At 42.7% G+C, this 288,358-nt stretch overlaps 1 long non-coding RNA gene and 1 pseudogene across 3 annotated transcripts; one reads left to right on the top strand and one right to left on the bottom strand.

Annotated features, from left to right (window-relative positions):
- The first annotated feature begins 2,625 nt into the window (after positions 1 to 2,625).
- LOC111749600 (uncharacterized) lies at positions 2,626 to 185,634 on the top strand. Of its 3 annotated transcripts, XR_010323508.1 has the most exons (4): positions 2,630 to 2,694; positions 57,973 to 58,090; positions 149,295 to 149,385; positions 180,504 to 185,634. It is a non-coding gene; the product is annotated as an uncharacterized LOC111749600 (long non-coding RNA). The 3 variants fall into 3 exon arrangements; XR_010323509.1 differs by lacking the exon at positions 57,973 to 58,090 and having other exon boundaries at positions 2,626 to 2,694; XR_002784837.2 differs by lacking the exons at positions 2,630 to 2,694; positions 57,973 to 58,090 and adding an exon at positions 118,185 to 119,157.
- Positions 103,093 to 105,436, bottom strand: LOC100655531 (ornithine decarboxylase-like; annotated as a pseudogene).
- Positions 185,635 to 288,358: the final 102,724 nt, after the last annotated feature.

Genomic DNA, 288,358 nt, shown 5'->3' on the forward strand with positions numbered 1-288,358 from the left:
CCCCTCAGACAGCGAGCACGTGGTCTTTTGGCTGCTAAGTCCCATGTTGTGGTTTGTGCAAACAATAAATTTCCACTTTCTGTTTCCATGCCACCGATGGTGTGGCCTCTGTTTTACTTCTATTGGCTAATACGACAGGACAAGAACCCTCGTTCGGTTACAACAGCATAGTATACTGGTTCAGCGCTCGCCCTCCCCCCCACCCCCCCATGTGTAGAACTGTTCCTCCACAGGGTTTTCGTGGCTGTAATCTTTATGGGAGGACCTGACACACTTACTAATGAAGATCAAGGACCACAGCCTTTAGTATGGGTTACACCTCAACATAAAGAAAACAAAAATTCTCAAAACTGGACCAATAAGCAACATCAGGATAGATCGGGAAAAGACCGAAGTTGTCAAGGACTTCATTTTACTTGGATCCACAATCAACAGCTACGGAAGTAGCAGTCAAGAAATCAAAAGATGCACTGCATTGGGTAAATCTGCTGCAAAGGACCTCTTTAAAGTACTCAAAAGCAAAAATGTCACCTTGAAGACTAAGATGTGCCTGACCCAATCCATGGTGTTTTCAGTCACCTCATATGCATGTGAAAGCTGGATGATGAATAAAGAAGACGGAAGAAGAATTGAAGCCTTTGAATTGTGGCGTTAGAGGTGAATATTGAACATGCCATTGATTGCCAAAAGAATGAAGAAATCTGTCCAGAAGTACAACAGAATGCTCCCTAGAAGAATGGATGGTGAGGCTATGTCTCACATACCTTGGACATGTTGTCAGAAGGGATCAGTCCCTGGAGAAGGACATCATTCCTTGGTAAAGTTGAGGTTATCGGAAAAGAGGAGGACCCTCAATGAAATGGATTGACACAGTGGCTGCAACAATGGGCTTAAGCATAACAATTGTGAGGGTGGTGCAGGACCAGGGCAGTGTTTTGTTCTGTTGTACACAGGGTCACAGTGAGTTGGGACCAACTCAATGGAACCTACAAAACAACAGCAACAATCTTTATGGACGTAGTTTGCCAGGCCGTTCTTCCACAGAGCTGCTGGGTGGGTTCGAACTGCCAACCTTTAGGGTAGCAGCTGATAGCAAATTGCTTGCACCCTTTAGGAATTTTAACCCATCTCTTTGTGGTCTGGGGACAAGTGACTAATTTTTTTTTCTTTAGCCTCGATTTTTATATCTGTAACACAGACAACTAGTAACTCACACAGTTTTTGTGAGGATTAAATAAAACAAGCCATGTAAAGTGCTTCCTACTGGGCTTGACACAGCCCTCAAACCAAAAAACGCAAACTCATTGCCATCGGGTTGATTCCGACTCAGAGAGACCCTGGCAATTAATATTGTCATATCACATATGAGCCCTGATCAACTTCTGCACAGTCTTAGTTACCAAGATGGTTGAGGAAAAGATTTCAAAGGGTTGTTTTTTCCCCGATATTATGGAAGTTCAGCTGTTCACTTGGGCGGGGTGAGGGGAGGCGGGCGCGGATTGTTGCCCCTAGTTAGCTGAACCTCTGCTAGACCCAGCCTGAAATTCCACGTTAGCATATTGGTGTATTTTGCTATGTTGCCAGGGGGTTTAATCTTGGCAAAAGGGGAGTCTCCAGTAACAAAGCTGGGTTAAAACGCCTACATGCTATGGCAGTAACCACCCCATCAAGCATGGCTGAGCCCAGTCAAGCTCGCTGCTCTCGGTACCCAGCGCGGAATTCAAGCCCGAAAGAGCCTCCTAAGAGGAGACCAGTATACCGTCCTCGAAGGAGAACGGGTCATACTGGGAAGAAGTTCCCCCACCTTCCGCTCTGTTACATTTCTTGCGTAAAGGGGTAGGGATGTACACGTGGAGTCCATTCGGCGCCCGGAAGCGTCCCCCACCCCAGAATCCATCCGCCCCACCGACTGTTCCGCCGCGTACTGTGCGTTCAGAGGGAGCCGCACGAGGTCGTTAGCACATTAGAAATGTCATCTTTTTGGGCGAGGCCGCCCGAGCCCAGGCTGCAGAAAGCACCTTTCCGGGCCCCTGTCGCGCGTGCTGTCAGGGGATGGGCGCCGCAATGGGCGCCCCCAACAGAGGTCAACCCTGGCCGGGTGGAACCCGGGGCCAGCGTGGGGAACGGGCGATGAGCGGGAGCTGGCGGCAGACGGGGAGGGCTGGGCGCATGCGGGGGCGGGGCTAGGCGCGGACGTAGGCGGGGCTGGGCGCAGACGGGGGCGGGGGCGGACGAAGATGGGCCGGGCGCATACGGGGGCGGGGCTGGGAGCAGACGGGGCGGGGGCGGGGCAGACGAGGCGGGGCCGGGCGCAGACGGGGGCGTGGCGCTGAGAAACCAGACCCTGGTCGCCAGCGGCACCACCTTCCTCCCTTTCTCGGCCCGCCCCTGGGCGACAGTCTAGATGCTGGCCGGAGCCGCCGGTCCTGCGCGTCCCCCGCGCCTCTCTTACACGCCCGCACCCGCAGGGGCCGCTGCGAGCCGGGGAGGAGCCGCCGCCACCAGTCCTTGGGAGAGTGGGGGGCGGGCTCCGCCGGGGGGAGGCCTGGCTCTTAAAGGGGCCCGGCCGCGCTTGCGTTCCCGTGGCCGCGCCGTCGGACCCGGGCGGCCCGCCGACCCCCCCCCCCCCCGCGTCTCCGCCCCGCCGACGTTCGGTCTGGTTGGTTCCAACTGCATTCTTGAGGGCGGACGCAGGTGAGTGCGGCCGGGTCCCACCGGCCCGGGGGAGCCGGGCCCTGGGCGTCCGGTTGTAGTCGTGACGTCCGGCTCTGAGTTCACCTGCGTCGCTGGGGGCGGGGGGATGGAGACGGGGCCACAGGACTCTTCCGGAGCTGGACGTCCGGGAGCCGCACCGCCTGGGGCAGTGGCGTTCGGGCGGCGGTACCTGATGTCTGTCCGGCCCGCCGTCTGCGCCCACGCGGGGCCCTGGACCCCGGGGCCGCCACACCGCGGGCGCTGCACGTGTGCCCTGCGCCGTTGTTGTGCCACTGCCCTGTCCTCTAGCCCGGCATAGTCGAGGCGGGGGCATCACGCCGTCGTAGGGGGAATTCGGCACCGCCCAGGCGGAGGAGGCGCGCGGGCGGGACTGGGTCCCCGTTTTCGAAGGTGGCGGACACTGGCGGGGAAGTGTTGCGGACAGAAGGGAGGCATGGACGGGCCGTGCGGGGAGCCCCCCGCACCGTGTGATCCCCGGGTCCCCAGTTGGTCTGTGCGTCCCTCGGCCCCCGGGTGCGCCCCCGGTCCCAACCCTCGGCTCCGCCTGTGTCCCCGGCTCCGTCGGCGCCAGCCGCCTCACCTGGAAGCCCCCGCCGACCCGCTGCGTTGACGTAGGAGCGCGACCGCCAGCAGGCTCTGCATTGGCTGCCAAGGCGATTGTCTCGGCTCGGCTGGGCTGCGCTTGGGCTGTGTCTTGAGGATCCGCGGAGGAAGCAGGCGTGCTTTGGCGTCTTTGAGCCTCGCTGTGGGGTCTTTGAGCCTCGCTGTGGGATAAACGGGAAACAAGGAATACCGAACCTGGTGCCCGCACTTTTCTTTGTCGTGAGTCCCTCCCTGGACAGCGGAGCCGCTTTTGCTTGGTATCCTTGCAGTCGTCTGCAACGTCTGCGACTGGGGAGACTGCTTCCGTAAGTACAACGTGCGAGACAGAGGGCTCTGTCCTGCCTAAAGTAATATGGTGGCGGAAGGGGCATTTGCTCGTTTTTAAACTTTTTTCTTTTTAATGGGAAAAGGTGGAGGCTTCCTTATGAGGCAGAGCGTTTGTATCGGGAGAGGTTTTCAGAGGACGAAAGGAACGTGTGCGGGGCGGGGGGGGGTCGCCTGGAGAAGGCACACTTCGGCGTCCTGTTTCCCGGGTTACTTGACACTGCACCTCGCGGAGGGATGGCCGGGTGAGGGCGGTGAGAAACTCGTTAAAGCAAGCAGGTTACCCAGCGATAGGGATGCTTGCGGAGTGGCAGTGACACACAAACTAGCTTAACTTTTTTTTTCCCCAAAGAGTTTTTTAATAGCTAGAATTGGGTAATTTTGATTTTTTCTTTTTCTCATTCTCTGTGTCTCATTTAGTCCTTTCTCTTTCTCTCCTATTTCTAATTATTTTTGTGTTCTTACCATCCCGGGGCCCTTCACTTATGGTTGAGTGCTGCTTTTTGAAGGCTAGCTAAGATTTTGATAAATATTCATCGATGACCTACTATGTGCTAGGCGTTGTGGGTTGCAAATGAGATTATAAGGTTACCTGAAGCCAGGTGAGTAGAGATGTGAGCAGTATTGGCTCTAATATATGGTCGTGGCTCCTATGGAGCCTGCCTGGCTCATTCCCCCAGGGTAGTACTGGCGACTTCCTTTAAAATGACCCTTTCCACTAGTAGGCTTTGGGAGGGACAGTGTTCTCCAGCCCTGCATCTCCTGTCTGTAGGCCTGAGGTCTGCATGACAATCTGCCCCAGGAGACTGCTGGCCTGGAGTCCTGGTCTGCAGTCCTGTAAGAGCACTTTGTTTTTTCTAGTCTTCATATGGACCTCACTGTTATCCTGGAAATCTGCCTGTGTACTCTGCACAGTCCTCTTGGAATATGTTCTTTGTCTTCAGTAAAGGATCATAATGTCAAATTCGAGTCATTACATAGATAAACAAGTAGATCTGAATATTTCCCATGGGCATTTATTGAATTGCAGTTTTTGGTTTCCTCTCAGCCCTTGAAATGTCATTTGATGGCCCTTGCAAAGCAGTGCTTTTTAAGACAAGGGGGTAAATTCTTTATGATCTTTGAAAGCTTAATTCTTTTAAGAGCTTCACTTTGCTGTTGACATTGAGCACACTGTTAGGAATTAAGGCAGAGACTGGAGAGGCCAGTAGGGCGTTTGCTATAGTGGAATTGTAGCTATTTTCCTCCCTTGCTTTAAAAGACCTCTCTAATTTCTTAACATTCCGCTGTTGCCCTTGGAAGAACGTGCCGTTATTGGCCATGGTTCTTTTTTCGTGTAGGTTTGTATTTATGTTGGAGAAGGCTGTTCCCAGCAGGCTTTCAGGCTGTCTCTGGAATTCTCTCTGGGGCTTGGTTTGCGTGATCACAGTCCTGCAGTGGAACCCAGCCAATGCCAGCTGCTTATTAAAGGGTTTTGTGCCAATTTGTTGGCGCATCACTTGAGATTCAACAGCCCTCTCCCCACGCCAGACTATATACATACATAGACAAATATTTATTTTCCCCCAACTGCTGACTGTTCTAAGAATAGTTTTCTTGCTTGGCGTGTTGAGAGCAAGGGCCCGTCTGCAGAAGCGTTTAGAATTTCTGACCTAGCTGCAGTCTTGGTTGACTTAGCAGCAGCCTGACAGCTGCCCTTGCAGCTAGTGGGACGCTGTCTGGTTTTTGTCTGACTGAACCACTGAAGGGCAGAGCAAGTGGTGAGAGTGACTCTGCTCCCTGTGGATCATCTCTCGGGGATTGTCCTAAGCTCTCATCTTGATCCCTTTGCATTACCAAGCATACAGCTACCCTCTGGTCAGTGCTGAGGAGGTGATTGCTCTGTGCCGGCATGGAAAACCGGACAACCTCAGGGGTCAGGGCAGGCAGGGCCATCTGTAATTGGCAGCTGGACTTCTGGGGAGCCCTTGCCCTGTTTCTTCTCATCTTTCTTCTGAATTGAGGCTGATTGAGTGTCTGTGATGTTTCTGTCCTTTTGGGTGACAGTTAATAGAGAAGAATGAACACTTAGGAAGGGATACTGTAAAAGAATAGCACTCCATTTTTAATCTGGGAAATTTTTAGGAAAATTTAACATAATTTATGTATAAAACCAAACCAAACTCTTTGCCATCGAGCTGATTCTGACTCATAGCGACCATACAGAACATAGTAGAAACCCATAGGGTTTCGAAGGAGCGTCTGGTCAATTCAAACTGCTGACCTTTTAGTTTGCAGCCAAGCTCTTAGCCAGTGTGTGGATATTAACTGTGAACAGTGGCAAAATTGATATCTAGTTCTAAGTTTCTCCTCCGTCCATCTCTCCCTTCCTTCCTTTTCTGGTCTCAGGGAAATTCTTCAGGAAGCCACTCTTCACTGACGTCTGCCATCTGAGTGCCTTTCTGCCTACGCGGGCTCTGTAGTCTAGAGGTATATCTTGACCTGTATTATGGTTGTGCATGGAAGTTGGATCTTGAGGTTTAAAATAGGATTGTGAAGGTTCTGCCTACTGTTTGAAGATTTAGGCCACCAGATGTGCATCACTTTAGGGAGATTTTTTTTGTATCATTGTTCCTTTCATTGTCGGGAAACTGAAGGAAACACGCAAGCACCTGCACTATTAATTACCATAGAAATATTGGGTTCATAGTTCCAATTAGTATTATTCTTTCGTCTAGAACAGGACTTGAAAATAATGTTTGTGTTGTTACATATTCATGTTATTTGAGTATGGATTGCTTTTCTTTGGATTCTCACTAAAAATGGGGCTTTGGCCTTTTAAGCTGTTTTTGTGAGGAGTTTTCTTTCCACCAAGCTTGTTTTGTTTTCCAGAGAGATCTTGGAAATTACCAAGAACACAGCTATAATTTCTCCCTTGATTGGCAGCCGAGAGCTTTCTCAGACAAAAATAAGGCTGCAGTGTGCCAAATGGTTGACTTTTCTAGAATAAAAACTCTAAAGGGTATGCAGAAAGTACTCTGATTAATATATTGGCATTCCCAGAACCACTAAAGCCCCGGCAGCGAGCCAGACACCACTTAATGAGGATGCGGAGTGTCTGGCACCAATCCCCCCCGCCCGCCCGCCCCGCCCAGAGCAGAAGGGGTGGGGGTTGGCAGACCCACACCCTTTATTAATTTTAAATGGCTGTAGTTTCTTTTTGCAGGTTTTGCTTTGTACCCCCTTCCCACTGACCCCTGCAACACCACCACCCATCCATTTATTTACTCATTTACTTTGCAATGGCAAAATGTTGAGACTTTCAAGGCTAAGAATCCTGCTGAGCGATCATTTCTGTTTGCGTGGCCCCTTTTGTTGTTGCTTTTCTTTCTTCCTTTTGTTTTTATCTTTTTTTTGAAGAGGAAGATAGAAAAGGAACAGAAAATGAGATAACTTTTTTTGATGCTTTATTGTCTGCTGGAAAAAGAAAAGTGTTTGAGAAACTTTAGGTTTGTCAGACAGTTTATATGGCAGTGCAGGTTGGTACTTGGCAAGCTCCAGACAGATTGTTAGCGTTACATGACAGTGATAAATAAATGACTGCTGTCTGCAACACGCCACTTCATCTAGTGGGCTGCTGGGGTGCCAGCAGGGGTGGAGGGGGGGCTGGGGATGCAGGGGTGGAGGGGGGCTGGGGATGCAGGGGTGGAGGGGGGGCTGGGGATGCAGGGGTGGAGGGGGGGCTGGGGATGCAGGGGTGGAGGGGGGCTGGGGTTGCAGGGGTGGAGGGGGGCAGGGGCGGAGCGGGGGGTGGGGATGCAGGGGTCCTGTTGTACTGCAGCTGCACCACTGCCCCCTGCTCCCTGCCTGGAGTTCGATGACTTGATTTGGAAATGAAAAGGGTGTGTCTTGCGCTTTTATTTTTGGCAGTGCTGCTGGCCAGCCCTAGAAGGCACACAGCAGCTTTGTGTTCTTCTTTTGCAGGGCTACCCCTGCTCCTGTGCCTCATCTCTTTCCCCCTTCTCTCGTCCACACCCACATTCTTCTCCCCTCCTCTTCCATACTAGGTGATACAGCACCCATTCTGCTTCCCAGGAGACCTGTTTTGGATGAAACTACACTTTGTTCCTGGCTGCTCAGGAATTAGGGTTTCTGGGAGCTAGATTTCCAGCTGTTCACAATTGTGCTCTTTCTGCTGGTGGTGATACTGAGAACAAATTGTCTGAGATAAGTGTGTGCACTCGGGAGGTGGCTGGGCGCTCTTTGGCACACGGTACTTTCATCTCTGGCACTTTGGCGGCTCAGCAGTCACAGTGACAGGTGCAGTGAACTAAATGGCCTTACTTTAGTTGTCGGTGGACACGTTGCTCATGTTACAGAGCCACCTTCTAAGCATTCCCAGCAGAGTGACTTGCTCTTCTCCCTGCAGGCAGGATCGAGGACCTGCGCATCAGAGCGATGTGAGCTCAGGGAGTGAGTGGTCTAAGCAGGTTGGTTTTCAATCACTGTTCTGGACACTGGATGGACCTGGCCTTTCTCTTCGGAGGAAGGCTGCTCCATCCCAGCTATGCGGCTAACAATGCCTGCATGCAGATGTGGCCAGGATCTCTGTGGTGGCAGCTGAATGTTCCTCCCCTGCGGTGTGTACTGCTTGCAGTGTGTGTGACACCAGGGACGCAGCTCTGCACAGAGTCAGTCCAGGAGTCCTCCTAGTAGAATCTTACAGTGTTCCATGGCAAGCAATGGAGAGCCTGCAGACTGAAGCCAGGCTTTCTGAATGGCTTCTGGAACAGTGCATGGTGGGGACCTCTGGCTGGACCCACCTCAACCCAGGCACACAATTCCAAACACTTCACAGCATTTCCTACAGCTACGCACCAGGTTTTGTTGTTAGTGCATAAATGAGTTCATTTCATTCTCACAGAAACCCTGTAACATAGGTGCTGCTGTTACCCCGTTTTACAGATGCAGAAACTGAAGCAAGGAGAAGCCAAGAAATTGCTCATAGTCCCACAGCTGAGAGTCTCTGGTTGCTTCGAGGCCCAGCCAAGGCAGCCAGTGTCTTCAGGGACAGCTCTCCAGCTGGGGCAAGTCTGAAGGTGGCATTGCTGTCCCCGTCCTGGCATAGGCCCCACCCAGCCAGCAAGCTCCAGTGCTCCTTCCCCCGTCTTCCTCACTTGCCTGTGGCAAGGGCCTCAGTTCTGAGAATTGGGCCTTTGGCAGCTTTGTATTTGTACACATTGTACCTTGGGTTCCTTGAAAGAAGGGTAAAGTAAAAGTTGGGAGTGTTGTTGTTGCCCTAGTATTTGTTCTGCACCGTTCCTTAAAAACCACTGGAGTTCTTTAATCAATGGATGAATGGGGTAAATAAAATGTGGTACATACATACAATGGAATACTACTCAATGCTAAAGAAAAATGAGTTCCTGAAACATCTCACAACATGGATGAACCTGGAGGACATTATGTTGAGCAAAATAAGTCAATCACAAAAAACACATATTGTACACTCTCAGTTTTGTGAAATGACATAAATAGGTAAATATACAGAAACGAATGTTCATTAGTGGTTACCAGGGGTGGGGTGGGGGGAAGGGAGAAGAACTCCCTAGGTAGTAGTCACTTTTTGTTTATAGAAATGGGAAATGTGGCACTGGATATGGGCTATGTTTGCACAGCATGACTGATGTAACTGACGTCAACAAGCTGTACATAGGGAAAAGGGACGATGGTAAATGCTAGGTTGTGTCTGGTTTTACAACGATAACAACCAAAAAAGGGGCTACAGATGCTGATACTAGTTAGATATAACCAGTTACCTCATAGGATTAGTTCTTTTGGTTTAGGAGCTTAGGACTCATGGGATAATCCAGTCAATTGGCATATGGTTCTTAAAATTTATGTTCTACCTACCAATATGGTGAGCAGTGTCTGGGGCCTTAAAAGCTTATGAACAGCCATCTAAGATACAACTATTGGTCTTTACTTATCTGGAACAAAAGAGAAAGAAAGAAAGAAACCCAAGAATCAGAGAAGGAACTGGACTACAGGACTAATTGTCTACATGAACCACTGCCTCTTCCACCTTTAGACCAGAAGAACTAGGTGGTACCCACCTTTCACTCCTAAACATTCTGATCAGGAACACAATAGATGAATCCTGATAAAAAGGGAGAAAAATGTGGAATGGAACTTCAAATTCTTAAAGATTCCAGACTTACTGGACCTATTGAGTCTGGAGGAGTCCCTGAGACTATATGGCCTGAGTTGCTCTTCAGACCTTGAATTGAAACTATCCCCTGAAGTCACCCTTAAACTAAGTAACAGTTTAGCCCGAAGAGTGAACATTGCCACCCTTGAGTATTGTGTTTCTTTAAAAAGAATTATAAGACCAAAGAACCAACACCTATTTTAAAGCATAGATGAGAAGAGGGCAGGGCAGGGAGATTTAAGTAAATGGAAGTGGAGCAGCTAGAACAGAAATAATGAGAATGTTGAGACAGTGTGAAGAATATAATGTCACTGATCATTATGTCTAGAAACTGTGAGGAGAGGGCTTTGCTGTGTATATTTCTACCAAAAATAGAATAATAATAATGAACCCTACTGGAGTACTTTAAAGACATTACCCATAGCTCTTCCCAGTGTGTCTCTGGTGGTGGCTTGGCAGAAGGTGTCACTGCCCCATGTCATGGGTGGGCCCGAAGGCGAGGCTAGATCGTGGCTTGTATGGCTGTCCACTCACTTGCCAAGCACAGCTGTCTCAGGGGATGCTGCAGGTGTTGTTTCCCCTTGACTCACATTTGAAAAAAATGAAAAAAGAATTGCATTTTTAACATTCTCTATTTTGCTCCTTGGAGGCATAGATTCATCAAGCACAAATATTGACATGTCCATCCTGTGAAATATTGTCCACCATGCACACAACTAAATGTCTGTGATCATGGAGCCTGGAGTGGGTCACCAGAAGGTGTGTATACAATTGGGCATGCCTGGACAGGCCTACTCTCTGCAAACCTACCCCTGGCAAGGCTTCTGCAGGGTGCTGTGCCTGGGAAGTGTGCCTATAGAAGTAAGTATCAGGGTGTCCTGCATTTCAGGATGTGTCTGGTCCCTACACTGGCCCTGGAAGAGGTTGGGAAAGCACCCCTTCTCTCACAGGTGAGGAGGTGGAGGTGGCCCCAGAGGTGGGGGTGGATCAAGACCAGTGGGATGGTCTGAAAGCACAAAGATAGCTTTGGTAGGACCCCTAGTCCCTTCTTTGGGAACCTTCCTATGCTGTGTTTCTTCTTTAATCAAATAAGCCAGAGGTTTTAGTGAGGAAGTTGCTGTCTAAGGGGGTTGTATGGTAGTCCTCTTATTGCTTAAGTTGCTGGAAAGTTAGGGTGCTCTGGGTGACTGAAAAATATACCTTGTTTACTTTTTCCTAGTGTTTGTTATTGACAGATGTGTGTGGGGTTGACAGACTTTTGTTTAATTTGACCTTGCTGTGTTTGGCTTGCTCCTTCAGCAGAATGATAAAATGCCAAAATGTTTCCCTAATAGGAACAGAGGGCCCTTTTGGACATAGTGATTTCAAAGGTGGAGGTAATGTTTACATTTTGGCAGCTTGATTGAACGTTTGTTTTTCTGCTACTTTGGCTATTAAGATAAATATTGCAACATTAAAAAAAAATAGCTCTCATATTAGTGGTGTTTAAACATGAGATTCAAAATCTTTTACTTCTAAACTAGAGATCCTGGGATATTAACTTTCTTTTTAATCTGAAGAGTCATGTGGAAACACACAAATACTGTTTTAAGTACAGTTATAATTGCATTACGCTGTGAATTGAGTCCAGGAAAATGAATTTGTTTTCTGATAATAAAGTTGAGCATTAAATGTGGCTGCAGCATTTGGGATTTATTGCTGACTGCAGTACATTGCTCTGTGAGGTGAACTGCACCCTTTGCTGCAATGACATGGCTTATGTATTGGATTTTTATAGTTGGACCACTCTTAGGCACCAAGCGAGGGGCCAGGATCTGTCACTGTATGTGGCTGAGCCCCCGAGGAATGCCCCAGGGGCAGCTCGTGGGCCTGTGCATCAGCCACAGACTTGATATCCGTTCTGTGTCAGAAGGATTTCAGGTGGAGCTGCTTTGTCTACCTTGCCCGCCTGTCTCCAGGATGGGCTCTGAGCCAGGCCCGGGCTCTGTCCTCTCTGTGACCAAATCCTAGAAGAAGACTTGTTTGCCCTTCTCCACATGACAGGTGCCTGCCTCCTAGGGCTTTTGAGAGGGTGAGATACTGCACACGCACATGCCAGGAGAGGCCCAGTGCTCTAGCCAGTGCCAGTATGGGCACGATTGTTAAGTGACATAAGTAAGTGCTGGGATGCGCCCGCAAGCCCGTGTGACAAGACCTAGAGACTACGGGAGAAGGGGGAATGTGCGTACAAAAGACAGCTAGCAAGTAATAGCAGATAGTTTATAATCAAGTCTCTAAGTAAGGGCCAAGAAACATCATTTAAGCTCTATACGTGGAGGGGCTGGGGCAGGCCAGGCTCAAAGGGTGGCAGAGCTTGGCTTGCCGCACTGTTTCCCCCTTTCCTCCGCCTCCATTCTTCCTGCCTTCTTCTGTACAAAGATAAGAGTCAGGGTTCTGTCCACAAACCAGCAGGGAGAAGATGTACAGCTGCCAGGCTGTGGGGTAACAGCTGTGCTGGAGGGGGGTGAAGGACACCAAGGAGGTGGGAGGCGAGCTCAGCACACTTTGGCCCATCCAGGGAGACTTGAGGGAGGAGGCTGACTTTGGGCTGAGGCTTGATGGAGTGGGATAAGCAAGGTGGTAGGCAGGGGAAGTGGTTTTTCAGAGAGTTGGTGCTGGCACTTATATTTGTTTTTATTCCACCCTTTTAAACGTCTTTTGTGTGTAATATGTACGATGTACTATCATTGTAGTATACATATGTACTTCACAAACAAACATGCATAACCCATGTGTGTGAGCTCACACTATTGCTCATAGGAGTATCTGCCTAAGAAACAGGGCCCCAATGGAGAGTGGGGACCTGTGCTAGGAGTGGTGGTGAGGGGAGCAGGGTGGGCTTGGGTAAGGGTGAGGAGGGGTCAGATGATTTCATAGATTGACGGTGGTGCATAAAAGCTTCTGGAATTTAAGATTTTAACTGTGTCTACACCTGAAAGAATAAGCATGGTGAAGTTGTATTATTTGTTAGCTATTAAGTGCCATCATCTGGAAACCTATGTACCACTTTGCGACTTTGCCACCCACCCTGGCATGGGTGCACCTCTCCTGAGCACACAGCTCCTGAGCTCCTGGAGGGCCGGTTCTGTTGCAGTTGGGAGACGGACAAACACTGGTGCAGGTCACGTGAAATGCTGCTGTGATACTTTCTTGACCCAGGGACACCATCCTCAAGAGGAAAGGGTACAGCTTTAGGGCCTACATGCTTTTTTAGGAATGGTGAATTTGAATGCAGGTAAGTTCAGTGGTAAGCGTCGGAAGCCGCAGGCTGTGGAGAGGAGAGAAGACAGGTTGCACATGACGGGAGGCCCACATGGCCCACAAGGCTTATGCAGGATCGGCTCAGTCCTGGCCCCTCTGTGGGCAGAAGGGCAGGACGGCTCAGGACAGGTTGGTAGAAGTGGCTGCTGACGCGTGTCCTGGGTGAATGGGGGGAAGGATTCTGAAAGGCGAGGGTGGCGGTTGTGGAGGGTGTTGGGGAAAGTCCAGTGTGTTTGAGATGCATTTCAGGCTGAATAGGCACCATCCTGGTGGGCACTGAACAAGTGTGAGCTGCTGCTGTTAATATTATTGCTGTTGTTACGTCATGGCCCTGGGTTGAGGTAGAACAAGAATTCTGGTATGGAATTCTCTTTCTGTCTTTGCTGGAAACCAAATACCTCACCAGTCATGGTAAAGAAAACCCATGTGGGTTGGAACACCTGCCTTCTATCTTCATATCTACTTGTTTGGACCAGAAATTGTTGTGATTGTAGTTCTTTAATTCCTGATATTGGTTCACATTTCATGAAAGCTTCTGTTTCCCACTCGATGCCAGGGTGACAGGTCTTTCACTCTCAAGTGATAATGAAAATGCCTTCTATTTGCAAAACGTTGTTAACTTTTTAAAGCTTTTTCACATGCAGTATCTAATTTCACGTTCTTTGGTTTTAAGAAACATGATTAATGAAATGTACATAGAATATAATTAATGGATTTGTTCCTTATTTTTCTCTGATGTGGCTATTAACAGGCACTGTGGAATTCAGGTCGGAATTTGTTTTAATGGGTGAAACCTAATTGGAAAGAGATGCCACATTGGGGTGCAAGCTAGATAGCCGGGTACCTTCTGAAGGTCCCTGGGAGGAAGGCTTTGCAGCTTGCTGGCTGAGCAGGCACCAGTCATCATGAGTGGTTAGGCTACAGCATGAGAAGTCAGACCCAAAAGTACAAACAGTTAAATCAAGGAGAGGCCAGATGGCCAGCGCTTCCCGGAGTGGATGCAGAGACAGTGGACTGGGCAGAACCGAGGATGGGAAGGTGGTGGGCAGGGGAATCTGTGTCTCATCTCCTGTCCATTGTTACAGGAATAACTACTGGTTAAGGAGGATGAGGGTTTAATATTCAGAATACAAAAAGAACTCTTAAAACTCAGCAACAAAGAACAGCCCAACCAAAAAATGGGTAAAGGACTTGAGTAGACACTTCTCCAAAGAAGATATACAAATGGCCAACAAGCTCATGAAAAGATGCTTAATGTCATTAGTCATTAGGAAAATGCGAATCAAAACTACAAAGGGATACCACTTCATACCTACTAAGATGGCTATTATTTGAAAAAAAAACAACAAGTGTTGGCAAGGATGTGGAAAAATTGGAACTCTCGTGCATTGCTGGTGGGAATGTGAAGTGGTGCAGCCGCTGTGGAAAAGAGTTTTGGTGGTTCCTCAAAAAGTTAAACATAGAAATTACTAGAACCTGTTGCCATTGAGTCAATTTCGACTCATAGTGACCCTATATGACAGAGCAGAACTGCCCCATAGGGTTCCCAGGGGATCGGCTGGTGGATTCAAACTGCTGACCTTTTGGTCAGCAGACGAGCTCTTAACTACTGCGTCACCAGGGCTCCAAATGACCCAGCAATTCTACTCCTAGGTATATATGCAAAATAACTGAAAGCAGGGACTCAAACATGTTCATTGCATGTTCAAAAATGTTCATTGCAGCACTGTTTACAATTGCCAAAAGGTGGAAACAACCTAGATGCCTGGATGATGAATGGATAAACGGAAAGTGGTACTTACATACAATGGAACATTATTATTATTGGTCAAAAAGAGAAATGAACTACTGATACACGCCACCACATCATCAGGGGGATGAACCTTGAAAACACTATGCTGAGCAAAATGTCAGTCACAAAGGGACAAATATTGTATGATTCTGCTTATATGAAATATCTAAAATAGGCAAGTCCATTCTGACAGAAGAAGATTGGTGATTACCAGGGGCTTGGGGAAGGGGGAAATGGGGAGTTAGAAAGAAATATATTGTAGGTTTTGACAAATATTCATGTTTAGTATCTGTGGAAGTACTGAATGTGCTGCCTGTTGTTAAAAAAGTGTGCTAACACATGAGCCCTGTGTGTGGTGTCCAGTGGGCGGGTGCTCCCTTATCCCCTTCCTGTGCATGGTATCCGGTCCATTCTGGACTCTGTCCACAGCCTGTAGTGGCCTTTTAATCAAGAAGGCTTTGGCTTCTGTGTGGTATCTGTTTGTTTAGCTGGACATGCAAGTTAACTTCAGTTCTGTTTCTCCCCTTCTAGCAAAGGTTACATACCTATAGCACCTCTGGTGTGCCCATGGCAGGCGCCTCTTTTCACTTGCAGCCTTCTTTTCCTCCAGGTTTCTGCTCCATTTTTTACTGTCGAGTGCGACTCTGACTCTGCTGCTTTGGCTGCCAAGTATGATGATCCTCTTCTTGAATGCCCTGCCCACACTTGCTCCATGTTCCCTGCCGTCTGCTCCACAGACTTAAGAAGTGCCGTCTCCACCTACCCCACTCAGGCTTTGTGTTTAAACTGCATGTACTGCTGCTGTGGAACCTGAGTACAAGTGGGGGAACTGAGCTGTGAGCCTTGCCTAGCTCCTAGGCTGTAGTGAAGAGACGGAAAGCTGGAATGTCTAGTGGCTTTTCCTAATGTGTTTCCTCCTAGTTTCTGTAGGGAGCAGAAGACACCTGTAAAAACCGCTTGGGGGCAGTGTCTGACCTCCAGCCCCATCAAGGGGAAGGAGAACAAAGATGAACAACTCCAGGCTGACTCCCATGAGGTGGAGGCCAGACAAGCCTCCTCTCTGTACCATCTCCACCAATTCTGACACCAACTGTCACTCCCACAGCACTCTACTAGGTTCAGTGATTCATTGCAATGGCCACACAGAACTCACAGGCCATACTCACAATTATGGGGTTTATTAGGGAATTAACAGTGACAATTCAGGCTCAAGAACACTCAGGATACAGTTCTTCCATCAGGATAGCCTCTCCCTACCTGTGCTCGCAGGCACACCTCTCTCTGGCTCTCAGTTTATGCACAAAGGCACTCAGCTTTCTTTCTCTGTGTGCTGAGAAGCCCATGTCGCTGTCTTCTGCTGCTGGGTCTCTCCTTCCTTGGTGGTGGTGGGCTCCTCTTTGCTCTGGAATTGGCTCTTTTAAGGCAAAACTAACCAATCCCCTTGGTAGGCCACAATTACCCTATTGCACAATCACCTGGGTAGGAGTTACAACACCAGGCTAAAAAGGCCACACATAAAATTAATCCGCCGTAACACTCATAATGATGTTTTAGGTGATTGTTCAATAGTTTAGGTGGCAAATGGAGTGCTTTCTGATCTCCTTGGGTGGTTAGTGTATGTAATCAATAAGTACTAAATAACCATGGGTATGTAATTACCCGTTGCCATTGAGTCGAATTCTGATTCATAGCGACCCTATGTAGTTACTACATGCAGTGAATTAAGTGTAGAGCTTATAAGAAATAGATCTACCTCTGTGGAAGATGTTCTTCCTGGAAGGAAACTGTGCTGTCTCCTTACAAACAAGGAATGGAGCTGCTAAGAAAGCTAATTGTCTTCTGTACCCTTCGAATATGTTCTTTGCTATTGCATATAGTGGTGACTGTGATCTATTAAATTCATTTGCTTGCCTGCTGTTAAGAGGATATGGCATGTGGCAACGAACCCTTCTGGCTCACTCTTAGAGCTGGCATAAAAGAAAGCCTAGCAGAGCCCAGGAAAGAATATAGCAGCTGCTTTTGAAAATGGGCTGGAGAGCAAGTGTTTCTTTTACTTGAAACCCTTCATTCTGTAAACTGCCATTGCTTCTGGTGCTGTTTCATTGACAACCTTGGGTTTGGTCTCCCCCACTCTGAAGTGGCCGGCACATAGAGCCTGCCTGTTAGGTGTGGCCAGTCTTTGAGTCTGAGTGGGCTCTCCTTTCCCTGTCAGTGGAGAGAGGTGTCTGAGCCCAGAACCTCAGGTCCATGTCTGGATTGCTTAGGGCAGCATCCTGCTGCAGGTGTTGAGTTGGGTCCTTTACCTCCATGGAGGACCTTGCATGCAAGTTTACACCACCAACTGCGTGTTAGCTATCTCGCCTTGGAGGTCAAAGAGGCATCTCCAAGTCAGCGTGTCTAAAAATGAACTCTCTATTCCCCCGCCCCCCTCCACTCCACTGGCTGTCTCCCATTTCAGAAAATGGACTCCCATATGCTGATGGTTCAGGCCAGACATCCTGGACCTCCTTGACTCCTCTGATTTCTCACATCTAGCCCACGGGGACATCCTGTTACCAGCCTTCAGGGTCTGCCCCGCCCCTCTCAGTGTGCCACCTCTGCCTGGGACTCTACTGCAGGCTGCCCAAAGACCTCCTGAACCTCAGCCTGGCCTGTTGTACCTCCGCTCAGAGTCTGCTCGTGCATGGTCCACTTGGCCTCCATCACCCCCTTGCTCACACCCACCAGGACCTCCCATCTCTGCCCATAGCGCTCCCGGACATCACAGGTCTTGTTCCCACTCCAGACCCTGATGCACCCTGCACACACCCTCGTCCGTGCTGCTCTATGAGTTATGTCATGTGTGGCTTTTCTGTTTCTTTCCCCACCAGGAAGTAAGCTCCATGGGACCACACTTGGTCCTGCTTGTCCTTCACTCCACCCAGTGTGTGGTGGTTCTGATTAGCTGGTGCATCCCAGAGGTGGTCAGTGTGGGTCAAAGGCATGGAGGGGTGACTGAAGCCAATGGGCACAGCTCATGGGGCAGTGAAAGTGGGACGAACTCCTGGAGTGGATGCCAGTTGTGGGGGAAGGGCCTTCTCACTGTTACTCGTGGGTCCAGCCAGACCTATCAAACTCAATAGAAATCGTGCTGGAAAGGCTAAAGCACAGCTGGAAAAGGGAAAGGAGTGATCTTGTGAAGTCAATCTAGTCTACCTAAACCCTGTCATTCCCCCCCACCCGGCCTTTAGGTTTCTACTTCCCAAACCGAGGTTTCTACTTACCTAGGTTAAATTTTTACTTTACTCTTTATCCCCTAAAAGTCAGCTACATATTAGAAGCCAGGAGAAGGAAGCATTTTCTGGACAAACTCTGCCCTCTCTCCCCCATCTCTCCTCCCTCACGTTCAATTTGCTGGAAAATAACTTAGGGATGAATTAGATATTATTTATATCTTTAAAGCAAATTTATCAGAATATAAGAGATCTTCAGATTTATTAATTTTATCAAAATTATTGTATGTGGATGGAGTCTCTCTTTAGACAAAATTTCTTATTACAATCCTTGCTCTCCTAAGCTGTTTTCTTCTACTATTGGGATCATGAAAAGTTCAAAGCAGAAAATCTTTTGAATTCTCTGTGAATATTTTTTCTATCTTTTCAAAAAAGACTCAGTGTTCTACAGTTACCTGGAAGTCTGACTCATCTTCCAGACGTCTGCTTGCGCTTTTATTCTCATGTTAGAGATGACTTTTTCTTCTTTTTTTTTTAAAATGTTTTTGTGTTTTTGGTGAAGGTTTGCACAGCAGTTTAGGTTCTTGTTTTAGTTATCTAGTGCTGCTACAACAGAAATACCACAAGTGGATGGGTTTAACAAAGAGAAATCTATTTTCTCACCATCAAGGAGGCTAGAAGTCTGAAATCAGGGTGCCAGCTCCAGGGAAAGGCTTTCTCTTTCTGTCAGGTCTGGAGGAAGGTCCTTGTCATCAGTCTTTCTCTGGTGTGGGAGCTTTTCAGAGCAGGAACCCTAGGTCCAAAGGATGTGTTCTGCTCCTAGTGGCTTTCTTGGTGGTATGAGGTCCCCCTGTGTCTCTGCTCACTTCTCTCTTTTATATCTCAAAAGACATTGACTTAAGATACAACCTAATCATTAACATCATAGAGGCAGGATTTACAACAAGGAAAATCACATCAGATGACAAAATGGTGGACAATCACACTATACTGGGAATCATGGCCTAGCCAAATTGATACACATTTTTTGGGGACAAAATTCAATTATAACAGTTCCTATTCAACAGTTTTTATACAAATTGTTCAGTGACATTGCTTACATTCTTCACAATGTGTGAACACTCTTATTTCAGTTCTGGGTGTTCTGTTTCCATTAATCCAGTTTTCTTGTCCTCCCTCCCTTACATTCTCACCTTTGCTTTAAAGTAATTCTTGACTGTTTGGTCTCATGTAGATGATTCTTTAAAGGAGTGCCATATTCGCAGGTGATTTTCTCTATTTTGTGAGCCAATATCTTTTTTAGCGCAAAGGTGACCTCGGGCTAGTTTTGGTTCAGAGCAATACTCTTAGAGCAGTAGTCTTGGGGCATCCTCTAGTCTCAACTGGTTTAGTAAAGTCTGTTTTTTTATTTTTATTTTTTAGGAATTTGAGGTTCTGTTCCACATTTTCCTCTCATTCTATCAGGATCTAGCTACTGTGGCCCTGATCAGAATGGTCAATAGTGGTAGCGGTGCACCATCTAGTTCTTCCGGTCTCAGGATAGATGAGGCTGTGTGGCACATGTAGACTTGTAGCCTTGTAGACTAGTCTTTTATTTCCTCCTTTCTCTTTTGCTCTGGACGAGCAGAGACCAATAGTTGTATTTTGGATGGCTGCTCACAAACTTTTAAGACCCCAGATACTACTCACCAAACTAGGATGCAGAACATAAACTTTATGAGCTATATTATGCTAATCAACCAAGTTGTCCCATGAAACTATGGTCCTAAGCCTTCAAACCCAGGAAACCAGTACCATGAGGCATTTGCTTATGTCTAAGAAGTATCCACAGCCGTGGCCCATTATGTGCTTTATCATATATATGGTGGTGCAGTCGTTAAGAGCTTGCTGCTAAACAAAAGGTCTGCAGTTTGAATCCACCAGGTGCTCTTTGGAAACCCTATGGGACAGTTTTATTCTATCCTATAGGGTCACTATGAGTCGGAATCAACTTGATGGCAACAGGTTTGTTTTGGGTTTTATACCCACATATACATTCCTATACACATATATGCCTACATGCATATATACCTAAACATATATTTTTGGGTTGTTATTGTGAAATTATATATGCCATAGCAGTTACCAAAAGGCCATTTTTTCTTGTGTACATATTAGTGACATTGCTTACTTTGTCAAGCTGTGCACATAGTGCTATGGCTTCTAACTGAAAGGTCAGCAGTTTGAATCCACCAGGTGCCCCTTGGAAACTCTATGGGACAGTTCTACTTTGTCCTACAGGGTCACTATAAGTTGGAATCGACTCAATGGCAGTGGGTTTGGTTTTTTTGGTTTATGGACAAAATACTGAACAATGCAGGAAGCATCAAAAGAAGATGGAAGAAATACACAGAGTCATTGTATTAAAAAGAATTGGTTGACATTCAGTCATTTCAGGAGGCAGCATATGATCAAGAACTGATGTTATTGAAGGAAGAAGCCCAAGCTGCACTGAAGACACTGAGGAAAAACAAGGCTCCAGGAGTTGAGAGAATACCAATTGAGATGTTTCAATGAACAGATACAGTGCTGGAGGTGCTCACACGTCTATTTCAAGAAAGACAGCTATCTGGCCAACCAACTGGAAGAGATCTATATTTACGCCTATTCCAAAGAAAGGTGATCCAACAGAATGCTGAAATTACTGAACAATATCATTAATATCACACACAAGTAAAATTTTGCTGAAGATCATTCAAAAGAGGTTGCAGGAGTACATCGACAGGGAACTGCCAAAAATTCAAGCAGATTCGGAAGAGGTCATGGAATGAAGAATGTCATCGCTGATATCAGGTGGATCCTGGCTGAAAGCAGAGAGTACCTGTGTTTCATTAACTATGCAAAGGCATTTGACTGTGTGGATCATAACAAATCATGGATAACATTGTGAAGACTGGGAATTCCAGAACACTTAATTGTGTTCGTGAGGAACCTGTACATAGACCAAGAGGCAATAGTTCAGACAGAACAAGGGGTTACTGCGTGGTTTAAAGTCAGGAAAAGTGTGTGTCAGGGTTGTATCCTTTCACCATACTTATTCAGTCTGTATGCTGAGCAAATAATCTGAGAAGCGGACTATATGAAGAACAGGGTATTAGGATTGGAGGAAGATTCATTAACAGTGTGCGATATGCAGATGATACAACCTTGCTTGCTGAAAGTGAAGAGGACTTGAAGCATTTACTGATGAAGATCAAGGACTGTAGCCTTAAGTATGGATGACATCTCAATATAAAGAAAACAAAAATCCTCATCACTGGACCAATAAGTGATATCATGATAAATGGAGAAAAGATTGAAATTGTCAAGGATTTAATTTTACTTGGATCCACCATCATTGCCCATGGAAGCAGCAGTCAAGAAATCAAATAACATATTGCATTGGAAAAATCTGCTGCAAAAGACCTCTTTCAGGTGTTAAAAAGCAAAGATGTCACTTTAAGGACTCAGGTGCCCTTGACCCAAGGCATGGCGTTTTCAGTTGTCTCATACCCGTGCAAAAGCTGGACAATGAATAAGGAAGATGGAAGAAGAATTGATGCCTTTGAATTATGGTGTTGGTAAAGAATATTGAATATACCATGGATTGCCAGAAAAATGAACAAATCTGTCTTGGAAGAAGTACATCCAGGATGCTCCTTATGAGCCAGGATGGTGAGACTTTGTCTCACATACTTTGGGCATGTTATCGGGAGGACCAGTCCCTGGAGAAGGACATCATGCTTGGTGAAGTAGAGGGTCAGGGAAAGAGAGGAAAACCCTCAATGAGATGGATTGACACAGTGGCTGCAACTAGGTGTTCAAGCATGACGACGATTATGAGGATGGCGCAAGAATGGACAGTGTTTCGTTTTGTACATAGGGTCTCTATATGTCAGAACCCGACTCGATGGTACCTAACAACAACTGTCTAGAGAGCGAATCACCCCCAACCCCAAATCTCTGGTAACCGCTAGTAAACATTAGTTTCTGTATATGTATTTACCTGTTCATGTCGTTTCATAAAAGTGAGAACATACAATATTTGTTATTTTTGTGATTGACCTATTTCACTCAACTTTTTTTTTTTTTTTTTTTAATTGACTTGTAATGTCCTCGATGTTCTTCCACATTGTAAGATGTTGGGACCTCATTTTCCATTATCACTGAATAGCATTTCATTTAATGTATGTACCACGTTTTACTTATCCATTTATCCATTGATGGACACTTAAGTTGTTTCCATCTTTTTGCTATTGTGAGTAGTGCTGCAGTGAACATGGGTGTGCATATGTCTGTTAATGTCACTTCTATCAGCTCCCTAGGGTACATACCTAGGAGTGGAATTGCTGGGTCATATGGCAGCTCTACCTCTAGTTTTTTGAGGAAACGTGGGCTGTTTTCCACAATGGCTGCACCATTTTGCATCCCCACCAGCAAAGGATGAGGGTTCCAATTTCTTCACATCCCCTCCAACACTTGTTATTTTTTTTTTTTTTTTAAATCTTAACCATCCTAGTGGGAGTGAAATGGTACGTCACTGTGGTTTTGATTTGCATTTCTCTGATGGCTAATGACAGTAAGCATCTTTCATGTGTCTGTTGGCCATTTGAATATGCTCTTTGGTGAAGTGTCTGTTCATGTCCTTTGCCCAGTTTTTGATTGGGTTATTTGTCTTTTTGTTGTTAAGCTGTGGAAGTTTTTTTTTTTTTTTTTATATTTAAGATATTAGACCCTTATCAGTTACTTTGTTCCCAAAGATTTTTTCCTAGACTGTAGGTTGTCTCTTTACTCTTTTTTTTTTTTTATTAACTTTTATTAAGCTTCAAGTGAACGTTTACAAATCCAATCAGTCTGTCACATATAAGTTTACATACATCTCACTCCCTACTCCCACTTGCTCTCCCCCTCTTGAGTCAGCCCTTCCAGTCTCTCCTTTCGTGACAATTTTGCTGGCTTCCCTCTCTCTCTATCCTCCCATCCCCCCTCCAAACAAGAGTTGCCAACACAACCTCAAGTGTCCACCTGATATAATTAGCTCACTCTTCATCAGCGTCTCTCTCCCACCTGCTGACCAGTCCCTTTCATGTCTGATGAGTTTCTTTGGGGATGGTTCCTGTCCTGTGCCAACAGATGGTCTGGGGACCATGGCCGCCGGGATTCCTCTAGTCTCAGTCAGACCATTAAGTTTGGTCTTTTTATGAGAATTTGGGGTCTTTTTTTTTATCCCACTGATCTCCTGCTCCCTCAGGGGTCCTCTGCTGTGCTCCCTGTCAGGGCAGTCATCGATTGTGGCCGGGCACCAACTAGTTCTTCTGGTCTCAGGCTGATGTAGGTCTCTGGTTCATGTGGCCCTTTCTGTCTCTTGGGCTCTTAGTTGTCGTGTGACCTTGGTGTTCTTCATTTTCCTTTGCTCCAGGTGGGTTGAGACCAACTGATGGATCTTAGATGGCCGCTTGTTAGCATTTAAGACCCCAGACGCCACATTTCAAAGTGAGATGCAGAATGATTTCATAATAGAATTATTTTGCCAATTGACTTAGAAGTCCCCTCAAACCATGTTCCCCAGACCCCCGCCCTTGCTCCGCTGACCTTTGAAGCATTCATTTTATCCCGGAAACTTCTTTGCTTTTGGTCCAGTCCAATTGAGCTGACCTTCCATGTATTGAGTGTTGTCTTTCCCTTCACCTAAAGCAGTTCTTATCTACTGATTAATCAATAAAAAACCCTCTCCCACTCTCCCTCCCTCCCCTCCTCGTAACCACAAAAGTATGTGTTCTTCTCAGGTTTACTATTTCTCAAGATCTTATAATAGTGGTTTTATACAATATTTGTCCTTTTGCCTCTGACTAATTTCGCTCAGCATAATGCCTTCCAGGCTCCTCCATGTTATGAAATGTTTCACAGATTCGTCACTGTTCTTTATCGATGCGTAGTATTCCATTGTGTGACTATGCCACAATTTATTTACCCATTCATCCGTTGATGGACACCTTGGTTGATTCCAAATTTTTGCTATTGTAAACAGAGCTGCAATAAACATGGGTGTACATATATCTGTTTGTATGAAGGCTCTTGTATCTCTAGGGTATATTCCGAGGAGTGGGATTTCTGGGTTGTATGGTAGTTCTATTTCTAACTGTTTAAGATAACGCCAGATAGATTTCCAAAGTGGTTGTACCATTTTACATTCCCACCAGCAGTGTATAAGAGTTCCAATCTCTCCGCAGCCTCTCCAACATTTATTATTTTGTGTTTTTTGGATTAACGCCAGCCTTGCTGGTATGAGATGGAATCTCATCGTAGTTTTAATTTGCATTTCTCTAATGGCTAATGATCGAGAGCATTTTCTCATGTATCTGTTGGCTGCCTGAATATCTTCTTTACTGAAATGTGTGTTCATATCCTTTGCGCACTTTTTGATTGGGTTGTTTGTCTTTTTGTGGTTGAGTTTTGACAGAATCATGTAGATTTTAGAGATCAGGTGCTGGTCTGAGATGTCCTAGCTGAAAATTCTTTCCCAGTCTGTAGGTGGTCTTTTTACTCTTTTGGTGACGTCTTTAGATGAGCATAGGTGTTTGATTTTTAGGAGCTCCCAGTTATCTGGTTTCTCTTCATCATTTTTGGTAGTGTTTTGTATTCTGTTTATGCCTTGTGTTAGGGCTCCTAACGTTGTCCCAATTTTTTCTTCCATGATCTTTATCGTTTTAGTCTTTATGTTTAGGTCTTTGATCCACTTGGAGTTAGTTTTTGTGCATGGTGTAAGGTATGGGTCCTGTTTCATTTTTTTGCAAATGGATATCCAGTTCTGCCAGCACCGTTTGTTAAAAAGGCTATCTTTTCCCCAATTAATTGACACTGGGCCTTTGTCAAATATCAGCTGCTCATACGTGGATGGATCTATATCTGGGTTCTCAATTCTGTTCCATTGGTGTATGTGCCTGTTGTTGTACCAGTACCAGGCTGTTTTGACTACTGTGGCTGTATAATAGGTTCTGAAATCAGGTAGAGTGTGGCCTCCCACTTTCTTCTTCTTTTTCAGTAGTGCTTTGCTTATCCGAGGCTTCTTTCCCTTCCATATGAAATTGGTGATTTGTTTCTCTATCCCCTTAAAATATGACATTGGAATTTGGATCGGAAGTGCGTTGAATGTATAGATGGCTTTTGGTAGAATAGACATTTTTACTATGTTAAGTCTTCCTATCCATGAGCAAGGTATGTTTTTCCACTTAAGTATGTCCTTTTGAATTTCTCGTAGTAGAGCTTTGTAGTTTTCTTTGTATAGGTCTTTTACATCCTTGGTAAGATTTATTCCTAAGTATCTTCTTGGGGGCTACTGTGAATGGTATTGATTTGGTTATTTCCTCTTCTGTGTTCTTTTTGTTGATGTAGGGGAATCCAAGTGATTATCGTATGTTTATTTTATAACCTGAGACTCTGCCAAACTCTTCTATTAGTTTCAGTAGTTTTCTGGAGGATTCCTTAGGGTTTTCTGTGTATAAGATCATGTCATCTGCAAATAGTGATAACTTTACTTCCTCCTTTCCAACCCGGATACCTTTTATTTCTTTGTCTAGCCTAATTGCCCTGGCTAGAACTTCAAGCACGATGTTGAATAAGAGCGGTGATAAAGGGCATCCTTGTCTGGTTCCCGTTCTCAAGGGAAATGCTTTCAGGTTCTCTCCATTTAGAGTGATATTGGCTGTTGGCTTTGCATAGATGCCCTTTATTATGTTGAGGAATTTTCCTTCAATTCCTATTTTGGTAAGAGTTTTTATCATAAATGGGTGTTGGACTTTGTCAAATGCCTTTTCTGCATCAATTGATAAGATCATGTGGTTTTTGTCTTTTGTTTTATTTATGTGGTGGATTACATTAATGGTTTTTCTGATATTAAACCAGCCTTGCATACCTGGTATAAATCCCACTTGATCATGGTGAATTATTTTTTTGATGCGTTGTTGGATTCTATTGGCTAGAATTTTGTTGAGGATTTTTGCATCTATGTTCATGAGGGATATAGGTCTATAATTTTCTTTTTTTGTAATGTCTTTACCTGGTTTTGGTATCAGGGAGATGGTGGCTTCATAGAATGAGTTGGGTAGTATTCCGTCATTTTCTATGCTTTGGAATACCTTCAGAAGTAGTGGTGTTAACTCTTCTCTGAAAGTTTGGTAGAACTCTGCAGTGAAGCCGTCCGGGCCAGGGCTTTTTTTTTGTTGGGAGTTTTTTGATTACCGTTTCAATCTCTTTTTTTGTTATGGGTCTATTTAGTTGTTCTACTTCTGAATGTGTTAGTTTAGGTAGGTAGTGTTTTTCTAGGAATTCATCCATTTCTTCTAGGTTTTCAAATTTGTTAGAGTACAATTTTTCATAATAATCTGAAATGATTCTTTTAATTTCATTTGGTTCTGTTGTGATGTGGTCCTTCTTGTTTCTTATTCGGGTTATTTGTTTCCTTTCCTGTATTTCTTTAGTCAGTCTAGCCAATGGTTTATCAATTTTGTTAATTTTTTCAAAGAACCAGCTTTTGGCTTTGTTAGTTCTTTCAATTGTTTTTCTGTTCTCTAATTCATTTAGTTCAGCTCTAATTTTTATTATTTGTTTTCTTCTGGTGCCTGATGGATTCTTTTGTTGCTCACTTTCTATTTGTTCAAGTTGTAGGGACAATTCTCTGATTTTGGCTCTTTCTTCTTTTTGTATGTGTGCATTTATTGATATAAATTGGCCTCTGAGCACTGCTTTTGCTGTGTCCCATAGGTCTTGATAGGAAGTATTTTCATTCTCGTTGCTTTCTATGAATTTCCTTATTCCCTCCTTGATGTCTTCTATAACCCAGTCTTTTTCAGGAGGGTATTGTTCATTTTCCAAGTATTTGATTTCTTTTCCCTAGTTTTTCTGTTATTGATCTCTAGTTTTATTGCCTTGTGGTCTGAGAAGATGCTTTGTAATATTTCGATGTTTTGGACTCTGCAGAGGTTTGTTTTATGACCTAATATGTGGTCTATTCTAGAGAATGTTCCATGTGCGCTAGAAAAAAAAGTATATCTTGCAGCAGTTGGGTGGAGAGTTCTGTACAAGTCAATGAGGTCAAGTTGGTTGATTGTTGTAGTTAGATCTTCCGTGTCTCTATTGAGCTTCTTACTGGATGTCCTGTCCTTCTCCGAAAGTGGTGTGTTGAAGTCTCCTACTATAATTGTGGAGGTGTCTATCTCACTTTTCAGTTCTGTTAAAATTAGATTTATGTATCTTGCAGCCCTGTCATTGGGTGCATAAATATTTAACATGGTTATGTCTTCCTGTTCAGTTGTCCCTTTTATCATTATGTAGTGTCCTTCTTTATCCTTTGTGGTGGATTTAAGTCTAAAGTCTATTTTGTCAGAAATTAATATTGCTACTCCTCTTCTTTTTTGCTTATTGTTTGCTTGGTATATTTTTTTTCCATCCTTTGAGTTTTAGTTTGTTTGTGTCTCTAAGTCTAAGGTGTGTCTCTTGTAGGCAGCATATAGATGGACTGTGTTTCTTTATCCAGTCTGTGACTCTCTGTCTCTTTATTGGTGCATTTAGTCCATTTACATTCAGCGTAATTATAGATAAATAAGTTTTTAGTGCTGTCATTTTGATGCCTTTTTATGTGTGTTGTTGACAATTTCATTTTTCCACATACTTTTTTGTGCTGTGGCGTTTTTCTTAGTAAATTGTGAGATCCTCATTTTCATAGTGTTTGACTTTATGTTAGTTGAGTCGTTACGTTTTTCTTGGCTTTTATCTTGAGTTATAGAGTTGTTATACCGTTTTGTGGTTACCTTATTATTTACCCCTATTTTTCTAAGTAAAAACCTAACTTGTATTGTTCTATATCGCCTTGTATCACTCTCCATATGGCAGTTCAATGCCTCCTGTATTTAGTCCCTCTTTTTGATTATTGTGATCTTTTACCTATTGAGTTCCATGATTCCCTGTTATGTGTATTTTTTTTTTAATTAATCTTAATTTGTTTGTTTTTGTGATTTCCCTATTTGAGTTGATATCAGGACGTTCTGTTTTGTGACCTTGTGTTGTGCTGATATCTGATATTATTGGTTCTCTGACCAAACAATATCCTTTAGTATTTCTTGTAGCTTTGGTTTGGTTTTTGCAAATTCTTTAAACTTGTGTTTATCTGTAAATATCTTAATTTCGCCTTCATATTTCAGAGAGAGTTTTGCTGGATATATGATCCTTGGCTGGCAGTTTTTCTCCTTCAGTGTTCTGTATATGTCGTCCCATTCCCTTCTTGCCTGCATGGTTTCTGCTGAGTAGTCTGAACTTATTGATTCTCCCTTGAAGGAAACCTTTCTTTTCTCCTTGGCTGCTTTTAAAATTTTCTGTTTATCTTTGGTTTTGGCAAGTTTGATGATAATATGTCTTGGTGTTTTTCTTTTTGGATCAATCTTAAATGGGGTTTGATGAGCATCTTGGATAGATATCCTTTCGTCTTTCATGATTTCAGGGAAGTTTTGTGTCAGGAGTTCTTCAACTATTTTCTCTGTGTTTTCTGTCCCCCCTCCCTGTTCTGGGACTCCAATCACCCGCAAGTTATCCTTCTTGATAGAGTCCCACATGATTCTTAGGGTTTCTTCATTTTTTTTAATTCTTTTATCTGATTTTTTTTCAGCTATGTTGGTGTTGATTCCCTGGTCCTCCAGATGTTCCAGTCTGCATTCTAATTGCTTGATTCTGCTCCTCTGACTTCCTATTGCGTTGTCTAATTCTGTAATTTTATTGTTGATCTTTTGGATTTCTGAATGCTGTCTCTCTATGGATTCTTGCAACTTATTAATTTTTCCACTATGTTCTTGAATAATCTTTTTGAGTTCTTCAACAGTTTTATCAGTGTGTTCCTTGGCTTTTTCTGCAGTTTGCCTTATTTCGTTTGTGATGTCTTGAAGCATTCTGTAAATTAGTTTTTTATATTCTGTATCTGATAATTCCAGGATTGTATCTTTATTTGTGAAAGATTTTGAATCTTTTGTTTGTGGGTTTGGAGAAGCTGTCATGGTCTGCTTCTTTAAGTGGTTTGATATGGATTGTTGTCTCCGAGCCATCACTGGGAAAATAGTTTTTCCAGAAAATCCGCTTAAAAAAAATGCAGTCAGATCCCTATCAGAGTTCTCCCTCTGGCTCAGGCTATTCAGATGTTAATGAAGCCTCCTGGGGAGGGTAGGGGAGGGAACAGAGAGATAGGAGAGTAGCACCTCAGAATATAGCCAGCGGTGCTTGTCTTGCTTGGAATGACTATTATATCTGCGATTCCCGCGGGGCGTGTCGCTATGTGTGCTGGCTGTGTGGATATTGCCCCCGGGGGGTCTGGCCCGCTGGAGTCACGGTCAGATCCTCCGCTTCCAGCCCCACACCCAGCGTCAAGGCTCCCCTACTGGGACGGTGCACTCTCGACTCCAAAATCAGTCGCTGCCTCCCGGGGACTTCTCGTCCCTCCAGCCGCGTTGCCGTGCCGCCCCCGAGAACCGGTTGTGCCCCCTCCTGGGGTTAGTTCAGGTGGGTGGAGCAGCTCCCCGTGCTTGTGCCGTGATCGAGTGTCCCGGCTGGGACGCTGTTCTCCCTGCTCCAATACCAGTCGCTGCCTCCCGGGGACTTGTCCTACCGGCTGCGTCCCACGCCACCCGCTCGAACGGGCTGGGCCCCCTCCCGGGGTTAGTTCAGGGGGGTGGAGCAGCTCTCCGTGTTTATGCCGTACCTGCGTCCAGTCCAAATCCCGGCGGGACGGTTCCCCGGCTGGGACGCTGCTCTCCCGTTCCAAGACCAGTCACTGCCTCCCGGGGACTTCTCCTACCGGCTGCGTCCCACGCCGCCCGCGGAACTGGCTGGTCCCCCTCCCGGGGTTAGTTCAGGGGGGTGGAGCAGCTCTCTGTGCTTGTGCCATACCTGACTGGTACGCTGGCTCCAGGCTCTGGAAACAATTGCTGCTTCCCCGTATTAGTTCGTTCTCTGTCTCTAAATCTGTGTTTGTTGTTCAGGGTTCGTAGATTATTATGTATGTGATCGATTCACTTGTTTTTCCGTGTCTTTGTTGTAAGAGGGATCCGAGGTAGTGTCTGCCTAGTCCGCCATCTTGGCTCCGCCCCTCTCTTTACTCTTTTGACCAAATCTTTTAATGAATGTAAGTATTTAACTTTTATGAGGTCTCAGTTATCTATTTTGTTTTCTGTTGCTCATGCATTTGTTGTGCTTGATAATCTATCACAGAAAAATAGTAGGTCCCAGAGCTTTGGTCCTGTGTTTTCTTTCAAGAACTTCATGGTTTTAGATTTAACATTTAGTTCCTTGATCATTTTTAATTAGTTTTTGTGTATGGCTTGGGGTATGGATCTTGTTTCATTTTTCTGCATGTGGGAATCCAGTTTCGCCAGCACCATTTGTTGAAGAGACTCTTCATCATTGAATGGATTTGGCTGCTGTGCTGAAAATCAATTGACCATAGATGTTTGCATTTTTTTATGGGTTTCCAATTGTATTCCATTGGCTTCTGTGTGTATCATTAAACCAGTAACAGGCTGTTTTAATTACTGGAGGTGTGTAATATGTTTTGAAGTCAGGAATTGTGAGGGCTTCTACTTTGTTCTTCTTCAGAATTGCTTTGGCTATTCTGGGTCTCTTGTCTTTCCACATAAAATTGAGAATTAGTTTTTCCATTTCTATAAAGAATGCTGTTGGAATTTTAATTGGGATTGTGTTGTATCTGTAGATCACTTTGGGTACTATTGACATCTTGTATTCACATCTTGATTATGCTAAGTTTTCCAATCCATAAGCAGGGAACATCTTTTATCTATTTATGTCTTTACTCTCTTTAAGCAGTATTTTATAATTTTTATTGTATAAGACTTTCTAGATATGTCTTTTTGAAAATATTTTTGTTGCCTTAGATTTAAAATCCACAAAGATTGTGAAAAGCAAGCATCTACTGTTGTAAGACAAATGCCAAATAATGGAAGAGATATAGCTGCTCACTTCTCTTAATGGTCTCAGCTGTATGTGACGTGCTTCACACCACCAGCCAGGCTTGTGTCCAAGAAGGTTGGCCTGGCTGTGGGAAGTTTCTTACCTCCCACAGCAGAGGATACTCCCAGCCCTGTGCTCTCAGGCTATGCCACCACTCAGATCTCTGGTGTGACTGATTCAGGATGCATACCCTTAGAAGATAGATGGGCATTAGGCCTCATTGTCTTCAAGTGTCACATTAAGGGTGATTTAAAAATTCTGTATTTCCATCTTTTCCACATTGCTTGTAATGATTGTATGTTACTATTTTTATAGCAAGAAAATTCCCAGTGAACTTGATTTATTAAGGGTGTGGAATAAAAAGCTGATTTCTGAAAAGTTGTGAAGAAAAAATCTAATGTGTGTCTTTTAAAGCATTTGGACTCATGGGCGACATTGCCATGGGAATGGAAGGTGGACTTTACCCACCCTCGCGCACTGGAACATGCAGCCCTGCACCTGGCAGGCCTTCTCACCAGATCTGAAGCCATCACACAGTGTCATTGCTCACTCCCTTTCCCTTAAATCACCATGTAGCTTTGATCTAAGAGCAGAGGAATTGAAAACCTGACTCTGCAACCTCTGACCAGTGTGTGGATGTTACCTGAAGCACTGCTGATGGTCTCGGTATTGCTGTCCTCCTGTTGGAGTGGAGCTGTTTTCTGAATAGGATGTTCAGCATTATGCTTCTAGATCACAGTTGGAATGGGTTTTCTTTTGTAGACGTGCCAATGTCTCTTTCAGAGGTAATATTTTCATTTTCCCTCGCATCACCTCTCAAACCTGTGGGCTTCTCCCTCCATACCACTTGCTTAGGACCGATGTGCTTCTGTCTCTGTCCACACTGAGTGGTATAGATACCACTGGGCCACAGGGTGAGGAGAGTGTGGAGCACACAAAGGTCAGTTCACACGTAATGGAGAGTAGGACAGGGTGGTTTTACTAGAGCTGGGCCTTCTCTGTCTGTGGGTCTGAGGCTGTCACGCGGACTGTTAGGGCCAGATTGGCAGTGGGGAGCCCATTGCAGCGGGCCTGGCAGCAGCTTGTCTTACCTGGTCTTCAGATGCTGGGAGATACCGGGCCAGGTTTGGGAGCTGCCCCTGGCCCTCGTGGTTGGCTGCATGATCTCAGGTGAGTGTAGTCTGGGTCCCCTTGTCTGGAGGGTGTGTGACAACATGTGCCCTGGTATGTTACAAGGCCTGGCCATGGTCAGGTAAGGTGACATGTGTGTCTGCTTTGCAGTGGCAGAGACCCAGTCTTGGGAGGTGTTGCTGACCCACCCTAGCACTGAAGCAAGCAGCCTAGGGGGCTCCTGTGTATGCTGCAGTGTCCTGCCTACCCCTCTGTGAATCTTACGTGGTGCAGCTCTAGAACCACGGAGCCCTCCATCAGCACCCCTAAGCTTATAGTTTACATGCTTAATACAAAACAATGTTACTGGGATCGGTGAGCCCTTGGACAGCCACCAGCTCAATGTCACTTTGATTCTGGACTGGAGACAGAGGTGACCGTTTCCTTCCTGGCCCCAGGCCTGAGTGAACGAGTGAATGGGCAGCTGAACCTAGTGAACAAAGCTGCTGGAAGATATCCAGGGAACATGGATTCATTTCTCCAGCCCTGTCTCAAGTAGTATTGTCCCCTGAGTGCACAGGGCTCATCCCTTCAGTGGATGGTACTGTCTGATTGCCATGTGCCAGGCATGTGGCCACTCTAGGCTCTGGCCACCTTCTCCACTTGAGAACATGCTTGTCCAGCATGTTCCACATACTGTGTCTTGTAATCCATCTAATTCATTTATGGGATAGGGTAGTGATGCAGTCACTCCCATTTTACATATGAGAGAACTGAGGCCTAGAGAATTCAAGCAACTTGCCCAAGGCAGCAGGCACGCTGTCAGGATCTCACCCCTAAATGAGAAGCTGATGTGGAGCCTGGTGACTCCCTGGGCTCCTCCTGGTTCTCACAGACACCAGCCAGCTCCCTCAGGAGCCACAGCCTCCCTGACTGAATGTGTGGGAAACGGCGGGCAGAGGAAGGGCAGTTCTCACCCCAACTCTGTCCATCAAGGGTTTGCTCTGGGAAGACACCTGAAAACCCTAGACTGCTGAGAGCCACAGGCTGTTGCTCACATGGGAACGTCTGCCCCTCAGCACCCTGGGGCCCCAACGCTCCTGTTTCTCACTTCCTAGGATGGGGTCTGACTCAGGGGATGTAGCAGAGGCAGCTTTGCTCTCAGAGGCAGCACTGCTTGGCTTGTCCCCTGTTTGTACAACCTCATGTTGGTGGCTCAACTGCACCAGTGTTAGAATTGGCCATGCACTCTCTTCAATTTTGTATTTCTAAATGCCCGGAAGGCTCTTCTGAATAGAACCGAAGCTGGGTTCCGTTGTGTTGTTTGGGTCATTAATTTTCCTCTAGAAGGAAGGTCTTTGCTTCTTACGTGGTACCTGAGTTTCTGTGATAGCTGAAGTATTTCAGAGAGCTACTGGTTAGTTAAAAGATGTGCAAATATGGAATTTACACAATGTAACTTAAGGCAGCACGACTCTGGAGCCCCAAATGGGGGCTCAAGTCTCTGCTGAAATCCGCCCCTAGGCTGGCTGCTGTCCTGACCCTGAAGGCCTGGGTGGGGCCGTGTGCATGCGCTGCTCTTTGGGGGTGCTCATGGCTTGGAAACCGTGCCTGTGTGCGGAAATTAACCATCTGGATGCCTTCAGAACCAGGTACCAGAATACTCGCCAACTTTGTTGTGGGTGCTGCCACCCACCACCCCACTGGGTCAGCCTCTGCTCAGGGCTTTTGTATGCAGACACAGTGGCTGGGGGTGCTGGCCCTGTGTGTCCTAAGACTAGCCTGCTGGTGGGGGCCTGGTAGAGGTGAGAGGGTCCTGGAAATGTTAATGCAACTAATCCAATGAGATTAGCCACTGAGTTGAGGGATTTGGGGGAACAAAGGGTATTGAAGGGACAGACCACTCAGAAGTTTAAACAGACTCAGCGTCCCCTTTCACCTTGTCTTGTGGAAGGACTCGATAGCTCCCAGGGGAGCCTACTGGAGTGGGAATCAAACCCAAAAACCCACTGCCATCGAGTCGATTCCCACTCATAGCGACCCTATAGGATAGAGTAGAACTGCACCATAGAGTTTCCAAGGAGCGCCTGGCGGATCTGAACTGCCAACCTCTAGGTTAGCGGCCGTAGCTCTTAACCGCTACACCACTAGGGTTTCCCGGAGTGGGAATAAAAAAAACCAAAAGTGAATAACTAGTATGGATTTTTTATTGGAGTGAAGTTCAGTATTAGTATGCCACAGTCCCGCTGGTGGACGTTCCATCGTTTCACAAAGGTTGTGCCTCCTGCCAGACGTACTCTCTCCTCCCTGGAAGCCTGACTGGACAAGCAGGCGTGAGGCCAGACCAGGCACCCTGTCTCTCTGCAGTCCGGCCACCATCAGCCTGGCACCAGAGAGAGGCCCCGATACGGCTGTGGTGTACTGGCTAGGTGACACTTTGTGCCCCCCGCTGGCCAAAGAAGGGAATCCATCCATGCTCAGATTGCGCTGGCCACAGAGGTGCCCCCTCCCCCCCCCACCTCAGTGCTAAGCAGGTGGGATTTACAAGGTCCAATGAGAACCCCTTCCAGGGTGGCGATGGCTCCAGGAGAAGCGTGTCAGGGTGTATCTGGGATCATCTGTGAGGACCAGCTCAGAGGCCTTGCTTGTGACGTGCTCTGCTCATCTGAGGCTTGGGCCCAGGGACCTGGAGGTGCCATGGAGAGGGCAGGAGAAGTATCCTGCGTGCTCTACTGGCTCTTCCCCTACTCTCTAGGCCTTTGTATGGCTTCTCCACGCTGGGGTGTGCTTGCTCACCCCCTCATCCCTGATGCTGCTATTTTTCCTTAGGATTCACCAGGACAGCGTCTGCACCTGGCCTGCTGCGTCCCCCCTCCCTGCCTTCAGAGTTTGGTCATCGTGTATGTGTGTGTGCGAGTGTATGTCTATGCATGTTGGTGTATGTGTCAGTGTGTCTGTGTATTTGCATGTATGTCAGTGTGTGTATGTGTGTGCATGTGCCTGTGTGTGTCAGCACATGTGCACGTGTGTGTCCATGTGCATGTGTCATTATGTCCATGTGTGTTGTTTGCATGTTTTTGTGGGCTGAGAGGAGCCACAGCCCTCTCAATGTGTCTCATTCACAGTGTGTTTCAGTGTGTGCATTAACGTGTGTGGGCATGTCACTGTGTGTGTGTGATTGTGTGTGTGTCAGTGTGTGTGTGTGTGCTGGTGTGTGCATGCACCATTGTTTCTGGTTGGCTGTGCCCCTTCCTGCCTTCCCTGCAGTGTTAACCTTTGGATTCCAAGTGCCCAACCCAGCATCTGGTGCACAGAGGGCACTCAGGAAATACTGAGTGAATGAATATCCAAGGCCAGAGGCTTTGGGGGATGATGGAAGATTGGGGTCTCGTCTCATGTGTTTGCCTAAGAAGGAATTGGCCCTGGTCTGGGTGGACTTTATTCATGTTCTCTTGGGCACCTCACATAGTGTGTTGCTAGCGTTTATGAGGATCCAAAGGAACACAGAGCCCAGTGCTGATCACAGAGCTTCCTGTACCATAACCCATTGTTGCTCAGCATATGCATAAGCTCAACCCACATACTGCTCTGGGGTACTGCCTAGGGATCTTTAGCAGTCCTAACATGCCGGCTCTCTGAAGTAAAATGCTGTTGCACCTGGAGAACTGAGATGGGGCAGAATTACTGCCTGGACCTGCCTGAACATAGCGAAACCTCAGCTAAATGGACTTCAGTGGAATTACAACAAGGGCACATATGAGGGAAAAACATTGCAAGCACAGGAAACAGCAGGGAAGCCTGAGGCTGTTTGTGGGCCTCGAAGGCCAGTCTCGTAGTGCCTCAGTCCTGGTGGCCAGATGGCTGACACAGAGGTGACCTTTTAACCTGGGCGCGCCCTCCTGTTATCAGTTATCAAGATGCTCCCCCCTCCCCCACCCATTTACCTCCGGTTGAGCCTTCTGGTGCTGTTTCATAGGGACCAGTGATCAGAGTTGATCCAAACATGCATTATTAAGCACATTCTAGATCATAATCCCTCTTGCTAGAGGCTGGGGTTGTACAGATGAATGTCACATTGTCTAGTGTGTTAATGTATTTTACTGTAATTAAAAATAAATGTTGCAGGTTCATCTTGCAGGGGCAGAGTTCAAGGTAGGTTGGGGCTTCTGGAAAAGCTGACACCTGTTACATGCTCACCCTGATTGCTTCCATTATTCAAGCTGGTCCCCTCTGCTGTGCGAGCAGGCCATGAGAGAGGCTCAGACCAGTGTCTCTCAGAGAGCTTGTTAGGTGGGCTATCTTGGTGCTTTCCTCCTCCGGCACCAGTCATGTCCTGTTTCTTTCTTCATGCATGCCCAGCTTCCACCTAGAAGTGATATGAAGGTAGAAACAGAAATGCGTGTAATGTAAAAATAGCAACCAAAGACTGAGGGTTTTAGGAAAAAGAGAAAATATGGGTTTAACAGAAAAGCCAAGGAAGTGCTTCAGACATACTGACTTCCTAGAATCCTTTATTTTCAAGTGGCCACTGAGTTATGATAGCCAGGAAGGTCCATCAAAACAATTGTGTTCAGGATTCTAGTATTTCAAGTTTTACTGAAGAAGGAAACTTCGAATAACCTTAATACCAATCACCCATCTGCTTGCTTTAATAATTCATGTTTCTATTACAGTTAAGGGTTTTGGAAGTGCTGTTTAATTCCTACTGGTATTTGGCTTCAGGCTTGGAGCTGTATTTGGTTGATAAGTGACCTCTAATCACTGAACTTTATAGACTTTTTTCAGATACAGAAAAACTACCTTCAGGCACTTAATAATGATTTTCATTAACAAATTTTTTTTTGGAACAATAATTCTGAGATTAATAATATTTAACCTTTTAAGTATGGTAATCACAGAATGCCATGTAGTTTATAGAGTATATAGAAAAATAAATGCAAAGATATGTACTATTTTACTGAACTCTAATAGAAGTAATTTCCAAATAGTTTATTTTCATCTTCCCGCAGTTTTCTCTGGCCTCCTACACCGTCCTGACCCCACTTGCCCCAGCTTACTTGCAGCTGTTAAGCAGTGAGAGTCCATGGTGGATGCAGAGTTGATCATCATGTTGCTTACTGAGCGGAGGGCCCTGCACTCACTCCTCTTCAGCTTGCTGGGGTGGCCCCTTTGCTCTCTACTGTGGTTTCTTCTCCCGGGTTCTCTGCTGCCCTTGTGCCCCTGCTCCCACGCTTCTTACTTCTGGGCCTCATCTTTGAGCTGTCTTTTATTCTGGGTGCACTTGCAGGCTTTGTGTCTGAGCCTAACTGATTTTAGTTTCCCAATTAGGCCACGCTTTCTTTGAGAACATCTTACAACCTGACCTTCGGAAGGAGCAAGGCCGTCTTGCCATGCAGCCAGCATGGGGGAGGGGCAGAGCCTACTCTCTAGTGCCCAGCATCTGCCTCTTCCTAGGCCACTGCGTAGTGAACATAGTAACACCTCTCAGACTGTGAGTAGGATGAAGTGAGATGAAGTGTGGGTGAAGTACTTGTAGCTGTACATCAGCACCCATCCATCCATGCATCTGTAGTTGATCACTTAAGCCTTAAATGAGTATTGAGGTCTTTAGATCCCAAATTTGTCTGTTACTTACATATGATTCTCTTTTTGCTATTATAATTACTAATTAACTTTTCAAACCTTTAAAAATTATTTATTGATCCACATGGAGCGGCTTGTTAATATTATACTTGTTTACATCTATACCTGGAAGTATTGCCATCAAAAGCTTAGGTTTCTCTTCTCACCTTCCTCCAGCAACCCACCTGCACACACACACACACACATGCAAACACAACACTCAAATATACATGAGCACCCACAGGGAAAGTCTGCCATCTGAATATTCCTGTGTGAAGTTTGAGCTTAAGAATAAATCCAAAGGTTGGGATTGTTTGTCTTCATGGCCAGGTGGGAGTGTATGTTTTCAAGTTAAATTTAATGAATATTTAGAATGCATGTGCCTCATCAGCGGTTTTGTTAGGCACTGTGACAGAAATACACACACACAAACATGATTTTTTTTCTTGAGGACCTTGTGTTCTTGAGGATCTTGTAATCCTGCTGGGGCGCTCCCTCTTATGCACGTAAGAATCTTGGAGAGCCCTGTCATCCACTCTGTTTTGGGGCCTGCACGTGGACACAACAGCCTCTGGCAGTGTGAAGACTAGTGAGACATGGTGTGTTCAGTGCTGAGCGCGGCACCGGGCGTACTGCAAGGGCTCGGAAAACAGTAGCTATTATTACACTTTTCCTACAAAGATTCAGTCTCTGTCTGGAGTTACAAGGCAGGGGCTGACAGATGTACAAGTAAATGCTCAAGAACAAATTAGAAATGCATTGTTAAAAGCGGATCCAATGTGTGAACAAAGATTGGCGTGGAAGCCAGGCCCTGTATTTTTAGAGGCTAATTAGAGTGTGCACCCCCAAAAATTAGAGTGTGTGAATGATGATAAATCCAGATAACCTGTATCTTCTAAAGCACCATGAAGCTTTCAGTGGAGGAGAATTTTTTCCCAGGATGGAATTTGGACTTGGAGTTGACTTAAGACTTTTGGAATGATGTGATGGGATGAAAGTGTTTTACATCTGTGGCAAGGATATGAATTTTGGGAGGCCAAAGGGTGGAATGTCATGGATTGAATTGTGTCCCCCCAAAATATATGTCAATTTGGTTAGGCCACGATTCCCAGTATTGTGCAGTTGTCTTCCATTTTAGGACCTAATTGCCCTCTGTGTTGTAAATCCTAATCTCTGCCTGAGGTTAATGAGGCAGGATTAGGGTATGGTGTTTGTTATGTTAATGAGGGAGGATTAGGGTGGGATGCAGCACTCTTACTGAGATTACAGCCCTGATCTGATGTAAGGGGAGTTTCCCTGAAATGTGGCCTACATCACCTTTTATCTTAAGGAAGGTAAAAGGTAAGAGAAGCCAGGAGAGAGAGGCGGACCTCCAACCACCAAGAAAGAACTAGAAGTGGAGTGCATCCTTTGGACTCAGGGTCCCTGTGCTGAGAACCTTGTAGACCCAGGGGAATATTGATGCCAAGACACATGGAGGTCTCCAAGGGACACCGAGCCCACAGATGTTGAAAGGAGACAAGAACCTTCCGCCAGAGCCGAGAGAGAGAGAAAGCCTTCTCCTGGAGCTGGCACCCTGAATTTGGACCGCTAGCCTCCTGAACTGTGAGAGAATAAATTTCTGTTTGTTAAAGCCATCCACTTGTGGTATTTCTGTTAGAGCAGCACCAGCTAACTTAGGACAGGCACTGTGCTGGGCCGAGGAGATGAGCATCTGTACGGTCATGTTTTGCCATGTCCACATGGGCTTGGGCCTGGCAGTGCGTGTGTGTGTCGGGGGAGGGCAGCTCTGTGGCCCTGTCCCGTCTGGGAGTGAGATGACACACGCCACAGGGTGATAGGGGCACCTTGTTTACTCTCCAGCTGCTCATCTGAATTACTCACAGAATACTGTGGTTAGGTTTCTGTGAAGTGCTTAATTGGTGATGCAGAGATTGAGTAGTTTATGGTGTGCTCACCCTCAACTACTGAAGGGTATAAGTGATTGCTCTCCTTTAGGTAGCCCGGCCTTTATACAAAATGGATGTCCCACATGACCCACCATGACTGGCCTTGAGTGGGAGTTAGAGTGGTTGGCTTGTGAAGACATTGACCACGGTGAAAGAACCCACCATTGTTGTCCGTGGCTTGGGAAATCGGACCTTGGAGAAGCCGTGCGACGCACTGTGCTGGGCTAGCTTTCTCCCCTTGTAAGAACACTCAGGCAGCTTACTTAGAGGACCTTTTAGCCTGTGGTCCTGGCTTCTGTGAATTAAACTTCAAACTGGAGCACGTTTATACCTAATAAGCTCAGAGTGAAATGGTCTTGCAGGCAAATTGCAAGATCAATAATTTGGGATTTTTTAAGACTAGGTTAATTTTCCTGAGAGTCTGTGATACTTTTTTATCTATAAGTTTTTTTTTTTTTTAATTTCCTGATAGCGAACTGCACACAAGTACAATGATGGTATGATGAGGACAAAGAAAATCTCAGAATAAACTCAAGGCTCTAAAAGTCGTAATTAGAAACATACCCATTTCACCAGATAGTCTTGTCAGTTCTGACCCGACTGGCTTTCTAAGTGCTGGGGGTGGTAGGTATTCAAAGGGCTATGTGTTCAGGGTGGCTGCGGAGTTTTAAACTCCATGTCCTTCATGTTTTGTCACTACACCATTGCTTTTTAAGAACTCTTTATTTTGAGCTAATTGTAGATTTTCAAAAGAGCTGCAAAGAGAATACAGAGAGCTCCTAAATGCCCATTCCAGCCCCTCCTGTGAACATCCTACATAACCACACTGCACTCCCTACAAGGATGAGTTCACACTGGAAGAAATTGTTCACCGAAACAATGGGCTTGGTTTGGATTATATTAGTTTTTCTGCTAATGGCCGTTTTCTGTTCCAGGATCTAATCCAGGATGCCACGTTATGTTTAGCCACACCTCTTTTTTATTCATTTAAAAACTTTATTTTTAACATTTTATCATGGTGAATTTTTTAACTATATGAAAGCAGAGAGTGGAGAGTGGTATGCTGTACTCCCACGGGGTCACCATCTGTTTTTAATAGTTACCAGCCGGCAGGCTGACAAGGATCTGTGTCCTTCTGGTTCTTATTTCTCTGAGTGAGGGCCTCAGGGGGACTGCAGCCCTCCTCACCAGTGCCTTTGGTCTGTTCTTCACTGAGCTGGAGTGGCCCTTCTTGCCCTAGGAGTCAGTCCTTCTGGAGTTATCGCTCTCTCCATGAAGCTGAGGCTCTCTGACTAATGCCAGCGTCTTGCTGTTTACCCCAAAGTCAGATCACCGCTCTTACCTGTGTGGTCTCACCTGCAAATGGATAATGTGCTCGGCTGCTAACTGAAAGATTGGAGGTTTGAGTCCCCCCAGAGGTGCCTTGGAAGAAAGGCCTGGTCGTCTAATTCTGAAAAATCAGCCATTGAAAACCCTACGGAGCACAGTTCTACGCTGACATATGCGGGTTTGCCATGAGTTGGAATTGACTTGATGGCAACTGGTTTTGGTTACTGCTGCCAGCACCTTTAAATAAGACCCAGGTGTGACCTTTTCCCTACTCTTTGCCAGTTTCCAAGAAAAATGCCCCAAATGCAAGGGCTGTGCAATAGGATTTGTTGGAAAATAAACCCCAGAGCCTGTATTCATCATGCCTAGTATATGTTTATTATTCAGTATGATCCAGTGATTAAGAAAATTCCTACAACTCAACATAATCCACTTTGCTTGAGAGGTGCAATTCAAGAGGCACACTAAAGCGAAACGTTAACGGGGGAAATGCTATCTTACTTCCGTACTACACTGGCCTGCGGTGCCCAGACTGAAGCCTTATGTTTTCCCCAAGTGCCAGAGGGTTGAGGAGGTACCCCTTGCTCCAAGTGTACCCCCTTCTCCTAGCAAAACTTTCTCCCAGCCTTCTCCAGGCTGGCACTAGACCAGCCAAGGGAGAAATCCCATGAGATGTTTGGTTCTACATAAGCAGCCTCAGCAGCTACTCTTCTTCTTCTTTTTTTTTTTTAATTGAATTTTAGATGAAGGTTTACAGAACAAACTAGTTTCTCACCAAATAATTAGTACACACATTGTTGTATGACTTCGATTAGCAACCCCACGCCATGTCAACACTCGCCCCTCTCAATCCCGGCTTCTCTATCACCAGCCTTCCTGCTCCCTCCCACCCTCCAGTCCTTGTCCCAGGGCTAGTGCGCCGCTGTGGTCTTGTTTTATTCCGAGGACCCGTTCAATCTTTGGCTGAAGGGTGAACCTCAGAAGTGGCCTCATTACTGAGCTGAAAGGGTACCTGCGGGCCACACTCTCAGGGTTTCTCCAGTCTCTGTCAGGCCAGCAAGTCCGCTCTTTCTTTTTCAGTTAGAATTTTGTTCTACCTTTTTCTCCAGCTCTGCCCGGGACCCTCTATTGTGATCCCTGTCAGAGCAGTCAGTGGTGGTAGCCGGGCACCATCTAGTTGTGCTGGACTCAGTCTGGTGGAGGTTGTGGTAGATGTGGTCTGTTAGTCCTTTGGACTAAACTTTCCTTGGGTCTTTAGTTTTCTTCATTCTTCTTTGCTCCCAAAGGGGTGAGACCAGTGGAGTACCCTAGATGGCCGCTCACAGGCTTTTAAGACCCCAAATGCTACTCACCAAAAAGAATGTAGAACATTTTCTTTATAAACTCTGTTATACCAATTGAGCTAGATGTTCCCTGAGACCATGGTCCCCACAGCCCTCAGCCCAGCAGTTCGGTACTTCAGGGAGTTTGGATGTGTCTATGGAGCTACCAGGGCCTTGCCTTGTACAGGTTGTACTGGCTTCCCCAGTATTGTGTACTGTCTTACTCTTCACCAAAGTTTCCACTTACCTATTGATACCCAGTAAACCCAGTGCCGTCGAGTCGATTCCGACTTATAGCGACCCTATAGGACAGAGTAGAACCGCCCCATAGAGTTTCCAAGGAGCGCCTGACGGATTTGAACTGCCGCCTTTTGGTTAGCAGCCATAGCACTTAACCACTATGCCACCAGGTTTTCCACCTATTGACTATTAAGTGTTTTTCCATCCCCACCCCTCCCCACCCTCACAACCATCAAATATTGTTTCCTTTTGTATGTAAACCTTTTCATGAGTTTTTACAGTAGTGGTCTCATATAATATTTTTCCTTTTGTGATTGACTTATTTTACTCAGCATAATGTCCTGTGCTGAGTTCCTTTTGTTTGTGGATTTCTTTTGTTTCTGTGGATTTTGTTTTTATTGAGACTTTATGTTTTTCTTCATTTTATTTTTTAAAAATTTTTATTGTGCTTTAAGTGAAAGTTTACAAATCAAGTCAGTCTCTCACATAAAAACTTATATACACCTTGCTACATACTCCCAATTGCTGTCCCCCTAATGAGACAGCCCGCTTCCTCCCTCCACTCTCTCTTTTCGTGTCCATTTCGCCAGTTTCTAACCCCCTCTACCCTCTCATCTCCCCTCCAGGCAGGAGATGCCAACGTAGTCTTAAGTGTCCACCTCATCCGAGAAGCTCACTCCTCACCAGCATCCCTCTACAACCCATTGTCTAGTCCCATCCATGTCTGAAGAGTTGGCTTTGGGAATGGTTCCTGTCCTGGGCCAACAGAAGGTCTGGGGGCCGTGACCACCAGGGTCCTTCTAGTCTCAGTCAGACCGTTAAGTTTGGTCTTTTTACAAGAATTTGGGGTCTGCATCCCACTGCTCTCCTGCGCCCTCAGGTGTTCTCTATTGTGTTCTCTGTCAGGGCAGTCATAGGTTGTAGCTGGGCACCATCTAGTTCTTCTGGTCTCAGGCTGATGTAGTCTCTGGTTTATGTGGCTCTTTCTGTCTCTTGGGCTAGTAATTACCTTGTGTGCTTGGTGTTCTTCATTCTCCTTTGATCCAGGTGGGTTGAGACCAATTGATGCATCTTAGATGGCCGCTTGCTAGTGTAGCGTTTAAGACCCTAGATGCCACTCTCCAAAGTGGGATGCAGAATGTTTTCTTAGTAGATTTTATTATGCCAATTGACTTAAATGTCCCCTGAAACCATGGTCCCCAAACCCCTGCCCCTGCTACGCTGGCCTTTGAAGCATTCAGTTTATTCAGGAAACTTCTTTGCCTTTGGTTTAGTCCAGTTGTGCTGACCTCCCTTGTATTGTGTGTTGCCTTTCCTGTCACCTAAAGAAGTTCTTATATACCATCTAATTAATGAACACTGGTCCTGAACCCTTCCTCCTTCCCGTTCTCGTAACCATCAAAGAATATTTTCTTCTCTATTTAAACTATTTCTCGAGTTCTTATAATAGTGGTCTTATACAGTACTTGTCCTTTTGCACCTGACTAATTTCACTCAGCATAATGCCTTCCAGATTCCTCCATGTTATGAAATGTTTCACAGATTCATCACTGTTCTTTATCTATGTGTAGTATTCCGTTGTGTGAATATACCACAGTTTATTCATTTCATCCATTGATGGGCACCATGGTTGCTTCCTTCTTTTTGCTATTGTAAACAGTGCTGCAATGAACATGGGTGTGCATATATCTGTTCCTGTAAAGGCCCTTATTTCTCTAGGATATATTCCAAGGAGTGGAATGCTGGATCGTATGGTAGTTCTATTTCCAGCCTTTTAAGGAAGCACCAAATCAATTTCCAAAGTGGTTGTACCATTTTGTATTCCTACCAGCAGGGTGTAAGTGTTCCAATCTCTCCGCAGCCTCTCTAACATTTGTTGTTTTGTGTTTTTTGGATTAATGCCAGCCTTATTGGAGTGAGATGGAACCTCATTGTAGTTTTGATTTGCATTTCTCTAATTTTAATGGCTAATGATCATGAGCATTTCCTCATGTATCTGTTAGCTACCTGAATGTCTTCTTTAGTGAAGTGTCTGTTCATATATTATGCCTATTTTTTAATTGGGTTGTTTATCTTTTCGTGGATGAGATTTTTTTTAATTACCTTTTATTAAGCTTCAAGTGAACGTTTACAAATCCAATCAGTCTGTCAAATACAAGTTTACATACATTTTCTCCATACTCCCACTTGCTCTACCCCTAATGAGTCAGCCCTTTCAGTCTTTACTTTTGTGACAATTTTGCCAGCTTCCCTCTCTCTCTATCCTCCCATCCCCTCTCCAGACAAGAGGTGCCAACACAATCTCAAGTGTCCACCTGATATAATTAGCTCACTCTTCATCAGCGTCTCTCTCCCACCCACTGACCAGTCCCTTTCATGTCTGATGAGTTGTCTTCGGGGATGGTTCCTGTCCTGTGCCAACGGAAGGTCTGGGGAGCATGGCCGCCGGGATTCCTCTAGTCTCAGTCAGACCATTAAGTATGGTCTTTTTATGAGAATTTGGGGTCTGCATCCCACTGATCTCCTGTTCCCTCAGGAGTTCTCTGTTGTGCTCCCTGTCAGGGCAGCCATCGATTGTGGCCGGGCACCAACTAGTTCTTCTGGTCTCAGGATGATGTAGGTCTCTGGTACATGTGGCCTTTTCTGACTCTTGGGCTCTTAGTTGTCGTGTGACCTTGGTGTTCTTCATTTTCCTTTGCTCCAGGTGGGTTGAGACCAATTGATGCATCTTAGATGGCCGCTTGTTAGCATTTAAGACCCCAGACGCCACATTTCAAAGTGGGATGCAGAATGTTTTCATGATAGAATTATTTTGCCAATTGACGTAGAAGTCCCCTCCAACCATAGTCCCCAGACCCCCGCCCTTGCTCCGCTGACCTTTGAAGCATTCATTTTATCCCGGAAACTTCTTTGCTTTTGGTCCAGTCCAATTGAGCTGACCTTCCAAGTATTGAGTGTTGTCCTTCCCTTCACCTAAAGCAGTTCTTATCTACTGATTAATCAATAGAAAGCCCTCTCCCTCCCTCCCTCCCTCCCTCCCCTGCTCGTAACCACAAAAGTATGTGTTCTTCTCAGTTTTTACTATTTCTCAAGATCTTATAATAGTGGTCTTATACAATATTTGTCCTTTTGCCTCTGACTAATTTCGCTCAGCATAATGCCTTCCAGGTTCCTCCATGTTATGAAATGTTTCACAGATTCGTCACTGTTCTTTATCGATGCGTAGTATTCCATTGTGTGACTATACCACAATTTATTTACCCATTCATCCGTTGATGGACACCTTGGTTGCTTCCAACTTTTTCCTATTGTAAACAGAGCTGCAATAAACATGGGTGTACATATATCTGTTTGTGTGAAGGCTCTTGTTTCTCTAGGGTATATTCCCAGGGGAGGGATTTCTGGGTTGTATGGTAGTTCTATTTCTAACTGTTTAAGATAACGCCAGATAGATTTCCAAAGTGGTTGTACCATTTTACATTCCCACCAGCAGTGTATAAGAGTTCCAATCTCTCCTCAGCCTCTCCAACGTTTATTATTTGGTGTTTTTTGGATTAATGCCAGCCTTGTTGGAGTGAGATGGAATCTCATCGTAGTTTTAATTTGCATATGTCTAATGGCTAATGATCGAGAGCATTTTCTCATGTATCTGTTGACTGCCTGAATATCTTCTTTAGTGAAGTGTGTGTTCATATCCTTTGCCCACTTCTTGATTGGGTTGTTTGTCTTTTTGTGGTTGAGTTTTGACAGAATCATGTAGATTTTAGAGATCATGTGCTGGTTGGAGATGTCCTAGCTGAAAATTCTTTCCCAGTCTGTAGGTGGTCTTTTTACTCTTTTGGTGAAGTCTTTAGATGAGCATAGGTGTTTGATTTTTAGGACCTTCCAGTTATCGGGTTTCTCTTAGTCATTTTTGGTAATGTTTTGTATTCTGTTTATGCCTTGTATTAGGGCTCCTAGGGTTGTCCCAATTTTTTCTTCCATGATCTTTATCGTTTTAGTCTTTATGTTTAGGTCTTTGATCCACTTGGAGTTAGTTTTTGTGCATGGCGTGAGATATGGGTCCTGTTTCATTTTTTTGCAAATGGATATCCAGTTCTGCCAGCACCATTTGTTAAAAAGACTATCTTTTCCCCAATTAACTGACACTGGGCCTTTGTCAAATATCAGCTGTTCATACGTGGATGGATTTATATCTGGGTTCTCAATTCTGTTCCATTGGTGTATGTGCCTGTTGTTGTACCAGTACCAGGCTGTTTTGACTACTGTGGCTGCATAATAGCTTCTGAAATCAGGTAGAGTGAGGCCTCCCACTTTCTTCTTCTTTTTCAGTAGTGCTTTGCTTTTCCGGGGCTTCTTTCCCTTCCATATGAAATTGGTGATTTGTTTCTCTATCCCCTTAAAATATGACATTGGAATTTGGATCGGAAGTGCGTTATATGTATAGATGGCTTTTGGTAGAATAGAAATTTTTAGTATGTTAAGTCTTCCTATCCATGAGCAAGGTATGTTTTTCCACTTAAGTATGTCCTTTTGAATTTCTGGTAGTAGAGCTTTGTAGTTTTCTTTGTATAGGTCTTTTACATCCTTGGTAAGATTTATTCCTAAATATTTTATCTTCTTGGGGGCTACTGTGAATGGTATTGATTTGGTTATTTCCTCTTCTGTGTTCTTTTTGTTGATGTAGGGGAATCCAAGTGATTATTGTATGTTTATTTTATAACCTGAGACTCTGCCAAACTCTTCTATTAGTTTCAGTAGTTTTCTGGAGGATTCCTTAGGGTTTTCTGTGTATAAGATCATGTCATCTGCAAATAGTGATACTTTACTTCCTCCTTTCCAACCCGGATACCCTTTATTTCTTTGTCTAGCCTAATTGCCCTGGCTAGAACTTCAAGCACGATGTTGAATAAGAGCGGTGATAAAGGGCATCCTTGTCTGGTTCCCGTTCTCAAGGGAAATGCTTTCAGGTTCTCTCCATTTAGAGTGATATTGGCTGTTGGCTTTGCATAGATGCCCTTTATTATGTTGAGGAATTTTCCTTCAATTCCTATTTTGGTAAGAGTTTTTATCATAAATGGGTGTTGGACTTTGTCAAATGCCTTTTCTGCATCAATTGATAAGATCATGTGGTTTTTGTCTTTTGTTTTATTTATGTGATGGATTACATTAATGGTTTTTCTGATATTAAACCAACCTTGCATACCTGGTATAAATCCCACTTGATCATGGTGAATTATTTTTTTGATGCGTTGTTGGATTCTATTGGCCAGAATTTTGTTGAGGATTTTTGCATCCATGTTCATGAGGGATATAGGTCTATAATTTTCTTTTCTTGTAATGTCTTTACCTGGTTTTGGTGTCAGGGAGATGGTGGCTTCATAGAATGAGTTGGGTAGTATTCCGTCATTTTCAATGCTTTGAAATACCTTCAGTAGTAGTGGTGATAACTCTTCTCTGAAAGTTTGGTAGAACTCTGCAGTGAAGCCGTCCGGGCCAGGGCTTTTTTTTGTTGGGAGTTTTTTGATTACCGTTTCAATCTCTTTTTCTGTTATGTGTCTATTTAGTTGTTCTACTTCTGAATGTGTTAGTTTAGGTAGGTAGTGTTTTTCCAGGAATTCATCCATTTCTTCTAGGTTTGCAAATTTGTTAGGGTACAATTTTTTGTAATAATCTGAAATGATTCTTTTAATTTCAGTTGGTTCTGTTGTGATGTGGTCCTTTTCGTGTCTTATTCGGGTTATTTGTTTCCTTTCCTGTATTTCTTTAGTCAGTCTAGCCAGTGGTTTATCAATTTTGTTAATTTTTTCAAAGAACCAGCTTTTGGCTTTGTTAATTCTTTCAATTGTTTTTCTGTTCTCTAATTCATTTAGTTCAGCTCTAATTTTTATTATTTGTTTTCTTCTGGTGCCTGATGGATTCTTTTGTTGCTCACTTTCTATTTGTTCAAGTTGTAGGGACAGTTCTCTGATTTAGGCTCTTTCTTCTTTTTGTATGTGTGCATTTATTGATATAAATTGGCCTCTGAGCACTGCTTTTGCTGTGTCCCAGAGGTTTTGATAGGAAGTATTTTCATTCTCCTTGCATTCTATGAATTTCCTTATTCCCTCCTTGATGTCTTCTATAACCCAGTCTTTTTTCAGGAGGGTATTGTTCATTTTCCAAGTATTTGATTTCTTTTCCCTAGTTTTTCTGTTATTGATTTCTAGTTTTATTGCCTTGTGGTCTGAGAAGATGCTTTGTAATATTTCAATGTTTTGGATTCTGCAAAGGTTTGTTTTATGACCTAATATGTGGTCTATTCTAGAGAATGTTCCATGTGCGCTAGAAAAAAAAGTATGCTTTGCAGCAGTTGGGTGGAGAGTTCTGTATAAGTCAATGAGGTCAAGTTGGTTGATTGTTGTATTTAGATCTTCCGTGTCTCTATTGAGCTTCTTACTGGATGTCCTGTCCTTCTCCGAAAGTGGTGTGTTGAAGTCTCCTACTATAGTTGTGGAGGTGTCTATCTCACTTTTCAATTCTGTTAAAATTAGATTTATGTATCTTGCAGCCCTGTCATTGGGTGCATAAATATTTAATATGGTTATGTCATCTTGATCAATTGTCTCTTTTATCATTATGTAGTGTCCTTCTTTATCCTTTGTTGTGGAGTTTAAGTCTAAAGTCTATTTTGTCAGAAATTAATATTGCTACTCCTCTTCTTTTTTGCTTATTGTTTGCTTGGTATATTTTTTTCCATCCTTTGAGTTTTAGTTTGTTTGTGTCTCTAAGTCTAAGGTGTGTCTCTTGTAGGCAGCATATAGATGGATCGTGTTTCTTTATCCAGTCTGTGACTCTCTGTCTCTTTATTGGTGCATTTAGTCCATTTACATTCAGTGTAATTATAGATAAATAAGTGTTTAGTGCTGTAATTTTGATGCCTTTTTATGTGTGTTGTTGACAATTTCATTTTTCCACATAGTTTTTTGTGCAGAGACGTTTTTCTTAGTAAATTGTGAGATCCTCATTTTCGTAGTGTTTGACTTTATGTTTGTTGTGTCGTTACGTTTTTCTTGGCTTTTATCATGAGTTATGGAGTTGTTATACCTTTTTGTGGTTACCTTATTATTTACCCCTGTTTTTCTAAGTAAAAACCTAACTTGTATCGTTCTATATCGCCTTGTATCACTCTCCATATGGCAGTTCAATGCCTCCTGTATTTAGTCCCTCTTTTTGATTATTGTGATCTTTTACCTATTGAGTTCCATGATTCCCTGTTATGTGTATTTTTTTTTTAATTAATCTTAATTTGTTTGTTTTTGTGATTTCCCTATTTGAGTTGATATCAGGTCTTTCTGTTTTGTGACCTTGTGTTGTGCTGGTATCTGATATTATTGGTTTTCTGACCAAACAATATCCTTTAGTATTTCTTGTAGCTTTGGTTTGGTTTTTGAAATTCTCTAAACTTGTGTTTATCTGTAAATATCTTAATTTCGCCTTCATATTTCAGAGAGAGTTTTGCTGGATATATGATCCTTGGCTGGCAGTTTTTCTCCTTCAGTGTTCTGTATATGTCGTCCCATTCCCTTCTTGCCTGCATGGTTTCTGCTGAGTAGTCTGAACTTATTCTTATTGATTCTCCCTTGAAGGAAACCTTTCTTTTCTCCCTGGCTGCTTTTAAAATTTTCTGTTTATCTTTGGTTTTGGCGAGTTTGATGATAATATGTCTTAGTGTTTTTCTTTTTGGATCAATCTTAAATGGGGTTCGATGAGCATCTTGGATAGATACCCTTTCGTCTTTCATGATTTCAGGGAAGTTTTGTGTCAGGAGTTCTTCAACTATTTTCTCTGTGTTTTCTGTCCCCCCTCCCTGTTCTGGGACTCCAATCACCCGCAAGTTATCCTTCTTGATAGAGTCCCACATGATTCTTAGGGTTTCTTCATTTTTTTAAATTCTTTTATCTTTTTTTTTTCAGCTATGTTGGTGTTGATTCCCTGGTCCTCCAGATGTCCCAGTCTGCATTCTAATTGCTCGAGTCTGCTCCTCTGACTTCCTAGTGTGTTGTCTAATTCTGTAATTTTATTGTTAATCTTTTGGATTTCTACATGCTGTCTCTCTATGGATTCTTGCAACTTATTAATTTTTCCACTATGTTCTTGAATAATCGTTTTGAGTTCTTCAACAGTTTTATCAGTATGTTCCTTGGCTTTTTCTGCAGTTTGCCTTATTTCGTTTGTGATGTCTTGAAGCGTTCTGTAAATTAGTTTTTTATATTCTGTATCTGATAATTCCAGGATTGTATCTTCATTTGGGAGAGATTTTGAATCTTTTGTTTGTGGGTTTGGAGAAGCTGTCATGGTCTGCTTCTTTATGTCGTTTGATATGGACTGCTGTCTGCGAGCCATCACTGGGAGACTAGTTTTTCCAGAAAATCCGCTAAAAAAAAAATGCAGTCAGATCCCTATCAGAATTGCCTTTGGATTATAACTGCCACCTTGTTCCGTGTAAGGATGAAGTCTGAGGTTTGGATCGTATATGTTTGGCTGTAGCTGGTTCTGTGTTTTTAGTCCAATTAGGGGTGGATTTTTGGTCCCTGGGGTTTTTTTTTTTTTATTGTTGTTGTTCCTTCTCTCAGGCTGAAAGAGTGGATTAGGATTCTCCCTCTGGCTCAGGCAATTCAGATGTTGATGAAGCCGCCTGAGGAGGGTGGGGGAGGGATCAGAGAGATAGGAGAGTAGCACCTCAGAATATAGCCAGAGTTGCTTGTCTTGCTTGGAATGACTGTTATATCTGAGATTTCTGTGGGGTGTGTTGCCTATGTGTGCTGGCTGTGTGGAGATTGCCCCCGGGGGTCTGGCCTGCTGAAGTCACGGTCAGATCCTCCGCTGCCAGCCCCAAGCCCAACGTCAAGGTTCCCCTGCTGGGACGGTGTACTCTCGACTCCAAAATCAGTCAATGCCTCCCGGGGACTTCTTGTCCCGCCAGCCGTGTTGCCGTGCCACCGTGCCGCTCTTGAGAACCGGCTGGGCCCCCTCCCGGGGTTAGTTCAGGTGAGTGGAGCGGCTCCCCATGCTTGTGCCATGACCGCGTGTCCCAGCTGGGACGCTGCTCTCCCTGCTCCAAGACCAGTCGCTGCCGCCTGGGGACTTCTCCCACCGGCTGCATCGCCACACCGCCTGCGCGAATAGGCTGGGCCCCCTCCTGGGGTTAGTTCAGGGGAGTGGAGCAGCTCTCCGTGCTTGTCCCGTGCCTGCGCCTAGTCAAAATCCCGGTGGGACGGTTCCCTGGCTGGGACGCTGCTCTCCCCGCTCCCAGACCAGTCACTGTCTCCCGGGGACTTCTCCCACCGGCTGCGTTGCCATGCCGCCCGCGCAAACCAGCCCGGCCCCCTTCCCGGGGTGAGTTTGGGTGCTAGGGCTGGGCCCCTTGTTTGCACCGTCTGCTCCCCTGGGCTCTGCCCTAAATCAGCTGGGAAAGGTTACCTGACTGGTACGCTGGCTCCAGGCTCTGAAAACAATCGCTGCTTCCCCGTATTTGTTCGTTCTCTGTCTCTAAATCTGTGTTTGTTGTTCAGGGTTTGTAGATTGTTATGTATGTGATCGATTCACTTGTTTTTCCGAGTCTTTGTTGCAAGAGGGATCCGAGGTAGCGTCTACCTAGTCCGCCATCTTGGCCCCGCCCTGTGGTTGAGTTTTTGAAGTATCATGTAGATTTTAGAGATCAGGTGCTGATCTGAAATGTCATAGCTAAAAACTTTTTCCCAATCTGTGGGTAATCTTTTTACTCTTTTGATGAAGTCTTTGGATGAGCATAGGTGTTTGATTTTTAGGAGCTCCCAGTTATCTAGTTTTTCTTCTGCATTGTTAGTAATGTTTTGTATACAGTTGATGTCATGTATTATGGCTCCTAAGGTTTTATGGGTAACGTTGTCCCTATTTTTTCTTTCATGATCTTTATTATTTTAGATTTTATAGTTAGGTCTTTGATCCATTTTGAGCTTGTTTTTGTGCATGGAGTGAGGTATGGGTCTTGTTTCATTTTTTTGCAGATGGATATGCAGTTATGCCAGCCCCTTTTATTAAAAAGACTGTCTTTTTCCCATTTAATGGAGTTTGGGCCTTTGTCAAATGTCAGCTGCTCATATGTGGATGGATTTCTGTCTGGATTCTCAATTCTGTTCCATTGGTCTATGTATCTGTTGTTGTACGAGTACAAGGCTGTTCTGACTACTGTGGCGGTTTAATAGGTTCTAAAATCAGGTAGAGTAAGGGCTCCCACTTTGTTCTTGTTTTTCAGTAATGCTTTACTTATCCAGGGCCTCTTTCCCTTCCATATGAAGTTGGTGATTTGTTTCTCCATCTCATTAAAGAATGTCATTGGAATTTGGATTGGAATTGCATTAAATGTATAGATCGCTTTTGGTAGAATAGACAGTTTTATAATGTTAAGACTTCCTATCCATGAGCAAGGTATGTTTTTCCACTTACGTAGGTCTCTTTTGGTTTCTTGCGGAAGTGTTTTGTAGTTTACTTCATCTTTTACATCTTTGGTAAGATTTATTCCTAAGTGTTTTATCTTCTTCAGGGCTACTGTAAATGGTATTGATTTGGTGATTTCCTCTTTGATGTTGTTTTTGTTGGTGAAGAGGAATCCAGCTGATTTTTTTATGTTTATCTTGTATCCCGATACTCTGCTGAACTCTTCTATTAGTTTCAGTAGTTTTCTTGAGGATTCCTTAGGATTTTCTGTGTATAAGAGCATGTGATCTGCAAATAGAGATACTTTTACTTCTTCCTTGCCAATCTGGATGCCCTTTATTTCTTTATCCAGCCTAATTGCTCTGGCTAGGACTTCCAGCACAATGTTGAATAAGAGTGGTAATAAAGGGCATCCTTCTCTGGTTCCCAATCTCAAGGGGAATGCTTTCACATTCTGTCCATTTAGGGTGATGTTGGCTGTTGGCTTTGTATAAATGCCCTTTATTATGTTGAGGAATTTTCCTTCTATTCCTATTGTGCTGAGAGTTTTTGTGATGAGTGGGTATTGAACTTTTTCCAATGCCTTTTCTGCATCAATTGATAAAATCATGTGATTCTTATCTTTTGTTTTATTTATGTGGTGGATTACTTTAATTGTTTGTCTAATGTTGAACCATCCCTTCATACCTGGTATGAATCCCACTTGGTCATGGTGAATTATTTTTTTGATATGTGGTTGAATTCTGTTGGCTAGAATTTTGTTGAGGATTTTTGCATCTACGTTCATGAGGGATATAGGTCTATAATTTTCTTTTTTTTTAGGTCTTTGCCTGGTTTTGGTATCAGGGATATGTTGGCTTCATAGAATGAGTTTGGTAGTATTCCATCCTTTTCTATGCTCTGAAATACCTTTAGTACCAGTAGTATTAACTCTTCTGTGAAAGTTTGTTCGAACTCTGCAGTGAAGCCGTCAGGGCCAGGGCTTTTTTTTCGTTGGGAGTTTTTTTGCTTACCTTTTCAATCTCTTCTTTTGTTATGGGTCTATTTAGTTGTTTTCCCTGTATTTGTGTTAGTTTAGGTAGGTCGTGTGTTTCTAGGAATTCATCCATTTCTTCTAGGTTTTCAAATTTGTTAGAGTACAATTTTTCATTGTAATCTGATATGATTCTTTTAATTTCAGTTGGGTCTGTTGTAGTATTGCCCATCTCGTTTCTTATTTGGGTTATTTGCTTCCTCTCCTCTTTTTCTTATGTAAATTTGGCCAGTGGTTTATCACTTTTGTTGATTTTTTTCAAAGAAGGAGCGTTTGGTCTTGTTAATTCTTTCAATCATTTTTCTGTTTTGTTTTTCATTTAGTTCTGCTCTAATTTTTATTATTTGTTTTCTTCGGGTGCCTGAGGGTTTCTTTTGTTGCTCTCTTTCTATTTGTTTAAATTGTAGGCATAATTCTTTGGCTTTGGCCCTTCTTTTTGTATGTGTGTATTTATTGATGTAAATTGACCTCTGAGCATTGCTTTCACTGTGTCCCAAGGGTTCTGATAGGAAGTGTTTTCATTCTCATTGGATTCTATGAATTTCTTTGTTCCATCCTTAATATCTTCTATAATCCAGTCTTTTTTGAGCAGGGTATTGTTCAGTTTCCCAGTGTTTGACTTTTTTCCCCTACTTTTTCTGTTATTGACTTCTACTTTTATGGCCGTATGGTAAGACAAGATGCTTTGTAATATTTCAATGTTTTGGATTTTGCTAAGGCTTGTTTTATGCCCTAATATGTGGTCTATTCTAGAGAATGCTCCATGTGCACTAGAAAAGAAAGTACACTTGGTTGCTGTTGGGTGGAGTGTTCTGTGTATGTCTATGAGGTCAAGTTGGTTGATTGTGGCATTCAGATCTTCTGTGTCTTTATTGAGCTTCCCTCTGAATGTCCTGTCTTTCACTGAAAGTGGTGTGTTGTTGTTGCCTACTATTATTGTGGAGCTGTCTGTCTCAATTTTCAATGCTGATTGAGTTTGTTTTATGTATCTTTCAGCCCTGTCATTGGTTGCATAAATATTTAATATGGGTATATCTTCATGGTGTATTGTCTCTTAAGCATTATATAGTGTCCTTCCTTATCCTTTCTGATGGATTTAACTTTAAAGTCTATTTTTTCAGAAATTAATATTGCCACTCCTGCTCTTTTTGATTGTTGTTTGGGTGCCATATTTTTTCCTATCCTTTGAGTTTTAGTTTGTGTCTCTAAGCCTAAGGCGTGTCTCTCGTAGATGCATATAGACGGAGTATGTGTTTTAATCCATTCTGCCAGTCCTTATCTCTTTATTAGTGCATTTAGCCCATTGACATTCAGGGTAATTATTGATAGGTATTTTTTTATGAATTTAGTGCTATCATTTTGATGTCTTTTTTTGTGTGTTTTTGACAGTTTCTTTTTCCCACTTAATTTTATGTGCTGAGTAGATTTGCTTTATATGTTGTCCTTTCCTCATATTCGTTGTTGATTTTGTTTCTGCTGAGTCTATTTTTTTCTTGTATTTTATTTTGATGTGTAGGATAGTTTGTCTCCTTTGTGGTTACCTTATTATTTACCCCTATTTTTCTAAATTTAAACCCAACTTTTATTTCTTTGTATCACTTTATCCTCCTCTCCATATAGATCTATGATTACATTTCTTAGTCTCTCTTTATTGCTTTAATGTTGTCTTCTTTTACATAGTAACATCGCTATTTTCCTGTTTTGAGTGTTTTTTAATCTTGATTTATTTTTTCGATTTTCCTGTCTGGGTTGATCTCCGATTGCCCTGCTCAGTGTTCTAGTCTTGGATTGATACCTGATATTATTGATTTTCTAACCAAAGGGCTCCCTTTAAGTATTGCTTGTAGTTTTGGTTTGGTATTTATGAATTCCCTAAACATCTTTTTATCTGGAAATGTCCTAACTTCACCTCCATATTTGAGAGACAGTTTTGCTGGATATATGATTCTCTGCTGGCAATTTTTTTCCTTCAGTTTTTTATAGAAGTCATCCCATTGCCTTCTTGCCTACATGGTTCCTGCTGAGTAGTCTGAGTTTATTCTTATTGGTTCTCCTTTGTAGGTGACTTTTTTTTATGCCTAGCTGCTCTTAAAATTCTCTCTTTATCTTTGGTTTTGGCAAGTTTGATTATAATGTGTCTTGGTGAGTTTCTTTTAAGATCCAGTTTATGTGGAATTCGATCAGCTTTTTGGATAGATATCATCTCATCTTTCACGATATCAGGGAATTTTTCTGCCAAAAAATCTTCAACAATTCTCTCTGTATTTTCTGTTATCCCTCCCTGTTCTGGTACTCCCAGAGTCCTGTGTGATTCTTAAGATTTCTTCATTTTTAAAAATTCTTTTATCTGATTTTTGTTCAGATATATTGGTGCCAAGTGCTTTATCTTCAGGTTCAGAAATTCTGCCTTGCACTTGCTCAATTCTGCTCCTTTGACTTTCTATTGAGTTGTCTACTTCTGTAATTTTATTGTTAATCTTCTGAATTTCTGATTGCTGTCTCTCTATGGATTTTTCCAGCTTATTAAATTTTTCGTTATGTTCCTGAGAAATCTTTTTTAGTTTTTCAGTTGCTTTATCTGTGTGTTCCTTGGCTTGTTCTGCATATTGCCACGTTTCCTTCCTGATGTCTTGAAGGGTTCTGCATATGTATCTTTTGTATTCTGCCTCTGGTAATTCCAGGAATGCCCTTTCATCTAGACAATCCCTTGATTGTTTTGAGAGCTTGTTGAGGTGATCATAGTCTGTTTCTTTATGTGACTTGATACTGACTCTTGTCTCTGAGCCATCTATAAGTTATTGTATTAGTTTATTTTATGTTTGCTTACTGTGTCATAGCTTCTTGCTTTGTTTTGTTTTGATATGCCCAAATGCGTTGCTTGAGTGAGCTAGCTTGATTATTTTCACCTTTGGAGCTCTGATGTCCTGTCCCCAGATGGCTAGAGCTATTTTCAGGTATATCAGTCTAGGAGTCCGTTCACTTTTCTTGTATTAATTCAGCTCAGGTGTTTAGGTAGCTTATCATCAAGTGTGTGGTACATGCTCTGTCACACAGTCTTAGATGGGCAGGGATGATTGGTGTCGGTACTGGTATCTGGTTGCAGGAGGGGGTCACACTCTAAACAAGGCAGGGGACTGAGAATTGTCCTTGACCTGTCTCTGAGAAAAGCGTGTCCCTGTTCCTTAGAGCATACAGGTGGGTGGGTTCTGCAGACGGACCATGGGTGCCCAATGTTTTTGGTTGTAAGTATTTGGAGGTACAGTTATCCTTGGACCCCTGTCGCAGGTGACTGGATGATCTGAGTGGAGCTACCAGTCCTTAGGCCCCTGATGTGGGTAGGTGAAGACCCTGTTTAGTAGGCAATGCAATGCCAAACCTCAAATACCCACCTCTCCGCCACATGGCTGAAACGGTTGTAGTCTGCCAGCAAGGGCCTATTCTCCGTTAACAGGTCCATGCAGGTCCATGGAGAGGGGAAAGGTACTCAAAGTCCACAGACCATTTATGCCTGGACAGGAGCTGCTTCTGTCCTGAGATCCCCCGGTTAGAGGAGCTGGCAAATTATCTTTTCCCCCAGTTGCAAATTTAATCCTTCTCCAAGTCTGGGAGGATGGCTCTAGGTGCTCAACAGGGCCTATCTCAGGCCCAGGGAAGTCAGCTGAAGAAGCCGGCTTGGGAGTGGGGGTGGGGTCATGGTAAAACATATGCAAGTACTTACCTTTTCCTGAGAGAGCCGTTCTTCTCTTGTTCCAGAGGTGTGAGTAGGCTGTGTGGCTGGCTGCTTCTCCTTGAGGAAACTGCAGTTGAACGCTAGTACAAGACCACCGCCGCCATTCCCAGGAATGGTGCCTGAGGGCTCCCTGCGATTCAGGTCCGGTAACTCCTCTCTGCTTCTGAACCATCTCTTCCTCCCCCTGTTCTTCAGTTCATTTTCTAAGCTTGCCTCTGATGCTCAGGGCTCCTAGCTTGTCATAAATATACTTGCTTCACTTTTTTGTGTGTGTGTCTTTGTTGTAAAGAGGGCTTGCTGGAAGCGTCTGTCTATTCTGCCATCTTGGCTCTGCCTTTCTTCTTTATTCTGATGAGTAGGTTTGTTAACTTTCTTTGTGGTTATCTTGAAATGTACCCTTATCTTCCTAGGTTTGAACCAGTTTATTATTACTTGGTATCACCTTGCCTTCCTCTCCATTAGAGAGTTCTATACCTATACCTTTTATTCCCTCTTTTATTGTTCTGACGTTGTTGTCATTTACAGATTAACTTCTCTGGTTCCCTAGTGTAAATGTTTTGGTTTTGGATTGTCCTTGAGGGTTATTTCCTAGGTTGGTATCTGGCTGGTACAATCTTGTGTCCTAGATTTAGGCACAGTTATTTATTTCTGTACCTCCCACCTAAAGCCAGCATTTGTAAAGTGGAATCTCAGAGGTGATGGTGATACCTTTGGCAGCCTTCTGGATTACAGGACATGTGGAGATGCCGGGAAGTGGGAAAAGCCAATGAGGGGACTATTAGATCGCATAGGTTTACATTAAGATTGAAACCTTGCTTAGAACATTTATAGACAGCCTCATATTGTCATCTCTCCTTGTCAACAGTAGTTTTCCAGAAGGACCTCTGAGTCTCAGTGCCTCTGCCGAAAGGCAATGCCTTGTTCTGTGGTTTATTTTGCATCTTGGCACCTCACTGGTTTTCCAGACCACTGCTAGCACCTGGTGGTTTTGGTGAGCAGATGGCATGAGGCAGAGGTGTGCTGGCTGAGATGTGGGCATACGATGGCCCAGGACCGTGCCTGCCTCACCATCTCCTGCACTGCCCCGGGCCTGTGCTCCTTGGGCTCCGGGTGTAAGAGCTTATCACCTTGGGCCTCGTCTCATACCTGGGGCCTTGTCTCATAGGGGTGGGTGTCAGATCCTGAGGGGGAGACAAGAGAAAATGGGAGTGTGGCAGATAAGTGTCAGAAGATGCTGCTGCTGATCACAGGATTGCCATGGCCCAGGGAGCCATGCAGCTGGGCATAGCGAGTTGTGCCTGGGGCTCACTGACTCAGGCCCTCACTGCGGGGGCAGATGGGCCTTCTGCAGCTGGCCATCCTGAGCATGTGCATGCTTGGGCTGTACTGAGGAGTGGCCTTGGCTTATTTTTTGCAGAGACACAGTCTAAGACTAGTATTATTTTAAAATCCTTTTCTTCTTGTCCCCCCTTCTTTGAAGAAATTCCTAAGCCTACAGGCCTAGGATGGCTCATAACTCTTCTTCTGACTGATCTAATACCAGCAGCAAGGTTCCTTTTTGAATCGATTGTGACACGTGGCACTAATGGGATTTGATTTGTAATGGGAAGCATAGAATGTCTTACCCTTTACATTCTGCAAATAAGTGTGCGTGTGTAGGAGTTCATTCACATAAAACAAAAATGGAGTTTAGAGAAGTCCTTTTGATATTCTCTTAAAGGCATAGCAGTCAGAACTACCACACTCCTATTTCTCTCTTTGGAGGCAGCTTGAACACCCTGAACTGGGGGCTGGGAGCACAGGGTGAGGTGGTGTGCCTGTCCTGGGAGGCACCGTGGAGACCCACTCTCGGGCTCCGTAGTTACCTGCCCAGTGGTGGGAATGCCAGCCCTGGGCATGAGACTGTGGAGGTCTGTGCTTGGGGGCTGACTGAGAAGTGGGGGCTGTATTCAGCTACCCCCTGAGCACAAATGCTGTCGGGTAGTGCCCAGCACCGGGGAGCACATTCCCGAGGAAGGGCAGGCCCTTCTGGAGGTGAGCATGGAGCAGTGCTGGGGAGTGAGCAGGGCCGGGCAAGTGATGAGCAGAGGGACAGTGGGGTGCTGAGCAGGGGCAGGCAGCCAAGGGGCTGGCCGCAAGAGCAAGAGTCTGGAACCAAGAATGTGGAGGAGCGTGGCAGAGTGGAGGGGCTCCGGGCAGCTAGGAAGCTTTCTGAGCCCATATGGGATCTGGAGGCTCCGGGAAACCATCTGCATGTTGTAAGCAGAGGGCGGGAAGGCCGCCTGGCTACAGTGTGGACCCATTGCACATGCAGGAAGGGTTGGCCGAGCAGTCATGGTGGTGGCGCTCCCATTGTGCAGATGGGAAAGCCATGCAGAGTTCCAAGGGCTTGAGGTTGAATTGGTGGTCTCTAGCACTAAAGCCTAAATCACCATCTTCTGTTAGCCCAGTGTTTCCTGTTACAGGTAGATCCAGCCCTGTCTTCCACTCATGGCTGCTCTGAATGGGCCAGGCTCCTACCAGACAAAAGTGGCTTCAGGAAACAAAAATGCCCACATGTGACAAGCACTGAAAAAAATTAAAGCCCAACCATGATGCTGTTTATTGGTCCAGGTTTGAGGATTTTTGTTTTCTTTATGTTCAGATGTAGCCCACACTGAAAGCTGTAGTCTTTGACCTTTATCAGTAAGTGCTTCAAGTGGTCTTTGCTTTTGGCTAGCAAGTTTGTGTCATCTGCATATTGCAGGTTGTTAATGAGCCTCCCTCCAGTCCTGATGCCATGTTCTTTTTCATGTAGTCTGGCTTCTCAGATTATTTATTCAGCTGAGTTTAAATCAGTCAATGCCAGGAGGTATGTAGAAGTAGAGTGAGGGTGCTCGAGGTTTGGGTCCAGTCACAGACCAGTCTCCCCAGCATTCCCAGCAATCTGGCATCCGTAGCTGCTTTCTCAGGGAGCACTTTGCAGATGTGACCTCCAGCAAGCTTGTGTGTGTGCTGGCCAGATGGAGAGTGCTCCCAAGGACAGGGTCAAAAATGGGGCTCCAGAAAGGGAGTGGGGGAACCCAGGTGCCTGAGTGTTGTTTGGGGAGGGAGACTCATGTTGGCGAAATGAAATTGCTGTTTGATGAAAACACTGACCATAGATCTCAGAACTGTTTATTGCATTTTCCTTAAACATTTCTCTTCTCAGAATGATAAGAAAATTGCCTGTATAGGAACTCAGAAGTGTGAATTTGTTAACACCTCCCATGACGATGGTTGCATTCAGAGCTGTGTCTGAGCCATCACAAAGCACTTCCCAGTTAAAGTGTGCCGTGTGAGATAAGACGACTGTGGTTGAGTCTGAGAGGGCGCCACAGCCATGGTCCCACCACCCAGGGCCAGAGCACAGTGCTGAAGGCCTCCTTGATTGAGGATTGAGGAGTGCAGGTGGGTGGCTCCTGTGGGAAAGCTCTGATTTGAAAGTTCTTTCCCTTTTTAAGATCTTCAGAAGTCTAAATTTAAGGCATAAGTTTGTTATTTAATCATTCTTTTGATGGCTAGGATAGAGAGGAATTCAATGTGTGTCCTTTTGTTCTTTTATGATAATGTTTGTCAGACACAGCAGAGGTGCTACCAGCTCATGGTTGATAGGTTTTTCTAGGAATGATGATGGATTTGTCCTATTCTCTCCACCCTGTGCTAATGGTAGGTATTTACAAGATGACTCTCTGGGGTTCAGAGGACAGCCTGTGACCTTGAATTGTGAGAAACCAAACAATTGTAAGAAGTCTATTTTTTATGGGTTTGAATGCTTTATAGCAGTGGTTCTCAACCACAGGTGATTTTGTCCCCCAGGGGATACTGGCAATGTCTGGGAAAGGAGAGAGAGGCCAGGGATCTTGCTAAACATCTCATAATGCATAGGACATCTCCCACAACAAAGAATTATCCAGTCCCAGATGTCATTATGCCCACGTTGAGAAACTTGGCTCTAGAGATAGTGTCAGTTTTGATAGATGGATAGTAGTGGGTAAAGATTAGGAAATACACGTTGGCCAGATGGTGGTTGACAAGATGTCAGATCTCCAATGTTCAGTTCTATTCCTTTTTATTTTTCATTTATTTACTTGATGTTCAGAAAGAAGTGCCATTTTCCAAAATCCATTTTTTTTTCAACCTGACAGATAGTTAAAAATTGCTAAGTTCCAGATGGGTAGACACTGCATCAGTAGGTAGGCCTACTTTTCTTCTCTGTTTCCAGAATGTTTTGCTTGACAGTGAAAAAAAGCACATCTCTAAAAGGATGGCAGGGGTTTTCTTTTTTAAGCCCCTAATTTGTGTTTAACAGTCAACGAATTCTATGAAATCCTTTTTTATTAGCATTAAATGGAATCTGCTAATAAAATAGTTATTGGGGATGGCAGTGAAAACACCTGAATGTGATGTGTCATTGTGAAGACTTACGGTCCTTGAATTGGGATATTTACTTAAATGATGCTTTCATGATTTTAAATTTCAAATTTCTTTAAAATCTTTAATTTCTAAGTAGGAAGAAATTCAAGGAGTGGAATAATCTTCTTTAAGTGTGAGCTGAAGATTAAATTATTTTCACAGTTGTCCTTCCTTTCTTTTACCAGGTCCCTTAAAGATTTTGTGATCCGATTGTATCTTATGGAAATTTGCACTTGATAAATTTGCTGTTCATTAATTCAGTAGGCCAATAATGTTTTCTTCTGACTTAGTACTGAGGCCATCCTTCAGTCCCTCGTGATGTAGATTTCCTTTTTTCTTAGCTAAACTGCCTGTAATGTTCAAATGAAGCAGATAAAGGTTTAGGTGAAAACAGCTTGCCTTTTAAGACAAAGTCTTCCCTGAAAATGTCCTCTAATGAAGGATTCTACTGGAAAATATTAAATGATTCAGGAAGCATCAAAAGAAGACGGAAGGAATACACAGAGTCACCGTACCAAAAAGAAATGATCGACGTTCAACCATTTTAGGAGATAGCGTATAATCAAGAACTGATGGTAGTGAAGGAAGAGGTCCAAGCTGCACTGAAGACATTGGCAAAAAACAAGGCTCCAGGAATTGACAGAATACCAATTGAGATGTTTCAACAAACAGATGCAGCACTGGAAGCACTCACTCATCTATGCCAAGAAATTTGGAAGACAGCTACCTGGCCATCCAACTGGAAGACATCCATATGTGCCCATTCCAAACAAAGGTGATCCAACAGAATGCAGAAATTATCGAACAATATCATTAATATCACATGCAGGTAAAATTCTGCTGAAGATCATTCAAAAGCAGTTGCAGCAGCACATTGACAGGAAACTTCCAGAAATTCAAGCCAGATGCAGAAGAGGACGTAGAACAAGGGATATCATTGCTAATGTCAGATGGATCCTGGCTGAAAGCAGAGAATACCAGAAAGAGGTTTTAAAAAAAAAAACCCACTGCCGTCGAGTCATTTCTGACTCATAGCAACCCTACAGGACAGAGTAGAGCTGCCCCATAGAGTTTCTGAGGAGCGCCTGGCGGATTTGAACTGCCGACCTCTTGGTTAGCAGCCGTGGCACTTAACCACTGCGCCACCAGGGTTTCCTGTGTTTTATTGACTATGCAAAGGCATTTGACTGTGTGGATCATAACAAATTATGAATAACATTGCGAAGGATGGGAATCCCAGAACATTTAATTGAACTCATGAGGAACCTGTACTTAGACCAAGAGTGGTTGTTTGAACAGAACAAGGGGGTACTGCGTGGTTTAAAGTTAAGAAAGGTGTGCGTCAGAGTTTGGAGTATGGTAGGTACTCATTAGAGCCATGGACATGTTATCAGGAGGGACTTGTCCTTGGAGAAGGACATCATGCTTGACCCTCAGTGAGATGAACTGACACAGTGTCTACAACAGTGGGCTCAAGCATGACAAGGATTGCGAAGATGGTGCAGGCATGGGCAATGTTTTGTTCTATCAAACCTATGGTCTCTGAGTCAGAACTGACTGTACAGCACTTAACCACCATCCGAACAACGACAATGGTGACTCACAATTTTAATCCAGAGTAGACAGGTCCTGCTGACACATGCAGCCCTGGACCCATTGTGGAGGCAGACCATGGAGTCCTGAATCAGGGGTTAGCATATCATCATTGCTCAATTCACGGTGATGGTGTTCCTGAGGCAAACTGTGCTTGGCTTCAGTTGTTCTTCCCCAGAGCACTTGTATGAGTTTACCACTCTTTCTGAAGGAAAGATGAATTTGCATGGTTTGTGGATACCTCTGAATTTCGAATTGGCTTTTGAGTGAAACAAGTTTTAATATTAAAAGACTCTACGATAGTAGCTATAAGAGACGTACTACGTAAAAGAATGTTATAGTTATTTACGTAAAACACACATTGTTACATGGTTTGACTCTTTCCAGTTGTTTCCCTGGTCTGTGCTCCTAATTTTCTCAGTCTCTATCTTTGTCTATCTGTCTGTCTATCAAATTATCCATCCTACTCCCCAAACTCAAGGGACATTCAACTGAATTGTACCATTTAGTGTTTTTGCAACAACCCCATGGATTCTTTGAGAAAGGGAGAGTTAGATATCTTGTTTTCCTTTGCTGGATGTGTATTTGGTAAATAAATTTTAGTAGGCCAAGACCATCATGGTGTCTCTCCATCTCATGTGGGGGCCATAAAGCCTGGGGGGATGAGCCTGGCTTTGGAAAACTACCTTCTTGGGGCAGGTACTTCCGTGCGCTGTGACCTTCAGCTATCGACCTTCTAAGCCTCATTTATCTCCCTTTAAAGTGGATGTAATAAGATTCCTCAAGAGGAATCAAATGAAAAATGGTCTGTAAAGTATGGTGTGTGGTAGGTGCTCATTAGAGGCATGGAATTTTTTTTTTTTTAATATATGTATATATATTATTGTACTTTAGATGAAGTTTTATGGAACAAACTAGCTTCTCATTAAACAGTTAGTACACATATTGGTTTATGACTTCGGTTAACAGCCCCATGACATATCAATACTCTCCCTTCTCTACCTTGGGTTCCCTATTATCAGTTTTCCTGTCCCATCCTGCCTTCTAGCCCTTGCTCCTGGGCTGGTGCGCCCCTTTAGTCTCCTTTTGTTTCATGGGCCTGTCTAATTTTGGATGAAGGATGAACCTCAGTAGTGACTTCATTACTGAGCTAAAAGTGTGTCTGGTGGCCATAGTCTTGGGGTTCCTTCAGTCTCTGTCAGGCCAGTAAGCCTGGTCTTTTTTTGTGAGTTATAATTTTGTTCTGCATTTTTCTCCAGTCCTGTCTGGGACCCTCTACTGTGATCCCTGTTAGAGCAGTCAGTGTTAGTAGCTGGGCACCATCTAGTTGTACTGGACTCAGTCTGGTGGAGGCCATGGTAGTTGTGGTCCATTTTTCCTTTGGACTAATCTTTCCCTTGTATCTTTAGTTTTCTTCATTCTCCCTTGCTCCTGAAGGGGTAAGACCAGTGGAGTATCCTAGATGGCTGCTCACAGGCTTTTTAAGACCCCAGATGCTACTGACCAAAGTAGGATGTAGAACATTTTCTTTATAAACTCTGTTATGCCAATTGAGCTAGATGTTCCCTGAGACCAAGAGCTGTGGAGATTTTTATTGAAGGCCATTGCTTTGACCTACCAATTTCCAAATGGCAGTGGAGCAGTCAGAGCTTTGGAAGTGGAATTTCCCTTCCCAGGGTTCTGGTCTTAACCTAACCATGCTCTCTCTCAGCTGACTGGCTGAGACTTTATGTCCATGAACACCTGTTCCTTACCTTCTCCAGCCTTTAGGCAGCTCTGTTGAGATCCCTGGAGCCCTGGTAGTGCAGTGGTTAAGAGGTTGGCCTCTAACCAAAAGTTCAGCAGTTCAAATCCACCAGCTGCTCTTTGGAAACTCTTTGGAGCAGTTTTTTTTTTTTGTCTTGATCCCTGCAGCCCTTGTTTCTTCTCTAGAAGATGTTTTGTGCACCGTCATAGTGACTTCAGTGTATTAGAGTGTTTTGTGAATCTTTCTCTAATCTGTTTTGGCAATAGCTGAATAGTATTGGCTTTACATGAACTTGGCAAAATTTGTTCATGTTTGGGGTGACCAGGGGCGTACAATAATTAGTAGGAGATGGCATGATTCTGAAGTCTAGTATTTCTCTGACTTGCTGCTACTTTTCTTTTTTTTTTTTTTTTATAATAACTTTTATTAAGCTTCAAGTGAACATTTACAAATCCAATCAGTCTGTCACATATAAGTTTACATACATCTCACTCCCTACTCCCACTTACTCTCCCCGTCTTGAGTCAGCCCTTTCAGTCTCTCCTTTCTTGACAATTTTGCCGGCTTCCCTCTCTCTCTATCCTCCCATCCCCCCTCCAGACAAGAGTTGCCAACACAATCTCAAGTGTCCACCTGATATAATTAGCTCACTCTTCATCAGCATCTCTCTCCCACCCGCTAACCAGTCCCTTTCATTTCTGATGAGTTGTCTTCGGGGATGGTTCCTGTCCTGTGTCAACTGAAGGTCTGGGGAGCATGGCCGCCGGGATTCCTCCAGTCTCAGTCAGACCATTAAGTTTGGTCTTCTTATGAGAATTTGGGGTCTGCATCCCACTGATCTCCTGCTCCCTCAGGGGTCCTCTGCTGAGCTCCCTGTCAGGGCAGTCATCAATTGTGGCCGGGCACCAACTAGTTCTTCTGGTCTCAGGATGATGTAGGTCTCTGGTTCATGTGGCCCTTTCTGTCTCTTGGGCTCTTAGTTGTCATGTGGGCTTGGTGTTCTTCATTTTCCTTTGCTCCAGGTGGGTTGAGACCAATTGCTGCATCTTAGATGGCTGCTTGTTAGCATTTAAGACCCCAGACGCCACATTTCAAAGTGGGATGCAGAATGATTTCATAATAGAATTATTTTGCCAATTGACTTAGAAGTCCCCGCAAACCATGCTCCCCAGACCCCCGCGCTTGCTCCGCTGACCTTTGAAGCATTCATTTTATCCCGGAAACTTCTTTGCTTTTGGTCCAGTCCAATTGAGCTGACCTTCCATGTATTGAGTGTTGTCTTTCCCTTCACCTAAAGCAGTTCTTATCTACTGATTAATCAATAAAAAAACCCTCTCCCACCCTCCCTCCCTCCCCCCCTCGTAACCACAAAAGTATGTGTTCTTCTCAGGTTTACTATTTCTCAAGATCTTATAATAGTGGTCTTATACAATATTTGTCCTTTTGCCTCTGACTAATTTCGCTCAGCATAATGCCTTCCAGGTTCCTCCATGTTATGAAATGTTTCAGAGATTCGTCACTGTTCTTTATCGATGCGTAGTATTCCATTGTGTGAATATACCACAATTTATTTAACCATTCATCCGTTGATGGACACCTTGGTTGCTTCCAACTTTTTGCTATTGTAAACAGAGCTGCAATAAACATGGGTGTGCATATATCTGTTTGTATGAAGGCTCTTGTATCTCTAGGGTATATTCCTAGGAGTGGGATTTCTGGGTTGTATGGTAGTTCTATTTCTAACTGTTTAAGATAACGCCAGATAGATTTCCAAAGTGGTTGTACCATTTTACATTCCCACCAGCAGTGTATGAGAGTTCCAATCTCTCTGCAGCCTCTCCAACATTTATTATTTTGTGTTTTTTGGATTAATGCCAGCCTTGCTGGTGTGAGATGGAATCTCATCGTAGTTTTAATTTGCATTTCTCTAATGGCTAATGATCGAGAGCATTTTCTCATGTATCTGTTGGCTGCCTGAATATCTTCTTTAGAGAAATGTGTGTTCATATCCTTTGCCCACTTCTTGATTGGGTTGTTTGTCTTTTTGTGGTTGAGTTTTGACAGAATCATGTAGATTTTAGAGATCAGGCGCTGGTCGGAGATGTCATAGCTGAAAATTCTTTCCCAATCTGTAGGTGGTCTTTTTACTCTTTTGGTGAAGTCTTTAGATGAGCATAGGTGTTTGATTTTTAGGAGCTCCCAGTTATCGGGTTTCTCTTCATCATTTTTGGTAATGTTTTGTATTCTGTTTATACCTTGTATTAGGGCTCCTAGGGTTGTCCCAATTTTTTCTTCCATGATCTTTATCGTTTTAGTCTTTATGTTTAGGTCTTTGATCCACTTGGAGTTAGTTTTTGTGCATGGTGTGAGGTATGGGTCCTGTTTCATTTTTTTGCAAATGGATATCCAGTTATGCCAGCACCATTTGTTAAAAAGGCTGTCTTTTCCCCAGTTAATTGACACTGGTCCTTTGTCAAATATCAGCTGCTCATACATGGATGGATCTATGTCTGGGTTCTCAATTCTGTTCCATTGGTCTATGTGTCTGTTGTTGTACCAATACCAGGCTGTTTTGACTACTGTGGCTGTATAATAGGTTCTGAAGTCAGGTAAGGTGAGGCCTCCCACTTTCTTCTTCTTTTTCAGTAGTGCTTTGCTTATCCGGGGCTTCTTTCCCTTCCATATGAAATTGGTGATTTGTTTCTCTATCCCCTTAAAATATGACATTGGAATTTGGATGGGAAGTGCGTTAAATGTATAGATGGCTTTTGGTAGAATAGACATTTTTACTATGTTAAGTCTTCCTATCCATGAGCAAGGTATGTTTTTCCACTTAAGTATGTCCTTTTGAATTTCTTGTAGTAGAGCTTTGTAGTTTTCTTTGTATAGGTCTTTTACATCCTTGGTAAGATTTATTCCTAAGTATCTTATCTTCTTGGGGGCTACTGTGAATGGTATTGATTTGGTTATTTCCTCTTCGGTGTTCTTTTTGTTGATGTAGAGGAATCCAAGTGATTTTTGTATGTTTATTTTATAACCTGAGACTCTGCCAAACTCTTCTATTAGTTTCAGTAGTTTTCTGGAGGATTCCTTAGGGTTTTCTGTGTATATAATCATGTCATCTGCAAATAGTGATAACTTTACTTCTTCCTTGCCAATCCGGATACCTTTTATTTCTTTGTCTAGCCTGATTGCCCTGGCTAAGACTTCCAACACGATGTTGAATAAGAGCGGTGATAAAGGGCATCCTTGTCTGGTTCCCGTTCTCAAGGGAAATGCTTTCAGGTTCTCTCCATTTAGAGTGATATTGGCTGTTGGCTTTGCATAGATGCCCTTTATTATGTTGAGGAATTTTCCTTCAATTCCTATTTTGGTAAGAGTTTTTATCATGAATGGGTGTTGGACTTTGTCAAATGCCTTTTCTGCATCAATTGATAAGATCATGTGGTTTTTGTCTTTTGTTTTATTTATGTGATGGATTACATTAATGGTTTTTCTGATATTAAACCAGCCTTGCATACCTGGTATAAATCCCACTTGATCAGGGTGAATTATTTTTTTGATGTGTCGTTGGATTCTATTGGCTAGAATTTTGTTGAGGATTTTTGCATCAATGTTCATGAGGGATATAGGTCTATAATTTTCTTTTTTTGTAATGTCTTTACCTGGTTTTGGTATCAGGGAGATGGTGGCTTCATAGAATGAGTTGGGTAGTATTCCGTCATTTTCTATGCTTTGGAATACCTTTAGTAGTAGTGGTGTTAACTCTTCTCTGAAAATTTGGTAGAACTCTGCAGTGAAGCCGTCCGGGCCAGGACTTTTTTTTGTTGGGAGTTTTTTGATTACCGTTTCAATCTCTTTTTTTGTTATGGGTCTATTTAGTTGTTCTACTTCTGAATGTGTTAGTTTAGGTAGGTAGTGTTTTTCCAGGAATTCATCCATTTCTTCTAGGTTTTCAAATTTGTTAGAGTACAATTTTTCATAATAATCTGAAATGATTCTTTTAATTTCATTTGGTTCTGTTGTGATGTGGTCCTTCTCATTTCTTATTCGGGTTATTTGTTTCCTTTCCTGTATTTCTTTAGTCAGTCTAGCCAATGGTTTATCAATTTTGTTAATTTTTTCAAAGAACCAGCTTTTGGCTTTGTTAATTCTTTCGATTGTTTTTCTGTTCTCTAATTCATTTAGTTCAGCTCTAATTTTTATTATTTGTTTTCTTCTGGTGCCTGATGGATTCTTTTGTTGCTCAGTTTCTATTTGTTCAAGTTGTCGGGACAGTTCTCTGATTTTGGCTCTTTCTTCTTTTTGTATGTGTGCATTTATCGATATAAATTGGCCTCTGAGCACTGCTTTTGCTGTGTCCCAGAGGTTTTGATAGGAAGTATTTTCATTCTCGTTGCTTTCTATGAATTTCCTTATTCCCTCCTTGATGTCTTCTATAACCCAGTCTTTTTTCAGGAGGGTATTGTTCATTTTCCAAGTATTTGATTTCTTTTCCCTCGTTTTTCTGTTATTGATCTCTAGTTTTATTGCCTTGTGGTCTGAGAAGATGCTTTGTAATATTTCGATGTTTTGGACTCTGCAGAGGTTTGTTTTATGACCTAATATGTGGTCTATTCTAGAGAATGTTCCATGTGCGCTGGAAAAAAAAGTATATTTTGCAGCAGTTGGGTGGAGAGTTCTGTATAAGTCAATGAGGTCAAGTTGGTTGATTGTTGTAATTAGATCTTCCGTGTCTCTGTTGAGCTTCTTACTGGATGTCCTGTCCTTCTCCGAAAGTGGTGTGTTGAAGTCTCCTACTATAATTGTGGAGGTATCTATCTCGCTTTTCAGTTCTGTTAAAATTTGATTTATGTATCTTGCAGCCCTGTCATTGGGTGCGTAAATATTTAATATGGTTATGTCTTCCTGATCAATTGTCCCTTTTATCATTATATAGTGTCCTTCTTTATCCTTTGTGGTGGATTTAAGTCTAAAGTCTATTTTGTCAGAAATTAATATTGCTACTCCTCTTCTTTTTTGCTTATTGTTTGCTTGATATACTTTTTTCCATCCTTTGAGTTTTAGTTTGTGTCTCTAAGTCTAAGGTGTGTCTCTTGTAGGCAGCATATAGATGGATCGTGTTTCTTTATCCAGTCTGTGACTCTCTGTCTCTTTATTGGTGCATTTAGTCCATTTACATTCAGGGTAATTATAGATAAATAAGTTTTTAGTGCTGTCATTTTGATGCCTTTTTATGTGTGTTGTTGACAATTTCATTTTTCCACACACTTTTTTGTGCTGAGGCGTTTTTCTTAGTAAATTGTGAGATCCTCATTTTCATAGTGTTTGACTTTATGTTAGTTGAGTCGTTACGTTTTTCTTGGTTTTTGTCTTGAGTTATAGAGTTGTTATGCCTTTTTGTGGTTACCTCATTATATACTCCTATTTTTCTAAGTAAAAACCCAACTTGTATTGTTCTATATCGCCTTGTATCACTCTCCATAGGGCAGTTCAATGCCTCCTGTATTTAGTCCCTCTTTTTGATTATTGTGATCTTTTACCTATTGAGTTCCATGATTCCCTGTTATGTGTATTTTTTTTTTTAATTAATCTTAATTTGTTTGTTTTTGTGATTTCCCTATTTGAGTTGATATCAGGACGTTCTGTTTTGTGACCTTGTGTTGTGCTGATATCTGATATTATTGGTTCTGTGACCAAACAATATCCTTTAGTATTTCTTGTAGCTTTGGTTTGGTTTTTGCAAATTCTCTAAACTTGTGTTTGTCTGTAAATATCTTAATTTCACCTTCATATTTCAGAGAGAGTTTTGCTGGATATATGATCCTTGGTTGGCAGTTTTTCTCCTTCAGTGTTCTGTATATGTCGTCCCATTCCCTTCTTGCCTGCATGGTTTCTGCTGAGTAGTCAGAACATATTCTTATTGATTCTCCCTTGAAGGAAACCTTTCTTTTGTCCCTGGCTGCTTTTAAAATTTTCTGTTTATCTTTGGTTTTGGTGAGTTTGATGATAATATGTCTTGGTGTTTTTCTATTTGGATCAATCTTAAATGGGGTTCGATGAGCATCTTGGATAGATATCCTTTCGTCTTTCATGATGTCAGGGAAGTTTTCTGTCAGAAGTTCTTCAACTATTTTCTCTGTGTTTTCTGTCCCCCCTCCCTGTTCTGGGACTCCAATCATCCGCAGGTTATCCTTCTTGATAGAGTCCCACATAATTCTTAGGGTTTCTTCATTTTTTTTAATTCTTTTATCTGATTTTTTTTCAGCTATGTTGGTGTTGATTCCCTGGTCCTCCAGATGTCCCAGTCTGCATTCTAATTGCTCGAGTCTGCTCCTCTGACTTCCTAGTGTGTTGTCTAATTCTGTTATTTTATTGTTAATCTTTTGGATTTCTACATGTTGTCTCTCTATGGATTCTTGCAACTTATTAATTTTTCCAGTATGTTCTTGAATAATCTTTTTGAGTTCTTCAACAGTTTTATCAGTGTGTTCCTTGGCTTTTTCTGCAGATATCCTAATTTCATTTGTGATATCATTAAGCATTCTGTAAATTAGTTTTTTATATTCTGTATCTGATAATTCCAAAATTGTATCTTCATTTGGGAAAGATTCTGATTCTTTTGTTTGGGGGGTTGGAGAAGCTGTCATGGTCTGCTTCTTTAAGTGGTTTGATATGGATTGTTGTCTCCGAGCCATCACTGGGTAACTAGTTTTTCCAGAAAATCCGCTAAAAAAAAACTGCAGTCAGATCCCTATCAGAGTTCTCCCTCTGGCTCAGGCTATTCAGATGTTAATGAAGCCGCCTGGGGAGGGTGGGGGAGGGAACAGAGAGATAGGAGAGTAGCACCTCAGAATATAGCCAGAGTTGCTTGTCTTGCTTGGAATGACTGTTATATCTGAGATTCCCGCAGGCGCGTCGCCTATGTGTGCTGGCTGTGTGGAGATTGCCCCCAGGGGGTCTGGCCCGCTGGAGTCACGGTCAGATCCTCCGCTTCCAGCCCCTCGCCCAGCGTCAAGGCTCCCCTACTGGGACGGTACACTCTCAACTCCAAAATCAGTCGCTGCCTCCCGGGGACTTCTCGTCCCTCCAGCCGCGTGGCCGTGCCGCTCCCATGAACCAGGTGGGCCCCCTCCCGGGGTTAGTTCAGATGGGTGGAGTAGCTCCCCGTGCTTGTGCCGCGACCAAGTGTCCCGGCTGGAACGCTGTTCTCCCCACTCCAATACCAGTCGCTGCCTCCCGGGGACTTCTCCTACCGGCTGCGTCCCACGCTGCCCGCGCGACCCGGCTGGTCCCCTTCCCGGGGTTAGTTCAGGGGGTGGAGCAACTCTCCGTGTTTATGGCGTACCTGCGAGCAGTCCAAATCCCTGCGGGATGGTTCCCCGGCTCGGATGCTGCTCTTTCTGCTCCAAGATCAGTCACTGCCTCCCGGGGACTTCTCCTACCGGCTGCGTCCCACGCCGCCCGTGGAACCGGCTGGTCCCCCTCCCGGGGTTAGTTCAGGGGGGTGGAGCAGGTCTCCGTGCTTCTGCCGTACCTGACTGGTACGCTGGCTCCAGGCTCTGGAAACTATCGCTGCTTCCCTGTATTAGTTCGTTCTCCGTCTCTAAATCTGTGTTTGTTGTTCAGGGTTCGTAGATTGTTATGTATGTGATCGATTCACTTGTTTTTCCGTGTCTTTGTTGTAAGAGGGATCCGAGGTAACGTCTGCCTAGTCCGCCATCTTGGCCCACTGTACTACTTTTCTTTTTTGAAGTATCATTTGTTGTTCATCTTTCTTCTGTCATTTCCTTCCCTCTTTGCAGACATCTGCCCTTCTAACATTTTCCTAGCCTTTTTTGACCTTCTGTCTCACATTAATGAGTCCCCTCTGTTACGCTCCTTGGCTGTTGTGGGGCCAGTCTGTTGGGATGGTAGCTGTGGCAGTTAGAAACTCTGCTTGACTGGTTGAAACTTGCCCTGTGGCGATCTTCCCTGAGATAGGACTCAGGTGCGGTCAATTTTCCTGTTTGTTAGCCTTGCACGTAATGAGGACCTCAGTGACCCCCTAGACCTCTTTGTGTCTGGGCTGGATGCCCAGCTTGGTCAGCCATCCTTCTTCTGTGACTCCTACTGGTCCAGCTCACCCTGTATTGGTTGAGAGATGGGGTTGCGCCGTGGAGCTCAGATGTGGTCACACAGCAGGCATGACAAGGGCTGAGAGTGCTGGCACGTGTGAGACATGGAGGCAGTTTGGCCTGGCCCTCCTGAGAGTAAACTCCACCCCTAGTGCGCCAGGTGTTGGTGGAAACATAGACCAGTGGGTCCTTGCTCTTCCCCTTGCTAGATAGTAGACTTTTTTTATATCGTTTGCCAAGAAAGAATGGTTTCTCAGCCAAGGACTTGAATTCCTGGTTCTTGGTGAACAGTTTTTACAGTTCTTTGAGTCTCTTCATTTACATTTCATAGAAGACAGCTTTGAGAAGAATGCCTGCCTATAAATGTAGTTTTCAGTAAATGTTTGTAAAACCCTAGTTCAGTTCAAGTTGCAGCTAAGAACTCTTGCCATTGCTTTTACGTTTTTAACCTTAGATCTTTGTAACTTTTAGGATTTGTTTCAGCAACTATATCCTAAAGGCACTACAGATAAGGCCACAGAGCTAGGGAGAAACCCACTTGGTAAGTATGTCCTATTGTTAGAAGTTTTGTCAGAAGACGCATTGTTTCTACCCTACTTTTGAATTCCAGGAGAAGCTCCGTGATTTGTATGGACGTCACTCTTAGGCATTGAAGACTGGCCCAAGAGCCTTGAGAGTTGATTAGCTAAAGGCACCATCGAGGCCTTTGGGCTGTCTGTGCCAAAGAGCAGAAAGTAGAGAGTGGGCCCGCTGAGGCAGGACTGTAATGCTAGTGGGCCTGAGTAAACAGGCAAAGCTGGGGGTAGAGGTGGCTGGGCCCCAGGTTGCCTTGTGCTCTGGCGACTGGGCTTTGAGCAATGTCATGTGTGTACTTCCTAGAGGCCTTCACACAGCCAGGTGGGGAAGGTTCCATGTCAGGGGAAAGTGAGGGTACAGATGGAGACTATGGCTTAGGGAAGCTAGCTAGCTCCATGGGGTTGCCAAATGGCTGAGGCTGGAGTTTGCTGTAGAAGGGCTAGTGCAGCCTAGTGGCAACTGCACCTTCCCTGGACCAGATGCACGCTCACTTCCAGTCCTTTGAGAACTCCTGTGTAACCTGGGTGAGTCTCTCAGTTTCCCTAGGCCTCATCTGCCAAAGAGAGATGTTGATAATCACATTGTCCAGCTCATATAATCCTCATAAAGATGGAATGAGTTGATGGTGTAAAGTGCTTAAAGCATTGCTAGCCTATTATCAGTGCTTGCTGTGGTTGTTGTCATGATTACGGGTGAGACAGTTGGGATTGGAACTAGGTCTACCTGACGCCTTACCTCTCCCCTTGAAGGTACAGCTTAATAAAGTACCATCAGCATGACTTTAGAACTGTGGGGGGCGGTGGGGGGGGCTGTGATGTAAACCCAGAGGAGTCTGTGAGAATGGCTGGGTTGGTGTGGTGTGGTGTGCAGGAGATAGACAGGAGAGGACACGTGGTCCCCTGCATCCCCATCGCGGCCACGCCTCCTCCTCATGGCCATGCCTCCTCCTCATGGCCATGCCTCCTCATTATGGCCACATCTCCCCATAATAGCCATGCCTCCCCTTGCACACGTGGCCTCCTGGGGGCGGTGGTAGCTGGGCAGGGGAAGGGTGCCCACAAGACTGGCTATGCTCCAGCTCCCAAGACACTCTACCAAATGAGCTGCAGCATTTTAAAAGTAAACATCCAGAACATTGAACACACCCAAACTTAATGATGAGTATGAAAACATTTTATAAAGCCAGAAATGAATGATTTTTGAAGTATTTGTCATTGTTCAGTTATACAGCATCACTTTATGAGTGTAGCTAATGAAGAAGTAACTTTTATTCATAAATATCCCAAGTCTAAAACCTTAGGTAAATAACATTCTTGGGCAGAGAAGCATTTAATGTATTTTTTTAAATAAGTTTTTAAAATTGTATTTTAAGTGAAAATTTCTAAACAAGTCAGACTCTCATACAAAAAATTGTATGCACCTTGCTATGTAGTCATCGGTTGTAGCCGGGCACCATCTAGTTCTTCTGGTCTCAGGCTGATGTAGTTTTTAATTTATGTGGCTCTTTCTGTGTCTTAGGCTCATAATTACCCTTGTGTCTTTGGTGTTCTTCATTCTTCTTTGATGCAGGTGGGTTGAGACCAGTCGATGCATCTTAGATGGCCACTTGCTAGCATTTAAGACCCCTGATGCCACTCTGCAAAGTGGGATGCAGAATGTTTTCTTAATAGATTTTATTATGCCAATTGACTTAGATGTCTGCCGAAACCACGGTCTCCAGACCCCTGCCCCTGCTACTCTGGCCTTTGAAGCATTCAACTTATTCCAGAAACTTCTTTGCTTTTCGTTCAGTCCAGTTGTGCTGACCTCTCCTATATTGTGTGCTGTCTTTCCCTTCACAAAAATAGTTCTTGTCTACCATCTAACTAGTGAATACCCCTCTCCCTCCCCAGTCTCGTAACCATCAAAGAATATTTTCATCTGTGCTTAACTATTTCTTGAGTTCTTATAATAGTGGACTCATGCAATATTTGTCCTTTTGCAACTAATTCCACTCAGCATGATGCCTTCCAGATTCCTCCATGTTATGAGGTGTTTCACGGATTCATCATTGTTCTTTATCGATGCGTAGTATTCCATTGTGTGAATATACCCACCCAGCCAATGCCATTGAGTTGATTGCGACTCATATACCATAATTTATTTATCTATTCATCCATTGCTGGGTACCTTGGTTGCTTCCATCTTTTTGCTGTTGTAAACAGTGCTGCAGTGAACATAGGTGTGCATATATCAGTTAGTGTAAAGGCTCTTACTTCTCTAGGATATATTCCAAGGAGTGAGATTGTTGGACCATAGGATAGTTTAATTTCTAGCCTTTTTTTAAAAACAATTTTTATTGTGCTTTAAGTGAAAGTTTGCAAATCAAGTCAGTCTCTCACATAAAAACTTATGTACACCTAGCTACATACTCCCAATTGCTGTCCCCCTAATGAGACAGCCCGCTCCCTTCCTCCACCCTCTCTTTTTGTGTCCATTTTGCCAGCTTCTAACACCCTCTACCCTCTCATCTTCCCTCCAGGGAGGAGATGGCAACATAGTCTCAAGAGTGTCCACCTCATCCGAGAAGCTCATTCCTCACCAGCATCCCTCTCCAACCCATTGTCCAGTCCAATCCATGTCTGAAGAGTTGGCTTTGGGAATGGTTCCTGTCCTGGGCCAAGAGAAGGTCTGGGGGCCGTGACCACCAGGGTCCTTCTAGTCTCAGTCAGACCATTAAGTCTGGTCTTTTTATGAGAATTTGGGGTCTGCATCCCACTGCTGTCCTGCTCCCTCAGGGGTTTTCTGTTGTGTTCCCTTTCAGGGCAGTCATTGGTTGTAGCCGGGCACCGTCTAGTTCTTCTGGTCTCACGATGATGTAGTCACTGGTTCATGTGGCCCTTTCTGTCTCTTGGGCTCGTAATCACCTTATGTCCTTGGTGTTCTTCATTCTCCTTTGATCCACGTGGGCTGAGACCAATTGATGCATCTTAGATGGCTACTTGCTAGCGTTCAAGACCCCAGACGCCACTCTTCAAAGTGGGATGCAGAATATTTTCTTAACAGGTTTTAATATGCCAATTGACTTAGATGTCCCCTGAAACCATGGTCCTCAGACCCCTTCCCCTGCTACACTGGCTTTCAAAGCATTCAGTTTATTCAGGACACTTTTTGCTTTTGGTTTAGTCCAATTGTGCTGACCTCCCCTGTTTTGTGTGCTGTCTTTCCCTTCACCAAAAGTGGTTCTTATCTACTATCTAACTAGTGAATACCCCTCTCCCACCCTCCCTCTCTCCCCCCCTCATAACCACAAAAGAATGTTTTCTTCTCAGATTAAACTATTTCTCAAGTTCTTATAATAGTGGTCTTACACAATATTTGTCCTTTTGCAACTGACTAATTTCACTCAGCATAATGCCTTCCAGGTTCCTCCACGTTATGAAATGTTTCACAGATTCCTCACTGTTCTTTATTGATATGTAGTATTCCATTGTGTGAATACACCATAAGTTATTTATCCATTCATCCGTTGATGGGCATCTTGGTTGCTTCCATGTTTTTGGTATTGTAAACAGTGCTGCAGTAAACATGGGTGTGCACATATCTGTTCTTGTAAAGGTTCTAATCTCTCTAGGATATATTCCAAGGAGTGGGATTACTGAATCCTATGGTAGTTCTATTTCTCGCTTTTTTTTTTTTTATTAACTTTTATTAAGCTTCAAGTGAAAGTTTACAAATCCAATCAGTCTGTCACATATAAGTTTACATACATCTTACTCCATACTCCCACTTGCTCTCCCCCTATTGAGTCAGGCCTTTCAGTCTCTCCTTTCGTGAAAATTTAACCAGCTTCCCTCTCTCTCTATCCTCCCATCCCCTCTCCAGACAAGAGGTGCCAACACAATCTCAAGTGTCCACCTGATATAATTAGCTCACTCTTCATCAGCATCTCTCTCCCACCCGCTGACCAGTCCCTTTCATGTCTGATGAGTTGTCTTCGGGGATGGTTCCTGTCCTGTGCCAACAGAAGGTCTGGGGAGCATGGCCGCCGGGATTCCTCTAGTCTCAGTCAGACCATTAAGTATGGTCTTTTTATGAGAATTTGGGGTCTGCATCCCACTGATCTCCTGTTCCCTCAGGAGTTCTCTGTTGTGCTCCCTGTCAGGGCAGTCATCGATTGTGGCCGGGCTCCAACTAGTTCTTCTGGTCTCAGGATGATGTAGGTCTCTGGTTCATGTGGCCCTTTCTGTCTCTTGGGCTCTTAGTTGTCATGTGACCTTGGTGTTCTTCATTTTCCTTTGCTCCAGGTGGGTTGAGACCAATTGATGCATCTTAGATGGCCGCTTGTTAGCATTTAAGACCCCAGACGCCACCTTTCAAAGTGGGATGCAGAATGTTTTCCTAATAGAATTATTTTGCCAATTGACTTAGAAGTCCCCGAAAACCATGTTCCCCAGACCCCCGCCCCTGCTCCGCTGACCTTTGAAGCATTCATTTTATCCCAGAAACTTCTTTGCTTTTGGACCAGTCCAATTGAGCTGACCTTCCATGTATTGAGTGTTGTCTTTCCCTTCACCTAAAGCAGTTCTTATCTACTGATTAATCAATAAAAAACCCTCTCCCTCCCTCCCTCCCTCCCCCCTTCGTAACCACAAAAGTATGTGTTCTTCTCAGTTTTTACTATTTCTTAAGATCTTGTAATAGTGGTTTTATACAATATTTGTCCTTTTGCCTCTGACTAATTTCGCTCAGCATAATGCCTTCCAGGTTCCTGCATGTTATGAAATGTTTCACAGATTCGTCACTGTTCTTTATCGATGCGTAGTATTCCATTGTGTGAATACACCAGAAATTATTTATCCTTTCATCCGTTGATGGGCACCTTGGTTGCTTCCATGTTTTTGCTATTGTAAACAGTGCTGCAGTAAACATGGGTGTGCACATATCTGTTCTTGTAAAGGTTCTTATCTCTCTAGGATATATTCCAAGGAGTGGGATTACTGAATCCTATGGTAGTTCTATTTCTCGCTTTTTAAGGAAGCGCCAAATCAATTTCCAAAGTGGTTGTACCATTTTACTTTCCCACCAGCAGTGTAGAAGTGTTCCAATCTCTCCACAGCCTCTCCAGCATTTATTATTTTGTGTTTTTTGGATTAATGCCAGCTTTGTTGGAGTAAGATGAAATCTCATTGTAGTTTTGATCTGCATTTCCCCAATGGCTAATAATTGTAAACATTCCCTCATATATGTGTTAGTTATCTGAATGTCTTCTTTAGTGAAGTGTCTATTCATATCTTTTGCCCATTTTTAATTGGGTTATTTGTCTTTTTGCAGTTGAGTTTTTGCAATATCGTGTAGATTTTAGAGATCAGGCGCTGATCAGAAATTTCATAGCTGAAAACTTTTTCCCAGTCTGTAGGTAGTCTTTTTACTCTTTTGGTGAAGTCTTTGGATGAGTACAAGTGTTTGATTTTTAGGAGCTCCCAGTTATCTAGTTTTTCTTCTACATTCTTTATAATGTTTTGTATACTGTTTATGCCATGTGTTAGGGCTCTTGAAGTTGTCCCTATTTTTTCTTCCATGATCTTAATCGTTTTAGATTTTATATTTAGGTCTTGTGACCCATTTTGAGTTAGTTTTTGTGCATGGAGTGAGGTATGGGTCTTGTTTCATTTTTTTTGCAGATCGATATCCAGTTTTGCAAGCACCATTTGTTAAAAAGACTTTCTTTGCCCCCATTTAACTGTTTTGGAGCCTTTGTCAAATATCAACTGCTCATATGTGGATGGATTTATGTCTGGATTCTCAACTCTGTTCCATTGGTCCATGTATCTGTTGTCGTACCAGTACCAGGCTGTTTTGACTACTGTGGCGGTATAATAGTTTCTAAAATCAGGTAAAGTAAGGCCTCCCACTTTGTTCTTCTTTTTCAGTAATGCCTTAATTATCCAGGGCCTCTTTCCCTTCCATATGAAATTGGTGATTTGTTTCTCCATTTCATTAAAGAATGTCCTTGGAATTTGGATTGGAATTGCATTAAATGTATAGATCGCTTTGGTAGAATAGACATTTTTATACTGTTAAGTCTTCCTATCCACGAGCAAGGTATGTTCTTCCACTTATGTAAGTCTTTTTTTTTTTTAATAATTTTTATTGTGCTTTAAGTGAAAGTTTACAAGTCAAGTCAGTGTGTCACATATAAGCTTATATACACCTTACTCCATAATCCCACTTACTCTCCCACTTATCAGTCAAACCGCTTCCTCCTTCCAGTCTCTCCTTTCGTGACGGTTTTGCCAGTTTCTAACCCTCTCTACCCTCCCATCTCCCCTCCAGACAGGAGACGCCAACACAGTCTCAAGTGTCCACGTGATACAAGTAGCTTACTCTTCATCAGCACCTCTCTCCAACCCATTGTCCAGTCCCTTCCATGTCTGATGAGTTGTCTTTGAGAATGGTTCCTGTCCTGGGCCAACAGAAGGCTCAGGGACCACGACCGCCGGGATTCTTCTAGTCTCAGTCAGACCATTAAGTCTGGTCTTTTTATGAGAATTTGGGGTCTGCATCCCACTGTTCTCCTGCTCCCTTACGGGTTCTCTGTTGTGCTCCCTGTCAGGGCAGTCATCGGTTGTAGCCAGGCACCATCTAGTTCTTCTGGTCTCAGGATGATGTAGTCTCTAGTTCATGTGACCCTGTCTGTCTCTTGGGCTCATAGTTATCGTGTGACCTTGGTGTTCTTCATTCTCCTTTGATCCAGGTGGGTTGAGACTGATTGATGCATCTTAGATGCCGCTTGTTAGCATTTAAGACCCCAGACACCTCACTTCAAAGTGGGATGCAGAATGTTTTCATAAAAGAATTATTTTGCCAATTGACTTAGAAATCCCTTTAAGCTATAGCCCCCAAACCCCTGCCGTTGCTGGGCTGACCTTCAAAGCCTTCAGTTTATCCTGGAAACTTCTTTGCTTTTGGTTCGGTACAGTTGAGCTGACCTTCTGTGTATTGAGTATTGTCCTTCCCTTCACCTAAAATAGTTCTTATCTACTAACTAATCAGTAAGTAACCCTCCTCCCTCCTCATACCCACAAAAGTATGTGTTTTTCTTGGTTTATACTATTTCTCAAGATCTTATAATAGTAGTCTTATACAACATTTGTCCTTTTGCATCTGATAATTTCACCGAGCATAATGCCTTCCAGGTTCCTCCACGTTATGAAATGTTTCATTGATTCGTCACTGTTCTTTATTGATATGTAGTATTCCATTGTGTGAATACACCATAAATTATTTATCCATTCTTCCGTTGATGGGCACCTTGGTTGCCTCCACCTTTTTGCTGTTGTAAACAGTGCCGCAATAAACATGGGTGTGCATGTATCTGTTCGTGTAAAGGCTCTTATTTCTCTAGAGTATATTCCGAGGAGTGGGATTTCTGGATTGTATGTTAGTTCTATTTCTAACTTTTTAAGAAAACGCCAGATAGATTTCCAGAATGGTTGTACCATTTGACATTCCCACCAGCAGTGTGTAAGAGTTCCAATCTCTCCGCAGCCTCTCCAACATTTATTATTTTGTGTTTTTTGGATTAATGCCAGCCTTGTTGGAGTGAGATGGAATCTCATCGTAGTTTTATTTTGCATTTCTCTAATGGCTAATGATCAAGAGCAAATTGTCACGTATCTGTTAGCTGCCTGAATATCTTCTTTAGTGAAGTGTGTGTTCGTATTCTTTGCCCACCTTTTGATTGGATTGTTTGCCTTTTTGTGGTTGAGTTTTAACAGAATCATATAGATTTTAGAGGTCAGGCGCTGGTCGGAGACATCATAGCTGAAAATTTTTTCCCGATCTATAGGAGGTCCTTTTACTCTTGTGGTGAAGTGTTTAGATGAGCATAGGTGTTTGATTTCTAGGAGCTCCCAGTTATCTGGTTTCTCTTAGTCATTTTTGGTAATGTTTTGTATTCTGTTTATGCCTTGTATTAGGGCTCCTAGGGTTGTCCCTATTTTTTCTTCCATAATCTTTATCGTTTTAGTCTTTATGTTTAGGTCTTTGATCCACTTGGAGTTAGTTTTTGTGCATGGTGTGAGGTATGGGTCCTGTTTCATTTTTTTGCAAATGGAAATCCAGTTATGCCAGAACCATTTGTTAAAAAGAGTATCTTTTCCCCAATTAACTGACACTGGCCCTTTGTCAAATATCAGCTGCTCATATGTGGATGGATTTATATCTGGGTTCTCAATTCTGTTCCATTGGTCTATGTGCCTGTTGTTGTACCAGTGCCAGGCTCTTTTGACTACTGTGGTGGTATAATATGTTCTAAAATCAGGTAGAGTGAGGCCTCCGACTTCTTTTTCAGTAATGCTTTGTTGGGGACTTCTTTCTCTTCTGTATGAAGTTGCTGTATTGTTTCTCCATCACATTAAAAAATGTCATTGGAATTTGGATCAGAAGTGCATTGTATGTATAGATGGCTTTTGGTACAATAAACATTTTTACTATGTTAAGTCTACCTATCCATGAGCAAGGTATGTTTTTCCACTGATATAGGTCCTTTTTAGTTTCTTGTACTAGTGCTTTGTACTAGTTTTCTTTGTATAGGTCTTTTACATCTTTGATAAGATTTATTCCTAAGTATTTTATCTTCTTGGGGGCTACTGTGAATGGTATTGATTTGGTGATTTCGTCTTCAACGTTCTTTTTGTTGATGTAGAGGAATCCAAGTGATATTTGTATGTTTATCTTATAACCTGAGACTCTGTCAATCTCTTCTATTAGTTTCAGTAGTTTTCTGGAGGATTCCTTAGGGTTTTCTGTGTATAAGATCATGTCATCTGCAAATAGAGATAATTTTACTTCCTCCTTGCCAGTCCGGATGCCCTTTATTTCTTTGTCTAGCCTAATTGCTCTGGCTAGACCCTCTAGCACAATGTTGAATAAGAGCAGTGATAAAGGGCATCCTTGTCTGGTTCCCGTTCTCAGGGGAAATGCTTTCAGGCTCTCTCCATTTCGGGTGATGTTGGCTGTTGGCTTTGTATAGATGCCCTTTATTATGTTGAGGAATTTTCCTTCAATTCTTATTTTGCTGAGAGTTTTTATCATAAATGGGTGTTGGACTTTGTCAAATGCCTTTTCTGCATCAATTGATAAGATCATGTGGTTTTTGCCTTTTGTTTTATTTATATGGTGGATTACATTAACGTTTTTTCCTAAGATTAAACCGGCCTTGCATACCTGGTATAAGTCCCGCTGGGTCATGGTGGATTATTTTTTTGATATGTTGTTGAATTATATTGGCTAAAATTTTGTTGAGGAGTTTTGCATCTATGTTCACGAGGGATATAGGTCTGTAATTTTCTTTTTTTGTGGTGTCTTTACCTGGTTTTGGTATCAGGGATATGGTGGCTTCATAGAATGAGTTAGGTAGTATTCCATCATTTTCTATGCTTTGTAATACCTTTAGTAGTGGTGGTGTTAACTCTTCTCTGAAAGTTTGGTAGAACTCTGCAGTGAAGCCGTGTGGCCTAGGCTTTTTTTTGTTAGGAGTTTCTTGATTACCTTTTCAATCTCTTTTTTTGTTATGGGTCTATTTAGTTGTTCTACTTCTGATTGTGCTAGTTTAGGTAAAAACAAACAAACAAAAAAACTTCTGATTGTGTTAGTTTAGGTAGGTAGTGTTTTTCTAGGAATTCATCCATTTCTTCTAGGGTTGCAAATTTGTTAGAGTACAATTTTTCATAATAATGTGATATGATTCTTTGAATTTAAGTTGGGTCTGTTGTGATGTGGCCCATCTCGTTTCTTATTTGGGTTGTTTCCTTTGCTGTATTTCTTTAGTCAGTCTGGCCAATGGTTTATCAATTTTGTTAATTTTTTCAAAGAACCAGCTTTTGGGTTTGTTAATTCTTTCAATTGTTTTTCTGTTCTCTAGTTCATTTAGTTCAGCTCTAATTTTTATCATTTGTTTTGTTTTGGTCCCTGATGGATTCTTTTGTTGCTCGCTTTCTATCTGTTGAAGTTGTAGTGACAGTTCTCTGATTTTGGCTCTTTCTTCTTTATGTATGTGTGCATTTATCGGTATAAATTGGCCTCTAAGCACTGCTTTTGCTGTGTCCCAGAGGTTTTGATAGGAAGTGTTTTCATTCTCGTTGCATCCTATGAATTTCTTTATTCCCTCCTTAATGTCTTCTATAACCCAGTCTTCTTTCAGGAGGGTATTGTTCATTTTCCAAGTATTTGATTTCTTTTCCCTGCTTTTCCTGTTATTGATTTCCACTCTTATAGCCTTGTGGTTTGAGAAGATGCTTTGTAATATTTCAATGTTTTGAATTCTGCAAAGGTTTGTTTTATGACCTAATATGTGGTCTATTCTAGAGAATGTTCCATGTGTCCTAGAAAAAAAAGTATACTTTGCTGCTGTTGGGTGGAGTGTTCTATATAAGTCTATGAAGTCAAGTTGGTTGAGTGTAGCAGTTAGGTCTTCCGTGTCTGTATTGAGCTTCTTACTGGAAGTCCTGTCCTTCTCTGAAAGTGGTGTGTTGAAGTCTCCTACTATAATTGTGGAGGTGTCTATCTCACTTTTCAGTTCTGTTAAGATTTGTTTTATGTATCTTGCAGTCCTGTTATTGGGTGCATAAATATTTAATATGGTTATATCTTCCAGGTCAGTTGTCCTTTTAATCATTATGTAGTGTCATTCTTTATCCTTTGTTGTGGATTTAACTTTAAAGTCTATTTTGTCAGAAATTAATATTGCTACTCCTGCTCTTTTTTGCTTGTTGTTTGCTCGATATATTTTTTTCCATCCTTTGAGTTTTAGTTTGTTTGTGTCTCTAAGCCTAAGGCTTGTCTCTTGTAGGCAGCATATAGACGGATCGTGTTTCTTTATCCAGTCCGTGACTCTCTGTCTCTTTATTTGGTGCATTTATTCCATTTATATTCAGCCTAATTATAGATAAGTATTTTTTTTTTTTTATGTATTTAGTGCTGTCATTTTGATGCCTTTTAGTGTGTGTTGTTGACAATTTCATTTTTCCACTTGCTTTTCTGTGCTGAGATGTTTTTCTTTGTAAATTGTTTGTTCCTCATTTTCATAGTGGTTGAATTTATGTTTGCTGAGTCGTTATGTTTTTTTTGGTTTTTATTTTGGGTTATGGAGTTGTTATACCTCTTTGTGGTTACCTTAATATTTACCCCTATTTTTCTAAGTAAAAACCTAACTTGTATTGTCCTATATCACCTTGTTTTCCTCTCCATATGGCAGTTTTATGCCTCCTGTATTTAGTCTGTGTTTTTGATTATTGTGATCTTTTACATGTTGACTTCAATGATTCCCTGTTTTGAGGATTTTTTTCTTTTTACAGTAAATCTTAATTTGTTTTTGTGATTTCCCTATTTGAGTTGATATTAGGGTGTTCTGTTCTGTGACCTTGTGTTGTGCTGGTATCTGATATTATTGATTTTCTGACCAAACAATTTCCTTTAGTATTTCTTGTAGCTTTGGTTTGGTTTTTGCAAATTCCCTAAGCTTGTGTTTATCTGTAAATGTTTTAATTTCACCTTCATATTTGAGAGAGAGTTTTGCTGGATATATAATCGTTGGGTGGCAGTTTTTTTCCTTCAGTGTTGTATGTATGTCATCCCATGGCCTTCTTGACTGCATGGTTTCTGCTGAGTAGTCTGAACTTATTGATTCTTCTTTGTAGGAGACCCTTCTTTTATCCCTGGCTGCTTTTAAAATTTTCTCTTTATCTTTGGTTTTGGCAAGTTTGATGATAATATGTCTTGGTGATTTTCTTTTTGGATCAATCTTATATGGGGTTTAATGAGCATCTTGGATATGAATCCTTTCGTCTTTCATGATGTCAGGGAAGTTTTTTGCCAACAGATCTTCACCTATTCTCTCTGTATTTTCTGTTATCCCTCCCTGTTCTGGAACTCCAATCACACGGAATGTATTCTTCTTGATAGAATCCCACATGATTCTTAGGGTTTCTTCATTTTTTTTAATTCTTTTATCTGATTTTTTTCAGCTGTATCGGTGTCAATTCCCTTATCCTCCATCTCCCCCACTCTGCATTCCAATTGCTTGATTCTGCTCCTCTGACTTCTATTGAGTTGTCTAATTCTGTAATTTTACTGTTAATCTTTTGGATTTCTGAATGCTTTCTCTCTATGGTTTCTTGCAGCTTATTAATTTTTCCACTATGTTCTTGAATAATGTTTTGGATTTCTTCAACTGCTTTATCAGTGTGTTCCTTGGCTTTTTGTGTAGATTGCCAGATTTCATTTCTGAGGTCATCCCTGATGTCTGAAAGCATTTTGTAAATTAGTTTTTTATATTCTGCATCTGGCAATTCCAGGATTGTATCTTCATTTGGGAAAGATATTGATTCTTTAATTTGGGGAGTTGTAGAAGCAATCATGGTCTGCTTCTTTATGTGGTTTGATATCGACTGCTGTCTCCGAGCCATCTATAAGATAGTGTAATGATTTATTTTATATTTGCTCACTGAGTCTTATCTTGTTCTGTTTTCTTTCAGTGTACGCAGATGGGCTACTAGATTGCGCTGTCTTGATTGTTGTAGCCCTTGAATCACTTATGTCCTATTAACATCTGGTTTTGGCTGTTACCAGATATATAAACCTAAGAGTCCATTCACTATTCTTGAGTAGAATCTGATTTTGGGTCACCAAGTGTGTGGTGCAGACTGTCACCTATGCACCTAGAGGAGTGGTGGTGATAGTTGTGTGCACCAGATTCTAATAGCAGCAGGGAGTCACACTCCAGGGGGGCAGGATGCTGACAGGCTTCCCCCAAGTGCCAGTGAGGTAGGTGTGTCTCTATTCCTAAAGCACTTTGGTTGGTGGGCTCTGCAGCTGTACCTTAGGCACCCAATGCATGTACCCCTACAGATTGGTAGGTGTCACCATCCCCAGACCCCTAAGGCAGGAGGCTAGGTGGTCTGAGGGGAGCTTCAGCCCTCAGTTCCCTGTTGTGGGTCGGTGAGGGGTCTGTTCAATACACAGAGATGTCAGACCTGGGAAACTTGTCTTTCCGGTAATCTGCTAAAACAATTACAGTCAGATCCCTATCAGAATTGCCTTTGCACTATAATAGCCACCTTGTTCCCTGTAGGGATGAAAGCCCAAGACTGTGGATCTCATATGCTTGGCTGGAGCTGGGTTTGTATTTTTAGTCCAATTTTGGGAAGTCAGGGAAGGATTTTTGGTCCCTGGGTTTTTTGTATCTGCTTCTCTCAGGCAAGGAGAATGGGTTAGGAAAAGACCAAAAAAAAAAAAAAAAAAAAACCACAAAAAAACAAAAGAAGTAACCGCAGGGCACTTCACTTTCTGGGTCAGGAAATGCCAATAATAATGAAGCCGCCTGGGAAAAGGAGGGGAGGGATCAGATAGATAGGAGAGAGTAGCACCCTGGAATATAGACAAAGTTACTTATCTTTCTTAGTGATGACTGTTTTATCTGAGATTCCTGAGGGGTGTGTAGGCTTTGTGCGTTGGCTGGGTCGAGATTGCCCCCGAGTGTCAGGCCCGCATCCTGTGCTTGTGCTGTCTCAGACGCTGTGGTCATTTCCTCCGCTCTCAGTCCAAAGCCCAGCGCCAAGGCTCCCCAGGTCGGATGCCACACTCCAGACTCCAAAACCAGTCGCTGCCTCCCGGTGACTTCTCCTCCTGTCAGCCCCTTCGCTGCGCTGCCTGCGTGCACCGGCTGGGCCTCCCCCGAGGGCACTTCTGGGGGCTTGGGCTGCGTGCCGTGTTTGCGTCGTCTCAGGATGCAGTGCTCAGCTCCCCTGCGCCGAGTCCAAAGCCCGGCGCCAAGGTTTTCTGCCTGGGACTCTGGCTCCAGTCTCCCAAAACAGTTGTTGGCTTCCCCGTGGTTGCTCGTTCTCAGTCTCTGTCACTCAGGTCAACTCTTTAGATCTGTGTTTGATGGCCAGGGTTTGTAGATTGTCATGTATGTGCTCGAGTTCACTTGTTTTTCCAAGTCTTTGTTGCAAGAGGTATCCGACGTAGCTTCTACTTAGTCAGCCATCTTGGCCCCGCTTCCTGTAAGTCTCTTTTGGTTTCTTGCAGAAGTGTCGTGTAGTTTGCTGTGTATAAGTCTTTTACATCTCTGGTAAGATTTGTTCCTAAATATGATATCCTTTTGGTGGCTACTGTAAATGGCATTAATTTGGTGATTTCCTCTTCGATGTTCTTTTTGTTGGTGTAGAGGAATTCAAATGTTTTTGTATGTTTATCTTGTATCCTGATACTCTGCTGAACTCTTCTATTAGTTTCAGTAGTTTTCTGGAGGATTCCTCAAGGTTTTCTGTGTATAAGATCATGTCATCTGCAAATAGAGATGCTTGTACTTCTTCCTTGCCAATCTGGATGCCCCTTATTTCTTTATCTAGCCTAATTACTCTGGCTAGGACTTCCAGCACAATGTTGAATAAGAGTGGTGATAAAGGGCATCCTTGTCTGGTTCCCAATCTCAATGGGAATGCTTTCAGGCTCTCTCCATTTAGGGTGATGTTGGATATTGGCTTTGTATTATGTCGAGAAATTTTCCTTCTATTCCTATTTTGCTCAGAGTTTTTCTCATGAATGGGTATTGAACTTTGTCCAATGCCTTTTCTGCATCAATTGATAAAATCATGTGATTCTTGTCTTTTATTTTTGTGGTGGATTACATTAATTGTTTTTCTAATGTTGAACCATCCCTGCATACCTGGTATGAATCCCACTTGGTCATGGTGAATATTTTTTTGCATATATTGTTGAATTGTATTGGCTAGAATTTTGTTGAGGATTTTTGCATCTACATTCATGAGGGATATAGGTCTATAATTTTCTCTTCTTGTGGTGTCTTTACCTGGTTTTGTTATGAGGGATATGGTGGCTTCATAGAATGAGTTTGGTCTTATTCCACCCTTTTCTATGCTCTGAAATACCTTTAGTAGTAGTGGTGTTAACTCTTCTCTGAAAGTTTGGTAGAACTCTGCAGGGAAGCCTTCCGGACCGGGGCTTTTTTTTGTTGGGAGTTTTTTGATTACCGTTTCAATCTCTTCTTTTGTTATGGGTCTATTTAGTTGTTCTCCCTCTGTTTGTGTTAGTTTAGGTAGGTAGTGTGTTTCTAGGAATTCATTAATTTCTTCTAGGTTTTTAAATTTGTTTGAATATAGTTTTTTATAGTAATCTGATATGATTCTTTTAATTTCAGTTGGGTCTATTGTAATATCGCCCCTCTCATTTCTTATTTGGGTTATTTGCTTCCTTTCCTGTTTTTCTTTTGTCAGTTTGACCAGTAGTTTATCAGATTTGTTGAGTTTTTCAGAAAACCAGCTTTTGGTCTTGTTAATTCTTTCAGTTGTATTTCTGTTTTCTATTTCATTTAACTCAGCTCTAATTTTTATTATTACGCTGCCTGTGGGTTTCTTTTGTTGCTCTCTTTCTATTTGTTCACGTTGTAGGGATAATTCTTTGATTTTGGCCCTTTCTTCTTTTTGGATGTGTGCATTTATTGATATAAATTGACCTCTGAGCACTGCTTTCGCTGTGTCCCAAATATTCAGATAGCAAGTGTTTCCGTTCTCATTGGATTCTATGAATTTCTTTTTTCCATCCTTAATGTCTTCTACAATCCAGTCTTTTTTGAGCAGGGTATTATTCAGTTTCCAGGTGTTTGATTTCTTTTCCCTGCTTTTTCTGTTATTGATTTCTACTTTTATGGCCTTATGGTCAGAGAAGATACTTTGTAATATTTCAATGTTTTGGATTCTGCTAAGGCTTGCTTTATGACCTAATATGTGGTGTATTCTAGAGAATGTTCCATGTGCACTAGAAAAGAAAGTATAGTTGGTTACAGTTGGGTGGAGTGTTCTGTATATGTCTACAAGGTCAAGTTGGTTAATCGTGGCATTTAGATCTCCTGTGTCTTTATTGAGCTACTTTCTGGATGTCCTGTCCTTCACCGAAAGTGGTGTGTTGAAGTCTCCTACTGTTGTTGTGGAGCTGTCTATCTGACTTTTCAATGGTGATAGAGTTTGTTTTATGTATCTTGCAGCCCTGTCATTGGGTACATAATTATTTAATGTGGCTATATCTTCTTGGTGTATTGTCCCTTTAATCATTATATAGTGTCCTTCCTTATCCTTTCTGATGGATTTAACATTAAATATTGTTTTGTCAGAAATTAATATTGCCACTCCTGCTCTTTTTTGATTGTTGTGTGCTTGATATATTTTTTCCCATCCTTTGAGTTTTAGTTTGTTTGTGTCTCTAAGTCTAACATGTGTCTCTTGTAGACAGCATATAGACAGATGTTGTTTTTTAATCCATTCTGCCACTCTCTGTCTCTTTATTGGTGCATTGAGTCCATTGACATTCAGGGTAATCATGGATAGGTATGAATTTAGTGCTATAATTTTGATGTCTCTTTTTCTGTGTTGACAGTTTCTTTTTCCCACTTGATTTTATGGGCTGAGTAGATTTTCTTTGTATATTGTTCTTTCCTCATATTTGTTGTTGTTGATTTTGTTTCTGCTGAGTCTGTATTTTTCCCTTGTATTTTATTTTGATCAGTAGGATAGTTTGTCTCCCTTATGGTTACCTTGTTATTTACCCCTATTTTTCCAAATTTAAAACTAACTTTTATTTCTTTGTATTGTCTTTTCTTCCTCTCCATATGGAAGGTGTATGATTACGTTTCTTAGTTCCTCTTTAGTATTTTAATGTTGTCTTCTTTTATATAATAACATAGCCGTTACCCTGTGTTGGGGTTTTTTTTTTTTAATCTTGCCTTTTTTTTTTTTTTTTTTTTGGATTTCTCTGTCCGGGTTGACTTCTGGTTGCTCTGCCCAGTATTCTAGTCTTGGGTTGATACCTGATATTATTGATTTTCTCACCAAAGAACTCCCTTTAGTATATCTTGTAGTTTTGGTTTGGTTTTTGCGAATTCTCTCAACTTGTGTTTATCTAGAAATGTCTTAATTTCACCTTCATATTTAAGAGAAAGTTTTGATGGATATATGCTTCTTGGCAGGCAATATTTTTCCTTCAATTTTTTAAAAATGTCATCCGATTGCCTTCTTGCCTGCATGGTTTCTGCCGAGTAGTCCGAGCTTATTCTTATTGGCTCTCCTTTGTAGGTGACTTTTCTTTTATCCCTTACTGCCCTTATAATTCTCTCTTTATCTTTGGTTTCAGCAAGCTTGATTATAATATGTCTTGGTGACTTTCTTTTAAGATCTACCTTAAGTGGAGTTCGATGAGCATCTTGGATAGATATTTTCTCATCTTTCACAGTATCAGGGAAGTTTTCTGCCACCAAATCCTCAACAATTTTCTCTGTATTTTCTGTTATCCCTCCCCGTTCTGGTACTCCAATCACTTGTAGGTTATTTCTCTTCATAGAGTCCCACATGATTCTTAAGGTTTCTTCATTTTTTTATATTCTTTTATCTGATTTTTCTTCAAATATTATTGCCAAGTGATTTATCTTTGAGTTCAAAAATTGTAGCTTCTACTTGCTAAATTCTGCTGCTCTGACTTTCTGTTGAGTTATCTAATTCTGTAATTTTATTGTTAATCTTCTGAATTTCTGATTGCTGTCTGTCTATGGATTTTTCCAGCTTCTTAACCTTTTCATTATGTTCCTGAATAATCTTTCTTATTTCTTCAGTTGCTTTATCTGTGTGTTCCTTGGCTCGTTCTGGGTATTTCCTTATTTCCTTCCTGATGTCTTGAAGGGTTCTGTATGTTAAACTTTTGTATTCTGCATCTGGTAATTCCAGGAATGCTTTTTCATCTAAAAGATCTCTGGATTCTTTGTTTTGAAAGCCTGTTGAGGTGGTCATGGCCTGTTTCTTTATGTGACTTGATATTGACAGTTGTCTCCGAGCCATCTAGAAGTTATTGTATTAGTTTATGCTTGCTTACTGTGCCGTAGTTGCTTGTTTTGTTTTGTTTTGGTATACCCCTCTGGGTTGCTTGAGTGAGCTAGCTTGATTATTTTCACCTTTGGAGCTTTGGTGTCCTGTCCCCAGCTGGCTAGAGCTCTTATCAGGTATATCAGTCTAGGAGTCCATTCAGTTTTCTTTTATGAATTCAGCTCAGGTTTCCAGGTAGCTGATATCAAGTGTGTGGTACAGGCTCTGTCCTACAGCCTTAGAGGGGCAGGGGTGATTGGTGTATATACCGGTATCTGATTGCAGCAGGGGTCACGCTCTGAAGAAGGCAGGGGGCTGAGAACCGACCCCCAGGCGTCTCTGAGGAAAATGCATCTATGTTCTCTTGAGAGTGCTGGTGGGTGGGTTCTGCAGAGGGACCATGGGCACCCAAGGTTTTTATTGTAAGGACTAGGAAGTACCAGTTATCTTTGGACCCCTGTTGCGGGTGGCTGGATGACCTGAGCAGATCTACCAGTCCTTAGGTCCCTGTTGTGGGTAGGTGAGGACCTTGTTTGATAGGCAAAGCAATGTCAAACGTCAAACACCCACCCCTCCATCGCACAGCTGAAATGGTTGGAGTTTGCCAACAAGGGCCTATTCTCCCAAAATAGGCCCACACAGGTCCATGCAGAAGGGAAAGGTGCTCAAGGTCCTCGGACAGTTTATGCCTGGACAGGAGCTGCTTCTGTCCTGAGCTCCCCCGGTTAATGGAGCTAGCAAATTATCTTTTCCCCCTAGTTGCAAATTTTTTCCTTCCCCAAGGCCTGGAGGACAGCTCTAGGTGCTCACCAGGGTCTATCTCCCGCCCAGAGATTTAGCCATTGAAGCCAGCTTGGGGGTGGAGGGGTGCGGTAAAATATACAGAAGTACTTAGCTTTTGCCGAGAGCACACCGTTCTCCTCAGCTTCCAGAGGTGTGAGTGGGCCGTGTGGCTGGCTGCTTCTCCCTGAGGAAACTGCGGCCGAACGCTAGTACCAGCTGCCGACGCCACCGCTGCTCCGAGAATTGTGCCTGAGGGCCCCCTGCCATTCAGGTCCGGTAACTCCTCTCCACTTCTGAACGGCCTCTTCCTTCTTCTGCCCCTCAGTTCTCTGTCTAAGCTTGCCTTTGATGCTCAGGGCTCCCAGCTTGTCACAAATATACTCGTTTCACTTGTTATTTCGAGTCTCTGTTGTAAAGAGGGCTCGATGGAAGCGTCTGTCTATTCCTCCATCTTCGCTCCGCCTGATTTCTAGCTTTTTAAGGAAGCACTAAATTGATTTCCAAAGTGGTTGTACCATTTGACATTCCCACTAGTAGTGTATAAATGTTCCAGGCTCTCTATAACCTCTCCAACATTTATTATTTTGTGTTTTTTGGATTAATGCCAGCCTTTTTTTTTTTTTTGCTGGAGTGAGATGGAATCTCATTGTAGTTTTGATTTGCATTTCTCTAATGACTAATGATTGTGAGCATTTCCCCATGTATCTGTTAGCCACCTGAATGTCTTGTTTGGTGAAGTGCCTGTTCATATGCTTTGCCCATTTTTTAATTGGTTTTTTTGTCTTTTTGTAGTTGAGTTTTTGCAGTATCATGTAGATTTTAGAGACCAGATGCTGATCAGAAATGTCATAGCTAAAAACTTTTTCCCAGTCTGTAGGTGGTCTTTTTACTCTTTTGGTGAAGCCTTTGGATGAGCATAGGTGTTTGATTTTTAGGAGCCCCCAGTTATCTAGGTTCTTTAGTGGCATTTGTGCATTGTTAGTAATGTTTTGTATACTGTTTATGCCATGCATTAGTGCTCCTAGCATTGTCCCTATTTTTTCTTCCATGATGTTTATCATCTTAGATTTTACATTTAGGTCTTTGATCCATTTTGAGTTAGTTTTTGTGCGTCGTGTGAGATATGGGTCTTGTTTCATTTTTTTTGCAGATAGATATCCAGTTAAGCCAGCACCATTTGTTAAAGAGGCTGTCTTTTCCCCATTTAACTGACTTTTGGTCTTTGTGAAATACCAACTGCTCATATGTGGCTAGATTTATGTCTGGGTTCTCAATTCTGTTCCATTGGTCTATGAATCTGTTGTTGTACAAGTACCAGACTGTTTTGTCCACTGTGGTAGTATAATAGGTTCTAAAAGCAGGTAGAGTGAGGCCTCCCACTTTGTCCTTCTTTTTCAGTAATGCTTTACTTATCTGGGCCTCTTTCCCTTCCATATGAGGCTGGTGATTTTTATTTCTCTATCTCATTAAAAAATGTTGTTGGAATTTGGATTGAAATTACATTATATCTATATATTGATTTTGGTAGAATAGGGATTTTACAATGTTGAGACTTCCTATCTGTGAGTAAGGTATGTTTTTCCACTTATGTATGTGGCTTTTGGTTTCTTGCAGTAGTGTCTTATAGTTTTCTTTGTATAGGTCTTTTACATCTCTGGTTAGATTTATTCCTAAGTATTTTATCTTCTGGGGGGCTACTGTAAATGGTATTGATCTGGTGATTTCCTCATCAACGTTCTTTTTGTTGGTGTAGAGGAATCCAACTGATTTTTGTAAGTTTATCTTTTATCTTGATACTCTGCTGAAGTCTTCTATTAGTTTCAGTAGTTTTCTTGAGGGTTTTCTGTGTATAAGATCATGTGATCTGCAAATAGAGATACTTTTACTTCTTCCTTACCAATCTGGATGCACTTTATTTCTTTATCTAGCCTAATTGCTCTGGCTAGGACCTCTAGCACAATGTTGAATAAGAGTGGTGATAAACGGCATCCTTGTCTGGTTCTTGTTGTCAAGGGGAATGCTTTCCGTCTCTCTCCATTTGGGGTGATGATGGGTGTTGGCTTTGTATAAATGCCCTTTATTATGTTGCAGAATTTTCCTTCTATTCCTATTTTACTGAGAGTTTTTTTTTTTTTATCATGAATGGGTGTTGGACTTTGTCAAATGCCTTTTCTGCATCAATTGATAAGATCATGTGGTTCTTGTCTTTTGTTTCATTTATAAGGTGGGTTACTTCGATTGTTTCTGTAAAGTCGAACCATCCCTGCATACCAGATGTGTATCCCTGTTGGTCTTGGTGAATTATTTTTTTGATATGTTGTTGAATTCTATTCACTAGAATTTTGTTGAGCATTTTTGCATCCATGACATGAGGGATATTGGTCTATAATTTTGTATTTTTGTAGACTGTTTACCTGATTTTGGCATCAGGGTTATGCTGGCCTCATAGAATGAGTCTGGAAGTATTCCATCATTTTCTATGCTCTGCAATACCTTTAGTAGTAGTGGTGTTAACTCTTTTCTGAAAGTTTGGTAGAATTCTCTAGTGAAGTCATCAGGGCCAGGGCTTTTTTTTATGTTGAGTGTTTTTAATTACCTTTCAGTCTATTCTTTTGTTATGGGTTCATTTAGATGTTCTATCTCTGTTTGTGTTAGTTTAGGTAGGTGTGTTTCTCGAAATTTCTCCATTTTTTCTAGGCTTTTGAATTCGTTTGAGTACAGTTTTTCATAGTAATTTGATAATGATTCTTTTAATTTCAGTTGGGTGTGTTGTGATATCACCCATCTCATATCTTATTCAAGTTATCTTCTTTCCCATTTTTCTTTTGTCAGCCTGGCCAATGGTTTACCAATTTTGTTAATTTTTTCAAAGAAGCAGCTTTTGTTAACTCTTTCCATTGTTTTTATTTTCTCTATTTCATTTAATTCTGCTCTTATTTTTATTATTTGCTTTCTTCTCATGCCTGAGGGTTTCTTTTGTTGCTCTCTTTCTCTTTGTTCAAGTTGTGGGGTAATTCTTTAATTTCGGCCCTTTCTTCTTTTTGTATGTGTGCATTTATTGCTATAAATTCACCTTTGCGCACTGCTTTTGCTTTGTTCCAAAGATTCTGATAGGTAGTGTTTTCATTCTCATTGGATTTATGAATTTCTTTATTCCATCCTTAATTTCTTCTGTAACCCAGTTGCTTTTGAGCAGTGTATTGTTGTTTCCAAGTATTTGATTTTTTTCCCCTGCTTTTTCTGTTATTGATTTCTACTTTTATGGCTTTATGATCTGAGAAGGTGCTTTGTAGTATTTCAATGTTTTGGATTGTGTTAAGGTTTGCTTTATGACCTAATATGTGATCTATTCTAGAGAATGTTCCATGTGCATTAGAAAAAGAAAGTATACTTGGATGCTGTTGGGTGGAGTATTCTGTGTATGTCTCTGAGGTATAGTTGGTTGATTGTGGCATTTAGGTCTTCCGTATCTTTATTGAGCTTCTTTCTGGGTGTTCTGTCCTTCACCAAAAGTGATGTGTTGGTGTCCTATTATTTTGGAGTTATCTACCTCACTTTTCGATGCTGTTAGAGTTTGTTTTACGTATCTTGAAGCCTTTTCTTTGGGTGCGTATATATTTAATATCGTAGTATCCTCCTGGTATATTGTCCCTTTAGTCATTATGTAACCTTCCTTATCCTTTGTGATAGATTTAACTTTAAGTCTATTTTGTCAGAAATTAATATTGCCACTCCTACTCTTTTTTGATTGTTGTTTGCTTGATATATTCTTTTCCATCCTTTAAATTTTAGTTTGTTTGTGTCTTTAAGTCTAAGATGTGTCTCCTTTAGGAAGTATGTAGTTGGATCATGTTTTTTTTAATCCATTCTGCCACCCTCTGTCTCTTTATTTGTGCATTTAGTCCATTTACATTCAGCATAATTATTCATAAGTATGAGTTTAGTGCTGTCATTTTGATGTCTTTTTTTGTGTTGTTGACAGTTTATTTTTTCCTCTTAGATTTTTGTGCTGAATAGTTTCTCATTATATATTATCTTTTCCTCTTATTTGCTGTTGTTGATTTTGTTTTTGCTGAGTCTTCGTTTTTCTGGTACTTCATTTTGGTGTGTAGGATCATTAGTCTCCTTTATGGTTACCTTAATATTTACCCCTATTTTTCTACTTTTAAACCAGACTTTTATTTCTTTGTATTGCCTTGACTCCCTCTCCATATCAAAGATCTGTGAGCACATCTTTTAGTGCCTCTTTATTATTTTAATGTTGTCATCTTCTACATAATGATATTGCTGTTTCCCTCATTTGAGCTTTTTTTTTCTTGATTCATTTTGTGATTTCCGTATCCGGGTTCATGTCTGGTTGCTCTGTCCTGTGTTCTGCTCTTGGGTTGATACATGATATTATTGATTTTCTAACCAGGGAACTCACGTTAGTATTTCTTGTAGTTTTGGTTTGGTTTTTACAAATTCCCTAAACTTCTGTTTATCTGACAATGCCCTAGTTTCACCTTCATGTTTGAGAGACAGTTTTGCTGGATATATAATTCTTGGCTGGCATTTTTTCCCTTGAATGCTTTATATAAGTCATCCCATTGCCTTCTTGCCTGCATGGGTTCTGCCGTGTAGTCCGAGCTTAATCTTATTTACTCTCATTTTTGGGTGACTTTTTGTTTATTCCGAGCTGCTCTTAAAATTCTTTCTTTATTTTTGGTTTTGGCAGATTTGATTTTAATATGTCTTGGTGACTTTCTTTTGAGACCTACTTTATGTGGGGTTCGATGAGCATCCTGGATAGATATCTTCTCATCTTTCGCTATGTTAGGGAAGTTTTCTGCCAACAAATCTTCAACAATTCTGTCTGTATTTTCTATTATCCCTCTGTGTCCTGGTACTCCAATCACTTGTAGGTTATTTCTCTTGATAGAGTCCCACATGATTCTTAGGATTTCTTCATTTTTTAAAAATTCTTTTATCTGATTTTTCTTCAAATACATTGGGGTCAAGTGTTTTATCTTCAATATCACTAATTCTGCCTTCCCTTTCCTCAATTCCGCTCCTCTGACTTTTTATTGAGTTGTCTAATTCTAAAATTTTATTGTTAAATCCCCTGAATTTCTGATTGCTGCCTCTCTATGTATTCTTGCAGCTTATTACTTTTTTCATTATATTCTTGAATAACCTTTTTTAATTTCTCCAGTTGATTTATCTGTGTGTTCCTTGGCTTGCTCTGCATTTCGCCTGATCTCCTTCCTGATTTCTTGAAGAGTTTTGTGTATTTAATCTTTTGTATTCTACTTCTGGTAGTTCCAGGAATATGTCTTCATCTGGAAGATTCTTTGTTTTGAAAGCTTGTTGAAGTGATTGTGGTGTGCTTCTTTATGTGATTTGATATTGACTGTTGTCTGGGAGCCATCTATAAGTTATTGTATTAATTTATGTTTGCTTACTGTATCCTATCTTCTTGTGTTGGTTTGTTTTGATATGCCTAAATAGGCTGTTTGAGTGAGCTAGCTTGATTATTTGCGCCTTCGAAGCTCTAACGTCCTGAGACCAGATGGCTAGAGCTGTTAGCAGGTATATGAGCTTTGACGTCCATTCACTTTTCTTGTATGGATTCAGCTCAGGTGTCCAGGTAGTTGGTCATCAAGTGCATGGTTCAGGCTCTGTCGTACAGTCTTACAGTGGCAGGGGCGATTGGTGTAGGCACAGGTATCTGGTTGCTGTATGGGGTCATGCTCTGAACAAGACAAGGGGCTGACAACCGTTCCTCGAGTATCTGTGAGGAAAGCATGTCCCTGTTCCCTAGAGCACACAGGTGGGTGGGTTCTGCAGCTGGACCATGGGCACCCAATGCTTTTGGGAGGCACCACTTATCCTTGGATCCTTGTCGTGGCTGGCTTAGTGACTTGGGTTGAGCCGCTAGTCCTCAAGCCCCTGATGTGGGTAGTTGAGGACCCTGTTTAATAGGCAAAGCGGTGTTAAACATCAAAAACCCACCTTCCCACTACATAGGCGAAACTGTTCAAGTCAGATCTCAAGCACATACACTGTTGCAGTCTGCCAACAAGGGCCTAATCTCCTGAACTGGGCCCACGCAGGTCCATGCAGGGGTGAAAGGTATTCAAAGTCCACAGACAGTTTGCGCCTGGACAGGAGCTGCTTCTGTCCTGAGCTCCCTGGTTTAATGGAGCTGGCAGATTATCTTTTCTGGCAATTTTTAATTTATTCCTTCACAGCTGGGAGAATGGCTCAGAGTGTGCAGCAGGAGCCATCTCACGCCCAGGAAAATTGATAGCCACTGAAACTGGCTTGTGGGCTGGGGGCACGGTAAAATAAACACCAGTACTTAGCTTTTGCCGAGAGCACGATTCTTCTCTGGTTCCAGAGTTTTTAGCAGACTGTGCGCTCGCCTCCCTGTGCTTCCCTGAGGAAACTGCTTCCCGAATGCTACTGCCAGCCTGGTTGTGGTCCCTTCAGGGGATCCTGTCTGAGAGGTGCTGGTTCCCGCTGAGTCAGGTCCAGCAACTCTTCGCCACTTCTGAACCCTGTCTCCTCCTCCTGCCGCACAGTCTGATTTCCTAACTTTTGATGTTCAGGGCTGTTAGTTTATCATATATATAATCGCTTCACTTGTTTTTTCACGTCTTTGTTGTAAGAGGGATCACCAGAAGCATCTGACTACTCTGCCATTTGGCCCCGCCTCCTAACGTATTTTATATTAGACATCGTACTGTTTTTTTTCTGTTTAAAATTGTTATGTGTTGAAAACAACAACAACAAAAACCCTGTTTCTGCTGAGTTGATTTTGACTCATAGCAACTGCATAGGACAAAGTAAAGCTGCTCCCATGGGGTATCCAAGGAGTGGCTGTTGGATTTGAATGTTTTGGCTTGCAGTTGAGCTCTTAACCACTGTGCCACTCGGGCTCCTTTTATAGGGATTGTTTAATGCTTTGTTTGGTAAATGGCTGTGTTTTAGATTGTTCAAATACTTTCTCCACAGACTTTCCTTCTTCCATGAGGTGGAATCTGGACTGATTTTTATTTATGAAGCGTTTGTGATGCGTTGCTGAAAAGAGTAGTTGAAGAATGAATCTGAAGAAAGCACATGGATGCATTTCCCAATTATGCTCCTTTGTAAGATCACTCAGAATACAATCCTCCTGAATCGAGAAGATTGTGAATTGGCTTATAAACAGACTTGAGCATTTCAGGGTTGAGGCAAATTGTTTGTAAAACATCACGAAGACTCTCTTTGCTTTCACCAAATTCAAAGTTAGTTGCCCATGCTGGAACGGAGAGTTGTTCTGCTCCCTCCTCCCCCGTCCTCTCTCCAGGGCTGCTCAGAGTAGCTTTTCACGGGGTCCTTCTTCCCCACCCTGCTGTTGCTGCCTGGAGTGGCACCATTCTGTGCCTGGACTTGGGGCCCTTAGCTTCCATGTCATCTCCCTACATGTCCTTCCCTGGCAACACAGTAGCAGTTCTCACCCCTGCAGGGAGATGCACACCCAGAGTCCTGACTCCATAGTTGTACAGTAGGGCCTGAGAACTTGGGTTTCTAGTAGATTCCCAGGAGTGCTGAGGCTCTGGCCTATGGGCTCCACTCTGAGACCCCTCTCTGGAGTTACCTTGAGTGCAGAGCTGACTGGCACTTTCCTGTGTTGGAAAGGTTGGAAGGATGAAGACTGGGTATGCCTGTGGCTTGCAAGGCCATCAGGACCTGTCTGGGTCTCTTTTTGGCAGTCCCTCTCCCACTGCTGCTGGCACATCAGTTTCTCCAGTGACAGTCACCTGTCTGCTGCTTCCCAGACAGACCAACCATCCTGTCTCCTCTGCCTGCAGTGCTGGATAAGACTTAGCCAAATTCCGCCAATGGAGGGGTCGCCTCTTCGCTGTTATTGTTTGTTGAGATGTGTAACAGGAACGAATTGCTCCACTGGCAGGGTTGGCTTTGGTTCATCTGAGTTAGGATGGGGCTCCCTGCTTCAGCCCTGGGCACCTTGGCTCGGCTACAGCTCCACAGGCTCAGCCCATCTTTACTTCTAGCCTTCCAACTACATTCTCTAGATCCCTGTTTTTCAAATGCTAATATGTTTAACACAAGAAGAAAGAACCTACTGGTGATTGCTATAGCATATATAATTTTGAAACAAAAGCAAAAACAATCAAAAATATATCTTCAAGAATATGTGTACGTATGTAAGTCATATATATTGGTCATCTAGTGCTGCTATAACAGAAATACCACAAGTGGATGGCTTTAACAAAGAGAAGTTTATTCTCACAGTCGAGTAGGCTACAAGTCCAAATTCAGGGTGTCAGCTCCAGGGGAAGGCTATCTCTCTCTTGGCTCTGGAGGAAGGTCCTTGTGATCCGTCAGTGTTCCCCTGGTCTGGGAGCATCTCAGTGCAGGAACCTCAGGTCCAAAGGTCACCCTCTGCTCCCGGCACCGCTTTCTTGATGGTGTGAAGTTCCCAACTCTCTACTTGTTTCCCTTTCCTTTTATCTCTTGAGAGATAAAAGGTGGTGCAGGCTACACCCCAGGGAAACTCCCATTACACTGGATCAGGGATGTGCCTGAACAAGGGTGTTACATCCCACCCTAATGCTTTTTAACCACAGGCAGAGGCTATGAATTATAACACGTGGGAAAATCACAAAATGGAAGACAACCACGCATGGACTAACCAAGTTGATGCATATTTTTGGGCGACACAATTCAATCTATTACAGCACATGTGTGTATGTTGTTAGGTGCTGTTGAGTTGGTTCCGACTCATAACTACCTTGTGTACAACAGAATGAAATGTTGCCCACGCCTGTACCGTCCTCTCAGAATTGTTGCTATGTTTGAGCCCATTGTTGGGGCCACTGTGTCAATCTATCTCGTCGAGGGTCTTCCTCTTTTTTGCTGACCCTCTGCTTTACCAAACATGATATCCTTCTCTAGGGAATGGTCCCTCCTGATACCATGTCCAAAGTATGTGAGGTGAAGTCTCGCCATCCTTGTTTCTAAGGAATATTCTGGCTGTACTTCTTCTAAGACAGATTTGTTCATTCTTCTGGCAGTTAATGGTATATTCAGTAGTCTTCCTTATTTCACATGCATATGAGGCAGTTGAACATATCATGGCTTGGGTCAGGTGCACCTTCATCCTCAAGGACATCTTTGCTTTTTAACACTTTAAAGAGTCTTTTGAGACTTTTGAGCCCAATGCAATATGTCCTTTGATTTCTTGACTGTTGCTTCCATGGGCATTGATAATAGGTCCAAATAAAATGTAATCCTTGACAACTTCAGTCTCTTCTCCATTTATCATGATGTTGCTTATTGGTCCAGTTGTGAGGATTTATGTTTTCTTTATGTTGAGGTGTAATCTCTACTGAAAGCTGTAGTCTTTGTTCTTCATCCGTAAGTGCCTCAAGACCTCTACACCTTCAGCAAGGAAGATTGTGTCGTTTGCATATAGCAGGTTGTTCATGAGTCTTGATGCCCTTAATTCTGATGCTGTGTTCTTCTTCTTATAGTCCAGCTTCTATGATTATTTGCTCAGCATACAGTTTGAGTAAGTATGGTGAAAGAATACAACTCTTAAGCACACCTTTTATGATTTTAAACCTCTCAGTGTCTCCTTGTTCTGTTTGAATGACTCCCTGTTGGTCTATGTACAGGTTCTGTATGAGCACAATAGAATTTTCTGAAATTCCCATTCTTTGCAATGTTATCTATAATTTGTTATGATCCACACAGTTGAATGCCTTTGCATAGTCAATGAAACACAGGTAAACCTCTTTCTGGTATTCTCTGCTTTCACCCAGGATCCATCTGACATCAGCAATGATACCCTTCATTCTGTGTCCTCTTCTGAATCTGGCTTGAATTTCTGGAAGTTCCCTGTCAATGTGCCACTGCAACTGTTTTTGAATGATCTTCAGCAAAATTTTACTTGAGTGTGATATTAATGATATTGTTCTATAATTTCTACATTCTGTTGGATTATCTTTCTTTGGAATGGGCACAAATATAGAACTCTTCCAGTCGGTTGGCCAGGTAGTTGTCTTCCAAATTTCTTGGCATAGATGAGTGAGCTCTTCCAGCGCTGCATCCATACATTGAAACATCTCAATTGGTATTCTGTCAATTCCTGGAGCCTTGTTTTTAGACAATATCTTCAGTGCAGCTTGGATTTCTTCCTTCAGTACCATCAGTTCTTTATCATGTCCTGAAATGGTTGAAGGGCGACCAGTTCTTTTTGGCACAGTGACTCTGTGTATTCCTTCCATCTTCTTTTAATTCTTCCTGTGCTGTTCAATATTTTGCCCATAGAATTCTTCAATATTGCAACTCCAGGCTTGAATTTTTTCTTCAATTCTTTCAGCTTGAGAAATGCCAAACATGTTCTTCCCTTGGTTTTTTACCTCCAGGTCTTTGCACATTGCATTATAATACTTTACTTTGTCTTCTCAAGCTTTCCTTTGAATCTTCTGTTCAGCTCTTTTACGTCATCATTTTTTTCCATTTGCCTTAGCTACTGTATGTTCAAGAGCAAGTTTCAAAGTCTCTTCTGACATCCATTTTGGTCTTTTATATCTTTCCTGTCTTTTTTTTTTTTATTTCAAGATACTTTATTTTTAAAACAGGTCATGACACTAAGCTTTTGGCCCATTCTGTCACTGGACAAGCTAGAAATGCTTGCTCAGCAGCTGGGTGCATTCTTTAGTAGCATGTTTGAAAAATAAATAAAAACGCATATAAAACAAATATTCAAATAGTTTCCATAGGAACACAGATAAGTGTGACCCCATCTCCTAGTCTTCCATATTGTTGCATCTGTGCCAACCCTACTCTTACAAAGCCATTTCAAAACTAGCAATAATTAAGTTAAATGGTCCCCCTGGATCCCTTAATTCAAGCTAAACTCACAGTTAACAGCTACAAAAATAGTATCTACACATTAATACTAGCTGAAGCACAAGTTGCTGGATGGTGTTTCATTCCACTTTCCCAAGCACAACAAGACACAGGCAGAGTGCTGACATCATGCTCCTCTACTTCAGATGAGAAGTTGTGGCGCTCGATTTGCTGCATGAGTTGCCACATTGGCCCAGACATCACGGAGTAGATAGTTGGTCTTTGGAACCCACTGAAAGTAGAAGCAGCAGCAACAGTGTAAGACCCATGTTTTCAAACAGCATCCACTCACCCACATGCATTTCTGGCAGGTCACAGCACTCAACAATTCGATCAAGGCCATCACACGTCGGTCCCCATATGCTAGATGAATAGTACTTCTCATCTGGCTTGGGTCTCTTTTGCAGAAGGGGCTTGACATGTGCGTGATTATAAAGGATGCAATTAAATGACCCATATACTCCATCATTCATGTAGTACTTAAAGGTTTGTTCACTTGATCCATCTTCATCATCAGAGCCTGTCTGTTCCTTTAGTACAAGTTTCTTGGCGATGATATTAACGGCTAGAGTGAAAGCTGATGCAACACAGTATCTGCCTGGCTCAGCTATGATTTTCACTCCAGAATCTGACGGAAAATACTTGTCCAATGCTGGATTGATTACGCTGGTGATCTCTTCAAATTTAAGCTTCACATCCTCAGATCCAGGAAAGCCACGACCAATATCCAGCAGGTACATGTTGAAACCAACCTCATCTCCCATGTCAAAGACACCGCGGGCATCAGAGATGGCTTGCACGAAGGTCTCAGGGTCATTACAGCCACTTTCCACATGGAAGCTGACACCGACGACGTCAACATTCAGCTCTTTAGCTCGTTCTAAAAGAAGCCTGCTAGTTTGGAGTGTGGCACCAAATTTAACACTCAGACCACAGGCTGCTTTGGAATCATCAGTGGCAATCCGCAAAACCAACTTTGCCTTTGGATGTGCCCTGGCAGCTTTCATCAACTCCACCTCGCTATCAAAATCATCATCTGAACTCCATTACTGGCAGCATATTTAATTTGAGATACTTGTTTACAAGGATTTGCATAGATTATTCTCTCTGGAGGCACACTGAGACTCTGCACCGACTGTTTTTCAGTCTTGCTAGCACAGTCAAATCCTGTTCCAATGGCAGCCAGAGTCCTCACTATGGCTCTGCTGTCATTACATTTGACTGCATAAAAGGGGGTGACATGAGGAAGAGCTTTTAACCACCTCAGATGTTTCTTCAGGATGTGTCCAAGGTCCGCAACATAGAAGGCATCCTTATCATCCGAAGAAGAAACTTCATTAATTTTTTGGTCCAGAATGTCCTTGGCAGTAAAACCTTCATCAAAGAAATGGTAGTCAAATTCTTCATTACTAAAGTTCATGGTTTCTGGATGTCCTCTTAGAGCCCATGGGCGCCGCAGGTGGGCCCCATAGAGATGCCGCAGAGGGGACGTGTAAGAGTGGCTTGGCTGCTCCGGCAGTGTCCCTGCCGCCTCCGCTGTGCCCAGTCAGCTGCCCACCCGCCCACCCACCTTGCTCCCTCCTGCCGGAGGACTGCCAGCCTGAGGTGGCACTGGAGCTGCTGGCTGAGGGGCGGCCGGCGGGCGAAGGCTGCCTGTTTCCTGTCTTTATAATCATCTTTTGCTTTCTTTATGTATGATGTCCTTGATGTCACTCTTCTGGTCTTCAGTCATTACTGTTCAGTGTGTCAAATCTATTCTTGAGATGGTCTCCAAATTATGTGGGATGTACTCAGGTCGCACTTTGGCTCTTGTGAACTTGTTTTAATTTTCTTCAGCTTCAACTTGAACTTGCATATCAGCAATTGATTGTCTGTTCCACAGTCGGCCCCTGGCCTTTTTCTGAATGATGATATTGAGCTTCTCCATCATCTCTTTCCACAGATGTAGTCAATTTGATTCCTGTGTATTCCATCTGGCAAGGTTCATGTTATAGTCACCATTTATGTTGTTGAAAAAAGGTATTTGCAATGAAGAAGTTGTTGGTCTTGCAAAATTCTAACATGCAGTCTCTGATATTGTTTCTGTCATCAAGGCCGTATTTTCCAACTACTTATCCTTCATCTTTGTTTCCAACTTTTGCATTTCAATTAGCAGTAATTATCAATGCATATTGATTGCATGTTCGATCAATTTCAGATTGCAGAAGGTGATAAAAATCTTCAGTTTCTTCATCTTTGGCATTAGTGGTTGATGAGTAAATTTGAATTATAGTCTTATTAACTGGGCATATATATGTGTATATAAAAAAATAAAAAACAAACCCATTAATGTCAAGTCAATTTTGACTCATAGCGACCATATAGGCAGGGTAGAACTTCCCATAGGGTTTCCAAGGAGTGGCTCGTGGATTCAAACTGCCAACCTTTTAGTTAGCAGCCATAGGCCTTAACTGCTGTGCCACCAGGGCTCTGTATAGGTATGTATATATCTTGTATATATAGGGGTAAACATATATATATATATGTGTATGCATGTGTGTGACTGTATGCATACAATGGAAACTGTGAGACCCAGAACTCGACAGAATTGCCTTGTTTTTCCAGTTCTCACAAGTTTTCCACCTTTGACAGAATGCAGTCTCACCACTTTTCTATCACTTGTTTTTGTGCAAAACATTTGAGTTTTCCTTCTCTGACAGGTTTCCACCTTCCACAGGTATGGCTTTTGCAGGTTTTACTGTATATGATAAAGCACATAGGGGGCACAGTTAATGATACTTCTTAGATATAACCAAATACCTCAGAAGATTGGATTTATGTGTTTGAAGGATTAATACCACGGTTTTGTGGGACATCTTGGTCAATATGCATAATATAGTTCATAAAGTTGTGTTGTACATCCTAGTTTGGTGAGTAGTGTCTGGGGTCTTAAAAGCTTGCCAGTGGCCATCTAAGATGCAGCTCTTAGTTTCTACTTCTCCAGAACAAAAGAAAAAGAAGGAAACCAAAGACTCAAAGGAGAGTCTAGTCTACAGGACTAATAGTTGACATGAACTACAGCCTCATATACCTTGAGACCAGAGAACTAGACGGTGCCTAGCTACCACTACTGCCTGTTCTGATCAGGACCACATTAGATGAACACCGATCGAATAGGAGAAAAATGTGGAACAGACCCTCCAGTTCCTAAAAAACCAAACAAACAAAAAAACAGGGGGACTCCCTGAGACGATTGCCCTGAGATAGTCTTCAAACCTTGAACCGAAACTAACCTCTGAGGTCACCTTGTAGCTAAATAACAGATTGGCTCACAAAATAATGAATATCACCCGTAAGTATGGTACTTCTTTAAAAAATCACCTATATGAGACCAATTAGTCAACAATTTCTTTAAAACAAAGATGAGAATGTTAGGGGGCAGGGAACTAGAGTAATGGAAACCGATCAACCAGAATGGAAGTAATGAGAATGTTCACATATTGTGAAGAATGTAACCAATGTCACTGAACAACTTGGGTAGAAATTATTGAACGGGGACCTAAACTGCCGAGTAAACCTTCGCCTAAAACACACACACACACACACACACACACACACACGCACACACACACGCACACACACACGCACACACAGTAAAAATGCAGATTCCTAGAGCATACTGCAAGAGAGTCTGATTTAGGAGGGCTGAGACGGTGCCCAGGATGATACATTTTAGTAAGAATGTCAGCCACTTTTGATAGAGTTGTTCTGTCGATTATACAGAGAGTAGCACTTGCCCAGACCTTAAAAACAAAGGCTTATTCAGGATTTGTTTTTAGGGTTCCCCCTCATTTCTCCCTTTAAACCCAGAAATACAAAAGGCCGTTTTACTAAAAAGAGTATTAATAAGTCATGCTGCTAGTCACTAGACTCTGTGCTCCTGAGGGCAGGGCACAGGGTTTGTTCAATGTGCCTCCTGCCCACAGCCTGGTACCCTGGACTTGGGAAGTATGGAGGCCAGAACAATCTTGGAGCCAGGTTTTATAGAACACACTGAAGACGGCTCTGAGCTCTGAGTATTTGTTTCTTTTCTTTCTGGAATGATGGTCCTGGGTCAGGGGAGGGGTCTGAGGGTCTCCAATGCTCTGCCTCCTCTACTGCTGGACTTGGATGGGGCTTGGCTGAGAATAAATGTTTTTTTTTTTTAATTGGCACAAATTATCATCTTTGGTGGAAGGGAGGCTGCTAAAGTGGGTTTCACATTCAGACGGTAGCTGGTGATAGCTTTGCCGTGTAGGAGAAGGGAAGGGCTTTGAAGCAAGCTCGGCCTCTCCTGGCCAGTCGATTCCTGGAGCCTGCCTTCAAGATGTCTGTGTGACAGTTTTCATCACATCCTGCAAGGGTGGCAGATCTCTGAATTGTTTTAGAACTGAAATGAACAGACTTCTGAGTAAGAGAAATACTAAAAGTTGCAATTTTTGTGTTACACTGACGTTGAAATTTTTTTTATGTTGACTGAAGAGACCGACTTTCATGTGGAATCTCTTCCTGTAGTACCATCTCATTTTCTGAGTCTTGGGCTAGGTCTTGGCTAGAATCAACAGGGTGACAGGGGCAAGGGAGAGGTTAGCAAACATCTTGTTGTTAGGTGCTGTCGAGCCGGTTCTGATTCATAGCGACCCTATGCACAACAGAACGAAACACTGCCTGGTCCTGCACCATCCTTACAATCGTTGTTATGCTTGAGCTCATTGTTGCAGCCACTGTGTCAATCCACCTCGTTGAGGGTTTTCCTCTTTTCCGCTGACCCTGTACTCTGCCAAGCATGATGTCTTTCTCCAGGGGCTGATCCTTCCTGACAACATGTCCAAAGTATGTAAGACGCATTCTCGCCATCCTTGCTTCTAAGGAGCATTCTGGTTGTACTTCTTCAAAGATTTGTTCATTCTTTTGGCAGTCCATGGTATATTAAATATTCTTTGCCAACACCACAATTCAAAGGCGTCAGTTCTTCTTCGGTCTTCCTTATTCATTGTCCAGCTTTCACATGCATATGATGCAATTGAAAATACCGTGGCTTGGGTCAGGTGCACCTTAGTCTTCAGGGTGACATCTTTGCTCTTCAACCCTTTAAAGAGGTCCTTTGCAGCAGATTTGCCCAATGCAATGCATGTTTTGATTTCTTGACTGCTGCTTCCATGGCTGTTGATTGTGGATCCAAGTAAGATGAAATCCTTGACAACTTCAATCTTTTCTCCGTTTATCATGATGTTGCTCATTGGTCCACTTGTGGGGATTTTTGTTTTCTTTATGTTGAGGTGCAATCCATACTGAAGGCTGTGGTCTTTGATCTTCATTAGTAAGTGCTTCAAGTCCTCTTCACTTTCAGCAAGTAAGGTTGTGTCATCTGCATAACGCAGGTTGTTAATGAGTCTTCCTCCAATCCTGATGCCCCATTCTTCTTCATATAGTCCAGCTTCTTGGATTATTTGCTCAGCACACAGACTGAATAGGTATGGTGAAAGAATACAACCCTGATGAACACCTTTCCTTACTTTAAACCAATCAGTATCCCCTTGTTCTGTCCAAACAACTGTTTCTTGAACTATGTAAAGGTTCCTCATGAACACAATTAAGTGTTCTGGAATTCCCATTCTTTGCAATGTTATTTATAACTTGTTATGATCCACAAAGTCGAATGCCTTTGCCTAGTCAATAAAACACAGGTAAACATCCTTCTGGTATTCTCTGCTTTCAGCCAGGATCCACCTGTCATCAGCGATGATATCCCTGGTTCTACGTCCCCTTCTGAAACCAGCCTGAATTTCTGGCAGTTCCTTGTCAATATACTGCTGCAGCTGTTTTTGAATGATCTTCAGCAAAATTTTGCTTGCATGTGATCTTAATGATATTGTTCTATAATTTCCATATTCTGTTGGATCACCTTTCTTGGGAATAGGCATAAATGTGGATCTCTTCCAGTCAGTTGACCAGGAAGCTGTCTTCCATATTTCTTGGCATAGACGAGTGAGCACCTCCAGTGCTGCATCTGTTTGTTGAAACATCTCAATTGATATTCCATCAATTCCTGGAGCCTTATTTTTCACCAATGCCTTCAGAGCAGCTTGGACTTCTTCCTTCAGTACCATCGGTTCCTGATCATATGCCACCTCTTGAAATGGTTGAACATAGATTAATTCTTTTTGATATAATGACTCTGTGTATCCCTTCCATCTACTTTTGATGCTTCCTTCGTCGTTTAGTATTTTCCCCATAGAATCCTTCACTATTGCAACTCAAGGCTTGAATTTTTTCTTCAGTTCTTTCAGCTTGAGAAGCGCTGAGTGTGTTCTTCCCTTTTGGTTTTCCATCTCCAGCTCTTTGCACATGTCATTATAGTACTTTGTCTTCTTGAGACGCCCTTTGAAATCTTCTGTTCAGTTCTTGTATTTCATCAATTCTTTTGCTTTAGCTGCTTGATGTTCGAGAGCAAGTTTCAGATCTCCTCTGACATCCATCTTGGTCTTTTCTTTCTTTCCTGTCTTTTCAATGACCTCTTGCTTTCTTCATGGATGATGTCCTTGATGTCATTCCACAACTCGTCTGGTCTTTGGTCCTAATGTTCAGTGCATCAAATCTAGGCTTAAGATGGTCTCTAAATTTGGGTGGGATGTACTCAAGGTCATATTTTGGCTCTCATGGACTTGCTCTGATTTTCTTCAGTTTCAGCTTGAACGTGCAAATGAGCAATTGATGATCTGTTCCACAGCCGGCCTCTGGCCTTGTTCTGGCTGACGATATTGAGCTTTTCCATCGTCTCTTTCCACAGATGTAGTCAATTTGATTTCTGTGTGTTCCATCTGGCGAGGTCCATGTGTATAGTCGCTGTTTATGTTGGTGAAAGAAGGTATTTGCAATGAAGAAGTCATTGGTCTTGCAAAATTGTATGATTTGATCTCTGGCATTGTTTCTGTCACCAAGGCCGTATTTTCCAACTACTGATCCTTCTTCTTTGTTTCCAATTTTCGCGTTCCAATTGCCAGTAATTATCAATGCATCTTGATTGCATTCTCGATCAATTTCAGACTGCAGCAGGTGATAAAATTCTTCTATTTCTTCATCTTTGGCCATAGTGGTTGGTGCGTAAATTTGAATAATAGTCGTATTAACTGGTCTTCCTTGTAGGCGTATGGATATTATCCTATCACTGACAGCATTGTACTTCAGGATAGATCTTGAAACTTTTTTTTGACGATGAATGCAGCACCATTCCTCTTCAAGTTGTCATTCCCAGCATAGTAGATGATATGATTTTCCAATTCAAAATGGCCAATACCAGTCCATTTCAGCTAACCAGTGCCTAGGATATTGATGTTTATGCATTCCATTTCATTTTTGATGATTGCCAATTTTCCTAGATTCATGCTTCGTACATTCCAGGTTCTGATTATTAATGGATGTTTGCAGCTGTTTCTTCTTATTTAGAGTCGTGCCACATCAGCGAATGAAGGTCCCAAAAGCTATACTCCATCCACGTCCTTAAGGTCGACTCTAAGGAGGCAGCTCTTCCCCAGTCATCTTTTGAGTGCCTTCCAACCTGGGGAGCTCATTTTCCAGCACTATATCAGACAGCGTTCCTCTGCTATTCATAAGGTTTTCACTGGCTAATGCTTTTCAGCAGTAGACTGCTGGGTCCTTCTTCCTAGTCTGTCTTAGTCTGTCCTCCATGGGTGACCCTGCTGGTATCTGAATACCAGTGGCATAGCTTCCAGCATCACAGCAACATGCAAGCCCCCTCAGTATGACAAACTGACAGACACGTAGGGGCAAACATCTTATCTGACTGTAATTCTAAATCATGAAACTGACTTCTAACATTGTTTTGCAGTTTTTAATTATACCTATATTTGCAAGTGCCGTTTTACTTGCAAGGCCCAAATAACTAAAGCTGCTAGAAACATTTTCTGTGTGAATCTGAGGAGCTGTGGACTTTATTTGGCTGCATACTTTTGAATTATCAAAGAAATGTTTGGTCCTTTTGAAAACTCTTCCCAGGACTTGAGTATCGTGTGTGTGTGTACGGGCTTACAGCGTCAGCACTTCTCAGAGGACTTGTCCCTCTTGTTCATTTTAAAATCAGCAGCAGCATGTCCACCTGTTGCTGTTGTGGTGGCATTGGACAGGAACAAGAGTGGTTTTGTTTACCACAGGGGACATTCTGTGTGTGATCATCAACTTCTTAGAAATAACTTCACACTGTTCGTATGCCTCAGATCAGCACTGTCTAACTCAGCTTTAGGTTCTGCTGCAGTGTCCTGGAGATAAACATACCTCACTTCAGAAGGTGTGTGTAGAATTTATATTTGCTATTTATGTCTGCTTATTTTCATCTTTTGCTTTTCTGGAAGGTTTTGGTCAGAGGTAGAGGCCCCTCACTCAGATGGGTTTGCTGAAAACCATCTACATCTTACCATTGTGAGTCACTAACTGCCCTTTCTGGGCTTTGATTTAATATAATGTGGGCAGACCAATGCATTCTTTTGTCAGATCTTTTTTTCTTGTACTCTTCAAGATATCCATAGAGAGAGATTTTCCTTCTCTGGCTAAGCCCACAGTTTTGCCTGGTTTGCTTTCATCTCCATAATCACAGGGCAGATATTTTGTTTCTCTGTTGACAGGCTGGAGTTCCTGGGTGGCACAAATGTTTAATGTGCTTGGCTGCTAACCGAAATGTTGGGGATTTGAGTTCACTTGGAGGCACCTCAGAAGAAAGGCCTGGTGATATACTTCCAAAAAATCAGCCATCGAAAACGCTGTGGAGCACAGTTCTACTTTTACATGCATGCAGTCGCCATGGGTCAGCTTATATTTCATATAAGTGGGATCATACAGTATTTGTCCTTTTGTGACTAACTTATTTCACTCTGTATGATGTTTTTAAGGTTTATCCATGTTGTGGCATGGATCAGGACTTTGTTTCTCTTTATGACTGGGTACATTCCATTGTATTTGTGGACCACATTTTGTTTATCCAGTCGTTTGTTGATGGACATTTAGCTTGTTTCCACCTTTTGGTTATTGTGAAAAATGCTGGAATGAACATTGGTGTACAGGTTTCTGTTTGTGTTCCTGCTTTCAGTTCTTTTGGGTGTATGCCTAGGATTGGAATTGCTGGGTCATATGGTAGGAACTTGCTAATTTTTTAAAAAGCTGTGCCCTTACAGCGTGTAAGCAGTTGACTAAGAATGATTGTTCCTGTCAGGAGTGTGTTCTTGACCTGAGGTTGCAGCAATTATGCATTTATGGCTAGAAAATTACCAATTAACAGGGGAATATTTGCAGCATCTGCATTCCTTTCAAATATATTAGGGCAGGATAAATGGACATTTTTCTTATGAGGGGGAGAAACAGTAATTCACAGTGGGGCTCCTTTGAATGATCCCCTCAGCAGACACCCATCACACAAATCCTCAGCCTACTGGGCAAGTCTAGCCATTTAGCATCCATGTCTCACTTTCCAAGAAGGGGTATATGAGTTACTTCAAAATAGATTTTCTCTTCTCACCCTAGACGTGGTCCTGCTCAGTGTTAATTTCCTCTTGTGTCCTGTGCTGCTTCTTCCTCCTCTAACCACCCATAGTCCTTGTTCCCCGCTATGGTTAGTAGCACGTTGATGTCCTCTGGGTGTTTGGTCAGCCCTTCTTCCAAGATGTTCCTTCCTGTCACAGCCATGGAGGGCCACCGTGGTTTAAGTCTCAGTTGAGTACCATGTCTGCCCCCATTCAAGCAGGCGGGCTCTTGTCTGCTGTGTGTTTGGACAAACATTACTAAGATGTTAGGGAATGACACCTTGATGTGTAAGTGAGCCAGGGCTGTCTGGAGCTCTGCCACTGGACCGCTGCGTCACATGACCCAGGAGTGTAGAAATGCAGAGTCTTGGGCCCCCCAGACTTGCTGGGTCTGAATCTGCACTGCTCTGGGGTGAGAAGTGAGGCTGTGCCAAACACAGGCACCTTAGCACAGAATGTGTTTTCACGTTAAGTTATTTCAGAATGGGATCCTGGACTGTCATTAATAAGTTTATCGCAGATGAGGTCCCTTTGGTCTGGCTTGAGAACACTTAGCCCCCGTCTGCTCTCTGACTGTGTCATGACTTGTGCAGGGCTGGACTGTGAGGGCTTGCCCTTAGGCCACATCTGGAATATCCCTGGTAGATCAGAGCTGCCCTCCTCTGCAGGCCAAGAGGGCGATGGACCTGGGGCTGCTGATCCTGGTGGTGAGGTACAGGGTGCACGCTCAGCAGGTCAAGCACCATTTTAGTCGGTCACAGCCAGCATTAAGAGACTAGTACACAGTAGAAGAGAAAATAGAATCACATAGCAAGGCTGAGTATTGTTTCTAGAAACTTTTTAAAAGTTACATAAGTATTGTTTCTAGAAACTTTTAAAAAGTTACATAAGTGATATGTATATATCAAGATGTATGTGTCGTTAGGTGCTGTCGAGTTGGTTCTGACCCATAGCCACCCTATGGACAACAGAATGAAACACTTCCGGTCCTGTGCCACCCTCACAGCCATTGCTGTGTGAGCCCATTGTCGCAGCCACTGTGTCAGTCCATCTCACTGAGGGTCTTCCTCTTCTTTGCAGGCCCTCTACTTCACTAAGAATGATGTCCTTCTTGACTGGTCCCTTCTGATAACATGTCCAACCAAAGTATATGAAGAGAAGTCTCACCATCCTCACTTCTGAGGAGCATTCTAGCTGTATTTCTTCCACGACAAATTTGTTTGTTCATCTGGCAGTCCATGGTATATTCAGTATTCTTTGCCAACACCATAATTCCAATGAATCGATTTTTCTTGTGTCTTCTTTACTCATCGTCCAGTTTTCACATGCATATGAGGCAAAAATACCATGGCTTGAGTCAGGCACACTTTAGTCCTCAAAGTGACATCTTTGCTTTTTAACACTTTAAAGAGGTCTTTTGCAGCAGATTTGCCCAATGCAGTACGTCCTTTGATTTCTTGACTACTGCTTCCATGGACATTTATTGTGGATCCAAGTAAAATGAAATCCTTGACAACTTCAGTCTTTTCTCCATTTATCATGATGTTGCTTATTGGTGCAGTTGTGAGGATTTTTGTTATCTTTATGTTGAGGTGTAATCGCTACTGAAGGCTGTAGTCTTTGATCCTCATCAGAAAATGCTTCAAGTCCTCCTCACCTTCAGCAAGCAAGGTTGTGTGTCATATATATATGTATATATATATACATATGTATATATATATTATCATAACTCCAAATCACACACATTGCTACTTGGTCAACCTGGACCTGAGAAGGCCTAGGCATGGCTTCCCATGGCGGCAGTCTTTGGGAGGTCAGCCATCTATTCTGCCAGCTTGTGGGCTCACAGTGTCCAAGTTCATCCCTGCCCAGTGAGGTGCTCAGGGAAATGACCAGAAGGCTTTGGAAGAAGTCTGTTTGTTGGTGAATGACTTGTTGCTCTTTCCATATGGAGGAATAAGGTCTAGATTTAGAAATAATATTAAATATTAAAGTTACTTTAGTTGTCAAATTAATTCCCAAGCATATTCATTTTTAATATGCCGACTGTGCTGCATTTCCTGTCCTAACCATCTGCTTAGATCGCTGTGTGTTGCTGATGGCAGGGTGGAATGGAGTCCAAATTCCAACTTTGCCTCTTAGATGCTGTGCGACCTTGGACAAATTACCCAGATTCTCTAAACTCCAGTTTTCTCATCTGTCAAGAGTAGAGGATGATAACATCCATCTGGGGTTGCTGTGAGGCCAGATGAGATAGCATACATGAAGCGCTGGGCTCAGCACTGAGGGCATGTACCATGAAAGTTAGCTTCATCGTCATCATCCTCATTCCTTACCTGCACATGAACGACCATGATGCCTGAGTGTGTCTATCTGTTTGATTTCTTCTTGTCATAACCAATTAAGTGTCCAAAGAGTTCTGAGGCAGCACGTTTCCCCTCTGGGGGCCACCACCTCGCCTTGCTCTCGAGCGGGCACTAGGGAAGCTCTGGTGGCAGGAAGTGGGGTCATGAGGACATTTGTCTTTGTAATGCTGGGGTAGGCACTCTGTGCCATGCATGGTGGCATGGGGGGGCCTATGCAGGGGGCAGAGGTTGTGCCCTTGGTCTTGACCTAACTATGTGCCTGGGCCCAGACCCTTTCCCTCAGTGATCCTCTATGCCGTACTCACTATAACATGAGGGTACAGGACTGGAAAGAGCTTGTCAGGTGTGAGAGCTGGGCATCAGCCTGAGTGTGCTTCTGCGATGCTATTCTGGGGCTGCCAAGTATGAGCATGCTGGGTGCTGGTGCTGGGAAGGGGGAGGTATACGATTATATAGAGACAGCAGAGGTGGGCCCTGTGCTCAAGGTCTGTGACCCAGTGGGGGATTCCAGATGCCACATGAGAGCACACAGTCATCCACTCTGTAGGGCAGAGGAGGCTCTTCGGCAGTGAATCACGGTGTAGTGGCAACTCTGATCAGGACGTGTCTATCCTTTATGTCCTTGGACTGCAGGCCCCTCCTGCCTCTCCCACTCTTCATAGTGACTGGAAGGTAGCCAGCCTTCTCTTCACTTGTGAGCTCTGAGTCTCCTAGATAGATGCTGATGCTCATGGTGGGGCGGGGTGGGGGGGGGGTAGAGGGCGGGGTGGTGTGGGGATCAGTCATCTGATGTGGCCCTGCCAGTATGCTCAGCCTGGGCACAGTGGCCCTGAGTCCTGATGTGTCAGTGTGCTCGAGTGCTCTGGCTGGTGGCAGGTCAGTAACGTCTGCACTTGGCTGTATCCTGGTGTGCCCTCCCTCCAGGATGCCTGGGAGACTAGACAGTGCTGGTTGCTGAGGAAGCAAAACCAGAATGTTGATGGCTTCCTGTCTTTTTCAAGCTTTCATTCCTCCTGAGCACTTTGTAATCTCTTGTACAGGTGCTGTTCTTTGTCTTTTTCCCTTGAGTTTGGAAATAACTAGGGAAATATTCACTGTTGGACTAAAATGTCACTTGAAAAAAATCCTTTTTTTTTTTGTTTCTTTAAGGCATTTTTTTTTTTCTGGCTTTGTTAAAAACTGCTTTTTCCCCTTTGTGCTTTTCCTTTTTAGTATCCTGATCTTAAGGTTTCTCAAGCCTCCTCAGCATTGTGAGTGTGTGTACACGTGAGTATATACACATTTGCACACAAGAGTGCATGTGTGTGTGTGTCTGTGGTGGTGGGTTGTGTTGTTTTTTAGAGGAAGAATTCCCAGGGAGCACCGTGTCCTGAGTTTTGTTGGCTAAGGTGCTGCTTAGTACAGATTTTAGTACAAACTTGCCTGAGGGTGGCCTTGTCCTATTTTTCTCTTAGATGGTTCTGGTATTTATACGGCTTAGGAGATGGACCTTCTGGATTTTCCAGATAAAGAGCTCAGGCCTAGGCAGTGGTGGGTGGTGGGTGGGGGAATAGGACGCCTGGTTGTACTTTAGCTTTAGACAGCGGGAACGTGTCTGCTTTGCCTGAAAGATTTCCTTGGCTGGAGTGGAATGGCAGGCCGGAAGTCTGGGAGAAGGTCAACCGACAGGAACGCCCAGGCTAGTGCTTTGACGTGAACAGCTGTTTTCCACCTCTCCTTGTTCAGCCCACTTTTCAGGAGTTCGTGCTCGCGCCCAGGGCCAGGTGTGAGAGCTCTTGCCCCACTGGGGGCCCAGAGGGCCAGGACTGTGAAGAGACAGGCCTGTGGGCCAGGGAGGGCTCGCCTCTGCGTCCTGCAACCTGTTCCTCGCCGCCCTTGCAAAGTGAGGCAGGGACATGACTGCCTCTGCTTCCGGATGCCCCGCATTTATGTTTTGGGGGAAGGAAGGCTCAGCTCAGAAGTCTCCTTGCTGCCGGCCGCACGCCGCGTGTCTCCGGGTCCTGAGAGGCTCAGGGCGGCTGGTTACGGACAAGCCGTACCATTGTGGTGTGCTGACTCAGCCGACCCGGCACCGCTGCTGGTCACCGCGGGGTTTGCGTCTGCGCTATGGGCACCGGGTGCCACTAGAGCGGCCGGACAGGCAGCAGGTTCGCTCGCGGTCGGTGACTCGCATGGCCGCGGAGACCAAAGTCAGCGAACGTTAGAGCAGAGGTTCTGTGCTGGGTACCGAAAAGACACACTATGGTCAGTATTTACCGTCAGCAGTTGCTGTAATAGTAATTCAGCTCAACATGCTGTGCCCTTGTGCCGGTCAGCTTTTATATATTTAAAAAAAAAAAAAAAATTATATATTACACATCTATAAAAATATTTAAATTTTCATGTATTTTTATTTAAAAAAATGAAATAGTAAAGTTTACTAAAATAAAAATGATGTGGCATTTCTTGAACGACTAAATGAATGCACCCATACATATTATGTTTGTGGAAATGTCCCTGACACAAAAATGCATGCATGTCTGTGCCTCAGCAGAATGTGGGTCCATCTTTAAGGAACATTTTTAGGTACAACTTCAAGATGTCTGAAAAATGAAATAAAGCAAATGCAGTTTTAGAAGTGCTTCAGTGGAGCCCTGGTGGTGTAGTGGTTAAGAGCTTGACTGCTAAATACTTAGAAACCCTAAGGGAGAGTTCTGCTGTGCCCGATAGGGTTCACCATAAGTCAGAATTGACCGGCTGGCAACGGGTTTGGCTTGGTTATCTGCCTTTTCCTCTTTCCTTCTGTAATGCTGTACACGTGACTTACTGCTTTACGCTTTCCCTGTCCCAGGTGTGAAGTCCATGAAACGCCTCCTTCTTGCTGTGCCCAGGTGCCAGTGTGTTTTAAATGGTTCCACTTCACAGGACTCAAGTGGCTCAGCTGGAACAATTCCTACTGCAGAGAAGGGCCAGGTTCTCCACTTAACCTTTGTCTTAGAGACAGACAGTTTAAGAATGAACTGAACTTACCTTGTTTTCCCTTGCATGTTTTCCAATCTCTGCCATTCCTGCCTTCCCCTGCTTGGCGTGAGAGCAGCCCTGCCCAGCAGTGCCTCTCTGGAAGTGTGGCTGACTGGCGAGGCCAGTGATCTGCTGCGCAGTGTGGACTGTGGGGTCCACGATCAGGAGGATACCTCACACAGAGGCCATAGACCCACAAGGACCCTACTTCTCCCTCTGACAGCCAGGTAGGCAGCAGGGCAATATACGAGGGTCTGCCAGTCCTTTCTCTGAGGGGCTATGCTTGGTCTTTCTCTTCATTGTCTTTCTCTTGAGTAAGCCATTCTTCCCAAGGCTGATTTCCTTTGCAGAGACATAATAGTAATGCTCAATCTCCTTTTCTTTGAAGACTTGGACTTTGTGTTGGCTTCTGTTTGTGAGATTTTGGCAAAGGGATACCCTGACTAGAGCTAAGGAATGATGAAGCGGAGTGCGGTGGGAGCTCTGCCTTGCCCCAGAAGTGCTGTGTGACCTTGAGCAGCTGGCCACAGGGAGGGATGTATCCGTGGCTCGTGATCCCTCCAGCCCCCACGTGATAGTAAAGCTCTGGGTCGCTGGCTGTTTTCACAGATAGAGACTGGCCAAAGAGAGCTAATATAATGCAGGGAACTGAGTCTGTCCAACTTCCTGCCTTGTCTATCAGTGAACTGGTGCTCACAGTATCCTTGGCTAGGGTATGCGGACCTTGCTGCCTGAGAGGCTGAGTGCCAGGAGTTAAACGAGGAGGCAGTGTTCAGGTTTTCTGAGTTGTCTGTGAGAAAGTGGGAGTGTATAGTAAATTCCTGGATATAAATTTCCAGGGAGTATGACAGGTAGTGAAATGAAGCTTTTATTCTGTACTCTTTTAAGTAATTTAACTGATTACAATATTTTATTTTAATTGTGCTCTAAGTGAAAGTTTACAATTCAAGTCAGTTTCTCATACAAAAGCTTATACACACATTATTATGTGACCCTAGTTGCTCTCCCTGTAATGTGACAGGATACTCCTCCTCTCCACCCTGTATTCCCCTTGTCCATTCAACCAGCTCCTGTCCCCCCTCTGCCTTCTCATCTCACCTCCAGACAGGAGCTGCCCACTTAGTCTCATGTGTTTACTTGATCTAAGAACCACACTCCTCACCAGTATTGTTTTATGTCTTATAGTCCAGTATAATCTTTGTCTGAAGAGTTGGCTTTAGGAATGGTTTTAGTTTTGTGCTAACAGAGAGTCCGGGGGCCATGTCCTCTGGGGTCCTTCCAGTCTCAGTCAGACCATTAAGTCTGGTCTTTTCTCCTGCTCCATCAGGGACTCTCTTGTCTTCCCTGTCAGGGCAGTCATTGCTTGTAGCCGGGCACCATCTAGTTCTTCTGGTCTCAGGCTGATGGAGTCTCAGGTTTATGTGGCCCTTTCTTTCTCCTGGGCTTGTATTTTCCTTGTGTCTTTGATGTTCTTCATTCTCTTTTGCTCCAGGTAGGTTGGGACCAACTGATGCATCTTAGATGGCTGCTTGCTACCTTTTAAGACTCTAGGCACCACTCACCAAAGTGGGATGCAGAACAGTTTCTTAGTAAATTTTGTTATGCCAGTTGACCTAGACGGCTGGTAAAACCATGGTCCCCAGAGTACCGCCCCTGCTAGTCTGTCCCTTGAAGTGTTTTTGCGACTGATGAATTTCACTTAGGATAATGTCTTCCAGATTCATCCATGTTATGAGATGTTTCACAGCTTAGTCATTGTTCTTTATTGTTGTGTAGTATTCCATTGTGTAAATATACCATAATTAGTTTATCCATTTATATATTGATGGGGAGGGACCTACATTGTTTCTGTCTTTTTGTTGTTGTAAGCAGTGCTGCAGTGAACATGGGTGTACCTATATCTGTTTGAGTGAGGGCTCTTATTTCTCTAGGATATATTCCAAGGAGTGAGATGGGGGATCGTATAAGAGTTCTATTTCTAGCTTTTTTTAATTTTAATTTTTATCATGCTTTAAGTGAAAGTTTATAAATCAAGTCAGTCTCTCATACAAAAATTTATATACACCTTGCTATATACTACTAATTGCTCTCGCCCTGATGAGACAGCCCATTCCTTCCTTCCACTTTCTCTTTTCATGTCCATTCCAGCCAGCTTCTGACTGCCTCTGCTCTCTTATTTACCCTCCAGACAGGAGATGCCAACATAGTCTCAAGTGTCTGCTTGATCCAAGAAGATCGTTCTTCGGCTATATCATTTTCTATCCCACTGTCCAGTCCAATACTGGTGTGAGCAGTTGGCTTTGGGAATGGTTCCTGTCTTGGGCTAACAGAAGGTCTGGGGGCATGACCACCGGGGTCCTTCTAGTCTCAGTCAGACCATTAAGTTTGGTCTTTTTATGAGAATTTGGGGTCTGCATCCCACTGCTCTCCTGCTCCCTCAGGAGTTCTCTGTTGAGTTCCCTGTCAGGGCAGTCATTGATTGTAGCTGGGCATCTTCTAATTCTTCTGGTCTCAGGCTGATGTAGTCTCTGGTTCATGTGGCCCTTTCTGTCTCTTGGGCTCATAATTACCCTGTGTCCTTGCTATTCTTCATTCTTGTTTGCTCCAGGTATGTTGAGACCAATTGATGCATCTTAGATGGCTGCTTGCTAGTGTTTAAGACCCCAGACGCCGCTTTCCAAAGTGCGATGCAGAATGTTTCCTTAATAGATTTTTTTATGCCAGTTGACTTGGATGTCCCCTGAAACCATGGTCCCCAAACCCCCACCCTTGCTACTCTGGCCTTCGAAGCATTCAGTTTATTCAGGAAACTTCTTTGTTTTTGGTATAGTCCAGTTGTGCTGACCTCATCTGTATTGGGTGTTGTCTTTCCCTTCACCTAAAATAGTTCTTATCTACTAATTAGTGAATACACCTCTTCCTCCCTCCCTCCCTCCTCCCTCTCATAACCATCAATGAATATTTTCTTCTCTGTTTAAACTATTTCTCGAGTTCTTTTAATAGTGTTCTTATACAATTTTGTCCTTTTACAGCTGACTAATTTCACTCAGCATAATGCCTTCCAGATTCCTCCGCGTTATGAAATGTTTGACAGATTCATCAGTGTTCTTTATCGATGCATAGTATTCCATTGTGTGAATATAGCATAATTTATCCATTCATCTGTTGATGGAGACCTTGGTTGCTTCCATCTTTTTGCTGTTGTAAACAGTGCTGCAGTGAACATGGGCGTGCACATATCTGTTCATGTAAAGGCTCTTATTTCTCTAGGTTATATTCCAAGGAGTGGGATTGCTGGATCCTATGATGGTTCTATTTGTAGCTTTTTAAGGAAGTGCCAAATCGATTTCCAAAGTGGTTGTACCATTTGACATTCCCACCAGCAGTGTAGAAGTGTTCCAGTTTCTCTACAACCTCTCCAACATTTATTATTTTGTGTTTTTTAGATTAATGCCATTCTTGCTGGAGTGAGATGAAATCACGTTGTAGTTTTTTTTTTTTTTTATTAACTTTTATTGAGCTTCAAGTGAACGTTTACAATTCAAGTCAGTCTGTCACATATAAGTTGACATACATCTTACTCCGTACTCCCACTCGCTCTTCCCCTAATGAGTCAGCCCTTCCAGTCTCTCCTTTCGTGAAAACTTTGGCAGCCTCCAACTCTCTCTATCCTCTCATCCCCCCTCCAGACAGGAGATGCCAACACAGTCTCAAGTGTCCACCTGATATAATTAGCTCACTCTTCATCAGCATCTCTCTCCCACCCACTGTCCAGTCCCTTTAATGTCTGATGAATTGTCTTCGGGGATGGTTCCCATCCTGTGCCAACAGAAGGTTTGGGGACCATGGCCACCGGGATTCCTCTAGTCTCAGTCAGACCATTAAGTATGGTCTTTTTATGAGAATTTGGGGTCTGCATCCCACTGATCTTCTGCTCCCTCAGGGGTTCTCTGTTGTGCTCCCTGTGAGGGCAGTCATCGATTGTGGCTGGGCACCAACTAGTTCTTCTGGTCTCAGGATGATGTAGGTCTCTAGTTCATGTGACCCTTTCTGTCTCTTGGGCTCTTAGTTGTCGTGTGACCTTGGTATCCTTCATTCTCCTTTGCTCCAGGTGGGTTGAGACCAATTGATGCATCTTAGATGGCCACTTGTTAGCATTTAAGACCCCAGATGCCACATTTTAAAGTGGGATGCAGAATGTTTTCCTAATAGAATTATTTTGCCAATTGACTTAGAAGTCCCCTTAAACCATGGTTCCCAAACCCCCGCCCTTGCTCCGCTGACCTTTGAAGCATTCATTTTATCCCAGAAACTTCTTTGCTTTTGGTCCAGTCCAATTGAGCTGAACTTCCATGTATTGAGTGTTGTCCTTCCCTTCACCTAAAGCAGTTCTTATCTACTAATTAATCAATAAAAAACCCTTTCCTTCCCTCCCTCCCTCCCTCCCCCCTCCCCCCCTCGTTACCACAAAAGTATGTGTTCTCAGTTTTTACTGTTTCTCAAGATCTTATAATAGTGGTCTTATACAATATTTGTCCTTTTGCCTCTGACTAATTTCGCTCAGCATAATGCCTTCCAGGTTCCTCCATGTTATGAAATGTTTGACAGATTCGTCACTGTTCTTTATCGATGCGTAGTATTCCATTGTGTGAATATACCACAATTTATTTAACCATTCATCCGTTGATGGACACCTTGGTTGCTTCCAGCTTTTTGCTATTGTAAACAGAGCTGCAATAAACATGGGTGTGCATATATCTGTTTGTGTGAATGCTCTTGTATCTTTAGGGTATATTCCGAGGAGTGGGATTTCTGGGTTGTATGGTAGTTCTATTTCTAACTGTTTAAGATAACGCCAGATAGATTTCCAAAGTGGTTGTACCATTTTACATTCCCACCAGCAGTGTATAAGAGTTCCAATCTCTCCGCAGCCTCTCCAACATTTATTATTTTGTGTTTTTTGGATTAATGCCAGCCTTGTTGGAGTGAGATGGAATCTCATCGTAGTTTTAATTTGCATTTCTCTAATGGCTAATGATCGAGAGCATTTTCTCATGTATCTGTTGGCTGCCTGAATATCTTCTTTAGTGAAGTGTGTGTTCATATCCTTTGCCCACTTCTTGATTGGGTTGTTTGTCTTTTTGTGGTTGATTTTTGACAGAATCATGTAGATTTTAGAGATCAGGTGCTGGTTGGAGATGTCCTAGCTGAAAATTCTTTCCCAGTCTGTAGGTGGTCTTTTTACTCTTTTGGTGAAGTCTTTAGATGAGCATAGGTGTTTGATTTTTAGGAGCTCCCAGTTATCGGGTTTCTCTTCATCATTTTTGGTAATGTTTTGTATTCTGTTTATGCCTTGTATGAGGGCTCCTAGGGTTGTCCCTATTTTTTCTTCCATGATCTTTATCGTTTTAGTCTTTATGTTTAGGTTTTTGATCCACTTGGAGTTAGTTTTTGTGCATGGTGTGAGATATGGGTCCTGTTTCATTTTTTTGCAAATGGATATCCAGTTATGCCAGCACCATTTGTTAAAAAGACTATCTTTTCCCCAATTAACTGACACTGGGCCTTTGTCAAATATCAGCTGCTCATACATGGATGGATTTATATCTGGGTTCTCAATTCTGTTCCATTGGTCTATGTGCCTGTTGTTGTACCAGTACCAGGCTGTTTTGAGTACTGTGGCTGTGTAATAGTTTCTGAAATCAGGTAGAGTGAGGCCTCCCACTTTCTTCTTCTTTTTCAGTAATGCTTTGTTTATCCGAGGCTTCTTTCCCTTCAATATGAAATTGGTGATTTTTTTCTCTATCACCTTAAAAAATGACATTGGAATTTGGATTGGAAGTGCATTGTATGTATAGATGGCTTTTGGTAGAATAGATGTTTTTGCTATGTTAAGTCTTCCTATCCATGAGCAAGGTATGTTTTTCCACTTAACTATGTCCTTTTGAATTTCTTGTAGTAGAGCTTTGTAGTTTTCTTTGTATAGGTCTTTTACATCCTTGGTAAGATTTAGTCCTAAGTATTTTATCTTCTTGGAGGCTACTGTGAATGGTATTGATTTGGTTATTTCCTCTTCTGTGTTCTTTTTGTTGATGTAGGGGAATCCAAGTGATTATTGTATGTTTATTTTATAACCTGAGACTCTGCCAAACTCTTCTATTAGTTTCAGTAGTTTTCTGGAGGATTCCTTAGGGTTTTCTGTGTATAAGATCATGTCATCTGCAAATAGAGATAACTTTACTTCCTCCTTGCCAATGCGGATGCCTTTTATTTCTTTGTCTAGCCTAATTGCCCTGGCTAGGACTTCCAGCACGATGTTGAATAAGAGCGTTGATAAAGGGCATCCTTGTCTGGTTCCCGTTCTCAAGGGAAATGCTTTCAGGTTCTCTCCATTTAGAGTGATATTGGCTGTTGGCTTTGCATAAATAACCTTTATTATGTTGAGGAATTTTCCTTCAATTCCTGTTTTGGTGAGAGTTTTTGTCATAAATGGGTGTTGGACTTTGTCTAATGCCTTTTCTGCATCAATTGATAAGATCATGTGTTTTTTTCTTTTGTTTTATTTATGTGATGGATTACATTAATGGTTTTTCTGATATTAAACCAGCCTTGCATACCTGGTATAAATCCCACTTGATCGTGGTGAATTATTTTTTTGATATGTTGTTGAATTCTATTGGCTAGAATTTTGTTGAGGATTTTTGCATCTATGTTCATGAGGGATATAGGTCTATAATTTTCTTTTTTTGTAATGTCTTTACCTGGTTTTGGTATCAGGGAGATGGTGGCTTCATAGAATGAGTTGGGTAGTATTCCGTCATTTTGTGTGCTTTGAAATACCTTCAGTAGTAGTGGTGTTAACTCTTCTCTGAAAGTTTGGTAGAACTCTGCAGTGAAGCCGTCCGGGCCAGGGCTTTATTTTGTTGGGAGTTTTTTGATTACCGTTTCAATCTCTTTTTTTGTTATGGGTCTATTTAGTTGTTCGACTTCTGAATGTGTTAGTTTAGGTAGGTAGTGTTTTTCCAGGAATTCATCCATTTCTTCTAGGTTTGCAAATTTGTTAGAGTACAATTTTTTGTAATAATCTGATATGATTCTTTTAATTTCATTTGGTTCTGTTGTGATGTGGTCCTTTTCGTTTCTTATTCGGGTTGTTTGTTTCCTGTATTTCTTTAGTCAGTCTAGCCAGTGGTTTATCAATTTTGTGAATTTTTTCAAAGAACCAGCTTTTGGCTGTGTTAATTCTTTCAATTGTTTTTCTGTTCTCTAATTCATTTAGTTCAGCTCTAATTTTTATTATTTGTTTTCTTCTGGTGCCTGATGGATTCTTTTGTTGCTCACTTTCTATTTGTTCAAGTTGTAGGGACACTTCTCTGATTTAGGCTCTTTCTTCTTTTTGTATGTGTGCATTTATCGATATAAATTGGCCTCTGAGCACTGCTTTTGCTGTGTCCCATAGGTTTTGATAGGAAGTATTTTCATTCTCGTTGCATTGTAGGAATTTCCTTTTTCCGTCCTTGATGTCTTCTATAACCCAGTCTTTTTTCAGGAGGGTATTGTTCTTTTTCCAAGTACTAGATTTCTTTTCCCTAGTTTTTCTGTTATTGATTTCTAGTTTTATTGCCTTGTGGTCTGAGAAGATGCTTTGTAATATTTCGATGCTTTGGATTCTGCAAAGGTTTGTTTTATGACCTAATATGTGGCGTATTCTAGAGAATGTTCCATGTGTGCTAGAAAAAAAAGTATATCTTGCAGCAGTTGGGTGGAGAGTTCTGTATAAGTCAATGAGGTCAAGTTGGTTGATTGTTGTAATTAGGTCTTCCATGTCTGTATTGAGCTTCTTACTGGATGTCCTGTCCTTCTCCGAAAGTGGTGTGTTGAAGTCTCCTACTATAATTGTGGAGGTGTCTATCTCAGTTTTCAGTTCTGTTAAAATTAGATTTATGTATCTTGCAGCCCTGTCATTGGGTGCATAAATATTTAATATGGTTATGTCTTCCTGTTCAATTGTCCCTTTTATCATTATGTAGTGTCCTTCTTTATCCTTTGTGGTGGATTTAAGTCTAAAGTCTATTTTGTCAGAAATTAATATTGCTACTCCTCTTCTTTTTTGCTTATTGTTTGCTTGATATATTTTTTTCCATCCTTTGAGTTTTAGTTTGTTTGTGTCTCTAAGTCTAAGGTGTGTCTCTTGTAGGTAGCATATAGACGGATCGTGTTTCTTTATCCAGTCTGTGACTCTCTGTCTCTTTATTGGTGCATTTAGTCCATTTACATTCAGCGTAATTATAGATAAATAAGTGTTTAGTGTTGTCATTTTGATGCCTTTTTATGTGTTTTGTTGACAATTTCATTTTTCCACTTACTTTTCTGTGCTGAGACGTTTTTCTTAGTAAATTGTGAGATCCTCATTTTCGTAGTGTTTGACTTTATGTTTGTTGAGTCGTTACGTTTTTCTTGGCTTTTATCTTGAGTTATGGAGTTGTTTTATCTCTTTGTGGTTACCTTATTATTTACCCCTATTTTTCTAAGTAAAAACCTAACTTGTATCGTTCTATATCGCCTTGTATCACTCTCCATATGGCAGGTCTATGCCTCCTGTGTTTAATCCCTCTTTTTTATTATTGTGATCTTTTACAGATTGACTTCCGTGATTCCCTGTTATGAGAATTTTTTTGTTTTAATTAATCTTAATTTGTTTTTGTGATTTGATATCAGGATTTTGTGATTTGATATCAGGATGTTCTGTTTTGTGACCTTGTGTTGTGCTGGTATCTGATATTATTGGTTTTCTGACAAACAATATCCTTTAGTATTTCTTGTAGCTTTGGTTTGGTTTTTGCAAATTCTCTAAACTTGTGTTTATCTGTAAATATCTTAATTTCGCCTTCATATTTCAGAGAGAGTTTTGCTGGATATATGATCCTTGGCTGGCAGTTTTTCTCCTTCAGTGCTCTGTATACGTCGTCCCATTGCCTTCTTGCCTGCATGGTTTCTGCTGAGTAGTCTGAACTTATTCTTATTGATTCTCCCTTGAAGGAAACCTTTCTTTTCTCCCTGGCTGCTTTTAAAATTTTCTGTTTATCTTTGGTTTTGGCGAGTTTGATGATAATATGTCTTGGTGTTTTTCTTTTTGGATCAATCTTAAATGGGGTTCGATGAGCATCTTGGATAGATATCCTTTCGTCTTTCATGATGTCAGGGAAGTTTTGTGTCAGGAGTTCTTCAACTATTTTCTCTGTGTTTTCTGTCCTCCCTCCCTGTTCTGGGACTGCAATCACACTCAAGTTATCCTTCTTGATAGAGTCCCACATGATTCTTAGGGTTTCTTTAATTTTTTAAATTCTTTTATCTGATTTTTTTTCAGCTATGTTGGTGTTGATTCCCTGGTTCTCCAGATGTCCCAGTCTGCATTCTAATTGCTCGAGTCTGCTCCTCTGACTTCCTATTGCGTTGTCTAATTCTGTATTTTTATTGTTAATCTTTTGGATTTCTACATGCTGTCTCTCTATGGATTCTTGCAACTTATTAATTTTTCCACTATGTTCTTGAATAATCTTTTTGAGTTCTTCAACAGTTTTATCAGTGTGTTCCTTGGCTTTTTCTGCAGTTTGCCTTATTTCGTTTGTGATGTCTTGAAGCATTCTGTAAATTAGTTCTTTATATTCTGTATCTGATAATTCCAGGATTGTATCTTCATTTGGGAAAGATTTTGATTCTTTCGTTTGGGGGGTTATAGAAGGTGTCATGGTCTGCTTTTTTATGTGGTTTGATATGGACTGCTGTCTCCGAGCTATCACTGGGAAACTAGTTTTTCCAGAAAATCCGCTAAAAGAAAATGCAGTCAGATCCCTATCAGAATTGCCTTTGGATTATAACTGCCACCTTGTTCCCTGTAAGGATGAAAGTCTGAGATTTGGATCATATATGCTTGGCTGTGGCTGGTTCTGTGTTTTTAGTGCAATTAGGGTTGGAGTTTTGGTCCCTGGGTTTTTTTTTTTTTTTGTTGTTCCTTCTCTCAGGCCGAAAGAGTGGGTTAGGAAAAGACCAAAAGAAGAAAAAAAAAGTGGGGGGAAGCAAAGCTGCCTCGGAGCCGGAGCCGTTCTCCCTCTGGCTCAGGCAATTCCAATGTTTATGAAGCCGCCTGGGGAGGGTGGGGGAGGGATCAGCGAGATAGGAGAGTAGCACCTCAGAATATAGCCAGAGTTGCTTGTCTTGCTTGGAATGACTGTTATATCTGAGATTCCCGCGGGGCATGTCGCCTATGTGTGCTGGCTGTGTGGATATTGCCCCCGGGTATCTGGCCCTCTGAAGCCACCCGCTGCCAGTCCAAATCCTAGCGTCAAGGTTCCCCTGCTGGGACGCTTTACTCCCGGCTCCAAAATCAGTCGCTGCCTCTCGGGGACTTCTTGTCCCGCCAGCCGCGTCGCCGCGCTGCCCTCGCGAACCGGCTGGGCCCCCTTCCGGGGTTAGTTCAGGGGAGTGGAGCAGCTCCCCGTGCTTGTGCCATGACAGTGCCCAGTCAAAATCCCGGCGGCACGATTTCCCGGCTGGGACGCTGCTCTCCCAGCTCCAAGACCAGTCACTGCCTCCTGGGGACTTCTCCCACCGGCTGTGTCGCCACGCCGCCCGCGTGGACCAGCTGGGCCCCCTCCTGGGGTGAGTTCAGGGGGGTAGGGGTGGGCCCCTTGTTTGCGCCGTCAGCTCCCCTGGGCTGTGCCCTAAATTGGGCGTCAAAGGTTACCTGACTGGGACGCTGGCTCCAGGCTCTGAAAACAATCGCTGCTTCCCCGTATTTGTTCGTTTTCCGTCTCTAAATCTGTGTTTGTTGTTCAGGGTTCAGAGATTGTTATGTATGTGATCGATTCACTTGTTTTTCCGAGTCTTTGTTGCGAGAAGGTTCCGAGGTAGCGTCTACCTAGTCTGCCATCTTGGCCCCGCCTCCCTCATTGTAGTTTTGATGTGCATTTCTCTAATGGCTAATGATCGTGAGCATTTCCTCATTTATCTGTTAGCTACCTGAATGTGTTCTTTAGTGAAGTGTCTGTTCATATCTTTTGCCCATTTTTAATTGGGTTATTTGTCTTTTTGTATTTGAGTTTTTGCAGTATCATGTAGATCTTAGAAATCAGATGCTGATCAGAAATGTCATTGCTAAAAACTTTCTCCCAATCTGCAAGTAATCTTTTTTACTGTTTTGGTGAAGTCTTTGGATGAACATAGGTGTTTGATTTTTAGGAGCTCTCAGGTATCTAGTTTCTCTTCTGCATTGCTAGTAATGTTTTGTGTACTGTTTATGCCATGTATTAGGGTTACTGGCATTGTCCCTATTTTTTTCTTCCATGATCTCTATTGTTTTAGATTTTATATTTAGGTCTTTGATCCATTTTGAGTTAGTTTTTGTGCATGGAGTGAGGGATGTGTCTTGATTCATTTTTTTGCAGATGGATATCCTGTTTTGCCGGCACCATTTGTTAAAAAGACTCTTTTCCCCATTTAACTGACTTTGAGCCTTTGTCAAATATGAACTGCTTATATGTGGATGGACTTATGTCTGGAGGCTGAATTCTGTTCCATTGGTCTATGTATCTGTTGTTGTACAAGGACCAGACTGTTTTGACTGCTGTGGCGGTACAATAGGTTGTAAAATCAGGTTGGGTGAGGCCTCCCACTTTGTTCTTTTTCAGTGATGCTTTACTTATCTAGGGCCTCTTTCACTTCCATATGAAGTGGGTGATTTGTTTCTCCATCTCATTAAAAAATGTCATTGGAATTTAGATTGGAATTGCATTGTATATGTAAATCGCTTTTGGTAGAATAGACATTTTTACAATGTTACAACTTCCTATCCATGAGCAAGGTATGTTTTTCCACTTATGTAGGTCTCTTTTGGTTTCTTTCAGTAGTGTTTTGTAGTTTTTTTTGTATAGATTTTTTACGTCTCTGTTAAGATTTATTCCTAAGTATTTTATCTTCTTGGGGGCTACTGTAAATGGTATCGATTTTCTGGTTTCCTCTTTGATGCTGTTTTTGTTGGTGTAGAGGAATCCAACTGATTCGTGTATGTTTATCTTTTATCCTGATACATTGCTGAACTGTTCTATTAGATTCAGTAATTTTCTTGAGGATTCCTTAGGGTTTTTTGTGTATAAGGTCATGTGAACTGCAAATAGAGATACTTTTACTTCTTCCTTGCCAATCTGGATGCCCTTTATTTCTTCATCTAGCCTAATTGCTTTGGCTAGGACCTCCAGCACAATGTTGGATAAGAGTGGTGATAAAGGGCATCCTTTTCTGGTTACCGATCTGAAGGGGAGTGCTTTCAGATTCTCTCCATTTAGGAAGACGTTGGCTGTTGACTTTGTATAAATGCCCTTTATTATGTGGAGGAATTTCCCTTCTATTCCTATTTTGCTGAGAGTTTTTATCATGAATGGGTGTTGAACTTTGTCAAATGCCTTTTCTACATCAATTGATAAAATCACGTGATTCTTGTCTTTTGTTTTATTGATACGATGGATTACATGAATTGTTTCCTAATGTTGAACCATCCCTGCATACCTGGTATGAATCCCACTTGGTCGTGGTGGATTATTTCTATTGGCTAGAATTTTGCTTAGGGTTTTGCATCTGAGTTTATGAGGGATATAGGTCTGTAATTTTCTTTTTTTAGTGGTGTCTCTTCCTGGTTTTGGTATCAGGGATATGCTGGCTTCATAGAATGAGTTTGGGAGTATTTCATCCTTTTCTATGCTCTGAAATACCTTTAGTAGTAGTGGTGTTAACTCTTCTCTGAAAGTTTGGTAGAAGTCTGCAGTGAAGCCATCCAGACCAGGGCTTTTTTTTGATGGGAGTTTTTAAATTACCTTTTCAATCTCTTCTTTTGTTGTGGGTCTATTTAGTTGTTCTACTTCTGTTTGTGTTACTTGAGGTAGGTCGTGTGTTTCTAGGAATTCATCCATTTCTTCTAGGTTTTCAAATTTGTTAGAGTACAATTTTTCATTTAATCTGATATGATTCTTTTAATATCATTTTGGTCTGTTGTAGTGTAGCCCATCTCACTTCTTATTCGGGTTACTTGATTCCTCTCCTGTTTTTCTTTTGTCAGTGTGGCCAATGGCTTATCAACTTTGTTAATTTTTTCAAAGAACCGGCTTTTGGTTTTGTTAACTCTTTCAATTGTTTTTCTCTTTTCTATTTCATTTAATTCTGCTCTAATTTTTATTATTTGCTTTCTTCTTGTGCCTGAGGGTTTGTTTTGTTGCTCTCTGTTTGTTCAAGTTGTAGGGATAATTTTTTGATTTTGGCCCTTTCTTCTTTTTGTATGTGTGCCTTTATCGATATAAATTGACCTCTGAGCACTGCTTTTGCTGTGTCCCAAAGGTTCTGATAGGAAATGTTTTCATTCTCATTATATTCTATGAATTTCCTTATTCCGTCCTTAATTTCTTCTGTAACCCAGTCTTTTTTGAGCAGGTTATTCAGTTTCCCAGTGTTTGATTTATTTTCCCTGGCTTTTCTGTTACTGACTTCTTCTTTTATGGCATTATAGTCAGAGAAGATGCTTTGTAATATTTCAGTGTTTTGGATTCTTCTAAGGCTTGCTTTATGACGTAATATGTGGTGTATTCTAGAGAATGATCCATGTGCAGTAGAAAAGAAAGCATACTTGACTGCTGTTGGGTGGAGTGTTCTGTATATGTCTATAAGGTTGAGTTGGTTGATTGTGGCATTTAGATCTTCCGTGTCTTTATTGAGCTTCTTTCTGGATATCCTGCCCTTCACCGAAAGTAGTGTGTTGAAGTCTCCTACTCTAATTGTAGAGCTGTCTATTTCACTTTTCAATGCTCTTAGAGTCTGTTTTATGTATCTTACAGCCCTGTCATTGGGTGCATCAATATTGAATATGGTTATATCCTCCTGGGATATTGTCCCTTCAATCATTATATAGTGTGTTTCCTTATCCTTTGTGGTCGATTTAACTTTAAAGTCTATTTTTCAGAAATTAATATTGCCACTCCTGCTCTTTTTTCATTGTTGTTTGCTTGATATATTTTTTCCATTCTTTGAGCTTTAGGTTTTTGTGTCTCTAAGTCTACAGTGTGTCTCTTCTAGGCAGCATATAGATGGATTGTGTTTTTTAATCCATTTTGCCACTCTCTGTTAATTGGTGCATTCAGTCCATTTACATTCAGCGTAATTATGGAGAGGTATGAATTTAGTGCTGTCCTTTTGATGCCTTTCTTTTCTTTTAATAATTTTTATTGTGCTTTAAGTGAAAGTTTACAAATCAAGTTAGTCTCTCACATAAAAACTGTTATACAGCTTGCTACGTATTCCCAATTATTCCCCCCTGACCGCCATGAGACAGCCCGCTCTTTCCTCCCACTCTCTCTTTTCGTGTCCTTTTTCCCAGATTATAAGCCCTTCTACCCTCCCACCTCCCCTCCAGGCAGGAGATGCCAACACAGCCTCAAGTGTCCACCTGATCCAAGTAGCTCGTGCCTCACAAGCATCACTCTCCAACCCATTGTCTGGTCCAATCCCTGTCTGAGGAATTGGCTTTGGGAATGGTTACCGTCCTTGGCCCACAGAAGGTCTGGGGGCCATGACCATCGGGTTCCTTCTAGTCTCAGTTAGGCCATTAAGTCTGGTCTTTTTATGAGAATTTGGGGTCTGCATCCCACTGTTCACCTGCTCCCACAGGGGTTTTCTGTTGCATTCCCTGTCAGGGGAGTCATCGGTTGTAAACAGTGCTGCAGTAAACATGGGTGTGCATATATCTGTTCATGTAAAGGCTCTTATTTTTCTAGGATGTATTCCGAGGAGTGGGATTGCTGGGTTGTATGGTAGTTCTATTCCTAGCTTTTGAAAGAAGCGCCAAGTCGATTTCCAAAGTGGTTGTACTATTTTACATTCCCACCAGCAGTGTGTAAGTGTTCCAGTCTCTCTGCAGCCTCTCCAACATTTATTATTTTGTGTTTTTTGGATTAATGCCACCTTTTTGTTTTCTTTGTTGGAGTGAGATGATATCTCATTGTAGTTTTGATTTGCTTTTCTCTAATGGCTAATGATCATGAGCATTTCCTCATGTATCTGTTAGCTGCCTGAATGTCTTCTTTAGTGAAGTGCCTGTTCATATCCTTTGCCCATTTTTTAATTGGAGTCTTTGTCTTTTTGTGGTTGAGTTTTCACAGAATCATATAGATTTTAGAGATCAGGTGCTTGTTGGAGATCTCGTAGCTGATAATTTTTTCGCAGTCTATAGGTGGTCTTTTTACTCTTTTGGTGAAGTTTTAGATAAGCTTAGGTGTTTGATTTTTAGGAGCTCCCAGTTATCTGGTTTCTCTTTGGCATTTTTAATAATGTTTTGTATTTTGTTTATGGCATGTATTAGGGCTCCTAATGTTTTCCCTATTTTTTCTTTCATGATCTTTATCGTTCTAGACTTTATATTTAGGCCTTTGATGCATTTGGAGTTAGTTTTTGTCATTGGTGTGAGATACGGGTCCTGTTTCATTTTTTTCCAGATGGAGATCCAGTTATGTCAGCACTATTTGTTAAAAAGACTATCTTTTCCCCAATTAACTGACACTGGGCCTTTGTCAAATATCAGCTGCTCATAAGTGGATGGATTTACGTCTGGATTTTCAATTCTGTTCCTTTGGTCTATGTTTCTGTTATTGTACCAGTACCAGGCTGTTTTGACTTCTGTGGTGGTATAATAGGTTCTAAAATCAGGTAGATTGAGTCCTCCAAATTTGTTCTTCTTTTTCAGTAATGGTTTTCTTATCCAGGGCTTGTTTCACTTCCATGTGAAGTTGGTGATTTGTTTCTCCATGTCATTAAAAAATGTCATTGGAATTTGTATCAGAAGTGCATTGTTCATACATGTGGCTTTTGGTAGAATAGACATTTTTACAATGTTAAGTCTTCCTATCCATGAACAGGGTATGTTTTTCCACTTACATAGGTCTGTTTTGGTTTCTTACAGTAATGTTTTATAGTTTTCTTTGTATGAGTCTTTTACATCTCTGGTAAGATTTATTCGTAAGTATTTTATCTTCTTGGGGGCTGCTGTGAATGGCATTGATTTGGTGAATTCCTCTTCGATGTTCTTTTTGTTGATGTAGAGGAATCGAACTGATTTTTATATGTTTATCTTATAACCTGATAGTCTGCTGAACTCTTCTTTTAGTTTCAGTAGTTTTCTTGAGGATTCCTTCGGGTTTTCTGTGTATAAGATCACGTTGTCTGCAAGTAGAGATAATTTTACTTCTTCCTTATCAGCCTGGATGCCTTTTATTTCTTTGTCTAGCCTAAATGCTCTGGCTAGGTCTTCCAGCACGATGTTGAATAAGAGTGGTGATAAAGGGCATTCTTGTCTGGTTCCCAGTCTCAGGTGAAGTGCTTTTAGGGTCTCTCCATTTAGCATGATGTTGGCTGTTGGCTTTGTATAAATGCCCTTTATTATGTTGCAGAATTTTCCTTCTATTCCTATTTTGCTGAGAGTTTTTATCATGAATGGGTGTTGAACTTTGTCAAATGCCTTTTCTGCTTCAATTGATAAAATCATTGTAATCTGATATGATTCTTTTAATTTCAGTTGTGTCTGTTGTAATATGGCCCATTACATTTCTTATTTGAGTTATTTGTTTCCTCTCCTGTATTTTTTTAGTTAGTGTGGCCAATGGTTTGTCAGTTTTGTTAATTTTTTCAAAGAACCAACTTTTGGCCTTGTTAACTCTTTCAGTTGTTTTTCTGTTCTCTAATTCATTTAATTCTGCTCTAATTTTTATTATTTGTTTTCTTCTGGTGCCTGACGGTTTCTTTTTTTGATCTCTTTCTATTTGTTCAAGTTTTGGGGACAGTGCTTTGATTTTTCCTCTTTGTTCTTTATGTATGTGTGTATTTATTGATAGAAATTGACCTGTGAGCCCTGCTTTCTCTTTGTCCCAAAGGTTTTGATAGGAAGTGTTTCCAGCCTCATTGAATTCTATGAATTCTTTATTCCCTCCTTAATGTCTTCTATAACCTAGTCTTTTTTGAGCAGGGTATTGTTCAGTTTCCAAGTATTTGGTTTCTTTTCCCTGGTTTTTCTGTTATTGATTTCTACTTTTATGGTCTTATGGTCTTAGAAGATGCTTTGTAATATTCTGATGTTTTGGAGTCTGCAAAGGCTTGTTTTATGACCTAATGTGTGGCCTAGAGAGTGTTCCACATACACCAGGAAAGAAAGTGTACTTTGCAGCTGTTGGGTGGAGTGTTCTGTCTGAGTCTATGGGGTCAAATTTGTTGATTGTAGGAATTAGATCTTCGGTATCTCTATTGAGCTTCTTACTTGATGTCCTGTCTTTCACCGAAAGTGGTGTGTTGAAGTCTCCTACTATAATTGTGGAAGTGTCTATCTCACTTTTCAAATGTGTTAAGATTTGTTTTATATATCTTGCAGCCCTGTCGTTGGGTGCATAAATAGTGAATGTGGTTGTATCTTCCTGGCAAATTGTCCCTTTAATCATTATGTAGTGTCCTTCTTTATGATTTGTGGTGACTTTAACTTTAAAGTCTATTTTGTCAGAAATTAATATTTCCACCCCTGCTCTTTTTTGATTGTTGTTTGCATGATATATTTTTTTCCATCCTTTGAGTTTTAGTTTATTCGTGTTTGTTTAATCAAAGTTGTGTCTCTTGTAGGCAGCATATAGACGGAGCATGTTTTTTATCAAGTCTGCAACGCCCTGTGTCTTTATTAGTACATTTAGCTATTTACATTCAGCATAATTATAGATTAGTATGAGTTTAGTGCTGTCATTTTGATGCCTTTTTTTGAGTGTTTTGTACAATTTCATTTTTCCAGTAACTTTTTTCTGCTGAGAAGTTTTTCTTTGTAAATTGTGTGTTCATTTTCATAGTAGCTGAATTCATTTTTGCTGAGTCGTTACGTTCATCTTGGTTTTTAATTTAAAGTATGGAATTGTTAGACTTCTTTGTGATTACCTTAATATTTACCCCTATTTTTCTAAGTAAAAACCTAACTTGTATCGCCCTATATCACCTTGGTTTCCTCTCCATATTGAAGATCTATGCCTCCTCTATTTAGTCCCTGTTTTTTGATTATTGTAATCTGTTATATAATGACATCAATGATTCCCTGTTTTGAGCATTTTTTAAAAAAAATTAATATTATTTTGTTTTTGTGATTTGCCTATCTGAGTTGATATCAGGTTGTTCTGTTCTGTGACCTTGTGTTGTGTTGGTATCTTATATTATTGATTTTCTGACCAAAGAATTTCCTTTAGTAATTCTTGTAGCTTTGGTTTGGTTTTTGCAAATTCTCTAAGCTTGTGTTTATCTGTAAATGTGTTAATTTTACCTTCATATTTGAGAGAGAGTGTTGCTGGATATGTGATTCTTGCCTGGCAGTTTTTCTCCTTCAGTGCTCTATATATGTCATCCCATTGCCTTCTTGCCTGCGTGGTTTCTGCTGAGTAGTCCGAACTTATTCTTACTGATTCTCCTTTGTGCGTGACTTTTCGTTTATCTCTGGCTGCTTTTAAAATTTTTCTTTATCTTTGGTTTTGCCAAGTTTGGTGATAGTATGTCTTAGTGATTTTCTTTTGGGACCTGTGTTGTATGGGGTTCGATGAGCATCTTGGATAGACATCCTTTCATCTTTCACGATGCCAGTGAAATTTTCTGCCAACAGATCTTCAACTATGCTCTCTGTATTTTCTGTTATTCCTCCCAGTTCTGGAACTCCAATCACACACAAGTTATCCTTCTTGATAGAGTCTCACAAGATTCTTAGGTGTCCTTCATTTTTTAAAATTCTTTTATCTGATTTTTCTTCAAATATGTTGATGTCAATTGCCTTATCCTCCATCTTCCCAGCTCTGCATTCCAATTCCTCAATTCTGCTCCTCTTACTTCCTATTGTTGAGTTGTCTAATTCTGTAATATTATTATTAATCTTTTGAATTTCTTATTGCTGTCTCTCTATGGATTCTTACATCTTATTATATTTTTCACTATGTTCTTGAATATTCTTTTTGATTTCTTCAACTGCTTTATCGGTGTGTTCCTTAGATTTTTCTGTAGATTGCCTTATTTCATTTCTGAGGTCATCCCTGATGTCTTGAAGCATTCTGTCTATTAGTTTTTTATACTCTACATCTGGCAATTCCAGGAATGTATCTTCATCTGAGACAGATTTTGATTCTTTTATTTGGGGGTTTGTAGATGCAATCATGGTCTGCGTCTTTATGTGATTTGATATCGACTGCTGTGTCTGAGCCATCTTTAAGATATTGTAAGGATTCATTTTATATTTCCTCACTGAGTTTTATCTTCTTGTTTTCTTTTGTTTCAGTACACCCAGATGGGCTACTAGATTGCGCTATCTTGATTGTCATAGCCTTTGAATCACTTGTGTCCTGTTACCAGCTGGTTTGAGCTGTTACCAGGTATATGAACCTACGGGTCCATTCACTATTCTTGAATATAATCAACTCAGGTGTCCTGATAGTGGGTCACCTAGTGTGTGGTGTAGGCTCTCACCTATTAACTTAGAGGAGTAGTGGTGATGGTTGTTTGTGCCAGTTTCTAGTAGTGGCAGGACGTCACACTCCGACAAGGGCAGGATGCTGACAGCCTTCCCCCATGTGCCAGTGAGGTAGGAGTGTCTCCATTCTCTAGAGCACTCTGGTGGGTGGGCTCTGCAGCTGTACCTTAGGCACCCAATGCTTGTACCTCTAAAGATTGGTAGGTGTCACTATCCTCAGACACCTTTAGCAGGTGGCTGGGTGGTTTGGGTGGAGCCTCAGCCCTCAGTTCCCTGGTGCGGATCAGCGAGGGCTCTCTTTAATAGGTAGGGAGGTATCTGACCTCCAAAACTTACCTTTCCACTGCTCAGCTAAAACAATTACAATCAGATCTCTATCAGAATTGCCTTTGCATTATAATAGCCACCAGGTTCCCTGTTGGGGTGAAAGTCCAAGACTGTGGATCTCTTAGCTTGGATGGAGCTGGCTCTGTACTGTTATTCCAGTTTAGGGAAGCCAGGGGAGGATTCTCCCCCCTCCCCGATTGTTAGTTGCTGCTTTTCTCAGGCCAGGAGAGTGGGTTAGGGAAAAAAAAAACCTGCAGCGCACTTCACTCTTTGGCCCAGGGAATTCCAATGCTAATGAAGCCAGCTGGGGCAGGGAGGGGAGGGATCAGATAGATAGGAGAGAGTAGCCCAGCAAGAGAGACAAAGTTACTTATCTTGTTTGGTGAGGATTGTTTTATCTGAGATTCCAGAGCGGTGTGTAGCCTGTTTGCAGCTGAATGGGTCCCTGCAGAGATTGCCCCAGAGGGTTAGAGCTGCATCCTATGCTTGCGCCATCTCAGGAAGCTGCATTCAGCCCCTCCGTGCTTAGTCCAAAGCCCAACGCCAAGGTCTCCTGGTTGGGACGCTGTGCTTTAGGCTCCGAAACCAGTTGCTGCTTCCCCGTGGTTTCTCATTCACCTGTCAGCCATGTCAGTGTGCAGCCTGTGTTTGCTGGCTGGGTCCCCACCAAGGTTGCTCCAGGGGGTTAGGGGGTGCGTCCTGTGCTTGCCCCGTCTTAGTAAGGTGTGATCAGCCCTACCACTCTGGCACCAGGGAACTGCAAGGGCTTAAGGCTGCAGTGCAGCACACCGGCTCCGGAAGCGGTCGCTGCTTCAGCGCATGGCTTTTTGCTCCCCTGTCACTCAGGTCAACTCCATAGTTGTGTGTTTGATGGTCAGGGTTCGTAGCTTGTCCTGTATGTAATTGATTCACTTGTTTTTTCGAGTCTTATTGCAAGAGGGATAAGCAGAAGCTTCTACCTAGTCAGCCATCTGGGTCCCACCTCCTTGATGTCTTTTTTTGGGTGTTGTTGACAGTTTTTTTTTCTCACTTAATTTTTTGTGCTAAGAAGTTTATATACTGTGTTTTCTTCATATTCGTTGTTGTTGATCTTGTTTCTGCTGAGTCTCTATTTTTTTTTCTTGTATTTTACTTTGGTATGTAGGATAGTTTGCTTTGTAGGTACCTTAATATTTACCCCTATTTTTCTAAATTTAAACCTAACTTTTATTTCTTTGTATTGCCTTGTCTTCCAATACATAAGAAAGATCTATGACTACAGTTTAGTCCTTTTTCATTGTTTTAAGATTGTCTTCTTTTACATAATAACATCACTGTTTCCCTGTTTTGAGTGTTTTTTTTAAACCTCGATTTATTTTTGTGTGATTTCTCTGTCTGAATTGACATCTGATTGCTCTGCCCAGTGTTCTAGCCTTGGGTTGATACCTGATATTATAGATTTTCTAACCAAAGAACTCCCTTTAATATTTATTTTAGTTTTGGTTTGGGTTTTATGAAGTCTCTAAACTTCTGTTTATCTGTACATGTCCTAATTTCCCCTTCATTTTTGAGAGACAGCTTTGCTGGGTACAAGATTCTTGGCTGGCCATTTTTTTCCTTTAATGTTTTGTATAAGTCATCCCATTGCCTTCTTGCCGGCATGGTTTCTGCCGAGTAGTCTGAGCTTATTCTTATTGACTCTCCTTTGTAGGTGACTTTTCGTTTATCTCTAGCTGCTCTTAAAATTCTCTCTTTATCTTCGGTTTTGGCAAGTTTGATTATAATATGTGTTGGTGACTTTCTTTTAAAATCTACCTTATGTGGAGTTCATTGAGCTTCAGATAGATATCTTCTCATCTTTCACACTATTCTTTCTGTATTTTCTGTTATCTTTTCCTGTTCTGGTACTCTAGCCACTTGCAGGTTATTTCTCTTGGTAGAGTCCCACGTGATTTTTAAGGTTTCTTCATTTTTAAAAAATTCTTTTATCTGATTTTTCTTCAGATATATTTGTGCTAAGTGCTTTATCTTCAAGTTTACCAATTCTGACTTCCAGTTGCTCAGTTCTGCTCCTCTGACTTTCTATTGAGTTGTCTACTTCTGTAATTTTATTGTTAATCTTCTGAATTTCTGATTGCTGTCTCTCTATTCTTGTAGCTTATTAAATTTTTCATTATGTTTTTGAATAACCTTTTTCCTTTCTTCAACTACTTTACTGTGTGTTCCTTGGCTTATTCTGCATATTGCCTGATCTCCTTCCTAATTTTGTTCCTGATGTCTTGAAGAATTCTGTGTATTAATCTTTTGAATTCTTCATTTGGTAATTCCAGGAAGGCACCTTAATCCAGAAGATTCATTGATTCTTTGTTTTGAGAGCTTGTTGAGGCGATCATGGGCAGTTTCTCTATGTGACTTGATATTGACTGTTGTCTGTGAGCCATCTATAAGTTATTGTATTAGTTTATTTTATGTTTGCTTACCATATCATAGTTTCTTGTTTTGTTTTGATATGCCTAAATGGGTTCCTTGAGTGAGCTAGCTTGATTATTTTTGCCTTTGGAGCTCTGATGTCCTGTCCTCAGATGGCTAGGGTTGTTATCTGGTATATCAGTCTAGGAGTCCATTCACTTTTCTTGTATGAATTCAGCTCAGATATCCAGGTAGCTTATCATCAAGTGTGTGGTACAGCCTCTGTCCTACAGCCCTAGAGGGGCAGGGGTGATTGGTGTAGGTACCAGTATCAAGTTGCATCAGGGGATCACACTCTGAACAAGGCAGGGGGCTGAGAATTGTCCCCCATGTGTCTCTGAGGAAAGTGGGTCTGTCTTGCCTAGAGCGTTCAGGTGGGTTCGTTCTGCAGACGGACCATGGGCACCCAATATTTTTACTTGTAAAGACTGGGAGGTACCAGTTATCCTTGGACCCTTGTTGCAGGTCGCTGGGTAACCTGAATGGATCCACCAGTCCTTAGGCCCCTGATGTGGGTAGGTTAGGACCATGTTTAATAGGCAAAACAATGTCTAACATCAAACACCCACCTGTCCACTGCACAGCGGAAATGGTTGGAGTCTGCCAACAAGGGCCTGTTATCCTGAAATACTCCCATGAGGTCCATGGGTGCGTAAATGTATTCGAAGTCCATGAACCATTTATGCCTGTGCAGGAGCTGCTTCTGTCCTGAGCTTGCCCGGTTAGTGGAGCTGACAAATAATCTTTTCCCCAATTGTGAATTTATTCCTTCTCCAAGGCCGGGAGGATGGCTCCAGGCGTTCAATAGGGCCTATCTCAGTTCCAGGGAAATCAACAGCCACTGAAGCCAGCTTGAGGGCGTGGGGCACGGTGAAATATACACAACTACTTAGCTTTTGCCGAGAGCGCCGTTCTTCTCTGGTTATGGAGGTGTGAGTAGGTTGTGCAGCTGGCTGCTTCTCCCTGAGGTAACTGCGTCCAAACGCTACTACCAGCCTGCTGCAGCCACTCCTGGGAATGGTGCCTGAGTGATTTTGGTGATTCAGATCCGGCAACTCCTCTCCCCTTTTGAACTGATTCTCCCTGCCCCTCAGTCCATTTTCTAACTTTGCCTTTGATATTTGGGCTCTGAAGTTGTCATAAATATAATCGTTTCACTTGTTTTTTCTGAAGTTTGTTGTAAGAGGAACTTGCTATTCTGCCATCTTGGTCCCGCCTCTCCTCTTGCTCTTTTTTGATTGTTTTGTGCTTGGTATATTTTTTTCCATCCTTTGAGTTTTGGTTTGTTTGTGTCTTGAAGTCTAAGATGTGTCTCTTGCAGGCAGTATATAGATGGATTGTATTTTTTTATCCATTCTGTCACTCTGTGTCTTTACCGGTGCATTTTGTCTATTTATATATCTTTGTGTGTGTGTGTGTGTGTTGTTGCCAGTTTATTTGTCCCACTTAATTTTCTGTGCTGAGTTGTTTTTCTTTATATATTTTCTTCCCTCTTTTTTATTGTTGATTTTGTATTCGCTGAGTCTTTATTTTATTTTTTATTTTGATGTGTAGGATTGTTAGTTTCCTTTGTGGTTACCTTAATATTTACCCTTATTTTTCTAAGTTTAAACCAATCTTTTATTTCTTTGTATTGCTTTGACTTCCTCTTCATATGAAATATCTTTGAATACACTTTTAGTTCCTCTTTGTTTTAATATTTTCATCTTTTACATAATAACATCTCTGTTTCTCTGTTTTGAGCATTTTTACTTTGATTTATTTTTGTGATTTCCCTATCTGGGTTGATATCTGGTTGCTCTGTCATGTGTTCTAATCTTGGGTTGTTATCTGCTGTTATTGATTTTCTAACTGGAGAACTCCCTTTATTATTTCTTGTAATTTTGGTTTGGCTTTTACAAATCCTCTAAACTTCCTTTAATCTGGAAATGTCCTAATTTCAGCATCATATTTGAGAGACAGTTTTGCTGTATATGTAATTCTTGGATGGCAATTCTTTTCCTTCAAGTCTTTATGTCATCCCGTTGCCTTCTTGCTTGCATGGTTCCTACTGAGTAGCCTGAGCTTAGTCTTATTGACTCTCCTTTGTAGGTGACTTTTCATTTATCCCTAGCCGCTCTTAAAATTCTCTTTGTATCTTTGGTTTTGTTGCATTTCATTATAATATATTCTGGTGACTTTCTTTTGGGATCTACCTTGTATGGGGTTTGATGAGCATCTTGGATACATATCTTCTCATCTTTCACAATATCAGGGACATTTTTTGCCAACGAATCTTTGACAATTCTCTCCGTGTTTTCTGTTGTCCCCCTCTGTTCTGGTACTCCAGTCACTCATAGGTTATTCGTCTTGATACCCACCCAGCCCAACCTGATTCGTCTTGATAGTCCCACATAATTCTTAGGGTTTTTTAAAATTCTTTTCTTATTTTTCCTTAAATATGTTGGTGTCAGGTTCTTTATCTTCAACTTCACTAATTCTGACTTCCATTGCCTCAATTCTGCATCTATGACCTTCTATTAAGTTGTGTAATTCTGAAATTTTATTGTTAATCTTCTGAATTTCTCTTTGCTGTCCCTCTATGGATTGTTTCAGCCTATTGAATTTGTCATTATACTCTTCTCTAATCTTCTTTAGTTCTGCTATTGCTTTGTCTGTGTGTTCCTTGGCATGTTCTGCAGTTTGCCTGATCTCCTTCTTGATCTTGAAGATTTCCATGTATTAATCTTTTCTATTCTACTCCGGTAATTCCAAGAAATTTTCTTCCTTTGGAAGATTTCTTAATTCTTTGTTTTGGGAGCTTTCTGAAGTCATCATGGTATGCTTCTTTATGGGGTTTGTTATTTACTATTGTTGCCAAGCCATCGATAATTATTGTCGTCAAGCCATCAATAAATTATTGTATTTATTTATTTTATGTTTGCCTAGTGTTATCTAGCTTCTTGTTTTTTATTCCCAAATAGGCTGCTCAAGTGAGCTAGTTTGATTATTGGGACCTTTGAAGCTCTAACATCCTGTCAGCAGGTGGTTAGAGCTGTTACTAGGTATGTGAGCCCAGGAATCTGTTTACTTTTCTTGTACGGATTTAGCTCAGGTGTCTAGGTCACTCAGTATGTGGTGCATGCTCTGACCTACAGTCCTAGATGAGCAGGGGTGATTGGTGTAGGTACAGGTATCTTGGCTGCAGTAGGGGTTCATGTGCTGAGCAAGGCAGGAGGCTGACAACTGCCTCTGAGTGTCTGTGAGGAAAGCATGTCCCTGTTCCGTAGAGCACACTGGTAGTTGGGTTTTGCAGCTGGACTGTGGACACCCAGTGCTGCTGGCTGTAAGGACTGGAGACACCACTGATTCTTGGACCCCTGTTGTGGGTGGCTAGGTGGTGTGGGTGGAGCCACCAGCCCTCAGGCCCCTGATGTAGGTAGGTAAGGATCCTGCTTAATATGTAGAACCAAAACCAAACCCAGTGCCGTCAAGTCGATTCCAACTCACAGCGACCCTGTAGAGAGGTGTCAAATGTCAGAAACCTGCCTCTCCCCCATATAGCTGAAACAGTTGATGTTAAACTTCAGGTATATACCCTGATGTATTGTGCTAATGGGGGCTTACACTGTTGAAATGGGCCCACAAAGGTCTATGCCGGAGTGAAAGGCATTCAGAGTCCTTGGACCACTTATGCCTGTGCGTAGGCAAAGGAGCTATTTCTGCCCTGAGTTCCTGACTTAGGGGAGTTGGCAGATTATTTTTGCTTGTTTGTTAATTCGTTCCCTCTCCAAGGACGGGAGAATGGCTCAGGGCACATGAGAGGTCTTACTTCTGGCCCAGGGGATGTGGCAATCTCTGAAGATAGCTCAGACCCAGTGTAGTGTGGGAAGAGGGCAGGTAAGTGGGAGAGAAGTTTTTCCCAAAGGCGTGTTTTTTGATCCACTCAGTAGGTTAGATGCATGTACTTTTGCCAGTTGAGTGTCACTTTTCGCTGATTCTGGAGGCATGAGTAGGCTCTCCACTGCTCAGTCTCAGTGTAGTCCCAGTGTAGAAAATGCATCCCGAATGCTTCACCACTGGTGCCGGCCGATCCCGGCCTGCAGGGTGCCCGTTCCCCCTGGTTCAGGTTTGGCAAATCCTCACTGCTTCTGGACCCTCCAATTCCTCGTCTTTGCCTTTGATGTTCAGGGCTCCTAGATTATGATACATAATCGATTCTCTTGGTTTTTTTGGGGGGGTCTTTGTTGTAAATGGGACCACAGGAAGCTTCTGACTACTCCACCATCTTGACCCCCTGATTAGAATATTCCTTTTAATTAAAACTAGTCCTTCCAATATCTGAAATAGACGTGCTTTATCCACAATATTCTTTGTAATCAAAACGATTTTTCTCTCAAATGTAGCAAAAACTAAATATATTTATTCATTCAACTTTTATTTTAAACTTAAACAAAAACCAAACCCCTTGCCAATGAATTAATTCTGACTTCATAGCTACCCTGTAGGACAGAACAGAGCTGCCCCATAGGGTTTCCAAGGAGCAGCTGGTGAATTCGAACTGCTCTACCGGGGCTCCATTGTGAACATAGTTTAAATAAAATGTAGCTTAAAATGATTAAAAATCTTCGTTTTAAAATAAAGTCTTAAAGAGCTTTTGACGTGGCTTCTCGGGAAGTCGGATTAGCATTTTGTTTCAATAGATCTGTGTCATTTGACCGAGATAAGTTTGTCATTTTGGTTGGGAATGAAAAATTTATTGATATGAATGGAAAGTTAAGAATGAGCCACAAGTTTTTTCTTTGAAAATTTTCTTAGGGAATTTTTTGTTTAAAACCTTTAGCCATCAGATAGCTAAATGCCAGAGAAGTGGCAAGGGTATTTGGCAAAAGTAGTTACTACTGAGCAGCATTGCTAAGCACTGATTCACGCTCAGAGGCAGAATGAGAGAGTCAGTAGTGGAGAAATTACATATTCATCGTTTGTGGGAAGGGCATGGGGCTAATTATCTGCCACCTCCTTTGAAATTCATTTTGAGTTTCTGAGCTCTGTTTTGAAGGTTTGAATGAATTCACTTGTTCTGGCCTTATTGTAGGGACTAGACATTGACAAATTGTAATTCCTTTAGTTTGGTACATTTTTTAAAATGTGAAGGGCCTGCCATGTGCCCATGCTCTGCAAGGCCTTGGGGTGCTAGGATGGTAGTGATAGCCACCAACTAGGAGAAATAACTTTTCACTTTTGGATGGAGGTAGGGCTGTTTCTGATGCACAGTTATGTATGCATTTAATATATACGTATGTATTTTAAATGTTCCTATATTTAGCTAATTACTAAACTAGTTTTATTACTTTTGCCGCATAACAAATTATCGTAAGTTTCCTGGCTTAAAGCATCACACATCTATGATCTCACAGTTTCCATGGTCAGGAGTCTGGTATAGCTTAGCCAGGTCCTCTGCTCAGAGTCTCATGGGCTGCAATCAAGGTGTCGGCTGTGATCCTCTCTCATCTGGAGGACTGACTGGCAAGACTCCACTTCTAAGCTCACTCAAATTCTTGGCAGAATTCATTTCCTGGTGGTTTTAGGACTGAAGTCCCAGTTGCCTTGTTGGCTGTCAGGCAGAGACTGCTCTCAGCTTCTATAGGCTGCTCATGTTCCCCACCGCATGGCCCCTCTCAGGGCCTCTCATAGCATGGCTGCCCACTTCTCCACAGTCACAAGGACTCTCACTCTGCAGTCTGAGGAGACGGAGTCTTATATAAGGTAATCTCATCAGGCCATGACCTGCTTTCACCTGTGCCATAGTCTTTTGGGTTCGAAGCAAGTTACGGTTCCTGCCTGCACTCAGAAGAGAGGCCACACAAAGGCATGACTCTTTGGGAGCTGTCTTAGTCATCTCGTGCTGCTATCACAGAAATACCACAAGTAGATGGCTTCAACAAACAGAATTCTCTTATAGTTTAGTAATCTTTTAAAAAAAAAAAAAGCTGCTGTCGAGTCAGTTCTTGAAGTCCAAATTCAGGCTGTCATCTCCAGGGGAAGACCTTCTCTCTGTTGGCTCTGGAGGAAGGTCCCTGTCTTCAATCTTCCCTTGGTCTAAGAGCTTCTCCACGCAGGAATCCCAGGTTTCAAGGGCGAGCTCTGCTCCCAGCACTGCTTTCTTGATGGTATGAGTTCCCCATGTGTCTCGTCTTGCTTCTGTCTTTTATATTCAAAAGAGATTGGCTTAAGACACAACCTAATCTTGTAGATTGAGTCTTGGCTCATTAACATAACTGCCGATAATCCCATCTCATTAATATCATAGAGATAGGATTTACAACACATAAGAAAATCACAAAATGGTGAACAATTACACAATACTGGGAATCACGGCCTAGCCAAATTGGTACACATATTTTTGGGGGACACAATTCAATCCATAGCAGGAGCCATCTTAGAATTCTGCCTTCTACAATTATTTCTAGTGATTCCCAAGATATCAGAGCATTTGAATCCTAGGAAAACTGACTAGCGCATCCCCAGTTGAGGAGCAAACACTGTGATCTGGAAAATCAAGAGTGGATTGTTTCTTCTCCCAAAAAATCAATACCAAACCCGCTGCTGTCAAGTTGATTCTGACTCATAGCAACCCTAGAGGAGAGAGTAGAACTGCCCCATAGGGTTTTTGAGGAGCACCTGGTGGGTTCGAACTTTTGATTAGCAGCTGAACTCTTAACCACTGCACCACCAGGGCTTCTTTCTTCTGGTGGGTAGAAAAAGGAAGAGAAAGGAGAGTCAGGCAGCAGTTCACACTATTAGCGAGAAGAAGTTACACAAATCAGCTAAGTGTTGGGCTGCTTTTTTCAGGGGCTCACACAGGGCCCTCAAGCCACATGCAGCCATGTTTTTGGTGGAATAGCTTAGTGCTGGCGGATTGCTCAGGAGGGACATTTGGCAGGAATATGCTTAAGGGACAGGTCTCCTGTAGAGCGCACTGTGCACACAGGCTGGACAGATGGAGGCTTAGTCAACCTTGAGCAGCAGTGCCATGGTGCAAGCTGGCAGGCTGAGCGCTGAGTGGTGCTGGCAGCATCTGAGGCAAAGCTTGCCTGAGTATACATGGCACTGCTCCCTCTAGTCCGCCTGCAGGCTCACCTGAGTGGGCTGGGGTCAGAGTGTGTGGACTGGAGCCAGACAAAGCCCAGGGGCAGTATGCGAGGACATGCTGCCAGCGAGGGTGGAGGGCAGGGTAGAAAACGGCCTGTAGACAGTCACAGAACTCAGCACCCCTGCTGGATCTGCTCGAATGCAGGGCCAGTGTGGCTTCCACAAAATGTGCCGTAAGTCTCAGGGAGGGAAAGGTGCAGCAGCACCCACCTCTCTTTAAAATTAAGGATTCGTGCCTCATGTGGTCTCAACATAATCTGTATGCTAAGAAAGAAAATGGTCTTTTCACAGCCATATTTAGGAGGTCTATGAATTAAAAAGGAAACCCTGGTGGCGTAGTGGTTAAAAGCTATAGCTGCTCACCAAAAGATCGGTAGTTCGAATCCACCAGACCCTCTTTGGAAACCATATGGGGCAGTTCTACTCTGTTTTACAGGGTCGCTGTGAGTCAGAATCGACTCGACGACAATGGATGGGTGAATTAAAAAGAAAACTGAGTTCGCTGCCTATTGTCTGTGGTGCTGTAGGAGGACGTGCAGGAATATCCTCTATGGCTCACAGTGAAGAGGCCCGTGGCTTTGAATGAACAGGGTGCTTCCTTTCACTGGAACATGAAAACATAGTTCTTGTTTTCCCTTTTTTTTTGGCTGCTATCAAGTTCAGAGTGCAATTTTGCTACTAAGCAATCACATCCCTTTACCCAGATGCTTTGCTATAATTTTTCACTCTTCATTCCTTGACACTTCTCTTGGTATTCTTATTTTATTACTTTTGGGATCTGTACCTTTTATCTTGACAGCCCTCCAGAATTTTTTGGAACTTGGGGGGTGATTGGGGGATGATTAACTAAAAGAAACCAGGAAATGGTTCACTGAAATCCTTTATTTTTCATTCTAGTAGTTGGAACTCTACATTTATCACCTCAAATTTCTATCTCCTGGCTGGGCCGTTTTCAAGAACCATCATCAGTCTTCAAACAGATTAAAAGGTGAGTAGAATTTAAGACTTCTCTGTGATCAATTCTGTGACTTTTAAAATTTTGTCACAGCACGAGCCATTCTGATGGTTTTCATCTGAAGAAAGTTGTACCAGTTTCTAGGTTCAGAAACTGTCTGCCTACCCCAGCTTTTCCTGATGGTATCAGACTGAATGTGACTTTTCTTCCTTGCTTTACACATGAGTACATTCACAGTGGGTCGTGAATGTATATGAAGTCATATGTTTATATTTACTCAAATTCCTGAGGCAAAACAGTCTTTTTATTCAACTTGTATTTACTGCTGAGCCTGGGCATTTAGTGCCCAGATACTTAAAAACATTTAAGAGTAGGGAGCAATGCGGTTCTTTGTTTATCATTCTATCATTCTAAATTCTTTGCTTGGCTTGGCCTCCTAGTTCTGGAATGTGGGGATCCCTGGAGGTGTGAGCGAGCCGCTGTGCTCGCTCACTGCCCGTGCTCGTGTGCTCGCCTGCCGCCACAGCAGGCTGCATGCCTGTGCTTTTTTCCCTCCCTCAGCTATTGGGGTGTGCTGTAGGCAGGCTTGCCTTACTCCTCTCGGTGTCACGTTGGTCTGTGCTGTGAAATGGGAGTGGCCTCCTAGTTTGTTCCATTTGTTGTTAAATTTGTGAGCCTGTGTGCACGTGCTACCTCTTTGGTGGGGTGGGTGTAGTGGGTGGGGCTAAAAGCCCAATTCAGAGCCCAGCCTGGCCCTGTGGGCAGGCAGTCAGTGAAAATGGCAGCCTGGTGCCGGGGAAGAGCTGTAGAGAATACCAGGAGCACCCCTCTACCCCGCACCTCCATCCCCCAGCTCTTCTCCCTGGGCTTCTGTTATATGATTGCTCTCCTGCGTGACTGCCAGGACATCAAGTGAAGTATGTGTAAGTCTTCAGGAAAGTAAGACGTTCTGTAGAATGACAGGTGTTAAATTTTTCTAAAATTTTAATGTGCCTTTACGTATTGCCAAGTATGAGTCATTGCTGATGGCAAATCCCCTACTAGAGTGTAACTTTTATAAGGGCAAGGGTTTATTTTCTTTGTGTGTTTTTTCCTTCCAAGGCCTAGAGCAGTGCCTGGCACGTCCTTCAAATGAAATGCATTGATGAGGAACATGGGAGGTGCTCTCAGCATGTCTCCAGGCCCTTTTACTTACGATTGCTATGGAATTAGAAAAAAAAAATTTTTTTCTTTTTTTTTTTTTTTAACCTAATGTTGTTCCTCACCAAGGCATGCAGACCCTGGCATTTAAATGGGCTTCACATTTGGAACCTTTCCAGAATCGTGGGCGCTAAAAAGCATGTGCTACATAAAAGCTCCGTTCTGATTCCGTGGTGAGCACAGCTCGTCTGTGTTGCTGAGTTGAGAGCCATTCCTTTCTTTCTAGAGTAGACTTCACTGTCAGTGTCTGGAAATGTGGAGCACCTTTTTTGAGCCCTCACGGAAGGCAGTAAGCGCACAGTGGGCTCTCAGCCTGCGTGCCCCAGTGTTCGCACTGGGTGCTCACGTGATCCCCTTATCAACCCGGCATGGAGGGGTGGGGTGAAGACTGCATCCCTTCCGACTTGGAGAACATGAATCCCTGGCACCACTTTTCTTCCATGATTTGGCACACCCAGCAGGAGCTCACTATGGGGGCACCAACTCGGCCTGTCAGGGGTGATCGAAGTGCGGGTGTGCGCTTTATCTTCCCTTTCCTCATCTCAAGTACAGTCCCCACCCACTCTATCCACAGCCCTAGAACTATCCTCCAGTAGAATTTTCCAGGTCACTGAACACCTGCTGGACTGTGCTTCTCCGCGCCGTGCAACCTAAATTACAAAATTTCAACAAAACTAGAAATAATTCTTTCAAATTACCTAAATACCTGATTTAATCTATGTGGGGCTAGCTCTTTCTGCTGGCTGTTTAACTGTTTTCAGAACTGGTAATGGAATGCTGTTTCTTGACAGCTGTCCGGTTGTGGCTTTTAAATGAGTTGTGTGGCTGTGTTGCGCTTCCTGAGTGGCAGAGCAGCCATTACTGTGCATCTGACGTGTCGAGGACCGCACCTCTGGAGGTGACTGTCCTGATATCTGTTGTTGCTCTGTTACTTGCATGGTCGTGTTCCTTACTGACACATCACTAAGTGCTGTAGGGTGCCCGGGGCCTTGCCTCTCTGTGGGTGTGGGCAGCTGGCTGAGCAGACCCCGGGCGATAGGGCTTTGCATGACCTGTAGAAGATGCCTGTCCCACAGGATGCTGGACTATGGATTTGGTTTTGAGATTGGGCTGGGTCCCCGTGCTCAGGTTGTTATCAAACACGTTTTTAAGTTTCGACATCCTGATTAAGGTAAAGCTGTGCCTTGTCACGTTGCCTGTGTGAGGGTGGTGGGAAGGCAGCTGCAGTTAGACAGATGGCCCTCCTATCCAGGCCTGCTTTACTTGGTCACCTGAGCCCCACTGACCCTCCTGAGTCTCAGCTTTTCTCGTCTTTAAGTGGGGTAACTTTTATCTTGTGGAATTTTGCGGAAGATGCCTAATTCGGCATTCAGCATGCCATAGGGACTCCATAAAGTGTTAGTTACTGTTTTTCACCCAGAGGCAAGCTCTCACAGAGGGAGGAATGTGGAGGCCCTTGTTTCTCTTTCAGGATTAAGGGGGCTTTTTGAAAGGATTCCACAAGGCCCATCCAGGTTCTGCCCGTTTCCTGTCCTTTTCCTGAGGACAGGCCTCAGACTGGGGACTGGTGGGCATCTCTTTAATTCCTTCAAGGGGCCTTTACAGGGCTTGGAGCAGACGGTGGGTTCCAGAGCGGCGTGAGACCCACAGTCCCAGTGGACAGACATTTTGCAATGAAGAAGGTAATCTTGGCCACTCTTAACTTTCTGTCTCTGTGTTAAATTTAAACCCTTAAGGTAAAATCAGAGATGATCAGTAGTACTGGGAAAAGCTTCCCCTGGGAATCTGTGTCCTGCTGCCTACACGGGTATATCACATAATTTGCATTTCCACCATATAACTTATGAAGCTCTCTCTGGCATCACAGAGTAAAATAGATTAAATCTTGAAAATGTAAATGACTAAATTGCCTAGGGGTACTAACTTGAGTGAGAGCTTGCATTGTGTCTTAAAATTAGGCCCGTTCAGAGTCTGCACTCCATTTCCTGTCTGCCTGAGAGGCTGGCAGTGGTGGGAGGGTCCTAGTTAAACAGGTTCTGATTCTCCTCTGGGCTCTGTGACCTCAGGCCTCTGGCTTGCCTCCAGGTCTGCCAGAGAAGTAGGGGCTAAGGTCAGGAGCCCTAGACCACTTCTTTCCCTCATGTTAAGAGTGGCATTGAGAAGAATAGAGACACAAGAGGGCTCCAGAAGGCTGTGTCCCCGAGGTTTAGAAGATGGATTAGACAAAACTAGCAAGAGGTAGGCTGGAGGAAGAAGGCTGCTTTTAGAGGCCAGAAGAGAGACTGTTACCGCTACAATTTCTCTCTGGCCTGGGCACTTGGGGATGGTCTCAGCCTGGTTTTTGGATTCTGTTCTTTTATTACTGGATTATATTATTTTCTTATCAAGTCGACAGAGTCATGTCAGAAAAACACCTTCACATCTTGCCGTAAAATCAACCCTGTTAGCAGCTTCCTCAGCCCATACCTCACACAGTATCGTCAGACTGCTAAAAAGCCAACACAAGTTCTGTGGGGGAGGCTTGGGTGGGGAAAAGAGTGTGAAAATAAACCTTTCAGAGATTCTGGTTGCTTGCCGGTGTGTGTATTTTCCATGGTGCAGGAGGTTAGAAATAGCTTTGTTTTTTATGGGTTTTGCAGCAGCAGCGGCAGCCTTGTGTAGGTGATGTCACTCACTTCTGCTGCACTGTGAAGTGGTAGGGTTCTCATAGTGGCAGATTTTGCATGATCTGTCTATCTGCCTGCCTGCCTGCCTGCCTGCCTGTTCCCTGCCCTACTTTGTGTCACGAGGACCAAAGGTGCCGAAGTGCCGAGTGTGGGTTGCGAAGGTGAGTTCCTTGGGATGACTTGCCTGTGGCAGCTGTTGTCCTCAGAGCTGCATCAGTGCCTCTGCCCAGGCGTCGCCAAGCAGCCCACACAGCCTGTTGCCTGTCGGCCGGCGACTTCTCCAGCCAGTGTGGGATGCCCTGCCGAAAGGCTTCACCCCAGCACAGTGGCGGACTGCTCACCCTTTCAAAAGGACCCTTAGGGATCCGTGAACTTTGTCAGAATTGCATGATTCTTACAACTGCAGGCATGCCGATGAGCTCTAGATTCGGTGCAGAAAGGAATGGAGGGGCACAGCCACTGAGCAGAGGTTCTAACCCCAGGCTTTGATTGGATCCTCAGTAAGGCTTTGACCTCCAGAAGGTTAGGAGTGTTTGAGTGGACTTTGAGGAGTGAAGCTCATTTGACGTGGAAAATCATTAAGTGTTGTCAGGTGGGAGCCCTGGGGGTATGGGGAGAGGGCAGTGGGTGCTGACAGGAATGAGATCGCCAAGTGTGTGTGTGGGGGGGTGGGAGGGCAGGGGCAGCAACAGGACAAGGACCGCATGGGGTTTTACCTGGGGCTTTTTGTCACCTTATTGAACTTCAGGCAGTACCTTTGAAAAGTGTTAGCTGAGGTGTCTGCTGGATAGGATTCTGGTCAAAGGCTGTTTGGTGGTGCTGGGCACTTGGGATAGTAAGCTGCTGTTCGCAAGTGTCTGGGTTCTGTCTGGGCTTGGACTGACATTTAATGAACAGTTTCCCCCTTCTTTTCCTGATACATAGTTTGCTGTGTGTTGTGGGTTGAATTTTGTCCCCAAACAGATACGCGGAAGTTCTAACCCCTGGTACCTGTGAGCATGACCGTATCCAATATAGCTGATGTCTTTGAAAGAAGAGAAGCTGGCACAGAGATGCAGAATGTCACAAAGTAGAGCTTGTTTGTTATTGTGAGCCACTGCATGTACTTTGAATTTTTAATAGAATAGGCTGTATGGGGGCCGGTTCATAACTACGGGTTGTACATAGGTCTGACATTCATAACCTGGGGACCACTGTACTTTGTCATGACCCCAGGAAGCTCACACCCTGTGGTTTTTCACAGATTTCAGATTTCCAGGGACAGCTGTGGGGAAGTCAAGGTGGAATAGGGGAGTAGCTTCCACGACTGGCCAAGTTCTCAGGGCTGCCCGCCCCTTCTTCCCCTCTCCCCTCTTCCCATCTCCTGCTTCATTGCCTTCCTTCTCACACGCTAGTCAAATTTGGGCAGCAAGATTGCTAACACCGTTGTAAAAATAGGAGTTTATGAATGCAAAGCATTGCAGTGCCCAGTGACCATCTAGGAGGGTGTGCCCACTGGCCAGGGGCTGACCCTGGGTGGGTTGCTTGGTTCACCTGGAGTCAAGGGTTTTCCCTGAGTCTACTAATCAAAAAAAAAAAAAAACTAATGTAGCTAGAGAGGCAGGAGGCAGCATGGTGCTGGACTGTGGGCTCTCAGATACTTCTCCTTGTCTTCTGAAGCTGGGTATTGGGACAGGAGGACCTGTCCTGAAAGCTTTGGGCACCGAGGCTTCAACATTTTCCCTTTAAAAGTGCAAAAGCTGCTACCTGTTCTGCAAGTTCTGTTCTGTTGTGTTAACGTTTTACCTGTGTCATCATATTCTAAGAAGGATGATTTTGGCCTTCTTTACTTCTGGGCTTTGATTGAACTGCCTTTGCCAAGTGGATCACCCATGTGCTGGGAAGGGGCGGTGGTCTGTCTCCTGCAGTGGTGGTCTTCGCAGGGCAGGCCCCTCCTTATCGCACGCTCATCTGTGTGACACCCCATCTCCCCAGTGGTGTCGTAAAAATACGAACATATGGTAAAATTCTGGAGTAATTTTGAGAAAAATTTGTTTCACATGCTCAGGTGGGTTTGTGAAGCGTTTCAGGTGCTTTAAGGGCCATCAGAGTGCTTTTGGGTTGTCATTAGAAGAACTTGTCATCATTTAATATTGTGGCATTTGAGTCAGTTACCTTTTTTTTGAGAGAAAAATCTCTATTTTGTTTCCTCATTTTGATCAAATCTTTGATTCCCAAACTTTATGTTCCTCCTTTTTTAAATGAAACTCCCAGGAACTATTTTTATAAAGCACTCTCCAGTTAGGAATCTGAAAGAATGATATGTTGAAGGGTAGAGCTAATCTCCTTGCAATTATAAGATTTACATGTGAACTGAAGAAGGGAAGTGAAAAGCACCATAGAATTGAGAGCTAAACGTCACTGTAGAGATAATACATATTATTCCACCACCTGTCTATCAGTTTGTCATACTGTGGTGGCCCGGTGTTGCAGTGATGCTGGAAGCTATGCCACCAGTATTCAAATACCAGCAAGGCCACCCATGGTGGACAGGTTTCAGTGGTGCCTCAAGACTAAGGCAGGCTAAGAGCAAAGGCCTGGTGATCTACTTCTGAGAATTAGCCAATGAGAACCTTGTGGATCACAACAAAATACTGTGCAGTTAAGTGCTGGAAAATGAGCCCCCTAGGTTGGAAGGGACTCAAAATGTATACCACAATGGTCTTGAACATACCAAGATCGTGAAGATGGCGCAGGACTGGGCAGCATCTCATTTTGTTGTACATTGAATTGCTATGAGAAAGAGTCAACTCAAAAGTAGCTAACAACAATACATATTACTGGAGGCTGGCCAGCCTCTACTGTACATTTCTGACCTAGGCATTACCCTTTCAATAGACTCTGGGTGGGGCTGAAGCCTAGGCTTGCAGAAGGGGTCAGACAACCAGGAGAACAGCTTGCTCGGCCCTTGGCCCTCCTGTTATTCTAATAGCTGACACTGTCGGGAAATGTGAAGAAATGGAAAAATTGGAAATATTTTGGTTAGAAAAACTTGAAATTGTGATCTTTTAAGGGTGATAATACATTATTTAAGAGAAGAATTATGCAGGCATTGACTGGAATAACTGCTGACCATCACATGCAACAGGAACGTTTCCATGTGAAGTTTCCAGAGTCAAGTCCTCACAGTGCCTGTGTCTGCCAGGCACCTCAGACAAGCACACCTATTCTGCATCCATTTTCTTTAGTGCATGAAATACTCCCATCAAATCAAGAAATAAACCAGCACAAGAGAGGATAGTGAAGCTCATCTCAATGTCAGTAAACCTTGGCTTTTGAAAATATGTGAAGATGCTTAAAATAAGTCGCCAAGACAAAGAAGCTATTGATGGAAAGGGAGCGGCAGGAAAATAAAAAATGATTGCAAACACATTTAGAACTCCAGCTACATCCTGGGCACTCTGCAAGGAAGGGGTGCATGAAGGTGGATGAGAAACAGCCCCTGCCTGTAGAGGACTGGTAGACGGAGGAGACACACAGGATGCATTTAGTCATTGTCCACTGTGACAAGAGCTCAGCTCATTGCATGGAGGGAGCCCAGAGTGGGCCTGGAAGGTTGTGAAAACTCTCTCAGAGATGGTGCCATGAGGTGGGTCTGGAGGCACAAATTGGAGTTTTCTAGGTGGGTGGATGTCGGGAGAGAGTGTTCTGAACACCGGAAAGGTGCACAGAGCGCCCGGATATTGGAGCTGACAACAAATTAAAGGAATGGCAAATGTTCTGGAGTGAAGGGTGCTGGAGCAGGGAAGCAAGAGATGTCAATAAAGCTGGGGTCAATTCATACAGTATCTGAATGCTATTTGTGGGTTACCCTGTAGTGTGTGGAGAAACATGGGAGGTTTTCAGGGAAGAGGGTGCCACTGAATATGTGTTGAGGGGTGTTGAATCTGGGGCCAGAAGCTGGAGTGAGTGGAGGGAGGCAAGACAGGAGCCAGGAAGACCAGCCTGCATGATAGCCAGGAGGCCGCTCCAGGCCGGGCATGGTCAGGCCTGTGCCATGAAACACTGAGGTATGTTGAAGCAGAGAGATGCTGGCACTGAGGGGAGCTTGGGTTCCAGAATGACGACTGGCTCAGGTTTGGGTGAATGAGGAGCTGTTCTGAGCAGAAAAGGTCTGCACTTAGTTGCCTTGATTTGCCACACCTGTGGGGCAGCCAGGTGAAATGGCCGGAGATGAGCTAGACCACGGTCTAAGGCTAGGGGGCTGTGTGACACAGATGGCGATTTGGGGTCTTCTGCATATGGCAAGACCACCCCAACAAAGAAGAGAGCAGGGTACCTGGAAGTGGGCCTTCAGTGGTGAAGTCTACAGTACAGAGTTTCTTAATATTAGGTAAAGCTCATGATCTTGCCTGTAGCCGGTTTTCTGTGTCTTGCATAAGTTGTCAAAAAATTAAACTCCTTAAAGTTTAGTACTGTGCATGCTTTTACCTCCTCAGTACAACTGTAGAGATTTCACCCTTAGGGTACCTGTTGTCCAAAGTATTTCCTGTCTGTCCCTGGACGCCCTGTTGCAGCTCACACTCCTGCTTGTATGTGTCATCTCAAAAACAATGACTTAAAATAGTGTGTATTAGAGCCAGCCTGCAATTTGGGTGACTATGACTAGTGAGTGCTTGTTTCAGCATCTTCCTGATCTAACTAATACCTTATCTTCTTCCCGTAGACACTCAGAAGTACTTCTAAGAATTTTACACCATCTCTAATGCAATTGGAAGGTTTTTACTGTTGATGTTTTGCCACTAGAAATTGGGAACACTCAAACACTTTTTGCTTGATCTTCTTTCATGAATGCATTCTACGGAATATTGCTTTATTAATACATGACAAAAGTTAAGGATAAAATGGGTTCTGCATTCTACATCCCTTGGGTTGGATCTGATACAGGACGCTTTGCTTTGCTTTAGAAGGTGTGGCAGGGGAGGCTGGGATGTGGAGGGTGTCATTTAGGTGGGCAACGGGCTCAGCATGGCTGTGGAGACTTCCTGCCGGTGGCACAAGGCCTGCTTTCCAGGATCTGCACATGACCCTCAGCTGTGAGTGTGGTACCCACAGTCCTACCAGTATTATTAATACTGTTCTGACTTAAATGAACTTAGTGTGGGTAAATGGAGAAAGAACTACTTTTTATGAGAGGTGGACTTGGTCTATGTTAAAATCAGATAAATGAATATTTATTTCAGGGAAAATGCTAGTAATTAATATAAACTTCCTGCAGTTGAGAATAATTAATGGAAGACCAATTAAAGAAACAGTGATTACATTTAGTTTAATACAGGGAAAAATGTTAAAAGCTTTTTGTTACGGATCGAATTATGTCCCCCAAAAGCCTGTTTCAGAAATACTAATCTCCATGCCTGTGGTTATAATCCTATTTGGGAATGGGTTGTCTTTGTTATGTTAATGGGGCAGGATTAGTGTAGGGTGTATCTTTTTATATCTCTTTGGAGATATAAAAAGAGATTAAACAAGCAAGCAGCGGAGAAATGGGGTAAAATAGATGCCAAGACACATGGAGATATCCAAGGAACCAGGAAGCAGAAGCTGAAGAGAGACAAGGACCTTCCTCCAGAGCCTACAGAGAGAGAGCCTTCCCCTAGAGCCAGTGCTCTGAGTTTGGACTTCTAGGATCCTAAACTGTGAGAAACTAAATTTGTGTTTGTTAAAGCCATCCACTTGTGGTATTTCTGTTATAAAAAAACCAAAACCAAACCCACAGCCGTCGAGTCGATTCCGACTCATAGCGACCCTACAGAACAGAATAGAACTGCCCCATAGAGTTTCCAAGGAGCGCCTGGTGGATTTGAACTGCCGTCCGCTTGGTTAGCAGCTGTAGCACTTAACCACTACACCACCAGGGTTTCCGTTTCTGTTATAGCAGTACTAAATAACTAAGACATCTTGTATTAAAAAAGGCAAAGAAGTAAAGGCAAAATGTAGTTGAGTTCCTAGTATTACTTTAAGCATTTGTGCTTTTAGTGTTTTTTTGAAAATCTTCCATAGACCTAGAAGTCATCAGGTAAATGGCCAGATACCATTGTCATCATCTCCAAAATGATCACTCTACTCCAAGGGGAAGGTGGATTGGGGATAATTGTAATTATCACCAGTTTATATCCCTTTCACATTTTGAATTGGGAATTTATTTCTGTAGCAATTGTAATTGTGCTGTGTGTCTTTTTTTTTTTTTAATAATATTTTATTGTGTTTTCCATGAAAGTTTACACAGTATGTAGGTTCCCGTTCAACAGTTTTTACAAAAATTGTTCAGTGACATTGGTTATATTTTTTACAATGTGTAAACATGCTCATTATTTCCTTTCTGGTTGTTTCATTTCCAATAATCTGGTTTCCTTGCACCTTTGCCTTCTCATCTTTTTTTTTTTTAAGTAGTTGCTGGTCATTTTGTCTCATATAGATATTTTTTTAAGGGATCACAGTACTCAGGGGTGATACTCTTTATTTTGGAACCAATCTGTTATTTAGCTAAAAGGTGACCTCAGGAAATTATTTCATTTAAGGTTTAAAGAGTATCTCAGAGCTCTAGTCTCAGGGAGTCCTCTAGGCTTACCTAGTCCAGTAATTCCGGATTTTTTTTGGAATTTGAGGCTCTGTTCCACATTTTTCTCCCATTCTATGAGGATCTATCTATTATGGCTCTGATCAGAACAATTGGTAGTGGTAATGGTAGCTGAGCACCATCTAGTTCTTCTGGTTTCAGGATAGACGAGGCTGTGGATCATGTAGCCTTCTCTGAGTCTTAGATTTCCTTCTATCTCTTTTGTTCTGGACAACTAGAGACTAATAACTATATCTTAGATGGCTGATTACAAGCTTTAAAACCCCAGATACTACTTACGAGACTAGGATGGAGAACATAAACTTTATGAATTATATTATGCCAATTGACTGAGTTGTCCCACGAGACTATGGTCCTAAGCCTTCACACCCAGAAAACCAATCCCGTGAGGTGTTTGGTTATGTGTTAGAAGTATCCGTAATTGTATCCCTATGTACTTTATTGGAAACCCTGGTAGTGTAGTAGTTAGGAGCTACGGCTGCTAACCAAAAGGTCAGCAGTTTAAATCCACCAGGCACTTCTTCAAACCCTATGAGGTACTTCTACTCTGTCCTTTAGGGTCGTTATGAGCTGGAATTGACTCTATGGCAAGGGGTTTTTTTTTTTTGGATGTACTTTATTATATATATGAATATACGTGAAAGGATGGATTGCTTTTGTGTGGCCTTTCTCGCCATGGTCTTCTAACTCCCACCTGAATGATTGGGTGGAACTGTGCAAATAAGGTAGTTGTGGCTCACCAAGGGGACTGGTCAGCTTTGCCATCCTGCTAGGCTTTAAAGAGAGCTAATTCCAGAGCAGGAAGTGGATCCCACCACCACAAAGGAAGAAGAGCCAAGAGCAGACTGTCCTTTGGACCCAGTATCCCTGTACCGAGAAGCTTCAGGAACCAGGAGACAGAGATAGAGAGCTGTATTACTGAAGATGATGAGAAGTGGAGGGAGAGAAACCATGGGCCACAGAGTGAGAAAGCTGAGTGCCTTCAGGCCGAGGCTTACTGGCATAGTGTGGTTCCTCTGGCTCTTATTGGCAAAACTAAAAAACCTTTGTAGCACTTTGCTGAGCAGGGCAGAGGCCGAGGACCAGAGAGAGGTATGTGCCTGTGAGCGCGGCTAGGAAGAGGCTGTCCTGATGGAAGAACTGTGTCCTGAGCATTCCTGAACCTGAATTGTAATGTGTTGCTTCTCTAATAACCCCTATAATAAATCCCTAATAAGCCCCTATAGGTCCAACCGAATACACGCATTCTAACACAACAATTTCCATCAGCCTTTGGATACCTTCTTCTACAGTAGACCAAGGCAGGTCTAGTACTTCAGCTTGATTCAGTGTAACCAAAGTAAAACCAAATCCAATGTCATCGAGTTGACTTTGACTCATAGTGACCCTATAGTACAGAGTAAGAACTGCCCCATAGGGTTTCCAAGGCTGTAATCTTTACGGAAGCAGACTGCCACACCTTTCTCCCACAGAACAACTTCTGGGTTTGATCTTTCAATTAGCAGCTGAGCACTTAACTACCGTGCCACCAGGGCTCATTTGACTTAGTGTTGGGCACTTCTTAATCCATGATTTGGTGAACCAACCAGTTAACTATTAGATTGTTTTCTAACCTTTTGAGCTGAAACATTGAATGAAAATCTTTGCTAAGCGGGCCCATGTCAATAAATTAAGACTGATCCAAATTTATGTTCCTTGCACCATTATCCCACATCCTTAATAGCCATTCGTACACATATTCCTCAGGTTTCTGTTTGTATATATAAGAAAATGCAAGCAGTTCTTTTGTAGTGTGGTATACCTCCTTCTGGGTCATATTTTGTACTTTACCTTTTGGGGCTCCCTGGGACTTTAGTCTAGTTATAGGTCTAGAAGCAAGAATGGGTAGTGGGGGTGTGTCCTGAGGACATTCAGCAATGTCTCAGGCAATACCCCAGGTTAACACCACAGGTGCTGCCCCAGGCAATATCTCAGACAAAGACTCTTCGGGTACAGCTGGGTTAGTCTCATCAGATGGGGGTGAAAGGGATAATAGTTTTACTGGGGAGAGTGGCTTAGCAGACAAGGATGGAGTAATTTTTTCAGATGGGAGTAAGAGGGTTGGTTCTGTTGTCAGGAATGATTCAATGGAATATGGGGGCTCAATGTCCCCAGCTTTCTGATTATTTGCCTGTATGTCCTCATCCTAAGTTTTAAGGTCCTATTTCTTCCCAATCAGTGCCCTCACTTTAACTTCAGACATCATTCGAGGTTGGGAATTCAATTGGTGTTGTAATTCAGCCACTCTTACAATAATACTCTGGGTTTAGTGTTTGGCAATATCAGCCCCGTTACTACAGGAAATAAGGCTTTCTTTCAGAGCACACATGGAAATTTTCAGGTTTTGTATGCAGCACTTGAGCTGTGACTCTAAGCTTTGAGCTCATCCCTTTCTTTCCCCACTTCGGTGAATGTAGGTCTAGCCAACCAGCTTCTCACTATGTCAGAATTGTAGGAAAATATCAAATATGCAATCACCCAGAGCCTTGCCTCTCACATTTTATCCACTGGTGGTATTTTTCATATTTCTATTGCTATCTCATGCAATGGATTAGCAGTGCCTACTTTTTTTTTTTTTACTTTACTACTGGAGGCAGAGGCATCAGTGCCTTTAAGACTAGCCAGACTTGGGAACCAGTTCAGAAAACTCATCCTTAAGATTTTTTTCCTCAAGAACCACTACTGATACCAGATATCTTTGTCTGGATTCTCTAGAGGAGCAAAACCAGTGAAGTGTATATAGCTATATCTATATCCACACATACATATTTGCATGCATATATATGTATACATGTTAAAAAAAACATGTTAAGTATATATATATATATATATATATACACGCATATGAGCCCTGGTCGCACAAAGGTTAAGAGCTTGGCTGCTCACCAAAAGGTCAGCAGTTTGAATCCACCAGCTGCTCCTTGGAAACACTATGGGGCAGTTCTGCTCAGTCCTATAGGGTTGATGTGAGTCAGAATTGACTCAATGGCAACAGGCTTGGTGTTATATATATATATATGTGTGTGTGTGTGTGTGTGTGTATATTAAAAAACAAAAAAAACAAGCCCATTGCCATCGAGTTGATTCTAATTCATAGTGACCCTATAGGCCAGAGTAGAATGGCACCATACAGTTTCCAAGGAGCACCTGGTGGATTTGAACTGCCATAGCTCTTAACCACTATGCTACCAGGGTTTCCTATATATATATATAGAGAGAGAGAGAGAGAGAGAGATTGATTTATTTCAAGGAAATGGCTCATGCAGTTGTGGAGGCTGGCAAGTCCCAAATCCGTGAGTTAGGTGCCAGGTTGGAGCCTCATGCTGTTTCAGGGGCTGACAAACTCAAAATCAGCAAGATGGCAGAATTCTGGCTTATGGGGTGGTGGGAGCTGTCGAATCGTAAAATCTGCAGGTCAGGTGGCAGGCTCACTTCCCAAGAACTAGAGGATTATGATTCAGATGCAGGACTGAGAGAAAGCAAACTTTGCTAGAACATCTGTATATTTTGGGTGCAGACCACAGCCGCAGGTGTGGCTGCTCACATCAGATCACAAAATGGAGCATGATTACATAATATTTGGGAAACCACTGAGAATCATGTCCTAGCCGTGTTGACACCTAACCTTAACCATCACAGGAACTTACTGATATAACCAGCCTACTTGTTGTTAGGCGTTGTCGAGTCAGTTCTGACTCATAGTGACCCTATGCACAACAGAACAAGACACTACCCAGTTCTGCGCCATCCTCACAATTGTTGTTATGCTTGAGCCCATTGTTGGAGCTACTGTGTCAATCCACCTCAATGAGGGTCTTCATCTTCTTCACTGACCCTCTGCTTTACCAAGCATGATGTCCTTCTCCAAGGACCGATCCTTCCTGACAACATGTCCAAAGTATGTGAGATGCAATCTTTGCTTCTAAGAAACATTCTGACTGTACTTCTTCCGAGACAGATTTGTTCATTCTTTTAGCAGTCCACGGTATATTCAATTATTCTTCACCAATACCACAATTTGTTGTTGTTGTTGTTAGGTCCCGTCGAGTTGGCTCCAACTCATAGTGACCCTGTGCACAACAGAATGAAACACTGCCTGGTTCTATGCCATCCTTAACAATCATTGTTATGCTTGAGCCCATTGTTGCAGCCACTGTATCAGTCCACCTTGTTGAGGGTCTTCCTCTTTTCCGCTGACCTTGTACTTTACCAAGCATGATGTCCTTCTCCAGGGACTGATCCCTCCTGACAACATGTCCAAAGTGTGTTAAGACACAGTCTCACCATCCTTGCTTCTAAGGAGCATTCTGGTTATACAATACCACAACTTAAGTGCATCAATTCTTCTCCTGTCTTCCTTATTCATTGTCCAGCTTTCACATGCATATGAGGCGATTGAAAACACCATGGCTTGGGTCGCGTGCACCTTAGTTTTCAAAGTAACATCTTTGCTTTTCAACACTCTAAGGAGATTTTTTGCAGCAGATCTGACCAATGCAATGTGTCTTGATTTCTTGACTGCAGCTTCCATGGGTGGTGTTTGTGGATCTAAGCAAAATGAAATCCTTGACAATGTCAATCTTTTCTAAGTTGATCATGATGTTGCTTATTGGTCCAATTGTGAGGATTTTTGTTTTCTTTATGTTGATGTGTAATCCATACTGAAGGCTGTGGTCTTTGATCTTCATCAGTAAGTGCTTCAAGACCTCTTCATTTTTAGCAAGCAAGGTTGTGTCGTCTGCATAATGCCGGTTGTTAATAAGTTTTCCTCCAATCCTGATGCCCCATTCTTCTTCATGTAGCCCAGCTTCTCGGATTGCTCAACATACAGATTGAATAGGTATGGTGAAAGGATACAACCCTGACGCATACCTTTCCTGACTTCACACCATGCAGTATCTCCTTGTTCTGTTCAGTTGACTGCCTCATGATCTATGTACAGGTTCTGCATGAGCACAATTAAGTGTTCTGGAATTCCCATTGTTGGCAATGTTATCCATAATTTGTTATAATCCACACAGTCGAATGCCTTAGCATAGTTAATAAAACACAGGTAAACACCTTTTTACTTAGAAGTATTTAAAGCACCACCTAAATAAAAATAAAAATATATGGATCTTTGGCTGAATGACTGAAACACTGTGGACACAGCAGCATCAAAGCCTTTATACATTTGGTAAGTGGGGCTTTTAGAAGCACCCATTGGACGTCAGAAGGAACTGGGGCTGTGTCAATGCTGTTCAACAGTTGAGAAAGCTCCACCTCTAGGTATTTTCCACGTCACTGGAAGGATCATAGCAATAGATCTGAATAGTAGTCGTTTCGGAGAAATTCTGAGCTTGGTGATGTACTTTTGAGTTCTCAAAGTAAAATAATTCAATTCCGGAGTGTGTAGTGGTTTACTTGTTAGGGAGTTAAGCCACCTCATATTCACTTTCTCATTTGTCCCCATTCATAGATATATAAACTGAGGGAATGAGAGATTATATAAGGCATGTAATAGTATTTGTATAAGAAGGAATTAATGAAGTATTGTAGATTGCAGGATATTTAACTTTTCTCAAGGATTCGTAAATGTGTAGGTATAAGTAAAATTTAGTACTATGAGTTGGCTAACTGTCTAATCATTTAACTTTTAACCTTGTTCAGGAGTGTCATCTGCCTTTAGTTTACAGTTGAACAAGCAACATTGACTCCATATTTTGGGAGCTTTAGTTGAGAAACCATAAATAGGACTGACTAAAAATCGTTACTTTGTGAGAGGTCAGTGTTTTCTTTAACCCTGCTCATTGCATAGTTGTGCAAACCAGTCCAAGGGGGCTGAGATCATCCACCTCTGATGCCAAGTATTTGGTGGAATATAAATCCCACTCTGAGTCCTGCGGAAATTTCAGCTTCCCTCCTGTGGTCATTCTAGATGCCAGCTGTTCCACGTAGCCCTTTCTCTTTCATCCGCATTCATCCACAGCTAATTGGCAGGTACTGGCCCCTTCTATGTTTCTTAGGTCTGATAATCCATTGGAACAACTCATAAACTCCAGAGAAAGGGCTATCTTTAGTCTATCAGAAAAAGAGATACAAACACACAAGGCTAAGTCTGGCAGGGATATCGGAGCAGAAAAAGGGATACAGACATACAGGGTTAAGTTCGAATCCACCAGCCACTCCTTGGAAACCCTATGGGGCAGTTGTACTCTGTTCTGTAGGGTTGCTGTGTGTCGCAACCGACACGATTTGGCTGTTTTGGTTTTGTTGAAGTGGGCGGTACTGAACTCTTCCAGCCTCCAGGTGTGAAGGATCCTGCTCTTAGACCAGGCTTCCTCCGTCCTGAGGGAGAACCACACTGTCTCAGCCTCGATGTGAATACTGGGAGGTCATGTGAGAGGTTTAGGAGCCCCTTGGGGGCAATGGGGCCTTCTGGATATTTAGTTTAGGGCAACTAGGCTGACCCCTGACCTCTGTGTGGCCTTCTTGTGTGTGCTCGTACATCCTCTTCAAATTTGGTGGCACTCAGGAACTGGTTGGGCTCCCTGTATGAGTGTGGAGCCCCCTGTGTGGCTGGGGCCCCCATCCCTTCACTGACTGCCCCCAGGCTGATGACTGTGGTCACTGCGGGCAGGAAATAGGGGATCTCCGTAGACAAGTGGTAACACGGAGGGTGCCACGAGGCTTGGCTTGAAGTTAGTTTAAGAATCTGTAGCAGCCTCTTCTTCGTTAATCTGATTTTATTTATACTGTAATCATTCTCCTACTATCTCAATACCCACTCTTTGTATATCTCATTTATTCTGGGTCAGATGATACTGAAACCATTAGAACGATAAATTACCTAATTTCTGCTTGGCCAGAGAATTGATAGCCATTTAGAGTTTACAATTTGTTTTCTTCAGTTGCATCTTTTTCTTTCTTCATTAGATCCTTTAAAAAAAAAAAGTTTTGAGTGTATTTCAGGCCTCCCTCTTTTTGTGTCTATTCCTATACTAGTACGTGGACATTTTCTTTTTTATAAGAGGCCAAATCAAGGCATCTTGAAGAATTTTGTTGTCTGCCACCAGATGTGTGGCCAGCCCCTTACTTGTAGGCAGCACAGCACAGCTCATGTGATATAAGGCTAAATTAGAAGTCAAGCACTGGGTATATTATAAGAAATTAGAGTACACCAAAAGATTTAAGTCTTTTATTAATTAATTTAAATCACTGAGGTCCTAAGACTATAAAAACATAAGAGGATACAGTCTATGTAAGATGGCTGCTACCAGTGCACAGACCCCGAGACCCCTGTGTTGCTGGCAGGGCGCACTGGGCTTTTCATTTTCTGAGGCTAACTAAATTCTGAGGTGGGTTCTCAGTTTATGGACAATAAAAATCTGGCAAAAGTAAACAGACTGTCAAGACTGGCTGGAGTTGGGCCTCCTGGTCACAGCAGAGTCATACCACGGGACCTGCCCGCCTCCTCCCCCTCAGCTGTTGGGTTTGCTGAAGTGCTCACACCTGTCTGACTGAGCCTCAATCTGTCGAGCTCCAAAAACCATAATGACAAATGACATAAATAGCAGTAAATCCCTCTCTGCTACTGATGGGGACATTGAAGACAAAATAAGATGTATTTTAGTCTTTTCATTCACTCATTTAATAGCTAATTATTGAGTGCTGGTTGATTGAAACTATAAAATATCAGTCCTGGTAAAAACTTCTTACAAATTGAATTGTGTAGTGGGAGAAACTGAGGCACAGGTCCTGAAATGATTTGCCCATGATTACGGAGGCCCCGGCCCCATCACTCATTGCAGGCTCAGCACTTTGTTTCCATACAGCGCACTCTGTAGATTGGCCTGGCCTAAATCACAGCTGACTTATTCCAAACCTTAGCAATATGATTTTAAAACTTAGGAACAGCCAGGGGACAGATAAGGATTTTAGTATAAAAGTGATCTATCTTTAAGAGGAGTCCCTGGGTGGTGCAAAGGATTAACTTGTTCGGCTGCTAACAGAAATGTTGGAGGTTTGAGTCCACCCAGAGGTGCCTTGGAAAAAAGTCTAGTGATCTACTTCTTTGAAAAATCAGCCATTGAAAACCTGTGGAGCACAGTTCTACTCAGACACATGTGGGGGTGTCATGAGTCAGAACTGACTTGCAGGCAACTGATTTACTGGTATCTTTAAGAACTCCTGAATTTTTATAAAGCAATGCTTCTGAGCAATTAAAATGCAGCATTTCAGGACCAATATAGTTGTCTCTTGGGTTCTTATGCTTGCAGCACTTTTTTTGAACACTTTTTCTGCTCGAAATTGATGGGACACTCCTGGCACAGCACAGGAAGTGTCCTGTTTTTCTAGGGAAATATTGCCCCAGACATCTGTTGGGCCAGTTAGGTTACTTTATGAGCCAACCAGATGAAATTGTAGAAAACTTCCCAGTAAAAGCAAAATTTTCCCCTAGGCTACAGAAAGAAGTGTGGGAGATGTGGATGTTTTTAGTTGCATTAGTCCACAGGCACTTGCTCACTGTGGGCAAGGAAGCACTGTGGGGGTTCAGAGGTATCCTGGCCTCCAGGACTTGCCATTTATTGCACAGTAGGGTACATGAAGGTAGTGACAAAGCATTTCTAAGGCCTGATTTTTTTCCTTGGTTCATCATCTTAAGGGCTTCAAAAGCATACAGCAAATAGCACTGTTGTGTGAAATTGATGTGTGAGCATAGATGATCTGCGGGTTGGCTGTTGAAATTGTTCCTGAGTGTGCTATGCACACATTTGTAGTTTTGTGACCCACGTTCTATTCTCATCATGTTCCCCACTAATATCGATGATTGTGTGGTTTGGGATGGCTATAGGACAGGGAAACTTGAGTTATAAAATCTTTTTAGCATCTAGAAGGATTCTAGATGTTCTTCAGCCTTTAGCCTTTGGAATAACCTTTGGAACATCCAACAAAATGAAGCATTTCCAGTATATTTTGAGAAAGGAGAGAGGACTATCTTGGGGAAGCTTTCTCATGCCCAGTTTTGCTCTAGAATTTGGAATGGAAATGTGGAAACCCTTTAAAAATCACGCCTCCAGGTGAAGAAACTGAAGCAAAGGGAGCCACAGAGCTGATGAATATCACGCAGTGTGGAATATAGAACTGTCTTGGTTTCTGCCATCTCCACTTGATGTATCAGCACGTTGTTTTCTGATTGTTACATAGAGGATTTATTTTGCAGTTATTGAGGCAGCAGTAAGCAGCCTATTACTTCATGGGAGATCAACAGTCCTCATGTAAATTTTTTTTTTTTTTCTCCTTTGCCTCCCTTTTCATGTTTCTTGGTAATTCTGGTGTGTAAAGGCCACTGGAAGTAGACCTGGGAACTCTGCAATCCGGGGATGTGCCAGGAGTCAGATGGTGACAGGTCAATGTTTGCCTTAGGAGGTCAGTGCTGGGCTGGGGCCTCCCTGATGCATGCGGGCTTTGGCTCCGGGGCTTGGGTGCCACGTGCAAGGAACGCTTTAAACCCTTGTTGTTGATACCTGAGTTTTAAGATGGACTCATACATTTAAACCCCTGGGTTAGGTCCGAGCTGAGACTGAGGTTATGGGACGGTCTCGGAGGCGTCGGAGCACGGGTCCGCCTCCCTAGCGATGCCCTTGTATCTCCCTCTTAGGGCCTCTGCAGATTACCTTGTTCTTGCTCTTTTGAACAACTGATTCTTTTGTGGCTCTGCCGATCAGTGGGGGTGGGGTCAAAGTAGAGGAGAGCTTAGCTCTATGTTGCTGCTGCATACTTTTGCCTTATAGACAAACCACAGCTGACCTGGTGTGTGTTTTCTCTAAATCACGGTAGTCTGTGATTATTTCATTGCCTTTGTTTTCTCTCTGCCATCTCTGAACAGATTCTGAGGTTACTTAATTAAGTTTAGATGCGTGAAGAGAATACCTACTCATGTAGAAATCAGGCACGTCTATGTAAGCCATACACAAACGTGTTGGCATCTGTCTCAGGAATGGGCTGGATGTTACACTGATCCAGTGCTCCATTTGCATGTCAGAAGAAGTATGAAAGTCACTTACCTCTGATGCCGTATTATTGAGTTAAATCATAACTTTAGGATGCTTTTTCTTTTAAAAAGTCTGCCTGCTTCACCAAGTAAGAAGTCTTGGATCAATGCTATCTTCCCTCTTTGTTTTTCCACATGACACGTGGATTTTTAGCCTTATTCATCATCACCTCTGCTGGTCACCATTTGAAGCTTCTTGTGCAATTTACCCTTAAACTCTTTTGATATTACCTCTCCACTTGCTTTAAATTCAAGAAGATCACTCTTTAGCAGCACTGCTTGGAGCCAGGTGTGTGCTCACATGCGGCTCACTGGGCTGGTGGGTGGGGTCCCTTAGTGCAGGCTCAGCGAAGGCTCCTTTACATTCACACCAAGTTATTTCTGAGGTTGTGTCTTGGTTACCTAGTGCCACTGTAACACAAATACCACAAGGGGCTGGGTTTAAGAACAAAAATTTATTTTCTCATGGTTTTGGAGGCTAGAAGTTTAAATCAGGGCTTTGACTGTTGATTTCTTCCTTGTAGGGAACCCTGGGTGTTCCTTAGTCCCTGGGCTTGTAAGCACTCCTCACATGGTGTCTGTCTTTCCTCAGTTTTTACATGTGTGTCTCTGTAGCTATTCTGGTCTTTTTATAATTCAGAAGTGACTATGTTTAGGATCCACCCTACACTCGTATAACCTCAAGTGATTGATTGCATTGCATTAGAGTGGATTATGGAAAGTGATTACCTTATATTACATTGTTGTTGTTGTTAGGTGCTATCAAGTAGGTTCCGACTCATAGCAACCCTATGTGCAACAGAATGAAACACTGCCCAGTCCTGTGCCATCCTCACAATTGTTGCTATGCTTGAGCTCATTGTTGCAGCCACTGTGTCAGTCTGTCTTACTCTGAGGGTCTTCCTCTTTTTTGCTGACTCTCAACCTTGATGTCCTTCTCTGGGGACTGGTCCTCCTGACAACATGTCCAAACTATATGAGATGTAGCATCGCTGTCCTTGCTTCTAAGGAGTATTCTGGCTGTACGTCTTCCAAGACAGATTTGTTCGCTCTTTTGGCAGTCCGTGGTATATTCAGTATTCTTCGCCAACACCACAATTCGAAAGCATCAATTCTTCTTCCTTCTTCCTCATTCATCATCCAGCTTTCACATTTATATGAGGCGACTGAAAACACCATGGCTTGGGTCAGGTGCACCTTAGTGTTCAAGGTGACATCTTTGCTTTTCAACACTTTAAAGAGGTCTTTTGCAGCAGATTTGACCAATGTGATGTGTCTTTTGATTTCTTGACTGCTGCTTCCATGGGTGTTGATTGTGGATCCAGGTAAAATGAAATCCTTGACAACTTCAATCTTTTCTCTATTTATCATGATGCTGCTTATTGGTCCAGTTGTGAGGATTTTTGTTTTCTTTATGTTGCGGTATAATCCATACTGAAGGCTGTGGTCTTTGATCTTCATCAGTAAGTGCTTCAAGCCCTCTTCACTTTCAGCAAGCAAGGTTGTGTCATCAGTATATCGCAGGTTGTTAATGAGTGTTCCTCCAATCCTGATGCCTTGTTCGTCTTCGTATAGTCCACCTCCTTGGACTATTTGCTGAGAGTATGGTTTGCATATGGTGAAAGGGTACAACCCCGAAGCACACCTTTCCTGACTTTAAACCACGCAGTATCCTCTTGTTCTGTTCAAATGACTGCCTCTCGATCCATGTACAGATTTCTCATGAGCACAATTAAGTCTTCTGGAATTCCTGTTCTCTGCATCATTATCCATAATTTGTTATGATTCACATAGTTGAATACCTTAGCATAGTCAATAAAACACAGGTAAACATCTTTCTGGTGTTCTCTGTTTTTAGCCAGGATTCATCAGACATCAGCAATGATATTCCTGGTTCCACATTCTCTTCTAAATCCAGCTTGAGTTTCTGGCACTTCCCTGTTGATTTTACTGCTGCAGCCACTTTTGAATGATCTTCAGCAAAATTTTGCTTGGGTGTGATATTAATGATATTGTTCGATAATTGTCACATTCTGTTGGATCACCTTTCTTAGGAATAGACATAAATATGGATCTCTTCTAGTCAGTTGGGCAGGTAGCTGTCTTCCAAATATCTTGGGATAGACAAGACTGCATCTGTTCGTTGAAACGTCTCCATTGGCATTCCGTCAATTCCCGGAGCCTCGTTTTTCACCAGCGCCCTCAGTGAGGCTTGGACTTCTTCCTTCAGTACCATCGGTGCCTGATCATATGTTACCTCCTGAAATGGTTGAATGTTGACCAATTCTTTTTGGTATAGTGACTCTATATTCCTTGCATTTTCTTTTGATGCTTCCTGCATCGTTTAACATGCATTAGGTATAAGATAATTACGTTATATTGTGGAAGGTGTCTTAAATATCTAGTGCTGCTATAACAGAAATACCACAAGTGGATGACTTTAACAAACAAAAGCTTATTCTCTCACAGTTTAGGACACTAGATGCCCAAATTCATGGTACTAGCTCCAGCGAAAGGCTTTCTGTCTCTGTCAGCTCTAGGAAAATGTGGTAGTTAAGATTTTGTGTCAACTTGGCTGGGCCATGATTCTTAGAATTTTGGCAGTTGTATAGTGTTGCGATCACTTCCCTGTTGAAATTTGATATGCGTTCACCCCCATGATGGAATCTGCTGAGTGGTATAGGTGGGGGTGGGGCCTGTGGTGGCTCACCGACCCCTCAGCCTTCATCTCTCTACCCTCCACCACCTGCTTCCTTCCTGCTCACCTCTCCAAGGCTCTTGGCTTGTTCTGGATCCAGCAGCTGTCTCTTGTGTGTCTGACCTCCGGTTCTTGGGACTTGAGCTAGCAGCTTACCTGCTGATCTTAGGATTCATTGATCTTTGTAGCCTGTGAGCAAGAGCCCTGCTCTCTGACCTGCTGATCGTGGGTTCACCAGCCTGTGCGGCTACTTGAATTAGGAGAAGCCTCTATCTGCTTCACAGGCTTGGGACGTTCCAGCCTCTACCATTGCGTGAACTGTTTCCTTGATATGAATCTCTCTGAATATATATGTATTTATATGCTTTACTGGTTTTGCTTCTCTAGAGAACCCAGCCTAAACAGGGGAGGTCCTTGTCATCAATCTTCCCCTGCTCTAGAAGTTTCCAGTGCAGGGACCCCAGGTCCAAAGGACGTATTCCACTCCTGGCTCTTTTTTTCTTGGAGGTACTGAGGTCTCTCTCATCTCTGCTTACTTCTCTCTTCTATATCTCAGAAGAGTTTGACTCAAGATACAACCTAACCCTGCAGATTGTGTCCGGCCTTATTAACATAACTCCTTCTAATCCTGCCTCATTAACATCATAGATGTTAGGATTTACAATACATAGGGTAATTACATCAGATCGCAAAAGGGAGGACAACCACACAATACCAGGAATCCTGGCATATCCAAGTTGACACACAATTTTGAGGGACACGATTCTGTTACGGGCGTAACAGAAGGAGATCTGCCCTACCCAAGGCCAAATAATTTAGTCACATGTATTCTATAGCAGCAACTATACTAGTGTCTGGCCAAACCACTGGCCACCACAGTGTAGCCAAGTTGGCACAAAATTAACCATCACAGCTTGGAATAACAGGCTTTTCCTAGTGCTTCTCTTTTTATCCTCTGGCTGTATAAGCTTAATTCTCTAAAGTAACCTGGGGAACATTTATGTTAAATGCTAGCTTTGCCCATGATGAAAGGGCCACTGTCACTTTGTCATACCCATGGACTGGTGGCATAGCAGAAAGGCCTGACCAGAGATTGCTTAAATAAGAGACAAATATAATAATGGCCTCTTTTTGAAAGAGGCTTCATCACTCAACTTGAATCTGTAAGAAGAGACTTTTGTCATCAAAAGGATGAGCTCTGGGGTGGCTTAAAATAAAACTATTATTCTAATGGAAGCGCAAATGACATTTTTTTCTTTAGAACTGGAAGGGACCAAAGCTACCCTACGTAATCAGAAACTTTACAAATGAGGAACTGGGAGTCAGGGCACTGACACATCTCACCCAAAGTGAGGCCCCCAATGAATGCTGGAGCTGGGTCTTGAAGCTCTTCCTGCCAGTCCTCTGCTCCTTTTAGACATGTCCACCCCCATTCTGTAGGATGTTGATGGAGGATGTTGCCAGGCCAGCTGAAAGTGATAGTGTTAGTGGTTGATAGGAAAATCCTGGTCACATACTTCTTGCATCCTGAATAATGTTGGGATGGTCTGCCTACTTGTCAGAGTGCTGGCCCATTGTGCAGAATCCTACCAAAAAACCAAACCAAACCTGTTGCCGTCAAGTCAATTCTGACCCATAGCGACCCCACAGGACAGAGTAAAACTGCCCTATAGAGTTTCCAAGGAGCACCTGGTGGATTTGAACTGCTGACCTTTTGGCTAGAAGCCATAGTAATTAACCATTACGCCACCAGGGTTTCTGCAGAATCTTAAGCAGTGGTTATTTTTTTAGTGTGGTTTTTAGATGACATAGCTGAGAGTTTGTTAGTAGAAAAGCTGAGAGGTTATCAATTCTCTCAGTGGACAAAGAAACAAATCTGTCCGATTTGTTGATTAGTCATTAGAAAATGCCCAGGACCAAGGAGCACTTCAGGATTGGCTAGTCAGATTTTAGGGACATGCTTATATGTTTCGTAATCATCAAGCACAATGAAAAACCAAACATTTGATTCAAAAGTAAACCTTTCTTACACTGAAAGAGATGAATTGTGGAATCTTCGTTTGCAAACTGAGGAACTAAACCAACAGCTTTCCTAAGGGAAGTAACTTAAGCAAAAATATCCTAGCTTAAGGAAAAATACCAAGAGTAGAGAATATGACATCTGCCTATGTAGAACCTCAGGAGATTACCTCTCTAGCTTGGAATTTTCTCTCATACATGGTGTCTCAGTTGGGTTCTCTAGAGGAGCAAAACCAACAAAATGTGTGTGTATATATATATATGTCTATTTAGAGAGAGAGAAAGACATTTATTTCAAGGAAATGACTCATGCAGTTGTGGAGGCTGACAAGTCCCAAATCTATGGGTCAGGAATCAGGCTGGAGGTTTCTTCTGACTCAATTGGCAGGTCAGACGGCAGGATGCTGGCTCATGGAGCTGCGGGAGCTGGAGAATTCCAAAATCTGCGGGCCAGGCAGCAGGCTGCTGGCTCACATCCCAAGAATCAGAGGTCAGAGGATGACGAGTTGGATGCGGGATCAAGCGAGGTCGAGTTTTGCCAGAGTATCCATATGTATTGGATGCAGGCTACACCCCCAGGGAAACTCCTCTTTCAACTGATTGGCTGCTCACGTTAGGTCACAAAATGTAGGATGATTACATAATATCTGCCAAACCACTGAACATCACGGCCTAGCCAATTTGACACATAGCCTTAACCATCACACATGGGCTGGCCCACGACCCACCAATAACCATATCTTTGCCTGATGTGCTGAACATCCTTGACAGCTATAATAGTGGTAGTGATTTTGGAAAGCTGATAGTTGATTCTTTTGTAGGGTTACTTCTATAACATCATTCTCCCATCAAGCCATGTGTACAGAGATCCTACTGTACCCTCTTCCAGGGAAAACCAGTGGCTCCTGAGTTTGTGAGCCCTGGTGTGGGCCCAGGGCTTCCTTGCCTTCCCCCTACAGCCAGCCGAAGGTTGTGCATGTTCTTCTAGTATTACCAGTAACATGGAACAGCTTTACCTAGCCAAATGGTTGTCTGTAGACACGAACCTGTAAAAGAAGTAGAGTGAATTTTAAAGGGTCAGTTGGCACCTTGAAATGTTTAACACTGTATATTTAAGTGAGTTTTGGTGGTGGTCCGGTGAGTTCCAAGTGGGAAAGTGCTTTCATGTCATTGTTCCAGGTCATGCCTGTTCTTGAGTGCTGGGGACGAGTGGTTAGCTGCCATTGTTGCTGCAGTGCACATTCTCCTCTAAGGCTCTCAGACCTCCCACTGGAATAGACTTCTATGTGTATTGTGATAAAGGTGTTTCTAATGACTGTACAGAAGGAATTTTATTTGATGTTTTGTGGGAGAGGTTGAGCACTGTGCATATGGTAGTCAAGGAAGCTGCTCCGCTTTAGTAGGATAGGTCCGCAGGCCTCCATGGTGGCAGTGGAGCGAATCTTCCCAAGAGGAGAACTCAGGGCCTTGCAGACTGACTCTTCATGTTAGAGTGGCTGTCACTATGCTGACCCCTGGGGTGGTGGGCAGCAGGGGGTGACACATTCTGGCCCAGCACAGGCCACACAGCCCCTTCTGTAGTGCTCTGTGGCAGAGCTGAGAGGGCTGGGATGACTAAACCCACTGGACTAGAGTTCCTGGATGGCACATAGCCGGTTGGAGGAGAGAGGCCTTCAGTAGGCATGAACTCCTAACGTTGATCCTTGGTGCCTGGATGTCAAGTTTAATCGAAGTCTCTACCCAGGCTGGTCTGTCATCTCTAAGACCATGGTCAGGCCTTTGTTTGATCCTTTCAACAAGAAGCCATGTGGAGTAGGGCCAGGATTTGAACTACAGCTTCCCTGAAACTGACCCCTGGAAATGAGAGTGGGAACAGACCATGAAGAGCCAGTGGAGCAGGCAGTAAGGAAAACTCACTGTGATCACAGCTGAGCCCTGTAAGCACTGGGGCCTGGCAGGAGGGTGGCTTTGGGGCAGGCCCTGGGGTCAGATCAATGTCCAGTGCAGCTTGCTGTGGAGGTCTGGGATATGACCATGTGGCTTAAGTCCTCCTGCTTAAAATTAGGAGTTCTCTGAGGCCTGGACAGGCAGGCCCTGGTTGGACTCTGGGAAGCAGAAGTTGATAATTCATGTGTTGTCTGAGAATATGGGCTTCTCCAGAAGTTTTCCATCCTTGAAATTCTGGCAGAAACATCTCCAGATGTTTTCCCTGTTCACCATGAAATCCTAGAAGGGAGTGCTTAACTGGGAGTCGTTGTTTTACAGGACTTACAGGCATTTTATTTGCTCAGCATAGAGAATGAATAGATATGGTGAAAGGATACAACCCTGATGCACACGTCTGTTGACTTAAAACCATGCAATATCCCCTTGTTCTTTTAGAACAACTGCCTCTTGATCTATGTACAAGTTCCTCACGAGCACAATTAAGTGGTCTGGAATTCCTGTTCTTTGCAATGTTATCCATAATTTGTTACGATTCACAGAGTCAAATGCCTTAGCATAATCAATAAAACACAGGTAAACATCTTCCTGGTATTCTCTGCTTTTAGCCAGGATCCATCTGACATCAGCAGTGATATCCCTGGTTCCACGCCCTCTTTGGAATCCTGCATGAATTTCTGACAGTTCCCTGTCAATACACTGCTGAAGCTGCTTTTGAATGATCTTCAGCAAAATTTTGCTTGCATGTGATATTAATGATATTGTTTGATAATTTCCACATTTGTTTGGATCACCCTTCTTGGGAATAGACATAAATATGGATTTTTCCAGTCAGTTGGCCAGGTAGCTGTCTTCCAAGTTTCTTGGCATAGACGAGTGAGCGCTTCCAGCGCTTTCTCCTTTTGTTGAAACATCTCAATTGGTATTCTGTCAATCCCTGGAGCCTTGTTTTTCACCAATGCCTTCAGTGCACCTTGGACTTCTTCTTTCAGTACCATTGATTCCTGATCATAGGCTACCTCCTGAAATGGTTGAATGTTGACCAGTTCTTCTTGGTATAGTGACTCCGTGTATTCAATCTGTATGCTGAGCAAATAATCTGAGAAGCTGGACTATATGAAGAAGAACGGGGCATCAGGATTGGAGGAACACTCATTAACAACCTGCGATATACTGATGACACAACCTTGCTTGCTGAAAGTGAAGAGGGCTTGAAGCACTTACTGATGAAGATCAAAGACCACAGCCTTCAGTATGGATTATACCGCAACATAAAGAAAACAAAAGTCCCCACAACTGGACCAATAAGCAGCATCATGATAAATAGAGAAAAGATTGAAGTTGTCAAGGATTTCATTTTACCTGGATCCACAATCAACACCCATGGAAGCAGCAGTCAAGAAATCAAAAGACACATCACATTGGTCAAATCTGCTGCAAAAGACCTCTTTAAAGTGTTGAAAAGCAAAGATGTCACCTTGAACACTAAGGTGCACCTGACCCAAGCCATGGTGTTTTCAGTCGCCTCATATAAATGTGAAAGCTGGATGATGAATGAGGAAGAAGGAAGAAGAATTGATGCTTTCGAATTGTGGTGTTGGCGAAGAATACTGAATATACCACGGACTGCCAAAAGAGCGAACAAATCTGTCTTGGAAGAAGTACAGCCAGAATTCTCCGTAGAAGCAAGGATGGCAAGACTATGTCTCATATAGTTTGGACATGTTGTCAGGAGGACCAGTCCCTGGAGAAGGACATCATGGTAAAGTAGATGGTCAGCGAAAAAGAGGAAGACCCTCAGCGAGATGGATTGACACAGTGACTGCAACAATGGGCTCCAGCATAATGATTGTAAAGGTGGCACAAGACTGGGCAGTGTTTCATTCTGTTGTACATAGGGTCTCTTTGAGTTGGAACCAACTGGACAGCACTTAACAGAGGCATATTAAATAGAGTTAATAGTCAAAAAGTGGAGGGTTGATTTCCTTTGAAATGTGAGCATTATTTTATAAACCAGCTCCCACTTAGTATAGAATCTTCAGTGTCCCTTCCCAGTTGACTACATCCTACTCGCTGTGGTGGGTAGGTATAACCAGGGAAGGTCAGTGCTGGACCAGGCTCTCTTTCTGGAAGGCAACCAATTTTAATGAAAGTACTGGAACTTTTTGAGTTTATAATGTGCCCATTTGATATCTCAAAGCAAAACATTTTGTTAAATCCTTGTTTTAGAATATCGTTTTTGGATGCCTGGGTCTTTGTTCTTCACATCATCTCCCCACTGGCCCTGTGAAAGTAAGAGACAAATCCCACCTTTGTCATGAGCTGCATGGTATGTGTCAGCGTGAATCCAGTCCCACAAATGTTGGGATGAATCTCATTCTCTCCTTTCCACTTCTCCATCCTCATCACCAGCTGCCCACCTGGCACATTCTCTCTGACTCTAGCCACCGGAAGCTGGGTCAGAGCTCACAAGTTAGGACACCAGGTGCCTATGAAACACTTCTCTGATCATAGCGACCTGGATCTGGGTCAGAGCTCACAAATTAAAAGGACACCATACTTCAGACTGCCAAATAGGCAGACCCCAGCCAAAAGTTGGGAATTCCACATGACATCCCAACCTTCTGATCTGCCGGCCACCAATTTGGGCCTGGTTTCCTACTACCCCTTCAGGGTGCTATCTGCAATCTCAGGAGTCCATATGACACCCTTACTTTCTGACCCGTTGGTTCCTATTGCCCCTTTGGGTTTGATAATCCACTAGAACAACCCACAGAATTCATATAGAGTGTATTATACTTGTGACTACGGATTTATTATAGTCCAAAAGGATACCAACAAAGAGATGCATAGCACGAGGTCTGGGAGGGTGACCAGTGCTACTGTCCTGAGGGCAGATGTTCTCACCAACCAGTAAGTCCCCTGAGGCTCTGTGGTCTGCATCTTTACGGGCCTCGTCCTGTGGCCATGATAGATTACATCATTGAGAGTAGTCAACATTGGGCCACCAGGTGGTCCCTCTTGATCTGACTGGCTCTTACTCATTAGCCTCAGCTGTGATCCAGCTCTCAGAGGTGAGTGGTATGGAAGAATGTTGGGAACTGGGATTCGTCTACTAGGCTCAAGCTCTGAAACCAGCTAGTAGCCAGCTGTTCTGACAGCAGCTCACCTCCCATGCGTCTTCTCTGTTGTTACCTCAGGTGCCAAGCCCTACACCTGTGCTGCCGACATGGGCCCTGTGTGCTCAGGGTGATCGGGCCTTAGGAGGAGTGCAGTCAAGGGGGCTGTGGGTATTGCCCATAGTGTCCCAGCCTTGTAGATTCTTCGTTAGCAGTAAAGGAAACCTTAGTGTGTATAACCCAGAATTTCCCAAACTTGTTTGAACAAGGAACACTTTTCCCATGGCTCCTTTGAGCCTGGAGGAGCTTCTGCTCTGAGGAACATGTTTTGTGCTGTGCTTGACCAGGCGATCTTGAAGACTTCTCTGGAACATTCTAGAACTTGAGAGCAGGAGGGTTGGAGATATTTAGAGGGATAATAACGTGATGGAGGTTGTGGGGTTAGGGGTGGGGGAACTGTTCTTCAAACAGCTCTGACTCTAGATTCTGAAGTGGGCTGCTTGTGGAGTCCACAGTGCCAGCGGGACCCCTAATGGGCATCTGTCTCTAGAGCTGAACTCACACATAAAGAGAGTTGCTTATCATGTTCTTGCGGAGCCGGGGGCTGGACATGAGACAGCCATATTTCTATTGTGCTCATGTACTTTCGTGTTGCCCCCCTGAGCAGATTATAAGCTTTATGAAGGCAAGATTCTTTTCTAAGGCAAGCTCTGTTAAGCTCTCAGTCCTGTGCCTGCTCACATGGGAGAAGTGATGATGCTCACAACAGGGTGTAGAGACTTCTGCTTATTTCACCCCTCTCCTTTCTCCGCAGGTGACTGAGGTGAGCGCCTCTGAAGGACCAAGGCAGGGGCACACAGGCGAGCCTCCCTGCCAGTCACCCCTGTGCTGGTTTGGGGCCATGCCATGCCCTTTCCTGTCTGCCCACTGCTGTCTCTGGTGACCATTCCCCCTCCCAGATAAGTGCACATAATGTGATGATGTTAAGCTGAACTATTTGAATAAATCGGATTCTTTTGCCCAATCTCAGAAAAAAGGCTGTAGTTATTTTAACAACAACAACAAAATATCCTGCAGTCTTCAGCTATTTCTGAATGTAGACTGGTAATTAGCATGCCGTTTGCAATTCATTGCTGTCTCTGGCTTTGTTTCCTCATTCCAACACAGCAGTTTGGGTGACTGGGTTTATTTCATTTGGAAATGTGATTTTGTGGAGACCTATAAAATGCTACCATGAGATTAATTGTTTTCCGTAGCCAAAGTTTGCCAAACTTGGTGTTTGCTAGTGCCCAGTAGCTCTGGAAAGGAGTAACAGCTTGCTAGAATGGTACTTAGTTTCAGAGGAAACTGTTAGAAGCAACTGCTTTAAGAAGGCTTGGTGCTACCTGAGGAAGTGATGCTTGCCTATGTTGGTGTTATTCCTAGCAATTGTTTTCAATTTTAGTTCATTTCTTTACTGGTGTGAGTAGAGGCCACGTGCAGATGATGTCTTTCCTTGCAGTAACTTTTGAGGGAATGAACATGCATGCTGGAAGTGAGTGGCTTCTGGAGGCCCTTTGTGCCCAGTAAGGATGCTTGGTTGCCCTACAGGTGCAGGGAAAGAAGGTGAGCAGTTATTCTCTCTGCTCCAGTGCTGGGGCCTCCTGCCTGCTGTCACAGGAGAACTCTCTCAGGGTCTAGGAGGAAAGCTTTAGTTCTTTGTTTTTTAAAAAGATTTACTGGTATGAACAGATGAATTCTCTAGATTTCTCCAGTGACCTGGAGCTGCCTCACCAAGCCGCCCATTTGACCCTAGAATTGCCAGCCAAAAACCAAAAACCTAACCCATTACCGTCGAGTCAATTCCAACTCATAGCGACCCTACAGGAAGGACAGAGTAGAACTGCCCAATAGGGTTTCCGTGGAGCACCTGGTGGATTCAAACTGCCAAGCTTTGGGTTAACAGCCATTGCAGTTAACCACTACGCCACCAGGGTTTCCAAGAGTTGCCAACAGTCAAGCCAAATGTGGGATGGGTAAAGGGAGAGGTTGGCTCATTCTGGGCTGAGGCATGGAGGATTGGCTTGTCCCCTTCTTGTATTTCCCAGGTGTCTTCTTGTGCCCACTGAGGGGGAGAGAGAGCGACCTTGCCCTCAGAGGACTTTGCTTTTGATGATTGAAAAAGGGAGCTATTTTATGCGTGAGTTGAATCCTTTTAATGAAATCCCCCTTCCCCTCACTCACCAAGATATTACAAAAGAGGGAGGAAGCTAAAAAAATTCTCTTATGAATGGGAAGCAAGTATATTGTTCTGTGGATGTCTTGATAAAAGGGTTTAGAGAGATAACTATGAGGTCCTTATCATAAAAGAGTTAAAACAGGTCTAGGTGCTCTCCTGTAAGATAAGAAGGAAGGAGCCTTGGTTGTGTGGAGGCCAGGTAGGCAGGCGAAGCTGCGCACTGCAGGAAAAGCTGTTTCTGGGGGTCTTAAGGCAAAGGTAAGCACTGGCCTTCTAGCAGGATCTGCTTGGTTCTGCATCAAAGCCAGGGCGTACCCAGGTGTTGTGTGGTTGGTGTCCAGCGAGAGCTAGGCCTTCTGGTGGCTGCTTGTCCCCAAAGACCTACAACAGACACCCTGCATCTGGCCCTCTCGTCATCTGCCCAGTGGTTGTGTGGGGTGTGACTGTGGGCGTGGGTGTGACTGTGGTGGGGGGGGAGGAGGAGAATTACGTTTTCCATGGAAATCTCCTGAGCTGCTAGTTGATGGGAGCCACTGACACACCCCTGTGCTGAGGCTGTGGAGACAGGCCATCTCTGTATGCCAGGGCCAGTTCTGTGTCCCTGTTGGGGGCTTGGCTCAGCCGGCATGGCCCTGTGTTGTTGGGGGTGGCCTGCAGGTGTCCTTGGTGTGTTTTTACAGCACGAGCTATGGGTCACCCTGGAGAAGTGTGGGGGAGAGGCTGGAGAAGGTGATTGTCTTCTAGACTCACTCCTGAGTGATTAGACTGCCAGCCCTCTGGTTTGATGACACCTCAGCATCAGTCCTTCCAGGTTTCCCGGTGCAGCTTTGGGAAAGGGCTTCCATCTGCTCTAGTTTGAAGTTAGGGCATTCAAGAATAATTTCCATTTTTCTGAAGTTCCTTGTCATGGAAACAGACTTGAGGGTAGAAAACTGCTAAATTCAGCACTGCAAGAAAGTAAGAATGGGGAAAGGATCAACTAAGTAAAAGACAAAGCATTGTCTGACTGAGGAGGACTCAGGCCTCTTATGGCTCAGCCTGGTGACACAGAGTCTGGTAAGAAAGACAGCTGTCGTGTCATGTTTAAAAAAAAGATTACTATTACAATTATTTTATTTTTTCATTGGGTAATATATTCACATGGTTCAAAACTAAAATTAGTGTCAAAAGGTATTCATTCAGAAGCCTATCCAGGATTTCTCTATGTACCTATAAAAAAAATTTGAAAATACATTATTAACAACCCCACCCTTTGCCCAAAAGGTATCCTACCCATTTTTTCTGAACCTTGCTTTTATCTTAAGTCTTTGAGATCCCATTGACACATAGGAACTTCCTTAGCCTCCTCTTCCCCCACCGCCCCTCTACCCCTTCTTTGTGTTTACAGCTGTCTGGGGTTCCATTTAATGTATGTACCAAATTCATTTCACCAGTCCTCCACTGATGAACATTTGAGTTATTTCCAAATTTTGTTCTTACCAACAAAATACAGTGAATAATGTGTTTTATTTCAGTTCGTAAATGTGCAAGTAATCTTCAGGGTAAATTCCGAGAACTGGAATTGCCCTTCAAAGAGAATGTGTGTTTCTAATTTTGGTTGAAATTGCCAGTTGTGTTTCTGGGGTTCCTGTGGCATATAGGCCATTGGCAGTATATGAGGGAGCTTGTTCACCTGGTCCTTGGCAGTAGTGTGCTATCGTATTTTGGGTTTTTTACCAAATGGATAAGTGAAAACTGATATCTAACGGTAGTTTTGATTTGCATTTCTCTTTATTATGAGTGAGGTTGTGTATCTTTCATGTGATTACGAGAGCCATTTTTATTGCCTTTTCTGTAGATTGTGCCATTTTTTTTCTCATGGATTTCTAGGAGCACTTTCTACATTAGGACAATAGACCTTGCTGTGATAAAGCTTGCAAAGACTGTTCACAAGTTTTTGTCATTTGTCTCTTAGCTTTGATTTTTGCTGTGCTGAAATTTTCAATGTTTCTGTGGTCATATTTATCAGTCTTTTCTTTTGTGGCTTCTGGGTTTTGGGTCACAGCTAGGAAGGAATTTCCAACTGGCTGTGGAATCAAACCATTGTTTAAGGTTAACAAATGTTAGAGGTTCTCTTGGTTTTTGCCTCCTAAATTTTGGATAGAGCGGTATCTTAGTCATTTAGTGCTGCTATAATAGAAATAACACAAGTGGAAGGCTTTAACAAAGAGAAATTTATTCTCTCACTGTAAAGTAGGCTAAAAGTCCAAATTCAGGGCATAGGCTCCAAGGAAAGCTTTCTCTCTCTGTCAGCTCTGGAGGAAGGTCCTCCTCCTCAGTCTTCCTTTGGTCTGGGAGCATCTCAGCGCAGGAACCTCAAGTCCAAAGGACAGGCTTTACTCCTGGCACTGAGGTCCCCATGTCTTTCTGCTGGCTTCTCTTTTTTATATCTCAGAAGAAATTGGCTTAAGACACTATCTAATCTTGTAAACCTTATCAGTATGTCTGCCCCCAATCCATCTTATTACCTCCTAGGGATAGGATTTACAACACATAAGGAAATGGCATCAGAAAATGAAATGGTAGACAATCATACAGTCATACAAGGGAATCATGGCCTAGTCAAGTTGACAGATATTTTGGGGGGACATAATGCACCCCATGACAAGTGGAAACAGGAAAATGAAAAAAAAAAAAATTGGTAAAGAAGTTTCAGTTATATCTGATTTTGTTTCATTGCTTTGGTCCTCTCTTCGTGACTTCAGTTAAAATAATAAAATATACCTAATATATTTTCTCCTTCCCAAAACTGGAGGGAAATTTGTAATTACTACCCAAAGAGGAACTACTAAAGGTGTGCTTTCCCTGGAGGCAGACTGGACTTGTCAGAGGCCTTTCCCAGCCCTTCTTAGCCTTGCTCCCGCACGCCCTGGTGGGAACAGAGGGTGGTGTAGGGGTAAGGCACTGGTCCTGCTGGGGCCTCAGGCAGACTCTCAGAGGGTCCTCCTGAAATTTCTCAGGGTGCTGGTGATCCTCTCCCATCCTACCACACTGCAATTTTGTGGGCTTGATGAGGCTGATGTAGCCAGTGAGAAATGGGTTCCACATAGGTTCTTTTCTGTGGATTCTGGTTCCAGTTTCTCTTGCAAGCAGCTGTTAGACGTGCCAGGCCTATTGGTGCTCATCACGTGCAGAATTGTTTTTCTCTGTGTGTGTTCACTGAGGGTTTGTGGGTTGGTTGGCTCGTGGACAGAGTCACATTAACACACCGCATCCCCTCGCCTGCAGTTCTACACCGTGTGTGATAAGCAGAGGTGGCTCAGTGGTAGAATTCTCACCTTCCATGCGGGAGACCCAGGTTTGATTCCAGGCAGCGCATCTCATGCGTAGCCACAACCTGTCTGTCAGTAGAGGCTTTGTGCTGCTATGATGCTAAGCAGATTTCAGCAGAGATTCCACACTAAGATGGACTAGGAAGAAAGGCCGGACGATTCACTTCTGAAAATCAGCCAGTGAAAACCCTGTGGAGCACAATGGCCCGGTCTGCAACTGATCGTGAGGATGGCACAGGAGCAGGCAGCGTTTCGGTCCCTTCTGCCTGGGGTCGCATGAGTCAGGGCCGACTTGACAGCAGTTAACAACAACAAAGATGATAAAGGCCTGGAAGGACATCATCCTATTTTTTTTTTTTTTAATTAGGGTCAAACCCTGTTTGCTTAGCCCTTGCTCCCTTACGATCAGGTCTTATGCGTGGTCCTTCTTTGAGCGGTGAGGGTCTCCTGTGACTCAGAGATGGCTGAGAGTGGGGGTCTGGAGGCACAGGGAGTAGTGGTGGGAGAGGCAGGAGAGGGGTTTTAGGGCGATGCCTTTAAGACTAGACAACACTAAGTGTATCTTTCTGAAAAATGATATGTGCAGGACTGTGTCCGTGTGTCCTTACTGAAGCTTGTATCGGCTTATAATGGGATTACTTCTGTCAAATGTAGTGAGGCGATCCTGCTGTACCCTGTTAGCAGGCGGCTGTTTTAGCCGCACTCTGTTAGTCAAATACAGTGACAAAGGAAATAAAGGCATTTTTCAGCGTGAAGCCTTTACTTCTGCCCTGAGAGAGCCAAAAGTAAATCCTGGGCATTCATTGCCAGTTGTGCAGCATTTGTGCTTCTCTTCTTCCTCCTCCTCTGACTCCTTCCCTCTGTTATCCCTTCCTTTGTCATTTCTTTGCAGGTGAGCAGGTTTAGGTAAAGTCAATAAAATTCAGGGCAGACAGTTTTGCCATTGATTGTGGGGGAAGGGAAGATGAGACTATACACAAAAGGATAGTTTTAGTTCCTGAGAATGCTGTTTTTATTCCACATTACCAAAATGAGCTGTGTTTTCTGTTACTGACTGGCTTCTATCTCTCCATTATCTTCCCCTCTTTCTCCCTTCTTCTTTCTTTCCCTCCTTCCCTTCCTTGAAACACTGAGGACTCAAAGGGGACGAGGCATGGGCCCTGTTCTCCAGGACATCTTTATTTTTAAGGAGACAGACAAATGAGCCAAATGTTGCAGAAAGGTGATCACGTGGGCGCTTGGCTCTTCCTACCTGGAGGTCAGGGAAGGCTGTGTAGGGCAGGTGATATTGGTAGTCCCAACAGCCATGGCCAGGTGAGGCATGGGGACACGGTTGGGTTGGTGTGTGTGGCCTTTGTTGCTCTGGTGGTTGCAGGAACATAGAGCATCGAGGAGGGGCTAGCCATGGGAGAGGAGACTCCTGGCCTCCAGAATGGAGAGAGAAGAAATCTGTGGTGTTTTAACCCCCTAAGTTTGTGGGGATGGCGCAGGACCGGGCAGTGTTTTGTTGTTTTGTTCTGTTGTACATAGGATTGCTATGAGTTGGAACTGACTTGATGGCACCTAACAACAACAAGTTTGTGTCAGTTTGTTTACAGCAGCCACAGGAAATGAATGTGGCTTCCTTTGGCTGGAGTAAAATTCAAATCCCTTTCCATGGCCACATGGCCATTTGAACCTGCTCCTTGGCAAGGCCACCCAGACTGCTGCCTGTCAGGTGGCACTCACAGTCACTGTCCTGTTTTCATCTTTTTCACACCTCACAGCGTCTGGAAGGCATCTTATCTCTGTGCACTGAGGGCCAGTGCTTGATAAGTGCAGTGACAGATGTGGAGAGAGGGAACAGGGAATCAAGTGACTGGGAAGCTCTCCCAGTGGTAATAAGGCTGGGGCCTGAGGGAGTAGTGCTGGGATGAAGAGCCCCTCTTGGGCCTGTTATCCCCGGGTCCCTAAGGCTGCTCAGGGAGCATTGTCCAGAAGACAGCTGGGTGTGTGTCTGAGCTGGAGAGGGGGCGTCAGTCAGCACAGGGCCGTATGCACAGGTGAGCTTGCTCAGGGAGAGTGGCAGAGGGCTGAGGGCAGACCGTCAGCAGTAGAATTTAGGGCGGCATGGAGGAAGAGGCACTCCGGGACATCAGAGCTGGCGGTCAGGGAGACGGGGGAAGGGTCCTAGTACTGCAAACTGGGGAGGAGCAGGTGCTGTTGATGCCTCGTGCTCTGGAGAGGGCCATCATGAAGGGGGCCAAGGACGTCCTCTGTTGTGGGAGTTTGCGGGTCACTGGAGAGCTGTGCCAGAGCCATTTCAGAGGCACTGCAGCCGAGCAGTGAGCACCATGGGGTCATCTGCTGTAAGCGCCTGCCCCACAGACGCTGGCGGGCAGAAAGGGTGACCTGCAGGCTGTGTGTCATTGGAGTGCATCTCTGTCATATGAATGACTCTAAATTGTCACAGAAACTGCTGTTGCTGTATCCACTGGCATGACACATGATTCCCATGTGACTTACTTCCAGCAAATTGCCAGACATGAAGCTTTTAAGAAATAACTTCTATTTGGGAGGAATCAGTATGCCCAGAGTGAATTCAAGAGGCTGTTCCCCCTCTTTCGTGACTGAAGCTACGCGGAGAACCCCATCACTGAACTTAAAACCATGGCTAGAGTAATCCCTGGACGAATCACCAGTATGGATCAGGGAGCTGGGTGACAGTCACGGTGGTGGTATCTGTAGCCTGCAGACACAAGTCTTACCCACCTCTAGTACCAGAACCAAGAGCAGGTGCTGACAAGCCTGTGGAGCTTGCAGGCCGATGGGCATCTAGCCAGCCCTGGGTTTACTCACACACCTGCCCGCTGCTAGGGAGCACTGGAGTCCCTTTTGCTACTGCTGTACTTGATTTGCTTGCAGACTTACTTTACCATTCATTTGTTCATTCAGTATCAGTCCAGCTGGCATTTTTGGAAGGTCTGTGGCATGAACAGTACCTGTAGATGTCGCGGTAGAGGAAACAAGTGTAAGTTGAAGGCACAGTCCGTGACCTGGAATGAGCAGCCAGGTGGCGGGTGGCGCCCTCTGTGGATGGGGAGGAGGCGCATCCCAATCCCTTAGGCTGAGTGCCCCTGCTCACCAAAGGGGGCTGGGGAGCTTCACCACTGTGCTGCTTTTCAGTAGGTAACAGCTTCCAGGTGGGTTGATGTTTAGTTCACTTCTGTTTTTTAACATGTCTTGTTTATATTTTTTACAGTGGACAATCTGAGAAATGTTACTTTTAATCTAAAAATTAATGTATTTTACTTTTTCTCTTATTTTACGTGGGAAACTTTGAAGAGTCAAGCTTTCGTTAAAAAGGAGATGATTTGGTATGCTGGGAAGATGCGGATTTTGGAATCAGATAGACCAAAGTTCAGATTCCTGCTCCACACCTTAGCGTTACTGTGACTGTAGGTACATCACTGCACCTCACTGAGCTTCAGTCTCCTCAGCCACAAACTTGAGAGAAAGATACTGCTTCAAAGGGCTGTGGTAAGGATAAGGACAAATTAAAAGCTATGACTGTTGTTGGGGAGCCAGAGAGTCAGTATGATACAACTGTTGCACCAACAAGCGTTTACTGGGAGCTTCCTGTGTGCCAGGGCCTGAGATAGGTGGGATACAAATGCAAGTAAGATTCCAGCCCACTATCAGGGAGCTTTTGGCCTCATGGGGAGCCAAGGCCTATGCTGGGTCTCCGTCTCTCTGCTCAGGGACTGCCCTTCACGAGAGGGCTCTGGTGGTTCATAAACTCCTATTGTCCCTCGGGGCTAGGACTTACACTGACTCTCAGGGACTGTGACTCTCTTCATGGCTATAGATTGCGTGGCTCACGTTGGCTGCAGAGGTGAACCTTGACCCCAGTGTCATCCTGAGGAATGAAAACCCACCTCTGGTGATGTTTTGGGGCAGTTATTAAATATTCTCAGGGGCCAGTTCAAAATCACCTTTGTGGAGGTTCCCAAACCTGAGTTCATTGGGACCTGTCACAGCTGGCAGTGCTTTCGGTTTGCCGTCTTCATCTTCAGGTAGAGGTGGTTGTCAGTGGGTGTGTAAGACATGTTCACAGGTTTGGCTGAGTCATCAGGGCTGCATTGGCTAACCTGGAGAGTTAAAACCTAACAGGAATAGTGGGATACTTAAACAACTACAGGAAAGCACCATTAAAAAAGGAAAAACTCAGGTTCTAATGATAGCACTGTATAATTTTCCTCTTACAATGAGTTCCTGGAAAAAAAAAAGTGGCTGAATCTGGAAAACATGCTGAGTGGAATATGTCAATCACAAAAGGGCATATACTGTGTGACCTCACTAATACAAAGGGCCTAGGATAGGCGTATGTATAGAGATCAGAGTTTAATAGCGGTTACCCCTATGGCTGCTAACCAAAAATGGGCCGTTTGAATCCACCAGCCATTCCTTTGAAACCTTATGGGACAGTTAGTTCTACTATGTCCTGTAGGGTTGCTGTGAGGCTGAATCAACTCAATGGCAACAGGTTTGGTTGGTTTACCAGGGATGGGAGGGGGTAGGAATGGGGGCATTATTGTTTAGGAAGCGCTAAGGTTTGTTTATGGGAATGGAAAACTTGGCAAAGGATATTGGTGATGGTAGCCCATGATTGGTGTAATTGGTCTCACTGAATTATACACGTGAAAAAATCTTGAATTGGCAAACGTTGTGTTATATATATTTGTACAGCAATAAAACAAATTAAATTATAGTAGCTACCATCATATTGGAGCCCCGGTGGTGCAGTGGTTAAGAGCTTGGCTGCTAACCAAAAGGTTTGAATCCACCAGATGCTCTTTGGAAACCCGATTGGGCAGTTCCATTCTGTCCTATAGGGTCGTTATGGGCAGAATCAACTTGATGGCAACAGGTTTGGGTTTTTTGGTTTGTGTACTATCGTATTACTCTAATAAGTGCCTCTATTTCCCAAAAAATATGTGCTACGGACTTTGCAAATAATGCTGTTAATCATTATGTGAAAGGTGATCAGCTTGAAACAAAGACTGTAGATTTCATTTGAAAACAAACCAAAAAGTCACCTGGGAAACTCTGTAACAAGCCTCATTTGTAACGACTGTCCTATATCATGGTTTCTGACTCTTTTAGGTTTCAAAGAAATGGTAATAAAATCACATAAAAATAACACGAGTCTATTTGTGCGTGTGTGTTTTTCTTTCTTCGTCTTACCAACTTAAGAATAGGAAGGGGCAGAGCCTCTTTGCATTCAGTATTGGAGTGTGACCTAAAGGAATTTTTGAAGGTCAAGTGCTAAAGAATGTCACCCTGCATCATAGACTTTTGAGCTATTAGAAGGCATCTGTTATTTTACTCATTTTCTGCTGTTTTTATTCTTTGGATGGAAGGGCGGCAAGCTTGCAGAACCTTTTGTGTCCTTCTTTGCACAGAGTCCCGTCTGAGTGGTTGTCACGCACCTGGAAGTGCCGACTGATGCATGGGTCAGAGCAAGCCCCGTGCCTCCTGGGCAAGGCTGTGGTCAGTCATTTTTTAGCAGATTCCTTCCTAAAGCCAACTAGAGTGCAGCACAATGAGCTTCCTCCATCCCAGGTGTGTGGTGACAGGAGGGGGTGGCAGCCACAAGGACCACTGTATGTGCCCTGCTGCTGTTTCTTCCTGTTTCACAAGGGTGCATGCTGGGGTCACTCTTTCTGGCGGATCTGGCTTCCCTTGTAACCCATTGCAGGGATGTCGGGGCTCCCTTCCTCTGCAGCTGCCTCCACACTTGGAACACAATATCAGCCTCATGGCTCTTCTGTGTATTTTCCATTTGAACAAGAACATTTTCCACCTGTTGGTCAGGGGTGGATTATCCAATAGGCGGGGTAAGCGCCAGACCATGTGTAGTGAACAATTTCACATTTTTTCTCCACACCAAAGACTCTGCTTCTAGGTATGGCTGGCATCTGTCCCTGTCCCAACCCCACAGCACCTTCCTGCAGAACCAAAGCCTCTTTTCAAACTTACAGTCTCTGACAGGGGTGGATGACCCAGTAAGCAAGGTAAACATAGACTTACTTGTGCGTACTTACTAATCTCGCCTGTTTTTGTGGTGAAATTATTCACTTCGGTTTAGTAAGTACGCACAAGTAAGCCGGTGCTTATCTTGCTTATTGGGTCATCTGCCTGTGCTTTGGTGTACTGCTTTTTAATTGTTATCAGTTGTTTTCTGTGCTGGCTTTTTTGTCCGCTGCATCATGAGGACTCTGAGCAGTGACAGGCTCTGCCTTTGTTCCTTCCTCACCCAATGTGTCTTTTGCTTGATGGGCATGAGTGCAGTGACATCCCAGAGACATGGGCGTTCATGCCCTCCACTGAACCGCACTCAGCGTGGGAGGCAGGAGGATAGAGGGGAGGGAGGCAAGAGAGACGGTATTGTTTTTTTTTTTTGAATTAGATGTGTCCAAAAATATCTTTCCTGATCTCAGCACATGCTCCCGTGACATCACCTGGTATGACTGAGCACGGAGTCAGTGTCTTAAGTTATCTTCACATCGTTAGCATCAGGCGAAGAAACCACATCTCCACGTCAACGTCTAATGAATTTGGAAATCACTGTGTCTTGAGGAGAGAGAACTTGGTATGATTTATGGCAGTTTTGGCATATTTCCTAGAGGCTAAGTATTCTCAGGTGATGTGAGGAGGGAGACTTTAAGAGAGACTCTTTTGACCTGACTCAGTAGAATGTTTCATGAATTAGAAGTAGCAAAGTGCTGTGAGTTACTTTTTGGGAGAGTTGTAAATGATGGCTTTTATGTTGTTAAACTATGTCAAATAATTTATTTTAAAAGTGGTTTCTTAATTTAAAGTTTTTTTTGTGACATGGCTGCTACTCTTAGAATAATGTGTGTGCATGAAGAATAAAAATAACTTAGCTATATTTTAAAAATTAACATATAGAAGCACACATTTGTTGATAAAAGTGTCTTCATCCATAGTTAGACAATGGCCCCATTGGCCGGCCACGTTTTAGAACCGCGGTGAAGGGAGCTCATGCACACGAAAGCTGGATAATGAAAAAGGAAGACGAAAGAGGAGACGCGCTCCCGCTGAGACTGGCAGACCAGCAGCTGGGCCCACTATTTATAGGCTGGAAGCTCTCATTTCATAGGTGAGAAGCTCACACTGACAAAAAATGGAACCCAGTTGAGTATAACTTTGTTGATTACAGTTTCTTATCTTTGACTAGATCTTCTAAGCACTGTGGATAATCCACCAGTAGCTCTGCTGCTCTGGTGGTGTGGGGTGGGACACACCACAGAGCACTGGCTATCCCTGAGCTTCCTTGCTAATTTTGGCCTGTGGTCTTTGGGGAATAGAAACATGTCTTCTCTTATTTTACCCACACCTCAAGCCACAGCACCTGACATCCTCACGTTCTCTTTTTGAAGGTGTTTAGCTTTGTTTGATTGCAGAGCCATAGCGCCCATAAACAAGTCACCACGTATCATTGGTTTTGCCCCACTAAATTGCCTCACAGTTTAAACATACACATCCTTCCAACAGGGGGCACCAACACCAGCTGGTAGGCGTCTGCCAACAGTGTAGGAGGACCTTAGTATGTCAGACAACAATGTAGTGACTAAATTTGCCTTAGATTCGTGAACAGGAGAAATCGTGGGAGAGGCTGGAAAAAGGTCAGTTCCAGGAACTTGTGAAAATAAGGTCCTCAGACAGCTTATTTTAGTCTAGGTCCTTTCTCCTCAACCTGAATATATAGAAACCCTGGGCAGGGCCCTGGCCTGAGAATTGTCCTTGCTTTAAAGGGTCTCCTGTCCCTCAGGCCCACTGGCACAGGCTAAGGACTAATGTCAGTGGTGGCTCCTCAGCCCACAGAGAAGTGACAGCATGTGCCAGCAGCTCTGCAGACCTGCACCCAAAGCAGGACCTTGACTCGCAGACAGCATGAGGTCTTGAGGACCTAAAGCCAACTCACACCCTTGGGCTTTAGAGTGGGAGTCAACCTTTAAGTGATCCTTGTAGGTGTGTGAGTAATTTCAGTCGCAGCTTGGGACTGGTGTAGCACTCAGGAGGACTGCTAACTGATGAGGTCCTTACTGTCTCGTCACCTTCATCTCATCTTCCCTGCTGTCTGTGGCAGCCTCTGCTTCCGGAGCAGTTTTGGAGAAGAGCCCCAAAGGTCCAGCCTTGAAAAAATGAAGGAAATACGATTTAAGTTTGCTCATAAGAGAATCTCATTATCTACTTATTGATGTAAATGGGGAACATTTGGTCAATCATAAAACTCAGTTGCTATGTAATTTATGGGTTAAAACATTTTTATATGTTAAATGATAATGGTGCTAAAATCGATGTCATCATTTAGTAAACATCATCAATGCAGTGGATAGTATATAAAATATGACATCATGTATTTTCTGGGTTAAAAAATGTTCTGGTTCTTAAGAAGAAAGTATAAATAATAGCTTTTATATTTTATATATAGTAAGAAATAGTAAGGGACAATATAAAATTATTTTCGTTTGGCTCTGGAATGCACTGTGATTTCTTTTTTGGAGGGAACGACTTTAGTGGCTTTTTCAACTGTTTAAAGTTAATATCAGAGTTGTTCTGTGTTTCTCTTCTACTTCAGTTGTTTGAGTGTTTCTTTTTCTTGATGAGTGTGGTGAAATGCGTTCCTTTATCTGGCCTTTGCGTTGGTTCTTAGGAAAAAAAGAGCTTGAGAGATTTTTTTCCCCTAAGCCCTGAGAAGTTACCTTTGCCTTAGTTTTCTATCCCAGAGGGTTTGTTACTTTTGTCCAGGTTGATTGACATTCCCTGGGTAAACTGTAAACAACTTGGTTTGATACTTTTTGCCTGGTCCTGGGCTGCAGCCTGCCCTGTGATTGCTGTGCACCTTGTAGGGATTGGTCAATAGACTATGCAAATGAAGTGTCTGTTGCCGACTATGCAAATGAAGTGTCTACAGCCTCCCAAGAGGTGATTGGTCAGTTCATGGCCCTGGTGGGAGGGCCATGCCTTGAGATTGATGAGGAATTTGTATATATATGCAGCCAGCCCCACAGCTGTGTTTTGAAACAGAAAGAAGCAGGAAGAGAAGCAGAAGGAAGAAAGAGAGAAGAATCACAGAGAAGAGGAGGCAAGGAACCTCCTAAAAGAGCTGTAGCACGGATCAAGGTATGTAATACTGAAGGTAGCAACAGGCCTAGAAGGGGCCCTGTGGCATAGTCGATATCACAGCCAGCAGGGCCAAGAGAAGCCTGTCCTGAGGGGGCTGACAAGGAACCTGTTCTGAGGGGCCTGAGAGGAGATGTGCACAGCCAGGTGGAGCTGAGAGAGCTGTCCTGCACTGAAGAAGGGAAACTTTGCCTACATGCTTCTTGATCCTGATCCTGAGTTGTAGCCTATTGATCCTGATCCTAAGTTGTACCCTTTCCTTAATAAACCACTTAACTGTAAGTACAGTTCCATGAGTTCTTTGTGGCCATTGCAATGGATTACCCAGAAGAGAAGTAGAGAGTGCTGTGGGAAGGACAATTGGTATCGGAACTGGTAAAAAGATTAGAGGGTGGAGGTATGTCTGACTTCATAGGGACCTCACAGGGATCAGGCTTCGGCTGATCTTCATCCTGGTCATTATGCCCTGTGAGGTTAGACGGGTCCTGATGCTACTACTCTCACGTTTTACAATGAGTGAGTAGCCGAGGATGGGGCAAAAGGCAACTGTAGAACCTGAGAGAGGGCACGGGGAGGCCATTTTGGATTAACATTCCAATGTGGGAAATCTGAAAAATATCAAGTTGTTAAATGCAGTAACTGAGCACATTTTGCTCCATGTTCCAGAAAAGTTAGCTCTTTAGCTGCTAAGAGCAGCTTGGTTTACTTTGGGAGTGGGCTCAAACACTGGTCTCTCTCTGTCCTGAAGGTGGGGGCCTACTTATAGTGGAGTTCACAGATGAGACTTTAGGAAGGTGAGGAAGATCTTGAAGTTGGAGTATAAAAATTTAGCCAAGGGCAGTGCTCAACTTGGGCTTAGAGCACAGGCAGGTTTGTCAAGTGGGATTCTGTCCCTTCTTATGTTTGGGTCTGACGATGTGCTGTGGTGACTGGGAATGTGGAACAGGCAGGTGTGAAATGAAGACTCCCCCACAAAAGGCAAAAGTGATTGGACCAGGTGTGGGCTACCATGCATAGAGAGATGAACTCACACCCATGTAGGTCAAAGTCCAGGAAATATTCAGAATTGCAAGAGGAGAAAGCAGGATATATAATAGGACTGAGCAGAACTTAGATGGATGTTTGAGATAACTGGGTCCTGCTTGTCTGGCTTTTAAATCAGCTTTATTTAGCATAAGTGCCTTTAAGGGCTTTTAGAGATGCTTCTAACAGAGGCTCCAAAGATAAAAGAAATAGTCCAATTTACCATAAAATGATTTATGGTTTTAGTAATAATGAGGAGCTTGTAGACCAACTTTCCCACAAAGAGACCTGGAAAAGCTGGACAAAATACAAAAAACGGTGATCAGGATCTGAGGGACCAGGTCCTGACAAGAAGGGAAGCATCTTGAGTCAGCCCAGCGTCTGTGATGCTTTTACCCTGGAGATATTTGAGAATTCATAAGTGACTTGGGAGTGAAGAGGCAAAGAAAGGAGAGATCAAGAAACAGAACAGGTGGGACAAATAGAAAACAAATAGTAGCATGGTCAAAATTGCATAAAATGCAATTGGACTAAATACTTAAGTTAATAGACAAAATTGTCACACTGGAAATTAAGAAAAACAACTGCTGCTTAAAATAGACACACCTTAAATAAGAGAATAGAGAAGGGTTGAAAGTAAAAGGATGGAAGACAATATAACACATAAACATACCAACAAAAAGAAAGCTGTTATAGCTATACACCAATATTAGATAAGGTAGACTTAAGACAAAGAGCATTGCTAAAGATAGAGACATTTCAAAATGATAAAGGTCAGTTCCCAAGGAAGATAATTTAATGACAAGGCAGAATGAATAACGGGAAAGGGGTGGTACTAATTTACCTATAGGTGTACTCTAAGCTCTTAGGGATAGTTTCAGTCAGTAAAGATTTCCAATGTCTTCAACCTCCAAGCATGATGCACCCCTCCCCACAAAGGCAAGCTGGTTGGAAGACACCTGCCTGCTCAGCTACACTGCTGCCTTTTTTTCTCATAGTTTTTCACATAGTGTGTATATTTTCATTAATGCTATTGTTGTTAGCTGCCGTTGAGTTGGCGCCAACTCGGGGTGACCCCACGCACAAGATTGGACCGTGTGATCTGTAGGGCTTTCACTGGCTGGTTTTTTTGGAAGTAGATCACCAGGCCTTGCTTTCACTGGCTGATTTTTTTGGAAGTAGATCACCAGGCCTTTTGTTCTAGCCCCGCTGAAACCTCCACTGACAGACAGGTGACTGGCTGCACCTAAGGTGCATTGGCAAGGAATCAAATTTAGGTCGCTGTCATACAAAGTGAGAATTCTACTACTTAACCATGACTGCCCTCTTTAATTAATACAGTTTATTTTTTAGAGCAGTTTTAGGTTTACCAAAAATTTGAGCAGTTCCCAAATATTTCTGCACACCCCCCCTCACAGTTTCCCTTGTGATTAACATCTTATATTAGTGCAGTACATTTGTTACAATTTACAAACCAATATTGATACGTTATTATTCATGGAAGCCCATAGTTTACATTAGGGTTCACTCATTGGGTTGTACAGTTCTATGGGTTTGGCAAATGCATAATGTCATGTATCCACCATTATAGTTTCATGTAAAATAGTTTCAATGCCCTAAAAATGTCCTGTGCTTCACAGATTCATCCCTCTCCCCTCCCCCGGGAGCCACTGGTCTTTTCACAGTTTCTGTATTTTTTCCTTTTCCAGAATGTCCTCTAGTTGGAATCGTACATTGTGTAGCCTTTTCAGAGTGGCTTCTTTCACTTAGCAATATGAAGCTAAGGCTCCTTCAGATCTTTTTTGTGACTTGATAGTTCATTTTTTTTATCGCTAAATATTTATCCATTCACATATTGGTGAGAGCTGAGGCTCTGGGTGATCGCATGTTTGATACCTGTCTACAGTTTTGTCATAACGAGAAGTATAAGGAAGCTGGTTGGTTAGTCCTGCTTTCACTAGACAAACCGATGAAAGAAAGCGATGGGCTCAGGGCTTCAGAGCCACAGCTCAAGCACTGCATAAATGACCTCAAAGTTGCCACTTGTGCCCAGAAAGAAAGCATTATTTCTTGTAGTAACAGACCTGATATTGTTGAAAACCAAACCCTGAGTCTTATTGTAAGCGTGGCTAAATTACAATAATAGTTGAATTCCAGACCTCAAATGATGTCTGAAGTTAAAGTGAGGGCATCGATTGGGAAGAAATAGGATCCTGAAACTTGGGATGGGGACATATGGGCAGATAATAGAAAGCTGGGGACACTGAGCCCCTAAATTCCATTGAATCACTCCTGCCAAGAGAACCAGCCCTCTCACTCCCATCTGAAGAGATTAGTCCATCTTTGGAGGCCACCATCCCCAGTAAAATCATTAGCCCCTCCACCCATATCTGATGAAATTAACCTAGCTGTGGGGTGTGAAGAGGCTTTGTCTAGATCATTTCCTGGGGAGGCGCCTGAGTCATTGCCTGAGGTAGTAGATGCCTTACAAGATATTTCTGAATGTTCTCAGAATTCATCCCCACCACCCATTTTTGCTTCTAAACTTATAACTAGACTTAAGTTCCAGCAAGCCCCAAAAGGTAAGTACAAAATATGACCCAGGAGGAGGTACACTATATTCCAAAAGAACTGCTTGACTTTTCTAATACATACAAACAGGAACCTGGGGAATATATGTGGAAATGTCTACTAAGGGTGTGAGATAATGTTACAAGGAACATAAAGTTGGATCAATGTGAGTTTATTGATATGGACCCACTAAGCGCAGGTCCTTCATTCAGTGTTTCAGTTCGAGAGGTTAAGAAAGGATCTAATAGTTTATTTGGTTGGTTCACTGAAGCATGAATTTTGCAGTGGCCTACACTAAATCAAGTTGAAGTACCCAACTTGCCTTGGTATACTGTAGAAGAAGGTATCCAAAGGCTTAGGAAAATTCACGTGCAAGAGTGGATTTATCAGGTTAGACCCATAGACCCACACATGGAGTGCCCAGAGAACACACCTTTTATCACAACAGTGAGGAACAAATTTGTGAAGGGAGGCCCAGCATCCTTGAAGACTGGTGTGATTGCTGATTTATGTAAGTCTTATTTGACAGTGGGAACTGCACTAACTGAATTAAGACATCTAACTGCAATGGGGATGATCAGACCCTATGGTGGTAGGGGCCAAGTGGCAGCACTTAACTGACAAAGACAAAGTGGGCATGGTTACCATAATGGACAGCAAAGTCATAGCAGTAATCAGAATAATCTGACTTGTGTGGACTTATGGTGTTGGCTAGTAGTCATGGTGTCCCTAGGAGTGAAATAGGTGAGCAATCTACTAAATATTGACTTAACCTGTACAAGTGGATGAATTCTAAGTCAAGTGAACAGTAGTCTAACTCGAATTGCCACAGCCTCTCAGTCAGTTCCCAGAGTTGAGTCAGTTTACAGACCCACAACCTCTTGAATGAAGAGGAGGCTGGGTCCCTTTGAGGAAGGACCCTGCTACACTTCCAAACATTTTTACTGTTCATCTTTCTCCCAGCCTTCCCCAAAGGGATCTACAACATTTTACGAGAGTGGCTGTTCCCTGGAGAAAAGGAATTAATCAGACTTTTGGGGGATTACTGGATACTGGTTCTGAACTGACACTAATTCCAGGAGACCCAGAACATCACTGTGGCTCCCTAGTCAGAGTGGGCACATGGAGGTCAGGTTATTAATGGAGCCTTAACTCAGATTCATTTCACAGTGGGTCCCTGGCATCCCTGAACTCATGCTGTAGTGATTTTCCCAGTTCCAGAATGCATAATTGGAATAGATATGCTCAGGAACTGGCAGAACTGCCACATTGGATCCTTGACATGTTGAGTAAGGACTATTACGGTAGGAAAAGCCAAGTGGAAACCATTAGAACTCTCCCTAACTAGGAAAATAGTGAACCAAAAGCAATACCACATTCCTGGAGGGATTCCAGGGATTACTAACACCATCAAGGACTTGAAAGATGCAGGGGTGGTGATTCCCACCACATCCCCATCCAGCTCACCTATCTGGCCTCTTCAGGAAAAACAGATGGATCTCGGAAAGTGACAGTAGATTATCAAAAACTTAACCAGGTGGTGACTCCAACTGCAACTGCTATTTCAGATGTGGTTTCATTGCTTGAGCAAATTAATACATCTCCGGTACCTCGTATGCAGCTGTTGATCTAGCCAATGCATTTTCCTTGATTCTGGTTTCGAAGGAACACCAGAAGCAGTTTGCCTTCAGCTGGCAAGGCCAGCAATACACCTTCACTGTCCTACCTCAGAGGTATATCAACTCTCAAGCCCTATGTCATAATTTAGTTCACAGGGACCTCTATTGCCTTTTCCTTCCACAAAATGTCACTCTGGTCCATTATATCGATAACATTATGCTGATTGAACTCAGTAAGGAAGAAGTATCAATGACTCTAGACTTATTGGTAAGACATTTGCATGCTAAAACCCAAAAAATCAAACCCACTGCTGTCAAGTCAATTCTGACTCATAGTGACCCTACTGGACAGAGTAGAGCTACCCCAAAGGGTTTCCAAGGAGCGTCTGGGGGATTTGAACTACTGACCTTTTGGTTAGCAGCCGTAGCTCTTAACCACTACACCACCACGGTTTCCATTTGTATGCTAGAGAGTGGCAAATCAATGCAATAAAAATTCAGGTGTCTTCCACCTTACTGAAATTTCTAGGGGTTCAGTGGTGTGGGTCATATGGAGATATCCCTTCTAAAGCGAAGGATAAGTTACTGCATCTGGGCCCTTCCACAACTAAAAAGGAAGCACAATGCCTAGTGAGTCTCTTTGGATTTTGGAGGCAGCATATCCCTCATTTGGGTGTGCCTCTCTGGCCTATTCATCAGGTGACTTGAAAAGCTGCTAGTTTTGAGTGGGGCCCAGAACAAGAGAACAAGGTGCAGGCTGCCATGCAAGCTGCACTTGCATGGGACCATATGAACTGGCTGATCCAATGGTGATTGAAGTGTCAGTGGCAGACAGAGATGCTGTTTGGAGTCTTTGGCAGGCCCCTATTGGTGAATCACAGTGCAGACCCGTAGAATTTTGGAGCAGAGCCCTGCCATCTTCTACAGATAACTACTCTCCTTTTGGCTTATTCTGGGCCTTAGTAAAATCTGAACCCTTAACTATGGGCCACCAAGTCACTATGCTGCCTGAACTGCCCTTTGTGAACTGGGTGTTGTCTTACCCACAGAGTCATAAGGTTGGATGTGCACAGCAGCACTCCATCATTAAATGGAAGTGGTATATACAAGATTGGGTCTGAGAAGGATCTGAAGGTACAAGTAAGTTGCATGAGGAAGTGGCCCAAATGCCCATGGTCCCAACTTCTGTCTCATTATCTTCTCTCTAAGTCTGCACCTCTGGCCTCATGGGGAGCTTCTTATGATTAGTTGACTGAGGAAGAGAAAACTCGTGCCTGGTTTACAGGTGGTTCTACGTGATATGTAGGCATTACTTGAAAGTAGATAGCAGCAGCAGTACAGCCCCTTTGTGGGACCTTCCTGATGAGCAATGATGCAGGGAAATCCTCCCAATGGACAGGACTTCAAGTAGAGCAGAACTTAAGGTCAGGTGATTGTATACTTATTCATAAGCTATGGCCAGTGGTTTGGCTGAATGTTCAGGTACGTGGAAGGAACATGATTGGAAAATTGGAGACAATGAGGTATGGGAAAAAAGCGTGTTAATAGATCTTTCTGAATTGACCAAAGAAGTGTAGATAATTGTGTCTCACGTGAATACTCACCAAAGTGTGAACTCAGCAGAGGAGGATTTTAACAATCAAAAGGATAGGATGACATGTTCCGTGGAAACCAGTCATCTGCTTTCCTCAGCCACTCCTGTCATTGCCCAATGAGCACATGAACAGAGTGTTCCTGATGGCAGGAATGGAGGTTATGCATGGGCTCAGCAACATGGACTTCTACTCACTAAGGCTGACTTGATTACAGCCACTGCTGAGTGCCCAATCTTCCAGCAGCAGAGACCAACACTGAGTCCCCGATACGGCACCATTTCTCGAGGTGATCAGCCCACAACCTGGTGGCAAGTTGATTATATTGGATGGCTTCAGCCATGGAGAGGGCAGCATTTTGTCCTTACTGGAATAGATACTCTGGATACAGATTTGCCTTCCCTGCATGCAGTGCTTCCTCCAAAACTACCATCCATGGACTTACAGAATGTCTTATCCACTGTCATGGTATCCCACACAGCACTGCCTCGGATCAAGGGACTCACTCCACAGCAAATTAATTGCAGCAATGGCCCCATACTCATGAAATTTACTGGTCTTACCATGTTCCCCATCATCCTGAAGCAGCTGGCTTGATAGAACGATGGACTGGCCTTTTAAAAGACACAATTAAATCACCAGCTAGGTGGCAATACCTTGTAGGGTGGGGATAATGTTCTCCAAGAGGCTGTATATGCTTTAAACTATCATCCAATATACGGTGCTGTTTCTCCTATAGCCAGGATTCATGGTCCAGGAATAAAGAGTGATAATGGCAGTGGTTCCACTCACTGTTACCCCTAGTGACCCACTTGCAAGTTTTTTGCTCCCTGTTTCCACAGCCCTAGGCACTGCCGGTCTAGAGATCTTATTTCCAAAGGAGGAATGCTCACACCAGGAGACACAAAACTGATTCCATTGAATTGCAATTTAAGAATGCCACCCGGCCACTTTGGGCTCCTTATGCTTCCAATCAACAAGCAAAGAAGGGAGTTACTGTATTGGCTGGTGTAATTGATTCTGATTACCAAGAGTAAATCAGATTGATGTTACATAGTGGACGTAAAGAAGAGTATGTCTGGAATACAGGAGATCCCTTGGGATGTCTCTTAGTACTACCATGCCCTGTGATTAAAGTCAATGGAAAACTACAGCAACCCAACTCTGAAATGACTACTAATGGTCCAGACCCTTCAGGAATAAATTTTTGGGTCACTGCACCAGGTAAAGAACCATGACCAGCTGAGGTGTTTGCTGAGGGTAAAGGTAATATGGAATGTGTTTTGGAAGAAGGTAGTTCTGAATATCAGCTACAACCACGTGACTCATTGTAGAAATTATGACTGTAATTTTTATGAGTATTTCTCCCATGTATGTGTGCATCAAATATTTTTGTTTTCCACTTATAAAATGTAAGGTGTAACCAATGGCTAGTGTCTTTTCGGTTACACGTGTGTGAGTTGTGTCATGATAGGTGCAAGTATGACTTTATAATTGTCTTTTTTTTTTGATATGATGCTGAATTCTATTGGCTAGAATTTTGCTGAGAATTTTTGCATCTGTATTAGTTTAATTGTCTTTATTTGGAGATTATGTATCATTTAAGGAGATGTGCACATGTGCCAGGTTGACGAGGGGTGGACTGTGATGGTTAAGGTTTTGTGTCAACTTGGCTGTAACAGTGTTCTGAGTAGTTTGGCAGTTATGTAATGATGTAATCACCTGCAGGATGAGCTCTGCGGCGAGCAGGCCATCAGTTGAAAGGAAATTTCCTCAGGGGTGTTGTCTGCATCTAATATATATGGATTTTCTGTTAAAGCACACTGGCTTTTGCTCCCTTTGTGTGCTATATTTGGCTCATCATTATCTGACCTCTGGTTCTTGGGACTTGAGCTAGCAGCTTACCTGACAATCTCAGGCTCCGTCAGCCTCTGCAGCCTGTGAGCCTGCAACCTGCTGTCTGACCTGCTGATCTTGAGTTTGTCAGCCCCTGCAGCTATATGAGCCAGGAGCCTCCAGCCTGATCCCTGCCCTGCGGACTTGGGACTTGCCAGCCTCTACAACCGTGTGAGCCATTCCTTGAGATAAATCTCTGTATATATGTACACACACACATATATATGTATATGTATACACATTTATTTATATGTATGTGTGTGTATGTGTGTATATATGTATATCTATATATATACATTTCACTGGTTTTGCTTCTGTAGAGAACCTAGCCTAAGATGCCATGTGAACTGAGTACTGTGTTCCAGACACAGTTCTAATTGCCGTAGAGGGGTTAGCCTAGTTCAAGGGTCAGCAAACATTTTATATAATGGGCTAGGTGGTAAATACTTTAGGCATGGCAGGTCATATAATCTCTGTTGTAACCACTCAACTCTCTTGTAGCCATAAACAGGATGAAAATGAATCAGTGTGGCTATGTTCCACTGAAAGTTTATTTGTGGACACTGAAATTTGAATTTCATATAATTTTCACATTGATATCTTTTTCAACCATTTAAAAATGTAAAAACTAAGCTGAAGGACTAAGTATGTAAAGAGACAGTGTGGCCCACAGGTCATGGTTTGTACACTTCTGGCATTGTTAATCTTCACAATAAGTTTAGGGTCACCAGAATGGTACTTGTGGCTATGTTATGTTAAGTGACTGAAAATATGCAAAAGGGACTTTGTAGATGTAGTTAAGATTGTTGTTAGGTGCTGTGGAGTTGGTTCCAACTCACAGCAACCCTGTGTATAACAGAATGATGTGTTGCCCGGTCCTGTGCCGTCCTCACAGTAGTAGGTGTGTTTGAGCCCATTGTTGCGGCCATTTTGTGAGTCCATCTTGTTAAGGGTCTTCCTCTTTTTTGCTGACCCTCTACTTTAGCAAGCATTATGGCCTTCTCCAGGGATTGGTTCCTCCTTATAGCATGTCCAAAGTAAGTGAGGCAAAGTCTCACCATCCTTGCTTCTAAGGAGCATTCTGGCTGCACTTCTTCCAAGACAAATTTGTTCTACTGGAAATCCATGGTATATTCAGTATTCTCTGCCAACATCATCATTCAAATGTATCACTTCTTCTTTGGTCTTCGTTTTTAATTGTCCAGCTTTTACATGCATCTGAGGTGATTGAAATACCATGGCTTGGGTCAGGTGCACCTTAGTCATCAAAGTGAAATCTTTGCTTTTTAACACTTTAAAGATACCAGGGACCTGAAAATAGGAAGATGATCCTGAATGATCCATGTGGGCCCAGTTTAGTCCTTATAAGTGGAAAAATTTCCACATGCAGAGTCAGAGACGAGCAGAAGGAGAAGTCTGAGAGATTTGAAGGAGGGGGGATCTTGATTCACCACTGCTGATTTTCCCGTTGAAACCCAAAATTAGCTGACCTCTGCCATCAACCTGGATGAGGCCGGCAGTGGATTCTCCCCTTGAGCCTCCAGGTGAGAGCCCAGACTGCCGGCCTCTGAATTTCTGGTATGTGAAACCTGGAGCAGAGGACCAGTTGAGCCCATCCCAACTTGTGAAGTACTGAAACTGAAGTAAATTTGGCAATAAATTTGTGCTGAGTGAGAAGCAGTGGAAAGATTGGAGGGACGGACCCCACCTTCCCATATGGTCGGGCCAGATGAGCAGCTCTCTCAAGGTTGAAGCAGTAGAGGCCAGGATAGCCAGAATACTGGGGACAATCCAATAGAAGCATTTTAATGAGGTGCCAGAAATATTCTTAGAAATAATCTGATTTTGACATAAAACTTCAGGATGATTGGGAACAAGTATTTTACTTGAGCCGGAAAATTATAACATGTCTGATACAAGGATTAGAGCAAAATGACCATGTTTTATCTGCTATAAATTTTGCTGCTTATATGATTGATTTTTCATATGATGTTTTCTCCCTCACTGTTTTATTATGAAAAAGTTTCAAACACCTATGTACTCACCCATAGTTTCTACAGTTGCATTTCAGGTCTAAACTCTTGTGTCCATATCTTTAACTAGAGTTGAGTTCAGTAGTATTTGCTTATGGTTCTTTCTTTGTCGTAAAATTTATGTACAGTGAAATGCACAACCCTTAAGTGTACTGTTGATGAGTTTTGACAGATGTGTACACCTTTGTTGATAAAGCTCTTAATGCACAAAATATACCATGTTTTGTTTATCCGTTCATCTATTGAAGGATGCTGGTGTAGTTTCTACCATTTGGCTATTGTGAATAATATTGCAACCCCCTATCAAGTGACAGAATATCACCTTTACTCCAGAAAATTCCCTCATGCCCCTTCCCATCCCCTTAGTGGCAACCACTGTTCTGATTTTTTTTTTTTACCATAGATTTTTACCGTAGAGTCTAGCTTGTTTTATAGCTTCATATAAATGGAGTATCCAGAACATACTCCTGGGTAAGATTCCTTTCAGCCATGTAATGTTTCTGAGGTTCATCCAAATTGTTGTGTTGTGTGTGTGTGTTGCTGAGTATTCCTATGTGACCACCCCACTGTCTCTTCATATAGTCACCACTTGATGGACATTTAGGCTGTTTCTGGTTTGGGGCTGTGATGAGTAATGCTGCTATGAACATTCTTGTTCCAGTCTTTTTGTGGAGTGACCATCTGCTGTGTGATGTTGGGTTAGGGCTTAGCTCCTCTCAGGTCTGGTCATCTTTAAGGTGAGCAGAAAGTTTCTGTTAGGTGCTATGATGTCTTTAACTCTTGCTAATCTCCTTTTACTATAAGGAGACATCGGGCCTTCTCTGGAGCCCTTAGCAGGCAACAGCCTCTAGTTAGAGTCTATTAGCATTACTTTGTTTTTATTTCTCTTAGTTGTTTATTTTTAGATTTACTTTTTATTTATGACTTGTGCTACTGGGTTCTACTTATGGTAGTAATAGGGCTTTTAAATAAGCAGCTCAGGCAAAACAGTGATTCGATTTCTAGAAAAATAGTAGAGGTGGCCTGTAGCCGTGGCAAAAACCGTGCCTGCAGCTTTGGTGCCTGGAGTTTTGGAACCCAGCACATGTGTTTCGGGACACTGCCTGTTTGCCTCTGGCTCCAAAATTTGTATGATCAAATGCTGTGGTCGTGAGGCATTCACCAGGGTCACTGTATCAAGCTTTAAGTATTATGTTTATAATAATTTTATAATAAAAATCTTTTATTTATACCCCCAAATGGAAGACAGGATGAAACAAAACAAAACAAAACCAGAAACCTGGTATGGCTGACTCATAAAATAATAACACGTTTGTTATTTTGATGTGGAAACAATTATGTCTACGTTGTTGCAGGACTCAGCCATCCTGAGATAGCAATTTTAGGTGAGAGACTGAGTTTATCACTTACCTCGTTAGAAACTCTTCTGGCATTTTACGTAACACATCTGTGTTAGGATGCTGTTCCTCTGGGGAAAAAGAACTGTGTTCCACCCTGTGACCCACACCACAGCCTTGGATAATCTTGCTTTCTCATTTGTATTAATTTAACTAAGCAGAATGTGCAATGAAGTCCTGTGTTGATGTAATTGCTTCTTCTTTCATTTTACTTTTATGCTACCTCTAGCCTGAAACATTTAAAATTCATCCTCTAACCTAGGGAAACAAACAAAAAAGCCAAACCCACTGCCATCAAGTCAATTCCGACTCATAGCTACCCTATAGGACAGAATAGAACTGCTCCATAGGGTTTCTAAGAAGTGGCTGGTGGATTAGAACTGCCTACCTTTTGGTTAGCAGCTGAGCTCTTAACCACTGCGCCACCAGGGCTCCCACCTAGGGAAGAGATTATTATTTTTCCTCCTTTGAATCTGCTGCTTTCCTCATTGGGTCGTAGTTGGGATAGTGCTCCTGGATCACTCAAGACAGTGTCCTCTGGATGCCAGGTGGTTACCCTACCCATGCCTGAACTCTTCCAGTGAGAGAACTCACCACCTAAAAGGGCAGCATACTCCTGTTTTTGCTCAGCTCTAGTTTTGGAAGAAACCATGGTGGTGCAGTGGTTAAGAGCTCGGCTTCTAACCAAAAGATTGGCAGTTCTAATCCACTGGCAGCTCCTTAGAAACCCTTTGGGGCAGTTCTACTCTGTCCTATAGGGTCACTATGAGTTGGAATTGACTCAATAGCAACAGTTTTTTTTAAATTTTGGAAATGTCTTCTCTACATGCAGGTGGAAACTCTGTCTTCCCAATTCCCACCAGTCAAATCCAGGGAAAGTCTGAGGGGTAAGTGACCAGATGGTCCCATGGCATGAGGAGGGCTTGCCAGGGAAAAGAGCAGAGTAACTCTGAGTGCTCTTGAGAAGACACTTTCTTGACTTCAGCATTTTCTCTGAAGTATTAGGAATGCCACCACACCAGGTAGACCAGTATTCAAGTGCCATTCAAGAATACTTTCCAAAGCTAAACAGATGATGGTGGGTTGCCTCCTTCGTTGAATCCTATAACATAGACATCAAGCCCTACCTATGCCTGGGGCGAAATGGGCTCTAATGTGTTGCTGGGGAAACCAAATTGGAGATAGTGAGTAAGTGGACTATTTCTGTGAACCGAAATGAGTTTGGAATGGTGAGTAAAATTTGAGAGATTTGATTTTGCAACTTCTTGTTTACAACAACTTTTTGTCCCAGGCTTTCCCTTCGAGTTGGGAAGTCAACCAGCAGAGCATCGTTCAGGGTTCTGAGAGAGCTAGCTCCCCACTTATCTTGCTCAGCAGAGAGGCTGTTTGCTGAAGAAAAGGTTTATTTTTTGCCCCTGTGCCTCCGAGTCCCTGTCTTTGGGAACTGCATAAAACCACAGAAATCTGTTCATTATTTGCTCCATCACCAGCTTCCCTCTGAAAGTTACTCTGTGATTCTAGATGTAACAGCAGACATTTTCAAAACATGTTTCTAGGTCTTTAACTCTGTCCTTTTTTAAAGTCATAGTTTATTTGGTTTTTAGTGGCTGTTTAATTATTCTGTTTTGCATTTTATTAATCTCCCTCAATTTTTAAGCAGTTGTTTACAGCTCTGGAATTTTCTTTGTGTCTCTGTTTTCTAATCTTTTTCATGCAGTTTTACAGCTGTCAGATTTAGATAATTATAATGGCAACTCCTCTTCTAAAACTAATGTTTTAAGAATAACAAAAACTTAGCATCTTTATTTGTGAAGAAAGTCCTTGAAAGCCAGTATAGTTATGTTTAGAAGTTTTTTTTTTTTTAAACTCCTGCTTTGTTGTTTTAGTGAAACAACAGAGAATATTAATTTACAGCATAGAAAACTATATCCTAAGAGGAAAATCAAGTGATCCGTTTGGATTCTGTCTTGTATTGTCATGTTCTTATGTAATTTGACAATTGTTTCTCTGTGAAAATGTGTCTGTATTTTTCTTTCTTGATTTTTAACAAAATTTTATTGTGGTAAAATGTATGTTATTATGCCTGCCATTTTAACCATTTTTAAGTATTCAGTTCAGTGACATTAATCACATTCACCATTTTGTGCAACCATCACTACTATCCATTTCCAAAAGCTTTACATCATCTCAAACAGAAACTCAATACCTCTTCAATGATGAGCCCCTATACCTCCCTCCTTCCAGCCCCTCGTAACCACTAATAAACTTTTATCTCTATGCATTTGCTTAGTCTACATAGCTCATATAAATGGGATTATATAACATTTGTCTTTTTGTGTTTGACTTATTTCACTTACCATATTTTCAGCATTCATCCTTGTTATAACAAGTATCAGAACTTCATTTCTCTTTATTGCTGTTGTTGTTAGGTGTTGTCAAGTTGGTTCTGACTCATAGCAACTCTGTGTACAACAGAACGAAACATTGCCTGATCCTGCCCCATCCTCACCAACATTGCTGTGTTTGATCTCATTGTTACAGCCACTCTGTCAGTCCATCTTGCTGAGGGTCTTCTTTACAGCTGAATTAATATTCATTGTACTGATATATGCAATTTACTTATCCATTCATCTACTTATGGATACTTGGGCCGTTTCAACATTTTGAGTATTGTGAATAGTGCTGCAGTGAACACTGGTGTACACATATCTGTGTGAGCCCCTGATTTCAAGTCTTTTGGGTATATACCTGGGAGTGTAATCGTTGGGTCATATGGTAATTCTGTGATTAACTTTTTAAGTAACTGCCAAACTGTTTTCCACATCAGCTGCACAATTTTACATTCTCACTAGAAATGAATGAGAATTCCAGTTTCTCCACATCCTCACCAACACTTGGTATTTTCTTTCTTACCTTCTTTTTTAAATAATACCCATCCGAGCATGTGTGAAGTGGTGTGTCATTGTGATTTTGATTTGAATTTCCCTAATGACTAAAGACTTTGAGAATCTTTCATGTGGTTATTGGGCATGCGTATATCTTCTTTGGAGGAATATCAGTTCAAGTCACTTGCCCATTTTTTAACTAAGCTGATTGTCATTTTGTTCTTGAGTTGTAAGAGTTCTTTATATGTTCTGGATATTAAACCCTTATGAACTGTATTTACCAATTTTTTTTTTCCCATCCTATAGGTTGCCTCTCCACTTTCTTGTGAAAGATCTTTGATATACAAAAGTTAATTTTAATGAAGTTTAGTTTATTTTGTCCTTTTGTTGCTCATGCTTTCGGTGTCAGATCTAAGAATTTATTGTCAAAAAAAAAGTCCTGAAACTTTACCATTATGCTTCCTTTTAAGGGTTTTGTGGTTTTAGTTATCATATTTAAGTCATTGACCCATCTTGACTTAATTTTTGTACCCGGTGTTTTTGTCACAAATTACCTCTTCATATATTTTGTGCCCAATAACAAATTTATAGTTATATTATTTATATAGTCTTATAAGTTGTCAAGCATTTTGTCTTACTTGGATCCACAATAAATACCCATGGAAGCAGCAGTCAAGAAATCAAAACACACATTGTGTCTGCTCCAAAAGACTTCTTTAAAGTGTCAAAAAGCAAAGATGTCACCTTGAAGACTAAGGCATGCCTGACCCAAGCCATGGTGTTTTCAGTTGCCTGCATGCAAAAACTGGACAATGAATAAGGAAGACCAAGGAGAACTGATGCCTTTGAATTATGCTGTTGGCGAAGAGTATTGACTGTCAAAAGAATGAACAAATCTGTCTTGGAAGAAGTATAGTCAGAGTGTTCCTAAGAAGCAAAGATGGTCAGAAGAAAAACTAGATAACTGGGAGCTCCTAAAAATCAAACACCTATGATCATCCAAAGACTTCACCAAAAAAGTAAAAAGGTTACCTACAGACTGGGAAAAAGTTTTTAGCTATGACATTTCTGATCAGCTCCTGATCTCTAAAATCTACACGATATTGCAAAAACTCAACAGCAAAAATACAAATAACCCAGTTAAAAAATGGGCAAAAGATATGAACATACACTTCACTGAAGAAGACATTCAGGTAGCTAACAGATACATGAGGAAATGCTCACGATCATTAGCCATTAGAGAAATTCAAATCAAAACTACAATGAGATTCCATCTCAGTCCAACAGGGCTAGCATTAATCCAAAAAACACAAAATAATAAATGTTGGAGAGGTTGTGGAGAGACTGGAACACTTATATGCTGCTGGTGGGAATGTAAAATGGTACAACCACTTTGGAAATTGATTTGGTGCTTTCTTAAAAAGCTAGAAATAGAACTACCATACGATCCAGCAATCCCACTCCTTGGAATATACCCTAGAGAAATAAGAGCCTCTGCACGAATAGATATATGCACACCTGTGTTCATTGCAGCACTGTTTACGATAGCAAAAAGATGGAAGCAACCAAGGTGCCCATCAACAGATGAGTGGATAAATAAACTATGGTATATTCACACAATGGAAACTACACATCAGTAAAGAACACTGATGAATCTGTGAAACATTTCATAACATGGAGGAATCTGGAAGGCATTATGCTGAGTGAAATTAGTCAGTTGTGAAAGGACAAATATTGTATAAGACCACTATTATAAAAAAAAAAATTTTTTTTTTTAAGAACCCGAGAAATAGTTTAAACAGAGACGAAAATATTCTTTGATGGTTACGAGGCGGGGAGGAAGGGAGGTAGGAAGAGGGGTATTCACTAATTAGATAGCAGATAAGAACTATTGTAGGTGAAGGGAAAGACAACACACAATACAGGAGAGGTCATCACAACTGGACTAAACCAAAAGCAAAGAAGTTTCCTGAATAAACTGAATGCTTCAAAGGCCAGTGTAGCAGGGGTGGGGATTTGGGGACCATGATTTCAGGGGACATTTAAGTCAATTGGCATAATAAAATCTATTAAAACATTCTGCATCCCACTTTGGAGAGTGGTGTCTGGGGTCTTAAACGCTACCAGGTGGCCATCTAAAATGCATCAATTGGTCTCAATCCACCTGTATCAAAGGAGAATGAAGAACACCAAAGACACAAGGTAATTATGAGCCCAGGAGACAGAGAGGGCCACATAAACCAGAGACTACATCAGCCTGAGACCAGAAGAACCAGATGGTGCCTGGCTACAACCAATGTCTGTCCTTACAGGGAGCACAACAGAGGACCCCTGAGAGATCAGGAGAGCAGTAGGATGTAGACCCCAAATTCTCGTAAAAAGAGCAGACTTAATGGTCTGACTGAGACTAGATGGACGCTGGTGGTCATGGCCCCCAGACCTTCTATTAGTCCAGCACAGGAACCATTCCCAAAGCCAACTCCTCAGACATGGATTGGACTGGACAATGGGATGGAGAGGGATGCTGGTGAAGAGTGAGCTTCTTGGATCAGGTGGACACTTGAGACTATGTTGGCATCTCCTATCTGGTGGGGAGATGCGAGGGTAGAAGGGGTTAGAAGCTAGTGGAATGGACACAAAAAAAGAGAGTGGATGGAGGGAATGGGCTCTGTCATTAGGGGAAGAGCAATTGGGAGTATGTAGCAAGGTGTATATAAGATTGTGTGTAAGAGACTGACTTGATTTGTAAACTTCCACTTAAAGCACAATAAAAATTAAAAAAAAAAAGCAAGGACATGTCATCAGGAGGGAAGGGCATCATGCTTGGTGAAGTAGAGGGTCCGTGAAAAAGAGGAACACGCTCAAATGAGATGGATTGACGCAGTGGCTACAGCAATAGGCTTAAGCATAACAACTATCGTGAGGATAGCGCAGGACTGGGCAGTGTTTTGTTCTATTGTACGTAGGGTTGCTATGAGTTGGAATTGACTCCATGGCACCTAACAAGAACAATATAGTCATCTCTTGGCTTAGTGCCTGCCTGTAACTATTTTTGCAAAGAGTACCTTATTGGACATGTACAGACACTGAAATATCTCTTAGTTTGTGTTCAGCTAGTGGCTTGATAAATATTTTCTTGAACTCCAGGGGAAAAAACAAAGAAAAAAACCTCTACCAGTCTATGCAGATTGGCTCTCCTTCAACACTTAGCCAGGCTTGCACTGAACCTTGGTGTCAGCCCAGTGTGAAAGTGTACGGTCTTCTCAGGTAATTTCTGAGAGTGCTTCTTGCCCTGGTAGTGTGTGTGTGGCTTTTACCATTTCCCTGTAGAAACAGTGATTTTGAAGGCCTAAATTTGTGAAAGAAAATATGTCTATGGCCTCTCCTTCTAGCTTTTATGTGCCCCTTTATGCCTTTGTTACACTCTTTCATTCCAGGTGGCTATAGGCAGTCATAGCCCTAGGTCCTTGTTTGCTGCTCCTCAGCCCTGTGAGAGCTCTGAGATAGACCACGTCTCTGAGTGCCTTGCTTCAGCTCTTTACACAGCCCCCAGACAGGTTAGAACAGATACACAGCAATTCGTGAATAAAGTCTGTGCTGGTCGGTCTAGGGAAACCCTGGTGGTGTAGTGGTTAAGTGCTATGGCTGCTAACCAAAAGGTAAGCAGTTTGAATCCACCAGGTGCTCCTTGGAAACTCTATGGGGCAGTTCTACTCTCTCCTCTAGGGTCACTATGAGTCGGAATTGACTCTATGGCAATGGGTCTTGGGGTCTGTCTAGAGCTAGAGACCAGGCTTCCTTTCTGTGAGTGCAGACCACTGCTGCCACTTGAAGTTGGCAGGGCTGACCTGGGGAGAGGGTGCAGGACCAGCAAATAAAAATCCAGAGCTTTCTTATGGTTTAGATGTCATTTTTTTCTTGATTCAGGTTTGCTTAGTGGCTGTAACCCTTTGAGTGGTTTCCAGAGTTCTGAAAAAGTTGATTCTGCTTGTTTCTGTTTTTCTTTTTCTTTTTGGATGTTTTTGTGGGGAGTGGGGCGTAGAGATGCTCATGCTGCGATCTTGCTCCAGACTCCTTTTTATTATTTTTTTGTGAAAGAAATTCACTTCAAACCTGATTTTAAAAGTTGCTCTCACTTTTTGCATTCAACTTTATTCTTCACAAATCTGGGCTTGTGTGTAATGTAAACACTTGTACTCAGAGTTTTCCTCCTCTCCAAAGATAGTTAGAAAATCTCTTTGCATTTCTGCTTTTGTGAAGCTTGGTCAGCAGGAGAAACATTTAAGAAGGGGAGCAGAGAAATAAAACCGCTTTCTGTCAAACTCTTCAGAAAAAGCTCTGCTTCTTTAAAAATGTTTTTTCCAAGAATATATGTTTATACATTTTTTCTTCTACCTATATAGTCTCTGTGTGTTTGCTTACCCTAGCGATGTTTTTTTTTTTTTTAATCATAAGCTCGTACAGTGAGGAATTGTGCTGTGTAAATGGCATGGCTAACAATTAGAAGAAAGAGGAACACTTTTAAATGAATGATAATTTAAAGCAAGGCCTGTATAGCTAGATCATTTTTGTGCCTTAAGCAGGAAACAGGGAGTAAATATCATAGTAGTCTTTGCTCTTTTCTTTCTTCCACATCAGGTCACCACCTGACAGGGCCAGGACTAGAGTGAAATGTCAGGTTTAAGGAGGCACTGGGAAGCTCAGTAGTCAAGATCAATTATATTTTTAAAGAACTAAAATTAATTAAAAAATCCACGATGAACGAAACATTAAAATTTAAAATAAAGACAGGATTAGTATCTCTAGTTTCTTTTAGCCTTAGGCTCCACTATGGCTCATGTTGTTCAAGTTTTAAGGTGAGCTTCATCTCAGTTTTTCTTTCCTTGGTTTTGTGGTGGATGATTCGTGCATGCAATTTATAGGGTCTGAAATGTGTACTTTTCCCCATATTTAGTTAGGACACAAAAAATAAGTGATGTTTTCTTGGAATCTTATCATAAATTTCATGAAAATAATGTATTACCACAAGCAGAAACTTCTGAGAATATGTTATTATACTATTGTAAATTGTAGAAGCATTTGTATTTTGATAAATATTTTCTATGAATATATTAAGATGAATATTTTATTTTTAGTTTTATGAATGGAATTTATTCTTAATTGTGCATCAACAAAAGAGAGGATTCTCTTTCTGAGAAGATGTAAGTATTCGGCATGTGGGATCAGATTTCTAGAGAATGATATTAAATGTATATAGGTATAAGGATTTCTTATTTAAATTAAGTAAGATTGACTCTTAATCTATTTGAAATATCTTATTAACATCTTATTGGTTTTTGTTCCTTAATGAGCATTCATAATGAATCTAGTTCAGGGAAAGCTGTAATCTTCAAAAAAGGGGGAGTCATTGCTTAGGGACACTGAGTTTCCGTTAAGGGTGATGGAAAAATTTGGAAACAGTGGTGAGGGGTTATACAACAGGAAGATTGTAATTAATGTCACTGGATTGTACAAATAAAAAATGTTGAAATGTCAATTTTTGATATATGTATGTCATAAAAATGTTTCTAAAAGGCATCAGAAAATGAATTATATACATGTAGCTCTGTGAACCAGATTTGGTATAAGTATGTATATTTTTTGACAAGGTTTTGAAATAATTAATAAGTATTTACTGAGCACCTACTATATATAAGGAGCAGGGACTGAAATGGGGACATGGGAGAAGGGGCAGGCTTATGGATTTAGATGATGGCTTCAGGTTTGAGCATGTTGATTTTGAAGTAATGGTGGGACATCTAGTTAGACATGTCCTTCTAGGCCACTGGAAAGGCTGGCCTGGAATACAGTTGAAGGTCCAGCTCTATTGAGCACTCATTCATCTCAACGCTGCTGTGTGCTTTCGAACAAACCCGTTTCTTCATCTGTAAGATGGGGTAGTTATCTATGCCTCACAGGTTACATGAGGCTTAAGTGACACAATATATTAAAGTGTTTGATTATCAAAGTGGAACATGTAAGTGCTTAAATAAAAGGAGGCCACCTTATTATTATTATTGTTGTTGTTATTACTACTACTGACAAACTACTTGGCATCTGGTTCTCCCTCTACTTATCATGGGATCCTCTTCACATACTTTTTTTTTCTTTTTACTTTAGATAAAAGTTTATAGAGCAAAGTAGTTTCTCATTAAACAAGTAATACACATATTGTTTTTTGATGTTGTTTGTCAACCCCATGACACGTCAATACCCACCCCTTCTTGACTTGGGTTCCCTGTTACCAGCTTTCCTGTCCCCTCCCACCTTCTTATCCTTGCCCCTGAGCTGGTGTGTCTATTTAATCTCATTTTGTTTTATGGACCTCTCTAATCTTTGGCTGAAGGATGAGCCTCAGGAATGACCTCAGTACTGAGTTAAAAGCATGTCCAGGGGCCATACTCTTAGGGTTTCTCCAGTCTCTGTCAGACCAGTCTTTTTTCGTGAGTTAGAATTTTGTTCTACATTTTTATCCAGCTGTGATCCCTGTTAGAACAGTCGATGGTAGTAGCCAGGCACCATCTAGTTGTGCTGGAGTCAGTCTGGTGGAGGCTGTAGTAGTTGTGGTCCATTAGTATTTTGGACTGTCTTTCGCTCATGTTTTTGGTTTTCTTCATTCTCCCATGCTCCAGATGGAGTGGGACCAGTGGAGTATCTTAAATGGCCACCTACCAGCTTTTAAGACCTCAGATCCTACTCACCAAAGTAGGATGTAGAACATTTTCTTTATAAATGGTGTTATGCCAGTTGAGCTAGATGTCCCCTGAGACCATAGTCCCTAGCCCTCAACCCAGTAATTTGGTTTCTCAGGGAGTTTGGATGTGTCTATGAAGCTTCCATGACCTTGTCTTGGTCAAGTTGTACTGACTTCTCCAGTATTATACACTGTCTTACCCTTCACCAAAGTTATCACTTTTCTATTGTCTAGTTAGTGTTTTTCCCTCCCAACCCTCTCCTCCCTGGTAACCATCAAAGATTGTTTCTTTCTCTGTGTAAATCTTTTCATGAGGTTTTATAATAATGGCCTCATACAGTATTTGTCTTTTTGTGATTGACTTATTTCACTCTGCATAATGCCCTCCAGGTTCATCCATGTCGTGAGATGTTTCGCAGATTGATCATTCTTCTTTATTGTTTGGTAGTATTCCATTGTGTGTATGTACCATAGTTTATCTGTTCATCTGTTGATGGGCATGTAGGTTGTTCCATCTTTTTTCTATTGTGAATAATGCTGCAATGATTCACATACTTATTCTTAAAAGTTATTATTTGTTAGTATTTCAACCCTGAGCTTCTGATTTGTTATCCAGTTGTCTTCCTAACAGATGATGATGAAGATAGTAACATAAATGATGGCAATTGAGGCCATATTATCTTCCAGCCACTTTTAAAAGCATTTTATAAGTATTAACTCATAAATTCTTACTACAGTATGTGAGGCTTGTCTCTGCAGCATTGTAATTGATAAGTGCCCATGGCACCAAAGAACATGGTGCTAAAAAAACTGAGAAAAGAACTTTAAGTAGTGGATAATCAGCAGTATCAATGTTGCAGAAAGGTTAAAATTAATAAGGACTCGGGGGCTGAGAAAACATCACAATGGCAAGAAGGCAACCGTTATTGAAGAGCGCAGTTTGAGTCAAGTTACTAGAATTTTGCCATTGCTTCCCCAATTGTCTCTTGGCTTCATGAGGACAATAGCCCCTAAGTTCTTATGTATTCAGAACTGTTAGTCAGTGGCCTTTATCTTTGAAAGAAAGCCTAGCTGGACATAACAATCCTTAGCTCATACTTTATTTGCTTAAGTATTTCAAGTATCTTGAAGAAGTACTCTACTGACTTATGGCGTTGGACATTGATGTGAAGAAATATGAGGCCAGCTTAAAGTATTTCCCTCTTATAGGTAACTTGATTTTTACTCCCAAGGAGTCTTTTCTTATCTTTAAAATCCAAATTTAGTCAATTCCAGTTTTACTAGGATATGCCTGCTTGTTGACCATTCTGGGTCAATTTCTTTGTCACATAGGGAGCCCTTTCAATGTATAGATTTAAGACTCTTTGTACTGAATAATAACTTTAAATATTTTTCATTTCATTGTTTTTCCTTTTTAAGACCTCCAGTTATGCATATGTTGAATCTCATTTGCCATTCTTCAAAATCTATCGTTTTTCTCCCCAACTTTTTTGTATTTTATTTCAGTTCCATTTTCTTGACTTTTCTAATAAAGATCTTCTATATGCCTTTCTTTGTTTTCTGTAATATCTTCTTTGTCATTTCGAATTTGCTCGTTTCAAATTTGTCTTCATTTCTGTGACTTTTTTTCTCACCATTTCTTTTCTGATTTCTGCCAACTTATGTTTTACCTTCTCCTCTTACTCACCATTTCTTCCTTGAGTTCTTACATTTGTGCTTCATAGTCTTTTTTTTTTTTTTTTTTATCATGGGCAACATTTTTCTATAGAGTGTTCTTTGTCACTTGGTAAGTTTTACTGTTGTCTTCCACATTTTTTTTTCATAAAATATACATTTTTTGCTTTGCCAGCTAATTTTTTATTACTTATTGTTGAATGGGCTGGCTTTTCCAAGTCTTAACTTTTTGCAAGATGTATGTGGTGTGAGGAAACTTCCAGGGAGCTTTCTAGGCTCCACACCCAGAGCATTGCTTCATCTCTACTGCATCAGAGATAGGGCAGTTTCCCACAAATCCGGGTCTTCTGTGAGTCTGCGTGAACCACCTCATCTCTTCTGATTCTTTGAACCAATATAGGTCCTAGAGGACTTCTGTCGCCAGCTCTGCTCACACCAGCTCTTGTACCATTGTTGCAAGCATGGAACATAGCTCATTTTCTTCAGGATGTGTTCTACACCTACAAGTGTGTTTTTAATGGTGGTGCTTGAAATCTTCCAATACCAGATCCTTTCATTTCTCTGTGCTTCTCTTCACTTCCCATATACAGTTGCTGTCCAATCTCGGCTGCCGTTGGCAGCCTTTAAAAGTATTTTGAAGTCTGTGAGTTTTATCTGCCTCCTAGTTTCCCATGGAAAATGGGTGTCTTAGTTATCTAGTGCTGCTGTAACAGAAAAGCCACAAGTGGATGGCTTTAACAAAGAGAACTTTATTCTTTCACAGTCTAGGATGCTAGAAATCCAAATTCAGGGTACCAGCTCCAGGGAAGGCTTTCTCTCTCTGTCAGCTCTGAGGCAAGGTCCTTGTCAGCAATCTTCCCCTGGTCTAGGAGCTTCTCAGCACAGGAGTCCTGGGTCCGAAGGATGAGCTCCCCTCCTGGTTCTTTTTTTTTGGTGGCATAAGGCCCCCCTCCTCTCTGCTAGCTTCTCTCTTTTATATCTCAAAAGAGATTTGCTCAAGATACAACCTAATCCTGTAGTTTTCATCCTTCCTCATTAACATAACTGCCTCTAATCCTGCCTTATTAACATTATAAAAGTAAGGATTTAAAATTAAAAAATTTTTTTTTTTTTACATAGGGTAAATACATCAGATCCCAAAATGAAGGAAACTACACAATACTGGGAATCATGGCCTAGCAAAGTTGCACACTTTTGGGGGACACAATTCAATCCATAACAATGGAGTTTGAAAGTTCTTTGCAGCTTTTTGTTGTTGTTGTCAGGATTGAATTATGGCCCCCCCATAAATGTGTGTATCGGTTTGGCTGGGCCATGATTCCCAGTATTGTGTGGTTATACTCCATTTTGGGATTGTAATTTTATGTTAATGAGGATTAGGGTGGAATTGTAAAACCCTTACTAAGGTCAAATCCCTGATCCAATGTAAGGGGAGTTTCCCAGAGGTGTGGCCTGCACCATCTTTTATCTTACAAGAGATAAAAGGAAAGGGAAGCAAGCAGAGAGTGGCGGACATCATACCACCAAGAAAGCAGTGCTGGGAACAGAGTGTGTCCTTTGGATCCAGGGTCCCTGTGTGAAGAAGCTTGTAGTCTGGGGGAAGATTGATGAGAAGGCCAACAGAGAGAGATAGCCTTCCCCTGGAACTGAGACTCTGAATTTGGACTTTTAGCCTCCTTTACTATGAGGAAATAAATTTCTCTTTGTTAACGCCATCCACTTGTGATATTTCTGTTACAGCAGCACTAGATGACTAAGACAGTTGTCATTTTGCTTTAGTTTGATATCCAAAAGGAGAAGGAAAAAGTTCTTTTGTGTCCATTTTTACAGATAAAGAAAGTAATTTCAGAAAGCTTAAGTAACTTGGTCAGTGTCACCCTGCAAGAGCAGAGTGGGTATTCAAAACCAAGTTTAGAAGCTTATGCACTTTCAGTATACCATGGTGTTTATTCAGAACTGATAATATAGTCACATCATAGAGCAGTTGCATAGTCAAAGCAATCACAATTTCATTGGAAATTTGTTGTAGAGGTGGATGTGTCCAAGTAGAGAGTGATGATCCCAGAAAATCTTTGAACCTTCATTTAGTAGAATACTAAGAATCCTTCACAACTTTGTTTCCTCCCTCTCTTCTTAATTCCTTTTCTCCTTCCCTCCCTCCCTTTCTCTCCTTTATCCCCTCCCTTCCTTTGTCCCTCCCTCTGCCCCTACCTCCCTCCTTCCTTTTGTGACCTAAAAAGGAGACTATAGGTAGACGAGGCGGTCCACAGGCATTTGCCATTTTCCTATAGGTAGACGAGGCGGTCCACAGGCATTTGCCATTTTCCTATAGGTAGACGAGGCGGTCCACAGGCATTTGCCATTTTCCTATAGGTAGACGAGGCGGTCCACAGGCATTTGCCATTTTCCTATAGGTAGACGAGGCGGTCCACAGGCATTTGCCATTTTCCTCACAACTTCTCTGAATGTAATTGGTGTTTCACATCATCTGCTGTTTTTCTATTCTGCCTTCTTTATTATCCCTTTCTAGAACTACACACACTAATACGTGTCCCCTCTTTGTTTTAAGAGGGCCTGCAGTCAGAGTATCTATGGAGGTAAGGAATGAGTGCGGCAAAATCAGAACTCTTTTCTTATCTTGTCTAGTTTCACAAGGCTTTAGGGGTTGAGTTTCCTGAAACAGAGAGCTCTAAAAACAGTAACTGCTGCTGTTGAATCTGACAGAGGAATCTCAACCCTGAGCGTTGCTATGTCCTTCTTGAGTTCAATGTTGGTTGATTTGTTTGTGACTGTTTCTGAGAGTGTAAAGGTTACTATCACACATGTGTTTACTCTGGAAAGATAAGGTTCTGTTGAAAATAGAATTGAACTGTGCCATTGTCTCTGTCTTTGCATTTCTCTGAAGAACACAAGTTTAGTTTCCAAAGATTATTGCTGGCTGTTTGCTTTGTATGGAAAAAAAAGAAAAGCTTAATTCCTAACATTGAAGTCATTGTAGGATCAAACTAGTTGATTGAACAGACAGGTCCTACTCACAGATTCTGACTTGTGTGTTTTTTGTTTTTAATTGGATAAATTTTGGGGACTCAAGGTAGAGAGCAGAGAGAGAGAGAAGATGATGGTGTTTGGAAATGATGCTTCCCATTTACTTTTTTAATTCTGAAGAGTACAATGGTAAGTCTAGGGAGTGTTATTTTTTCACCCTTGTTTGTTTGCACTGGGAGAGAAAAAGGACACATTATTTTTTAAGAATTCATAAAATATTTAAATTTTTGTTTATGCTTAATTTATGTTACCTGTAGCATGGAATGAGCAAACTGGTAGCATATTTGGGTAGGGAAGGAGGAGACATCTGATAGTTTTATTTCCCATATTTTAGGGACCACTGCAAATTGAGAATAACTTTCACCGATTAAAATAATGGCTTTTCAAATACTAATGCATTTTATGGTGAAAATGTCATAGCTTTAACTCTGGTTTCTTTTTATATATCTATTTCTTCACATGTAAAGATAAAAAGGTTAGCATAAAAACAAATAAAAATATATATGGCCAGCAGGTACAGTACCACAATGCAATGTTGTCTCTCCCCCCCATTAATACATCAGGTATTTAACTCAGAGAATTAAAATGTTTGAAGTTTAATTTCTTTAACTACATTGGAAAATGCAATATAATTTTTTGAGTTTTTATACTGAAATTCCTCATGCTGAAGTCCTTATTGTGTTGGTTTACCTGCAACGTGACTCCTTTTTATTCACAAGAAGGGAGTTTGTTCTTACACGTGTTATGAATTTCAGTCTGTTTGGGGGGCATCCAGCATAGAATGGACATAAATGGGGAATGTTCTTTTACTCATTTTGGGTTCACAGTCTTCAAATATGACAAGGGCAGATGTGACTTAGAAATTACATTGTTCAATCATGTAGTGGAGAGTTGTAGAGAACTGGAGGCAATCTAAACTGATCACAGCTCCTTTCAGTTAGTGTCTTGCAGGGACTTTGGCACAGTCCTCGAAGGTAGGGGAGTGGGGAAACGACCCTCTGAGTCTGTTCTTCTTGTGTGATTCAGAGATTTTTCAGCTGGTGCTTTCAACACAGAATCCATTAATGATACTAAGGCAAACTTTCTTTTAGAACACCTTCCAAAATCACATTGCAAGGATTTGCCAGAGGGTTCCTAAATGTGTAGTCTGGTCAGCATTGGTAGAGCCCGTGTTGCTGATAAATGTGCTTTGGAGTTTATAGAATTCTTTGGCAGTTTGGGGCAGAGCTCGTGTCCTGAGGCTATGTCCAGTGTCACCAACATCAGTCTTTAAGGAGGCTTTGCCTTGGAACCTGCTGTCAACACGCAGTGGGTTCCAGCTTGATTTAATGGGACTCCTGAAAGGGAAATGAATGAAAAGAGGAGCTTGTTTTACCCGTACATCCCTGCTTGGCACATTGATAATAAACAAGATTGATGGGCAGATTGAAGTTGTCAGACTTATCACACTGTGGCAAAGAGATTTGATACAAAGTCAGCAGAGGACCTTTCAGGAAATGTGGGTGCTCCTTGCTTTTGTCTAACTTGTCAAGCTATTTTTTGCTTCATTTTATCAGACCTTTTAATCTAAAATCGAAGTGAAACTTTGAAACCACTGGCAGTGCTTAAAACTTTAGAAGACTTCAAGAATCAATGAATCTGAGAATTTAGTGAGACACCAATTTTATCTTTCCGTCTGGACAATCTGGATAATTCTTGATATGCTGTTGAACAGAAGCCCTGGTAACCAGCTAGCAAGAGCAGATTTGAACCCTTTGCTGTTTGTCCTTTCTAAGGGAGTCGCTATTTTAAGTCAGTGTTAGAATCTGCCTTATCCCTCTTATGAGGGAGTCAGTGGTACATTCACATAAAGTAAACGAAATGTTTTGGGACCTGCTGATAGATTTAGTGTTTGTAGAAGGGTGGAATACTTCTCATTATGACTTTCTGAGACCTGCCCTATCTATCAATAATTCACTTCTGTTATGCTGAAATCACTTTGGTCACTGCAAGAGTGACTTTTCATTAGCAAGAGTCTTAAGTTGGGTTTTCTGGAAGCAGAGCCTGAGATAGCAATATAGAGTCAAGTGGTTTATGGAGGGCAGGTTCTCAGGAGAAGGAGAATTGGAAGGCAGGATTTGGGATGGAGAAAAGACAAGCAAGGATGTAGTCTCAGGCAGGGTCTAGCTGGAGCACGAACCCTGGAACTCTGACCATGACATGTTCTGTGGAGTTGGTCCCATTGGAGGCAGGGGTCAGCCTTTGGACTCGGTGTAAGTCACTCTTGGGGATATTGGGATGCAGGGTGGGCCACTGGGCATAGCCCATGGTTGGAGGTGGCTCCCGTCAACCAAGGGCAGTGTTCTGAGAAGAGGCAGCTGTGAGCTGCTGGCAGCCCGCACCCGCAGCAGCTTGGGGTTGAAGCACTGGCATGACCCCAGGTTTGCAAAGCACTCAGATAACATACATGCTTTATTTTAAGCTAGGTTAGCTTATCCGATTAAAAAAAAAACCGACTTCTAGTACACTTTTAATATCTGGTTCATCATAAGTCAAATAGAAAAATCGCAAGGGTATAGAAAGAAGGAAATCATAGTATAGGCATTTTATTAAAAAACATTTAAAGATTTTTTCTTTCCAATTAAAAAAAGTTACATTTTATTGAAAAATAAAACAGATATAGAAGCCATAAAAAAACAAATTTATAGTTTAGTGAATTATTCTAAGGCACACACCCCTGTAACCACCACCCAAGTCAAGAAATAAAATTTTGCCTCTCACCCCAGGAAGCCCCACTGTGTGCCCTTCTCCAGTCATGATCCTCCCCCCCTCAAATAACCACTGTTCTGACTCGTCCTAGTGACTTCCTGACATTTCGTTATGATTTCATCATCGATGTTTAATCTATAGTTTAATCTTGTCCAATTTAAAAACATGATACGTCTTTTGAATTTTTTTAATGAACAGGTTCTTTCTCTGCCCCCTTCTATCTGGGGCTACTTGACCTATAGAATTTCCTTCAGTCTGGATTTTGCTGATGACATACTCACAGTGCAGTTCAACATGTCTCCTTGTCCTTTGTCATACCTGTAATTGGTAGCTAGATCCAGAAGCTTGAGCTAAATCCGATCTCTTTGGCAGGTCAGATTCTTTTGTGTTCTTTTGTCAGGAATCGTGATGTCTGCTTGTCCTTTCTTTTTTTTTTTTTTTGTTACCTGTCTAGCTCCCTTAGCTCATTGGGGGTTATAAACTGGCTATGTTGCAATTCCCTTATTTTGTTTTTACTCATTAACTGAAACATTTTTATAAGGAGTTGTTGCCCCTCATTGACCATTAGGTTACTCAGTGGTTCAGGCCACAAAAATGCCTGACATTTCTTTTATTTACCAAGTTTTCCTGCCATTCTCAAGAGGTGGTTGATTATCCTTTTTAAATATAATTATGAACTGCTAGATTTAAACATGCTTGAGGGATTCTAATCAATTACAATTGTTATTATTAGTGAAGCTCAAATGGCCCCACCTTTTGACCAATGAACCTCTTCAGTTATCTCCTGAACCCTTTTGACATGGCCCTAATAGTCTTGGAGAGCTTCCTTGTTGTCTGGTCTGAAAAGATGTTCCAGGCTCATCAAGTACATTTTCTGTACCATATCTGCAATCAGTTGTTTTTCTAAGAAACCTTGGTTTCTTTTAATGAGAAATTGTATTTTAAGACCACACTTTGAGCACTTACCAGCTGCTATTGAGTCAACTCCAACTCATGGTGACCTCATGTGTGTTAGAGTAGAATAGAGGTCCATGGGGTTTTCAATGGCTATGACTTTTCAAAAGTAGATAACCTTCTGAGGTGCCTCTGGGTGGATCGAATCACCAACCTTTCAGTTAGTAGCCAAGCACTTAACCATGTGCATCACTCAGAGACAGATATATATATATATATATAAAACCCATTGCCGTCGAGTTGATTCCAACTCATGGTGATATATATATCTTATGAATTCATGTATCTCCAATTTAGATTTAGGATTACTGGGTCTTTACTTAACTTTTTCTATATTGCATCCATCTCCTTCCTTTCACACTGAGAATCCTGGTTCTTAAGGACACAGAGGATCATGAAATTAGAATTTCTCATGATTACTTACTGGATTGATCCCATTTTACTTGTACAACAGTTAGAATAAAAATACGAACTACCAGGTACTATTGCTGAAAACAGTTTATTGCAGAGAAAGGTAGATTCTGACCCTGTCCTCTTTAGAGTTACCAGTGATTTAAATTAAAGTGTAGGAGTCTGGCTTGTAATATTTGCAGCCAGGAACAATAAATGTATTATAACAGAATTGTAACTCATAAAGGTATTGAGAGGCTAGAAAAAACAGTTAACACTACACTTGCTGAAATTTAACAAGGGTGAAAATAAAAGTCTGAACTGTATTTTGGTTTAGAAACTTTAATTATATAATTTCAGGGTGGCAAAGTGAAAAATACTCTGGATGGGGGAAGGGTTAGTAGTAAACAAAACAAAACAGAAAGCTGTGATATATACCAGGGGTATGAGACAGCTGAAGACAAACAAACAACACCCAACTGTTGGATTTTCAGACTGTATTCAGAGAAGAGTAGAGTCTAGGATGGCGCATATGTGTCCCATGGAAGTCTCAATTGGCTAGGCCACACTGTTTCAGGTCTCATACTACTGTATAGGCATTGATACACCAGAGGTGGTTCAGAGGCAGTGACTATGATCACAAAGAATCTGGACACTGGGTTACACAGAATCAGTTGAGGAGACTGAGGATGGAGAAGACTCCACAGTGGAAGACAAGTGCCTTCAAACCATGGGAAGGCTGTTCTGTGGGGGAAGGTGTGGAATTTTTGGCATTGCTTGAGAACCAGTCTAGGCCCACAGGTACAAGTTGCAGGGAGGCAAAATTGAGCTCAATTGTTAGAAAATAGTTTGTAGCCATTGTAAGTGTTCAACAATGGGATGGGCTGCTTGTTAAACAGTGGGCCTCCCTGTTTTTACAGTTTAAGCCAGCCTTGAAAGCGCAGTCATATTGTTAACTGTTAACACTAATACTTTGCTATTCTACTTGCTATGTAATAATGGCAAGAAAGGGACTAAATTTTTCATGGTACATAAACATGATTGTGAACTCAGTTTTGGGAAATTTAATTTCCTCAGATTTGTTTCTCTTAGGCACCTGTCAGAAGACACTGCCAGTTGGGATTTAATTTTATAATCACATAGCTGGTGAGTGATATTATTTTGGTGCTCCATCAGAAGCATTGCCCCTAGGAATCAACATTCCTGGTGGCAGCTACTTTTAAGCAAATATTGGTCCACCAACCCATTGCTGTCGAGTCGATTCTGACTCATAGTGATCCTGTAGGACAGAGTAGAACTGCCCCATAGAGTTCCCAAGAGCGCCTGGTAGATTTGAGCTACTGACCTTTTGGTTAGCAGCTGTAGCACTTAACCACTATACCACCAGGGTTTCCATCTTGGTGCAGGCCAACTGCAACAGCTGTATAGGATACAGATTCTTCGAGCTGCTTTGCCTTCAGATGACACTATTTTGGGAATTGGGCTGTGCTTTTGAATGATTTCCTTTCAAACTAAATAGACTTACGGTTAAAGCACAGTTGGAGTTGATTAGTTTGTTTCTGGCTGTCTTTGGCCTTTGAAATGAATTCGACAAACAAGTTCTTATCCATCTTCTGGCAGAGCACAGTGAACGCCAGCTGCAGTGGGCCCCAGAACGAAAAGACTTCAAGCTGTAGCAAGTCTAGTGGCCTGGCCACCCTGGCTCTCTGCCAGGTTGGGTTTACCAGAGACCAGGCTTTTGACTTTCCCACCAGTCATTTCTATCATAAAAAACCAAACCAAACTCAGTGCCATCGAGTCGATTCCAACTCATAGCGGCCCTATAGGACAGAGTAGAACTGCCCCGTAGAATTTCCAAGGAGCGCCTGATGGATTTGAACTGCCAACCCTTTGGTTAGCAGCCGTAGCACTTGACTACTACGCCACCAGGGTTTCTATCATAAGGGGGGAAAAATCACACCTTTGAGCCATTTTGGCAACAGGTTTATTTAGGGTCAGACTGAGAATAAAATATCCTGTAGAGTTCCCAGAACTGTAGAAAAAATGTCTCTGCCCTGGGGGAGATTGTAGTCTAATTGGGGGCGTAGCAAGATAAAGATATGTGAGATGATATACAGTGTTAAACTGTACCCAGGGAGAATAGTTAGCAATATTTATCAGTGATGTTCCTGTTCAGTTTTTGCCCTCAATGCTATCATGTTTTATCTTAAGTTAGACCTGATACTTTTTGTAGTACTAGTGTCAGTACCACAAAAGACCTCTGAATTTTTAAGTTGTGAAATTTCCAGGTCATAAAAGAGCATGAGTAAATATAACGTGGATTTCCTAATTTCTGACCTTAACTATACTGACCATTTAAATTTCTTTGCAAAGATAATTTGGCTGAAAAGGAAATCTCTAGTATAAGTATTTAAAAGATAGACAGCAACGGAGAGGCAGGGGCCTCATACCTGGCCTTGGCCAGAGTCAAGGGGAGACCACATGTGCTTTATTCTCACTCCACAAGGGAGAGGCAGGAGGAAGGTGTCAATTCCTGGTCCCAGGAGTGAGTTTTTGCTGTTTGTCCTTTCACCCAACAGGTTTACCCCCTGACCCCATTTCTCTCCTGAGGAGGAGGCAGGTGAATGAGAAACTGAGTATAAAAACTCAACGAAAGTTTGCATTCAGAATTGCCTCCAAGATTTGCACCAAATATTTGGGTGTCGTTATGGATTGAATTGTGTACCCCAAAATGTGTGTCATCTTGGCTAGGCCATGATTCCAAGTATTGTGTGGTTGTCTTCCGTTTTGAGATCCGATGTAATTTTTCTGTGTTGTAAATCCTAACCTCTGTGATGATAATGAGTAAGGATTAGAGTCAATTATGTTAATGGAGAACACAACCTATAGGATTAGGTTGTATTTTGAATCAATCTCTTTTGAGACATGAAAGAGAGAAGCGAGCAGAGAGGAGAGGGACCTCATTACCACCAAGCAAGAAGAACCAGGAGTGGATCTGGTCTTTTGGACTGTGTCAAAATTCTACTTTCTTACATTTTTGTCGGTTTAGTGTTCTAGTGACCTTGTCCTTCAAAGCCTTTTGGAGTCCAAATAGACCTTATAAGAGGAGCTTTAGGGTATGTAAATAAAACCTACAGATAGAGGGAGTTTACACATCGAAGGTCCAGGCAAGATTTGAAGCAGCGACTTAGGAATCAGATAATTAGATGGGCTTTGACTGAGTCCCCTGTACTGGCCATGGCAAAATATGCCAAATTGACCTTTGGCTCCAAATTTCCTTGTCTCAGATATGCATCCAAATGTCCCCAGCCCAACCTTAGTAGAAATATGCATATCTCTTAGAGGATAAACAAGTAGAAAATTCAAAGGGCAAAAGTAGCAGAAAATAGCCTGATGGATCTTGCAGTAAGGAATCTGATTTAGTAGAAACCAGAGAGCAAGGGAAGACAACATAAAGAACTATGCTTGGGTGGGATTCAGTATTCGTTTATGTTAAGGGCAGGGAGCCTTCTCTGACTCCTACTGTAAAAATTACTTGAGAAGTAGGGGGAGGGGGTGCCTGGGTCTGCACCTGTCAGACACTTTTATGTCTTTGGAGAAGTACTGAATTGGAAAAGTTTTTTTTTTTTTTTTTTTTTTTGCCTTAAGATATAAGAGCCTGACTAATCTTTTGGGAGAAAATAGTCATGTTTCCAACCAGTTCTATGTGCAGCAATCATCAGGTTCATTGTAAGAATGCCCACAGCAGTCTGCTCAAAGGTGAAGGGAGTATGTGGGTGGAGACAGGCTGGCTGCAGAAGCTTCACTAGTAAAAAGTCTCTAGGGCTACATCAAGGATGGTGATCGTGTAAGTGAAAATGTAGATTTCTCCTGTACTTGTACGTGGTCTAATTAGTCCAGCACCAAAATGAGCTTTGTCTAAACAGAACAAATCTTGTTATGCACCATGTCAGAGAGGTTTGGAGTCAGCTCTGAGGACAGTTCTGCATTTTTCACTATCATGTTATCTTAGGATTAGTATTGGTTTATGTATGACCTTGGCTTTCAGGAAGTGTTTTGACAGCTGACAATGATAATGCTAGTCCTAATTTCGATGATAAAATATGTAGTGTAAGAAGTAATACTGTAATAAAAATAAATATTGGTTGTGGTTTCCAATTACAATCAATTTCATTTTTAAAAATGTGAAATGTTTTAATTGCCAAGTTAATAACAATAGGACATTTCTTTTTGGTGGAATCTTAACTTGACTTGACCCTTTGGGTTTTCCATTGCCTGTCAGTACTAAGGAGCCCTGGTTAACTGTGCTAACAAAAAAGTGGGCAGTTTGAATCCACCAGCCACTCCTTGGAAGTCCTATGGGGCTGTTTTACCCTGTCCTATAGGGTTGCTATGTATCGGACTCAATGGCAATGGGTTTTTTTTTTTTTTTTTTTTTTTTGTGGTCGGTACTAAGAGCCACTAGATGACTATGTGCTATGTGCATTTTCTCTGCTGCCATCTCTGCTAGGTCTGATCTCGTCAACAGGGTCTTAAATGAGTGAAGATGAGTTTTACACTGAATTTTAAAAGATTGGCCTCAAGTATACTGGGTCATATAAATGTTCTGTTCCAAAGTAAAAGTATAATTAACATAGAATGAATTTTAATATACATTAAGTAAAACCATGATAAGATAGTATCTGTAATATGATACAAACCTTATTAAAAGACTGAAGAATACATGCCAAGAGATTAACATTGGGAGCCACCACTCGTCTGTCAGTTTGTCATACTGTGGTGTCTTTCATGTTGCTGTAATGCTGAAAGCTATGCTACCAGTATTTCAAATATAAGCAGGATCACCCTTGGTGGACAGGTTTCAGTGGAGCTTCCAGACTAAGACAGACTAGGAGGAAGGGCCTGGTTATCTACTTCTAAAAAAAAAAAAAAAAGATTGGCAAGTGAAAGCCTTATAAATAGCAGGGAGCATTGTTTGATATAGTGCTGGAAGATGAGCCCCTCAGGTTGGAAGGTACTCAAAAGATGACTGGGGAAGAGCTGCCTCCTCAAAGTCGAGTGGACCTTAATGACGTGGATGGAGTCGAGCTTTCAGGACCTTCATTTGCTGATGTGGCATGACTCAAAATGAGAAGAAACAGCTGCATACATCATTAATAATCGGAATGTGGGATGTAGGGAGTATGAACCTAGGAAAATTGGAAGTTGTCAGAAATGAAATGGGCCACATAAAGATCAATATCCTAGGCATTAGTGAGCTGAAATGGACTGGTATTGACCATTTGGAATCAGATAATCTTGTGGTCTACTGTGCAGCAAATGACAAATTGGAGAGGAATGGAATTGCATTCATCATCAAAAAGAACATTTCAAGAGATCTATCCTGAAGTACAGTCCTGTCAGTGATAGGATAATATCCATACGCCTACAAAGAAAACAGTTAATATGACTATTATTCGAATTTATGCACCAACTGCTAATGCCAAAGATGAGGAAATTGAAGATTTTTACCAATTTCTAGAGTCTGAAATTGATCAGAGATGCATCGATAATTACTGGTCATTGGAATGTGAAAGTTGGAAACAAAGAAGAAGGATCAGTAGTTGGAAAATACGGCCTTGGTGATAGAAATGACAGGAGATTTCATGATAGAATTTTCAAGACTGACAGCTTATTCATTGCAAATACCTTTTTTTTTAAATTAATTTTTATTAAGCTTCAAGTGAACATTTACCATTCCAATCAGACTGTCACATGTAAGTTTACATACATCTTACTCCCTTCTCCCACTTGCTCTCCCCCTATTGAGTCAGCCCTTTCAGTATCTCATTTCGTGCCAATTTTGCCATCTTCCCTCTCTCTATATCTTCCCATCCCCCCTCCAGTCAAGAGTTGCCAACACACTCTTTAATTAGCTCACTCTTTATCAGCATCTCCCCCCTCCCCCCCCCCCCCCCCCCCCGCTGACCAGTCCGTTTCATGCCTGATGAGTTGTCTTCGGGGATGGTTCCTGTCCTGTGCCATCAGAAGGTCTGGGAAGCATTGTCTCTGGGATTCCTCTAGTGGCAGTCATACCATTAGGTATGGTCTTTTCATGAGAAATTGGGGTCTGTATCCCATTGGTCTCCTGCTCCCTCAGGAGTTGTCTGTTGTGCTCCCTGACAGGGCAGACATCGATTGTGGCCGGGCACCAACTAGTTCTTCTGGTCTCAGGATAATGCAGGTCTCTGGTTCATGTGGCCCTTTCTGTCTCTTGGGTTCTTAGTTGTTGTGTGACCTTGGTGTTCCTCCTTTGCCTTTGCTCCAGGTGGGTTGAGACCAAATGATGTATCTTAGATGGCCACTTGTTGGCATTTAGGACCCCAGACGCCACAATTCAAAGTGGGATGCAGAATGTTTTCATAATAGAATTATTTTGCCCATTGACTTAGAAGTCCCCTCAAACCATGTTCCCCAGACCCCAGCCCCTGCTCCTCTGACCTTTGAAGCTTTCATTTTATCCCGGAAACCTCTTTGCTTTTAGTCCAGTCCAATTAGGCTGACCTTCCTTGTATTGAGTGTTGTCTTTCCCTTCGCCCAAAGCATTTCTTATCTACTGATTGATCAATAAAAAACCCCTCTCCCTCCCTCCCCTCTTCGTAACCACAAAAGTATGTGTTCTTCTCTGTTTTTTTCTATTTCTCAAGATCTTATAATAGTGGTCTTATACAATATTTGTCCTTTTGCAACTGACTCATTTCCCTCAGCATAATGCCTTCCAGATTCCTCCATGTTATGAAATGTTTCAGAGATTCGTCACTGTTCTTTATCGATGCGTAGTATTCCATTGTGTGAATATACCACAATTTATTTACCCATTCATCCGTTGACGGACATCTTGGTTGCTTCCAGCTTTTTGCTATTGTAAACACAGCTGCAGTAAACATGGGTGTGCATATATCTGTTTGTGTGAAGACTCTTGTATCTCTAGGGTATATTCCGAGGAGTGGGATTTCTGGGTTGTATGGTAGTTCTATTTCTAACTGTTTAAGATAATGCCAGATAGATTTCCAAAGTGGTTGTACCATTTTACATTCCCACCAGCAGTGTATGAGAGTTCCAATCTCTCCGCAGCCTCTCCAACATTTATTATTTTGTGTTTTTTGGATTAATGCCAGTCTAGTTGGTGTGAGATGGAATCTCATTGTAGTTTTAATTTGCATTTCTCTAATGGCTAATGAGCGGGAGCATTTTCTCATGTATCTGTTGACTGCCTGAATATCTTCTTAGTGAAATGTGTGTTCATATCCTTTGCCCACTTCTTGATTGGGTTGTTTGTCTTTTTGTGGTTGAGTTTTGACAGAATCATGTAGATTTTAGAGATCAGGCGCTGGTCGGAGATGTCCTAGCTGAAAATTCTTTCCCAGTCTGTAGGTGGTCTTTTTACTCTTTTGGTGAAGTCTTTAGATGAGCATAGGTGTTTGATTTTTAGGAGCTCCCAGTTATCTGGTTTCTCTTCATCATTTTTGGTAATGTTTTGTATTCTGTTTATGCCCTGTATTAGGGCTCCTGGGGTTGTCCCTATTTTTTCTTCCGTGATCTTTATTGTTTTAGTCTTTATGTTTAGGTCTTTGATCCACTTGGAGTTAGTTTTTGTGCATGGTGTGAGGTATGGGTCCTGTTTCATTTTTTTGCAAATGGATATCCAGTTATGCCAGCACCATTTGTTAAAAAGGCTATCATTTCCCCAATTGACTGGTCCTTTGTCAAATATCAGCTGCTCATACATGGATGGATTTATATCTGGGTTCTCAATTCTGTTCCATTGGTCTATGTGCCTGTTGTTGTACCAGTACCAGGCTGTTTTGACTACTGTGGCTGTATAATAGGTTCTGAAATCAGGTAGAGTGAGGCCTCCCACTTTCTTCTTCTTTTTCAGTAATGCTTTGCTTATCCGGGGGTTCTTTCCCTTCCATATGAAATTAGTGATTTGTTTCTCTATCCCCTTAAAATATGACATTGGTATTTGGATTGGAAGTGTGTTATATGTATAGATGGCTTTTGGTAGAATAGACATTTTTACTATGTTAAGTCTTCCTATCCATGAGCAGGGTATGTTTTTCCACTTAAGTATGTCCCTTTGAATTTCTTGTAGCAGAGTTTTATAGTTTTCTTTGTATAGGTCTTTTACATCCTTGGTAAGATTTATTCCTAAGTATTTTATCTTCTTGGGGGCTACTGTGAATGGTATTGATTTGGTGATTTCCTCTTCGGTGTTCTTTTTGTTGATGTAGAAGAATCCAAGTGATTTTTGTATGTTTATTTTATAACCTGAGACTCTGCCAAACTCTTCTATTAGTTTCAGTAGTTTTCTGGAGGATTCCTTAGGGTTTTCCATGTATACGATCATGTCGTCTGCAAATACTGATAGCTTTACTTCCTCCTTGCCAATCTGGATACCCTTTATTTCTTTGTCTAGCCTAATTGCCCTGGCTAGGACTTCAAGTACGATGTTGAATAAGAGCGGTGATAAAGGGCATCCTTGTCTGGTTCCCGTTCTCAAGGGAAATGCTTTCAGGTTCTCTCCATTTAGAGTGATATTGGCTGTTGGCTTTGCATAGATGCCCTTTATTATGTTGAGGAATTTTCCTTCAATTCCTATTTTGGTAAGAGTTTTTATCATAAATGGGTGTTGAACTTTGTCAAATGCCTTTTCTGCATCAATTGATAAGATCATGTGGTTTTTCTCTTTTGTTTTATTTATGTGATGGATTACATTAATGGTTTTTCTGATATTAAACCAGCCTTGCATACCTGGTATAAATCCCACTTGATCAGGGTGAATTATTTTTTTGATGTGTTGTTGGATTCTATTGGCTAGAATTTTGTTGAGGATTTTTGCATCTATGTTCATGAGGGATATAGGTCTATAATTTTCTTTTTTTGTAATGTCTTTACTTGGTTTTGGTATCAGGGAGACGGTGGCTTCATAGAATGAGTTGGGTAGTATTCCGTCATTTTCTATGCTTTGAAATACCTTCAGTAGTAGTGGTGTTAAATCTTCTCTGAAGGTTTGGTGGAACTCTGCAGTGAAGCCGCCTGGGCCAGGACTTTTTTTTGTTGGAAGTTTTTTGATTACCATGTCAATCTCTTTTTTTGTTATGTGTCTATTTAGTTGTTCTACTTCTGAATGTGTTAGTTTAGGTAGGTGGTATTTTTCCAAGAATTCATCCATTTCTTCTAGGTTTTCAAATTTGTTAGAGTACAATTTTACGTAGTAATCTGAAATGATTCTTTTAATTTCATTTGGCTCTGTTGTGATGTGGTCCTTCTCGTTTCTTATTCGGGTTATTTGTTTCCTTTCCTGTTTTTCTTTAGTCAGTCTAGCCAATGGTTTATCAATTTTGTTAATTTTTTCAAAGAACCAGCTTTTGGCTTTGTTAGTTCTTTCAATTGTTTTTCTGTTCTCTAATTCATTTAGTTCAGCTCTAATTTTTATTATTTGTTTTCTTCTGGTGCCTGATGGATTCTTTTGTTGCTCACTTTGTATTTGTTCAAGTTGTAGGGACAGTTCTCTGATTTTGGCTCTTTCTTCTTTTTGTATGTGTGCATTTATCGATATAAATTTGCCTCTGAGCACTGCTTTTGCTGTGTCCCAGAGGTTTTGATAGGAAGTATTTTCTTTCTCGTTGCTTTCTAAGAATTTCCTTATTCCCTCCTTGATGTCTTCTATAACCCAGTCTTTTTTCAGGAGAGTATTGTTCATTTTCCAAGTATTTGATTTCTTTTCCCTAGTTTTTCTGTTATTGATTTCTAGCTTCATTGCCTTGTGGTCTGAGAAGATGCTTTGTAATATTTCGATGTTTTGGATTCTGCAAAGATTTGTTTTATGACCTAATATGTGGTCTATTCTAGAGAATGTTCCATGTGCACTAGAAAAAAAAGTATACTTTGCAGCAGTTGGGTGGAGAGTTCCTTATAAGTCATTGAGGTCAAGTTGGTTGATTGTTGTAAGTAGGTCTTCCGTGTCTCTATTGAGCTTCTTACTGGATGTCCTGTCCTTCTCCGGAAGTGGTGTGTTGAAGTCTCCTACTATAAATGTGGAGGTGTCTATCTCACTTTTCAATTCTGTTAAAATTAGATTTATGTATCTTGCAGCCCTGTCATTGGGTGCGTAAATATTTAATATGGTTATGTCTTCCTGATCAATTGTCCCTTTTATCATTATATAGTATCCTTCTTTATCCTTTGTGGCGGATTTAAGTCTAAAGTCTATTTTGTCAGAAATTAATATTGCTACTCCTCTTCTTTTTTGCTTATTATTTGCTTGATATATTTTTTTCCATCCTTTGAGTTTTAGTTTGTTTGTGTCTCTAAGTCTAAGGTGTGTCTCTTGTAGGCAGCATATAGACGGATCGTGTTTCTTTATCCAGTCTGTGACTCTCTGTCTCTTTATTGGTGCATTTAGTCCATTTACATTCAGCGTAATTATAGACAAGTAAGTTATTAGTGCTGTCATTTTGATGCCTTTTCATGTGTGTTGTTGGCCATTTCATTTTTCCACATACTTTTTTGTGCTGAGACGTTTTTCTTAGTAGATTGTGAGATCCTCATTTTCATAATGTTTAACTTTATGTTAGTTGAGTCGTTACGTTTTTCTTGGCTTTTTTCTTGAGTTATGGAATTGATATTCCTTTTTGTGGTTACCTTATTATTTACCCCTATTTTTCTAAGTAAAAACCTAACTTGTATCGTTCTATATCGCCTTGTATCACTCCCCATCTGGCAGTTCAGTGCCTCCTGTATTTAGTCCCTCTTTTTGATTACTGTGATCGTTTATCTATTGATTTCCATGATTCCCTGTTATGTGTATTATTTTGTTTATTTATTTATTTTTTAGAATTAATATTAGTTTGTTTGTTTTTGTGCTTTCCCTATTTGAGTTGCGTTGATATTAGGTCGTTCTGTTTTGTGACCTTGTATTGTGCTGGAACCTGATATTATTGGTCGTCAGGCCAAACAATCTCCTTTAGCATTTTTGCAGTCTTGGTTTAGTTTTTGCAAATTCTTTAAACTTGTGTTTATCTGTAAATATCTTAATTTCGCCTTCATATTTCAGAGAGAGTTTTGCTGGATACATGATCCTTGGTTGGCAGTTTTTCTCCTTCAGTGCTCTGTATACGTCGTCCCATTCCCTTCTTGCCTGCATGGTTTCTGCTGAGTAGTCTGAACTTATTCTTATTGATTCTCCCTTGAAGGAAACCTTTCTTTTCTCCCTGGGTGCTTTTAAAATTTTCTGTTTGTCTTTGATTTTGGCAAGTTTGATGATAATATGTCTTGGTGTTTTTCTTTTTGGATCAATCTTAAATGGGGTTCGATGAGCATCTTGGATAGATATCCTTTCGTCTTTCATGATTTCAGGGAAGTTTTGTGTCAGGAGTTCTTCAACTATTTTCTCTGTGTTTTCTGTCCCCCCTCCCTGTTCTGGGACTCCAATCACCCGCAAGTTATCCTTCTTGATAGAGTCCCACATGATTCTTAGGGTTTCTTCATTTTTTTTAATTCTTTTATCTGATTTTTTTTCAGCTATGTTGGTGTTCCCTGGTCCTCCAGAAGTCCCAGTCTACATTCTAATTGCTCGAGTCTGCTCCTCTGACTTCCTAGTGCATTGTCTAATTCTGTAATTTTATTGTTAATCTTTTGGATTTCTACATGCTGTCTCTCTATGGATTCTTGCAACTTATTATTTTTTCCACTGTGTTCTTGAATAATCTTTTTGAGTTCTTCAACAGTTTTATCAGTGTGTTCCTTGGCTTTTTCTGCGGTTTGCCTTATTTCGTTTGTGATGTCTTGAAGCATTCTTTAAATTAGTTTTTTATATTCTGTATCTGATAATTCCAGGATTGTATCTTCGTTTGGGAAAGATTTTGATTCTTTTTTTGGGGGGGTTGTAGAAGCTGTCATGGTCTGCTTCTTTATGTCGTTTGATATGGACTGCTGTCTCCGAGCCATCACTGGGAAACTAGTTTTTCCCGGTAATCAGCTAAAAAAAAATGCAGTCAGATCCCTATCTGAATTCTCCCTCTGGCTCAGGGTATTCAGATGTTAATGGAGCCACCTGGGGAGGGTGGGGGAGGGATCAGAGAGCTAGGAGTTTAGCACCACAGAATATAGAGCTGATCCCCGCGTTCACACTCTGCCTGCGTCGGCCAAAAACCCGGCGGGATGGCTCCCTGGCTGGGATGCTATTCTCCCCGCTCCAAGACCAGTCACTTCCTTTCGGGGACTTCTCCTTCCGGCGCTGCTCTGCTCGCGCGAACTGAGTGGGCGTCGCCCGCACGAATGGGTGGGCCCACCCCCAGGGTCAATTCAGGGAAATATAACTGGTCCCCGTGCTCACACCCCGCCCGCTTCCGCCAGAATCCCAGCGGGACGGCTCCCCGGCTGGGACGCTGCTCTCCCCGCTCTGAGACCCGTCACTTCCTCCCGGGAACTTCTCCCTCCGGTGCGCCGCACAGCTCACGAGAACTGGGTGGGTGTCTCCCGCACAAAAGGCTGGGCCCGTCCCCGGGGTCTATTCAGGGGAATATAACTGGACTTCGTGCTCACGCCCCGCCCGCTCTCGTCAAAATCCCAGCGGGACGGCTCCCCGGCTGGGACGCTGCTCTCCCCGCTCCAAGACCAGTCACTTCCTCCCGGGGACTTCTCCCTCTGGTGCGCCGTGCCGCACACACGAACTGGGTGGGCGTCCCCCGCATGAACGTCTGGGCCCCCCCCCGGGGTCGCTTTAGGGAAATATAGCTGATCCCCACGCTCGCGCCATGCCTGCTTCCCCCCAAACTCCCGGCGGGATGGCTCCCCGGCTGGGACGCTGCTCTCCCCGCTCCTAGATTAGTCACTGCCTCCCGGGTGCTTCTCCCACTGGCTGCGCTGCTACGCCGCCCGCGCCAACCAGCTAGACTCCCTGCCGGGATGGGTTCGGGGGAGTAGGGCTGGGCCCCTTGTCTGTGCCGTCTGCCCCCCTGGGCTCTGCCCCAGCTCGGGCTCCAAAGGTCACCTGCCTGGTACGCTGGCTCCTAGTTCTGAAAACGATCACTGTCTGCCCGTATTTGTTCGTTCTCCGTCTCTAAGTCTATGTTTGTTGTTCAGAGTTCGTAGATTGCTATGTATGTGATCGATTCACTTGTTTTTCCGAGTCTTTGTTGCAAGAGGGATCCGCGGTAGTGTCCACCTAGTCCGCCATCTTGGCCCTGCCTCGCAAATACCTTTTTTCAACAACATAAATCGCAACTGTACACATGGACCTCATGGGATGGAATACATAGGAATGAAATCAGCTGCATCTGTGAAAAGAGATGATGGAGAAACTCAATGTCAGCAGTCAGAACAAGGCCAGGAGCTGACTGTGGAACAGACCATCAATTGCTCATGTGCAACTTCAAGTTGATGCTGAAGAAAATTAGAGCAAGTACACAAGAGCCAGAGTACGACCTTGAATATGTGCACCTGAATTTGGAAACCATCTCAAGAGTAGATTTGATACATTGAAAACTAATGACTGAAGACCAGAAGAGTTGCGGAATGACATCAAGGACATCATACATGAAGAAAGCAAAAGGTCATTAAAAAGACCGGCGTCTTGGTCATCTAGTGCTGTTATAGCAGAAATACCAGAAGTGGATGGCTTTAACAAAGAGAAGTTTTATTTCCTCACAGTAAAGTAGGCTAAAAGTCCAAATTCAGAGTGTCAGCTCCAGGGAAAGGCTTTCTCTCTCTGTCGGCCTTCTCGTCAATCTTCCCCCAGACTACGAGCTTCTCCACTCAGGGACCCTGGGTCCAAAGGACATGCTCTGCTCCTGGCACTGCTTTCTTGGTGGTATGAGGTCCCCCACTCTCTGCTTTCTTCCCTTTCCTTTTATCTCTTGTTAGATAAAAGGTGGTGCAGGCCACACCCCAGGGAAATTGCTTTCACATTGGATCAGGGATTTGACCTTAGTAAGGGTGTTACAATCCCACCTTAATCCTCTTTAACATAAATATACAGTCATAAAATGGAGGACAACTACACAATACTGAGAATCATAGCCTAGCCAAGTTGACATATTTTGGGGGGACACAATTTAATCTATGAAAACAGGAAACAAAGAAAAGACGAAAGTGGATGTCAGAAGAAGTTCTGAAACTTGCTCTTGAACATAGAGTGGCTAAAGTGAACAGAAGATATGATTACTTAAAAGAGATGAACTGAAGATTTCAAAGTGGGGCTTGAGAAGACAAAGTATTATAATAATATGAAAAGACCTGGAGTCAAAAAACCAAAAGGGAAGAACACGCTCAGCGTTTCTCAAGCCGAAAGAACTGAAGAAAAAGTTCAAGCCTAAAGTTGCAATATTGAAGGATTCTATGGGCAAAATATTGAATGATACAGGAAGCATCAAAAAAAAATACAAAGGAATATACAGAATCACTGTACGAAAAAGAATTGGTTGACTTTCAACCATCTTGGGAGGTAGCATATGATCAAGAACCGGTGGTACTGAAGGAGGATGTCCAAGATGCACTGAAGGCATTGGTGAAAAACAAGGCTCCAGGAATTGACAGAATACCGATTGAGATGTTTCAACCAATGGATAAAACACTGGAAGCACTCACAGCCAAGAAATTTGGAAGACAGCTACTTGGCCTACTGGAAGAGATTCATATTTGTGTCCATTTCAAAGAAAGGGGATTCAACAGAATGCAGAAATTATTGAACATTATTAATATCATATGCAAGCAAAATTTTGCTGAAGATAATTGAAAAACGGTTGCAGCAGTACATCGACAGGGACTGCCAGAAACTCAAGCAGGGTTCAGAAGAGGAATTGATGCATTTGAATTATGGTATTGTCAAAGAACATTGAATACTCCATGGACTGCCCGAAGAACAATTAAGTCTATCTTGGAAGAAGTACAGCCAGAATGCTCCTTAACAGCGAGGATGATGAGACTTCGCCTCATATACTTTGGACATGTTATCAGGAGGGACCAGTCCCTGGAGGAGGACATCATGCTTGGTAAAGTAAAGGGTCAGCATAAAAGAGCAAGGCCCTCAACTACATAGACTGACACAGTGCCTGCAGCAATGGGTTCAAACATAGCAATGATTGTGAGGATGGGGAAGCTTCCTTCCAACGAATGTAAGCCTATCTTCACATGATTTTCACTCTCTGGTTCTACTTCTAATCAGTGGATATGTATTGAATAATTTTATTCACTTTCCACACTAAAGTCCTTTAGGTAAGTGGAGAAAGGCATCATAACCCCCTCTAGACCCACTGAATCACAACCTGTGGGGTTGAAACTGATGCTTTTGGTTCACTCTGAGCCTGAGAAGCACTGCTGTAGTGGGAGGGGCCAGCAGACACAAAGTTAACCAGGGCTGTGCTGCTGTGGGAATGATGGTGGCTTGGAGGAAACATGTCTAATGTGGGCTCTGCAGGATGAGTCAGGCCACCAGGTAGGGAATGACGGGGAAGACTTAGGCCCAGAACTGTGTAGATAGTTTGGGCAAAGGCAGGAGTGGGGTGTGATTGGCTGTGGGGGTCAGGGTGGCTGGCCATTCAGGCTGCCCAGGTTCTGGACTCTGTCTGTCACACTTAGAAATCACACTTTGTACTACAGGTGTTGGGACCACAGGCATTTTCTTCCAGAAGAAGTGTTCTGGTCAGAGGTGAGCGCACAGAGGGGGATGGATGGGGCTGAGGAAGCCCTTTAGGGAGGCCCATGTACTATCCGGGATGGCTGTTCCTTCTGCTGTAAGTCGGGGGTGGGTTTGGGAGGAAAGACTTGTTCTTGATTCTTAAACTTGACATATTTGGGGACCTATAAGTGAGGCTGTCCAGGATGCAGCTAGAATATAAGCATCTAAAGCTCAGGAAGGAGTTTCCTGAGCCATGGTTATAGTTTTGGGGCTATCGCACAGAGGTGGTTGTGAAGATGAGACTGTGGAGGGAGAAGGTGAGCGGAAACCTGGTAGTGGAGCTTTGGGGACAGCGGCACTTACAGGGTTAGCTGAGGAAGAAGAACCACACAAAGAAGAGAGGAAAAATGGTGATGTTGGAGGGAACTGGAGAAGGGGATGGCCTGGGCCTGGAGTGGGAGAGGGAGTCAGGTGGTCTCATCTCCACCATGGTTACCGAGAGCCCAGCTTGCACCAGAACTTAACCTTAAAAATCAAATTTAAAGTGAACAGACATTCAGAAGATAGATACAAAGTAGCTAACCCACATCATGTAACTTCGATTCTGTCCATCCATCTGCCTGTTTGTCCAGTATCTAATGAGCACCTGCCGTGTGCTGGGTGCTCCTCCAGCTGCACCGGTGGTACTCATTTTCCTCCAGTTCATTCATATTATCTCTCCAAGCACTTCTTTGCAGGTGTGTTGGGGCCAGGTTGTTCAGGAACACCTTGAGGTTCGGGAAGTGTGCCTAGCCGAGGATTTTCTTGTAACAGCTGGCATTATTCATGACTTTCTTCTTGCATGCACTGAAAGAGATTTTGGTAGACTTCTCCTTCTGTCTCTCATCTTACACCCATGGGGACTGGAGAGGTGAGAAGTTGTGCAAGGCCGCATAAAGGTGCAGGTCCGACTTTGGCCCCATTGCCACCTTGGCTGTGCTGCCCTCTCTTGTTGTGTGCTGTTGAGGCGATTCTGGCTCGTAGCGGCTCTTCAGGACGGAGTAGAAACACTCTACAGGATTTCCTAGGCTGTAATCTTTATGGGAGCAGATCACCAGGTCTTTTCTCCTGCAAAGCCACTGGTGCGTTGGAACTACCAACCTTTTGGTTAGCAGCTGAATACCAAACCACTGGGCCACCAGGGCTCCTCTCCCTCTCTTAGGGTACCTGTTACAGCCACATGTGCTGTGACTGCCCTGTCACGTTTCTGTGTACACCAGGCTGGGGGCTCCTTGAGGCAGGAGGCATATTCTATTCCTGTGCCCCCAGCTCCGGACACAGAGCTTGGTGGTTAGCGGTGGTTTACAGAGTGGAAAAGATAATGAACGCTGTCCTGAGGAGGGGGCAGGAAGTCTCTGTTCCTTCTTCCCTGTGGCTCCTTACGTGGGTGAGCCTGGCTCAGCCTCTGGCCAGGTGTACAGTCCTCTAGCCAGCCAGAAGCTGCCTATCGCAGTCTCGACACCAGGTGGGATCCTGATGGATCTGTGTAGCTGAGGCCAATCTTCCAAGGAGAGCTACTCACCCAGTTCCCTGGGGTTACAGAGAGAAGTTACCTCTCAGCGGTCCCTGCACTCACCTCCACGGGCCTCTGGCAGGAAGGCAAGGTGGGGCCTGTTGTAAACGGATTATAAAAAAACCCAAACCCAGTCTTAAATGCTAGCAAATGGCCACCTAAGATGGATCAATTGGTCTCAACCTACATGGAGCAAGGAGAATGAAGAATACCAAAGACACAAGGAAAATACGAGCCCAAGAGACAGAAAGGGCCACATAAACCAGAGACTACATCAATCTGAGACCTGAAGAACTAGATGGTACCTGGCTACAACTGATGACTGCCCTGACAGGAAACACAACAGAGAATCCCTGATGGAGCAGGAGAAAAGTGGGATGCAGACCTCAAATTCTCCTAGAAAGACCGGACTTAGTGGTCTGACTGAGACTAGAAGGACCCCAGAGGTCATGGTCCCCATACCTTCTGTTAGCCCAAGGCAGGAATCATTCCCGAAGCCAACTCTTTAGACAAGGACTGGACTGGACTATAAGACAGAAAATGATACTTGGTGAGTAGTGAGCTTCATGGCTCAAGTAAACATATGAGTTTATGTGGGCAGCTCCTGTCTGGAGGTGAGATGAGAAGGCAGAGGGAGACAGGAGCTGGTTGAATGAACGTGGGGAACTCAGGGTGGAGAGGAGGAGTGTACTGTCTCTTTAGGGAGAGAGCAGCTAGGAGTGCATAGCAATATGTATATAAGTTTTTGTTTTATTGTATTTTAGATGAAGGTTTACAGAACAAACTAGTTTCTTATCAGTTAGTACACACATTCTTCTATGACATTGGTTAACAACCCCACGACATGTCAGCACTTCCCTTTTCAACCATGAGTCCCCTGTTACCAGCTTTCCTGTTCCCTCCTGCCTTCCAATCCCTGCCCAAGAGCCGGTGCCCCCCTTTAGTCTTGTTTTATTCTATGGGCCTGTTCAATCTTTGGCTGAAGGGTGAACCTCAGGAGTGACTTCATTACTGAGCTGAAAGGGTATCCAGGGGCCATACTCTTAGGGTTTCTCCAGTCTCTGTCAGGCCAGCAAGTCCGGTCTTTCTTTTTGAGTTAGAATTTTGTTCTACATTTTTCTCGTTCTGTCCATGATCCTCTATTGTGATCCCTGTCAGAGCAGTCAGTGGTGGTAGCCGAGCACCATCTAGTTTTAGTGGACTGAGCCTGGTGGAGGCCACGGTAGATGTGGTCCATTAGTCCTTTGGACTGATCCTTCCCTTGTATCTTTAGTTTTCTTCATTATTCCTTGCTCCCAAGGAAGAACTGTGATCATGGTTCACAATAAGAAGCAAACTTTACATTGTGACCCAGTGCACACATACGCATACCCAGTGCAGTGCACAGCATGAGTACAGAAGTTTCATGAAGCAGCCCTCAACCCTCTTTTCTTTTCTATTAAAAACCAACCTACTAATGGGCCACAGCCGAAGTTGGAAAAACATTGCCCTCTAGACACTTTCACTCAAGGAGATCCATGTGGGCATGAGTCAGGGGGTATGGGGGGACAGGCACAGGGCGAGCCAGGTTCAACGTTGCTATCTGCAGCCCTCCATGTGAGCACAGCATTGAAAACTGGCTTCATTTTTGACATTATTTTTGAGTCGGCCCTGTCCTTAGAGACTCCTGTGAAAATTGTGCAGTGTGGTGGTAAACCATCGAGCACTTCTTCTGTGTCAGGTACTTTGCAATGACTGTACAAACTTTAGTGGTCACATTCTATAAAAAAAGTCTTGCCCTTGGGACTATTAGAATCTCATGGAGGGGACACAGAAAGGCACAAAAAAGGTGAAGAATGCAAACAGCACATAATGAGTAGGCTGTGCGGATCAGTGCACTGTGCACACTACTTACGTCAGTGCGCAGACTGTGAGTGTCAGGGCGTTGAAAGTATGGGGGTCCTCAGAGGTGACTGAGGAATGAAAATGAGGGGACACTGAAGCTGTGACAGAAGGAAGTCAAGTAGGACATTTTCTTGAAAATAAGGAGTTTATAGACCGATCCAGTGGTTGGCAAATCACCGCCTGTGGGCCAAACCCTGCCCAGTGTTGTCTGTGTGAATAAAAGTTTGTTGACACACAACCATGCTTATGTGATTGTGGCAGAAACTGCAAAGCCATTTAAAATCTGGCTTTTTGCAGAGGTTTGCTGATCCCTGCTGTAGTTGCTTCTTCATGTGAACACAAAGCACAGCACAAAATAAACACTGACAACTGATCTTTTGACGGGGATCACCCAAACTAATAGATTTCAGAGGAGCTGAAGGTAAATCATGTCTCTGCATTAATTCACAGTTATTTTTATCTTTTTTAATGACTCACAGCTGTTTGGCATCTTGTACCAGAGCTGTTTAATTTGTTAGTGTGTATGTGTGTGTGTGTTGTCTTATAAACAAATGCAGAAATTCTCCATTTTGCACATTAGGTTCCCAGGCCCCCTTGCAGCCAGCCACGCTGCCCTGGACTGCCCTGGAGAGCACCACTCTGTGTGTCCTTCAGACACCTGCTGAAATGGGCTTCTCCTTGGGTTTCTGTGATCAGGTGAAGTTGCTCCGCCAACGCTGATGGCGCTGAGTGCTGCCATGTCCAGACTGGTGTGCCCAGACACCTCTTTTCCCGTAACTGCTGGTCCTTTCTGGGAGGCTGGTCTAGATTGCAGCTTCCTTACTCTTTGGAAGAACCTGTGGTTTCTATAACGTGGTCTTTGAGCCGAAGATCTTTCTAGGGTGGCTCACGGTTCATTGCGTACCATTTCTTCTTCAAGTTTCCTTTAAAAGAAAGAAAACCTCATGTGGTTGAGTGGAAACTTATTTCTAAGAGAACGGAGGGCGTGTCTGTGTACGCACTGCTCTGCACATGGCCGGGGTCTCCTCTCCGGAGGTAAGTTTGTCTTTACGGCGTATTAGGCAGCGAGGAGTCTTTCAGCTGCTTGTGGGGTGCAGGGTTCACAGCTGCACCCACAGGAAATCTAGCCAGGGGGCCCTGGGATGTGTCTGGGCTGCCGGAGACCCTGCCCAGAGTAGCGCTTAATGGGTTCTGCCACTCTCTCCCTCTCCCATGTCTGCCCCAGAGAACACAGGCTTTTCTTTGGAAGTAGATATCTAAGAAAAATATTATTGGAACATTTCTATCCACCACCACCCACCTCAAATCAGAGTTGTTGTTAGGTGCCTTCGAATCTGTAAAAAGTTGTTGTGTGCTCTCAAGTTGATTCTGACTCATAGCGACCCAACAGGAAAGAGTAGAACTTCCCCATAGGGTTTCTTAGGCTGTAATCTTTACAGAAGCAGACTGCCACATCTTTCTTCCTCAGTGTGGCAGGTTCAAACCACTGACCATTCAGTGAGCTGCTGAGCACTTAACCATTGTTCCACTAAGGCTTCTTGTAAAACATTATAAAGTAGATAATTTCTCTTTTTACTCAAATGAATTACATTTTTCAGAAAATGACCATGATACCCAATGCAGAGCTATTTAATGAGAGCTTAGGGCTATGCCTGTGTGTTTGGAAAGTAGGGGCAAGTGCAGTTGGGCTGGGGTGTTGGACACCTGGGAGGTTTTGGGGACCTTCATTTCTGTGACTGAAGTTGTGCAAATATTCATTTCTATAGGAATATCAACTATTTCCTTGTTGATCAATTCTTGTTAGCTTTAAAGTGTTTGTGGTTCTGCCCCAACCCTCCTGTGTTAAGTGGAGGGCTTTCAGGAAGATGCCCTCCCCTCGAGGTGTGAACTTTCTGTCCTGGGCCTGGGAAAGTTTGAGAAGTGTACCTGGTGGACTTGTGTCAGCACGTTAAAAAGGAAGTATGCCAAACAGGAAAGAGCAGAGGAAAAGCAGACGGGCCTGTGCGATTGTTTTCTGTCGCGGAGACGTAAAACCTGTGAGAAACTAATTGGTTAAGAGCTCTACTGCTAACCCAAGGGTTGGTGGTTCAAATCTACCAGCTACTCCTTGGAAACCCTATGGGGCAGTCCTCCTCTGTCCTGTAGGGTCGCTATGAGTCAGAATCGACTCGATGACATCGGATTTGGTTTTTATTGCTGTTTTTTAACCTTGATATTTCATTACGAAAACATGAAAAAACAACTTATTATTGGGAGACTGAGCCTTTTCCTTTGTCTGTTTTCTCTTCTGCTCTTCTACCACATTTCCTACCAAATGCCTGGCCCACCCACTTCCCCAATTCTGTATCCTTCCCCTGTCTCTATCTGTTGCTAATTTTAGCTGGCATGGAATGATTTTTTTTAAATAATTTATTTTTGTTGAGAATAGACACAGCAAAACATACACCAGTTCAACCATTTCTACGTGTACAATTCAGTAACATGGATTATATGGTTCAAGTTGTACAAACATTCTTACCCTCTTTTTCTGAATTATTTTCTCCCATTAACAGAAACTCACAGCCCGCTAAGTTTCCTATGTAATCTTTTGAGTTGCTATTGTCAGTTTGATCCCATGTAGACAGACCTTAAAAGAGCACAGTGCTCGATCAGACGTTAAGCTAAACCTACTGTTCGGTTTTAAGATGACTTCAGGGTTTTTTTTTGTTTTAAGGTTTAAATATTATCTCTGGGCTGGAATGATTTTGACCTTTTAATTTTTACTTATTGAGAACTTCTTCTATTTTAAGTCAAGACAAATCAGCTGAGGAACCCTGAGATGAAATTAGGCCAAACAAGAACTGGAGGAGGACAGGTTCTGGCGTATTCTTGAAGACCTGACTTCATTGTAATGGCATCTGTTTCCTTAGCACTTGTCAGATGCCAGGCACTGCCCTGCACGCTGTGTGTGCCCTCTCACCAATGCCAGATACTGCCGTGCACGCTGTGCGTGCTCTCTCACCAACGCCAGGCACTACCCTGTACACTGTGTGTGCTTTCTCACCAGTGCCAGGCACTGCCCTGCACACTGTATGTGCTCTCTCACCAATGCCAGACACCGCGCTGCACACTGTGGGTGCTCTCTCACTTACTCCAGGCACTGCCCTGCATGCTGTGTGTGCTCTTTTACCAATGCCAGGCACTGCCCTGCAAGCTGTGTGTGCTCTCTCACTAGTGCCAGGCACTGCCCTGCAAGCTGTGTGTGCTCTCTCACTAGTCACAGGCACTGCCCTGCATGCTGTGTGTGCTCTCTCACCAACGCCAGGCACTGCCCTGCATGCTGTGTGTGCTCTCTCACTAGTCACAGGCACTGCCCTGCATGCTGTGTGTGCTCTCTCACTAGTCACAGGCACTGCCCTGCATGCTGTGTGTGCTCTCTCACTTATGCAGGTGTGGTGGTTAAGATTGTTTGTCAACTTGGCTGGGCCATGATTCTCAGTGTTTTGGCAGTTGTATAATGTTGTGATCACTTCCCTGTTGAAATGTGATATGTGATCACCTCCACGATGGAATCCACTGAGTGGTACTAGTGGGGCAGGGCCTGTGGTGGCTCACTGCTTTCTCAGCCTTCATCTCTTCACCATCTGTTGCCTACTTCTTGCTCGCATTGCCAAGGTTTTTGGCCTGTTCCAGATCCTGCAGCTGCCTCTTGTCATCTGGTCTCCGGTTTTGGGGACTTGAGCTAGCAGCTTACCTGCTGATCTTGGAATTCATTGATCTTCACAACCTGTGAACAAGAGTCCTGATCTCTAACCTGCCAGTCTCAGGTTTGCCAGCCCCTTTAAGCTTCGTGAACCAGGAGAAGCCTCGAGGTCTTGCCTGCTGATCTTGGGATTTGTCAACCTTCACAGCTTGTGAGTGGAGCCCTGCTCACCAACCTGCCGATCTTGGGTTCACCAGCCCCTGTGGCTACGTGAATCAGGAGATGCCTCTGTCCTGATTTACAGACTTGTGACGTTCCAGCCCTTACAATTGTGTGAGCCGTTTCCTTGATATAAATCTCTCTATATATGCTTTTTTTTTTTTTTTTTGTGCTTTACTGGTTCATATATGCTTTACTGTTTTTGCTCCTCTAGAGAACCCAGTCTAAGAGACCCAGGCACTGTCCTGCATGCTGTGTGTGCTTTCTCACTAATGCCAGGTACTGCCCTACACACTGTATGTATATTCTCACTAAGCCTCACATGCCCTGTGGGGCAGGTGCAGTCATTGCATCCATTTCAAAGATGAGAAGTTAAGGCCTGGGGAATTAAGTAACTGCCGAAGGCACAGCTTAGAATGAGGGTCATTGGGTTTGAGCTAAGATTATCTGACTCAGATGCTGGCTCTTGCCTTGGCCTTGTGTGTTATAGCCCTAGTTGGAATCTGTGTGTGGTGTGATGGATTGCTTTTGTGTGGCCTTTCTAGCCATGTTCTTGTAACTCCCATCCAAGTGATTGGGTGGGACTGTGCACATAAGCCAATTGTGGCCCACCAAGGAGAGTGGTCAGTTTTGCCATAAAAGAGAGCCAATTCCAGAGCAGAGAGAGGATCCCACTACTACCAAGGAAGAACAGCCAGGAGCAGACAGCATGTCTTTTGGACTCGTGATCCCAGTGCTGAGAAGTTTCTGGAACCAAGAGACAGAGAGAGAGAAAGAGAGAGAGAGGAAGAGAGAGAGAGCTCTTGAAAAGTGGTGGCAGAGAAATGACGATAGGACACGGCAGGAGATGGTATGGTAGGCTTCCTGGCCCGCAGAGCGAGAAAGCTGAGTGCCTTTGGGCAGGAGGCTTACTGGCAGAGTGGGGTGCCTATGGGCAATTACTGGCAGAGCTAAAAGAGCTTTGTAACACTTGCCTGAGCAGGGCAGAGAGGCCAAGGGGCCAGAGGGAGGTGTGCCTGCGGCATGGCTGAGAAGAGGCTGTCCTGATGGAGGACCTGTATTCTGAGTGTTCCTGAACATGAATTGTAACTGTTACTTCCCTAATAAACCCCATAATCATAAGCGTTGTCTATGAGTTCTGTGTGGCCATTGCAGTGAATTATCTAACCCAGTAGAGAAGTAGAAAGTGCCGTGGGAGGGAGGATTGGTGTCAGAATTGGTAAAGGTGGCAGAGAGAGGAGGCACGTCAGACCTCCACCCCACAGGAATCAGCCTTGGGCTGTTGATCTTGATTTTCTTTTCCCCTTGTGAATTTAGGAGGAGGTCAGATGCTGCCCCACGCCATTTTTACAGTGTATCAGGATGGCAGAGGTGGACATGCTGTTGCGCCAGCCCAGCTAGCACTTGCCAAGTACAGCCTGCGGCACAGCTACTGGGCTTCCATGTCCAGTGAGCTGAAGCCAGCTGGGGGAGGTGACTCTGTGAGGCTCAGTGCAACCGGCCCTGAGAAGCTGTCCATTTGTGAAGAGATGGATACATAGACAGATGCTGATAAAAGGATGGCCCCAGGGGCAAACACTTCTCCTTGATCATTTCTGTCTCCCTGGTACTTAGCACAGGCACCCACAGCTGCCCGCAGATTGCAGCTAAAGGACAGGTTGAGGGCCGTGGATGCAGGGCCAGGTCAGCCACGGGGGCAGGACAGGTTGAAGCTGCCTGACGGGAATGGTGGCTTGCTGTACTGAGCCAGAGGAGTAGCAGGCAGCATGGGGGGTATAATTAGAGAGGAGCAAGGGCTGTGAGGGCAGAATGAGGAGCAAGACTCTCACCAAAGAGTCTGTGGCTCTCTCCCTTTTTTGCCATGCTTGGACCCGTAGTGTTACCTCCTTTTTCTTTGCCTCCCATGCCTATTCAAGCTGGTTTTATCTAAAGAAAAGAGGGGCACTGGGCATGGATTGTCTCTAGGCCCAGCTGTGCTGCTGCCTGGCCAGGAGACAGTGCCTCGGTGTCTGTGATGTACTCAGATGGAACCCGGCACACCAAGCACTCTGACCCTGTCTGTGCATGTTGGTGTTGCAGGCATGGCCCAGCTTGGGCCTGGGGAAGTGGAAACCAAGTTCAGTGTCTCCCAATTTTTTCATGGCAGTGGTGATAGTTGTATGCTGTGCCTAACTTCCTGGAGCCCTCTTCTGAGCCATCCACCTCCGGGCTGTCCTGGAAGGTTTGAGCCCTGGCCTGGTGGAGACCCTGTTTTGGCCCAGTCTCTGCTCCATTACTGGAGTCACCTTCCATGAGACACATCCACCCTGAGCTCAGGCCTCTCATCCAGGAAAGAAGGGACAGGACAGATGAGACCTGTGGCATGTTCTCCTAAGTCATGTGAGTCAATAATTTCAGACTTGCTGGTTCATTAGGGGCAGTTATCTCATTTGCTTATTTTGGATGAAGTCTTTGTCCAACTTGGAGTAGAGCCTCAGACTGTTAACTCTTCAGGCTTTACCAAGGGCAGTATTTCCCAAGGTGACATTTTGGTTAAGAACTTGGCTGCTAACCAAAAGGTCGCCAATTCGAATCCACCAGCCACTCCTTGAAAACCCTATGGGGCAGTTCTACTCTGTCCTGTAGGGCTGCTATGATTTGGAATTGACTTGATGGCGGTGGTTTATTTTTTTAATTTATTTTTTTTAATGTAAGTGCTGCTTTTTCCTGTTTGCGCTTTGTGTGTGTGTGTGTTTGAGTCAAATGTTTTAAATTTTGCTCCTGCTTCTTGAGCCAGTATCCTCAGGGCTGAATAAATATGTGGGGTCCGTTGAACCACCCAGGCTATGAGGCTTCTAGGTTGTGTTATGAAACTTACAAATTATTTCATATCCCTGAATCACAGCAATGAAAGGCAGCATGGAGAACATGTAGCCCTTCCATCTCTGGTAAGCCCACTTCTCTGATGTACTCTGGCCCATGTTTGAACCCTCGAATGTTTCCTGAACTGCATGTGTTTGTATTTATAGTGTACGTTTACGAAAGCTGCCATCTGCTGAGTGCAATTAAGTTTTGATTCCCCAGTGACTCTTATGAGCACTGCATTTCATATGCATTTTCGTGAACAAGTGGTAAAGCAAACGTATTCCACAACTTATTTGGTTAGGTTTTGTAGGTCCTTGTTTTTTAAAATTGTCCCTTCCTGTGGGAGTCTTTTCCGTTTGATGTGCTTTATTTCCTTAGTAACTATTGTGCTGTTATGGAGGAACTTAATGACATTTTTCAAGTGCAATATTCAATTATTTCCTGGTTAGTCCTGTCCATATCCCCACCCTACCTCTCTCCCTTCTTCCCTCTCTTCAGTAACCACATATTTTTGTGCACCTCCCAGCAGGCAGTCCTCAAGTGCTGAGGAGAAATGATGAGCCATTCCCTGTTCTTGTCCCCGTTCTTGTTCAGTGGGAGAGATGGGCACTGAACAATCATAGACCCCTCCATACAGTTGCAACTACAGGAAGTGCTACAAAGCAGACTAGGGGCTGTGAGGGAGTGTAATGGGGTGCTAGTTTAGATTAGGGGGACCATCAAGGAAGCATCTCTGGGGATAGTCATATGAGCTGAGATTGAAATGCTGAGGGGCAAATTGCAAGCAAGAGCCATCTCCTAGTTAGAAGACATGAAGGACAAACTAAAGTGACAGTGTTTGTTCAGCTTCTCTGCCTTTTTAGTTCTAAATGTTGTTTACTCTGCAGATGTCCAGATTAGCTCTGCTGGTTCTTGGTGGGTTAATTAACTATGAAAGCAAGCAAGTGTTGACCGCCTCTACGGCCCAGCTGGCTAGCACCCACCTCCTCACTCCCTGTCTTTTGTTCATTCAGAAAAAGTATACTGAGCCCCAGTGAGTCCTGGGCACAGTTCTCGAAGGCCAAGCTCCAACACTGAACAGAAGGGAGACTCGAACTTCTGTGACCCCTGACCTCTCTATTGTACATTTCTAGAAAAAAATATCTGCCTTGTTAGTGGTTAGGAAGAAAACATTTTATGGCAGTATGGTTTCTTTCTTTCTTCCTTTCCTTCTTTCCTGACTCCCGCCTGCCCTTCCTTTTTTCCCTTTGCATATTTTCTCCGTTTATTTTACTTTTAAATTTTATCTTGGTAAAACATGTATAACATAAAATTTGACATTTTAACCACCATTCTTAAGTGTAGAATGTATTGACATTAATTAGATTCACCATGATGTGCAACTGTCACCACTATCTATATCCAAAACTCGTCATCCCCCAAACAGAAACTTAGTACCCCTTAAGCAATATCTTCCTATTCTCTCCTTCCCTCCAGTAACCTTTTGTCTCTACGGGTTTGCCTATTCTAAAACCACTGCTGTCAAGTCAATTCTGACTCATAGTGACCCTGTAGGACAGAGTAGAACTGCCATAGGATTTCCAAGGCAGTAAATCTTTATGGAAGCAGACTGCCACATCCTTCTCCCAGGAACCGCTGGTGGATTTGAACCTTCTACCTCTCGGTTAGCAGCCAACCACTTTAACCACTGAACAACCAAGGCACCCTTTGCCTATTTGAGATATCTCTTATAAGTGGGATCATACAATTTTTGTCCTTTTATGACTGGCTTACTTCACTCAGCATATTGTTCTCAAGGTTCATCCATGTTATAGAATATATCAGGACTTCATTTCTCTTTATGGATGAATAATATCCTATTGCATGCATGTAACACATTTTGTTTATTCATTCATATGTTGATGGACACTTGAATTATTTCCACCTTTGGCTATTGTGAATACTGCTGCAGTGAACATTGGTGTACATGTATCTGTTTGAGTCTTTGAGTCCTTTTAAGTCTTTTAGGTATATACCTAGGAGTGGAATTATGGGGTCATATGGTAATTCTATGTTTACGGTTGGTTTCATGTTAACTTTTTGCATATAAGGAGGCTCAGATTGTATGTAGGAATATGCAAATTACCCATTAATGAGGTAACACAGTTTGTGTGCCTTCTGCCTTTGTATCCTAAAAATTCTAGGGAAGACCAATCTTCTCTGGTCTCTAAACTTTAGACTTTAAAATGAGCTATAACATTCAACAAATGTTACCATGCCTCTCTTTTAGAAGAACTAAGTTTAAGGATTGGTGATTGTAATAAAGACTATACAAAAAAATTTCTAAGTTTGTTTTTCCTTCTATTTCTATCCATTTTTATCCCAATCCTTCCCACAGCCATTTGAAATGTGATGTGTATAACTCAATTTTTTAAAAAGTGATGTAGCATACTTTTGCAGTGAAACAAAATGAAATAAAACCCCCACAGTAAAACAAGAACAGTAATAACAGCCTCACCATACTTCAGCTTCTCTGAGTTCAGTGAGACAATTAACTGGTCTTCCTTGTAGGCATATGGATATTATCTTATCACTGACAGCATTGTACTTCAAGATACATCTCAAAATGTTCTTTTCAACAATGAATGGGATGCTGTTCCTCTTCAATTTGTCTGGTTCTGTGTCATCTTGGCTGGACCATGATTCTCAGTGGTTTGGCAGTTATGATATAATTTGGCAGTCATATGATGTTGTGATCACTTCAGTGATGAGATTTTATATAATGTGATCACCTCCATGATGGGATCTCCTGTGAGGAGCCAATTAGTTGAAAGGGAATTTCCTTGAGCATGCGGCCTGCATTGAATATAAGTGGACATTCTGGCAAGGCTCGTGGGCTTTTGCTTGCTCTGGATCCTGTAGGTGGCTCCTGTTTGTCTGACCTGCAGTTCTTGGGACTTGAGCTAGCTGCTTACTTGAGATCTTGCCTGCCGATCTTGGAATTTGTCCATCTTTGCAGCTTGTGAGCAACAGCCCTGCTCTCTGACCTGCTGCTCTTGGGTTCACCAGCCCTTGCAGCTATGTGAATCAGGAAAAGCCTCTATCCTGACACACAGACTTGGGATGTTCCAGCCTCTACAACTGCATGAGCCATTTCCTTGATATAAATCTCTCTCTATATTTATTTATATGCTTTACTGGTCTTGCTTCTCTAGAGAACCCAGACTAAGACATTTGGTACTGAGAGTAATTCTAGAGAAAATTGTAAGGATGAGTTTTCTAAATTGGTTCTCAAGTCTGGTTAATCTTAAAGAAGTTGATGACTCCGCTTCCAGTAGTAAAGAGAGCACTGCTAATCCATGACGTGAGAGGCAATACAAATATGCAAAATATCACCACCAATAGATCAGGTGTTGATGAGAGGTGAGGATCTGGGTGACTGCATGTGTGATACCTTTCAACAGTTTTGTCATAATGAGAAGTGTAAGGAAGCTAGTTGGTTAGTCCTACTTCTGCTAGACAAAGTGGTGAAAGAAAGAGATGTGCTCAGGGCTTCAGAGTTACAGCTCAAGTGCTGCATAAATGACCTCAAAGTTTCCACTTGTGCCTTGAAAGAAACCCTTATTTTTTGTAGTAACAGAGCCGATATTGCCGAAGACCAAACCCAGAGTCTTATTGTAAGAGTGGCTGAATTACAATGCCAACTCCATTGCCGACCTCTAGAGGTGTCTGAAGTTAAAGTGAGGGCACTAATTGGGAAGAAATGGGATCCTGAACCTTGAGATGGGGATATATTGGCAGATAATCAGGAAGCTGGAGATCCGAGCCCCTAAATTCCACTGAATCACTCCTGCCAACATAATCTGCCCTTTCGCTTCCATCTGAAGAGATTACTCTATGTTTGCCTGTAAACCACCCTCCCGAGTAAAACCATTAGCCCCTCCACCCCCATCTAATGATATTAACCCAGCCGTGTCTAAAGAGCCTTTGTCCGAGTCATTGCCTGGGGCATCACTTATGGAAGATGCTTTACAAAACAATGCTGAATATTCTCAAAATACTTCCCCTACACTGATTTTGGCTTCTAGACCTATAACTAGACTTAAGTCCTGGTGAGCTCCAAAAGGTGAGGTACAAAGTGTGACCCAGGAGGAGGTATGCTACACTCCAAAAGAGCTGCTTGACTTTCCTAATATGTACAAACAGAAACCTGGGGAATATGTGTGGGAATGGCTATTAAGGGTGTGGGACAGTTGTGCAAGGAACATAAAGATGGATCAGTCTGAGCTTATTGATATGGCCCACTAAGCATTCTTCATTTAATGTAGCTCGAGAAGTTAGGAAAGGATCTAATAGTTTATTTGGTTGGGTCGCTGAAGCATGGGTTACATGGTGGATTACACTAAATCAAGTTGAAGTACCAGACCTTCCTGACAAATGGAGTAAGGGCTATTATGGCAGGAAAAGCCAGGTGGAGGCCATTAGAACTGCCCCTATCTAGGAGAATGCTAAACCAAAAGCAATACCGCATTACTGGAGGGATTACAAGGATTACTGCCACCATCAAGGACTTAAACTATGCAGGGGTGGTGATTCCCATCACATTCCCATTCAACTCACCTATTTGGCCTGTGCAAAAAAAGGTGGATCTTGGAGAATGACAGTGTATTATCGAAAACATAACCAGGTGGTGACTCCAATTGCAGCTGCTGTTCCAGATGTAGTTTCATTGCTTGAGCAAACTAATCCATCTCCTGGTACCTGGTCTGCAGCTATTGATCTAGCCAATGCCTTTTCCTTGATTCTGGTTTTGAAGGATCACCAGAAGCAGTTTGCCTTCAGCTGACAAGGCCAGCAATACACCTTCAGTTGCTTACTTCAGGGCTACATCAGCTCTCCAGCCCTATGTTGTAATTTTGTCCACAGGGACCTTGGTCGCCTTTCCCTTCCACAAGACGTCACACTGGTCCATTACACTGATGACGTTATGCTGATTGGACCTAGTAAGGAAAAAGTGTCAATGACTCTGGACTTACTGGTTAAACATTTGTATGCTAAAAAAAAAAATGCTAGAGGGTGGGAAATTGCTACAAAAATTCAGGTACCTTCCACCTCAGTGAAGTTTCTAGGGGTCCAGTAGCATGGGGCGTGTCGAGATATTCCTTCTAAAGTGAAGGATAATTTATTGTGCCCCTCTCACAACTAAAAAGGAGGCACAATGCCTAGTGAGCCTCTTTGGAATTTGGCCTTCTCGAATAGATGTCTTCTTGTCTTTCACTATATCAGGGAAGTTTTCTGCCAGCAAATCTTGAACAGTTCTTTCTGTATTTTCTGTTATCCCCCCCATTCTGGTACTGCAGTCACTCATAGATTTTCCCTTGTGATAGTGTCCCTCATAATTCTTAGAGTTTCTTCTTTTTTTTTTAATTTTTTTTCTGATTTTTCCTCAAATAAATTGGTGCCAAGGAATTTATCTTCAGTCCCACTAACTCTGATTTCCATTGCCTCTATTTTGCTTCTGTGACCTTCTATCGAGTTGTGTCATTCTAAAATTTTATTGTTAATCTTTTGGATCTCTAGTTGCTGTCTTTGTATTGCTTCTAGCAGCATGTTAAATTTATTGTTCTGTTCTTGTATTGTTTTCCTGAATTCCTCTATTGCTTTGTCTGTGTGTTCCTTGGCTTGGTCTGAGTTTTGCCTAATATCCTTCCTGATCTCTTGAAGATCCCTCTGTGTTAATTTTTTTGAACTCTGTCTCTGGTAATTCCGAGGCCTTATCTTCCTCTGGAAGGTTTTCTGGTTCTTTATTTTGATTGCTTGCCAGAGCCATCTTGACCTGCTTCTCTTTATGTGATTTGATATTGACTGTTGTCTCTGAGCCATCAATATTTATTTATTGTATGTGTGTTTATTGTGTTCTAGCTTGTTTTGATATTCCCACATAGCCTGGGCATGTTAACTACTTTGGTTAATGGCATCTTTGAAGCTCTCGCATCCTGTCTCCAGGTGGTTAGAGCAGCTACTAGGTGTGTGAACCCAGGAGTCTGTTCACTTTTCTTGTGTGGATGAGGTGGAAGTGTCCAGGTCAGCGGTCTCTCAGTGTGTGGTGCAGACTCTTCCCTACAGTCCTAGATGGGCAGGGCTTAGTAGGCGTGTTCAGAGCAGGCACAGGTATCTGGCTGCAGTAGGGGGGTTTGTGCTGAGCAAAGCAATGGGCAAGGTCCTTGGGCACCCAGTGCTGTTGGCTGTAGGGACTGGGAGTCACCACTTATTCTCAGACCGCTGTAGTGGGTGGCTAGATGGCTTGAGTGATACCGCCAGCCCTCAGGCCCCTTATGTGGTGGGTAAGATCCCTGCTTAATGGGCAGAGTGGTGTCAAATGTCATGAATCTGTAACTCCCCCTTGGCTGCTGCAGTTGGAAATAGGCTTCAGGTGTATGCCCTGATGTTTTATGCTAATGAGGGCATGCGGAGTTGAATTGGCCTGCACAGGTCTACTCGGGTGAAGGGCACTACAAGTGCCTAGGCAAAGGGGAAGTACCTGCCCTGAGTTCCTGGCTTAGGGGGTGTGATGGTTTTTTTTTGTCTTTTTTTTTTAATACCACAAGACTGATTTGGGCGTGGACAGCCCTGAGTTCTGGCTTAGGAGGCATGGCAGTTGTTGAACACTGCTGGGCTGGTGTCAGAGCAGAGCAGGGTGGGGGGGTGGGTGAAAGGAAAGAGGCAAGTCTCTGCTGTAAAAGTCCTGGAGGTGGAGGGGTTATTTTGACCCCATGTAGTAGGTTTTTTAGTAGGTTAGATGCTTGCACTTAACTTCAGCAGATCCAGCACTGCATTCACCTGGCTCCAGAGGCTTGTGCAGACTCTCCACCACCTGGACTCTTCCGACATGGTAAGACTACTGTTCACCTCAGCCCGTGTGTGCTGGCCAATCCAGCCAGCAGGGTGCTGGGAACCTCATGACTGGCACTCCTTTGCTGTTTCTGAACTGTCTCTCCTTCCCACTGCCACTCAGTTCGACTCCTCAGTTTTATGTTTGATGATCAGGGCTCCTGGCTTGTCATATATAATCAGTTTACTTGTCTTTTCGGGTCTTTGTTGTAAGAGGGACGACAGGAGGCTTCTGACTATTTCTCTATCTTGGCCCCAACTCCCCTTCTTTGGATTTTAGAAGCAGCAAATTCGTCATTTGGGTGTGCTACTCCAGCCTATTTTTCAAGTGACTTGAAAAGCTGCTAGTTTTGAGTAGGACCCAGAAGAAGAGAAGCCTCTGCAACAGGTTCAGGGTGCCTTGCAATGCTCTCTGCTACTTGGGCCATATTATCTGGCTGATCCAGTGGAGCTTGAAGTGTCAGTGGCAGACAGAGATGCTGTTTGGACTCTCTGGCAGTCTCCTGTTGGTGAATCTCAGCACAGACCCTTAGGATTTTGGAGCAAAGCCCTGCCATCCTCTGCAGATAGCTACTCTCCTTTTGAGAAACCAATTTTGGCTTGTTACTGGGCCTTGGTAGAGACTGAATGCTTAAACATGGACCACCACATCACCATGCGGCCTGAGCTACCCATCATGAACTCGGTGTTGTCTGACTCACAGAGTCATAAAGATGGACGTGCACAGCAGCACTCCATCATTAAATGGAGGTGGTATATTTGAGATCAGGTCAGAACATGACCTGAAGGCAGAAGTAAGTTATATGAGAAAGTGGCCCAAATACTCACAGTCTCTACTTCTGTCACATTACCTTCCATCTCCCAGTCTGCACCTATGGCCTCATGGGGAGTTCCTTATGTTCAGTTGCATGAGGAAGAGAAAACGTGTGCCTGGTTTACAGGTGGTTCTGTGCGATATGCAGGCACCACTTGAAAGTGGACAGCTACAGCACTGCGGTCCCTTTCTGGAATCTTCAATCAGCAAGAAAGCAAAGCCGGGAGCATAGCGCGTCCTTTGGACTTGGGGTTCCTGTGCTGAGAGGTTCCTAGCCCAGGGGAAGATTGATGACAAGGACCTGCTTTCAAAGCTGACAGAGAAAGCCTTCTTCTGGAACTGGTGCCCTAAATTTGGACTTCTAGCCTTCTAGACTGTGAGAGAATAAACTTCTCTTTGTTTAAGCCATCCACTTGTGGTATTTCTGTTATACTAGCACTTAGATAACTGAGACATTTCGATTCAAAGTAGCCAATACCAGTCCATTTCAGCTCACTAATGCCGATGATATCTGTCATCAAGTATTCCATTTCATTTTTGACAGGTTCTAGTTTTCCTAGATTCATACTTCGTACATTCCATGTTCCCATTATTAGTGGGTCTTTTTAGATGTTTCTTATCATTTTGAGTCACGCCATTGGTGAAAAACAAGGCTCCAGGAATTCACAGAATACTAGTTGAGATTTTTCAACAAACAGATGTAATGCTGGAGGCGCTCGCTTGTTTATGCCAAAAAAATTTGGAAGACAGCTACCTGACCAATCGAGTGGAAGAGATCCATATTTGTGCACACTCCAAATAAAGGTGATCCAGCAGAATGCAGAAATTATTAAACAATATCATTAATATCACATGCCAGTAAAATTTTGCTGAAGATAGCTGAAAAAATTTTCAGCAACAACAGAAGGTTTACATACAGAGGGAAAAAAAAAAAAGACTCTATGATGGTTACCAAGGATGTGAGGTTGAAGGAGGGGAAATTACCAAAGAGAAGTAGATACGAGTTAATATTAGTGAAGGGAAAGGCAATACACAATAGGGGAAAATTCAGCACAACATGACCAAGGCAAAAGAAGACACTGAGAGGAGCGCCGGATTAAAGGACAACAATGATAACTAATATAGCATAGACAATCCTGCAACAATAGAATCAACAAACAGTAGTCTTTGAATTGATAGATAGATGGATAGATAGATTAGATAGATGATAGATAAGATAGATAGATGATAGATAGACAGACAGATAGATATGCCAAGAGGTAAGAGAAGGGGTAAGGGAACACACCCACCGGCAGATACAGTTCAGCGGAGGTAGAAATTTGTAAATACATGACTGTAGGTACTCCTTATATATTAACATAGACAATAGAGCACACATGTGGCACAGGCAGGGAAACCTCTTAGATACAACTAAACACCTCCCTGGATGAAGTTCCCAAGCTTGAAAGCAAAGGACCATAGACTCAGGTGACATCTATGTCAATTGGCACAACATAGTTCTTAAAGACAATGTTCTACATCCTACTTGGGTGAGTAGCATCTGGGGTCTTAAAAGCTTGTGTCAGTCTCTTCCAGTCTGGAGCAAAGGAGAGGGAAAACAACTAAAGCCCCGAGGGAGGAATTAGTCCAAAGGACTAACGGATCACATAAACCACAGCTTACATAACCCTGAGACCAGGTGACCTAGGTGGTGTCTGGCTACTGCTGCTGACCTTACTGACTGGGATTACAACAGAGGGTCCCGGATAGAGCAAGAGAAAAATGTAGAACAAATGATCAGATTCACAGAAAAGACCAGACTTAGTGCTCTGAAGGAGACTGGAGAAAACACCGAGACTATGGGCCCAGGAAACCCTTCTAACTCAGACTTGAAGCCATTCTTGAAGTTCCTCTTTCAGCCAAAGATTAGGCAGGCCTATAAGACAATTGTGGTGTTTGTGAAGAATATTGAATATACCATGGACTGCCAAAAGAACAAACAAATCCATTTTAGAAGAAGTGCAACCAGAATGCTCCTCAGAAGTAAGGATGGCAAGACTGCGTCGTACATACTTTGGACATGTCGTCAGGAGGGATCAGTCACTGGAGAAGTACATCATGCTTTGTAGAGTACGGGGTCAGCGGAAAAGAGGAAGACCCTCGACAAAGTGGATTGACACAGCCGCTGCAACAATGAGCTCAAGCATAACAACCATTGTAAGGATGGCGCAGGATCAGGCAGTGTTTTGTTCTGTTGTGCATAGGATTCCTATGAGTTGGAACCGACTCGATGGCACCTAACAACAACAACAACATAAGACAAACAATAACACACACGAGGAATGTGTTTCTCAGATCAATCAAGTATACTAGATCAAATGGGCAACGCCTGCCCAGAAACAAAGATGAGAAGGTAGAAGGGGACAGAAAAACTGGAGGACCCATTAACAACCTTTGTTATGCAGATGACACAACCTTGCTTGCTGAAAGCGAAGAGAGCTCGAAGCTCTTACTGATGAAGGTCAGAGACTGCAGACTTCATTATGGATTACACCTCAACATAAAGAAAACAAAAATCCTCCTAACTCTACCAATAAGCAACATCATGATAAACAGAGAAAAGATTGAAGTTGTCAAGAAATTCATTTTACTTGGATCACAATCAACGCCCAAGGAAGCAGTAGTCAAGAAATCAAATGATATATTGCAGGAGGCAAATCTGCTGCAAAAGACCTTTTTAAAGACTGGAAGGACCCCGGTGGTCATGCCCCCCAGGCCTTCTGTTGGCCCAGGACAGGAACCATTCCCGAAGCCAACTCTTCAGACATGGATTGGACTGGACAATGGGTTGGGGAGGGATGCTGGTGAGGAGTGAGCTTCTTGGATCAGGTGGACACTTGAGACTATGTTGGCATCTCCTGCCTGGAGAGGAGATGAGAGGGTGGAGGGCGTTAGAAGCTGGCGAAATGGACACGAAAAGAGAGAGTGGAGGGAGAGCACGGGTTGCCTCATTGGGGGAGAGTAATTGGGAGTGTGTAGCAAGGTGTATATGGGTTTTGTGTGAGAGACTGACTTGATTTGTAAACTTTCACTTAAAGCACAATAAAAATTATTAAAAAAAAAAAAGACCTCTTTAAAGTGTTAAAAAGAAAAGATGTCACGTTGAGGACTAAGGTGCACCTGACCCAAGCCATGGTATTTTCAATTGCCTTATATGCATGTGGAAGCTGAATAATGAATATGGAAGACCAAAGAAGAACTGATGCCTTTGAATTATGGTGTTAGTGAATAATACTGAGTATACCATGGACTGCCAGAAGAACAAATAAATCTGTCTTGGAAGAAGCATAGCCCAAATGCTCCTTAGAAGCCAGAATGGTCAGACTTCATCTCACTTACTTTGGACATTTTATCAGGAGGGACCAATCCCTGGAGAAGGACATCATGCTTAGTAAAGTAGAGGGTCAGCAAAAAAGAGGAAGACACTCAGTGGGATGGTTTGATGCAGTGGCTGCAGCAATGCTTTCAAACTAGCAAAGATTGTGAGGATGGTACAGGACCGGGCAGTGTTTCATCTGTTATATATAAAGTCTCTACGAGTCAGAACTGACTCAATGGCACCTAACAACAAGAAGTCAGACAAAGAGCAAATTAAGTCAGGGTTTTAGTGCTGATGGTTTTCATTCATCAGGCGAGTTAAATTTCGTTTCCTAAAACTGATAAGCATAACGCCCATGATTAGTTTACTTCAAAAATTGGTTTAGGACTTTGGAATGCTCATACTGTGTGTGTATTGGTAATTTTTGATAATGTTTAAATTCAGAGAAAAAATGTTTTCTCACATTTTCAAGCCCTTCAAAGCTACTATTTGCCTAAACAATTGATTTTTTAAATTAATGTCAATTTTTTACCTATTAATTAAACTTAAGGACTCCTACTGGGCCTCACCTTATGACCTGAGATTGTTACTGCAGATACATGATAGCATACAGTTGAAATTCTTAATGTAATTACAGTGCTCCATTAATTCATAAGGTCTTCCTTGTAATTAGCCTGTATTAGTGGTGTTTTACTTTGTTACCTTGTATTTACGGAAACAAGACTAAAACATAAGCAGTCCTATTTTTCTTCATAGAGAGATTCTGCTGTGTTTTCTTAAGTTCATTTTCTTTAGCTTCATGGCAAAAAGGAAGAATAAGTTTACATTTTTCTAAGAATTGGTTATAAATTGATTAGGATTAAATAGTAATAATGGGGGAAAAAGGTTTCTTTTCCCCAGTATTGAAAATTCATATTCAGAATTCTTTTTGAAAATCTGGTCCTTTGGGCTTCTAACACTTTCGTTGTTCGTGCTGGTTCTTGCATAGTAAAACAGCATTGAAAATATTTGAAAAATGTTTTGTAAAATGCTTTTATTTTTATGTAATATATATGGAGCAGTTTAAAGATTAAGCCTTATTAATAAAACATTAGTATGGGCCTTTGTTTCCCTCCTAAGAGTCATTTTTTAAAACTGTTCGATATCGGTGTATTAGGCTGAGTTCTCTAGAGAAGCAAAACCAGTAAAGCATATAAATATGTATAAAGAGAGAGAGATTTATATCAAGGAAATTGCTTGCAAGGTTGTAGAGGCTGTAATGTTCCAGGTCCATGAGTCAAGAAAGAGGCTTCTCCTGATTCACATAGCCGCAGGGGCTGGCGAACCCAAGATTGGCAGGTCAGAGAGCAGGGCTGTTGCTCACAGGCTGTGAAGATAGACGAATCTCAAGATCAGCAGGCAAGACCACAGGTAAGCTGCTAGCTCAAGTCCCAAGAACTGGAGGGCAGACAAACAGGAGACAGCTGCAGGATCCAGAAAGAGCAAAAAGCCCCCTGAGCCCTGCCTAAAAGACTGCCCACACTTGATGTAGGCCACACGCCCAAGGAACCCCCCCTTCTACTGATTGGCTACTCACAGCAGACTCCATTATGGGGGTGATCACGTCTCAAATCTCAACAGGGAAGTGATCACAATATTATATGACTGCCAAAACACCGAGAATCATGGCCCAGCCAAGTTGACACACAGTCTTAGCCAACACAATCAGTCCTGGTTTTTGTCCCTCCTGGGAAGGCAGTGGATATGAACCTCCAACCCAGGCATCTCTGTCCCCACTTCTGAGACCTCGAGGCAGCAGCTGAGAAATTATTTTCTTCCTCAGAGAGTCTGAGCTCCGAGAGGCTGGGAGGGAGAGATGCCTAAGTAGCTATTCCGGAATTCCTAGTTCCTAGACTGGGGGGTGGATGCTCTTGTTCAGGGATGTGAGGGGCACTCAGCATGTTCCCCATGTCAAAGGCTATCAGGAAAGCAGCCATACTTGCTTCTTTGAAGGGTGGAGAGTGGACCCACTAGTCATTCTTAGGGTGGCTTTTTTTTTTTTTTGATCTGCATAGCTCTATTAGTTTAATGTTTCCATAGCTCAACAGGAAAACTATCTTCTTTTTCCTTTCCAGTGACCTTGCCAGCAGGGAGAGGAACCACCCTGGCACACGGAACCCGGCCCCTGGAGAGGATGCTGGCTGCTGAGTGGCGGGCGACGACCCGGTTCTAGGAGGTGGGAGGAGAGACCCACGGGCTGGCCTCAGCCCCGAGCACCATGGCCACAGCCCTCTGGCTGGACGGCTGAAAGCCGTGTCTGGCATGTGGTTAGACTACGTGCTGTCCCCAGGAGCAGTTGCTCACGGCACCTGGGAGCAGGACAGTGAATGGGGCAGAGCATGGACTCTGACTCACTAAGATGGAAGTGACCTGAGGCCTCCTAGTAGTTTCCTCGCGAAGGACAGCTGGAGAGTCATAGTGCCTCGTCTGGGGAGCAGTATGCAGGAAGCTGGTTTCCAGGCCACAGACACTTTCACAGGTGAGACCCCTCACTTCCATGGGGATGTATTCAGTTCAGAGTTGGTAAGTGGTAAAATACTAAAACCCATTAAAAAAAAAATTCCACTGCCGGTGTGCCAATTCCAAAGGAAAGCGACTTGCTACATAAAATTAACGCACATTTGCACGTATAAGCTGAAACTGGTAGAGTCAGGGTCTCAGGCTTCTGTGGTGACAGATTTTGACAAAATGGTAGCGGGCTTTCCGTCTCTCTCCAAATAGGAATTTGAAAAAATGTCTGAGAGTTTATGATACGGCTTTGTCTGGTGACAAGGTGCACACAGTACCCTGAGATATGGCAAAAAAAAAAAAACCTGTTGCCATTGAGTCAGTTCCATCATAGCAACCCTATAGGTTAGAGTAGAACTGCCTCATAGAGTTTCCAAGGCTGTAATCTTTATAAAAGCAGACTGCCACATCTTTCTCCCACAGAGCGGCTGGTTGGTTTGAACTGTCGACTTTTAGTTAGCATCCGAGTGCTTTAACCACCACGACAGAAGGACTCCTAGCAGTGAGATACAGTTGTTGTTGTTAGGTACCAGTTGTGATTCATGGTGACCATAAGTACAACAAAACGAAACACTGCCGGGTTCTGCGCCATCCTCACAATCGTTGTTATGTTTGAGCCCGTTGTTGTGCCAACTGTGTCAATCCATCTTGTTGAGGGTCTTGCTCTTTTTTCGCTGACCCGCTACCAAGCATGATGTCCTTCTCCAGGGACTGGTCCCTCCTGATAACATGTCCAAAGTATGTGAAACGAAGTCTTGCCATCCTTCCTTCTAAGGAGCATTCTGGCTGTACTTCTCCCAAGGCAGATTTGTTCGTTCTTCCGGCAGTCCATGGTATATTCAATATTCTTCGCCAACACCGTAATTCAAGGACATCGATTCTTCTTCAGTTTTCCAAAGAACAGCATCAGGCTTGTGTTCTTTATTACAGAACTGGAGGCCCTCTGAGTGAATGGCTGATGAATTAGCCTTCCCTGCTTCCACAGCTTTACCCCTGTGCAGATGGGGGCGGGGAAGGGGGAAGATCAGTGGGACACTTGGCTTAAGGGGCCCTGCAGCCATAATCGTGCTCTTGCCACCAACTATGGTTGTTTGCACAGATGCAGGGAACTCCAGCCTCTTAGGCCCTGGGGCAGTCGGCTCTTTGGGGAATAATCTGAATCCCTAGGTTCTGCCTAGAGAATTCCTGGTAGTCGATAGCCTAGCAGCTGTGATTACTGTTCTCTTTCCGCCTGTCCCTGGCTGTGCCCCCAGCCCCACCATCCCCTCCCCACATCTGCTCTGGGTATCAGCTGTTCAGACTCTTTCAGTAACTCCCAAGCTCAGATTTCCCAAGAACTCCATTTCTTTACAGCTTTGTTTTTCCTAGTTGCATCAGCCTACCTGAGTTAAAAGTAGTAGTAGTGATTGTGACAATGGCTGCGGGGTTTGGAGAACTTACTGGGAGCTTCACTGGTGTTTACTCATGTTCACTTTGCAGCAGCTCTGTCGTCAGCACTAATTTCCTCTTTTTACAGATGTGGCCACTGGGCCTTTATACACCCACATTTTTGGATCTTATTTTTCCAAAACACAGCTAGTATTAAAAAAAAAAAAACTAAAACGTAATTACATTTTTATCATTCTAGATTTTCTGTCAGTTGACATGATTTCTCAGAGGAAACATTTTTGGCAGCAGACCTTGAGACTACTCCTAGCAGTATGTAATAGTCTTCTCAGCACTTCTCAAACTTTAACGCTCGTATGACAACCTGAGGCTTTTGTTACAGTGTAGGCTCTGCGTCAGGCAGGGCCTGGGGAGGCCGAGAGTCTGTGTCTCTAACCAGCCCTAGGGTTGCCAGTGCTGCTGGTCCAGGATGCATTTGGAGTGCAGGGTGAGGTCATTCCTGCGGCCCTTTCACCAGCACCACAGTGCCAGCCTTGGCTGCACACTGGAGCCGCCTAGACAGCTTTCCTGCCACCCAGCCCTACCTCAGAGACTGCTTTTTAATTGGTCTGCTCATCGCCAAGACTGACCACATCAGTATCTGCATCCTTCATACTAACAAGACCTCCCAGAGCCTCTGGTTTGAGATGCTGATAGCCAGCACTGTCCAGAGAGAGGCTTTGGAGGGGAAGAGTGGCTTGGGAAAGTAAATTCCGAAAGAAAGGAACTGACTGGTCCCATTCATTCACAGGGAGGGTAGGGTTAATCCGCCCATTCTTTAAAAAAGCCATTGAGTTTGTATATTATTTGTCACAGACAGATGCATATAGACATTTTAGCTGCCTGCAGGAACATAGTTTTAGCTTTCTGATATCTCTCAAGGGAATAACTAGATGGTAAAATAAAGGAAATAAAATACCTGGTCTTCTCTGGAGGTGGGCCCCTGTGGACTTTGCTTATCATTTTTATTCCTTGATGGCTGTCCTCATCTTTCTTTGCCCAAATAGTTTGTAAAAGCTACTTATGATGTGAAAGTACTGACCCTCTCTCCTTGTCCAGGCAACAGGTCAGAGCTGTAGTTTAGATGGAGGGGGCGTAAGAGCGGGTTTGCTGTTCTTATGTTTTGAGTGTAGTATTTTCTTATCACAGGGCAATTAAAGATGCCAATATCTTAGTTTCTGGAAGTGAAGGCGCGGTGATTTTGCTGATTCTCAGGCTCGTGGAAAGGAATCTCCACTTACTGTTGTTGTTAGTACTGTCCAGTCGGCTCTGACTCGTGGTGACCCCGTGTACCACAGAACGGAACATTGCCTGGTCCTGTGCCAGTCTCCCTGATTGTGGGTGTGCTCAAGTTTGTTGTTGCAGCCTCTGTGCATAGTGGTTAAGAGCTTGGCTGCTAACCAAAAGGTTGGCAGTTCAGATCCACCAGCTGTTCCTTGGAGACCCTATGGGGCAGTTCTACCCTGTCCTATAAAGAGACTAGAATTCGAAATCAGCTCTAGGGTAATGGGTTTGGTTTTCCAGCGCGGAGACTCACCTTCCAACACGTATCCGACAACATTCCGTTGTGATCCGACAACATTCTGTTGTGATCCGACAACGTTCCGTTGTGGTCCCCAGGGTTGTCACTGGCTGATTTTTGGGAGTTGATCACCAAGCCTTTCTTCCTACTCTTAGTCTGGAAGCTCCACTGACACCTGTGTGCTATGGGTGACCCTGCTGGTATGTGGAATACTGGTGGCGCAGCTTCCAGCATCAAAGCACACAGGAGGACACACTGACGGATGGCAGTGAGGTCTCGTCTCAGGTGTTCCAAATGGTGAAGAGTTGGGGGCATTTCTCTTTGCTTTTAAATCTTAAGTTTTAGGGCAAGGCCCGAGTCATTAGGTATTTAACCATACCTGTAGGGTTAGAAGCTCGGCTACTCATCAAAAGTTGGCAATTCAAATCCACAAGGTGGTCCTTGGAAACTCCATGGGGCAGTTCTACTCTGCCCTATAGGGTTGCTGTAAGTCGGAATTGACTTGACAGCAACTGGTTTGGTATTTTTTTTTCCTACTTAAAGGAAGTTTTCGCTTTATATCTTATGTCTCAAATTGCTATGGTGCACTGGGCCCTCAGGATTATTTCGAAGCAGGGGGCCGGGAGACTGCTCGTGACCCCTGTTTGTGGAGCAAGCATGTGGCTTCTTTAGGTTGTGTGTCCCAGGGTCCCAGGGTCACCTTAGGCAGATGGAAATTATGGCCAAGGCGATGGGGCTGTGGAAGCTTGGACCCCTTGCGGCACACACTGCTGGTTTTCCTGTGGGGGTGAAAGTCCTCTCACATGCTGACCCTGTGTGAGTGCATGCATACTCGTGTAGATACAAATGGCAGATTTCACAACCTAGTTCTGGTTTTCTTGGTCTAATGCTGGCATATGAAAACAGGTACATTGTTTTCACTTTTTCTGAGCACATGTAACTTAAAAATTTTTAATTTAAATTAAAAAATTTACACACTTCTATTTTATAATAGAAACTTAGTTTTTCCCTTTTAGGAATAATATCTACTCACTGTAAGAGAACTTTGAAAACACCAAAAAGTAGAAAGAAGAAAGATGATTGCCCATACATAATCTTGCCATATGCAGCTTTCCACTGTTAACATTCTGGTTTATATCTTTCCGTCTTTTTACCTATGCAAATTCCTTCTTTCAGAACTGTGTTCATAATATATATTCAATTTCATAACCTGATCACTCCCCTTTAACATTATATTATGAGCATTTTCTATGTTCTAATTTTTTTTTTTTTGTAGATAATATTTTATTGTGTTTTCAGTGATGGTTTACATGGCAGTTTAGGTTCCCATTCAGCAATTCCTACACAGGTTGTTCAGTGACATTGGTTAAGTTATTCACAATGTGTGAACATTCTCATTATTTCTTTTCTAGTTGTTCCATTAATCTAGTTTCCCTGACCCCTTACATTTTTCATGTTTGTTTTAAAGTAATTATTGACTGTTTGGTCTCATAGAGGTGATTCTTTAAAGGAACGCAGTATTTACTGGTGATATTCATTATTTTGTGAGCTAATCTGTTATTTAGCTACAAGGTGACCTCAGGGGTTCGCTTAGGTTCAAGGTTTGAGGAGTATCTGGGAGTCTTGGGGAGTTCTCCAGTATCTACCAGTCCAGTAAGCCTGCTTTTTTTTTGTTTAATTTAAGGTTCTGTTCCACATTTTTCTCCCAGTCTGTCAGAGTCCACCTATTGTGGCCCTAATTAGAAGGGTTGGTAGTGGTAGCCAGGCACCATCTGGTTCTTCTGGTCTCAGGTAGATGCAGCCGTGGTCCGTGTAGTCTTGTCGACTAGTTTCTTCTTTGAGTCTTTGGTTTCCTTCTTTCTCTTTTGCTCTGGACAAGTAGATATCAATAGTTGTCTCTTAGATGGCTGCTTGAAAGGTTTTAAGACCTCAGACACTATTCACCACACTAGGAAATAGAACATAACTTTATAAACTATATTATGTTGCTTGACCCAGGTGTTCCATAAGACTATGGTCCTAATCCTTCAAAACCAGAAAAACAATCCTGTGAGGTATTTGGTTATATCTAAGAAGTATCCATAACTGTGCCCTCTACCAGATTTATTCATATATATATACACATATACATATATATGTGTATATATATACACACATATACATATATATGTGTATATATATACACACATATACATACATATATATGTGTATATATGTGTATATATGTATGTGTGTGTATATATATATATATACTCGTTAGATACCCTCTAGTCGGTTCCTAGTCATAGTGTCCCTTTGTACAACAGAGTGAAACTCTGCCCAGCGCTACAACATCCTCACAATTGTTGTTTTGTTTGGGCCCACTGTTGCAGCCACTGTGTCAATCCGTCTTGTTGAGGACTTCTTCTCTTTCGATGATCCTCTACTTTAGCAACCGTGGTGCATTTCTCCAGGGACTGGTCCCTCCTGATAACATATCCAAAGTACGAGAGACAAACTCTTGCTATCCTCGCTTCCAAGGAGCACTCTGTAATTTCTTCCAAAACAGGCTTGTTTGTTCTTCTGGCAGTCCACAGTATATTCAGTATTCTCTGCCAACACCATAATTAAAAAGCATCAATTCTTCTTTGGTCTTCCTTACACTCTCTAGCTTTCACATGCATATGAGGCAATTGAAAATATCATAGCTTGGGTCAGGCTCACATTAGTCCTCAAAGTGACATCTTTACATTTTAACACTTTAAAGAGGTCTTTTGCAGCAGATTTGCCCAATGCAATAAGTCGTTTGATTTCCTGACTGCTGCTTCTTTGGGCATTGAGTAGATCCAAGTAAAATGAAATCCTTGACAACGTTAATCTTTTCTCAGTTGATCGTGATGTGGCTTATTGGTCCAGTTGTGAGGATTTTTGCTTTCTTTATGTTGAAGTATAATCCATACTAAAAGCCATAGTCTTTGATCTTCATCAGTAAGTGCTTCAAGCCTTCTTCACTTTTAACATGCAAGGTTGTGTCATCTGCATATCGCAGGTTGTGAATGTGCCTTCCACCAATCCTGATGCCACATTCTTCTTCATATAGTCTACCTTCTCTGATTTTTTGCTCAGCATGCAGACTGAATAAGTATGATGAAAGGATACAGCCCCAATGCACACTTTTCTTGATTTTTAAACCATGCAGTATCCCCTTGCTCTGTTTGAACAACTGCCTCTTGGTCTATGTACAGGTTCCACATGAGCACAATTAAGTGTTCTGGAATTCCCATTCTTTGTAATGTTATCTATAACTTGTTATGATCCACACAGTCAAATGCTTTTGCATAGTCAATAAAACACAGGTAAACCTCTTTCTGGCATTCTCTGCTTTTAGCTAAGATCCATCTGACATCAGTAATCATATCCCTCGTTCCAGTTCCTCTTCTGAAGCTGGCCTGAATTTCTGGCAATTCCCTGTTGATGTACTGATGGAACTGCTTATGAATGATCTTCAGCAAAAGTTTCCTTGTGTGTGATATTAATTATATTGTGTGATAATTTTCCCATTCTGTTGGATCACTTTTCTTGGAATGGAACAAATATGAATCTCTTCCAGTCGATCAGCCAGGTAGCTGTCTTCCAAATTTCTTGGCGGAGATGAGCGAGCACCTCCAGTGCCACATCTGTTTGTTGAAACATCTCAATTGGTATTCCGTCAATTCCTGGAGCCTTGTTTTTTGCCAGTGCTTTCAGTGCAGCTTGGACTTCTTCCTTCAGTACCATTGGTTCTTGATCATATGCTACCTCCTGAAATGGTTGAACGTCCACCAATTCTTTTTGGTAGAGTGACTCTGTGTATTCCTTCCATCTGCTTTTGATGCTTCCTGCCTCATTCAATATTTTGCCCCTAGAATCATTCAGAATTGCAAGTTGAGGTTTAAATGTTTTCTTCAGTTCTCTCAGCTTGAAAAATATCGAGCGTGTTCTCCGCTTTTGGTTTTCTAACTCCACGTATTTGCACATTTCATTATAGTATTTTACTTTGTCTTCTCAAGCTGCCCTTTGAAATCTTCTGTTCAGTTCTTTTACTTCATCATTTCTTCCATTTGGTTTACCTATTCCGTGTTCAAGAGCAAGTTTCAGAGTTTCTTCTGACATCCATTTTGATCTTTTCTTTCTTTCCTGTCTTTTTAATGATCTTTTGCTTTCTTCACATATGATGTTCTTGATATCATTCCACAGCCTGTCTGGTCTTCAGTCATTAGTGTTAAATGTATTCTTCAGATGGTTTCCAAATTCATGTGCATATACTCAAGACAATATTTTGGCGCTCGTGGACTTGCTCTAATTTTCTTCAGCTCCATCTTGAGTTTGTATATGAGCAATTGATGGTCTGTTCCACAGTCAGCCCCTGGCCTTTTTCTGACTGCTGATATTGAGCATCTCCATTGTCTTTTTTCACAGATGTAGTCGATTTGATTACTGTGTTTTCCACCCAGTGAGGTCCGTGTGTATAGTCACCATTTATGTTGTTGAAAAAAGGCATTTGCAATGAATAAGCCATTGGTCTTGCAAAATTCTGTCATGCAGTCACCAAGGCCGTATTTTCCAACTACAGATCCTTCTTTGTTGTTTTCAACATTCACATTCCAATCATCAGTAATTATCAGTGAATCTTGATTGCATGTTGGATTATTTCAGACTGCAGAAATTGGTAAAATCCGTAATTTTTTCATCTTTGGCCTTAGAGGTTGGTGTGTAAATTTGATTAATAGTCGTATTAACTGGTCTTCTTTCTATGCATATGGATATTACCCTGTCATTGAGAGCACTGTACTTCAGGATAGATCTTCAAATGTTCTTTTCGAGGATGAATGCAAAGGCATTCCTCTTCAATTTGTCATTCCTGGCATAGTAGACCATATGATTGTCTGATTCAGAATGGCCAATACCAGTCTACTTCAGCTCACTAATGCCTAGGATATCTATGTTCATGCATTCCCTTTCATTTTCGACAACTCCAATTTTCCTAGATTCATACTTTGTACACTCCATATTCTGATTATTAACGCATGTTTGCAGCTTTTTTTTTTTCTTATTATGAGTCATGCCACATCAGCAAATGAAGAACCTGAAAGCTTGTCTCCATCGACATTATTAAGGTCAACTCTACTTTGAGGAGGCAGCTCTCCCCCAGCCATATTTTGAGTGCCTCCCAACCTGAGGGTCTCATCTTCTGGTACTATATCAGAAAATGTTCTGCTGTTATTCATAAGGTTTTCACTGGCCAATTTTTTCAGAAGTAGACTGCTAGGCCCTTCTTCCTAGTCTGTCTTATTCTGGAATCTCTGCTGAAACCTGCCCACCAAGGGTGACCCTGCTGGTATTTGAAATACCAGTGGCAAAGCTTCCAGTATTATAGCAACACGCAAGCCACCATAGTACAACAAACTGATAGACATGTGGTGGTTATAGTGGTGGTTATTTAGTTACCTAGTGCCTTATAACAGAAGTACTACAAGTGGATGGCTTTAACAAAGAGAAATTTATTCTCTCACTCTTTAGTAGGCTAGAAGCTCAAATTCAGAGTGTCACCTCTAGGGGAAGGCTTTCTCTCTCTGTTGTCTCTGGGGTAAGGTCTTTGTCATCAATCTTCCCGTGGACTAGGAGCATCTCAGTGCAGGGACCCTGGGTCCAAGGAATGCTCACACTCCTGGTTGTTCTTGCTTGGTGCTAATGAGGTCCACTCTCACAGCCTGCTCTCTTTTCTCTTTTATGTCTCAAAAGAGAGTAACTGAAGATACAACCTAATCCTGTAGATTGTGTATTTCCTCATTAACATAGTTGTCTCTAATCCTGCTCATTGACATCATGAAGATTAGGATTTATAACACATAGGATAATTACATGAGATCACAAAGTGGAAGACAGGCATAATACTAAGAACCATGGCCTAGCCAAGTTGCCACACATTTTGTGGGAACACAATTCAGACCATAAGAGATGAATAGACCTATGCATGTACACCTACGTATACACACAAATACTCACATATACATACGTATACACGTATGTTGTTGTTTAGGTGCCGTTGAGTTGATTCTGACTCATAGCGAACCTAATGTACAACAGAACGAAACACTGCCCGGTCCTGTGCCATGCCCACAATTGTTACGCTTGAGCCCATTGTTGCAGCCACTGTGTCAATCCATCTCATTGAGGGTCTTCCTCTTTTTCGCTGACCCTCTACATTACCAAGCATGATGTCCTTCTCCAGAGACTGATTCCTCTTGACAACATGTACAAAGTATGTGTGATGTAGCCTCACTATCCTTGCTTCTAAGGAGCATTCTGATTGTATTTCTTCCGAGACAGATTTATTCATCCTTTTGGCAGACCATGGTATATTCAATATTCTTCACCAACACCACAATACAAAGGTGTCAATTCTTCTTCTGTCTTCCTTACTCATTGTCCAGCTTTCACATGCGTATGATGCATTTGAATACCATGTCTTGGGTCAGGCGAACCTTAGTCTTCAAGGTGACGTATTTGTTTTTTAACACTTTAGAGGTCTTTCGCAGCAGATTTGCCCAATGCAATGCATCTTTTGTTTTCTTGATTGCTGCTGCCATGGCTGTTGATTGTGGATACAAATAAAATGAAATCCTTGACAACTTCAATCTTTTCTCTATTTATCGTGATGTTGCTTACTGGTTCAGTTGTGAGGATTTTTGTTTTCTTTACGTTGAGATGCAATCCATGCTGAAGGCTTTGATCTTCATCAGTAGGTGCTTCAAGTCCTCTTCACTTTCAGCAAGCAAGGGTGTGTCATCTGCATAACACAGGTTGTTAACGAGTCTTCCTCCAATCCTGATGCCCCATTCTTCTTGATATAGTCCAGCTTCTCAGATTATTTGGTCAGCATACAGATTGAATAGGTATGTGAAAGGATACAGCCCTGACACACACCTTTCCTGACTTTAAACCACGCAGTATCCCCTTGTTCTGTCCGAACAACTGCCTCTTGATCTGTGTACAGGTTCCTTATGAGCACAATGAAGTGTTCTGAAATTCCCGTTCTTAAAAGTGCTGTACAGAATTTCTTATGATCCACACAGTCGGATGCCTTTGTGTAGTCAGTAAAACATAGGTCATCATCTTTCTGGTATTCTCTGGTTTCAGCCAAGATCCATCTGAAATCAGTAATGATATCCCTGGTTCCACGTCCTCTCCTGAAACCAGCCTGAATTTCTGGCAGTTCCGTGTCGATATACTGCTGCAGCTGCTTTTGAATGATCTTCAGGAGAATCTTACTTGCATGTGATATTATTGATATTTTTCCATAATGTCTGCATTTTGTTGGATCATCTTTCTTGGGAATAGGCGTAAATATGGATCTCTTCTGATCAGTTGGCCAGGTAGCTGACTTCCAAATTTCTTGGGATAGACGAGTGAGCACTTCCAATGCCTCATCTGTTTGTTGAAACATCTCAGTTGATGATCCATCAGTTCCTGGAGGCTTGTATTTCACCAATGCCTTCAGTGCAGCTTGAACTTCTTCCTTCAGCACCATTGGTTCCTGATCATATGTTACCTCTTGAGATGGTTGAATGTCGACCAACTCTTTTTGCTATAATGACTCCGTATATTCCTTCCATCTTCTTTTGTTGCTTCCTGTGTCGTTTTATATTTTCCCCATAGAATCCTTCACTATTACAACTGGAGGCTTCAATTTTTTCTTCAGTTCTTTCACCTTGAGAAATGCTGAGCGTGTTCTTCCCTTTTAGTTTTCTCTCTCCAGCTCTCTGCACATGTCATTATAATACTTTGTCTTCTCAAGCCACCCTTTGAAATCTTCTGTTCAATTCTTTTACTTCATCATTTTTTCCTTTTGCTTTAGCTACTCAACGTTCAAGAGCAAGTTTCAGAGTCTCTTCTGACATCTGTTGTGGTCTTTTCTTTCTTTCCTGTCTTTTTAATGACCTCTTGTGTTCTTCATGTGTAATGTCCTCGATGTCATTCCAGAACTTGTCTGGTCTTTGGTCATTGGTGTTCAATGGGTGGAATCTATTCTTTTTTTTTTTTTTAATTTTTGTTGTGCTTTAATTGGAAGTTTACAAATCAAGTCAGTCTCTTATAGAAAAATTTATATACACCTTGCTATATACTCCTAATTGCTCTCCCTCTAATGAGACAGCCCACTCCTTCCCTCCACTCTCTCTTTTCGTGTCCATTCCACCAGCTTCTGAACCCCTCTGCCCCTCATTTCCCCTCCAGATAGGAGATGCCAATGTAGGCTCAAGTGTCTACTTGATCCAAGAAGCTCATTCTTCACCAGGATCTTTTCGAGCCCATTGTCTAGTCCAATCCCTGTCTGAAGAGTTGGCTTTGGGAATGGTTCCTATCCTGGGCTAACAGAAGGTCTGGGGCCCATGACCACCGGGGTCCTTCTAGTCTCAGTCAGACCATTAAGTCTGGTCTTTTTACCAGAATGTGGGGACTGTATCCCACTGCTCTCCTGCTCCCTCAGGAGTTCTCTGTTGTGTTCCCTGTCAGGGCAGTCATAGCTTGTAGCCGGGCACCATCTAGCTCTGGTCTCAGGCTGAGGTAGTCTCTGGTTCATGTGGCCCTTTGTGTCTCTAAGGCTCATAATTACCTTGTGTCATTGGTGTTCTTCATTCTCCTTTGGTCTGGGTAGTTTGAGACCAATTGATGCATCTTAGATGGCTGCTTGATAGCGTTTAAGACCCCAGGCGCCACTCTCCAAAGTGGGATGCAGAATGTTTTCTTAATAGCTTTTATTATGCCAATTGACTTATATGTCCCCTGAAATTATGGTCCCCAAATACCGCCCCCCCCCCCCCGCTACACTGGCCTTCGAAACATTCAGTTTATTCAGGAAACTTCTTTGCTTTTGGTTTAGTCCGGTTGTGCTGACCTCTCCTGTATTGTGTGTTGTCTTTCCCTTCACCTATACTAGTTCTTATCTACTGTCTAATTAGTGAATATCCCTCTCCCTTCCTCTTTGTCCCCTCTCCTAAGCATCAAAGAATATTTCCTTCTCTGTTTAAACTATTTCTCAAGTTCTTATAATAGTGGTCTTATACAATATTTGTCCTTTTGCAACTGACTAATTTCACTCAGTATAATGCCTTCCAGGTTCCTCCATGTTATGAAGTGTTTCACAGATTCATCACTGTTTTTATCGATGCATAGTATTCAATTGTGTGAATATACTATAATTTATTTATCCATTCATCCGTTGAAGGGTACCTTGGTGGCTTCCATCTTTTTGCTATTGTAAACACTTCTGCAGTGGACATAGGTGTTCATACATCTGTTCATGTAAAGGCTCTTAATTCCCTAGGATATATTGCAAGGAATGGGATTGCTGGATTGTATGGTAATTCTTTTTCTAGTTTTTTAAGGAAGCGCCAAATAGATTTCCAAAGTGGTTGTACCATTTGATATTCCCACCAGCAGTGTATAAGTGTTCCACTCTCTCTACAACCTCTCCAACATTTATTATTTTGTGTTTTTTGGTTCAATGCCAGCCTTGTTGGAGTGAGATGGAATCTCATTGTAGTTTTGATTTGAATTTCTCTAATGGCTAATGATCGTGAGCATTTCGTCATGTATCTGTGAGCTACCTGAATGTCTTCTTTAGTGAAGTGTCTGTTCATATATTTTGCCCATTTTTTAAATGGTTTATTTGTCTTTTTGTAGTTGAGTTTTTACAGTATCATGTAGATTTTAGAGATCAGGCACTAATTGGAAATGTCATAGCTAAAAACTTTTTCCCAGTCTGTAGGTAATCTTTTTACTCTTTTGGTAAAGTCTTTGGATGAGCATAGGTGTTTGAATTTTAGGAGCTCCCAGTTATCTAGCTTTTCTTCTAAATTGTTAGGGATATTTTGTATACTGTTTATGGCACGTATTAGAGCTCCTAACATTATGCGTATTTTTTCTTCCGTGATTTTTATTGTTTTAGGTTTTATATTTAGATCTTTGATCCATTCTGAGTTTGTTTTTGTGCATGGAGTGAGGTATGGGTCTTGTTTCATTTTTTTGCAGATGGATATCCAGTTATGCCAGCATCATTTGTTAAAAAGACTGTCTTTTCCCCATTTTACTGCTTTGGGGGCTTTGTCAAATATCAACTTCTTATGTTGTTTTTAGGTGCCATCGAGTCAATTCTGACTCAGCAACCCTATGCACAACAGAATGAAACATTGCCCAGTCCTGCTCCGTCCTTACAATTGTTGTTATGCTTGAGCTCATTGTTGCAGCCACTGTGTTAATCCACCTCATTGAGGGTCTTCCTCTTTTCTGCTGACCCGGTACTCTGCCAAGCATGATGTCCTTCTCCAGAGACTGATCCCTCCTGACAACATGTCCAAAGTATGTAAGACGCAGTCTCGCCATCCTTGCTTCTAAGGAGCATTCTGGTTGTACTTCTTCTAAGACAGGTATGTTTGTTCTTTTTGCAGTCCGTTGTATATTCAATATTCTTTGCCAACACCACAATTTGAAGGTGGCAATTCTTCTTCAGTCTTCCGTATTCACTGTCCAGCTTTCATATGTATATGATGCGATTGAAAATACCATGGCTTGGGAACTGCTCATATGTGGATGGATTTATGTCTGGATTTTCAATTCTGTTCCATTGGTCTGTGTGTCTGTTGTTGTACCAGTACCAGGCTGTTTTGACTTCTGTGGTGATGTAATAGGTTCCAAAATCAGGTAGAGTGAGGCCTCCCACTTTGTTCTTCTTTTTCAGTAATGCTTTACTTATCTGGGGACTCTTTTCCTTCCGTATGAAGTTGGTGATTTGTTTCTCCGTCTCATTTAAAATGTTGTTGTAATTTGGATCGGAATTGTGTTAAATCTATAAATGACTTGTGGTAGAATAGACATTTATACAATGTTAAGTCTTCCTATCCATGAGCAAGGTATGTTTTTCCACTTATATAGGTCTCTTTTGGTTTCTTGCAGAAGCATTTTGTAGTTTTCTTTGTATAAGTCTTTTACATCTCTGGTAAGATTTATTCCTAAGCATTTTATATTCTTGGAGGCTACTGTAAATGGTATTGATTTGGTGATTTCCTTTTTGATGTTTTTTTTTGTTGGTGTAGAGGAATCCAACTGATTGTTGTATATTTATCTTGTATCCTGATACTCTGCTGAACTCTTGTTTTAGTTTCAGTAGTTTTCTTGAGAATTCCTTAGGGTTTTCTGTGTATAAGATCATGTCATTTGCAAATGGAGATACTTTTACTCCTTCCTTGCCAATGTGGATGCCTTTTATTTTTTTATCTAGCCTAATTGCTCTGGCTTGGACCCCCAGCACAATGTTGAATAAGAGTGGTGATAAAGGGAATCCTTGTCTGGTTCCCATCTCAAGGGAAATGCTTTCAGACTCTCTCCATTTAGGACGATGTTCGTTATTGGCTTTGTATAAATGCCCTTTATTATGTTGAGGAATTTTCCTTCTATTCCTATTTTGTTGAGAATTTTTATCATGAATGGGTGTTGAACTTTGTCAAATGCCTTTTCGGCATCAATTGGGAAGATCATGTGGTTCTTGTCTTTTGTTTTATTTATATGATGATTACATTAATTGTTTTTCTAATGTTGACCCATCCCTGCAAAAAAAAAAAAAAAGTAAACCTGTTGCCATTGAGTTGACTCCGACTCATAGCTACCCTACGAGACAGAGTAGGACTGCCCCATAGAGTTTCCAAGGAGCTCCTGGTGGATTTGAACTGCCAACCTTTTGGTTAGGAGCCGTAGCACTTAACCACTACGCCACCAGGGTTTCCCGTCCCTGCATATGTGGTATATATCCCAACTGGTCAAGGTGAATTATTTTTTTGATATGTTGTTGAATACTATTGGCTAGAATTTTGTTGAGGATTTTTGCATCTAAGTTAATGAGGGATAATTTTCTTTTTTCTTTTGTGGCGCCTTTAACTGGTTTTGGTATCAGGGATACGCTGGCTTCATAGAATGAGTTTGGGAGTATTCCGTCCTTTTCTATGCTCTGAAATACCTTTAGTAGTAGTGGTGTTAAGTCTTCTCTGAAAGTTTGGCAGAACTCTGCAGTGAAGCCGTCGAGGCCAGGGCTTTTTTTCTTGGGAGTTTTTTGATTACCTTTTAAATCTCTTCTTTTATTATGGGTTTATTTATTTGTTCTACCTCAGTTTGTGTTTGTTTAGGTAGGTAGTGTGTTTCTAGGAATTCATCCATTTCTTCTAGGTTTTCAAATTGTTAGAGTACAATTTTTTATAGTAATCTGATGTGATTCTTTTAATTTCAGTTGGGTCTGTTGTGATATTGCACATCTCATTTCTTATTTGGATTATTTGCTTCTGCTCCTGTTTTTCTTTTGTCGGGTTGGCCAATAGTTTATCAATTTTGTTAATTTTTTCAGAGAACCAGCTTTTGGTCTTGTTAACTCTTTCAATTGTTTTTCCGTTTTCTATTTCATTTAGCTCTGCTCTAATTTTTATTTTTTGCTTTCTTCTGGTGCCCAAGTGTTTCTTTTTTTGCTCTCTTTCTATTTGTTCAAGTTATAGGGGTAATTCTTTGGTTTTGGCCCTTTCTTCTTTCTGTATGTGTGCATATATTGATATAAATTGACCGCTGATCACTGCTTTTCCAGTCTCCCAAAGGTTTTGATAGGAAGTGTTTTCATTCTCATTAGATTGTATGAATTTCTTTATTCCATCGTTAATATCTTCTATAATCCAATCGTTTTTGAGCAGGGTATTATTCAGTTTCCAAGTGTTTGATTTCTTTTCCCTGCTTTTTCTGTTATTGATTTCTACTTTTATGGCCTTATGGTCAGAGAATATGCTTTGTAATATTCCAGTGTTTTGAATTCTGCTAAGGCTTGCTTTATGACATACCATGTGGTATATTCTAGATAATGTTCCATGTATGCTAGGAAAGAAAGTATACTTGGTTGCTGTTGGGTGGAGTGTTCTGTATATGTCTACGAGGTCAAGTTGGTTGATTGTGGCATTTAAATCTTCCGTGTGTTTATTGAGCTTCTTTCTGGATATTCTGTCCATCACCAAAAGTGGTGTGTTGAAGTCTCCTACAATTATTGTGGAGCTGTCTATCTCACTTTTCAATGCTGATAGAGTTTGTTTTATGTATGTTGCAGCCCTGTCATTGGGTGCATATTTAATATGGTTATATCTTCTTGGTGAGTTGTCCCTTTAATCATTATATAGTGTCCTTCCTTATCCTTTCTGATGGATTTAACTTTAAGGTCTATTTTGTCAGAAATTAATATTGCCACTGCTGCTCTGTTTTGATTGTTGTTTGCTTGATACATTTTTTTCCATCCTCTGAGTTTTAGTTTGTTTGTGTCTCTAAGGTGTGTTTCTTGTAGGCAGCATATAGACAGATCTTGTTTTTTAATCCATTCTGCCACTGTCTGTCTCTTTATTGGTGCATTTAGTCCATTTATATTCAGCGTAATATGGATAGGTATGAATTTAGTGCTATCGTTTTGATTTTTTTTGTGTGTGTTGTTGATAGTTTCTTTTCCCACTTAATTTTTTGTGCTGAGTAGTTTATCTTTATATATTGTCTTTTCCTCATATTCGTTGTTGTTGATTTTCTTTCTGCTAAGCCTCTAGTTTTTCCTTGTGTTTTATTTTGCTGTGTAGGATAGTTTGTCTACTTTGTGGTCACCTGAATATTTATCCCTATTTTTCTAAATTTAAACCTAACTTTTATTTCTTTGTATCATCTTGTCTTCCTCTCCACATGAAAGATCTATGGCTACATTTCTTAATCCCTCTTTATTGTTTTAATGTTGTCCTCTTTTACATAATAACATTGCTGTTTCCCTGTTTTGAGCTTTTAATCTTGATTCATTTTTGTGATTTCCTTGCCTGGGTTGACATCTTAGTGCCCTGTCCAGTGTTCTAATCTTGGGTTGATACCTGATATTATTGATTTTCTAAGCAAAGAACTCCCTTTAGTATTTCTTGTAGTTTTAGTTTGGTTTTTACAAATTCTTTAAACTTCTCTTTATCCGTAAATGTCCTAATTTTACCTTCATATTTGAGAGACAGTTTTCGTGGATATATGATTCTTGGTTGGCAATTTTTTTCCATCAATGCTTTATATAAGTCATCCCACTGCCTTCTTGCCTGCAGGGTTTCTGCCCAGTAAAAAACGAGCTTATTCTTATTGACTCTCCTTTGTAGGTGACTTTTTGTTTATCCTGAGCTGCTCTTAAAATTCTCTCTTTATCTTTGGTTTTGGCAAGTTTGATTATAATATGTCTTGGTGACTTTCTTTTAACATCTACCTTATGTGGAGTTCAATGAGCATCTTGGATAGATATCTTCTAATCTTTCACCATATCAGGGAAGTTTTCTGCTAACAAATCTTCAACAATTCTCTGTATTTTCTGTTATCCCTACTTGTTCTGGTACTCCAATCACTCATAGGTTATTCTTCTTGAAAGAGTCCCACATGATTCTTAAGGTTTCTTCATTTTTAAAAATTCTTTTATCTAATTTTTCTTCATATATATTGGTGCCAAGTGCTTTATCTTTAAGTTCAGAAATTCTGCCTTCCACTTGCTCAATTCTGCCTTTCTCACTTTCTATTGAGTTGTCTACTTCTGTAATTTTATTGTTAATCTTCTGAATTTCTGATTGCTGTCTATCTATGGATTTTTCCAGCTCATTAAATTTTTCATTATGTTCCTGAATAATCTTTTTAATTACTTCAACTGCTTTATGTGTGTTCCTTGGCTTGTTCTGCGTGTTGCCTGATTTTTTTTCCTGTTGTCTTGAAGGGTTGTGTGTATTAATCTTTTGTATTCTGTCTCCGGTAATTCCAGGAAGGCACTTTCACCTTGAAAATCCCTTGATTCTTTGTTTTGAGAGCTTGTTGAGGCAAACATGGTCTGTTTCTTTATGTGACTTGATACTGAGTGTTGTCTCTGAGCCATCTCTAAGTTAATGTATTAGTTCATTTTATGTTTGCTTACTGTATCATAGCTTTTTTTGTTTTGTTTTGTTTTGATATACCTGAATGAATTGCTTGAGTGAGCTACTTGATTATTTTTGCCTTTGGAGCTCTGATGTCCTGTCCCTAGATGGCTAGAGCTATGATCAGGTATATCAGTCTAAGAGTCCATTCACTTTTTTTGTATGAAAATTCAGATCAGGTTTCCAGGTGTGTGGTACAGGCTCTGTCCTACAGTCTTAGAGGGACAAGGGTGATGGGTGTAGGTACAGGTATCTGGTTGCAGCAGGGGCCACGCTGTGAGCAAGGCAACGGTCTAAGAATCGTCCACCAGGTCTCTGAGGAAAGCGTGTCTCTACTGCGTACCGGTGGGTGGGTTTTGCAGATGGTCCAATGGCACCCAGTGTTTTTATTTGTAAGGACTGGGAGATACCATTTATCCTTGGATCCGTGTCACGGGTAGCTGGGTGACCTGAGTGGAGCCACCTGTCTTTCTGCCTCTGATGTGGGTAGGTGAGGACCCTGTTGAAGAGGCAACATGGTGTCAAACATCAAACACCCACCTCTCCACCACACAGCTGAAACAGTTGTAGTCTGCCAACAAAGGGCTATTCTCCTGAAGTAGGCCCGCATAGGTCCATGCAGGGGGGAATGGTACTCAAAGTCCACACACCTTTTATGCCTGGACAGGAGCTGCTTCTGTCCTAAGCTGCTCCAGTTAGTGGATCTGGCAAATTATCTTTCCCCTCAACTTCAAATTTATTCCTTCTCCAAGGCCAGGAGGGTGGCTGTAGGTGGTCAACAGGGCCTATCTCAAGCCCAGGGAAATGGAAAGCCGCTGAAGCTGTCTTGGGGGCGGGGGGCATGGTAAAATACATACGAGTACTTAGCTTTTGCTGAGAACGCTGTTCTTCTCTGGTTCTGGAGGTGTGAGTACACTGTGTGGCTGGCTGCTTCTCCCTGAGGAAACTGCAGCAGAAAGCTAGTTTCAGCCTGCCTCAGCTGCCCCTGGGAATGGTGCCTGAGGGCGCCTGGCGATTCAGGTCTGGTAATTCCTCTCTGCTTCTGAATTGTCTTTTCCTCACGTTGCCGCTCAGTACGTTTTCTAACTTTGCCTTTGATGTTCAGGGGTCCTAGCTTGTTATAAACATACTTTTTTCACTTGTTTTTTCAGGTCTTTGTTGTAAGAGGGGTTGCCAGAAGTGTCTGTCTATTCCACCATCTTGGCCCCGCCTCCTCGAATCTATTCTTGCGATGATCTCTAAATTCTGGTGGCATAGTGGTTAACACCTACAGCTGCTATCCAAAAGGTTGGCAGTGTGAATCCACTGGGCTCTCCTTGGAAACTCTATGGGGCAGTGGTATTCTCTCCTGTAGGGTTGCCGTGAGTTGGAATCTGTTCAACAGCAATGGGTTTTTCCCCCACGTGTCTGTCATGATAGTTTGTGGTAATGTGCAGGCTTGCGTGTCTCTATGATGCTTGAAGCTATACCACCGATATTCAGATACCAGTGGGGTCAACCATGGCAGACAGGTTTCAGCTGAGCTTCCAGACTAAGACATAGTAGGAAGAAGGACCTGGTGGTCTACTTCTGAAGAGAATTAGCCAGTGAAAACCTTATGGAGTAGCAGCAGAACATTGTCCAATATAGTGCTGAAAGATAAGCCCCCCAGGTTGGGAGGCACTCAAAAGACGACTGGGGAAGGGCTGCCTCCTCAAAGAAGAGTGGATCTTAATGATGTGGCTGGAGTCAAGCTCTCTGGACCTTCATTTGCTGATGTGACACTGCTCAAAATGAGAAGAAAAGGCTGCAAACATCCATTAATAATTGGAATGTGGGATGTACTGAGTATGAATCTAGGAAAATTGGAAATCATCAAAAATGAAACGGAGCTGAAATGGACTGGTATTGGCCATTTTGAATCAGACAATCACATGGCCTGCTATGCGGGGAATGATAACTTGAGGAGAAATGGTGTTACATTCATCGTCAAAAAGAATATTTCAAGCTCTATCCTGAAGTACAACTTTGTCAGTGATAATGATAATATCCATATGCCTACAAGGAAGACCAGTTAATACGACTATTTTTCAAATTTACACACCAACCACAGAGGCCAAAGATGAAGGAATTGAAGATTTTGTCAACTTCTGCTTCTAAAGTTGATCAAACATGCAATCAGGGTGCATTGATAATTACTGGTGATTGGAACCCTCAAGTTGGAAGAAGAGAAAAATTGGTAGTTGGAAAATATGGCCTTGGTGAGAGAAACAATACTGGAGATCACGTGATAGAATTTTGCAAGACCAGCAGCTTTTTCATTGCAAATACCTTTTCTCACCAACATGAATGGTGACTTACACATGTACCTCGCCAGATGAAATATACAGGAATCAAATTGAATACATCTGTGGAAAGAGAAGATGGAAAAGCTGAATATCACCTGTCAGAACAAGGCCAGAGGCCGACTGTGGAACAGACCATCAATTGTGCATATGCAAGTTCAAGTTGAAACTGAAGAAAATTAGAACAAGTCCACGAGAGCTAAAGCATGACCTTGAGAATACATGTATATGCGAACATATGTACATATATAAACCCAATAAACCCTGTTGCTGTTGAGTCAATTCTGACTCATAGCGAGCCTGTAGGACAGAGTACAACTGCCCCTTGAGGTTTCCAAGGAGTGGCTGGTGGATTTCAGCTGCCTCCCTTTTGGTTAGTAGCCAAGTTCTTAACCACTATGCCACCAGGGCTTTATATACATGTATACCTGCACATATATTTTTTGGTTGTTTTTGCTGTTGTTTCAAAATTGTATATGCCACAGCAATTACCATTTTAATTCCAGTATTTACCTTGGTCAGTTGTGCACACTCCAGCCTCATTCCGTGTTAGCTTTCCCATCACCAAAAATAACAAGTGTCTACTATCTAGAGAGTGAACGCCTCTCTCCTCCTTATCCCTGGTCACCAATAATGAACATAGTTTCTGTATATTTGCCTGTTCATGTCATTTCATAAAAGTGAGAACATGCAATTTTTTTTTTTTTTTTTTTTTTGTGACTGACTTATTTCCCTCAACATGGTATCCTCCAGGTCCATGTTCTAAGATATTTTGGGGACTCATTTTTGTTTATCACTGAGTAGAATTTCGTTGTATGTAGGTACCACATTTTACTTAACCTTTTATCTGCTGATGGACACTCAGGGTGTTTCCGTCTTTTTTCTATTGTGAATATTGCTGCAAGGAACATAGGTGTGCGTATGTCTGTTCATGTCACTTCTATTAGATCTATAGGGTATATAGCTAGGAGTGAAATTGCTGGGTATATGACAGCTCTACCTCTAGTATTTTTTTTTATAATTTTTATTGTGCTTTAAGTGAAAGTTTACAAATCAAGTCAGTCTCTCACACAAAAACCCATATACACCTTGCTACACACTCCCAATTACTCTGCCCCTAATGAGACAGCCTGCTCTCTCCCTCTGCTCTCTCTTTTCGTGTCCATTTCACCAGCTTCTTACCCAACCCCCTCGACCCTCTCATCTCCCCTCCAGGCAGGAGATGCCAACATAGTCGCAAGTGTCCACCTGATCCAAGAAGCTCACTCCTCACCAGCATCCCTCTCCAACCCATTGTCCAGTCCAATCCATGTCTGAAGAGTTGGCTTCGGGAATGGTTCCTGTCCTGGGCCAACAGAAGGTCTGGGAGCCATGACCACTGGGATCCTTCTAGTCTCAGTAGACTGTTAAGTCTGGTCTTTTTATGAGAATTTGAGGTCTGCATCCCACAACTCTCCGGCTCCCTCAGGGGTTCTCTGTTGTGTTCCCTGTCAGGGCAGTAGCCGGGCACCATCTAGTTCTTCTGGTCTCAGAATGATGTAGTCTCTGGTTCATGTGGCTCTTTCTGTCTCTTAGGCTCGTAATTGCCTTGTGTCCCTGGTGTTCTTCATTCTCATTTGATCCAGGCTGGGTTGAGACCAACTGATGCATCTTAGATGGCTGCTTGCTAGCATTTAAGACCCCAGATGCCACTCTTCAAAGTGGGATGCAGAATGTTTTCTTAATAGATTTTATTATGCCAATTAACGTAGATGTCCTCTGAAACCATGGTCCCCAGACCCCTGCCCCTGCTACGCTGGCCTTTGAAGCATTCAGTTTATTCAGGAAACTTCTTTGCTTTTGGTTTAGTCCAATTGTGCTGACCTCCCCTGTATTGTGTGCTGTCTTTCCCTTCATCTAAAGTAGTTCTTATCTACTATCTAATTAGTGAATGCCCCTCTCCGACCCTCCCTCCCTCCCACCTCTCGTAACCACAAAAGAATGTTTTCTTCTCAATTTAAACTATTTCTAAAGTTCTTATAATAGGGGTCTTATACAATATTTGTCCTTTTGCAACTGACTAATTTCACTCAGCATAATGCCTTTCAGGTTCCCCCATGTTATGAAATGTTTCACAGATTCCTCACTGTTCTTTATCGATGCATAGTTTTCCATTGTGTGACTATACCATAACTTATTTATCCATTCATCCATTGATGGGCACCTTGGTTGCTTCCATGTTTTTGCTGTTGTAAACAGTGCTGCAGTAAACATGGGTGTGCATGTGTCTGTTGCTGTAAAGAGTCTTATTTCTCTAGCATATATTCCAAGGACTGGGATTGCTGGATCCTATGATAGTTCCATTTGTAGCTTTTTAAGGAAGCACCAAATCAATATCCAAAATGGTTGTACCATTTAACATCCCACCAGCAGTGTATAAGTATTCCAGTCTCTCCACAGCCTCTCCAACATTTATTATTTTGTGTTTTTTGGATTAATGCCAGCCTTGTTGCAGTGAGATGAAATCTCATTGTAGTTTTGATCTGCATTTCTCTAATGGCTAATGATAGTGAACATTTCCTCATGTATCTTTTGTCTTCTTTAGTGAAGTGTCTATTCATATCTTTGCCCATTTTTTAATTGGGTTATTTGTCTTTTCGTAGTTGAGTTTTTGCAGTATCATGCAGATTTTAGAGGTCAGGCACTGATCAGAAATGTCATAGCTAAAAACTTTTTCCCAGTTTGGTGAAGTCTTTGGATGATCATAGGTGTTTGATTTTTATGAGCTCCCAGTTATCTAGTTTTTCTTCTACATTCTTTATACTGTTTTGTAAACTGTTTATGCCATGTATCAGGGTTCCTAACGTTGTCCCTATTTTTTCTTCCATGATCTTTATCGTTTTAGATTTTATATTTAGGTTCTTGATCCATTTTGAGTTAGTTTTTGTACATGGAGTGAGGTATGGGTCTTGTTTCATGTTTTTGCAGATGGATATCCAGTTCTGCCAGCACCATTTGTTAAAAAGACTGTCGTTTCCCCATTTAACTGTTTTGGGGCCTTTGTCAAATATCAGCTGCTCATATGTGGATGGATTTATGTCTGGATTCTCAATTCTGTTCCACTGGTCCATGTATCTGTTGTTGTACCAGTACCAGGCTGTTTTGACTACTGTGGTGGTATAATAGGTTCTAAAATCAGGTAAAGTAAGGCCTCCCACTTTGTTCTTCTTTTTCAGTAATGCTTTACTTATCCAGGGCCTCTTTCCCTTCCATATAAAGTTGGTGATTTGTTTCTCCATCTCATTAAAGAACGTCGTTGGGATTTGGATCTGAATTGCATTAAATGTATAGATTGCTTTGGTAGAATAGACATTTTTATAATCTTAAGCCTTCCTATCCACGAGCAAGGTATGTTCTTCCACTTACGTAAGTCTCTTTTGGTTTCTTGCAGAAGTGTATTGTAGTTTTCTTTGTATAAGTCTTTTACATCTCTGGTAAGATTTATTCCTAAGCATTTTATCTTCTTGGGGGCTACTGTAAATGGCACTGATTAGGTCATTTCCTCTTCAATGTTCTTTTTGTTGGTGTAGAGGAATCCCACTGATTTTTGTATGTTTATCTTGTATCCCGATACTCTGCTGAACTCTGCTATTACTTTCAGTAGATTTCTTGAGGATTCCTTCAGGTTTTCTGTGTATAAGATCATGT

Source organism: Loxodonta africana, chromosome 11 (genome assembly GCF_030014295.1).
Source record: "Loxodonta africana isolate mLoxAfr1 chromosome 11, mLoxAfr1.hap2, whole genome shotgun sequence".
In the NCBI taxonomy this organism is placed as follows: domain Eukaryota; kingdom Metazoa; phylum Chordata; class Mammalia; order Proboscidea; family Elephantidae; genus Loxodonta; species Loxodonta africana.